Source organism: Monodelphis domestica, chromosome 1 (assembly GCF_027887165.1).
Source record: "Monodelphis domestica isolate mMonDom1 chromosome 1, mMonDom1.pri, whole genome shotgun sequence".
Taxonomy (NCBI): Eukaryota; Metazoa; Chordata; class Mammalia; order Didelphimorphia; family Didelphidae; genus Monodelphis; species Monodelphis domestica.
The window spans coordinates 331,249,167-331,537,524 of record NC_077227.1 but is presented as its reverse complement, the minus strand read 5'-3'; the positions used below and the strand labels follow the sequence as shown (position 1 = coordinate 331,537,524).

General features: G+C 35.8%; 1 protein-coding gene across 10 annotated transcripts; it reads left to right on the top strand.

The window, feature by feature from the left end:
- The first annotated feature begins 56,719 nt into the window (after positions 1–56,719).
- On the top strand, positions 56,720–174,731 carry VRK1 (VRK serine/threonine kinase 1). 10 transcript variants are annotated; one of them, XM_056811301.1, is made up of 15 exons: positions 56,786–56,857; positions 85,081–85,139; positions 112,607–112,771; positions 115,387–115,442; positions 126,646–126,715; positions 127,203–127,290; positions 131,555–131,663; positions 131,760–131,852; positions 139,199–139,331; positions 140,503–140,623; positions 140,892–140,950; positions 146,628–146,794; positions 163,372–163,462; positions 164,136–164,211; positions 164,744–164,951. In XM_056811301.1, exons 3-14 carry the CDS (start codon positions 112,612–112,614, stop codon positions 164,192–164,194), a joined length of 1,206 nt encoding a protein of 401 aa, XP_056667279.1. In that variant the 5' UTR covers positions 56,786–56,857; positions 85,081–85,139; positions 112,607–112,611; the 3' UTR covers positions 164,195–164,211; positions 164,744–164,951. The 10 variants fall into 10 exon arrangements, with proteins under 10 accessions (XP_056667280.1, XP_007473675.1, XP_007473671.1 ...); XM_056811302.1 differs by lacking the exons at positions 85,081–85,139; positions 164,744–164,951 and adding an exon at positions 173,719–174,731 and having other exon boundaries at positions 56,720–56,857; XM_007473613.3 differs by lacking the exon at positions 85,081–85,139 and having other exon boundaries at positions 56,720–56,857; positions 164,749–164,951.
- The last annotated feature ends 113,627 nt before the right edge of the window (positions 174,732–288,358 follow it).

Genomic DNA, 288,358 nt, shown 5'->3' with positions numbered 1-288,358 from the left:
AGCTGGATAAAATTATTGTTAAGGCAGTCCTTCCTGATCCCCCTAGTTGGTAATGATTGAATAAGGAAGCCAGTTTTCCTCCCCACTTCAGATTAATATAATCACAAAGTATAATATAGGTGGTAAGGAAATTTCTTACAATTCTATTAACAATATGTGAATAAGTTCTTTTTTTTCTTTAGAATGTTTTTCCATGGTTATATGATTCATGACTTTTCCTACCACTCTTCCCTCCCCGCTCCAGGAGCTGTGTAAGAATTAAAAATGGGTTTGTCAAATATAAGAGCTAAAAGAGATAAGATAGTTGCCACTGTTTATAAAATTACCTTAAGTCAGAATAGCTGTTAGTAGCTTCTAACAATTTAATATAATGTCAATATAGTAAAAGAAGAAAAAGGTAAGAAAGAAGTAGAAAATACTGCCTAGCTAGATACCCTATGATTACCATCTGAAGAAGTCCAGCTCACCACCTGGCAAGGGATCCCTCAAGTCCCAGTAGTCTCTTCAGCCAGAAGTCCCAATGGTGTCTTTAGCAAGGGTTCCACCAATGTAAGCGTCTTCGTTCAGCTCCAGTCACTCAACCTAGTAAGCCTTTCCAGCCCAGCAATCTCCAATCCAGAATGAATCCAAGAGAAAGGTCTCTCCCAAAAGACCAGGAATCAATCCACAAGAAAGTTCTCTCCCAAAGTTCCAGGAAAGAATGAATCTTCTTTTATCTATCTTTTTATAACCCTTTTTCCATGTCACTTCCCATCTCTCCCCCTCTTCACAGGAACCAATCACAGCCTTTTAATTTGTCTAGCACTGCTCAGGGGGCAGTTCCACTGGGTTATACATGTACCATTGGTCAAAATTCATTTCCATGTTATTCATATTTGCAATAGAGTGATCTTTTAACATCAAAATCCTAATCATATCCCCATCAAATTTTGTGATCATATGTTTTTCTTCTGCGTTTCTGCTCCCACATTTCTTTCTCTTAATGTGGATAGTGTTCTTTCTCATAAGTCCCTCAGAATTGGCCTGGATCACTGCATTGCTGCTAGTAGAGAAGTTTATTATATTCGATTGAGCCACAGTGTATCAGTCTCTATGTACAACATTCTCCTGGTTTGTTCCTTTTGCTCTGCATCAATTCCTGGAGGTCTTTCCAGTTCATCATTCTTTTCAGCACAATAGTATTCCATCACCATCAGATACAACAATTTGTTCAGCCATTCCCCAATCAATGAACACCTCCTCGTTTTCCAATTTTTGGCCACCACAAAGAGCGCAGCTATGAATATTTTTGTACAAGTATGTTTCCTTATTATCTCTTTGGGGTATAAACCCAGCAGTGCTATGGCTGGGTCAAAGGGTGAGGAATCCTTTGTGCATAGTTCCAAATTGCCATCCAGAATTGCTGGATTAATTCACAACTCCACCTGCAGTATATTAGTGTCCTAATTTTGCCACATTCCCAACAACATTTATTACTTTCCTTTGCTGCCATATTGGTGAGTCTGCTAGATGTCAGGTAGTACCTCAGAATTGTTTTTATTTGCATTTCTCTAATCAGGAGGGATTTCAAACACTTTTTCATGTGCTTATTGATAGTTTTGATTTCTTCATGTGAAAACTGCCTATTCATGTCCTTTGACCATTTGTCAATTGGGGAATGGGTGAATAAGCTTGTAAGTTATTTGAGAAGATTGCAGAGTTGTGGATATTGGATAAAAGCAGCGGTTAACACAAAGAAAGCATCTTATAATTAGCTAATGGAATCAATCACTTCCTATGAGCCTATACCAATGGAACCAGGAACTCAAAGTTCATTTGCATAAGACTTCTCATTGGTAGATTGCTCATTCAGCATTCCATATTCCACATAAAGGAGAGCATTTGTATGTTGTTCATGCAGGTTTTGTAGATTCCTATGGGTCTGTCTAGATGTGGCTCACAGGGAGGCATGAATAGTTATCTCTAGAGCCTTCTCTTCTCACTTTCCTCCAAAGAAGACTTTAATTGCAGCCAGGAAGGGAGACAGGAGAATGGCACTAACAGGAGAATGGTACCAGAAAGGGTACCAGGCCAAAATTACAACTATCTGCCCCCTAAATATTGTTCATCTAGAGCAGAGATGTCAAACATGATCCAAGGGCTACAGTATTTCCAGTGTGGCCTGAACAAAACTCAAATGTAATTGGGAAATATCTAACAAAATAAATAAAAAATACAATAGAACATAGCTAATGTTAATATGTGGTTTTCTAAGTCAATATATACTTGACAGAGATACTTATATATGGATAAGTGGCCCTTGTTTCTACTTGACTTTTAATACCACTAGTCTAGAGAAAATTATTTTATGTTTATGTTATATCCCTTGTTGCCTCTCCTTAATGGGGAAGGAAGGGGGTTATTATGAAAAGAAATTATACATACAAATATATAATTATTTACATAAACATAAAAATAGTATTCTAATTATATAGTAGTAGTAGAAGCCAAGAATGACGATTGTCTTTGTGCATTATCATCTATTGATGTACCCTCATGTGGCTTTGAAGTCCAAAGGCTGAGGCGCACAGTTTGTGGCACATGGGGCATGGGACGCCAGTTGTTATGGGAGGTGCAGTTGTGGCCTGGTGTCAGTATTCACACACAGCGGCAAGACGTCAATGTCGCTCATCTTCAAAGGTGGTGGCGGCATGGTGAATGTGGGTTCGCCAGCTGCTTCTGTCAGAGGCAGCGAGTTCTAGTTGCTTTGGTGTGATGCCAGCCCACTTCAAGTTGGACTTTAGCTGATCCTTGAATCTTCTCTTTGGTCGACCTTGTTTCCTGAGTCCAGCTGACAGTTCACCATAGAATACCTGTCTTGGTATTCGCTGTGGGTCCATGTGGATGACGTGTCCAGACCATCGTAGCTGGGTTTGGAGGACCATGACTTCGATGCTGGTGGAGTTGGCTCTGTCGAGGACTTCCTGGTTGGTGATTCTGTCCTGCCATAGGATCCTCATGATTGACCGGAGGGAGCATTGGTGGAATTGCTCCAGCTGTTTCATGTGTTTCCGGTACAGTGTCCATGTCTCACAACCGTACAGGAGCGAGCTGAGGACCACTGCGTTGTACACTTTGAGCTTCATCGCAGTGCTTACACCTCTGTGCTGGAGGACTTTGCAGCGCAGCCGCTCGAGTGCCTGGCTGGCCTTTTGGATCCTGGCATTAATCTCATGGTCTAGGGACCCGTCGTTGGCGATGGTGCTGCCCAGGTACTTGAAAGTGTTGACGTTAGAAAGCTGCATGCCGTCAATATATACTATAATATATTATAACATATATAATTATATGATATTATATTATAATAACATAAATTTATTTTCATATGTATATCATATAATTATATATAGAATATACAAAATTTATTTTGATATACATATATATATATAAATTTTTACATAGTAGCCCCAAATTGTAAATTATGGCGGTAATCTGTTATTGAAATGGTTAAGATAATCATGATATGTAAATATGAAAGAATATAGTTCCATGAGTGATGATGAAATGGTCCATTTCAATACTATGAACTGATGCAAAGCAAAGTGAGAAAAATTAGAAAAAAGAAATAAAGACCAAGAAAGACAAAATGGGAAAGAGAAAAGAGAAAAAGAAAGGAAAGAGAAAAACAAGGAGAAAGAGGGAGGAGGAAGGAAGGAAGGAAGGAAGGAAGGAAGGAAGGAAGGAAGGAAGGAAGGAAGGAAGGAAGGAAGGAAGGAAGGAAGGAAGGGAGGGAAGAAGGAAGGAAGGAAGGAAGGAAGGGAGGGAGGGAGAGAGGGAGGGAGAGAGGGAGGGAGGGAGGGAGGGAGAGAGGGAGGGAGGGAGGGAGGAAGGATGGAAGGAACAAAAGAAGGAAGGAAGGAAGGAAGGAAGGAAGGAAGGAAGGAAGGAAGGAAGGAAGGAAGGGTGAAAGAAGGAATAAAAAGAAAGAAGGGCAAGAAATCTGCCCTACCTGCCCTGTATTGTACTATTTCTAAGGGAGAGAACAAAAGAAGTTTAAAAACCCACTCTGACTCAGGCTGAGCCAAAGTGGGCTTTAAGGCCCTGGATAGCCAAGGCAAGGAAAGGGATCAGTCCTTATCACTCACATGACCAATCTGAAGGAAAGCAGTCCCTGGGGCTCCTCCAACTCCAAGCACCAGCCTCCAACTGACTCTCCCCTCCTCATAGGAAGTCCCGAGAACTCCAGAATCTGTTCTCTACCTCACTTCCTGCATCTCACATGTGCCAATGGTGGCTCTAGCTTGACCTAGGACCGCCCAGAGGTCTGTCCTTTTTTGCACATGTCTGTTGAAGGCCATATTCTCAAATAACTAAATCTTGAGTTTGCTGCACTTGTTACACTGAGTAGGGTGGAGATTGTAGTTTCCAAGACCTGATTCTGTTATTCCAAGTATCTCTATTGTTATTGATCAGGAAATAGCTAAATCCCATCTTCTAAAGAATGGTCTGAATAGGGTGGAGTAGTTTTGAAATTCACAATATGAAGACCCATGAAGAAAGAGAAGACTTTCAGACCCTGAAGTAGCAGGAGCTGTGAGTAATCTTTTGTCAAATGTGTATACTTACATGTGTGGCTCCACTACAAATATAGTTAAAATTTCAGATTTGCCTTGAATGCTATTTGTATCTATGAGAGGATATGCACCATACTTTTGGAAGGAATATTTTATACCAACTGACCTTAATATAACATCATAATAAATGTCTTTATAAAAATTGTCTACTGACTGATTGTGTATGGGAAGCAGAATACTTAATTTGGTCCCTTTTTAATACTTTCTGGATCTTCTCTACCTCCATACCATCGGACTTCTCATCCTGAAGACATTTCTATCCCTGTAACCCCTTGTTTAATCAGTGTGTTCTTGTCCCACACTATTGTTTCAAGCAGATCCTAGGCCATACCCACTACCTTCTCTCTTGGCTCAACTCCTGACTGTTTGACCGTTCTGACTGTGTCCCCCAACAAGTACCCCACCGCTATTTCTTTTTTCCTTCTTCCACTTTTCAGGTCCTGTTTATGTGTTATCTTCCCTTGTTAGAATGTTGCTTGAGGGTAGCTACTATTTTTCTTTGCTTGTATTTGTATCCCATGCAGGACTCTAGTCCTGGGCCCAGAAAGTGCCAAGTTCAAATTCAGCCTCAGACACTTATTAACTGTGTAACCCCAGACAAATCATTTAACCCTATTTGTCTCTGTTTCCTTATCTATAAAATGAGCTGGAGAAGGAAATAACAAACTACTCTAGTATCTTTGCCAAGAAAACCACAAATGGTATCACAAAGAGTCAGACATAACTGAAAACAACTAAATAACATTTGTATCCCTAGCACTTGGCATAATGAGTGCTTAATAAATGCTTTTTCTATCTTTATCCAATTTGTTTATCAAGTTAGGTAGTTTTTACCTTGGGATCCTGAGTTCTGATTGGTAAGCTTTTATGTTATTTTATCTGGTTCCACTACGTTATTCCCTTGTCATCTTTAAGCTATGAGCTACACAAGTATTATTTATGATCACTTGTCCAAACCAGCTACTTCTTCTTTTCCAACTCCTGTCCCCAGTGCTTAGCATAATACCTGATACATAGTTGGCACTTAATAAGTAAATTGAATGATTGGTATGTATGCTGTTTTTCTATATTAGAATATAAGTTCTTTGAGGGCAGATACTGTAAAATTTTAATAAACGCTATTCTCATTGATTCATTTAGCTTATGTATACTATTTATCTTGTTTGTATCATATTCCCTAATGTATATATTTCTATAAAATCCATGATTTAAAATTTGTTCAAGAAAAATTTCAGGGAAAGGAGCTTGCTAACTCCTTGAATCCAGAAAATGAGAAATGTTTGGAGAAAGATGCCTGAAGAAACCTACACTGCATCAGAAGATCCAAAATAAAATTTGGGATACAATTGATCAAACTGAAAGGGATTTGGATACAGTTATTCTGAATGTGAACTCTTATGCCAAAGGGTACTGCCCCCTAATTGGCTTCTTGTCAATAAGCCTAGCAAACATTGGTTTTGCTCTCTTTCTCTTCTATTTCTCTCATCTCTAACTACTGTAGTTTCCTCTTAGAAGGTACAATGTTGTGTGCACCTGTAGTTAGAAGATTTTTTAGGGGTATAAAATGATTATGTCAAATGATCCGTTGGGGAGACTAGTCTCCCAAAGGATCTTAGGGGAGATTGTGAAGATGGGATTAATTTTTAGATTTAATCACCAGAAGTGTGTACACCCTATTTTATCCTTAAGTGGGAGAGGTCTGTGACCCATGTATGCTCAAGTGGGTAATGAATCAGAAACAACTGACTGTCCCTGGGCAGTCCTAAGCAAAGTTAAAGCTTCCACATAAAGTGGAAGGAGTGCACAGTAAGTGACTCAAAGAAGCGCCTTTAAAAGCAGTTACAAATTCCTATGAGGGAGAGTCCTTCAGAGTTTGGAACTCAAGTTCAAGGCTGCTGAAGAATCTGTTTCATGGACCTGAGACTCTGAAATTTGGTGAGACTGTTCTTGAGTCTTTCCCTTTGAATTACTATGTGGGTGAATGAAAAGGCAGACTTATTTCCTAATTTTCTGGAGAGAGAAGCCTCCAGAGAGTCCCCTGTTTTGGAAAAGGCCTTGTGGCTGGAACCCTTGCTTAGTTTACCTCTGAGCTTCTCTTTTCTGGGGCCTCTGAAGCACTGCCTGGTTCAAACCAGGCCAGAGTTATTATCTACTGTACTGTCTCTCATTACCCTTACTTTAACTCTTTCTCCTTTTGTAAATAAACTACCATAAAAAGTCATTCTGACTTGAGTAATATATTTTTGGTGATCACATTTTTATACATTTAGTCCAACCTTTTTCATTTAATCCTTACACTAACTAGACTGTAAAGTATCTTTCAGGTTGGATTTTGCTTTATCTAAACTTTGTATCTCCCTCAGCACCCAGGACAGAGTTATAAACATAATAATAACTTCTGTTTTGTATTTTTATAACTGTTGTACTGTTATTTAAAGAAGTGAACTTGTGTTCTTGCTTTTTAGGGATTATAAAAATTAAAATTAAACCTCAATAATAAAAATTCTGTATTTTAAGGGATTTATTAATGGTCATTAGAAATCAAGGAATCAAGAAGATACAAAATAAAGACCACGTGCCCATGGCTGATCAGCCATTTTAAAATCCCCATGCGTAGCTTACCACCGCCACCAAGCTTGATATCATCATGCCAAAAAGATAGGGGGCAGGACCGCCCACTCAATATTTATCCCCTATCTACAGGAAGTATGTAATGACAGGAAGTCAGTGGGCACCCAGGAAATGAAGTTCTTTTTTAGGGTAACATATTTTCAATTATACAGGATATTGAGGGTTAGAAAGCTCAATTAAAAAATAAAGTTGCCTTCTGCCTTGGAATCAATGCTGAGTACTAGTTCCAAGGCAGAAGAGCAGTAAAAGCTAGGCATTTGGGGTTAAGTCACTTGCCCAGGGTTGTACAGCTAGGAAATGTCTTGGGACATATTTGAACCCAGAACCTCTAGTCTCTAGATCTGACTCTTTATCCACTGAATTACTTACCTGCCCTGAAGGCTCAACTTTGAAACCTTGCCTAAAGTATATCTTAGCAAAGATATTCATTACTGTCATAGAGAAGACAGGAAGAAAGAAAGGAAGAAAGAAAGGAAGGAAGAAAGGAAGGAAGAAAGAAAGAAAGAAAGAAAGAAAGAAAGAAAGAAAGAAAGAAAGAAAGAAAGAAAGAAAGAAAGAAAGAAAGAAAGAAAGAAAGAAAGAAAGAAAGAAAGAAAGAAAGAAAGAAAGAAAGAAAGAAAGAAAGGAAGAAAAAAGAGAGAAAGAAAGGAAGAAAAAAGAGAGAAAGAAAGAAAGAAGGAAAGAAGGAAAGAAAGAAGGAAAGGAAGGAAGGAAGGAAAAAGAAAGAAAGGAAGAAAAAAGAGAGAAAGAAAGAAGAAAGAGAGAAAGGGAAGGAAGGAAGGAAAGAACTATGATTATAAAAGATCAACTGGTCATGTTGCAAGAGCAAAGGATAAATGACATCTAGCCGACATGCTCCAATGTTAAAGGAAAGTCAGGTAGGGCCCTAGTACTTTGGGTGGATGCCCTAGGGCAAACTTGTCAGAGGGTATGTACAGGAGTATCACAAGATGGACCTGCACTGATGAGTTTCAACAAGGGTATGTAGATAAATATTGAATGATCTGCTCTCCAGAAAAAAAAAAGTATCCATCATACACTTTAGAAGTTTAATGTCATTAACATTTTCTTTATTACTTTCTTAAGCCTAGACAATCAAAGAAATAATAAATCAAGACCTGATTAGTAGCATTTGCCAATCTCAAAGGTATAAATGCTTCTGCTAAAAATCTAAAAACCCTTATAAGCTAGTATGAGCTGGCATCAGCATACCCCCTGGTTCAGTCTGTATTTTTTAAAGAATCATCCAGGTAGATGAGATCACAGATGTACTGGAGTCTAGAGCACATAAGAATATCATCTCAGATTTATGAAGAGATAGTAAAGTGTGCATCCATAGGTCTTCCAAAGAAAGTGTAGACATATGTGTAAAATGGGATTAAAGAATATTTCATCCTGATTTTTATTATGGTATTCCATGACAATTCATAATAGTAAAAACATATTTAGAGGAGGCAGCTAAATGGCTCATAAATTGAGAACCAGGACTAGAGATGGTGGTCCTAGGTTCAAATCTGATCTCAGATACTTCCTAGCTGTGTGACCCTGGACAAGTCCTTTAACCCCCATTGCCTAGCTCTTACTGCTCTTCTGCCTAGAACTAATGCACACTTTTGATTCTACGACAGAAGGTAAGGGTTTCACAAAAACAAACAAACAAACATATTTATAGCTCACTTCAATTTAAAGGTTTATAAATTGATGAAGGAAACTTGCTTAACTTTTCTGGGCCTCAGGTTCCTCATCATTTATTAAGGGACCATCTGATTCAGTCTGGCCCCTATTCATTCTAGTTTAATGTTGGGATAAAGTAAAGCAATTATAAGTCATTTATAGCTATAGTAAGTCAATAGTTAACAAAAAGAGGTTTACTAGCCCTAACACAGAAAGGCTACTTAGCAGGGGTGCAGAATTAGCTTGTGGAGATGTGGCTTTCCCTTGCCTCCTTATGGAAACACATCTGGTCAGCAGAATAGGGTGTGGTAATTCATGTGGCCTTAGGACAACTGCCAAGTCTGGAGGGCTCCAAGTCCACATGGGTGGGCTTTTTGTTACAGCCTTAAATGACTAGGAAGCCACTTCAGTTCAGTCAAAGACTACCAGAGAGATATATGAAGGGAAGCGTGGGGCCTCCCAAGCCAATGAAGTCCCTGGGACAGCTTTGCTTGCCTTTTATGGAAAAATTCACCCAACCCATGTTGTGAAAGGAAGGTGAAAACTTGGTTGATATTGGTCCTATCACACCAGTTAAATGAGGCTGGACTAGGTAACTTTTAAGGTTCTTTTCATCTTTCGGTCTAGGAAGCTAAGATTCTCAAACAATTAATCAAAAAAAGCAATCTATTAATTTCACATGAAGAAACTGAAACTCTAGCAGGTTGAATGAATTACCTCTATCCCTAGCTAGTGCATATCAGGGGTTAGAATTTGAACCTAGGTCTTCTGACTCCAAACTCAACCCATTAGGAATTTAACTAGTCTATTCACTCTACCCTAAAGCCCTACTTGTTTGTCTTGACTTATGCCTGAGCTTTCCTTTCCCTCTTCTCATCTTTACCTATCTCAAATCATACCTACCTTTCAAGGAAGGAAGGGAAGAATAAACAAGAATTTATTAAGTACTTACTATATTCCAGGCACAATGGTAAGGACTTCACAACTATCTCATTTGACCCTCACCACAACCCTGAGAAGGGGGTATGGCTATTTTTATCCCCATTTTGCAATTGAGGAAATTGAGGCAGACAAAGATAACTTGTCCAGGGGTAACACAGCTAGTAAGCTGCTGAGCCAAGATTCTTTTTTTTAACTCAACCTTCTGTCTTAGAATCAATAGCAAGTATCAGCAGAAGAGTGGCAAGGCCTGGGCCATTGGGATTCTTATCCAGGTTCACACAGCTGGAAAATATCTGAGGCCACAATTGAACCCAGGGCCTTCTGTTTCTAGTCCTGCTTGAGCCATCTAGCTGCCCTCTGAGGGTAGATTTGTAAGTCTTCCTAGCTCTGGGCCCAGTGCTCTATCAACGGAGCCACCTAGCTTTCTTTAGGCATAGCTCAAGTCCCACTTCTATGAATTATCCAAATATTCTGCTACCTAGTCTACTCTCATTTCTCAAAATTCATTCCACTCATATATCATTTTTTTGGTCCTATTCCTTTTGATTATTCCTCACAAATTTAGTCTGACTAAATAAATTTGGGCTCCTTCAGGGTAGGAAATATTTCTTTGGTAACCTTCCACTGCTTCTACTCTATTGTGCTAGAGTAGAAAGAGCACAAGTTAGGAAATCTGGGAAGAAAGTGCTAAGTATCTTAAGGATTTTCTTATATCTTAAGGATATTCTAAAGGAGTTAAGTGATTTGCCCAGAGTCACATATTTAAGTATCTGAATTGAGATTTGAACTCAGGTCTTCATGACTCTTAAAGTCCAGCACTCTTAGCCAGGGAACTACCTAATCTTGCCCACCTTTCTCCAAGGGAGACTTTGATGACTGCCTAAGGACTCACAATGTTGGCTACTCTGTTTTCCTATGAAAGAGCTTTGCCAGAATAGAATAATGTCCACCTTCCCAAATATTGCTCATTTAGGAAAATCTTTTAGGTACAAGTTGTTAGCTTCCTGATTGCTACCTCTTAAAGAAGAGGTAACCTCCAAGCTTATACTTATCCGCAGGCTTGACTCCTTCCCATCAGATGTTACACAAAAAACCCACAAATGGTGAATATTGAGTGAACCCATTTCTTGAAATATATAACAAATGGAAATTTGGAGTTCAATAGAATCTACCTGAAAATACACAAGTTTGAATGAGTTCTTCCATTTGGATCTATATAGCTCATCTTAATAAAGAGGGAAGCCCCAGTCTCATTCATGGTAAATTTCCTTGAAGTCTCTGGGGAAGCAAGCTAGAAACTTGGGCCATACTGAGGAGTCAACTTTCTCTTATTTGTTTGCCTTCAAGTCAACAAGTCATTAAGCATTTAACTATTATATGCTAGACACTGTGGCACCAGAGTTACAAAGAAAGGAAACCAATATTTCCATTTCCGCAGTCTAGTGGGAAGATAGTATGACAAACAAGACATATGCTGAAAATATTGGAGATAGTCAACAGAAAAAAAGAGCACTTCTATTGAGGGGGATCTTTTATCTCTTCTTTTCTTTCTTTTTTTTATTTTTCAGAATTGAGGCCAAAGAAAATTTGAATCTGCCCATATCCACTCTCAAAGCAAAAATGAAAGATGAAGGATTTAGAGGGAATAAGTACCTTTTCCCTTTTTTCTTTATTTTTGTTAAAAAAAATACATGAAGCAACAAGGCAATTTACTGATGTAGCTGGGATTTGAAAACTTGGATTTTTTCTTAAATTCTCAAGGCAGATCCACCTGTCCATAGGTATATATAAAGTAATTATTCTCCCCACCAATTTGGAATCATGCCTAAGCAACAAGCATATGAGATATCCTTTTTTGGAACCTATGTTACATCTGTAAGGAATTGGGCTAGATGATCTTGAAGGTTCCTTGAAGTTCTAATAATCTATGGTTCTTTAGGGAAGAAGGTAAGCCAATATCTACAAATGCTAGCTAGCTATCTCAGATCAGTGAGAGTCTCAAGCAATAGGAAATTCCTTGATGTCTCTAGGAAAGCAAGCTAGGAATCAAGGACATGTTGAGGAGCCAACTTTTTCATGTCAAAAGAATTCATGTTTCATGTCTTTCAAGTCAAAGAGATGATCTAGTGTTCCTACTAAGTCAGGTATCAATGTGATGAGTCCCTGGAAGCAGGGGCCAACCAGCCTGCCCATGGAGGGGTGAATTGGCCCCAGCAGGAAAATAGGCATAGATTAAAAAGCTCTGCCCCAAGGGGCAGCTAGGTGGGTCTGTGGATAGAGAGCCAGGCCTAAAGATGGGAGGTCCTGGGTTCTAAACCTGGCCTCAGACACTTCCTAGTTATGTGACCCTGGGTAAACCCTCGTTGCTTAGCCATTATTGCTCTTCTGCTTTGGAATCAGTAAGTGTTGATTCTAAAAGTTAAAAAAAAAAAGATATCATTGTTACTCCTGTGGTGATCTGTTCTTATTCACATCTTTATTCTCCATTTATCCTAGACATTTTCTACTGGATACAATCTTTGCAAGGGTTGCTGGGCTATTGTTTCCATTGGTTTTATCTTCTGCCTTTGGTGAAATCTTTCCAAAGGTACTTGTTAGGAACTTTAAAAAAAGACAGAAAAAGGCTAGAATCAGCAAAGAGTCTCTTCCGTATTGCCTGAGAGGTCTCCCCTCTCCCTAGGAAGAAATTTTTCAACTCCAGGTACCAAACTCTTCAGAACAAAGAACAGGATAGTCCCGGATAGCAAGGACTCAATCCTCTTCTTGTACAGTGCTTGGTTACCTCTATCAGAGAGTTCTCCCTAGAAAATGGTGAATATTTATGTACATCAATTTTATCTTTTTGAAGGCTAGATTATATGGTTATTTGCCTAATAATGAATTATCAAACAGTTCTGGGGACTCAGAGCTTTTAAACTGTAAGTTCTTCCCACTGGTTCATGTAAATGTGTGGGCAAAGGCAAGCTTAGGGCCAGGGGCTATTGTTGTCTTTCCCCACAACTCATCCTCTTCCTAGTTCCTTTGTGAACAGATGCCAGACACTCAAGAAGGAGGAGCTTTGCCCCACACCCTTAGCCATCTAACTGTATCTACACTGAGTATAGGTGGGTGGTGTCTGGTCCAAATTCTATGCATGCCCATTATATATAGGTATGTATATGTTGTCTCCACTTTATAAAGTAAAGCATCTCAAAGCTAGAATCTGTTTTACTTTTGTGTCTATATTCCCAACACTTAGCACAAGATTTAGCACATAGTAGGTATTTAATAAGATGCTTATTGATTGATCCTTCAGATCCCTTCAATCAGAGATTCTAGGATTTGATTCAGTCCAATTCAAGAAACATTTATGAAGTGCCTCTTATGTACAAGGTATTGTGCCAGGGTCTCAGTCTATGGTTCTTGGTGCCCCTTGGATTCATTTCCCATATATATATATATATATATATATATATATATATAGAGAGAGAGAGAGAGAGAGAGAGAGAGAGAGAGAGAGAGAGAGAGAGAGAGAGAAAGAGAGAGAGAGAGAGAGAGAGAGAGAGAGAGAGAGAGAGAGAGAGAGAGAGAGAGAGAGAGCTAGTCCTGCACTAGCATGACAGCGCCCAAGATGGTGGGCATGAGCCTGTAACTTTCCTGAAGCTAAATCCATTACTTGCAGTTGGAGCATTATGCATAAAATGATTCAATACTGAACCAGCTCTATTGTTATGCAACAGGGAGTGTTCCCCAGAAGATCTGCCTGGCAGGAAGATTTCATCCTGGGTATTTCCTGAGGTCACACAGAATTGCATATTTAACTTAGATTAGTCAGATCTAAGCAAGCCCTGAAACGCATTTTTCTACTTCAAATAACTGAAAAGTGACTTTCTAAAAGAAAGGAAAAGCAGCCCCAATGGTGGTGATTTGATCTTCCTAGGAATGCAGGGGCTTTCTCCAGAGCCTTCTAAGGTTATCACAAACAGTTCGCAGGAGACAGTAATTTGGGGTTTGAGTGATAAATTATACATTAGAAAGTATTAGCCCTTCACTGGTGATCATTCTCAAAAGGCCTTGAAAGTACCTGAAGAAAAGTAGTTTATACTGGTCAAGGAGACTGGCCACACAGCCACTAGGCAGTGGCAAAAAATAAATTAGACTCAGAGAAGCAGGGGGAAAGAGTACTGGCCTGAGAGCCAGGAGACGTGAGTTTTAAACCTGATTCTGTTTCTACTTTATTGTGTGACCTTAAGCAAATTACTACAACTCTGAACCTCAATTTCTTCTTTCAGATTTCCATTTCATTATTCATCTTTGTTAATCATCAAGTTGCAAATACTCATTTAGGCTATGGACAGCATTCTAGTAGTATTTTTGCTGAACACTTAAGGAATCAGAGAAAAGTCAAAAGAATAACTTGAGTTTTCTAGTGAAAATGAGAAGAATATTCCTTATCATTTCTCTCAAAGACAGATTTCAAGAATTAGAAGAAAAGAGGCAAAAGAGAAATCAGAACCAAGCATTAGGACTGCCAGAGTTGGAAGAAATATTACAACATAGACTCCTTCCAGTTTTCACAGTCTATGTTTGTTCTGTGGTCCTTTCTCCATCTCTGATTAATTCTTGGTCTTCCCCTAAGCAACTTTAAGGTTCCACCTCATAGTCATCAAACTGGTGAAGTTGCCAAAAAAGAAATTTCATGGAGGCCTTAGATCTAGGCATTTAGCACAGTTCCTAAGACATGTTAAGCCCTTAATGAATGCTTATTGCCTGCTTGACGTCATGAATTATTAGAGGGAGTTTCTTATGTATCTGATTTATGAAATCATAGATCCAGTTCTTATCCCTCTGGTATTCTGGTATACTCAAAAGTCCTGTGATATCCTGGATTTAAAAAAGCAATTTTTCTCAGAATGTTAAAATATGGTCAAATCAAAATATTGTAAGATATTTATGATGCAAGTTGTCCCAAAAGTCTTAGTTCACTTTTTAGCTCTGTATTAGAAATGAGAACATTTTAAGTTTGCATTCATTCAAGGAATGGAAAGTTGTTCTAATCATTCTTTTCCCCTTTGAAATAAAATGAAAAATTATTGTCAGTTTGTTTATTAGCAAGCACAATCACTAACATGAGATTGAATTCTGAATCCCTAAAATTTACCCAAACAGAAAAGTCCCAATGGGTATATAAATGAATCCTTTTTTCCCTGTTTTCTTTTGTGTCATAAAAACAAAATCTGGGGGGTGGGGCTTCTCACAGTTTTGTCATGACTCATTTTAATAGTAATTTTGTGCCATGAAGAACACACTGTGATAGAAATGAAAATCTGGGTTCTTGTCCCAACTCTGTGTGTTCTCTGACAAGTTATAACTCTCTGGTCTGTTTCCTTATCTCAAAAATGGAAATAACCATACTTAGTTAGTAAGTTACTAAGTTAGTAAGTTAGTAAGTTAACTTAGTTAGTAACCATACTCAGTTAGTAAGAACTAACTGAGGTAATTTACTGGAAAGTTCTTTATAAGGGGGCAGCTAAGTGAGAGACAGGCCTAGAGATGGGAGGTCCTCTGTTCAAATAGCTATGTGACCCTGGGCAAGTCACTTAGCCCCCATTGCCTAGCCCTTACCATTCTTCCACCTTGGAACCAATACACAGTATTGATTCCAAGACAGAAGGTAAGGGTTTAAGAAAAAAAAGAAAGTTCTTTGTAGATACCAAAATTCCATATGCAAGTAACCATATTCTTAAAAAATGCACTTTATGAAACCGTAAAACACTATAAATTTGAGCTGAATATTAATATCAACAAATTTTACCCATTAGATTTTGTCTTCAGGCCTTGAGAAGGAAAGCCTGGTCTCTTTTGACAGGTTGTAGAATCACATAATGTCCCAAGTGAAAGGGAAAAACAATCATCAAAAATTGTTTCCAAATGTAATCGGAAAAACAGTTGAAAAAGTTAAAAAAAAAATGAAAAGGCTAAAAGGTTACTCCTGTAGTCTAATCTCACCATTTTTCAGATAAGGAACCTGAGATCCAGGTTAGGGAATGACTACCCAAAGTCTCAATTTGGTTGGTGGTAAATGGGGAACTGGAACTTAAGTCTCCAAATTCCCATTCTTTGGGATATACTTGGGGAATACAATAATAAAAATCACTAAGAATGGGATCTAAAAATAAGTGCTCTAAAGTTCAGGGAGGATGAAACAGCTTCTAAACTTAAGGAATGGGCCAGTGTACCAGTTGCCTCAATTCAAGCTTGTACATGGTGGCTCATATGCCTTGTGTGTGAAGCTTTCTCTGATCCTCCCTCAGAACTAAGCTTTTTCTCTTCTGACCTTGTACAGTGTGGAAAGGAAAGTGACAGTTTGTGGGGGAAGGGGCATCTGGGAGTGGCAGTTGGGCAGTTCCAATCCTATTTCCTTTTCCAAATAAATATTACAATAGCAATTGGCTTGCCCATCTTGTCATTTTCTCATATTCTTTTTCATTATAATCATCATATCCCTCTCATAGTGTCTATCACAGGACTCTGCACATAGTAGGCTCCTAATAATTGTCTCCTGACATAAGTTTAATTACAGTCTGATTTTAGCCAAGTAATATAGTTGGCAGGTTAGAATTGAATCTGAGCAGGAGGAGGGGAAAAAATGTCTTTGAAATCTTTGCCTCCAGAAAGCCTTCCCAGATTAGCACAGCCTATTCCCCAAATCAACAACACAATCTCCAGCCCATCCTTTCTCTTTAATGCATTTTTGTAAATTTGTAATTATAAGTTCCTTTTGATTGCATGGTTCAACCCCTGTGAGACTGGATATATTGCTACTTCCTACCTTCGTGACCTTGAGTGAGGTAGTGCCCTTCCCTGGGTCTCAATATTCTTCTTTGTCAAATGAAAGAATTAAACAAGATGATCAGTAAGGTCCCTTCTATATCAGGCAATTTGGCAATCTATGGAGTTGTCAGGGTGGGGTGGTGTAAGGATAATTAATTCAGCTACAGTACATTCTCAGCTCCTTTTGTTGTGATAAATAATGTGGCGATAATTATGGTAGAGCATTTTGCAAATATGAAGTACAGCAGAAACGTCTAACAAGACTGAGTTTGTTCACAGATTGTAATATGACTCCTAATGCATTTGCTTCTTGGAGGCCAAAGACCTGAAGGTATTTCTGCTGGTGGTAATGGCTCTGAAGGGAAACATTTATTTGCTTCTGAAGCTTTAAAAAGAAGATATGGCAGATCACTCAGCTAGGTTGTAAAATGCTTAGAAATCATAGATTGTCAGAGGTGAAGGGGACCCTGGTCTAATCCCCTCATTTGATGGAGGAGAAAATGGAAGCTTTGAGAAGCCACCAGAGAACCCTCAGACTAGGGCACAATGAGAAGTTGAAACCAGCTCTGCTCTGTCCTGTGCTGCCTTACATCAGAATAAGGAAACTAAACTTGTGAGTTTGTTGGTATTGGCAAATCCCAAGTGAGGAACTGACTCTTCTCTGCCTTAGAGAGTTGCCTAAGAGTTCAGTTTGTACAGTCTCAGAGGCAAGTCTTGAAGTCTTCCATCTTCAAGGCCAACTCTATCCACCACACTATCCATGTTTTGTCTCACTGCCTTAGGTAACAGATTTAATTCAGCTTTTTTTTTTTTTGAAGGAGAATGGTCTGGACATGTAATTTTTATCATTGAAGGGAATTACTAGTATGGAAACTCCCTCTCCCAAAGCAGATCAATAGTTAATTTATGGTTTTAGGGAATTGCTTAGTGACTTTAAGAAATTAAGTGACTTGCTCAAGGTCACATAGGCAGAATGTTTCAGAGGTGGGAGTTGAATTCAGGACTTGCTGACTTTTCTAATCTCTATTTATGATGCCTCCTAGAACTCCATACGCTAATTATTTGAAACCTTTTGCATTAAAACACACACACAAAGAGAGTTCTAAAAAATGTCTCTTAAATTATCAATTTCCTACATTTTCAATGACTTGGATTTGTATTGCCCACTTTGAAATCCTTTGTCCACAGAACAAGCCCCAGCACAGTTAGTGAAAATGCATGGAAAAGACATTCCATCCTCAATCTTATCCTCCTTTCTACAAACTTTGGTGATTTGCCAACTGCAAAAAGAGAGTACATTTGAAAAAATTGAGCTCCCAGGGCTAAAAGAGAGATGTGGCTTGACTGAGATTTATAACTGAGCAGAGAGTAAAGACTTTAATCCAAATGAGGGGACAGTGGAACAGGATTGGGGATTCCACAACAATTTTATGTAAAAGTAATGGGAACTGGCTGATGAAACTAATATCTGCCTGGTTTCAATCAAGTATGCAGAACTTTGGGGATCCTTCTCTGGACCATGAGTGATGGAGAAGCTGGAGTTATGTGGTAACAATAAGTTTTCTGGTTGGCTTCAGTGATGAAAGGACTATGGTGATAGATCCAGAGCTGAATCTGTATACAAAAGGATGGAAATGCCCCTTCCTTTGAGCTTCTAGATTGAGGGTTAGGGCTGCTTTATCTCCAAATCCAAGTGTCTCCATCAGGACAAGATGCTCATTTCTCTTGTATTTCTTCTTTCTTGATCTTAGGTGAATGAATATCCAGAGACAGAATGGACCCAAACTTTAAAATGTCAGAAGAACCATCAGAGATCCCTTTAGCAACTGAAGCTGGTGGTAGCAACGGTAGATGATTCCAATGAGAAGTTGGCCCTGAGGAGCCATTTGTTTCATCTAGCTCAGTGGATGAACCCAACAGCTAAGATATTTTGGCCTTGAAGGAACTACTCAACTGCCAGTCATGTTACCTGCAGAAATGAACTTGGTGGGGACTCTCAAGAAAAGAACTCAAAATGCTCATCGGCCACATCTTTCCTACATGGGTGTCTCAGTACCATTGTGCTTCAGGTTTGAGCCCATTTTCCTTAGGAACTGAGTGTGTGCAAAGGGGAGAATATGTCCCAGTTTAGGGACATTTTTTTTAACTTTTGTTCTTTCCTTCTAAGGAAATATCCATTTCTAAAGCTAAATTCATTTCAACTGGTATTGGGGGCTACATATCAGATAGGATCTCATGACCAACCCTTCAGTGTTACCCCTAAAACCCTAAGGAGAGAATTAGCCAGCAACCCTCTGGGGATTGAGCCTACCTGTGAAAATTAAGGTTGGGAGAGTAGGTCAAAAGGGGATGGTGCAAAAGTTAGCCAGGAATACAGATTTAAGATTATTTTATATTTATTTATATTTTATATTTAAGATTATTTTATAAAAAAGCAACTTTATTACTTTTGACTCTAGGATAGCCTTATTATCATTATGTTACATCTATATGACAATGAGGAAAACCCACATATATATGTAAATTAAGTAAAAGTAATGATTAATTCTGAACCAACATTCCAGTAGAAAGATCAGTGAACTTACATTTAAGATATCAGTATGGGGGGCAACTGGGTAGCTCAGTAGATTGAGAGCCAGACCTAGAGATGGGAGGTCCTAGGTTCAAATCTGGCCTCAGACTTCCCAGTTGTGTGACCCTGGATAAGTCACTTAACCCCCAATGCCTAACCTTTACCACTCTTCTGCCTAGGAACCAATACACAGTATTGATTCCAAGAAGGAAGGTAAAGGTTTAAAAAGAAAAAAGATATCTATGTGATAGATCCTTCCACGTATGTGATGCTGTAGAAGTCATTAACTTTTTGGTATAATGGAGATAATCATATTTGTACTACCTACTTTTATTCATTAGTGACATTGATCTCCACTCTCCTGGTCCTATTTAACAAGAAGGATCAGTCAATGGACCATTATCACATTCATCTTGGCAATTATGGTGGAGCAGTGGATAGAACACTTGACCCAGAGTCAGGAAATCCTGAGTTGAAATCTGGATTCTAACACTAACTAACTGTGTGAACCTAGACAAGTCACGTAACCCTGGTTGCCTCAGTTTCACCAACTGTAAAATGAATTGGAGAAAGAAATGGAAAACCACTCCAGTATTTTTGCCAGTCAAATGGGGTCATGAAGAGTCAGAAACAACTGAACACAACATCCTGCTGAACAGAAATGCTAAAGAAGTGCTAAGATCTTTATAACTCTTAGAAAGATCATGACCTTCTATTCCCAAGATTTGTCTTTTTCTTAGGGATCCCCCTGGTCCATTATCAAGAGGTTGTGGATTGTTCTGGATCTACCCAATGAGACTAAGTTCTTGTTTCTGCTTCTAGCAAATTACACCTCCATGCAGAACTGAATCCTGTTCAAGTGATCATGGAATAAAGGGATTGATTCTCCACGGAATGGCCTGGCTACAGTGTCTGACTCTTGGTTTAGAATTGATAAAAGCAATAATAAAACCTCTCTTGCACACTTGTGTGTTCACAGCCTCTCCTAGACCTGGGCAATTTCCACATTGTACCTTGTCCACTTCGAGCCCAAGCATTTTAGGAAATGCACAGTTCACTTTGCTTAGTCCCCATATCTCTTCCACTTGCAAGTAAACAAAGGAGTATTGATAAGATATAATTCACAAGTGATATTTGACTCATGCATATAATAGGGTTGGTTATTAAATAAAGACTCAGGAATACTGGACCCAGGACTTTTCAGAATGGAGCATAAACTCAGAGTACAAAATTAACTTAAACTATTTTCTGTTGACTGTCTTGTTACTGGCAGTAACCTCTAATAAGGGGCAATAAGATATACATGCAAAAATTTATGATACACAGTAGCTCGTGATAAAAGTGGAGAAGTTTAGACAAAGAGCCATAAAAATACAATGAAAAATCATTGCTCTTTCTTGCTAGAGCTAGTTTGTTGCTCATGGAACAGGGTAAGTGGGCCCAATGGTTAACCTCAACAAGGAGAAACCTGCTGCCACCATGCTGCCCTGGCATATCCCTGACATTTATTCTAAGGCACCTCTCTTCTGCTGTTGTCTCTGGTCATTTCCTGATACAATCCTCATTCTTCCCTCCATTAATGAGTCAAAGCCACACTCATAATAGTTCACATTGCTATAGTCTATAAAGCACATTACATGTACAATCTTATTTGAAGGAATCCTTTCTTCCATCTACCCATCCCTTCCTCCCTCCTTCCTTCCTTTCTTTTTCTTCCTTCCTTTCTTCTTTCTAATACCATAGATCATTTTAATGTATCACATTTGGAAAAACAATATCAATCTTGCCAGATCTATATTATAAATGGGCTGTGGGTATTCTACAGTAATTATGTCAAAAAATGAACAATTTAAAAATGTGAGTGACAGGTTCATTACAATAATGCATGTGATTAAACTCTGAGCTTTCTTGTGCAAAGAAAGAGAATATCAATGGTAATTAAATGCATTTTCTTTAAAGTTTGCCAAGATATTCATGTTTTCCTCATGTTTCTCTGTAAAATGACTCATTGAGGCACCTGGCAATAGACACAGTTTCTCCTTACTTCCTTAGAGAAGTGATTTGTGTTGCCTAGTGGCGAAAAGGGGGTGGGGGAATGAAATTAACAAATTCAAGTCAGATTAATCAATCATTCAATAAGCATTTATTAAGTGCCTTCTTTGTGCCAGGTATTGTGTTAGGCAATAAAGATACAAATTTTTTAAAAATGAAAAAATTCCTACTTTGAATGAGCATAAGGACAGAGGAAGGTCAGGTTTGGGCAGGTAGATCAAAGTTATCATATGATAAATTGTCCTATAAGACCAGGATTGTACTTTTCAGGGTTCTGTGGCCCATTGGGGATCAAAGCCATCCTGCTCCACAGAGAAGAAATCCCTCCCTAGCCCTAGGATTTCTCAGCTGCTCTCAGACCTGCTTGATCCTGAAGGAGAAGAGAACTTCAGGCAGAATAGAACTGGGAAAAGGAGATAGAAACACAGTCCAGACTGGAGGACCCATATCTTCCTGGGAATATGTCTTCCCCCATCCTTGAAATTTTTCCTCCCTCCAAGTTTTGCTTTTCCCATCTTTTCATACTTTTCTGCTGCTATGACAAAGAGGTTAGGAGAGTTAGGGCCAAAGTGCAAATGGAAGGATGGAGAAATACTGTCTCCTTTTGGCTCAGGTCATTGTCCTGAGTAGTAGCTGATGGTCTGGAAAGAAGGATGTTGTCCCCAAAGAAGGCCAAATTTCAATAGTCTTATTGAAAGAGCAGTGGACTGGGAGTACATATGACTTGGGTTATAGTCTGTTCTGACTTTCTGGCTTCTTCTACTTCGGTGAGTCTAAGAGATTTGGGTTCCATTTGACTCTACCTTAGGTCAGCCTCAGTTTCTCTAATAATTGAATACCCCTTTCTCTCTGATTTTAAATAATTTACTTCCCTTCTCTGGGGTCTTGGTTTGTTCCTTCGTAAAATGGAATTGGTTTGATGTGATTCCTATATTCTTTTCTCCTTCTAACATTGATACTTTAAAGGCTTGGTGTCAGTGAGTGGGGAGGGAAAGAGAGTTCTTTCACAACACACACACACATCAATCAGGTTTATTTGATGCCAAGTGTGAAGTGACCTTAGCACCTAATGTTCAGGAATAATTATTTAAAATAGGAAGCTACTAAAGTCTGGCTTTCTCTGGGGTGTTGGTTTAGAAAAAGGGAGTGGTAGGCTTTCCAGCTGAGGGAAGGACCCTAAATCCTAGGTTCATGGAAGTTATTGTCCTAAGATCTCCACCCCCAAGGGGTGATATCTGTTCTCACTTCTCCCCTCTCACCACTGAAGGTGCTTTCCTTGCTGCTTGCCCTGGGCACAGCTTGTAGTACATGTGCCAAGTGCAAAAATTCCTAGTCAGAGTTAAATTTCTCTGCAGAAATGCAGCTTCCTGCCAGTATTATCTACTACTATTGCTGCTATAGCAGGAGGTGTACCCATGTCCCAGCTGACAGGCCATCAGTGCCATGTCTCCTACTGGCTTTGCCCATAAAGCTTTAGAAAAAGACAAATGGGGGTGTACCCAGAGAACTTCAACTGCTGTGATGATAAAAAGAGAGCCAAAGAGTAGAAGCCTGATAATGAAAACGACCTGTGATTGAGATGACACACAAATTTTTTTTAGAAAATGCAAGGATAGAGAAAGGGGCACAGGTAATGGTGCTGTGATGCCTGCTTATGTTTTCCCTTGGCCACTGAAGGGGACCGAGAGACCAGGGTTATTCTTGTCCTGGGGAAATTGCCACCACCTATAGTCAGTTGGTATTGAGTAGAACAGAGATGATCTGTACCCCCACTGCACTTGCTAGCATTAGAGTTGTGATCATCAAAGAAGGATGCCTGGGGTAAGATTCAACTGAGAATTCCAAAGCTGAGCTGTTTGTACTCTGCTAATCTCTTCCTCTCCTTGCACCTGGAGGAATTGGAAGGTTTGAATGTAAACAAATGAATTGTGTCTTTTTAAGCCTGAGGTTTTCTCTAGGATTGACTATATTCTAAAATGTCTAGGGCACCTGGGGTCTGGAAAGAGACCTGGGCCTTCTGGCCATGTCCTGGTTATTCCCATTTTTGTTTTTGTTTTTGCTTTTCCTTTCTATGGTTCTGAATAAAAAACAGTATAAAGTTTAGCCAGGCGGTATGATAGAATTCATTAAATTATGCTAGTGTGACTGACTATTAAAATAAAACACAATATCTTTGCCAAGAAAACCTCATGGACAGTATGGACTAGAGGGTCATGAATAGTCTGACACAACTGATTGGATTGAATAACTTTAAATGTGCCTTTTTTCCCCCTGACTCTTCTGTTTCTTACGTGTGCTCTTGCACATAGTAATAAAATCATAGGCTCTCAGTATCTCCGAATTTAGGCAATTAGAGTGTGAATAGAGTGCTGGGACTGGAATTAGAAAGACCTGAGTTCAAAACTAGTCTCAGACATTTCCTAGTTGTGTGAACCTATTAAAATTATCTAACCTCTCTGTTTCTTACAATTTCCTCATCTGCAAAATGAGGATCTTAATAGCACCTAATTCCTAGGGTTCTTGTGAGGGATCAAATAAGATAATTATAAAGTGCTTAACAATGGTACATAGTAGGCTCAATGTAAATATTTGTTGTTATTGTTAGTATTATTTCAAAATATTTTTGCCACATCCTAGGAACCAGGCCTCTATATCAGTTCCTGAAGTCTCCTTTAATTGCAGAAAGTGATTTTCCAATGATTTCTACCCTACCCAAAACTCAGACTCCATTCTTAGATTCCTCTTTTCTCTCCTATACCAATTTCCTTCTTTCTGAGAGGTAAGCTTTTTACCTTACCTTGCCAGGAGATAGGCTTCCAGTTCACTCCTTACAGCCTTTTTGCTGTGCTCTCTCTTAAGTAAATGTATTTTTCCTCATCCTTCTACTCAAGCTCTCCTTTATGTATTTTCTTCCCCTATTAGAATTTAAATTCTTTGAAGGCAAACACAATCAAGTTTGCTTGTTTTTTAATTGGTGCCTGGCCCAAAGTAAGCTTTTAATAAATTAATTATCCAGCTAGATGCTTTATTTATCCTATTTTAAAATTAGAGCATTTTTTTAATGAACAGAAATAATGTTCTTTCCCTCCCGTGCCCCACTTCATTGGGAGAAAAAGAAAAGAAAAACAAATTCCTTGTAAAAAATATGCATATTTAGGCAAACACATTTGTCATGTTAAATATGTATATATTTGCAAATATATTCTATATGTTTATATAAAAGGAAGATATATATATATATCTATAAGTATATCTTAGAGAGTTCCCTGAATCAACCTTTTTTTTTTTTGGTTAGGAGGTGGATAGGACGCTTCATCATTAGTCCTCTCAAAACATAGATAGTCATTATACTGATCATAGTTATGTTAAATTGAGCATATCTTCTCTGAAATTTCCCCTAGTTGCAGAATTCTCCCCTCATTCTGTCAAACAGAGAGGCCAAATCTAATCCTTTGGGAACCAAAGAGAATAAGTCTAACTTCTCACATGGCAGCCCTCCAAATGCTTGAAGACAGCTATGAGGTCAACCCCAGGCCTCCCCTTCTCCAGGTCATAGACCCTTACCTCCTGAACCAAACCTAATGCATACAGTGTGGTTTCCACTCTTCTCAACATCTTAGTGACATTCCTCTGGATACACTCTAGCTTGTCAGAGTCCTTCCCTAAAATGTGGCAACCAGAACAGAACACAATATTTTATTTTTCAAATCACCCTGGGCAACCTGCTCCCCTTTGGTTAAGCCCTAAAGCCTGCCTTGTCTCTCAGTAGCAAACTGTGTGCTGCAAGTCAGGTTTAGAAGGAGCAACTTCAGAAGCTGTCTCCTCACTCTAGCCCCTTCACCTTTCTTTGCCCTTTCTCTGCTTTGGGGTTTCCATTTCCTGAGAAGAGCCTGTACTTTGCCTTTGGCTATTTCGGGTAGACTTTGAACATCTTCTGCAGATGAATGGCTAGTCTGGAACTCCCACTAGACCCTTGAAGTTCCTATAAATACTTCACTTGAAGGGAAGCTTTCCCTGGCTTTGCATTGAGGTCTTGCATCTGACCCAAGGGCATAATATAACACAGTAGAGATGATCTTGCCGTGGGAAATTTATACTAATGTACAGTGTTTCTGTAGCATTCTTGGAATTTCAAGAATTTCTCAGGTTAAACCCATTTATTCTTTGTATTTATCCCATGGACTCTCTCCGATGGGACCCTCTTCCCTTCTCATGCCTTTTTTATTTGTGCCTGTGAAAATATGACTGTAGAATAAAGTGGGCTGTAAAGCTCACAGATTTGATTCTAGTTATTTTATATTTTCTAGGATGTCAGGTATTCATTCAATAGAATCTGTTTGCTCTGGACGGAATCATGAATCTGAACTTCTCCAATGAGTCTGCCGAAGTGTGCAGGGTAAGGAGGTATGGTTCAATGGGGAAAGGGATGAATATAGAATCACAGCACCTAATTTTGCCTCAGTTTGGCCACTTATTATTGTTCAGTAGTTTTAGTCATGTTGGACTCTTCATAACCCCATTTGGGGTTTTCTTGGCAAAGATGCTTGAGTGGTTTGCTATTTCCTTTTTATCTCATTTTATAGATGAGAAAACTGAGAAAAACATAGTTAAGTGACTTGGTCTGGGTCATGTAGTTGTCTGAGGCCAGATTTGAACTCAGGAAAATGAGTCTTCTTGACTTCAGGTTCAGTGTTCTAACTACTTTACTATTTAGCTGCCCTGCTTGGTCACTTACTACCCAACTTTTCTCAGGGATGTGAAACAAGCTTGAACCGACTTGCAAGAGCTGACTTAAATTTTTCAGCTGGATCATTTACACATAGAAAATCAGAAAATGCTTCAAGTCAAAGCTTGATTTATTGTTTTGTCGTTTATTTCGATTGAAGAAAGTGGAAAAAATCCTAATAATTCAGATTCAACTTGCATAGATTTTCCCTGCATAAGGCTGATTGTTAGACATTTATCAGCAAGCCCTAGGACTTTAGGCAAATTACCTCACTTTTTTGGACTTAATTTCCTCTTCTGTAAAATGAGAGAGTTGGGTGACTTTATCTCTAAAGTTCCTTTCAGCTCTAAACCTGAGCTTCTATAAAAACAGTGTACCACTAGTAGACTCAACATATGCTACTTCAACAAAAAAATTAGTTTCATCTGAATGAATGCTCCTACCAATGCTGATCAAGGCTTATCTGTTCCTTAGGAGATGATCTTTATTAGTTGCAGGTCCAAGTTAAATTTCCCTGGTGACCTTCTTCCAGTGAGCTTCTCTGCACTTAGGCTTAGAATAGAGATGAACTATAGAAGTGTTACAAAGGCATCCCATAGGTAGGCTCAGAGTTGCCCTTACTGGTTCTGGTCACGGTCAAACATTAGGAACTTTGGGACTGTCTTCCAACCATGCATGACTCATAACTGAGGGGCCAGCTTTTTGAGATAATGAAGTCTTCTAATTAGCTGCTGATCTGAAGGAGCTTATAACTTTTTGGATGTACAAAAAATGATTGCCCTGCCCCCTCTCCCCCTTCCCCCCATGTTCTTTCCCTCTGTGAAGCAGATAAGGACTGTTTCCATTTGTTTAAGAGCTGAGGGTAGAAGATAGGAAGAAGGAATAATTGCCCCATGGCCTACCTGGCCTGTGAGTATATGTTTTACTTTGGCCACAGTCAATGCAGCCAAGGAGACCCCCAAACTTGTAGCCTAGTGAGATCTGATGACCCCTCAGTTTAGTTAACTCAAAGGTGAAAGACCCAAGTTTCTGGAGTCAGGGAAAGTCCAAATTCACAAATCCCAGACTAACAATAGACCTTAAAGCAGTTTAAGTGGGGATGGCTAATCCCATTAAGCATTAAGTATCTCTTTTTGTCCCAATGGTAAAGACCAAAGTCCTTTACCCAGGTAGCCTAGACCTGGACAGGATCTTTCCCTTTTGTGTCCTTTGTAAAGTATCAGCCTGTTATTTCTGTCTTGGACTCCTCATTTTATTTTGTTACCATTATAAAGCCAATCAACTATCCTTTCCTCATCCTCAGTACCCAGTTCCCCTAAAAGGGTAGTTAAGCTTCCCAATTTTGGTGGCTCTTTGGAATTGTCCAATCTATCTCGGTTGTGTTCCCAGGAATCAGTGGCCAGAGCAACCAGACTCTCCTGCTTTGTGTGGGTTTGTAGAGCCCAGCTCTATGTGGAGGCCTTGAGGCAAGCACTAAACCCCTCTCCTTAATTAAAGTGTGGTTTTTCTGACTATTTAATGGTTCTGTGTTTGTTCCAAGTTAACACCACCTTTTGCTTATGGCCATGGCTGTCATTGCCTCATTTGTATTGGTTCTTTCCTGATCTTTGGTAAATAAGTACTCTGAGATGGACATGTCCATTTTTTAAAAGCAATTTTGTGAGTCTGAAAGGTCCAAAGGTCTTGGGTCCCACAACTTGGTACAACAGTTATAATGACAATGTTGAGTTCAGGTGATAAGGGGGAAGGAGAGAAGAGAACAAGCTTTTATTAGGCACCTACTATATGCAAGGCAATATACTAAGTATTTTATAAATATCTTGAGTTGAAATGAGATAACATTTGTGAAATGCAAAATACCTAATTAGTACCACAAAATGCTTTTGTCACGGACATTCTAAATATCATTAAAATCATAAAATTATTGATATCAAAATAATAATAGTTATAAGTTAAATAACTGAATTCTAATTAACTCATTCTGTTAATACATGCTTGTAAGGATTAGCATTGCTTTTATGTGTAAGAACCAGCTACCATTCTCATAACTGATTCATATCGTATATTAAGTATCTCTTTTATTTCTCTTTTTAGGAAGACCCAAACAGGAGCCACAACCTATACCTTAAGCAATTTTGTCCCTAGCAGTACCAGAATGAAAGTTTAAAGAACCAAGGAGTATGAGAAAAGGAAGACTAATCCCCTCTGATTCAAGATAAACTCTCCCTAGGATTGAAACCAGATCTATGAACCCTATGCCTAAGCATACATTCTAATGTAGAAGCCCAGATCCAGTGGCTTTAGCATCAGTACTTCAGTGCTAGAGAAGCATATAATCTTATAGAATAAAAAATCTTTGAACTGAAATGACCCCCCTCCCAGATATTCTATGGAGTATTCTGGATCATGTGAGTAATAAGACAACAGACTAGACCTCACTCATCCCATACCATCTTCAGAAACATACAAAGGAATTGCCCTTCTGCTACAGAGACTGTGTTGCTCAATCCAGACTCTGCTTGTCCCTTACCCCGGGGCAACAAGCAGCAGATGCTAGTTCTTCTTAGCTATATGAGGGAGGGATAGACAGACACACTCTTTCTAGGGCAACTCCTAGATTAAGGACCCCTAAGGCAGTTAAAGACTCTTTACAGATGCCCTTTGTCTCTTATAACTCTTCAGTAAATGACAGGAGCTGAGGCAATCTGGCCTGAGCAGAAAAGGGGAAGGCCAGGAGAAGAACTAAGGCATGAATGTAGCACAGAGCCTGGAGGAAAGAGGATGGAAACCTAACTGAAGACAATTTTGTACTGTCCCTTTCCCCTTCCCTGGAAACTACTTAGTTAAGGACTGAGAGGGATGAAAAATAAAAACCCCAGTGTGGGAGTGTGAACTTTAAAATTACTCCACCCTACTTAGACAGTACTTTAGGGGAAGATAAAGTTGTAATCTCCTGATTAAACAATGAGGGTACTTAGTTCTCACCTTATAGTGAAGCTAGAATGGTAAGCTAAGTCTATTTTTAGATCTTAATACAAAAAGATGTTAAGTACCTATAAAGGTTAAATTAATCACAAAAAGGTCAAGTAACTAACAAAAGATGAACTTAACAAAGAAGTGTTAAGTAACTCATAAATCTAATCAAAGAAGGTAAGAACTAAAGAATGGGCAGTCCTGGAGAAAAGTGTCTGCTGTGATTGGTAGATGTGAAAATTTAGGGGAGGTGACACAAGAGAAAAGATCTTTAAAAAGAGGTCTATATGAGCAGCCTGGGAGTTCAGTTCGATTGTGGAACTCAGCCTGGAGGAGCTCCCTTAGACAGCTTCTTTGAGACAGTCTCATGGTGACTTGGGTAAGACTAACTTCCTTTCCCTTGGGCTTAGGGAGGTCACTTTGGCCAAGGCCTTTAACTCCTGCCTGGCTCAGCCTGAGCTGGAGCAGTTTAAATTAACTCTTTCTTCTCTCTCTTTCTCCTTAATTCCTTCTCTCTATATTAATTAAAATCACCATAATATCCAGCTAACTTGGGTATTTTATTATTTGGGATTTTCCCTGGTGACCAAATTAAATAGATTTTAAGTCACAATGCTAAAATTGTCCTTACAGGAGGAAGCGTGGCAGTCTGGCTCTAAGAGTGTACCCACTATCAAAGTGGTGTCTACTTGGAATCTAAGAAAACCCCAAGTTTTAGGGTTAGCTTGTAAGCTGGAGACCTCAAATTCTTCTCTGTTTCCATGAGAGTTCCCCCTGTTTCCCCCCCCCACCACCACCCCAGGAAGTTTCAGACTTAGCTAGCAGTTTCAGACTGAATAATAAACCTTAAACTATTTAATGAACCTAGCCTGGTAGAGTTTAATTAACCCTTTTATCCTAGTAGCTTCTCCCATTGTATCAGAGACCCTTTCCTTAGAAGAGCTCCTCTTCCCTCAAGATTCCAAACCTCCTTCACCATCCCCTGCTATGGATGCAAACTTTGGCCTGTCCTCCAGGCTCTGTCTCTCAAAGTCTCTGGATCTTTCCTCTATCACAGGGTGCTGGGACCACCCTTTTAAGAGTCCATTGTAAATAGTCCATTCCCTTACACCCTAGCCTCTGACTATGGTCCCTTTCTCAAGCCTGTCTGTGTAGTTTGAATTCTTCCATTTCCTTGTAACTATGGTAATGTCAATCAGTGGTATTTCCATCCTTCAGTTCCCCTAAAGGGTATATAAATTCCCCAAAGAGCTGTCTGCTAGTATGGAGTCACTCCTAGGGATATTGTCCCCAGAGTCCCAGGATATAGACCCTGTAAAAGTTTGTGGTGGGGGCAGCTGGGTGACTCAGTGGATTGAGAGCCAGACCTAGAGATGGGAGGTCCTGGGTTCAAATCTGGCCTCAGACACTTCCCAGCTGTGTGACCCTGGGCAAGTCACTTAACCCCCATTGCCTAGCCCTTACCACTCTTCTGCCTTGGAGCCAATACACAGTATTGACTCCAAGATGGAAGGTAAGAGTTTAAAAAAAAAAGTTTTTGGCGCTCTCGTCTCTGGACGCTGCCAAACACTGGCCTGATTAAAGACTTGGTTTTTCTGACTACTTTAGTAGTTTAGTGTTATTTCCAAGTTAACAGTAACATAAAGGAAAAAGACAAATACCAAAGAAAATGCAATGAAATACCCAGAGTCCAAGCAGATAAATCGGCATTGGCAACAGATTCATCAGTCAGTTTAAAAGGGTTGTCATCTCCAGTTAGGATATCTGCAGATGCTGTGAACTGGGGAAGGAGACAATCCCTCTAAACTTTTCCAGAAATGGGTTCACCAAGTCAGCAGAGCATATTAACCATGATCTAAGGACTGGGCCCTTATTTGGCTAGTTCCTCCATACATTTGCAATCTCTCTGTGCCCTAACTCCATCATTTTAGCTCCCTGAAGCAGAAGCTGTCAATTCTTCTTGATTACATTTCAACATATTTTCTATCATCTCTTCACTCAGATGGTCACTGCTTATTCAAGCTCTCACCATGCATAGACTATTGCAAAAGTCTCCTAACTTGATTCCTAGTTCCCCAGCTCTCCCTTCTCCAGTCCATACTGTCAGCTGCCAAAATTAACTTCCTAAAGCACAGATTTGATTCACTCCCCTTCCTCAAAGTTTCAATGGCCCCCTGGCGTCTTCAGGAGAAAATACCAATTCCTTTCTTTGTAATCATTTGTTTTCAATTTATCTTTCTAGGCTTATTTTGCTTTACTCTTCTCACATCCCATTGTTTCAGACAAATTGTTGTTCCCTAAACTCACTGTTCCATTCTCTTCCTTTGTGTCTTTGCTTAGAGACTGTCTCTCCTGCCTAGAAAGCATTCTCTGGTCACCTCTTTCTGTTTGAAGCACTAACTCCCTTCAGGTCTCAGTTCATTTCTCACTTCCCATAAGAAATCATTTCTCAGTCAAATGTTAGTGCTCTCTTTCCCACTTCAATAAAGATGTCTACACATATCTGGTTACATGTAGCACCACCCCTACCCCCAGTTAGAATGTAAGTCCTTGAAGGCAAAATCTATTTTTCCTTTTATATTCCCAACACCTAACTAGGGCTCTATAGGTCCTTGTTGAATCAGACTGAATTATTTCACCTCTTTAAGCCTTCCTCCAATTGACTCTTTCTCTTTCTGCTTTGAATTTTTCTTGTCCTGTTCCTCATTATTTTTTCTCCTTATATCTTTCCATTTGATTCCCCTTTCTTCTCAAATCCTTCCTTCAAATGTATCTCCTCCATTTTTCTCAAATTTTTCTCACATTTCTCAAATCCTCGCAAATTGTGACTCAATTCATTCTTTGACTTTCTTCCTAATTCTAAAATTTTTGAAGCTCCTTCACAACTTCGTTTTCCCTACTTCATTAGTTAGCTAATCAGTTAACTAGTATTTATAAAATACTTACTACATGCCAGGCACTCTACTAAGTGCTAACAGTATAAATACAAGTAGAAAGACAATCTCTGCCCTTAAGGACTTTAGTTCAAGGCATTCTCTTATTCTTTTCCCAAGTTCACCCTGACATTCCTTCTACCAGAAACAGACACTATGTTGTCCATGTTTAAAGATTACCTCTTACTTAGAAACTCATAATAGTGCTTAATAATAGTTTATAATATAGACATCATGTGCACACACAAATTAAATTCAACTGCAAACAAGAATGATAATTAGTTTAGTTTGCTAGATATCAGTAATGAAGACTCACAAGGGGAAAGAAATCATATGGCAAGAATAGGTTTTTAATGCTATGTTTTTTGTAATAGAATAGATATTAATTCATTGTATATATGTATGATTTTAATATCTTAAATGGAATAAGGCATAAAACAATGAATAATGAAATTTTTAATTTTCAAAAACATTTCATCTCTTTAAAGATGTTTTCCTGTGGGTAAACTTTATGTATTTACTAAGTTGATGTCAGGGCTCAGCACGGAAGAACAATGAGACAATTCATATATTATCTTTCTCTTTACCCTTTCATTCCCCAAATCAACTGTGAATTTTAGTCATGAATTTTAGTTTGAGTGGCCCTCTTATGGGAAACAGAAAACTTGGGAAATTCAAACATCCTTATGAAACGCAAGCATGCTTTATTATTTCAATAATGTCCAGTCTGTAAAAAGTGTTTAGTCTAACTATGCATGTAAGCTTAGCAAAGCAACAATTCAATTCCAGCAATATTCATTAAATACCTTCTCTGTCAAAGATTCTTGGAGCTATATGTATAATAGCCACACCCCAGGAAATCATCTGGGCAGGCAGGTTAAATTATTTGAGGGTATTCTACAGACCTCAAATCTCTCTGTGAGTTAGGGGAATATCTACCCCAGACATGGGAAGACTTCCCCTAGTGGAAGGGGCAGTTGAGAACAATTTGTTCCAAAGGCCATGAATAAGAAGTGGAAGCAGGCACTGTGGAGTGTTCAGAGCTTAATGAAGACATTGAAGAAATTGAGGTCATACACCATACTCCAAGCTATCACTGGTTGTCTTGACTCTGGTCTTGCCACTTGAAGAGAGAGTAAGGTTCGTGGTATTGTGCAATTCTGCCTCACTTAAATCCAGTAAATGTGGGAATTAAAAGGCATCACCACTGATTCTCATTTTGGTCCTCTTATTGTATGAAAGACAATAGTCAGGCAAGCAAAACAACTACTATATGCAAAGTATTCTAAAGATCCGATAAGAAAAATTGAGTATTGGATTTGGGGAATGACTCTTATACAGTGTAGAGTTCCTGGAGGAAAATGGGAGGAAATGCAACTGGAAGAATAAGCAGAAGGCAGCTAGGTGGGGCAGTGCCTGGAGCATTGGGCCTGGAATCAAGAAGACCCAAGTTTAAATTCCATGTTAGGCATCTCCTTAGTTGTTCGACCCTGGGCAAATCACTTAATCTCTGCTTATCTGAGTTTCCTCATTTATAAATGGGGATGATAATAGAACCTACTTCCCAGAGTTGTTGTGAAATAATATGTAGCACTATATACATGTTAGCAATCATCATCACATCATGGTAATGATAAAGGATCTTAAATGCTAGATTAAGGAGTTTATATGGAGTTTATATTTTATCCTAGAGGCCACAGAAAGCTGCTGAAGGTTTTAAGCAGAAGAGAACTGTGGATTGGGAGGCTTATTTCAGTAGCTGTTGAGGTAGATGGATTCAAGAGAGGAAAGGACTCAAAATAAGGAGACCCATCAAGAGGCTATTACAGTAATCCAGTTGAGAGGTGATGAGGGCCTGCCCTAGGGTGGCAGCTGTGTGAGTAGAGGGAAGAACTGTCAGGGAAGTAGAACCAATAAGATTTGGCAACTGTTTAATTCTAAACATAAGTGGCTGGCTGGATAGTGGTGCCCTACCATAGAAAAAGGATTTTGGAGGAAGGGCATATTTAATAAGGAAAATAATATCTTCTACTTTAGTTTTGTTGACTTTGAAATATGCTGGGATATCCTGGAGGATATAATCAAGAAGCAATTGATAATGAGTTACTGGAAATCTAGAGAGAAACAATGACTTGAATTTGGCAAAAGCTTTGGCAGTTATTTGTGTAGAGATGATACTTGAATCCATAGGAGTGGATGTGAGAAAGTTTAGGTGGAGAAAAGAAGAGAAACCAGAGCTTTGGAGAATGTCCTTGGAGAGGGAGGATGATCAATCAAATGAGACTGAAAAAAGAACAATGAGGTAAGTAGGAGATCAGGAGAGAACAGGGTCCTAGAAACAAAGGGGAAAGGAGGAAAGGGAAATAACCATTTTTTAAGTGCCCACCATGTGCCAGGAACTGAACTAAATGCTTTAGAAGTATTATTTCATTTAATCCTTATAACAACCCTGGGAAATAGGTGCTATTTTTATCTTCATTTTACAGTTAAGAAAAATGAGACAGACAGAGGTTATGTGACTTGCCTAAGGTCAGGCAGCAAATAAGTACTGAGATTGGATTTGAACTCAATCCTTTATGCCTCCAGGCCCTGTGCTCTATTCACTATGCCACCTAACTCCTACCAAGACAGGTGACAGCGGTCAAGAGAAGGAATGATTAACTTTATCAAAGACTTCAGAGAATTCAGAAAGATGAAAACTGAGATAAAGTATTTGGTTATAGCAATTAAGATCACATAGGTAACCTTGGAGAAAACAGGCTCATTAGAGTGATAGGATTAAAAGTCAGATTGTAGGGCTCTGAGAAATAATTTAGTGGTGAGGAAGAGGAGACAAGTATAAATGTTTCTGGGTAGGGAGTTTAGCAAGGAAAGGGAGGAAAGATATAGGATGGTGGATTGATGATATGGCTGAGTTTATTGAAGATTTTTTTAAAAGGAGATGTCAACTTGAACATGTTTGTAGGCAGTGGGAAAGCAGTCAGTAAACAGGAAGAGTTTAAAAGTAAAGAGTTAGGGAATTATTGGTGGAAGCAAATGCTTAAGGGAAATGTGAGGACATAGGGTTGATGGCAGAAGTAGAGGTTGGCCTTGACAGAGGGACAGATTCCTCTTCCTTAAATAGAGGATCCTATAAAGCAGGCAAAGATGGGAGAATATATAAAGGCAGTTTAATGTATAGAGTAGAAGTGACTCCAGAACTTGTGGCAGATGGCTCTTATTTGTTCAGTAACTGGGAGGACAGAAAGGGAATTAGAGAAGGTATTGGGGATTTGAGGAAAGAAAATAAGCATTGAACAGAGTGAGATAAGTCAACTGAGGAAGAATAAACATTTTACCACGCGGCAGTGAGGTCCATTTTGGGATTATGTAATATTAATTTGTAATTGACCCAGTCAACACAATATTGTTACTTTTTCTGGTAGTCTTCTGAAGCTAATGAGCAGAAAAGGCAAATGGCTTTGGGTGACCCAGGATTGAGGAAAGGCATGACACAGACAGTGGTAGGACAAAGGGGATAAAGATTCTGGGAGTGGAGTATAGTTGTAGTGGTCGTCTATTAGCTTGACTGTGAAGTGAAGAAAGTGAATCTAGAGCAGAAATTCTAGGACAAGAGGGGAAAACGGAAGGTTTTGAAAATGAAGAATAGATTTAGGAAGAATGAAGCCAGGGGAGAGATGAAAGGACCAGAAATTTATGAGAGAAGGGAATTTTTTATTTCAGAATCATGGAGTTGGCATAGTTATATGCCATGTGAAATCTGGGTTACAATATACCCTAAAGATGACTGAAGTAGAGTGAAGGTGTAGGTCATAGGTATTGAAGAAGTTGATAAGCTGGGGATTAATAACATTTGGGCATGTATAAATGTGTATATTTATCCCTAAATCTAAGGGAAGGAGTTAGTATGGAGGGAGACTATGAGCTTAAATTTGGGTTCCTTGGGAAAAAAGGAACAGTAGGGTACAACTACAAGACTCTGGAACAGATGATATATGTGGATGCAGTGAACCTAAAGGAGAAATTGCTGAGTAGTGGAGATAGCAGAGAGCCCTGATACAAATTTCTCCTTTGCTAAAAAGTACAAGGGAGAAAAGAGTTCCAAAGCAAAGCATCTAAAAAAGGGATGGAGTCTTTCTACTCACTCTTCTTATAGTCTATTGATGGGAAAGGTTCTTCCTGGCTCAACTCTCAGTAATATATAAAGAAGGAAATGTCTGTATGTGGTAAAAGATAGCCATGGAAAAATACCTAGCTTTGTACAACATAATTTCTTCTCCATGTTTTTAAACTTCAAATATTGCGATTCTATTTTGTGTGTATCTGAGGTTCTATTTGTCCTGGTTGGAAAATCATTTTGCTTAAATCCCTGATTCTTCTTCTTCTTCTTCTTCTTCTTCTTCTTCTTCTTCTTCTTCTTCTTCTTCTTCTTCTTCTTCTTCTTCTTCTTCTTCTTCTTCTTCTTCTTCTTCTTCTTCTTCTTCTTCTTCTTCTTCTTCTTCTTCTTCTTCTTCTTCTTCTTCTTCTTCTTCTTCTTCTTCTTCTTCTTCTTCTTCTTCTTCTTCTTCTTCTTCTTCTTCTTCTTCTTCTTCTTCTTCTTCTTCTTCTTCTTCTTCTTCTTCTTCTTCTTCTTCTTCTTCTTCTTCTTCTTCTTCTTCTTCTTCTTCTTCTTCTTCTTCTTCTTCTTCTTCTTCTTCTTCTTCTTCTTCTTCTTCTCTTCTTCTTCTTCTTCTTCTTCTTCTTCTTCTTCTTCTTCTTCTTCTTCTTCTTCTTCTTCTTCTTCTTCTTCTTCTTCTTCTTCTTCTTTCTTCTTCTTCTTCTTCTTCTTCTTCTTCTTCTTCTTCTTCTTCTTCTTCTTCTTCTTCTTCTTCTTCTTCTTCTTCTTCTTCTTCTTCTTCTTCTTCTTCTTCTTCTTCTTCTTCTTCTTCTTCTTCTTCTTCTTCTTCTTCTTCTTCTTCTTCTTCTTCTTCTTCTTCTTCTTCTTCTTCTTCTTCTTCTTCTTCTTCTTCTTCTTCTTCTTCTTCTTCTTCTTCTTCTTCTTCTTCTCCTTCTCCTTCTTCTTCTTCTCCTCCTCCTCCTCCTCCTCCTCCTCCTCCTCCTCCTCCTCCTCCTCCTCCTCCTCCTCCTCCTCCTCCTCCTCCTCCTCCTCCTCCACCTCCTCCTCCTCCTCCTCCTCCTCTTCCTCCCCCTCCTCTTCCTCCTCCTCCTTCTTTTTCACTAGAGTTGTGCTCTATTACCTTGTTATTTCTGATTATTTCCTTGATTTAAGTATTCTTTTATATTCAATTATGACATCTAACATCTGACATCCTGGATTCCCTCTTCATCTCTGAATTGTATGACGATATAGTATAAGAACAGTCCTCCATTATTCCAAGGAGTAGGATTGTAATATCCTTCTAGAGGAAGGAAAGTACCCTAAAGGGCCCAAGTTCATGTATGCCTAAACATTTACTGCCTACATGACCTCAGGCAAGTTTTAGTTTCTTCAGTCCTCAGTTCCTCAGTTCCCTCATCTGCAAAATGAAGGGTTTGGATTACATGACTTTTAGCTCTAACTCTTTTATCCTGTGATCCCTATGATTATAGATTTAGAGTTAGAAGAGACCTCAGGAGCCATCTAAATCTATGTTCCTCATACAATAAACATGGTATAGGAAGGGTCTTAAAACCATTTAGTGTAACACTCTCACTGGCTAGAGAACCCTTTTCAGTATTCAAGTCCTGGTTTTGCTATTTACTATCTATATGACCTCAGGAAAGTCTCTTAAGTATCCTGAGTCTTAATTTCCATGTCTGAAATGATGAGAGAGGAGTTCAAACCAAGGTTATCTCTGAAGTTGCTTTTAACTCTAAAATTCTATGATCAACTATACTCCTAAAGGACAAATACAACCACGGCTACCCTGATAGCACTTGAGCCTAAACCACAGGCTAGTAATTATTCTAAAACCAGATTCTAAGGTCCTGACCTCTGGTTTTGTTGTTGCTTTTTGTCTTGCAAAGGATGTGGTATGGGGTAGATAAAAATAATCATCTTATAAGGTCCATTTCATTTCATTGGTAGGTTAGTGTCAGTCAGGTAAACTTACAATAGGGACAGAGCAGAGCATGGTATCACCTCACCAAAGCCTCAGTGAAGCAGTATCTGTTTAGATGACTGAACCCCAATCTTAAAAATATCATTGGTCATGCTCCAAATAATAATAATACTTTACATTTGTAAAAGTGACTTATAAATTATAAAATTTTATAATCAATCTCTCTTTCTCCCTCTCTCTTTCCCTCTCTCTCCCTCCCTCTCTCTCTCTCTCTCTCTCTCCCTCCCTCCCTCTCTCTCTCTCTCTCTCTCTCTCTCTCTCTCTCTCTCTCTCTCTCTCTCTCTCTATATATATATATATATATATATATATATATATATATATATGTTCTAATTGGCTACAGAGAACCTAAACTCAGAAGTATAAATAGAGGGTTAACAAAGTCCAGTCTATTACTAAGTGGTAAATTAATAAAAGGTATAATAAGTTAGGTGCAGACAGGGGAAGTATATTGGGATTGGTTGAAGAATCATCAGCCATTTAGCCATATGCAGTGAGCCTAGAGATCTCTTTCCCACTCAAGCACACATACATACACACACACTCTCCACAGCAGCCCTCTCTGAGGTCCTTACCTCCCAGTCCTGGGCCTCAAGATCTCGCTAGGGCCTCCATCTGAAGTGGGGCACTTCATAAAGTGAGTCTGGACAGCCAGAAATTCAATTAATGGAACCAAATATTATTTATTGATAATACATACCTAATTGGCCAGAGCAACCTTCCTAGTGAAAGTTGCACCAGACTGAAGTTACAATGCAGTTTTTACAGGGTGCAAGATACAAAGCAAACAATGTTCATTATGAGACATAACTTTGATGGAGCAAGCAGCCTTATCGTCCTTGTATCTTATCCTAGCTGCCAGCATTAAGAGAGTTATTTTCTCATGGATTCCAACTATTCTGAGCTTATTGACCTTCACAGAAAAGCTCATTTTTGAATTCTACTTTCCCAGGGAAAAACAGACTTTTCTGGTCAATGACTTAGTTTACCTCACTTCAAAGGCTTGGATACAAAAAGCAAGTTCATTCAGAATCTAGAATTTCACTGGTGGGCAAGTAGGAGGAATAACTTCCACTAAGCTCCTGAGAAGGACTCCTCTTGGTAAGAGGGGGAAGGGGAGAGCTTCTGTTTTTGGCCAGAGGATGGCTGTGAACTTTGAAAGATTGGAATACTTGTGATTTCCCATTCTCTAAGGTACAAACATTTTTTAAACAGCAATGGCTAATGGCAGCATCTGCTTTGGGAACGGAGACACACTGAAGACAAATTAGATACCTTGTAGAAGGACAGGTTCAAGGCTCAAAAAGGGGAAGGGCTGCTTTCCAATACTTAATAGCTACTTAATGAAGACCACATGAAGGGGAGAAAAGAACTTTTAGTATCAAGAAACCATGAGCTACCTTTTTGCCACATGTATTCTCCAAGCTGAAATATGCTTTGTCCTGGATTCTGTAATTTTATGTGGGAGAACAGATGCACATTCTAAGGGGAGGTTGCATGATTGCACATCAACTGTGTGAGACAGAACTGAGTGTGCTATTCTCAGAATGAGCATTTAGCTTACAAAGGCTAGTTTGTTACTTTTTGTTGATTGAGGACTCTGGGACAAGTTTAGGAAGGAGACTGATGAAAGGGCAATGAACAACTCAGTTACTCCCCATATCTCACCTAAACTGGGTTAGAAGAACCTACAACGCAGTCACAGGTGTTTTAGATTGTAGGTGGGGGAGGTTACTGACAGAAGAATGGGACGGAGCCTTGTTTGGGAACTTGTATATATTGCCCATTTGCTACCTAGTCTGTTGGCACTTCTTAGACCATCATTGAAGTGATCTTTTTCATGAAGGGGAATAAACTGCCTCTTTTTATTCCTACCTTCTGATTCCAGGTCTTGTTTATTTGAGTGAGTGGGGCATTTGTCATTATTTTTTATCTCACACATAACTAATTACCAAGTACTTTTACTATAGTAGTAGTCTCTCGGTAACTGAGGATGACGATTGTCTTTGTGCGTTTTCATCTATGGTGTATAGATGAATGTGCACAAAGACACTTGTGTGTGAAGGAGATTTAAGTGGAAAAGTCATTGCACAGAGACAGTCCCACTCTCTTGGCGTTGGAAGCCTGGGTCCAATGGCACAAAAAGTTGTTACACCTGGAGACTTCCTCAGCTGCATTGGATGGCCGTGTTGTCCTTTGTGCTCCAACACATCCTAAGCACTCCACAGTGCTTTGCTGCGTTGCCATCTCAGCCGTTGAACCTTCTTATTGGTTTCTTCCGTCTGTTCAGCCGAAGCAGTCTTCACATGCTGAGTGAGCAATTTTTACTTTTACTATACCCTTTAATAAATATTCATTTCTAAAAAGTAATTAATTCTGACTAGCTAATTGATATTGACTGATATCATTCAATAATTTAATTCAAAAGGACTGTATACTGGTGGAAGATTATAAGCAATACAACTAAGGAAAATGGGATTTATATAGGTTAAAGTAGTAATAAGGTTTAGTCATAGATGATGAAGTTTTATAAAAAATAATTTGTATCAATATCTTCTGGTTTTGAATCACCTAAATATCATATGTTATTCCTCCAACCCCTATCGAATTAGTCTTATAAACTATAAAGAAGTTAAAAGGAAGACAAAAAGCCCAACAAAACTAATCAATATGATAAAAAATACCAATGTTACAGTGTCCTATACTCATGATACCCCATTACTTCAGAGAAGTGAGGAGAGGTTTATATCTTCTCATATTTCTTCTCTGGGGTCAAAAGTAGTCATTTTGTAATATTTGATTTTAATTATTTGATTTTTGTTCTTTACATTTATATTGTTTTAGGATAAAATGAAATAATATATATAAAGCATTTTTCAAAACTTGAAGAGTAAGTGCTTTTTATTATTATATATTATTATCTTACTCCATGTAATTTACTTTGCTAAAAGCTAATAGTTAATCATATCCACTGACCAACTGAAATGGGATGCACATAGTGGGACCATACTTCAGTGCCAGAAGTATAGACCCAATGGACACCCCTAGAATCCAAGGTAGCCACCATCCCCTGATAAAGCAGCCCTCAAGTGGGAATAAAAGTTGAGGAAAAACAGAAAGAGATTCTTGGTATATTTTATAATTTTTTCCTCTTGATTCTTAATTCTTATGACATAATGTATCCAAAGAAGGCAGGAGCAATCACTGAAGAGATGCTAAATATCTCAGTTGAATTTATAATATACTAAAGAACTTACTCCATGTGGGGAATCTTTCCATTAACCCAGCTCCAACTTACAGGCTTTGAGAGTTGTTTAATGCTCAGAGAGGTCAGATGGCATTTCCATGAACACATGGTTAATAAATGTCAAAGAGGGAATTGGAACCCAGTTCTTTCTGACTTCAAGTCTAACTCTGATATCATTGTTGCCTTACTAGGTATCATAACTGAATAGTGTTGGGTGGCAGAGTTGAACAGTGTCATATACAGAGATATTGGTCAATAACAAAAAAAAATTAAACATTTGATATCTAGTTATATAAAATAATCATTATGGATTTTATGAGGTTTATAGAAACAAGAAAATACTTCCATTTTGATATCCTGTACCTTCATTGTATTAGCAATTTTAGACCACTAGAAATGGAAGAGATATCTCCATCCATTGAATTTATCCAATACTCTACCTCTAATAGATGGTCAGAGTTGGAAAGAATCTCAGAGTTCAATCCCTTTATTGTAAAGATGAGGAAAATATGATGTAGAGGGAGTGGAGTGACTTGTATGTTATAGAATTAATTTATAGTAGAGTTGAGACTAGAATCCTGCACTATGTTTTGATGCTTTTCCTACCATATCATGTTTCCTTCCATTTACTTATCTAAGTCCCACCCTTCCTTTAAGGCCAAAATAAAGGCCCATCTCCTTCATGAAACCCCAAATCATAGAATGTCAGAGGTAGAAGGAGCCTTAAAATTGCAGAAATATAAAATACCAGAATTATAAGGAACCTTAGAAAAACAAACTCATAGGATATTACATGTAGAAAGGTCTAAAATGTTAAATTGTTAAAGGTAGTCATTTACTGTTATATCTCAAAGGGACTTTGAAGATATCTATTTCAGTGTCCTCATTTTATAGGTAAGAAAACAGTATGTCTTACTTTTATCATGTACCACCTAGCATTGCTAGATAACTCATTTTTGACCATTGAACACATATGTTTTTATGTATATGTACTTGTATAAATCTTGTCTTCCTGACAAGAATATATTATAATCTTTTTTTAAAAAACCTTATTTTTTGCCTTAGAATAGATATTGGATATGAGTTCTAAGGCTGAAGAGAATTAAGGGCTAGGCAATTGGAGTTAAGTGACTTGCCCAGGGTCACACAGCTAGGAAGTGTCTGAGTGGATTTGAACCAAGGACCTCCTATCTATAGGCTTGGATCTATATACACTAAGTCAATTAGCAACCCCTTAATTATAATCAATTCAGAGCAGGAATTCTCTATTTTAATAACTTGCATTTATACAGCATTTTAAGATTTATAAAGAGTTTTATAAATATTATCACATTTCAACCTTATAACAACCCTGGGAGGTAGATGGCATTATTATCTCACTTAACAGATTTGAAGAAACAGGACTAGGTAGAGACAAAGTAACTAGCCCAGGGTCATACAGCTAGCAAGTTTATGAGCCAGGATGTGAACTTAAGTCACCTTGACTTCATGTCCAGTGCTCTAGCTACTAGCTAATATTGCCCTTTGTGTCGAGATTAGCTATGGGCTGTGATATCATCTCAGGTAAGGGATTATGGTACTCCGAAGAAAGGAAACACCTCTTCCCTACCTTGACAATATTCAGCAACTAGTCTCTCAAATTCACTTCTGCAAAAAAAAAAAAAAAACCCTGTTTTCCTCAAAACCCTTTTGATTCTCATAATAATACTTATATATAGTGTCTTTTGTCCCAGCATCTCCAAGCATCAAAACATGACAAGAGTTGTATGGCTGCAAAAATAAAAGCAAAGTCTATCGCCTTTGTCTTTGAAATGGCTTTTCATTCCCAGTTCAAAACTTGACAGCAGAAAATGCACATGTGTGTGAATTTGACCTGAGTCTCTGACTACACAGCTGCAAAGTGGTAACATTTGCTAACATTTTGTTTTTTTTCAGATGACCAGTTCGATATGAGAAATATTTACATTTGACCTAATAAAGTGGATGTTGGGAGAGAATGAGAGAACCAGTCATACTCCTTCAAAGACATTGGTATTCATTTTTTTTTTAAACCCTTACTTTCTGTCTTGGAATTCCAAGGCAGAAGAATGGTAAGGGCTAGGCAATGGGGGTTAAGTGACTTGCCCAGGATCACACAGTTAAGAAGTGTCTGAGGCTAGATTTGAACCTAGGACCCCTTGTCTCTAGATCTGGCTCTCAATCCACTGAGTTACCTAGCTGCTCCTGGTATTTGTTTTTGAGAGGCAAAAGGCAAGGCAGCAAAAAAAAAAAAAGAATTTAATCTGATTCCTCCAATATTCTATTTCCTGGAAGTGTAGGACTGATCTCATGAATATATGACATAGAAGACAACCTATATGATATGAATTTTGGAACTTGGGAAAGTCCTGTGGTCCAAAAACCTGTTCTCCATCAATTATCTGACTAAAGACTGAAATTCTCTTAGAAGAACTTCATTTATTTGTCTTAAGACTTTGCCAGAAAAATCAGAATACCTTTGGGTAAGGTAGGGCAGTATATATATGTTTTACTCATTTTGAAAACTTCCACAGTCATTTATAAACTACCTCTTCCACAGTTTCCCCAAAAGATATTGGAAGACTAAGAATTACTTCTTTCACTCCTTTGGGTCACTCTGTGGCTTTTACTTTTTGGTAATTGTCCCCTCATGAGCACCCAGTTCAACATTCTATTACTGGTACTGAATGAGAAGTATTATATGGGGTCACTTAGTATTAAGAAAAAAATAGTGAAAAAAATAATATATATTAAGACAATACAGAACTTTATAGATTATTTGCTCTAATTCTCTTATTTTACAGTTAGGAAAATGGAGGCATAGAACATTTAAGTGAAGTGAATTATCCAATGTTACAAAAGTAGCAAATGTCAAAGCCAGGATTTGAACCTAAGGCTTTGGGGCAGGTAGGTGTTGTAGTACATAGAATATTGGACTTGGGTTCGGGAAAGTGAATTCAAATCTGGCCTCAGATACTTATTAGCTGGGTGACCCTGGTCACTTTGCCTTAGTTTTCTCATTTGTAAAGTGAGCTGGAGAAGAAAATGGCAAATCACTCTAGTATTTTTACTAAGACTAAGAAAATATCAAAAGGAATCATGAAGATTTGAACATGACTGAAGTGTCTGAACCACAATGACAACAACCTCTGACTCTACATCAGTGTTCTTGCCACAGTGGAATTAAGTGAGGAGAAAGGGGTTCGTTTTGCTGCTCTTAACTCAACTGAAACAATTATCTGTATTTGCCATCTCTGGTGGAGATTGATCTTCTGTTATGGAAAGCACAAAGGAAGAGGTCAAACAATATGCTATGAGAAATTTGAGGAGGTAAAGATCAGTTTGAATTGGAATGAAGGCCTGGCTTTCGAGCTGCCCTAGCCGTCCCTGAGACATATTTTTGGACATGACCAATGCAGGAATTTTTTTTCCTTGACTCTGCATATGTGTTACTAAGGTTTTCTTTCTTTTTCTTTTTCTTTTTTAACTGAGCAGAGTGGTAGGAACTAGAGAAAGCAAATGCTTGTTAATTGAAAAGCATTAGTGAAAACATTTAGGTTCATATATGTATGTTAATATATGTATGTGTGTGCATGTACATGCATGTATGGGTACATCTTCAGAATATACCTCTGAGTAAAATCCTGGGAAGATGGCCAAATCAGAGGTAGACAAGGACACAGATATACCTCTACTACCTCTAAATGGATCAAAACTATCTCTAAAAGGAAAAAAATTGAAATAATTTAACATAAAGTAATTTTAAAAATAATTTGTTGCTGACTTAATTTTTTAAAGTCTTTTGTTTTTCTATCACTTATAGGTGTGTTGGCAAAGGCATGGCACCTGTTCTGGAGGGGGGCTGTTCTGTTTTTCATACAACTTGCCCCTTTGCCCAGCAGCCCAATGAGAACACTTCCTCCCTCTGCTATCTGGGGTAATGCAGGGGGCTCACAGGCAGCTTGAAGGTGCAGTTTGGGCATGCAAGTTCTAGAAAGTTTGCCAAAGCTGATTTATGGTTTATGTTCCTCCCCTTCCTTAAGTAACAGCACCATTCCTTATAACAAAGAATTTTTTAAAAAGAAAAAAAATTCAGCAAAGCTAGCCAATATAGCCAAGTCCAATATTAAACTACAAGATATTTCTTACAAAAAAATAAACCATCATACTAGCACCCTATTCCTTGGGCTTCTATTCCTAGTTACCCATCTTCCATTCCTGTTTGAGAAGTGGCTGCAATTTGAGGCATCTGGTTTTATAGTTCATTCCCTCTCAAGGTTTCCCTGAGAAACCAGCTCATTGGATAGATTGAAGCCCCAGACTGAAGTTTTTAGAACATGGGTTCTTGAAACCTTTGTTTTTTGGTTTGTTTGTTTGTTTGTTTTTGTATTCTGATCCCTTTGATAGTCTAGTGAAGTCTTTGTATTTCTTAGAATAATGTTTTTAAATGCACAAAGTTAAACACAGGATTACAAAGAGAATAAATTATGTAGGAAAAAAGTCATAAATTTTTCCCATTCAAGTTTACAGACTCTAAAATCTATCCTGTAGAGGGGAAGGGATCCCCATGGACTCCCTCTATTTTAGAGGGAAAAAATAGTAGGGATCTGGATAGGAGTAAAGAACCTTGGGCAAGAAGACTATGTATAGAGGAGAGAAACCTAAAAGTATAGAAGCTGGTTACAACTATTTGATATTGTATGAAAGGAAAAGGGCAGCTAGCAGAAAAAGGGCAAAGAGAAACTTAAATTTTAAGGGTATTCAAACTTTCCTCTCAGTAGTGTCCTGGAATATCCTCACACCTTCCACCCTACTGCAGTCAGTGTAGAGACTGAAGAAAGTCAGTTACAGAGATGATGATGGTGCCCAGAAAAGTAGGGTTGGAAAGAATTAAAAATAGGTTTAATTATAGTGACTTCTTGCAGTTTCCCAATGGTTTACCCTGCCTGACCTCATGAAGGCTATAGATCTCATTATATATCTGTATGCTGAAAGAACAGGAAATAGGTCCATATTTAGGCTAGGATTCCAAAAAGCCCCCTTTGAATTTTATAATATTCAACCAACTACTAGACCATGTATACCCAAAGAGATTGATTTTTTTTTAAAAGTGCTAATGTTTGATACAACCATTATGAATTAATGCAGTTTCCCACAGTATTTAAAAGTAAGTAAAAAACATTTCAGAACTTGCACAGAGCAGCATAAACCTGGCCCAAAGCCAGCTTTTACTACCACTGATCACAGGAAAAGAGAGAAAGAGGCAGGGCTACCCAAAATTTATATTCTCTCTACATTAACACATAATGTGAGAAGGAACATGGGGTGCTGGAAAGAGTAGTTCTAGGGTTCAAATTTTAATCACACAGGGACAAATTGTGCTCATCTGTTTCTTCTGCAGAGGGAAGTTTTCACATGCCTGGAGTAGACATCTCCCTAACTTAAGGATGGATTTGAAGGCTGTCATTACCTTCAACATGGTTTAATATGGCTGCCAAGAAAGTTTACTGTGGTATGACCACTGGGTCTGCCAGAGCTTCTTAGAACCACAAGGGAGAAGCGAGTGTCAGGTGGACACCAAAGGAGGAAAGCAGCCCTGAAAAAGGCGTGGCACGCCCTCTCACTAGAGGTACTAGACCTTCTTGACAACCCCATACACTCCAGGATCACACAACTGGAGAATGTTTAAAGTAATATTCAAACTCATATTTTCCTGATTCTAAATCTAGTTACTATATCTCCTAGTTGTCCAATCACAGCTTATATTACAAACACACACACATATACACAGTCAAAAATCTATACTTAACAAGAAAACTATATGTTGACTACAGTGCAAAAAGAATTTGCTAAAAATTCCCAGGAATGTGAAAAGTGATTTAATGCTTATTTTGTAATTATTGAATAAGCTGCCCCAAAATGCCATAACATTTATACTGCTATTTATTGACAATCACAAAGCCTTCAGCTCAGTTTTATTTACTTATGACTCATTCATAAATATAAATATAAAAAGACCCAAATATAGTGAGATCACTGAAGCATTTTATATATGCTGTTATTTATTTGAAATACATCATCAACTAGATATCAAGAACAAGTGATTTAAAATGTGTCATTTTTCAGGAGATAGTTAAGCCCATTATCATTCTGCTTATTCTTAAATCTATTCTCATCTCTCCTAAACAGAATTAAGTATGTCTTTGAAATTAAGGAGGAAGTAGAAACAAAGCACGTTATTATTCCTTTGATGTTTATGGATTATATCAAACTATATGGCTCCACTGAAAAATAGATGTTAAACAGCTCTTCCATCTTTTAGAATCTTTAATGTTATAATGTCATTTGGACATTTTTAACAAGACATCAAGGAAAATTAGAAGTGGAAAGCTTCAAGTCTGAATTTGAATCCAAAGGTCATATTGAATCAATGGACGAAGGCAGCATCAACAAGTATTTTAATCTTTTTTTTTTCGTATATACTTTATTTTTTTAAATATATTTTATTTGATCATTTCCAAGCATTATTCATTAAATTCATAGATCATTTTCTTTTCCTCCCCCCACCCCCCATAGCCAACGCATAAATCCACTGGGTATTACATGTTTTCTTGATTTGAACCCATTGCTATGTTGATAATATTTGCATTAGAGTGTTCATTTAGAGTCTCTCCTCTATCATGTCCCCTCAACCGCTGTATTCAGGCAGTTGCTTTTCCTCGGTGTTTCTACTCCCACAGTTTATCCTCTGCTTATGAATGGCGTTTTTTTCTCCTAGATCCCTGCAAATTGTTCAGGGACATTACACCGCCACTAATGGAGAAGTCCATTACGTTCAATTATGCCACAGTGTATTAGTCTCTGTGTACAATGTTCTCCTGGTTCTGCTCCTCTTGCTCTGCATCACTTCCTGGAGGTTGTTCCAGTCTCCATGGAACTCCTCCACTTTATTATTCCTTTTAGCACAATAGTATTCCATCCCCAACATATACCACAATTTGCTCAGCCATTCCCCAATTGATGGGCATCCCCTCGTTTTCCAGTTTTTGGCCACCACAAAGAGCGCAGCTATGAATATTTTTGTACAAGTCTTTTTGTCCATTATCTCTTTGGGATACAGACCCAGCAGTGCTATGGCTGGATCAAAGGATAGATATTCTTTTGTCGCCCTTTGGGCATAGTTCCAAATTGCCCTCCAGTATGGTTGGATCAGTTCACAACTCCACCAGCAATGAATTAATGTCCCTACTTAGCCACATCCCCTCCAGCATTCATTACTTTCCTTTGCTATCATGTTAACCAATCTGCTTGGTGTGAGGTGATACCTCAGAGTTGTTTTGATTTGCATCTCTCTGATTATAAGAGATTTAGAACACTTCTTCATGTGCTTATTAATAGTTTTGATTTCTTTATCTGAAAACTGCCTATCCATGTCCCTTGTCCATTTATCAATTGGAGAATGGCTTGATTTTTTGTACAATTGATTTAGCTCTTTATAAATTTGAGTAATTAAACCTTTGTCAGAGGTTTCTATGAAGATTTTTTCCCAGTTTGTTGTTTCCCTTCTGATTTTAGTTACGTTGGTTTTGTTTGTGCAAAAGCTTAACTAGACAAGATACAATGAGTATAAAAATAATGAGATTTAATGCAATCATGAAATTACCGATGAATGAAAATAACATATATAAAGCAATGAACATCTTTGCAATAACTGGGTTTTTAAAAAATTATATGTGCATTGGATTAATTGAATGTGGTTTAGATGATTCTAATTTTTTCAATAACATCTAAAACATCATAGTCTGGGGCAAATTAGATGTAAGTCTTCTCTCCACAGGCTGGATTAATGTATTAACCTTGGTCATATTGATATTATTTAGCCTTTTGATAATCTGCTTGATTTTATGTGTGTTGGTTTTGACACCTACAATGAATACCATGGTGTCATCAACTTCAATCTTCATAGAAGACTAATTGGTCAAGAGAAACTTGATGAAGATATTAGTATACTTTTTGGAGGATATTTGGCCTGTCCTTGAAACCCAAGTGTGTTGGATCACTTCAAGGGATGTTTAGATCGTCTCTTTTGTGTGTGTGTCTATGTCTGTAGATGGATATGCCTTTATCCCTTCAAATGATTGATCTTCTTGGCTTTCAAGGTCTTTGACCTGACTTCTGTCTTGAAGGGAACAATTACTTCCTTCTTTGTCTTTGGTGCCATCTTGAGGGATGTTAATATCAGACTTAACATACATTTTAAAACTGTAAATTTATCCATACAAGATTTGAATAGTATTCTGAAAAGAACTCCTAGAATATTAACACAAGATTCATAATCTAAAGGGAACTATAGAATGAATAACATTTTATTGTCAAAAAAGGAGGAAAATAATTACTAAATGTACTTAGACCACATGATAAGTAGGTAAAAATGATAAACTCACAGATATATTTTTGGAACAAGCATATATAACTTCATTGAGTAAAAGATGCTAACATATAGAGATACCCTTGAATTTGCCAAATGTAACCAAAATTGATTTACCTCTAAATGGAACTTGTGAAGTGGTTTAAGATCCTGGAATGGAATCAAAAGTCTCTTTCCAGGAGGTAATCACACAAACCTAGACCATAACATACTGGCAAAGAAGTATCGAACAAATTGCTGAGTCATTCAAATTTGTTTGTAAAACTTGAGGAATTTGTAATGGCAATTCAGAATTTTTTTCATTTTTTTTTTGCAATTTACTATTTTTTTTGCCCTCAGAAATTACAGAAGAGTTATCCTTAGAGAACCCAAACTTGATGATTACAAGAATACCCAATAAAACGGTAGAATATGTGCAGATTTAAAAAATTGAGCACCAAAAGAATACCAAGCAAAATGTGATCTCATGGCTAGAATCTTATGTCCAAAGCTTTCTATCTTTTGTGGATCCCTATGCTACAAATACAGATCTCAACCAAGAATTTGTACTAAAGTCAGACTACCAGTACACACTGAATTATTTCCTACAATTTTTCAGACATAAAACTGATCCATGAAAATTTAAGATGTTCCAATACAAAATACGCATAATCTATAAGCTAAGTAGAACGTAAACAATCATTACTCTGGACTATGAGAGTAATTGCAACTTTTTATTTGGAAGCTGACTTGTTGGACTGAAGCATAATGATGCTAAAAAAGAAAATCACAATTGAACTAGCTTCCTGTCTCTGACAGCTATGTGACTATAGGTGGGTCTTCTATGTTTTTGTACTAGTGGAGGATCAGGAACCAAAGCTTGACAGGTCTAAGAGAGGAAGGGAACAGATAAATAGAAACACCACTTACTCTCCCAGGCAGAGCTGTACAAGGGAAGGTGAGGTTGCATCAATGTCCAGAGCTGAAAGGTAAAGAGGAAATCCCCTTCAAACTCTAGTTTCTGTTCTCTTCCCTGGATGGATATTATCTTGATCCCCTTAGTTCAATTTGAAGAATGAGATGTTCAGTTTTTCTAAATTGGTAAGATCTATTTATTGTTTGGAGATTCAGGATTGGTAGGTTTAGGGAAGAGGGAAAAATAGGAAGTTCCTATTTCTATTTCAACCTAACTCTCTTCAGGGGTTGAGGGCTCAGGTCTAGGGACCTGCGTCCCTGAGGATGTTGTGGAGTCAGGCTGATGTAATTTCTTAATATAGAGATACAGCTATTAAAAAAATATCAACAGAAAATCTTCTGGGTGGATAGTCTTTTGTCTTCCCCAAAAGGAAAAGGTCTCTATCCACCACGATTGAGGAAAGATGGCTCATCTGAGTTCTTAAGATTGATGAGGGATCACAGCAGGATAAATCCAGTGAGATGATCTTCTCCCTTTCAGTTCAAGAGGGAAAAGAACTCCTTTTCATCTGTCCATCTGCTTTTCTTGACTAGAGGTTCTAGTCCCATCCCCCATTGTCAGCCAAAGTTTCATTTCCTTCCTGCATGAGGTTTCCTTGTAAATCAAGTCCTTGCAGTGCAGTCTGTACCTCTCTCATCCACACTTTCTAGCTATCAGTTTCCTTGCCTGCAAAAATAAAGGATTGGAAAAAATGACTTGTAAGGTTTCTTCTCATTCTAGAGCTACAATTCTATGATCCTATGTATTTGTATAAGCATTTTACAAGTTCTGAGCCTATGGAAATATCAGCTGTTATTATTACCATCATCTTGTTCTGATATTTTCCAAAAAGACTCAGATAAAAATAATCCTAAAACAAAGTATGGGAGAAAAATAGTATTTTGTCAGTTTCCAAAGGAAAAGATTGCATTTATTTTTACAGCACAGAGTAATTGCTGTGGGATGGGCCAGCCTCCCACAGGGGATGGGATCTTGGAGGTGGGACAGTGTTGGTGGAATGATGGATGGGACATAGCTTTCACATTCAACCTGCAGCACAGGTTTCATAGGATAAACTGCTCTGCCTTGGCTGAGGCTTTGCTTTATTTTATACCCTCATGATCACACATCTACTTGGCATACAGTTTCATTCTCAACATGCATGTTTCCATAAAACTTAACAGACAGGAAGCCTAGGGAGATAGTAAACAAAACATTGTTGCTAAGTGCAGGGTGTAAAAATGGAGATTTTGAACCCTAGACTTCAATCCCCAGAAGGCCTTGGTATTTCCCAGAATTCCTTATAATCTCTCCTGAGTCTCCACATTGGTGAGATCACAATTGGTATTTAACTGGAAGTAATGCCTCCCATGTTCTCTTCTCTTCTCTTCCTTCCTTTGCAATGATGTAGCAAGTATAGTGATAAGCTAAGCTCGGGGATTTTGAATGGGCTAATCAGTCATGGGCACATGGTTTTTATTTTGTATCTTTATTCCTTGACTTTTAATTATCCTTAATAAACCTCATAAAATATAATTTTATTATTAGAGATATAATTTTAAATTTAACAGTGGTCAGAGGGTAGAATCAAAATGATCCAGATATAGGTTTGGGAATTCAGAGCACAAATTTGCCAGAAGTTTTTATGCCTAGAAAAAGGGTCTTATCTAAGTGGATATATAAGAATCCTTAGGTTTAATTTTGTAAGTGGGATCTCCTGGTAATATCCTGGGGGGACAGAGTGGGACATCTGTATTAACCCTGCAAGCATGTTGCTCTCATCTATTTTTCCTGGGGCTAAGTAAGAATAATAATCATATCAATTCCAATAATAAGGGGTTGTTAGTAAAGAAAGTCAATGGGGGGGGGGGGTTCAGTGGATGTTTCCATCCTTCCTACGGGCTGCTTTACAGTCCCCAGTTTCCATGTGTGACCATGTCAAACAGCATGGCTTTGATGGCTCCCAGCAAGTAATGACATCGTATAGCTCTTAATTCCCAGGAAATCAAAATGCCACATAGTTATTATCTCACTGATCTTCCCAGCATCCTTTATGAGTCACTGAGGTGGGTAGGAAGAGATTATTATTCTCATCTTACAGATCGAAAGACTGAAGTCAGGAGGTAACAGGGAGTCATGGGCAGGACCAGTATTGCTCTTACAAATCTGTGTACTTATTGACTTGATTATGTTGCTCTTCTACTTACTTGTTATGTATAATAATGTATTCCTCCACTACTGTCCTTCACTGATACCATAGGTGGAATCACAAAGGTCATCTTTAGTTTAAGTACACTTTTTGTGGAGTATAAGTTCTTGCCTGTCCTCCCCAGCTAGAAATATTTCATTAGGTGCTACTCAGCCCATCTGTACCAGATAGGTTCATCACCATCAGACAATAAATGTTTTCCACTCAAGAAGACAAACCTATTCTGTCATAAAAGGGTTGCAATGTACACTGTTGGAGGGAGAATACAATGATGATTGCAGCACTGAAATAGTGGTACAATGAAAAGAGTTCTGAATTTCAAGTCAGAAAATCAGAGTTCAGATTTTTCTTGGCCATTTACTATCTGTGTGATCTTGGGCAAGTCCTTGACCTCTCTGTGTCTCAGAGTCCTCATCCATGAACTGGGCAGTTGGATGAGATGACCTCTATGGACTTGTCCTGTTCTAAAGCTATTATCTTGTGAAATGTGACATTCAACTTAAGCTCATTTTTATTCTGACTCTACTCAGTTCTACTGATATACTCAATGCCAACCTGGCTTATGCACCAACAGTCTTTTTTCCTTTTCTTTTCTTTTTTAAATGATATTTTTATTGGTATCTTTTCCCTCCTTACTGTCTTTTCTAAGCATTTGATGTGGAATTTGTGGCAGTATTTTTTAAAAGTCTCTATCTTCCTACTAAGTCACTACTGAAGCCAGAAAACCTATAACCTTTCACTGGGTCTTACCAGTGGCAAATCCATCTTGACCATGCCTTTGCTTGGCCCTGGTAAATTAGGGCCACTCACTGCAGCATCTGGAAAGAAGGTTCCTTCAGTGAGAATAGTTTTAACATAACATGGATACTCAATCAGTTTCTCTTGCTCATTTCAATTCCTTCATTTGGCCCCTCTAATGAGTGTTTATGTAGTTATTCAAGTGTAGCACATGCTCTGTGGAGCTTATCCAAATTTTTATGGTCCCTGGATGAGTCATGTCTCTGGAGCTTAGCTAGTAGGCCACCCCAAGGAACTAGAGGCACTTATGAAGGGTTAGAGGTATCTTATTGGATGTTATATAACTGAAATCCTTACTAGTATGCTTCTTGCCATGATTATCAGTTGGGAATCAGTCAGATAGACTTAAGTATCCTTAGGAAAAGGGTACAATAGAAACATTTGATAAAAAAAATAACATTTCACCCAAAGTTTATAATACTCTATTCAAGCATATGTGCTTTAGCCTAATGGACTCATCTGAGCATAGTCCAGGAGAAAATGGAGTTGAATTTCAAGATTAAATGTGGCAAAGGATGACTCTTTGTTTCTCCTTGTTGCAAGTCCTTTTCTCCCCTTTGTGGGATTCTCAAAATATCCCCTTGACATGGTAAGCTTCTAGTAGAGCTGCGAATTTGTGGCTAGTCTGTTCCTGGCTCTTTATGCAGAAACTATTATTCTAAGGGATGATGCTAGGATGCCCATGAAAAGGCCTAATGGACCCCTGAATTTAGTGGCCAAGACTGGGGTAAGGGCAGTGGGTAGAAGGGGAAAGTTGATGAAGGTCAAAACTAAAGTCCTCTCTTCTCTTAAACAACTTCTCTGAAAGTTTAGCTGGAACACTCCTTTTTCTCCATCAAATGCAAATCCCTTGAATCTATTCAGTTTTTGACTTTATAAACATAAACTTTATAGATTCTACTTTTCCTTATATTACTAAATTGGAGGATTCAATTAAGACATTTTCACACTTGCTTTTGATTGATTTGATCAAATTTAAATAAAGGTATTTGAAAATAGGATTTCATCAGTTACTTTAAGTGGAGATAGTATCAAATGATTGATTAATCAGTCAACACCATCACCCTTACACAAGCACCTACCCTTCCCAGGGAGGGGAAGAACAAATCTAATCATATGTCCAAAGGATCTGTAAAAGTTTATTTTTAATAGTTGATATACTTTGAATATTCTAACCTCCAAATCTACACATGGTTTACGGTAATGATATGGCAGTTGGTTAGATTGTGGTCAGGGTGGCAACTCTAAACTTGTCTTCTCAGTTTTCTCTCTTGGCTTAAGAAAAAGTTCCATCTCTTCTGATTCATGTTAAGATATGACCTCTTTTTGAGAGATTTCTAGGATGATTATTGGTGGGGCAATATCTGTTTTCAAATCTTCCAGTGCAGTAATTGGTTGAGGATGATGGAGTTTGGGGTTTCCCTGATTTATCCAAAGTTAGTTGATGAGAGGCATGTAGAAGGTATCTCTGATTCTGAGTGCTATGGGATCCTGTGGACCCTGATGGACAGTTTGTGAGTTTATTATTGGGTAAATAGGGAGAGATCTTTTCAGCTAACTTAGGATGTGAAAGGCAAAAGCAAGGAGCACTTAATATGTCAACTATCTGGAAAGTACCAGTGCAATGACTCAAAGTTTTCAAAAAGAAGTATATGGATGGCCAGTTAAGTAGCATAGCAGATAGAGTGCTAGGCCTAGAGTCAGGAGGATCTGGGTTCTGGCCTCAAATACTTCCTTTGCCCAGCCCTTATGACTCTTTTGCCTTGGAACCAATACACAGTATTGATTCTAAGATGGAAGGTAAGGGTTGAAAAAAATAGAAGCACATTGCTTTTCTTCTCCCCTTGGGATTTTATATGTGGAATGCCAATTTAGATTCTATAGGTAAGAGGAATAAATTTCAAAGAATAAGACCCTAACAAGAGGAATGAAGTTATTTGTTAATATGATATACAAATGTGCACAAACATACATATATATTTTATAACAAGTAATATTGATTAATTTACATTATTTGTAATGAGGAATATATTATTTAAAAATTCAAGAAACAAACCATAATGAAGAATGAACATTTTAAAAAAATTGGAAGCAAATCATATCTTTTTAGACATAATAAACAAGGGTCAAAGAAACTCTAGAGACCAAATAAAATGAAAACCAATCAATCAATAAACATTTTTAAGCACCTACTAGGTACAAGGCACATTGCTAAACATTGGGAATACAAAGCCAGAAAGGAAAGCTATCCTTCAAAAAAGCTGAAAAGGAGAGTAAGAAAGGTCTTCAATATGTGAAGAAAGTAGGTGGGAGAAAGGGAGCAAGACCTAAGTTATTACAGTAATTGCAAATGCCATAAGCAAAGGCTTCAAGATGGGTAAGACAGGAAGAAAATGGGAAAAAAGTAGTCCAGTTTGGCTGGCACATCGGTGACAGTACGATATAAGTTTCCCATAACATATTTATCTTTAACAGGGCAGCAAAGAAGGCACTTAATATGAATCGAATTGAATATGTTGAACTAAGATCTTCCAGCTCTAAGGAAATCATTTAGAACTTAGAGCCGGAAGGACTTTAGGGACCATTTAGTCCAATCACTTCATTTTACAGGAATTTGAGGAAACTGGGACCCAGAGAAGTTAAACATCACTCAACAAATAAGTAGAGCAGTTGAACTCCAGGACTCCAAATACTGAAATAGCAGAATATCAGATAGACTTCACTGTCTGAACAAAAATTCACGCTCTTTCGTGTTTCTGGACCCAAATTTATTAATTGTTTCATGTATGTTGTCGCTTGAAGACTAAAGAAAAAAATGAACAAAAATTTTTCATTGTATTTTACAGATTTACTATAAACTGTCAAGAACTACTGTTAATAAACCAATCTGGTGCTTTCCAGTCTAGGTTAAACTACATTTCCCAGGAGTCTAAGTCCCAGCATGCATCTGGTGGTGGGACTCGGAAGGGGGTTATGGAAGTTCGAGGACTACAGCTTCCAGAATGCCCCGGGGGAAAGGAAAAGAAAGGGGTGGGGACAGGGCCCATTTCTGTCAAGTCGGCCACCCCATAACCAATGGGAGCCGAGGATACTGCGTAGTAAGGCTGAGGCGGGAGATACCCGGGGAATCCGTAGTCGGAGAAAGCGGCGGGAAGTTCAGTCTGTGAAGGAGCCTCCTGCGTTGCGGTTTCAGGTGGGGAAAGTAGCCGGGCACTGGGGTCGAGGGGAACCAGAGAACTAGGAGGGGGTCGTTTCGGCAGGCTCGGCGACCAAGTCTCTGACGAGCGGGGACCTGGAGAGAGAGTTATACGCTGTTTCCGTCCTAGGCCAGCCCGGAGCCTTCTGTGCCCTGGTTTATTGGCGTCTTTTTCTGGTGCCAGCGGAAGGCCGGACGGTACGCGAAGTCTTCCCTCCTAACTCCCCGAAGCAGCCTAAATGCGAAGGGTGGTGGCCATACCCCCAGCCTTCTGGTCTTATTTGGGTCGCTCGCCCTGGTAGCGTCCTAAGCTTTAGGATTGGATGGCAGAGATTCATATGGTCCCCGGTTGAGTAAAGGTGATCTAGTGCGGACAGAAAGCTGGGCTTGGCATTTGGAACCCGAATTCCCACTCGTCGTGTGACACTGTCTGTACGACCCTGGGCGTGCCACTTAACCTCTCAGAGCTTCTGGCGACTTCCTCGGATTTAGCTACTTAGTCATAGATAGCTTTAGATTTTCGTTGCTGGAGGGAGTTTCCCACACCAGGAGTTCAGAGATGCTTGTTCCACTTAGACAAAATGGGGTCTCAGGTATTTTCAATAGCTACCTCACAAAGGTGGTTGAGTGGAAAGCACTTTGTACAACATAAAGCAGTCTATAAATGTAAGTTATTATTACTATTGTAAGTAGTAATTAGTTAATATTACTAAGTAGTAATTCTACCTGTATTGCTACTTAGTAATCTTATTTAGTAGTAAATACTTTGAGCAATACTATTAGTAAATAGTACTTAGAAATAATAGTAATATGGGTCAAGTTTATAGAGTGGTTATGAAAGGATGATTGGAAAATTCTGTAGATATTAGTCTTTTCCCTCCCCTTTAAAAAAATCCCTACTTTCCATTTAGAGTCAATACTAAATATTAGTTCCGAGGCAGAAGAGCAGTAAGGGGTAGCCAAATGATTTTAAGTGACTTCTCTGGGGTCATAGCCAGGAAGTGTTTGTGATCAGTTTTGAATCCAGGACCTCCTGTCACCAAGCCTGGATGGCTATCCAGAGAGCCAACTAACTTCCTCTTGTCATTTACTTTTAATCAAATCCAACAGACATTTATTAAACATTTACTCTGTGTAAGTTTGCATGCTAGGAGCTGGAGATATAAAGAAAATAAACAACAGTTGTTGCTTTTAAGGATCCTAGATTCAAATGGGAGGGTAGAGCATACATAAGTATATGCATGATGATTTGGGAAGCAATACTAATATTAATATTATCTTTATTGATAATATTGATGAAAATGCTCTTCAAATAGAGAATAATGTCCTCATTTTGCAAAGGAAAATATCAATCCACTAAGGGAAGGTGTTTATAGAGATAGCATAAATTATTTTAAAGTAATTTTCAGATTTATTCGGTTTAATTTTGATTGCTCTCAACCTAGAGCAGGTAGGTAGTGCTACCAACATTAACTTTTTATTCCTACCTTTAGGACCGATAGCATCCATCTGCTCCAGAAGATTTTTCTTTAAAAATTTTTCAGTCAAACTTACTAAAATGATATTTAATAGAGCTACATTTGGGTTAAAAATAAAAAAGAACCTGACTGTTTAATTACAAGGTGTTTGAGGCATGGCAAGATAGCCAATAAAAATATTGTGGGGTTTTAGTATTCTACAAAATAAAAGTCAATAGTATTAAATGGCAGCCAAAATAAATGCCAGCAGCAAAAGCTAAGGTGATTTTCAGCTCTCTTAAAGAGGACAGTTGTTGGGAACAAGGACATGATTGTCCTGTATTCTGTCCTGTTGCATTCCTGTCAAGATGATTTTAAAAAATTTCTTCTTCAGAATGCACAGTATGGCTCCATCCTTATTTTCCTCACTTTTTCATAGAGCTGGTTTGAAGGGTAGCTTTGAAGGAATGAATAGAAAATCCTGAAGATATTAGTCATTCATTTGTAAGCAAATCTAGCAAGCGTTTATGAAGCATCTACTCTAAGTTTATGTGGTAAGAGCTGGAGATATAAAGAAAATGAATAATTGTTCTTACCCTTAAGAAAGAATATAAGATTCAAATTGGAGAATAAAACACAAGCATTTGATAATTTGAGAAGAAAGGAGAGGGCATTACTGACTAAAAGATGAATCTATCTATCAAGCATTTATGGAGTGTCTATTCTCTCTGTTTGGCCCCAGAGATACAGAAAATAACATAAATATGAGAGAAACTTCTTAAAGGAGGTGTCACATAGACTTTGTCCCTGAAAGTAAGTACAAGGTTCCAAGTGGAGATGCATTTTTCAGGCATGAGAGAAATAGCCTGTAAAAAGGCACAGAGGTGGGAGATGGAGAACTAAATTCAAAGAATAGCAAGTAGGCCACAATGACTAGAAAGCAGTTCCTATAAAAAGGGAGTATGTAATGTGAAATAATCTTGGAAACATAGACCAGATTGGGACAGAATTTAAATGATAAATTTAGGATTTGGCATTTAATCCTAGAGGCAATAGGTTTGTGAGCATGAACTAGTCTGGCATAGCTGCAATTGTTTCAGAGTGGAAATATTTAGAATGACCTAGATTTTGGCATTCATTTTCAAGATACAGTATATCACCTTGCATTGTAGTTTTATTACTTTTGAAAGTTTAAGAGGGAAATTAAGTCATTTAGCATTTTTCAAAACATTTTTACGGTTATTGTTCAGTTAGGGTATATGGTACTCATGTTTAGTAAATATGGCAGAGGTTGTTAAATAGCAGTAGTTACCAAATAATGACTTCCTACATATACTTACCTTAGGAAGTGTGTGTTGTCTGTCCTTCAAAGGAAACTTGATTGGACTTGTATAAATTGTTATAGTTTATCAGTATACAGGTTCATAGAATAATGACTTCATGTTATGCTCAAATTTGCAGATGCTAGACAGTAGAGGTTTCTGTTAAATTGTATTCCATTTGTAGGTACGTGTTTTAAAAACAAAAAACTGTCCTACAGTATTTGGGCACTAGGTGGTGGCACAGTGAATAGAACTTTGAGCCAGGAAGACTTGAGTTCAAATGTACCCTCAGACACTATCTGTATAGCCCTGGGCAAGTCATTTAACCCTGTTTGCCTCAGTTTCCTCATTTGTGAAATGAGCTGGAGAAGGAAATGGCAAACCACTGTATTATCTGCCAAGAAAACTCCAAATGGGATCATGAAGAGTTGGACATAATTGGAATAGGATCTGTTTCTTTTCTGATTTTTAAAATGTATGTTCTTTAATTTTAAGGTCATGAATCCGTTTAGAATGTATTGAGGAATATGGTATAAAATGTTGCTCTAAAAATAATGCCAGATTGCTTTCCAGTTTTCCCAGGGGGTTTTCCTTCCTTCCTTCCTTCCTTCCTTCCTTCCTTCCTTCCTTCCTTCCTTCCTTCCTTCCTTCCTTCCTTCCTTCCTTCCTTCCTTCCTTCCTTCCTTCCTTCCTTCCTTCCTTCCTTCCTTCCTTCCTCTTTCTTTCTTTCTTTCTTTCTTTCTTTCTTTCTTTCTTTCTTTCTTTCTTTCTTTCTTTCTTTCTTTCTTTCTTTCTTTCTTTCTTTCTTTCTTTCTTTCTTTCTTTCTTTCTTAATAGAGTGTTCTTTTCTAAGTATTTTATGTGTTCTGGTATATTAGATGTTGGATTATTGATTTCCAATGTCCCATTTACTGTTTACTTTTCTTCTATCAGTCTACCTCTTATTTTTTAACCAATACCAGATGGTTTTGTTGACTACTGATTTATAATATAGTTTGAGGTGTGGAAGTGCTGTTTTTCCCTTTGCTCTTATGTCTTTCCATAATTTCCTTTGATATTCTAAAGCTTGTTTTTCCAAATGAATTTTGTCTAGATCTCTAATTGAATTTTTACAAGTCTTTTGTGTATCTTGGTTGATTGATCCCCACATAATGTATCCATTTTGTAGTTAATTGGAATGGAATTTCACTTTCTAGTGTAGTTTCTTGAATTTTGTTATTTTATAGTAATTCAGATGATTTTTGAGGATATTTTGTAGCCTGCAACTTTGCTGAAGCTATCAATTATCTCAGTAACTTTGCTGATCCATTAGGATTTTCCAAATAAATCATCATATCATCAGCATATAGGGACGAATTTTATTTTCTCTTTTCTTTCCCTTAATTTTTTTTCTCTTTCTCTTCTATTGCCAGCATTTCTAGAACTATATAAAATGATAGTTTGGAGAATGGGCATTTTTATTTTTCTCTCATTTATTTGAAAATGTTCTAATATATTCCTATTGTTTTTGATTTTAGATATTTTTAATGTTAATTGAAAGAAAAGGTTCTGGGGCAGTGGTTCAGTGGATTGAAAGTCAGGCCTAGAGATGAGTGGTCTGAGGTTCAAATCTGGTGCCTCAGACACTTCCTAGCTGTGTGTCCCTGGTCAAGTCACTTCACCTCATGACCTAACCCTTACAGTTCTTCTGCCTTGGAACAAATACATAGTATTGATTCTAAGATGGAAGCTTAGGGTTAAAAAAAAAAGGAAGAAATAAAAGGTTCTTCTATGCCTATACTTTTTTTTAAACCCTTACCCAGCTGCCTCCTATGCCTATACTTTTTAATGTAAATGAATATTGTATTTTGTCAAAGTCTTTGTGTATATATTGAAATGAACATGTAATCTTGGATATTTTTGTTTTTAATATGATAATTTTGTTGATTTTCTTAATATTGAATCAAGTATCAATAATTTCTTGCTCATAATGAATGATTTCTTGAATAAATTGCAGTAGTCTAGTCAATTAGTTAAAAATTATAAATTGATATTCATTAATGATATTGATCTGTGGCTCTTCTCTGCTTTGGCTTATGCATTAGAACTATTCTTGTCACACTTAAGCAATCTGCAATGGTGATTCCTCCCCTCCCCCCATCAATTTTTGAGAATAATTGTGTAGCAATGGTAGTAATTATTTTATAGGGGGCATCTAGGTAACACAGTAGATAGAGTGCCAGGCCTGGAGCTGGGGGGACTTAAGCTCAAATACAGATCAGATATTGCTAAGTTGTGTGACCCTGGGCAAGTCACTTATCTCCAGTTGCTTAGCCCTTCTCTTATGTTTTGGAATTGATATTTAGTATTTTTGTGATTCCATCAGGACCAATACTTTTTTGCTTGCTTATTCTTTTAAAGCTATATTTATTTCCCTTTTCTGATATTGGGTTATTTATGAACTCTATCTGATCTTCACAGTTTGGGTATATTTTTGAAGATATTCCTTTATTTCTTTTGTGATTTCAGTTTTGTTAGCATATAACTGTATATAACAGGTTCTGGTGATTATTTTAATTTCTTCTAATTTTGTTGTGATGTTACCTTGCTCATTAAATAGTTTATTGATTTGATTTTCTGCCTTTTTAATCAGATTGGCTAAGGGTTCATCAATATTATTAGTCTCTTCAGAGAAGCAGCTTTTATTTATTATTTTAGTTATCATTTCAGTAGTTTGTTGCTTTCCAACTTATTTATTTCTCTAGTTTTTAATAGGTTTTTCATGTTGTTTTTTATTTTTAAAATGCATATTCAGTTTATTTCTCTTTTTCTCTATTAATGTATATTGAAAAAGATATGATTATCATACAGATTTGGATACTTTAATTGCATCTCAGAAATTTTGCTCTGTTCTATTTCTTACATTGCTATGTGCCCTTCCCCTTCCTAGAATTATCCTTTATGACAAAATCCTTTTTTTTATAGAGGAACAAATATCAGCCCAACTGATTGATACATTGAAATAATCTGAAAGCATGTGCTACAATGTATAACATTTGTGGATTTTCCACTTTGTGAAGAGATAGGTTAGGGATGACTTTTCATATCTTTTCATGAGTTCTGTGTGAGCTTTATAATTTTGCTACACTTTTGATTCTTTGATTTGTAGTTTTGCTTTCCATTTAAATCGTAGTTACAGTGTATATATTTTTATTTTAGGTCTACTTTAGTCTGTATCATTTTGTATAGATCCATGTTTCTCTTTATCACATATATTTCTCAACAGCCCAGTAATATTCCATTACCATTCATGTACTACAATTTGGCCATTTCCCAATTGATAGGCATCTAAATTGTTTCTCATTCTTACCCATCACAAAAAATTCTGTTATAAATATTTTAGAGTATATGGGGATTTTCTTCTTTTTGATGGCTTTCTTGGGGTTGGGCTCAGTAATAGAGTCTTTGATATGAACATTTTAGTCACTTTATTTGCATAACTTAAAATTGCTTTCCAAAATGGTTGTACCAGTAAATAATGTATGTCTATTCTTTGACAACTCAGTTAACACTGGCTGTTGACTTTATGTTCATTTTTGCCAATTTTTTGTGGTATGAGGTAAAATTTCAAGGTTGTTTTGATGTTCAACATTTCTCTTATTAGAGATTTGCAACATTCTTGGATGGTGGCTATGAATACTTTACAATCCTCCTTTTGAAAATTTCATATCCTTTGATCACTTATCTATTGGGAAATGACTATTGTTTTTTTCCCTACTTGTCCTAGATCCATTAGTTTTGTCTTTGCAGAAACTTTTCAGTTTTAAGTAATTAAAATTATTTTACTTTAGTAATTTCTTTCATCTCTTGCTTTAAGAATACACCTCCCACCCATAACTATGGAGGTATATAATCTGTTTCTCTCTTAATATTTAAGAATGATGTGATTTTTTTTAAACCTTTGCCTTCTTTTTTAGAATCAATAATGTATATTGGTTCTAAGGCAGAAGGGAGGTAAGGGCTATAGAGAAGTAAGGCAATTGAGTTAAGTGCTTTGCCCAGTATCACACAATTAGGAGGTATCTGAAGTCGGATTTGAGTCTAGGGCATCGCATTCCACTGAACCACCTAATAATAGTAATTATCTTAATATTAAGGTATTATATTTCTGTCAGACAGCTTTACGGTTTTCCCAGAAGTTTTTTCCCAGTGAGTTTTTTCCTGGTAATTTTTTTTGTAACTTTATCAAATACTAGGTTATTGAATTCTATTGTTTCTGAATATCCATGTGTAGGCCATTCTTTTGATCTCTGTTCTTTAATCAATACCAGATGGGTTTGATGATTGCTGCTTTATAACACAGTTTGAGTTGTGGAAATGTTTTTTTCCCCTTCATCCTTGCTCCTTTTCATCATTTCCCTTGATATTCCATGTCTTTTGTTTTTTCAAATGGATTTTATTATTTTATCAAGTTCTTTAAAGTATTCTCTTGGTAATTTGATTGGTATAGAATTAAAAGTATAAATTAAAAGGGGCAACTAGGTGGTTCAGTGAATTGAGAACCAGGGCCATAGATGGGAGGTCCTGGGTTCAAATTTGGACTCAGATACTTTCTAGCTGTGTGACCCCAGACAAGTCACTTAATCCCTATTGCCCAGCCCTTACCATCCTTCTTACCTACACAGTATTGATTCCAAGACAGAAGGTTAAAAAAATGTTTAAATTAATTTTGGTAGTATTATTATTATTATGTTGGCCTGGCCAATCCAAAAGTACTAAATATTCCAGCTTTTCAGGTTTCTTTTAAGGAGTATCTTAGAATTGAATCTATACAAGTTTTTTTTGTCTATTTTGGGAGGTTCGTTCCCAGATATTTTATGCAACTTGTTCTTACTTGGAATGAGATTTTTCCTTCTATTATTGCTTCTTGTGTGTTATTATATACAAAGACTTTAGATTTTTTAACATTTATTTTGTAGCCTGCAACTTTGCAGAAACTTAATTATTTCAATTAATATCTTTGTTGAGTCCCTAAGATTTTCCAGTTAAACTATCAGCAAATAGGAATAGTTTTATATCTATTACCTTTCTTTCTCTTATTTCTTTCTCTTGGATGCTAGCATTTATAGAATAACAAATAGTATTGCTTAGAGTAGGCATCCTAGCTTTATTCCTGTAATTAGTGGAAAAGATTTTAATATATTCTCATTGCAAATGATGCTTGCTTTGTTTGTAGAAAGATACTTTTAATAATATTAACTTTCCCCTCTATGTTTATATTTTGTTAGGGCATTTAGTCTAAATGCTTTTCTTTTGTTAGACTTTTCCAGCATATTTTGAGATGATCATATTGTTTCAGCTGTTCTGGTTTTTAGATGATTAATTATGTTCATTGTACTCCTAATATAATATTCCTAATTTCATCCATATGTGTATCTTTGGCTTAAATTCCATTGTCTTAATGAATTATTATAATAAATAACTGAAGTATGTTTGTTAGAATTTTTGTTTAAAATTTTTGAGTCAGTTTTCATTAATGATATTGATTTATAGTTTTCTTACTGGGTATTATCTTTCCCCCATTTAGTTGTTAGTTCATTTGTCTCATAAAAGGAATTTGGAAAGATGATTTTATTTCTCCATTTTTGATAATAATTTGTGTAGTATTAAGAGAAATAAATCTTTTTTTTTAACTCCATTAACTTCTGTTTTAGAATTAATACTAAGTATTGGTTCCAAGGCAGAGAATGGTAAGGACTAGGCAATTGGGGTTAAGTGACTTTGAAAAAAATATTTTAGATTCCCTCCCTCCCCCCGAGATTATATGTTGAAATAATTTTAAAGTTTTTGTTTTCTGACATTTTGCAATCTATATTCTCTCCCATCTTCCAATCCCTCCCTCTCCCCCTCCTTTCTTCTTAGGGCCTAAGAAGGTTCTATTTCTTGACAACATTATATATATAACTTAATAATAATCTAATATATCTTGACAACATTCTCCCCATTCCCTGCCAGTTGGAAGACTGAGATGATTTAATAGAATAGATTATTTTTTCAATTCATGATTTCAGGCCATCCTAACATAACATTCTCCCAGAGTTTGGGAATGACTAAATGAAAAGCCCTAAGGACAGAAACCACAGCTCAGGGATGGACAGAGCCTTCTCCCTAAAAGCCACAAATCAGGGTGTTTGGGGGTTTTCTGGGGGAGGGAGGGTTGTAGGAGAATGTTCTAGTGTCATATTTAGAAGGATTTTGTGTGTATTTGTGTGTGTGTGTGTGTGTGTGTGTGTGTGTGTTATGATTAACATGAGTCTTCCCAGTTCTTGGGTTGGAGGGGGGAAATGAATTAAATTTATTAATTAATTAATAACTGATCAATTATTAATCATTATTTATTACAAATTAATTACTAATTAACCAAATAATTAATTAAAATATTAATATATAATATTAGATATATTAAAATATAGTACATATTTCCATGTTTGTCATGTTGTGAAACACTAGAGAAAAATTCAGGGAGGAAGATAAAGTGAAGAATGGCATGTTTCAATCTGCATTTGGACTCTGTTCTTTCTATGGTGATAGATAATCATTTTGTCATGAGGCCCTTGGAGTTGTCTTGGATCCTTGACTAGTAATTCACAGTTGATCATCATATGTTATTGTTACTGTGTATAATGTTTTCCTGGTTCTAATCATTTTATTATGCATCACTTCATTTAAGTCTTTCCAGGATTATTTTGTGCTCATTGTGTTTGTCATTTCTTATAGCACAATAGTTTTCCATTACAAACACATACCACAACTTGTTCATACCTTCCCCAATTGATAGATATCCCTTCAGTTTACAGTTCTTTGCCACTACAAAAAGAGCTGATATAAATATTTTTGTACAGGAAGATTTTTTTACTCCTCCATCTTTATTCTCTTTGGGATACAAACCTAGTAGTGGAATTGCTGGATCAAACGGTATGGCACAGTTTGATGGCCCTTAGGGTATGGTTCCAGATTACTCCCTAGGATGGTTGCATTAGTTTATAGCTCCACCATATAGTGACCCAATTTTTCTACATCTCCTCCAACATTTATTATTTTCCTTTTTTTGTCATGTTAGCCATTTTGGTGGGTCTGAGGTGGTATTTCAGAGTTTTAGTTTGCATTTCCTTAATTAATAGTGAATTGGAACATTTTTTCATATGACTAAAGATAGTTTTAATTTCTTCATCTGAGAATTACCTGTTCATATCCTTTGATCATTTGTCAATTGGGGAATGCTTTGTATTCATATAAATTTGACTAAGTTCTCCATATATATGAGAAATGAAGCCTTTATCAGAGGCAACCTATAAAAATTTTTTCCCCTTGAGTTTATTTGCCTTCTGATCTTAGTTGCACTGATTTTGTTTGTGTAGAAACCTTTTGATTTAATGCACACATAGTTATCTATTTTACATCTCATAATATTCTTTGTCTTGTTTTGATTTAAATTCTTCCCTTATCCATAGGCTTGACAGATAAACAATTTTGTATTTCTCTAATTTGTTCCTTTTCTTCCTCTCCTCTCCTCCTCCCTCTCTCCCTTCCTCTCTTTCCTTCACTCCTTCTTCTCTCTCCTTTGCAATACTGTATATTGGTTCCAAGGCAGACCAATCTTTCAGACCTGTGTCTCTCTACTCAGCCACCTACCTGCCCCTCACCCTTTATTTCTAAATCATATATCCATTTTGACTTTACTTTGGAATGTGGTATGAGGTGTTGGTCCAGGCCAAATTTCTATCATACTGTTTTCCAGTTTTCCTAGCAGTTTTGGTCAAATAGTCAGTTTTTTTTCCCCAAAGCTTGGATCTTTGGTTTACAAAATGCTAGGTTATTATGGACACTTAACCATTGTGAATTGAATGCCTAATATATTCTGTTGGTCCTCTCCTTTATTTTTTAGCCAATACCAAATTGTTTTGATGTTTGCTCTTTTATAATATAGTTTGATCTAGTACAGCTAAGTCATCTTCAAAATCTTTTTCATTAATTTTTCCTGGATATTCTAGGTCTGATGTTCTTCCAGATGAACTTTGCCATCATTTTTTTCTAGCTCCATTAAATAGATTTTGGGTAGTGCCATTGGTATGGCACTGAATAAATAAATGAATTTAAGAATAATTATAATTTTTGTTATATTGACTTGGCCTACCTATAAGCAATTAAAGTTTTCCAGTTATTTAGATCTAACTTTACTTGTGTGAAAAGTGATTTGTAGTTGTGATTCTGTACTTCCTGGGTCTGTCTTGGCAGGTAGATACCCAGATATTTATATTGTCTACAGTTATTTTAGATGGAATTTCTCTTTCTGTCTCTGGCTGTTGGGCTTTACTGGTAGTACTGAGAAATGCTGGTGATTTATGTGGGTTAATTTTATATACTGCAACTTTGCTAGAGTTGTTAATTATTTTGATTGGTTCTTTAGGTATACCATCATATTGTTTGCAAAGAATGATAGCTTTAGTTCTTCATTGCCTATTTTAATTCCTTCTATTTTTTCTTCTCTTATTGCTAAATCTAGCATTTCTAGTACAACATTGAATGGTAACAGTGATATGGGCACCCTTTTTTTCAATCCTGATTTCATTTGGAAGACTTTTAGCTTATCCTCATTACAAATTTTGTTGGCTGATGGTTTTAGATAGATGCTGTTTATCATTTTGAGCAATGTTCTCTAGTGTCTTTTTTTTTTAAACCCTTACCTTCTGACTTGTAATCAATACTGTGTATTAGTTCCAAGGCAGAAGAGTGGGTAAAGTCTAGGCAATGGGAATTAAGTGACTTGCCCAGGGTCACACAGCTGGAAAGTATCTGAGGTGAGATTTGAACCTAGAACCTTCCATCTCTAGACCTGGCTCTCAAACCACTGAGATACCCAGTTTTGTATTTTGTATTTTGTCAAAAGCTTTTTCTGCATCTGTTGAAATAATCATATGATTTCTATTACTTGGAATTAAGTGACTTTACCCAGCTTCACACGGTTCAGAAAATATCAGAGGCCAGATTTGAACACAGGTTCTCTTATCTCCAGGCCTGGCTCTCTAGTTATTGTACTACTTAAGTGCTCTGATAGTAATTGTTCTTTAAACAATTGACAGAATCTTTTGTTTTGGGGGTTTTGTCTTCAGAAGAATTTGTTATTCTCCTGTTCATCTAGGTAAAACTTTTATTGGAGTTATTGGGGAAAAGTGGCTTGAGCTGATTCATAGTGGAGCCACCTTCCCCACAGTAGTGGGTGATAGGGTTTTTATAAAGAAAAAGTCAAGATCCCTCTGCCCCCTCCCCTAAGCTTGGCTTGTGGAGATGGACAGGCACCCATGGGTAGCTCTACAAAAGTGGGACCTAATGGAATTTCCCCTGATATCAGCTAAGTGCCCTTGGCCTTGGGGTGCCTGGACTGGGGCCTAGTGTGATGTCATTTAGTGTCTCACTCAAGGGTATAGGGTTCCAGCCTTGGCCTTGGATTTATGCAGATTCTTCGGGGGGCAGTCTGATGCCTTTTAGTTCCTGTCTTGGGGGTTCCTTAAGTGACTTTTTAGTGATCAGAACTAGCCTCAGCTGGATGCTGTGACCCTTTTCCTCAAGCTTAGTGGAGTTTTGCATGCCCATTCCACCCCTCACCCTTCACCCCCATTCTGTGCCCTTTGTTCCTTAGTTCTTTGAATTCTTAGTTCTGGAGCTGATGATACAAGATTATTGAGCCTGGCCTACAGATGGTTTTGTTGGTCCAGTTCAAGCTCTGTTGGTGCTCTAGGGTTGTCTTCTTTGATACTAGAACTTTGTAGTGCTGGTGCTATAGGATTATGGTCTCTGGCACACTTTTGCTCTTGAGGGGCTTCAGTCATCTATTTGTTGTGACATCAGGTCAAACTTCCACAGCTTCTAACTAGGGGTCTCCACAATATTGGATAGAGGGAGAGAAGAGAACCAGAGTATGGGAGTAGGTTTTGTTGTTAGCCTTTCATGTCTGTTAGTGCAACCTTGATAGTGTTGATAGTATGGAAGGTGGGAGAGGTATGCTCAGAGAAGTTAGTCAGTGAATATTTAGTTCATGATTTTTTGTTTTTTTAAGCTTTTTAAAAAATTTGTTGTTTTTTGTTTGTTTTCTGGGTGTCCTAAGTCATGGAGACAACTGAATTGCTTTGCCTTTGGTACATAGTTCTTTTTGTGTGTGATCAAAAATGAGATAAAAAATATATCTAGTTATCCATCTTCTTGCTTTTGTGCTCGGTAATTCTTCTGCCTATTTTGAAAATTGATTGGGGGTGAGGTTATTACTGTAACTAGTTCTTTTTTTTTTCTCCTGCATCTCCTTCCCTCTACCCACCAGAAAAAAATAAAACACAGTCCACTACTCTTTTGTAAGAAATAAATGTCAAGAAATATGAGTGTGTACCTTATATGTGTTTCAAAATGTGTTTTATTACATACCTCTTAAATCATCCCCTCTTTGTCCTAATGTGGGGAGAATTTTTCATTATTGATCTTATAGAGCTATCATTGGTCTTGTATACATTAGAATTTTTGAAATCTCTCCCTCCTGTCCCCCTCTCCCATGTTGTTGTCCCAATATAAATTATTTACCTGATTTTGTTTACCTCATCAATAAGTTCATATGTCTTTCTAGGTTTCTTTGAATTTGTTCTATTTGTCACTTCTTATAGCTCAGTAATCCTTTGTATTCAAACCACATTTTGTTCAGCTATTTCCTAATTGCTAGTTTGTCTTTTGGTTTTCAGTTTTTGTTACAAGTAATTGTTGGAAATATTTTTTAATTTTTATGTGTGATTTCCCTCTTTCTTTGGCCTTTCTAGGTTATATGCCTAGTAGTGGTATCATTTAGTGTAGGATCTTCACAGTTGATATTTTGAGTATTTTTCCAAATTGCTTTCCAAAATGGTGGACCCAGTAAGAGTACATTAGTGTACCTAACTTTACATATCCATTCTACTACCAATTGTTGTTTTCCTTTCTTTGTCATCTTTGCCAACCTGATGGGTTTCAATGGATGCAATGGACCCTCAGAAGCTCTTTTGTTTTAAAAAAAAAAAAATATATATATATATATATATACTGTATACAACTTTAGAGCTATGAATAATAAACTATGTTTTTAAAAATAAAAGGTTTAAAAATTTCAGTGGAAATGCATGAATCTTAGAGAGATACTTTAATGTGACCTTGATATATCAAATAAGGAAGAGTGACTGAATTCACATAAATCAGCCCATGTTTGCATCTATACTACGATAAAAAATAATAGTTGGCAACTAAGTAGTGCTTTCTATACATGTTATGCCACTGAATCTTCTTGACAATGCCATGTGTTAAGTACTACACATACTTTTATCTTTTTACAGATATGCAAACTGACTCAGTAAAATGAAGCAACTTGCTCTTTTGTAGATGCTAGGAAAAATTAGAGGCAACATTTGAACTCAAGTCCTTCCTGACTTGCTGTTTCTACTCTGCAAGGGTATTTCTCCAAGTGTAATATCTAAATAGAGTAAAAAACATTCCTACTTTCATTTGAAATGCTGAATGAGCTAACTTTGGAAAATGAGTTGGAATATGTCTCATTCAGTCTAAGACAAGTCTAACAAAAATAAGATATCTAAACTATAAATAAGAAAGGAATTAAGGGACCAAGTACTTCTTGGGGACATACATACATACTACATACATATATCAAATACAACATATATGTATTTCTATATAATACACATTATATGTCTGCATGTGTATGTTGCCTGTTCTTGATGCATGACTGGTTTAACAATGTTATAAAAACAGATTATTCTTGATCCTTTTTCTAGGGAATAATTGATTGGTAGAAATTACTATATGCAAAAATGTTTAGCCACTTTACTGAAGCTTATGAGTTTGTGTTGCATTGTATAATCACTGGCAAGCTGACAAAAGTAATTTGCTCCATTTTGTTTATATGACATATCCTTAGCAGTTTTCTGGAAGAATGTGGTATAGATGACTTTGCCATTGTTTTTAGTGATAGATAGGAATTGAAAAATGTGCTGTACATATTGAACTTACATTGAATGTTTCATTGGTAGGAAGGTTATAGTCAGGGCAGATACTGTTGACTCATTGTGGACCTAAAGGACATTTTGATGAGTGTCTTTAGAAATGGTGCTCAAAAATGGATCAGAGGTGAATGACTATAACATTGAAAATATTGACAAAGAGTTTTTTCTATGAGAAAAATAATGGAATTAATATTATATATCATGGAGAAGAGTTTGAAGAATTATTAAATATGTATGTATATGAAAAACTAGATAGAAAATGATTATTTTTTTTCCATCTCCACTGAAAATTGCACAGAAACAAAAGGCTTACATTTAAGGAGAAGGGATTTTGGGTTAGGGGAAAGTTTCTTTAATATTAGGAAGTGTAATTTACTTGTCCAAGGAGTTTTTTTTTTTTAAAGGAAAACAACATCCAGATGTAGTTTAGGTACTGCTGTGCCTTAGAGGAGAGTGTGTGGTTAGTAGATGAAGAGCTGACTTCAGAGGTAGGAAAACCTTGCTTTAAGTCCTGTCTCTGATGCATATGATCTGTTTCTCTTTGCATTTGGGAACCCACTAAAACTTTTAGGTTGAAAAGAGTTTCCTTAGCTGGGAAACTACAAGTCCAGCACCTGCCTTTAGCTTCCTGGAAAAAGGGACATGTAGATACCAGTCCCATGATTGCTTCTAAGTGATTGTTTCCCTTGGACTCAGGTTATCCTAACTGGTACCAGAATAGTTACCTCTACACTACCCCAAATTTTGATTGGAGGAACTTAAATGCTACTTTATTTTCCCTATATCCATTCTATTTTTAATTTCTCTATTAAGCAAGTTAAAAATAAAATTTCTTTTTACCTGATGAAGTCTTAATTTGGTTTTCATTTTCTTATGTACATAGAAAACAAAGCTTTTCAGTCATATAAAATTAGACTGTTAATTTCAAAATATCTCTCCTGCATCAAGCAAATAGAATTTATTCTCTGTACGAAGAGTTATTAAGGAAAATTCCTTTTGACTTTTTCTTCCAATAGGGAAGAATATGTTATAGGGTTTTGTTTTTATCAAATACAACTCAAGCATAGGATTATCCTGCCCAAGATGTTAGTTTTGATTTATCTAAATTAATGGTATATGGTAATGAGGAAAACATTAGTCTGACAACTTTTATCATTGTTATTAAATTGCCTTTCCTATTTGAGTCAGCTACCTCTGGTCTGAATATCTTCTCTATTATCCACTTACCGTCTTCGTTATCACAGAAATTTTTACAAAATTGATAAAAAATAGTCCATTTATGACTAACCTTTCCATATCCCTCTAGAGAGATTTTTCTGCAGAAGAGCAAGTCCTTATAGTGTTAGCAAGCTGCCCATTCAAAACTATCATTGCTTGGCACCTATGCCCTAGTGACAGTTTGACCAACATGTGAGCAGGCACAATGCCATCCTGACAGATGGGTGTGAGAACAGGAAGCCAAGAAACCATGTATCTGCATCTAGTGTATTTGTTGAGGGCAGGATTCCCAGTCATGTATGTTCAAACGTCTGTCCATCCTGAGCTTTCACGCCTATGGATAAAGGGATGTCATCATTAATCCAGCTTCTGACTGTGATTCCATTGGGTATATAAGAGTTTTTTGGCTCTTATAAAAATGAACAATTGGGGACAATCAAGATAATTGTTCTATTGTATATCATGGGAATACTTCAAATGAGGCTTGCTCTCCTTTGCCAACTTGGTTTGCAGGGGGCATAAACCTGTTGAGGCATAGACCTTTTACTTCTGGAATGTGTACTTCTTTATATGTCCTCTAGAGAGCACAGAAGATTTGTAGACTTTTGTGATGCCTACTTTTTTCCCCCTTTGCACTATATAGTTAATTATTTTAAATTTTTAGTGAAGTTCTAGAGTTAAGAGAAATACCAATACTTGCTTAAAGATACTTACCAGGAGGAATTAACTTATTTTATCCTTTTTTTTTAATTTTAAAAGTTTTCTTTAGTGCCAAAATACTACATTTTGAGGATTCTTTTTTCAGCTTTATCCCCACTCCATAGCAACTTTCTTATAATAAATTATTAAACAAAATTGATCATCACATCAACATCTGACCTCATAATCAAAATTCTATACCTGTAGACCTTCACTTCTACTGAGGAGGGGAGTGTGTTTCCTCTGCTCACTCTACTCCCACTAGTAATTGCATTTAATCTGGGGCTTTGGGGAAATCAGGCATGTTATTGAACTGCTGGTGAAGCTGTGATAACAGCCATTTTGGAAAGCAATTTGGAACTGTACTTTAAAAAGTTACTAAGCCATGTGTACCCTTTTACTCAGCGATACTGCTACTAGGTCTTAACCTCAAAGAGAGAAACGGTCCAAGTATGAAAATATTTATAGGAGCTCTTTTTTTTTTATTGTAGCAAATAGTTGGAAATGCAGGGAGGTACACATCATTTGGGGAATGGCTAAATAAGTTATGACATGAATGTGATAGAATACAACTATTTTCATAAAACACAACAAAAAGGAATTTCTGAGAAACTTGGAATAACTTGTTTGAACTCATACAAACAAAAGTGAATAGAATCAGCAGGATTAATTTATATTATAGCAACATTTAAAAAAGGAACAACTTCAAAAAACTTAATCCAGTGACCAATTATGATTCCATAGGATTGCTGATGGACAGTGCTATTTACTTCCTGACAGGTATTGAACTAAATATGCAGAATCAGACACATTTTTAAAATATAGTGAATAAAGAATTTTCCTTGCCTGTGCATATTTATTATAAGAGTTTTGTTTTTATTCCTTTTTTTTAAACTAGGAATTGGAGAGATTAAAAATGCATGTTAATTGACAAAAATTAACTAAAAGTAAATGAAAGACACTGCAACTAGCAGATCTTTAATATTGTTCTTATTTATGTTTACTGTAATCATTTTATATATTGTTGTTCTGGTTATTCTTTTTTTGGACATAGTGATTGGATCTGTAATTTAATTGTTTTAGGGTATTCCTGGGTGATGAAACTTCCTTTGGCTATACAAATTGTTATCTTTGCAATTTATAGTCTTAGAGAGTTGCCTTTTACTTTATAAGGTCACTCACTCATGTTGCCAAAGCAGGGCTTGAATATCTTCTTGACTTTGATTTTCTGTCTAGTATGCCACATAGCTTCACTCCTTTCTTAACCATATCAATTTACATAAGTATTTTCACGTTTTGAATTGTTCACATCTGTTGTTTTGTATGACACAGTAATAATTTTCCACTAGTTTTATTTTTCATAGTTTATTCCCATCTTTGTGCTGGAACAATGGGCAACAACTTTGTATACCTTTTTTTTTACAGCTTCAAGAAATGTTACTATGTCTATTTGAGTAGATACTAGAGAGACAAAGTGGTACTGCATTTGGGAGTTAGAATTCTTGGGTTTAAGTTCTTCCTCTTGCACTTAATTAACCTGTAACCAAGGTGACTTCGAGTAGTCACTTAATTTCTCTGAGCCTCAGTTTCTTTTTTCTGTAAAATGCTAAGCATCTCCCTTCCCTGGTTGTTTTCAGGTTCGAGTTTTATGTATGTATTTATATGAAATGATTGCTGATCTCAACTCATTCTTTTTCCATGGTCCTTGGGAAGAAACAATCCTAAGACAAGTTGTCTTATTCTTAATGCTCTTTGGGCTTTTGCACAAATGTATAAAATAAGTGTTTTGCAATTATGATGTAAGCTCATTCTGTACAACTGTAGGCTCAGGCAGAACAAGGATTATATGAACCTCATTTTATTTCCACATGATATTGATCTCTGCTATGTCTCTATATTTTGAAAACTTTTTATTTCATTTGACTTGGGAATTAAGATTATTTGGTATGACAGCACCTGTTAAAAACATTGTGCTTTGGTTTTCATGGATCAGTTTTATGTTTGGAGGATTGTGGGCAGTAGTTCATTCTGTGATAAAGATCTGATTCTACTATAGTTTATTGTTTGAGATCTGTATTTGTAGAATGAGCATTTGTCAACTGTCAGTCCATGAAAGATAGCAAGCTTCTGATATGTAATTTTAGCCTCAAGATCATGTCTTGCTAGATATTCATTTGGTGCTCAAATAGGAAAAAAAAATCTACAATGATGTGTTTATATAGTTTTTACTGTTTCCTTGTATAATCTACATTGATCATCAAGCCCAGACACCTTAAATATAATCTATTTAATTTGTAAGCAATGACTATAGTAATAAAACTTTCTGGTTTCCAGAAACAAATCCATATGATTCAGCCATTTGTGCAATGCTTCTTTGTTAACATGTTGTTGGTTGAGTTTGTATAGTTGTCTCCCACTGAAGGCCTTTTGATTCCATTCTTGGACCATAGCTGTTTCATAGGCTCCATTTAGAGATAAGTTACTTTTGATTATGTTTGACAGATCCAGTGGTGTGTATTTGTTAAGGGCTTTTGTGAAATGATGTCGGTTCCAAAAATATTTCTTTTATTGATTTTTATGTGTTCATCATGTGCTCTAAAAATGACTATCAGTGCTCTTTTTTGGGGCAAGGAAGTGCTATTTCTATGTTGTCTTAATGTGATGGACCCTGTTTTTCATTATATGTATTTTTGTTATGATACTTTAAAAATCTTGATTTATTTTAAAAATGATTTATTTTAAATTTTCAAAAGTGTTAAGATTGTTACATAGATCTTAATATTTACATTAAAATGTCCATGATGCCACTATAGAAGCAAACAGAAAAAGGATAATTACTTTTATTTATTTTAAATATATTCTTCCTATTGGACTTTTTCTTTTTTTAAACCCATACCTTCTGTCTTGGAATCAATACTGTGTATTGGCTCCAAGGCAGAAGAGTGGTAAGGGCTAGGCAATGGGGGTTAAGTGACTTGCCCAGGGTCTGAGGCCAGATTTGAACCTAGGACCTCCCATCTCTAGGCCTGGCTCCCAATCCACTGAACTACCCAGTTGCCCCCCATTGGACTTTTCTTAAGATGCCACTTAGTCTCTTAATATATTTTGGCACAATTTTCTCTTTGAAATCTTTTTGCTTAATATGTCTTACTAGGGGGAGACCAAGTTATTTGTAGGTATCTCCTTAATCTATGATTTCAATGTGATCTTTGGATTTGAGCACAAACCTTTCAGTAATTAACTTTCCTTGTCATGTTTTAAGAATTTTGTGCTTTTTCTAGTCCAAATGATATTCTGATAACATGTAGAAAGACTGACATTAAAGAAATATATAATATGCTTTTTGGTAGAACCACATACCTTAATGTGTCTAATAGTGTGTTTTGGTTTGACGCCATCTTTAAATTGGTAGATAGATAAAATAAATGGATTTAGTAAGCACTTATGCTTCAGGCACCGAAGCCATATTTAGTTTTATTTAGGAGAGGTGTTAATGTATTTAAGGATAGGGAGAACCTACACTTGGTTTTATACTCTTTCCTTGACAATTTCATTTTTTTATGAATTGATATTGCCATTATTGTGTAGATGGTTCATTTTAAATAGAGAACTTTTTCCCACTTGAATATTGAATACTGTATTACAACATTCTTTTTTTTTAGATCCTTACCTTCCCAGAATCAATACTGGGTATTGGTTCTAAGGCAGAAGGGTGGTAAGGGCTAGGCAATGGGGGTTAAGGGCTTGCCCAGGGTCACATAGCTAGGAAGTGTCTGAGGTTAGATTTGAACCCAGGACTTCTCATCTCTAGGTCTGACTCTCAATCCACTGTGCTTCCCCCACAATATTCTTAATATACTGAGCTCTGTCATAATTGTAGAACATGACCAAGTTATAAATGTGTGACTGAGGGATAATCAACATAGGAAATTTAAATGTTCTAGTGCATTTGGGTGGTTTGTTCAATAATTACCAAATAGAGAATAGTTAATTGATTTGTACTTCTTAGATTTTTTGGCATACTCTATTTACTCCTCTGACAATATGCTGTTTTCTTGTAAATGTTTACAGATTTTATTTTATTTTTTTTTGTGATTCTAGCTATGAATCCTTTTTACCTTATACTTGGATATAAAGCACCTAAACATGTAATTGGCCTATATTTGGAGAAATTGCTGATGCGTAATCATCTTTTGGTTATGGCTATTTGATACCTTCTATTAAGAAAGGTCATAATAGACAAATCTAAGAGGAAGCTGGCTTTGCTAGTTATTCATGAGTCACTGTGAAGCATTGGAGCCAATAATTATGGATCATATCCAGACCTACCAATTTTCATTTTTACAGAGAACTTAGTTTTTCAACTCCTGTGGTATAACTGTTATGTTATTTACTATACTAATGGTCCACAAGCTTTCTATTTCTATTTAATCCAACTTGCATTTCTTTCTTATTCTGTGTATGACTTCTGTCTGCACCAGATTAACTTCTACTTCTCCCTGCACAACATAACTTGTACATTCTGCTGATCCCACCTATTTTCAATCTGGTGGAAAGAAGAGCTACCTTTCATCTCCTTTCATTTCCTTCTGTATGGTTCCCTTGAGGAAAGAGGAAGAGGAAAGTTGGCAGGATTTTATTTAGCCTTTCCATCTTCTATGTGGTTTCAACTTCCATCTCTTACTTTACTATGTCTTGCCTAATTTCTGTCTTTCAAAAAGAAGGGAAAATGAGAAATGGGAGGGGGTGCTTTTCATCTGATTGTACAGATTCTCTCTTGTGCTGTACTTGTCTCCTGCTTGATCTCCACTCTCTTCTGGGAAGAGTAGACATACCTTCTACTTAATGATTAATATGTTCATACCTGGTAATTTCCTTTATATCCCAGTGATTCTGTACCCTTGTAGGGGTTCATCTCAACATCATTGCCTGCCCCTTCTCATATGCCATTTCCTTCTTCAACTCTTTGGACCACAAAGTCTCAGCCAAATGCTACCAGCTCCTTCTACTGTGTACTCTGAAGTGCCTATTCCATAGGCAAAAAACTTACCTTCATTTTAAATCTTTTTCTTTTCCACTTCTTGTATCTTCTTGTAGCCACTGAGTCCCAGTTTCCCTTGATGACATAGCCTCCTTGGCTACCCTTTCCAATACTGGCTGTTCTTCACTCATTCCTTTCAGCTCACTGGTCAGGGCAGGGGAGTTGGGATACCCTTTGCTACCTAATGCCACTTCCAGGTTCTCTCTGACTGCCATTATTCAGTAGCTTTTCCTCTTTTGAGGTCAGTACAATCTACATGTTCCATTCAATCAAAATGCTGGTAGCTATTGTTTATAGACCTCCATGACACATCCTTTCCTTCTTCAGTGAGTACAGTACATGACTCAAAATTTTCTTCCCTGAACTTCTTCATCATTATTTAGACTAATGTGAATTTCAAGATTTTGTTGAATCAAGTAAGTATATGGGAACTAGGCAGTCTGCTTCCTTTAAGGTAACCTTCTTCTTGGGAATTTCCACTAAATAAATGCCCTTTCAATGTCTCAGATTTTTGCTTTTTTAAAAGATAATCTTCCATCCCATATTCATGTATTTGGGATAGCACATGAAAGCAAACATTTTGTTTTATAGTCTGTTTAAAAATACACATTTATTATTAATTTATTTTTCATATTCATTTCAAATAATTTTGAGTTCAGAATTCTCTTTTGTACCCGTCTCCCACCAATTGAGAAAGCAAGCAATATAACAATTAGACATGTGATCATGAAATATATTTCCATATTAACCATGTTAGAAAAAAGAAAAGCAAATAAAATAAAAAAAGTGAAAATATGCTTTCATCAGTTTCAGTTCTCTCTCTGGAGGGGATAGCATTTTTCATCATGAACTATTTGGAATTAGTCTTGGATCATTGTATTGATCAAAATGGCTAAGTTTTTCATAGTAGATCATTGTTACAATACTGCTGTTACTGTTATACAATGGCTTCCTGGTTGTGCTCCCTTTACTTTCTATCATTTACATGCCACATTTCACATTTGTATCATATAAGTCTTCAAGTTTTTCCTGATATCATTCTTATCATTCCTTATAGCACAATAATATATTCTATCACAATCATATATGTATCACTTAGGGACAGCTAGGTGGCTCTGTGAAATAGAAATCATTCCTGGAGGTGAGAGGTCCTTGGTTCAAATTTAGCTCCAGTCACTTCCTAGCTCTGTGCCTCTGGGCAATTCACTTCACTCCCATTGCCTAGCCCTTAATGTTCTTCTTCCTTGGAATCAATACTTAGTGTTGATTCTAAGTTGGAAGATAAGGATTTAAAAGCAAAACAGACAAACAAAAAACCAATCATCCATATTCATCCAGCTTCTTAAGTGAGTTCCCTAAAGTTGAAGTCTGACCATGACACATTTTCCCTCCCACCTGTCTTTACTCTTATAAAGTTTCACTTCATAATTTGACAGTGATGTGCTTTGGTGTGTTAATTGTGGGTTTCTTTTGGTTGGTGTAGTGTAGATTATTTCTGCTTCAAGGCAATTTTTTCTGTATGATTAAAAAAAGGAATAATTTAATTTACAGGTAAATGAAAATATACAGAAGTCGTCCTATTATAGAGACTTCAGTTTTGTAGATGAGGAATCAGACCCAGAGAGGTGAATTAACTTGCTCATGCTTATACCAACAGTAATTGACAGAGATGAGATTTGATTAGAGGTCCTCTGATTCCAGACCCAGAACTGCCTATATTATATCACATTGTAACTTAAAGGAAATAAAAATGACATATGATCAGCTCTCATCCAGGGAATTATGTAGCATTCTTTATAATTATTACACAGTGTAGGGTTTCTGTACACTCTACCTCTAGTGTGGCTTCTCACTAGATCTTTTAATGAGTCTTTGTATTTGTATTCTTTGTAATTATTATGCTCCAGCATAGAGTAGTAGAAAAAACTATGGCTTTCAGTCATGAGATCATAGGATCATAGAGCCATAGCTAGAAGGGATCACAGAGGCACTTTATAATTTCTTGAAATATAATAATAATAACAATATTAATATTAGCTAACTTTTATATAGTGCTTGAAGAGATATATGTAAAAGATTTATTAGTATGCTAAGGAAGACTACTTGTTGGTAGAAGCTTCAGCTCCTTAGTATACATATTTGGTTTTTATTTAATTTTTTAGTTCTGCTTAGAGGAACCAGCCAATTAAGAGCATTCTGTAGCAATTTAAGGTAGATATACAGTATCTCTCAAAGAAGAAGGATTACAGGGAAGAACCAAATGGGGAGAATGGAGAGGTTTGGGGAGGAAGAATTTGTGATAATTTTGGCAGCATTTGTTATTAGGGCAAGAAAATGTTTTTCAAAGTTCACAAAGTAGAGGTGATCAGTTTTGTTTTGCAATTGATAAAAAAAAATCCATTTTATCTAAGATAGCAGAGTTGAGATAATCTTTTAGAAAGCTACATGAATTTCTTACCAAAAAAGGAGTTCTGTTTTTTTATACATTAAAGATAGTATTTTATTATATTTATTTTTTCCTTTGCTTTTGCTCTTGGAGGAGAGAAGGGTTGGTGAGCTGGTATTGAGTTTTTGTTTGTTTTGACATTTTTTATTTCTTTACTTTGTATTGTTTGGTGTGGTGGTCCCTTTACAGTCTTCTTAATATTTCCAAATTGTATTTATTTTTGTAGGAGTTTGGTCTCTTTTTTCCTCCTGATCTTCATTTGTTAAACCATAATGAATTATATAAACATTTGATAATTATTAATAATAATGACTCATTAATATCCTCAAGAAAGGCAGCCTAGTGTATACAGTGTTGGACCTAGAGTCAGAAAGACTAAAGTTCAAATTCAACCTTAGATATTTGCCAGCTATGCGATTGTAGATGAGTTAACTTCTGTTGGCTTCAGTTTCCTCTTCTATAAAATGTGGCTAAAAATAGGGGGGGGGGGGGAGGAAACTACCTCCCAGGATTGTTATGAGGGTAAAAAGAGGTATTTGTAAAGTTTTTTCCAAATCTTAAATCACTATATAAATGCTAATAAGAAAGAAGGAAAAAAATACAATCAAGCAACTAAAGGTTATAAAAACAACTATAGACACAAGGAAAATAAAAACCATAATACAATCCTTTTTAGACAGAATAAGAGGCTTGCAGGCTATCTAGTCCAACCATCTGATTTTATAGATAAGTAGACTAGGGGCCAAGGAAATTAAGCCAATTGCCCAGTGCCACTTATGTGGTAAGCAGCAGAGCTAGAATTTGAACCCATACTCTTGGACTCCAGAACCAGTTCTGTTTCTACCTTTTCTCACTATTACGTGTTCCCCTCAGTAGAATGTGAGGTACTTGAGAACTTTATTGAACTTTTGTTTTTGCATAACAAGTGTCTAGCACAAATGTCTGGCTTGTAGATACATAGATAATACTTGATTCCCATTATTTCTCTGGTGAGAAAAGCACACTGAAAACTATTCATTGGATCTTGGATATTTCAGAATAGAAAGGGTAAGACTTAGACATTGTGGTGTGGGAAAGGAATGGGAAGAGACCAAAGTGACACAGAAAGTAATATTATTGTATCTCTTCTGCTTTCATTTCCTTGAGGCTTTGTAAAGAAGACAAGGATATAGCTGCTAATCTCTTGTTCAGAAGTCAACAATAGACAGTCCACAAGAAAGAACACAATGAATCCAATCCTTGTAAATGTAGCAGTGCTCCTTGAAAAATGAAGAATATCTTTTCTTTGTCTTTAGGAACTGTTTTGCTTATTCTTTGTGTACAGGAATTAAGTGATTTAATTTTTAAAATAGTTTTACATTAAAATTTTATTGCAAACTTTATAAAATAGTATGATAAATTCTCTTATAGATATTTGTGAAGCTCCTTGATACATATATACTACATGCATGTACCATAATTTGTTCAGGCACTCCTTATTAAATGAATACCCTCTTAGTACCTTGTTCTTCAAAACCACAAAATGAGTTAAAATGTATATGGACTTTTCCCTTCTTTTTTGATCTCTTTGGGGCTCTTTTCATATATTTGTCAGAGGTATTCTTGCTTCAGATGCTAATTATTCCCATAAAGATTTTGTAGAGATAAAAAAATAGACATGTTAGGTAACTATTGATTATTTTCCAAATCCTCATTAAAAATTATTAATAGGATACGTGCTTTTTTTTTCCCTTGAGGAACTGGTATCTTCTATTTTTTAATATTTTGGTAATATATCACTTAATACCTTTAAAGCAGTGTTGCCTCCAGTATGTATCTTTTTATATATTTTGTCTAGTCTTGCTGCTAGACCTTGTGTTTTACTGGCAATTGCTTCCAACAACAGTGAAATCAGATCACATAGCTGGGGATGCAGAGTAAAGGTGATATAGATGATATAGTCACGTATAGTTTACTTGGTTCTGCTTGCTTTAATTAGTTGACATAAATCTTAGCATTTTTTCAGAATTCTTTGTATTTACAGTATACAATATTAATATTCTTGTGTAGCCATATCTCCTAATCAATTGGTATAAATTTTGTTTTTAGTTATTTGCTGCTACAAAAATATCTCCATGAATATTTTGGTATATATGAATCTTTCTGCTTTTGTCCTACCTACTTGGGGTGCATGCCCAGTAATGAGATCATTAAGTTAAAAGATATGGACACGTTAGTCACTTTTTGACCATAACCATTGTTTTTCAGAATAAGAAGACCAATTACAGCCCTACTAAGAATGTATTAGTTTGCTTGTCTTTTTTTTTTAAATCCTTACCTTCTATCTTAGAATGGATAATAAATATCTTTTACAAGGTGAAGGATCAATAAGGGCTAGGTAGTTGGGGTTAAGTGACAGTTAGGAAGTATCTGAGGCAGATTTGAATCCCTTTCCTCCTAACTCCAGGGCTGGTTCTTTATCCACTGAGCCATCTAACTGCCCCAAATGTGTCAGTCTTTCCACAGCTCTACCAACTTTGACTTCCCATCTTTTGTCACCTCTGCCAGTTTGTTGCATAGAGGTAAAAGATATTTTGAATTTTATTTCTTTTGTTATTACTGATTTAGAGTAGTATTTATCCATTGCATAATGGCTTTTGGCCTTATACATTTGCTTTAGTTCTCAATATTGCTGTTTGTCTTTAATTTTGAAGAGTACCAGTGACACTATAGGGTGCTGTCTTGACTTGCTCATGAATTGGATTTAAATGAGGTAGAGTTGTACAAAGTCACTCACTCTTTCTTCTAGAGTCGAGGTTCAGTGACAAGGCTTAAGTTAGGATGACTGGTGATAGGCACAGGATACAGTGAATGACTGGTTTCATTTTGATGTCTGACCAAACTCTTAAGTATTCCACAGACTGCTTCAGCCATTTCTGTGGCTATTGGAACAAATCATTCTCATCTGTTCATTCTGCTGGGGGAAGTCTTTCCATGCTTGGAGGTAGGCATCCTCCCCAACTCATTGACCACTGACCATTTAAGTCCTGTTGCTTACATTCAATATGGGTAAGCCCTTCTGCTGAGATGGTTTTACTGGAATGTGGCTGCTGTGTATGCCTACAGCTTCTTGGAGACACAAGTGAGAATTGGGTGAGTTACACCCAAAAATAGATGAGAGGTACTGAAAAAGGCTTGGCAAGCCCTCACACTAGAGGTACCAGTCCTCTCTGAATACCCCATAAGGACCTATTCTCAATATACTTATGAATATTTAGCCTTATCAGGCACATTTGATGCAAATCCCAGATCAATAGCTTCCTTTTTTAACTTAAGTTATATTGATTTCATTACCTTTTCCATGGATAACTTTGTTCTTATTAAGTAGGGTTCTGACATAGTGGATAGAGCACTGGGCCTGGAATCAGGAAGACCAGAATTCAAATCTGGTCTCAGTCACTTGTTGGACAACCCCGGCAAGTCATTTAATTGCTCTCTGCCTTAGTTTCCTCAACTGTAAAATAAGGATAATAAAAGTACCCACCTTCTGAGTATATTATGAGTATCAAATAATATGTTTTTAAAGGGATTAGTAGAGTGCCTGGATTGTGGTGTGAATTTAATAAATTCTTGTTCCCTTCTCTTACTGGAAAATTACAGGAGCTTTTCAGTGGCAACTGTTTTTTTTTTTTTTTCAGAGATCAGCCTCACCAGAGATTGAAGAAAAACCATGTGGATACAAATTATATTTTATCGAGATTATGATATGCATTTGAATAGATTGACCATTAGTTTGTCAGCATATTTATTTTTTCCAGGCATGACAGGATGACATTTTTCAAGATTAAGTTGAGATAAGGATGTGAAGATTCTTTGAGTTATAAGGAGCAAAAGGGGTTTGAGTTTTAAGATTCTGTATTTTATTATTCAGATTAATGTCCTAATAGTATTTGTAATGACCAAATGTATTATTCCCTGTTGGGTTATTTGCAGGTGAATTGTCTTCAGTAGTATTGCTTTCAAGTTCTTACTGACATAATTAAGGAAAGCAGGTAATAATTTTCTTTCTTAAACTGTGTTTACTTTCTTTTGTTTGATCTTGCTCCCTCTTGGAGCTTAGCAGGAGAAAATTTAAGGGAAAACATTTGATTACTTCTCCTATCCTATGGAATTTGATTTGAGAAGTATTTTTGAACTCTAAATATATCTAGTTTAGAAAGGATGCAATTCATAGTTCTGTGCATTAGGGTACCTGGCTTTCCATAGCTCATCCAACATCATCTGCCTCAGTTGTTTTAATTGACATTGCTCTTATTATTTGTATCTGATAACCTTCTTTATGACTTTATTATTTTTTAAATTTTTATTAAAAAAAATTTTTTTTTTGGTTACAATACTCACTTTATTTCCCTCCCTCCCCTCCACCCAGCCTTCCTGCAGCCGACGCGCAATTTCATTGGGCATTACTTGTGTCCTTTTATGACTTTAAAGCTTACTTTTTTTTAAACATTATTTTATTTGGTCATTTCCAAACATTATTCATTGAAGACAAAGATCATTTTCTTTTCCTCCCCTCCCCCCCACCTATCCCATAGCCGATGCGTGATTCCACTGGGTATCACATGTGTTCTTGATTCGAACCCATTTCCATGTTGTTGGTATTTACATTAGAGTGTTCATTTAGAGTCTCTCCTCAGACATGTCCTCTCAACCCCTGTAGTTAAGCAGTTGCTTTTCCTCGGTGAAAGCTTACTTTATTTTTTTGAGAAATGCCTATTCTTATCCTTTGACCATTTTTTGGGTGATGGCTCTTGCCATATATTTGCCATCACTTACCCACATATCTTGGATTTCTAGAACTATCTCTATTAACAATAGTAACAACAAATCTTTGTTGTTTGTTGATCCTATGGAAAGGGTGCTAGGATTTCTCTTTTAGAAATGTTAGCTCTTAGTTTTTGTAGATCTTATTTATTATATTAAAGGACAATTCATTTTATTCCTATGCTTAATATTTTTTTGTATATTTATATATATATATATACACGTATATATATATATAACCTTTCATGTATTGATCTAATCCTGTGATTTTTTTGGGGGGGTTATTATTAATATAGTCTCTTGTATTCTTAGGTTTCCACATATTGAGTGAATTTTGAGTTTTTGGTATACATTGACTTGCCATAGGATATAATTTTTAAAAATATGTTGTTGTAGCTTCTTTTCTAATATTACTGGGTTTATTGGCATCAATAGAGATGTTGATATTCAATGCTTTATCTATCCCCGATTCAGGAATCAGAATTTTGGCTCATACAAGGAGCTTGATAAGATTCTTCTTTCCCTATTTTTGCAGATAAGTTTTGCATTATTGTTGTTTGAATAAGACTATATAAGAATTTAGTTGTAAATCTGTTTGGCCTTGTTGTTTTCCCCACAATCTTTGGCAGTTCCTTTATGACTTACTTAAATTCTTTATTTCCATATTGAGTTATTTAAATTCTGTATTTCTTGTTCTCATGTGTCATTTATTAGTTATCGGTTTCATTGATATATAAAATGGACAAAATACTTAATCTGTTTGCATTACTTCCTTCCTCTATAAAATAGGGACAGTCATAGCACCTATTTCAATGGTTGTCATGAGGACTAAATGAAATAATTGTAAAGCACTTAGCATAGTGCCTGACACATTATAAACACTATATAAATGGTAGTTAACAAATTAGAAACCCTCTTTTAAAGGGACCTTTTTATTGTATTATGATCTGTATAGGATGTGTTTAGTATTTCTGCTTCTTTGCTTTAATCTATGAAGTTTATGTTCCATAGTACATGACAATTGTTTGTAAATCTTTCATTTATGGCTAAAAGTATGTATAATCTTTTCTGTTTCTATTTTGCCATTGCCAGAGGTTTGTCATAACTTAAGTTTTGTAAGATTTTTTTCAGGTCCTTAACTTCTTTATCTTTTTTGTTTAGATTTATTTGTCCAAGAAGGGCACTTTCAGGTCCCTAGCTGTTAATTTTGCCATTTCTCCCAGTAATTCAAATAACTTTTCCTTTAAGTACTTAGATGCTATGCTCTTTAGGGCCTATTTATGTATATAAAAATATACATATTTTATATTGATACTATATGGTAGCTATAAAAATGTTGTTTCCTTGCCTATGTCTTTTGACCATATCTAAGCATATTTGAATTTGACTGAAAAACATCATAAATTCTGCTCTCATTTTAACTGTGTGAATCTTTATGTTTATTATAAGTAAAATATTGTTGGATTCTTTTTTAAATTCAAAGATATTTTAATTTCCCAACTACATATAATAACAATTTTCAACATACGTTTTCTGAAATTGTGAGATCCAAATCGTATGGCTTCCTCCCTTCATACTTCCCATCTTGGAGATGTTAAGCAATGTCATCTGGATTATACATATATCATCATGTAAAACATACTTCCATGTTGGTCATTGTTGTAAGAGGATACTAACATAAAACCAAAACCCTCAAATAAAACCTTAAATAAAATAATGTGAAAGATAATGTGCTTTGATCTGGACCTGACTCCAACACTTCTTTCTCTGAAGGTGGATAGTATTCTTTGTCATAAGTCCTTTACAATTGTCCCAGATTGTTGTATTGCTAAGAGTAGCCGAGTCTTTCACAGTTGATCATCATACAATATTGCTGTTACTGTCTCTGGTGTTCTTTAGATTCTGCTTATTTCAGTGTGCGTTAATTCATATAAGATCAAATTCTTTTAAATTCTGCTTTTTAATCCATTCTTCTTCTATCCTTTATTTTTTGGATATGCCATTTAGTTTTACTGTTATTACCACTTACCTCTAATAGAACTTTGTACTTTTTTTTTCTTCTATCTTTCATTTGTGAAGAAAAATGGGAAGGAGAAGGAAAAAGAATCTGATTTTCACTAGTTTCACTAAAATTGAAGAGGTCTTCCTCCCTTCCTCCTATATATGTTCATCCAGGACCCCCCCCCCCCATCTCATTCTTATACTTTCTTTTGATCTTTTATAATATCATATTCTCTTTATGATTTAAAGTATAATCTATATTCCAAAGATAAGTGATTTTGCTTGCTGTTTCCACTTAGGCTTTACTTTTTTTCCTCTTCAGTTTTGCTTATTTCCCTATTGAAATCAATGCATGTCTTTTCTTTCTTTCTTTTTTAAACCTTTACTTTCCATCTTAGAATTAATATTATATATTGGTTTCAAGGCAGAAGAGTTGTAAGGGCTAGACAATAGAGGTTAAGTGAATTGTCCAGGACCTCCCATCTCTAGGCCTGGCTTTTAATCCACTGAGCCACTTAGTTGCTTTTGAAATTAATATATTTCTACACTAAGTTTTTTGTGTGTATTTAATCCTAATTTGTTAATGATCATGAGGTGTCTGTTACTTTTGAACCCTTCCTCCATATTTGTTTTTTCTCATATATATTTATTTGAAATATTAGTCTCTATTTCCTATTCATTTCTTCTCTATTGTTTTCCTTTCCCACTCCTTTTTTTCTTTTCTAAGGTCAAAAGGATATTCTTGGCCTTGGTGTTTTCTTTGTCTTATTTAACTTCTCTTTGACTCTTAAAATATGATTCTTAGGAATACTTTTTTTTTATTAGACTCTTGAGTGCTTCATAATCATTTAACTCCTTTCAGTTGCATTAAATATATTTTTTACCTTTCTAGGTTTCTCTTGACCTTCTTTGTTTGCATTTCAGTATATCTCCTAGGCTCCAATTTTTTATTCTATCCTCATACAATATTAGAATATTAAATACATAAATATATTAAATGCTTAGTCCTCTATTATGCTGAATCTTGGTTTTTTCCCCTTCTTATAGAATTATATTTAATTTTGCAGAGTAAGTCTTGTTTTAAAACTATTATGCTTTGTTTTTTTAGAAGTATATATTCCAAGATTTTCTCGCTGTGGTAGTTTCTGCTAGTTCTTATAGGATTCTGACTTTGGTTCTTTGTTACTTGAACTCTTTCATTCTGGCTGCCTCTGGTATTTTTTCTTTGGTGTGGAAACTTTGGATTTTAACTGTAAAAATTCTGTTTTTTATTTTGAGACTTTTAGAGGGGTGATTGGTGAATTATTTCTATTTTTCTTTTACTTTGTTGTTCTAATAGAGATGGGTAGTTTTCAGATTTCCTGAAATAATATGCCCAGGTTTTTTGTTTATTTATGATTTTATGGGAATATGAACTTTAAATTACCTCCTTGACGTGTTTTTCAGGTCAATTATTTTTTACAAGATACCTTTGGTTTTTTTCTTTTTTTAGTTTCATGACTTTTTCTAATTTTTTTGTCTCAGAATTATTGACTACTGTTTATTTTATCCAGATATTTTTCTTCTTTCTAATTCCATTTATAATTTCAGCTTTTATATCCTACTTTAGAATTCCATCCTGTTTTGTCCTTGTAGCCAACAGTTTTTTCTTTGAGGCACTGCTTATAGTTTGTGGGGTTGCACTCTTACTGGGTTATCTTTTGGTTTTCTCTTATTCCATAATATTTGTTATGTTTGGTATTTTCTTTTATTTACTTAGTTCCTGGATTATAATTTTATGCTATTTTCTCAGGCCTTTATAGATGAGTTGGATTGGTCTTATTTACTTTATCTTCTTTGTATTTTGGATGTTACTGCTATAGCCAGTCCAGGGTAAATTGGTAATTGGCTCACCCTCTGCATCATTCTCTTAAGTTTTGTCTCAATCTCCTTCCTGATTGTCCAGTATGGGTTCTGGTGGACAGCAAGTCTTTCTTTTGCTATGATTCCCAATAAGTTGGCTCTACCTCTTGCTGCAGCCCTGACAGACCCCAGTGTAATGTTTGAGATCATAATGGCTTCTTGTGCAGTTCTGGTGCCAGTACCAGTGTGCTGAGTTACTTGTCTTCTATTGTATGGGGCTCCCAGTGCCCTGGGGAGTACACAGATTGGCTTTGTCTCCTGGTGCAGTGAACTATGGGGGCTGATCATATTCCCTGCTTCTCTTCAGGATTTGATTTCAGGTCTGATTATTAGAGCTCAAATTGACTTGTGACTACTACAACATCCACTCCAGAGTTCTGGTTCTTTTGGAGTCCTTTTGTTGGAGCTGGCATTGACCATCCTGCTTTGGTTCTTCTAGTTCCTTTGGCTGATGTTATATTTCTTTAGTGATTGTACTTGCTCTTCCTACTGGCTTCTGACTTTTTTGTTTTTTGTGATGTTTTGTAATAGAAGTGCTTCTGTTTATTGTCTGTTTTCTTTATCTTTAGTTTTTTTCTGAACCCTTTTTCAGCTATTTTCTTAGGTTTTTATAAGAGAGCTAGGCTTCTTTCCAGTTGCTAGAAACCAAGAGTCCCATTTTCTTTTATGATACCTTATTCATTTTTATTTTTTCACAGTAGATATAAGATACATACATATCCTCCACATCCTCAGCATATTTCCTAAAAACATTTGTATTTTCTTGCTACTTTGCTTTTTTTTTGTGGTTTATATATTGTTTACTAAAGGGAAAGATATATGCTTTAACAATCATTTGGTGCCAAATTGCTAGATTCTTTTAGTTGAGTTACATTACTTTTTTAGTATTCTTTATTTACATAATTGTCTTTATTTTGTGTATTTTTGTTTTGGTTCTGCTTTCTTAACTGCATTTTAAAAAATAAAAATCTACATATTTCTCTGAAATAACCATTTTCCTTTTTTTTTAAAATATCTAAATTTGGCTTACTCCAGTAACTGAATTTTGAAGATTCCTTGAATTTGAGGAATGTAAAAGTGAATAGGAAATTTTATCATTTTTTCTTGATTATTTCAATTTCTTCATTTGGTGGCAAATGCCCCTTCAAATGATGTAGTAACCCAGGTTTCCAGTCTAAAGTGGAGAAAAGGAAATCTATGTGTAAGACTTATGTATCTAGTGGAGATTTACTAAATGCTATTTTTCTTTTTACAGCCAATTAGAACATGGACTGGACCTTCAAATCTGCATGCACCTTGATCAGGGAGATAGTAGAGAAGTTTCCTAGATTGCTATTATAAAGATGGGTTACCAACCTTGTTTGTATAGGAAAAGTTCCATGTCTAACATATAATAGAGATATTCCTTCATTTTCCGTAGTTCCAGGATGATGATTGTTGGGGATCAAAGCATCTTCGATCTCTGTTTTATCATCTTTGCTTTGGGATCTTTAAAGACAGTAATTGTTCAAGGGGGTGTGTGAGAATATGGGAGTAGAATGTTTATTGACTTACTCAAAAGTTAGCTAACAGGCAATGGTGGTGGGGAGTGTAGTCTCTTTTTTAATATATGTCTGTTGCTATGGAGCCATCTGTGCCTAGATGGACACTTTATATCTGAAGTTATATTGGGCAAAGAGGAGGAGACCTTATTAGCTTATTTTGCAGGTCAAAGCAAAATGCAGGGGACATATAACACTTACAATATACATGCCAATTATCTGCAGTTGCCTGGAAAATAACCTTAGGTTATTTTCTCAAATAAGGAGTCAGCAGCTTCATATAAGTGCTTATGTTTCCCCTTACCCTTCCCCTCTTACCCTCTCTCCCTGGGATTCTACAAATGAAATTATAACTCAAATTCCATATAAGAAGAAAAAGAAACTTCTCATATATGAAGACTGTGGCATGGGGATAAAAGGTCTTATTAATTTGTAATTAACTTTTTATATGACTGATGCTTGTATATTGTAACCTCCTGTAGTTACATATTAATATTTTTGTGGGTGGACACCTGAGAAGGAGATTGGAAAGTGAGGGAAAATGAATAGAGGAAATTGGAAAAGAGAGATTGAGAGAGACAAAGGAATAAAGACTCAGAGATAAGGAGTTAAAAAATATGGGCTCCATTGTGCTTGCCCCCCTGATAGAATTGAGAGAGGACCCTACACGTGTCCTCAAACTTTTATTGGAGAGTTTAGGAATGTGGAGTGGGAGGTAGCTAATGAACATGTGACATGGTATAGGTCTTAACATTGGCTCAATTGACAATCATGTAGGGTAAGGAATGTGGTCTAAAAAGGTGGGAACTAGTATTCTGTGGCAAATATTGTCCTACTCAGGAATTCTTTTGTCCTTTGGATTGAAGATTTGGAAATAAAATAATCAATAAGTAACATGACCATGAGTCTGGTATATGAACTCATAAGATACAATATCAATAATACCAATAATACTTTCAAAATGCTAATATACCTGGTATGCTACATATATATAGTAAATAGTATATATGTAAATATATGCTAATATAAAAAAGGAGCATAAAATTAGAGTAGATGATATGAAAAGTTGTACCAGTTAAAATTTTGTTGATTTTTCCACAATAACACAATTGTATTCATTTACATGACTATACCACAGTTTGTTCAGGCATTCCTTAATCTTAGACACATTCCCTTATGAATAATAAAGCTATGAATATATATCACATGCATGTGTATGTAATTTTAAATACTGTACTTAAAATAATCTATTGTGACATATATCTATTGAAATAAAGTTTGTGACAAAAATTACAGTGTAGTATAATTTCAGTATTCACAGAAAAATACTTGGAATGGTGTCTAAGATTTAAGTTAATGCCCAACACTCCAAGAATTATATTTTATAAAGTTTATTTTATTTTTATTTTATTTGGTCAATTTCAAACATTATTCCTTGGTTAAAAAAATCATATTCTGTTCCTCTCTCCCCTTCCCCCCACTTCCCATAGCCCACGTGTAATTCCACTGGGTATTACATGTGTCCTTGATCAGAACCTGTTTCCATGCTGTTGATGTTTGCACTAGGATGTTCATTTAGGATTTATATCCTCAATCATATCCCCCTCGACCCATGTAATCAAGCAGTTGTTTTTCTTCAGTGTTTTTACTCCCAGTTTTTCCTCTGAATGTGGATAGTGTATTTTCTCATAGATCCCTCTGTGTTGTTCATGATCACTGTGTTGCTACTAATGGAGGAGTCCATTACATTCGATTGTACCACAGTGTATCAGTCTCTGTATTTTATAAGGTTTATTAATAATCACTTAATTAATAATAAAAAGGAAATAGAAGTAAAAAAAACTAATTATCTAACAAAATTAAGACCCCGTGAGCAAAATTCTCCTGACTCTTAACTCACGCCACCTCTACCAAACCCGATCACACAAAGAGCTTGAGAGGTGGGGTTACACCAAATTTATATCCTCCCTAAGTCAGTACATAACTTGGGAAGGAAAGTGGGATGCTGGGAATAGTAGTTCTAGGTTTACACACTAAAAAGTGGGGACCATTTTACATTCAGATTTCTTAGTTTTGAAGTGTTGTTTTAAAGGTAAAAGTTTTTCTACCACTGAAATTATGTTTGAACATACTCGGTTCCAAGTTTCCTTTGTCTGTCTAGGAATCATATTATATTTTACCTCATTGGGATGCAAAACCAATATTGGGATCCCTGGGTGAAAGGTAACAAATTAGTAACTTCTTGTTTAATTTAAAAAGTTTTCCAATTCATATCTCCCATCAAGGGGTTACTGTATCTGTCTTCCTATAACCCCTCCAGCATTGTATTCATGATCCCTCTATTTAAATATTTTAAGTTTTCTTTTTTGTGGAAGAACGATTGAACTTATTCCTGATCAGTCCCAAAAGACAGATATAGGACCAAGGGATAACAAGGAAGCAGATATCTACTCTACTTGGAAAAGGGTTACTAAGAGCTGAAGAGAAAACAATCACTGAACAAGATAATTATATTATAAAATGAAGCATTATCAGTATTGGATCTGTATGCACCAAGTGTTACAGCATCCAAATTTTTAAAGGAAAAACTAAATGAGATACAGATGGAAAAAGATAACAAAATAATAATATTGGAGAGGGGGCTTTAATTTTCTCCTCTCAGAACTAGATAAATCTAACAAAAAATAAATAAGAAGTTAAGGAAATGAATTGAACCTTAAATAAGTTAAATATGATAGATATTCGGAGAGCCTCCACATATATGCATGAGGTCCAAGCATATATGTAATCCAAACATAGTTTCTGGTGGGACAACAATGGTTTAGAGAGCCTAAATATTTGTAGGAGTCTTCCTTAACACTCATACAATGGAGATAACCTGCATTCCTGAGGGGCTGTGGCATTGGAATTAAAGTCTTGGATATAACCAGTACATATGGAATATGAAAAGACTTGGTTTTGGATAAGAGTATGGTTCTGACAGCAGAGTGTACCTGCTGCCTAAGGACCAATCTAGCAAAATATGACCCTGGTAATGTATGTTAATCAAGAACCAAATGGGTAAAAGTGATCAAATTAAATGCTGATAGGAACATGAAGAAAGAAGTCCAGTATTATATATGAATTTTTTTTTAAACAAGAAGGAAATATATAGTAAGAGCTGTAAAGCTGTTCATATAGCTCATTGACCTAGGGTTCCTATTACTGGGGTTAGACCCTAAAGGCATTATTGAAATGGTAAAAAACTGAAAATACATATGGAGGCTTTGTAATGACAAAATAACTAGCAATAACACATGCAATGAATGGAAGGAGTGACCAAGTAGCTTATGATATCTGAATGAAAAGGATTGTATCATATTATTAAAAATGACAAACATTGGAAATGACAAACATATAAGGAAAATAAGGGAAATAAAGAGATGAAAAGAGAAGAAAAGATAAAAAAATAATATATACTATAATTAAAATTTTAAGAATAACAGCCACAAAATCAAAGGAATATCAAATAAAACAAATCTACAGGGAACTCAAAAGCAGAGGGCATTTATATTAATACACATGTAATTTACATATTTTACAACAAATTTTAAACAGTGGACTTGGCGATTTTGAACATACTTTTTAATGCACTTGTTTAGTTAAATGCTTTTTGTTGGTGGTTATTAAGTATATCATAAAAAATAAAATAAATTAAATTTTTGTTTGGGAGGTAACAGAAAAAAATCATTGGGGGATTGGAATTATAATAGAGAATAGAGAATAACTCTTCTGATGTTTTCCAACTCTTGTAATTCTATGATTCTTAATAAATTATATGATTATCATCTTAAAATTAGGGAAATAAGTTATCTTTCTTTTTATTTATTTATTTAGACCCTTACCTTCTGTCTTAGAATCAATACTGATTCTAAGGCAGAAGGGTGGTAAGGGTTAGGCAATGGGGGTTAAGTGACTTAAGGGTTACACAGCTAGAAAGTGTCTGAGGGCAGATTTGAACCCAGGACCTCCCATCTCTGGGTCTAACTCAATCCACTGAGCCACCTGGCTACCCCCAAGATATCTTTAAATACATTGTAATTTCTCAATTTGAACATCTGATCTCTTGATATCCAGAATATTTGAATGGTCTCGTTTTGATCATTTCAACTTTTAGCAAAGGAAAACGAAAGATGAAAATTATCAAAAAAATTTTTTTTCAGATTTGCATTTAGGACTTCTCAAATGCCATTTATTTAAATACTTACAGTACTGTATTGTGACATGGATCTATTGAAATAAAGTTTTTTTGACAAAAATTATAGTAGAGAACAATTTTAACATTCACAGCAAAATGCTTGGAATAATATCTGAAAAGTAGAGACCATATTATATTAAGAATTGTTAGTTTTAGAGAATTGTATATATAAAAGTTTATATATGGAATTCTGTTTGAACATATTCAGTTCCATGCTTCCTTTTTGTATCTAATGACTTTAAGATCACAATTTCTTTTTTTTTTTACAGTTAAGTTTTGATGAACATACTAATGTATGATATTAGTGAGGAGTTTGCATCAAAAAGCAGGATAGATTGATTTTATGCCTTTGGATTTCATCAATTTTTATTCTCTAAGGAGGAAGAGAAGGGGGTCAGTTTAAATAGTAGAATTAACTTAGTTTTCTTTTGGAAACTGGGAATTACACCAGCTACCGTAATTGGATTTGATTTAAACCAAAACAAATCATTAAGATGCAGTTTAATTACAGTATATTTTAAAACAGTGGATCCTTTAACATTTTATAAATATAAGAATCTTTAATTTTTTCAAGATAGACCTTTTGTACTTTTTAAAATATTGTCTTATTTTGACCTTTTCTAAATGTTGCAAGTCCATATCACTTATGGACCTGTTATCTGGAGACTTGCATTCTAGTGTTAGCTCTTCCATGATGGATTTTTATAACCTTAGGTAAGTTACTTCTTCTCACTAGTCTTCAGTTTCCACAAGAGTAAAATGATGGGTTTGAATTAGATTACTTTCAATAATGGCAAAATCTTTGAGGACCTAGGGCTACCTTTCAACCTTGTGCATCAGTAGGGTAAAACTTTGTGAAGTAAATATAGCTTAGTATCATAAAACTAGAGCTAGAAGCATATTGGAGGTCTTCTAGTTCCAAGTCCTTTATTTTATAGATGAGGAAACTGAGGATCATATCGGTTTAATAACTTTCTTAAAGTCACACAGACAAGTATCACAGGTAGAATTTGAATCTAGGTGCCCTTAACTCCAGGCAGTATTCTTTTTATTATATGATTGGGAATGGTGTTGGGACAGCCTCAAGAGTGAGGATGGAAAGCTTGAGTGTTGAACTTGTAATTGAGGAATAACCAAACATTAAGCATTAGGTATGCTGTAGGCACTGTTCTGAGTGCTTTATAAATATTGTCTTATTTGATCTTCACAACAACCTTGTTCAATATTTTATAGTTGAAAAGATTGAGGCAGGTGGAAGTTAAGTGACTTACCTATGATTCCAGAACTAGTAAGTGATATGAGACTATGTTTCAATTCAGGTCTTACTGACTTGAGTTTTTTATTGACTGTGCCACCCGACTGGCTGGACTATATTGGATAGATTTTTTTAGTACAAATTTGTGGAAGGACATGGATTCATCTAGAATGAGAAAGTATTGATGGATTGTGGTCTTCACCAGTAAAGGGAATGGTTACATCAATAAAGTTATGCAAAGTTTTGAAATATTGTTAAGTAAAAAGAAATGGAAACTATTGACATTCAGTCTTTACTTTCCTATTTATACTTATTCTTTTATGAAAATAAAAATAGAGAGCTTTACATAAGAGAGACCTTGCCATATTAGGTGAGATCCATGGTCGTCTAGCTTGGTATTTGCTTTGACATATATCAAGGGCCATGATGGAGAACCTATGGTATGGGTGCCAAAGGTGGCATGCAGAGACCTCTCTGTAGGCACATATGTGATTGCCTGCTACAGTTAGTTGCTAGAAAGGTGGAGCTGCTCCCTTCCCCCTCTCCACCACTCCTCCCTGCCCCTCTGCCTAGCAGCCCACTGGAAGAGCTTACTCCTTCGCTTGAGTGGAGTGCCTGATCCACTCCTTTCCTTTCTCCCATCCCTGTTTGAGGTGGGGTGGGGCAGTGGGGCACTCAGTTTATGGAGGGGTAGGGCACAGCACCCAATCTGGGGAGGGAGCAGGGCATGGCACGTGGTGTCTAAAAGGTTCTAAAAAGTTCGTTATCATTGACCTATGGTATGTGTTGTGAGGATTTTTCAGTTGTCTTATTTAATATCTTATGTATTTTTATTTTAAAATATTTTTCCATGTTTATATGATTCATTTTCTTTCCCACCCCTCTTTCATCTCTCAGAGCCAACAAGAAATTCCACTGGGTTGTACAAATATTGTCATTTGATAACTATTTCCATAATATCTTCTGTATTATCATGCATGAAGTTATTGAAATGTTTTTTGACAGCTTTTTTGCCCTTCCAGTTTCAAAATGATTTCTCAGTTTAGAATGAATTAGTCCAGTGAAAGGCAAAAATAATTACTTTCACTTCTATAAGAAGCATCTCTTAAAACTAGTACAGTGATCTCACCTATTGAAGGATTTATGTTCCAGAGACTCCTGCGATGGGTGAAAATCCGTCAAGTAGCAGTGTCATATTTATTTATATCATATATAAAGTCTTTGTAAACCCTTCCCCCTCTCCTATAAACCTTTTCCACACTCTTATAAACACTGAGCCAATTAGCACCCAGGATACAGAACTAGCACTGTGTTTGGTTGCCTTTCATTCCAGCAGCCAATGGTGTGCTGTGCTGTGTACAATTTCACATTGGTAAACTTGTGCAAGTGGTAGTGGTGTACTGCATTTCCATTGTGCACAGTATGGTATTCATTAGCAAAATCCCACGATATAGTGAAAAGAGAGAATTAGCTATATTTAAAAAAAAAAACTCATAACAGTGAAGTGTTAAGTGAACACAATATAGGGAGGAACGATTGCATATCATCTTTGATGAATCTTAAATTATTGTGTCTTCTACTTGTATCATGAATGAGGGAGGCTTCAGCACTATCAGAAAATAATGTAATAGTTTACCTTTTCCCTGGATTTAATATAGCATATATGGATAAATGCTAGTTGTCTGTGTCACCGTCAACTCTTCAACATTTAAAGGTTGACCTTAGTATTGAAATATTTGTAGAAAACTAACTTGAAGACTACATGTGTGGGGGGCCACTGGGTGGCTCAGTGGATTGAGAGTCAGGCCTACAGATGGGAGGTGTTGGGTTCAAATATGACCTCAGACAGTTCCTAGTTGGGCAAGTCACTTGACCCCTGTTGCCTAGCCCTTACCACTCTTCTGTCTTGGAACCAATACCCAGTATTGATTCTTTTTTTTTTTTTAAACCCTTACCTTCCGTCTTGGAGTCAATACTGTGTATTGGCTCCAAGGCAGAAGAGTGGTAAGGGCTAGGCAATGGGGGTCAAGTGACTTGCCCAGGGTCACACAGCTAGGAAGTGGCTGAGGCCGGATTTGAACCTAGGACCTCCCGTCTCTAGCCCAGTATTGATTCTAAGACAGAAGGTAAGGGTTTAAAAAAAAGACTATATGTCCAAGTAGTACTTTGGTTTCATCATCATCAAATATATTGAGCATTATACTGGGTTCTGGGGATACAGTGAGGTGGTATGGCATTTTCCTTTTCCCTTGAAGAAATATGTGTAGATGGGAAGACAATACATATCCATAAACATTTTTCATGAGCTGGATAATAAAATAAATGTAAATAAGCTTATCTTTGTATAGCATATATATTTTTTCCCACGTCTTACCAGTTTTACCTTCACAACATCTCTCAAATATATCCCCTTCTCTGACATTGCTACAACTTGGGTGCAGACCTGAGGTAATGAGTTACTCCTTGTCTAAACTGTTGCAGTAGGCTTTTTGTTGGTATCCTTTTTCCCATTCCAGTTCATCCTTTACTCAGCGCTCAGATTTACTTTCTCTAAGCACAAATCAGACCCTTCCTTGTACAATAAACACTAGTGAGTGGCTTTTTAAAAAAGTTTTTAAAGTTTGCAAAGTGCTTTTCATCTACTAACTTTTTTCATCCTTATAACAACTCTGTGAGGTGGGTGCTCTTATTCCTATTTTATAGTTGGGGAAACTGAAGCATAGTGACTTGTCCCAAAGACACACAACTAGCAAGGGCTCTGATACAGATTCCTGTGTCTTTCTTACTCCCAAGTCTTGTGTTCTGTTTACTATGCTGCCTCTACACTGGGGATTTTAAAGCTCTTCATCATCTGATCCTCTCCTACCTTTCCAGTCTTACATTTGACTTCCCACCCCTTATTCTGGTATCCAGTGACTGATTTTTTCTTTTCCTTGTGTAAGATACTTATCTCTTGAATCCATACATTTTAACTGAGTATCCCACTTGCCTGGAATTCTCACCTCTGTTTTCTGGTTTTTCTGAAGTCTCAGCTAAACCATAGTACTATTACTTTGTTTTTGAATGGATATTGCCTGTTCTCTTTTATAGATCATGTCTGAAAATAATTGCTTGTACATTGTCTTTCTTCTTCCCTCCATCCCAACCCCCTATTCTTTTGAATTCAAAGAACTTTTGAATTCTTTGAGAGCTGAAAGTGCTTTTGTCTTTCATTGTTTCCCTAGTATTTAGTATTGTGCCTGACATATAAGTAGGGCTTAATAAACACTTGTTTACTTGACAACAATCCTGTGAGGTAAGTAGTGCAAATAATCTTACCAAAATTTTACAGATAAAGAAACTGAGGCAAAGAGAAGATTAAAAGATCTATCCACAGTCACATAGCTGGTGAGTGGTAGAGCTAGTGTCTTAGCTTCAATACTTATACTGACAATGAAATGAGTCATATGATAAATTTAGGAACTCCAAGGAGGCAGCAAAGACATGAGTTATCTATCTAGTGGGGTTGGGAAAACAGGACTTCATTAAGGAGGAGGGGGGTTTCAGATAAGTCTTGTAAAAATTGTAGGATTTAGTCAACTATAATAGTAGGAAAGGTATTTTAACAGGCTTGAGGTGATGAAGGCTTGAATTAGAATCACAAAATATTACCAGTTTGTAGAGGATCATAAATTTGGACATAGAAGGGACCTCAGAGGCCATATTTTGTAACCCTCTCATTTTATAGGAAACTGAAGCCCAAAGAAGTTATGGCTTGTCCAAGGCCACATAAGGAGGAAGCAGAGTTGGGATTTAACTCCATATTTTTTGACTCTTAAATCCTACATACTCTACCTCATTGCCACCCAAAGTACCCCTGTCACCCAAGACAAGGCTGCTTTTTATTAAGCCTCGCCTTCTTTATGCTAAACATCTGTGATTCTTTAAACTTTTCTTTGTAGCATAATTTTGAAATCCCTTGCCATCTTAGTTTCCTTTTTCTCTCTATACTTGTCTGTCAGTTTCTCATTTAAATTGTGGTACCTGACTGCCTCAGAGTATAATGGAATTATTATTTATTTTTATGTGGACACTACACTTATATTAATGTGCTTTAGAAGATTATTAGCTTTTTAGCAGGTATGCTACAGTTTTTGTTATTGTTGAACTTATTAACAATTCAACTGGAAATGGCAACTGGAAATGGCAATGAGACTAGAAATGTGAGTCAGATTTGAGAAACATTAAGAAGGAAAAATTGGTAGCATGTAAAGATTAGCTTTGGGTTCTTAAAAAGCCTGGGTCCAATTCGCTGGAATTTCTGCATTTTTACTTGGTATTCCTTGATCCTCCTTTGTTCTGTTTGCTCTTTGTTCATTTCCTGGATAGAAGCTGCTGATTGTAATTTCTTTTTCTTTTTTCTGTTGTCTATTCATATTTTTTCCTCCCTTTTCTCAATCTTACTCCTCTGTTTATTTGCTGGATCTGTGGATTTGGACAATTTTGTTCTGAAGGGAGCTTCTTATCTGCTCTGCTGATTGATTATATTAGGCTGATGGAGTATTAATGAGCCCTGAAGTCAGATCTTCCCCAGCTGGCACCAGGAGCTGAAGGTGTGTAGGTGTGAAGGTGTGAAGGTGTGGAGGCTGAAGGCTGAAGGGGGCTGGGCTTCCAGCTTTATTATCAAGGTATTCTGTAGAGGTTGCAGCCTTCATCCTCAGAACTTACGTCAGCAAAGCTCTCAGTGGAGTCAATGGGGGAGAAGTGTTGGAGATTGAGCTTCCCTGCCCTCTGAAGGCTTCTTATCTGCCCTATTGATAAAATTAAGCCAGAGTGGAGCTGATCTGTGGAGCTGGATGTGCTTTGAGGCCAAAACCTTGAGGGGGGGGAGATGGAGTATTTTGGCTGCTCTCTCTGCACTTTTCCTCCAGCTGCCTCCCTGTCAACTGTGGTCAGAGCCCTGAGCCTGGCACAGCTGTGCCAACAAGGCACTCCCTCCAGACTAGAGCCTTTGCCTGCCCAGAAATTCCAGCGACCACTGGAGATTCAGCACAGTAGGTGGGGTGGGGGTGGGGGATCCTTGTATCTTCCTTGTTCCTTGTTCCTTTTCCTTAAAACTGAGGGCTCAACAGTTTAGGCTTTTTTTTTTTTTGGCCTACATTATAAGTAGAATTCAGCAGGAGGGTTCCCTAGCTCTGTCCTGGTGTTAGATTTGGTTTTCTGTCCCCTCAAAGCACTTTGTTTTTGATTGGTATGGAAGGGTTTTTAGAGAGGTCTGTTTTTGCTGCTTCTGAGCCACCATCTTGACTCCGCCCCCTCTAAAGATTATGTTTGGGAAGAGTGAGATGAATCAATTATGACTTCAGGGTTTTAAACCTGGGGAACTGGCAAAATGGTGGTATCATTGTCAGAAATGGCTGAGTTTGTAAGAAAAAGAGATTGGGGTCCAGAGAGAAAAGAAAAGTTTACTTTTAGGCAAGTTAACTTGCTAAGTTAAGTTATAAACATTCATTTGGAGATGCTCCATAAAAGCTTTGTATAGAGGGGGAAGCTGAGTGGCTCAGTGGATTGAGAGTCAGGCCTTGGAGACAGGAGGTTTAGGTTTAAATCTGGCCTCAGAGGCTTCCCAACTGTGTGATCCTGGGCAAGTCACTTAACCCCCATTGCCTAGCCCTTACCACTCTTCTGCCTCCAAGGCAGAAGATAAGGGTTTAGAAAAAAAAAGCTTTGTATAGAGTTAAGAGAAGAAGAAACTCAAGGATGATTTGAATATGTCCTGGCAACAGGCTGAATCTGCTTTCTGAGAACCAGCTTCCCATAATTTCATTGCCAGTAGCCCCAGGCTACTTGGTAACAAATTCTATCTTGTGATAATCTATCAAACAAACAAAAAAATAAAATAGCATGAAGGAAGAGTAATGTGTTACTTATTCAGTTTAGGAAGGACTTTAAATATAAGAGGATTCTGTTTCATTCTAGAGATAATAGGGACTACTGAAGTTTATTGAAGAGGACTGGGATTCTGTGGTCAGAACTATCATTTAGGAAAATTAGTCTAGTAGCTATGTGGAAGAAGAATCTGTGGGGAAAGACTTAAGACAGTCATGCCTTAAGGAGGCTATTACAAGGGGTGATAAGGGCCTGAACTTTGGGGATGACAGTAAGATGGAGGGGAAAATCACATTTGAAAGGAATGAAGAAGTATTAACAAAAAAAAATTGGTAATTGATTAATGTGGAGTAAATGAGAGTTAATAGTCAAGTATCACACAGAGGCTATGAACCTGGGAGACTAAAAATATAGTGATGCCTTCAGTAGAAATAGGGATGATGAAAAAAGTTCTTTTACATATTTTTAATGAGTGTTTTTTTAGTAAAAAACTGAAATAAAAAGTTAATTTTTTTCTGCTTGTAAGTTATAATAATTGCAAAGTGTATTTAAGGAATTATGAACTAAGGATGTTTATCTTGGCAAAGAGTTGTTTCCTCCCTCCATGATTATTGATTTCATATGTCAGTATCGGCTTGAGATGAATCTGTGGTATTATTGATGTTGATGCACTCCTCCCTATAGTAACCTATTTAATCATATTGTGAAGCTCTTGTCCATATTATCCCATAAATCTTCCATGTGGGAAAAAGCGGTTGCCAAACCAAAAAAAAAGGGATGCTGGAAACCTTTCTCTAAATCTCTTGATGAGTACTTATGGAGTATCCATATATTTGTTGTCCCTACTTTATTTGGCCCATTTTCTTTTTTAGCTTTATATTTGCAGTTTTTCTTATGCAGTTTTTTAAAAATTGGATATATGCTGGAATTTAGTTTGTGACCAAAACGTGTCTCCCCATTGCTCTTTAGGTGACCTACAACTTCAATTCCTTGGAAATTGTGGTGTTACATTACTTGCCACCTCTATATAGCAGCATTAGAAGAATAGAGGATTTTTTTTTTTTGGAACAAATCTAACTACAAATCAAATTTACATAGTGTTTCCTGGTGGTTAAAATCATTAACTAAAAGCTTCACAGAGAAAACACCTAATTGTTAGGGAGTTCCTAGGAACCTGTGAGATTCCACATGTTCTAACATAGGTATCTCCCCCCCCCCTCCCCCGGGCAAAGATGTTCAGTTATATTACAGAATGTTAATCACAAGAACATTTATTAAGTTTCTAGTTTGGGCCAGGTACCATTCAAGGCACTGGGGTTACAATGCCTTGATATTTAAATTCTGAATCTTTTGCCTCAGGGAGAAGTTTGGGGTTCATCATGCAATTTTCATAATGTAATTCAGTCTATTCTCTTCCTCTTCTTGTTTCTTTGTTTTTTTGCCTTCTTCCCCCCCCCCTCTCCTTGCGATGATAAGTAATTTGATATAGGGTTATACATGTGCAGTCATGCAAAACATTTCTATATTGGTCACGTTGTGGAAGGAAACATATCAAAAAATAAAAAAAACCCATAAAAATAAAGGGAAAAATTTGAATGTTTGAATCTTCATTCAAACTTCATCATTTCTTTCTTTGGAGAGGCATAGCATTTTTCATTGTGAGTCCTCAAGTCATTCACAATTGATCATCATACAGTATTGCTGTTACTGCATTAGTTTTCTCCTGATCTGCCTACTTCACTCTGCATCACTTCATATAAGTCTTTCCAGGTTTTTCTGAAATCATTGTGCTTGTCATTTCTTATAGCACAATAATATTCCATGATAATTATATACCATCACTTGTTTAGCCATTCCAGGGCTGTTTCTTAGGGGTGTGTGTGTGTGCACTCACGCATGTGTGGTTATATGCCACTTTGGCAGGGTTGAAAATTGATAATCATCCTCAAGTTTTGGGAACTGATTTTAAGAAGCTGAGCACATAACCATGGAATAGGTACAGATGAGTCAGGGTTGGACAACAATTGTTCCTGTGCTTTCTCAAGTATATGTTGAACATGAAGCTGAGAATATTCAGGCATAAAAAAGATAAATGGAACTTATCTACTTTCAGTAATTTTTTTTTAAACCCTTCTGTCTTAGAATCATTACGGTGCATTGGTTCTAAGGTCCAAGAGGTGTAAGGGTTAAGCAATTGGGGTTAAGTGATTTGCCCAAGGTCACACAGCTAGGAAGTGTTAATTCAGATTTTAACCTAGGACCTCCGTCTCTAGGCCTGGCTCTCAATCGACTGAGCCACCCAGCTGCCGCCCATCAGTAATCTTCTAAAAAAACGACAGTAACTTTATTACTGGACATATTTGACAAACACACTGTTTTCTAGTTTTTACATCATGCTGATTATTACTTTAGTACCAGTGATTTAAGTATTCAGCAGAGTGACAGAGACAGCAGTCAGTCTTTGGGACTATTTTAGGAAAGAAATAAGGTTGTTCTAAACCATCATTAATCATAACAATCAATTTCAATTATCTGACTGCATGATGAAAACTGGAAAAAAAAAGACAAACAACTTAATTTAGGGAATAAAAATTTATAGTTAAAAAACATAGAGCTTATATTGTAGACCAGAAAATGAATAGAAGATTAGAATTGTTTCATATAAAACTCAAGTATTCCTGTCATTCCTTTGGCAGGAAATTCCAGAAAAATACAAAAGATATTCTAATTACTTTTGCTGAGTTATATTATAGAGAAGAAAAAAAAACATTTTAAAATAACTTGAAAACACTTTAACTTATGACTTACTAATAGAAGATTAATTCTTGACAATTTGGTGAGGTAGCACAACATAGGACACAAATATATCAACTTTGGTATGTGAAATATACATTTTAGTTATTTTAAGGTAAATTATGTTGTTTTGAGGTATTTGTTTTAAAAATTTGCTTGACATTTTCTGAATGATGAATCTCCCATTCCGGACTCATAGAAATGTAAGATCGGGATAAAGACAGGACCTTTGATTTCACCAGAATAATAGTCAGTGAGGTGAGAGGTGAGAAAACTTTTACCAATGCAGACCAACATCTTTTCTGCCACTAAAAATCTTAAAGAATTGCTTAGATTACTAGATATCCAAGTGTCTATCCCAAAGTCACACCACTAGTATTTATATCAGTATTTATGAGTGGATATGAATATTAAATATTACTGTATTATAATAGAAATGGATTTGATGAATAAAGAGAAGCATGGAAAGACTTACATGAAATGATGCAAAATAAATAAGCAGAACCAAAAAAAACCTTTTTTATGTAATCATGACAACAGTGTAAATGGAAAGAACAAAAACAACTGAAAATTGTTACAAAAGTGATAGTTTGTCTCCCAAAATGAGGCTAAGAGAAGACATCTAACCCCAACTTCTGCAGAGGTGAGGAAGTTCATGACTGTGGAACATTGTAAATAACATCAAAATTTTATATTTAAAAGGTTTTGCTAAACTTTCTCATACTGTTTTTTTTTTTACTTTTAAATTAAAAAAATGAGAGATGGCCTTCTGGGATTAGAAAGTAGGGAGATAGAGGGATTCATAGAGAAGTGTAGGCAATTCAGAAGGAAGTGGAGGCAATGTAAAAAAAGATAAAATTTACAATAATCAGTAAAAGGTATTTTTTAAAAGGAAAGTTAACAAAGTTAACATGGTAGATAGTACTTAAAGTGGCTATTTGATGAAAAAAATTTTCAAGAAATTAAGCAATTTCAAGTTATATCACTAATACCTACTCTTAGTTTCAATTTCTTGAATGTTATTCCAGTAATAGCAAATTATCTTTTTTTGATTTATTTTTTATTTTATTATTTTTTTAACCCATACCTTCCATCTTGGAATCAATACTGTGTTATTGGTTCCAAGGCAGCAGAGTGGTAAGGACTAGGTAATGGGAGTTAAGTGATTTGCCCAGGGTCACATAGTAAGTATCTGAGGTTGAATTTAAATTCATGTTTTCACTCTAAGTTCTTTGCTCTAACCCTTGTAATATCTAATTGAATCTGTTCATATCCTAACAAAGCTGAGATCACAGAAGAAATGAGATTGCTTTCAACAGATGTAGAAGGACCACCTTAACAGGACATTAAGTAGAGCTCTTTCATTCAAATTCAGAAAAGAAAATGGAACCAGTTATAAAGGAACTATTAGAAGTATAGGATTAGGGTGGGTAGATGGAGATTCCTGGTACTTATGAATTTACAGTACAATTCTATCTAACTTTTAAAGAGTAAATTATACCAATAATATACTATTTATTCTAAAAAACTTGAGAAAGAAAACTCAATTTATGAGACAAATGTAATCCTTTAAAAGAGTCTATTAAATTCTGAACACTAAAGAATATTTTCACACATGGGACACAAAAAGAGGATTCTATATGAAGCCATAAATCATAACTTTTTTTTCTTAATGAATTCTTCATGTTGCTTTAAAATTTTTTCTTGCCTATGCTTGCTTCTGAACTTTTCTGTGCATTAAAAAACAAAAATAGTTATAATAGTCCTCTTTTTTGGCATTAGTATTGTTAATTCCTCCTTTCTTTTGACTCTTCTCCCCCATTAGGAGAGAAAGAAAAAAGGAAAATAACCTTGTGTAGCATACAAATATAGTCAAGCAAACAAATCCACATAATCATGATGTCCAGAAATGTTTGTCTCTGTACTTTGTTGCTATCCTTTCTTTGTCAGGAGGTGAGTAAACTACTTCATTTATAGTTTCTTTGGAGACATTCTTTGCCTTTTTTGTAATTAGAATTTATAAATCTTTCAAAATTGATTTTTAAAATAGTATTACTGGCATCATATACATTGTTTTTCTAGTTCTACTAATTTCACTATGAATCAGTCCATGCCATTCAGTATTCTCAGAATTTGTTGCTTTTGTTATTTTGCACAGTGCTATAGTATTATATTTACATATCACAATTTAGCCATTCCTTTATTGTCTACAGGACAATCTACAGCTCTTTACATTTCTAGTTCCTAGCTTGTCTCCCCTTTTTTTAGTCTTTTCTTCAAGACTGTTTTCCTTGTGACTGTTTACTTCCCCAGTATTAATCCCATTAACCTTCCCTTCTTTATCCTCATTTATTTCCTTGTTATGTTTGAAGTATTTCCAGACTAAACTTTCCCTTGACAGTTTCAGATTAAAATGAGATTCATTTTATGCTTATTCCCATCCCCTTTCCTCCATCCTCCATGCTTGTATGTTCTTCTTTTGTTCCTCAGTTATTACATTCCTTTTAGTTTTCCTTCTCTTTCCCCTCTTTAGACCTCTAGAATAGTACTAATCTATACTCGGAACCTCAATTTTTTCTTCTTTAACTCTCCAGTACTCTTTGAAAATATTAAAGTTTTGAAGGGATATTTTTTCTTCCCGTCTTTATGCACCACATCACCATATAGTGATTTCTAATTGCTTTAATACGTTTACTTTCCTAGATTGTTCTGAATTCTTGCATGTTTATCTTAAAATTCATATTCAACTCTCATTTTCATCAGAAATGCTTGGAAAATTCTCTTTTTTCATTAAGAGTCCATTTCTTCCCCATAATCATTAAACTGAGGTTAAGAAGTTATTCTTGGTTGTAAGCCTTTATCTTTTGCACTTTGGATTATTATATTTCAAGATCTCTCATTTATAGTAGAAGCTATCAATGCTTCTCTGATGCTGGTTCATTGATACTTGCATCTTTGGTATCAGAACTTCCTTTTGGAAGTTTATAATCTTTTTTTTCACTGATTAAATAAGAGGTTTTAGATTTTGGTCGTAGTATTCCTAGCACTTTTCCTTTTGGGCTGTCCTTCAGTGAGTGATTGTTAGATTCTTTTTATCTTTACTTTTCCCTTTGGCTCTTTTAGCTCTATGTAGTTTTTATCATTCTTTTGAAATATGGTATCATGGCCTCCCCCCTCTAAATTATGTTTTTTCTGGGAGCCCAATGATTCTTAAATCATCTCACCTGACCTGTTTTCTAGGCCATTTGTTTTTGATACCAGATTTATGTTTTCTTCTGTTTTTTTTTTAAGCTGTTATTTTCTTGCGTTGTTTTCATTTCTTTTTTTCCCATTTTTATTCAATCTATCTTACTTGATTTTTGAGTTCTTCCAGAGCTTGAGACACTAATTCCCCCCCCCCCCCCTTTTTAATGTTTTGCATGCAGTTGCTTGTATCTCACCATCCTCTGTTTGTTCTGTGCTTTGCTCTTTGTCTCCATAGAAATTTTCAAGAGTAAAGTGTTTCTTTAGCTGTTTGGTCATTTCCCCAGCCTTTTCATTTATTTATTTATCTATTTTTGCTTGTGCACTAGAAATTCTGCAAGCTGCTTGTGATTCTATCTCCTCTGCTGCTGTCATTCAGGGCTTTGCACTGTGAGCTATTTTGCCCTGGGACTAGGTCTTCACTGCAGCAGCATAGACTTGAAAGGGCCCAGTGCTATGGACTTCTGGGACTCACTGTGGGCTGGTGCCAGGGTCTGGGACTTCAAGGAGTGGGCCTGAGGTGCACTTTTGTTAGAGTGGTCCCTATCCCATGATCCCGAAATTAACCTATGCCCAGTTACAAAACCTGGTGCAATAGGTGAGGGGGGCGGGGTGTTTGGCCAGCACTTCTCTGTGTGCAGTTTTACTTCCTCTCTGCCTACCTTTCAAGCTGTATTTAGCAGGAGATCCCCTTCACTCCATCTTGCTTCTAGTTTTTGACACCTGTCATTTGGAGGATTGTTTTGAAATGATTGTCTGAGCAATTTCTGTTTTTGCTGCTAAGCCACTGTTTTGGCTCTATCTCTCCCCCCCCCCCCCCACTTTTTTCAAGCTTAATTTTTGTTGTAATATGTCTTGGCATATTTGTATCTTGATATTGTGGTTGATTTGGCCTATTCTAATTTTTAGGGGGTACATTTCCTAAATAAACCTTCTAAATCACTTTAGTCTTCCATTTCTTTTCCTCCAGAGACTTTTTTTCATTAAAAAAAAAAAAAACCTTTTGCGTCATTTATTTAAGTAATCTCTCTGGAAAAATCCCCCGCCCCCTTTTTAATGTCTTCTTGGAATTGTTATTGAGTTAGATTTGCAATGATTTTTATCCAGGATGCTACTTTCTTTGTTTCACTCATGTGTTTGCCTTTAGCTCTGTGATGAATGAACTTCTTGAGGCAGTATTAACTTAATTGACTGTCATACACTTTAGGAGCTCATTATTCAGCTTCTCCCCTTGAACATTGTAAAGAAATAACAATTAGTTATTAGGAGATGGTCAATCAAACTATCCTTTCCTCCTTATCATCATGTGATGGGAGTCACATGGATAGGAAAAGAATCCATGTCTCACTTTTTTATTAACCAAATTTTGTTAAAAAAGACATTAATTGGGATTCCCAAGAACAAAGAAAATATAAAAAGCAGAGTCTCTGACTCAGAACCTAGATATAGGCATACAAAAATTCTCTAACCCCAGATTCTTAATTAGAAATTAATATAGTATATGAAAAATAAATTCTCTTATGTCTTGAATTAAGACTTTGTTCTAGTTTCAACCTTGCTGCACTTTTGGGTGGAATTGATGGCCATTTTTTGGACTCATCCTTGGTCTCTAAAGATAAAGAACCTTCTGTTCTTTACATGTTTTTCTCTGTTCACATTGGTGCAATGTATACTTGCAGGATTCCTTTATATATTGTCTGTGGACTTTGGACTGATTGTAGATTTTTTGGGGTGAAAGATGTCAACTATAGTTCTTCATTGAATTTTGTAATAATTAAAATAGTGGAAGACATAAATTGTGGTAGATACAATCAGTGGTTGTTAAAATTGTGACCGTAGAAAATATGGTTTCAAGACAGTGTCTTGTTTTTAAATCAAATATAAGGTGGTCGCCAGGGAAAAATTCCCAATTATTAAAATATACCCAAGTCAGCTGGGTTTTATAGAGATTTTAATTAATACAGAATTAAGGAATAAATGAAAGAGAGAGAGAGAGAGAGAAAATAATAGGAAAAGGACTAGACCAGCTTAGGCCATCCTTAAGAGAGAGATCAGTCAGTTTTTTATCCACTCACCACAAGATTTTTCCCAAGCAAGATTCTAGTGTTCAGAGAGACACCAGGCCAGCTCCATCTCAGCTGACTCCACCAGCTGAATCTGAGTCCCTCTCTCCTGAGGCCTCCTTTTAAAGGGAATTTTCTCCTATGTCACCTCCCCTAAGTTCTCACAGTAGACGATTTTCAAAGGACAGACCATTCTTAATTCACACCTAAGAAGGCTTAAATTCACACCAGAAAACCTCTGAGTAAGTTCTCACCTCTTTGCTCCTTGTAAATTCATAAGTTGCCTGACCTTTATAGGTACTTAGCACCCTTTTTTATTAGATCTAAAAATAGGCACAGCTTAATAACTTTTGCCTTACTATAAGTATGGGTTTAAGTATTTTTCATTGTTCAGCAAGGAGTTTCTTCCCCTAAAGCAGGCTTAAGTAGGGGTGGAGTAAAGGTCTCACATTCCTGATCTAAGTTCCTTCATGGGAAATGGTCTTAACCAAATCTTATGAAGACCCTAGTCTGAGAATTTTTAAGGTCCACAATTTCTTGATCATTATTCAGTCTTTCATGAATTTCAGGGTTTTTCCTAGGACCTACAATTAATTAGTATAAAGTTAAAACTAGAATTGCAATTTCTCAATTTACTAATCTATTGTATTATTTTTCTACCATACCAGACTAACAGGATTCTGAACTGAACCTTTTATGTTAGAAAAATGAAATAGTCTTGAATATGAAAAATGACAGAAAACATTAAGAAAGTATGGCATAATTTTTTAATCTGTGAAAGCAAATGAATTGCTGTGAATTTTTGTGTGTGCATATTCATTATGATCAGTGTATAGCATAGAATTAAAAATATTTTTAAAAAATTTCAAATTCTCTTTGATGTATATGCATTTGCATATGCCTTTCCTTTATAAAACTTCATTGTGCTGCTAATAGTTTTTAATCTAATTGGGTATAATTAACAATTTTATTTAATAAAAGATGATCATACTATAGGTTTTTATTATTTAGTTTATAAAATATTGAATTAATAGAGATAAACAGGTATGAAATAAAAACATCATAATTGCTTATTGAAAGTAATTGATTGAACAAGACCATTTTCATTGTGTTTTTCTTCCAAGACCTGAATGTGAACTGTCTAGATTCTAAGCCAGTGTTATAATCTAGAACAGTGATGGCAAACCTTTTAGAGACCTTGTGCTGTGTCCTACCTCTAGACACCATGTGCCATGCCCCCACTCATCCTCTGAATGCTGGGCACTTCCTGCCCCTGTTTACCCCTCACAGGGGAGGGAGAAAGTGCACCCATTGGGCTGCTGGGCCGAGGGGTGGGCGAAATGAGGAATGTCCTCAGTGAGTGTAGATAGGGCAGCTCTGCTCCCTTCCAGCTCTGCCACCTGTGAGCTGCCTACCTTACCCCCTGTGCGTTCCCATTGGGCTGCTGGGCAGAGAGTTGGATGATGTGAAAAAATGTCATTGGGGCAGTGGAGAGGGGGAAGGGAGTAGCACCGCCTGAGTCTCTCTGCCTTTCTAGTAATGAACTCAAGGGGGATAAGGGTGGTGCATACGCCCACAGAGAATGTTTCGACATGCCATCTTTGGCATGAGCATCATAAGTTCACCATCACTGACCTAGAATAAACTGACTTCCATTTCAAAATTTCGGGAATAGTAGAAACTAACAACATTTTATTGTGTGGAAACATTTACTAAGAAAAGTAAATAGAGTTTGTTTTAGAGATGTCAGAAGATTGAAACATAATTTAACAGGCTTTGTTTTATTTTATAGGGAAAATGCCTCGTATTAAAACATCACAACCTAGAAGAAGAGGTGCTGTGCAGAGAAAGCTGGCAGAACAGTTTGCAGCTGGGGAAGTTTTAATTGACCTGAGGAAACAAGAATGGAAAGTAGGACAACCCATTGGCCAAGGTGGTTTTGGCTGCCTATATCTTGGTAAGTTTGTGGATTCAGAGAGAGAGAGAAAGAGAGAGAGAGCGTGCGTGCGTGCGTGTGTGTGTGTGTGTGTGTGTGTGTGTGTGTGTGTGTGTGTGTGTGTGTGTGTGTGTTCGTTTTCCATTGGTGGTTCAGAAAATAGAACCATTATAGAATGTGGCTAATAAACATTGTGAGCTTACATTCAATTATTTCTATGGTTGATGTTGATAAAGCCTTCTTCCTATTTGTTTAATTTGTTGAGTTATAAAAGTGGATCTTGAGTATTTTATAATCTATGACATCAATTTCTGTAAACATAATCTTATATTATGTTTGATACTATATAAAGAAAACAAACAACTAGTAAAGTTAAAGGCAAACTGCCTCTCCCTTCACTCCCAGCCATTTTGACTTCACGATTTTTAAACATTGAGAGTATAAAACATTCCTACTTTTTAATGGCTCAGATTCCTAGTATAAGGTAGTGGTAGGAAAATGAAGTGTAGAGATGGTCTAAATTTTTTTTTAAGCCTTTGCCATCTGTCTTAGAACTGACATCAAATTTTGGTTCCAACACAGGAGAGTGGTAAGGACGAGGCATTGGGGTTAAATGACTTGGCTAGAGTCACATAACCAGGAAGTGTCTAAGGTCAAATTTGAACTGACTATCTACTGACCCATCTAGCTGTCCTTATGGTCTGATTTTTTTTAAGGGATCCTGAAGAGAGCCCTCATGGAGTCCTTAGATCCTGCAGATGAAAAACCTTTTAAAAATAGTTCTTAATCTGATTGCTTCAAATATGGCCTGCTTTACCAAGATTATTTGGTAATAATAATAACATTAATAGTTCATTTATGTATCACTTTTAGCACACAAAATGCTTTCCTCACAGATTATTAGATAGGTAGACTTAGTCAATTATCAAGCATTTGTTAAGAGACTATATTTTAGGCACCCTGCTAAACATTAAGGCTATGAAGACAAAATTGAAACAATTCCTCCCCTCAGGAAGTTTCCATTTAATCAGAGGAAAAGTAGAGTAGAAGTAAAGGAGTATAGCTGGTAGTAATAGTAGAATCTAGTAGAGCATTTTTGTTTGATTGATGGATTCAGAAGCTGGATTGCAGAGGGTTAAGGAGAGAAGTGAAGGCAATAGGTGTAGATGACTTTTTCAGGGAGTTTGGCTAAGAAAAGTATATAGGCCCCTATTGCGCATGGTAGGATGTTTCTGTTCCTAATTCTCCTCTTACAATAGTCTACATTTTCTACAGACTTTGAGAAGTTGATTAGTATTCTCTAAGAAAGTTATGATTTTACCCTAATCAACTTAGTAGTTATCAGTTTTATATTTCTTTGATGAGAGCAAAGTATACCCTTAGTGATTTATCTAGATTTTGAAAAATGATGGTAAACATGGTTCAAGAAGAATTATAGAGAACTTTATTCCATCTTAAATCTTGAATGAAGAGGGCAAATTTACATCAGCCAGGTATATTTACTTTGTTTTCACAAGGGTTAAATGATGTCATAAGATGACTCCTGCAAGAGGAGCCATTTGCTCAAAAACAGCAAAAAAAAACATTTTTTGTTTCATAAATCCTGTTATGAGGTTGGTGAAGTCTATGTGGACTCTTCAGAAAATAATGTCTTAAAATGCATAAGTTATATTGGATTACAAAGAAATCAATTATATTGAAATAAAGTTATCAGTATTAAAAAATATCAAAAATTATTCATGAAACCGAGGTAAAAAAGCCCTACTCTAAAGATAAAATTGTCTCCTTCCATTTTACAAAGGTAAAATTGGTCTGCATAGAGTCAAAGCAATGAACTGGATGAATAAAACTGGTGGTTTTATTTATCCTAGTTTATAAACTTTGTCACATCAAGTGACCTCTTTTCATGCTAGATCTTTTGTAATATTTGCCATCAGAAAGTGTCTAAAATACTTTAATATTTATACCTACTATGAAATATTTTAGAAATCTAGAATCAGTTCTAGATAAACATTCCTATTGACCTTAGTTATTCAGCCTGGAGGGGGAGATATGATTCTATAAAATGCAGTCTTTGGTATCTTCTCCTCATGCCTCTCTCCCTGAGCCAAGTTTGTATTACTATTTTGTGCAACTATTTCAACTTCATATTGTTTGTCTTTTATAAACCAAATCTTTTTTTGTTTTTAAATCTGACCATGTTTTTTTCTTCATCACTTAAGCACTATCTAAATGACATGTTTCCTGGGGCTATGCCTTAAGGAGCTCAGACCTCTCCCATCTGTCCATTTCAACCATGTTTGGGACTAAAAAGCTCCCTCTTTGGTGTGAAGAATGAATGCTACAGTCTTCCTTGGGTAATGATGGAAAATGTTTGCTTTTATATGATATGAACAATCTTATTATTATTTTTGCTCTTTCAGAGAGCTGTTTTTATAAGAAATAAAGTGACAGAGACCTTTTCTGAAATTTCTATAGTTGGCAGGAGAATGGAGTTTAAAATCTGGTGTAAGCATTTTGAACTATATATTTAGGCTTTTTCCATTTGGTTTTGTAGGGAAGATAAAGTTGTAAATACCTTAATGTATATATGTTAAATAGTATCTTATATCTTTTATATGAATTTTTTTTAACAGCTGATACTAATTCTTCAAATTCGGTTGGTGTTGATGCCCGTTGTGTTATAAAAGTGGTAAGAAAATATTTTAAATGATTTATTATTATTTTACTGGTCATTTAGTAATGGATGTGTCTTGTGAAATATCTTTAAATAAATTGAAATTAATTTAACCGTAATATTATATATTGAGTAGTATATGTATCATAAATGTCTCCAAAGGCAAAAATAGACTTATATTTAAGTAACAAGTTTCAAAAGGCTATCTTCCCTCTTAAATTATAATACTGGCATTAAAAAGGTCTTAAGCCTGAGTTGGATAGGAATGTAGTCAGGGTACTAGAGATTTAGTTCTTTTTCCTTTAGCTCTTTGCAACAGGAGAGAAACCCTTTAAATTTGGTTCAGTGAAAAGGAAAAAAACAAATTTAGATTAAAATTTTATCCTTTCACATTGCAGCTTTTTTTTTATCTTTCATTTAGTTATTTTCTTTTTTAGTGCCCTTGTCTTTAAAAAATTGGTATATTTAATAATTTCTTTATGATTATGATGTGAGGACAAAAAATAATTTGCTTAAAAAAATCCCTTACTTTTTGTCTTAGCATCAATATACTATATGTTGGTTCTTAGGCAGAAGAGTGATAAGGGTTAGGCAATGGGGAGTAAATGACTTGTCCAGGGTAATAATTTGCTTTTGATAGTTATTAGCATTTTTAGTAAGTTTTGAATGCATTCAGAGAACATTTTCAACCACCAATATGATATATTTTACCCATTGGAATCCAAATTAAATTTTGTTAACTGTTATTTGATACTTACTTGATTTCCAATATTTATAATCCTGAAGTTGTGAAAGTTTTACCTATTTCTTGCCCTTTTGTATATTTGAAGAATAGCCTGATTTATAAGAACACTGACTTGGATTTGTAAAGGAACTTAAATAAAGACTGTCTAATCCATATTGTGCTTAGAAACAATCCTAGTTTATCCTCGACAAATATTTGTTCAGCATTCACTTGAAGACCTTTTGTTAAGGGAAATACCTATACCAACATGGTCTTTTCCACATTTGATAAGAAATTTTTTTCTTAGATCAAATCCAGGATATGTTTCTTGGACCCTTTTTCCCATTGCTTCTAGTTCTACACTCTGGGGACAAGCAAAATATATGTAATCCCTTCCACATGTAGGTTTTTAATCAATTGAAAATGGTTACCATTGTTTTCTTCCTTTAATCTTTAACTTTTTCAGCTGGTTTTCCTGTAGCATGCTCTATAGACTTCCACCCTCCTTTACATATGCTAGTTTGTTTGTGTCCTTAAAATGTGTCAGAATGGGAATGATTTAAGATGAATGTCAATTAAATTGTTTAAAAGAATCCACACAAACTAAACCAAGGATAGTTATTGTAGGAAGCTAACACCTTTTTCATAGTGTATCTATTTAACTTTTCTAAGGAAAAAGATTGGTGTTCCCGAATTTTATTGCTAAGCTCATTTTCAGTGTGATTTAAAAGTTGTCACAAACAAGTTAATCCTTAAGTTTTAAATAGAAAATATTTACTTCACAATATTTCACTGAAAAAACTGACCTTATTCTAAAATAGATTCTGATACCTGCTGTTCATTTAGCTCAGTTCTTCTAAATTCTAACTCTGCTTTCCAGATATAAATTCTTCCAACCTAACCAGCCCCAGAATCTATCTCCTACTATATAAATAGGAGCCAATGAAAACATAGAAATGAAATAATTTTATTTTGCAGCTAACTTTACTGGAATGTAAGTATTCCCTAAGTTGAAAGATATATGTATCACTTATAGATTGGAGTCCTTGAAAGCAGGTACAACTGTTTCTTTTCATTAATTAGTGGAGATCATTATACATAATATTAAGTAAATTTCTTATTTACTATCAGAACATAAAAAGATTATGTAAGTTAGGGAAATGGAACTTATTATTGCACTTTAGACGTATGAAATTAAAGAATCTCTTTTCTAAAGAGAATTCTTTGCTAGTATATGGCTTTGTTTTATGAATGTGCTGAAAAATAGATTGGTAATGATGATTGTGAAAGCTTCTTTCTTTAAAAAACAAAACAAAACAAAACAAAACAAATCTTTACCTTCTCTCTTAGAATTGACACTAAATATCATTTCCAGGGCAGAAGAGTGGTTAGGGCTTGGCCATGAGGGTTGAATGACTTGCTGAGTTTCACACAGCTAGGAAGTGTCTGAGGTCAGATTTGAACCCAGGTTCAACTGATTCCAAGCTTGTCTCTGTCTACTCAGCCACTTAGTGGCTCTGAAAGCTTCTTTTTCAGTAAGTAATCCAAGAACAGAATTTCTTATGACCCTTTACATACAAGTGGTCTTCTTAAATATATGACTTTATAAACAAGTGTCTATTTACAGATAAGCAGATCACTTTTCTGAAACAAGCATAAATAGCTGGAGACATACATGTCTGTTTCTAAATAAATAGGAAGCAATTCTGATGTGTTAGTATGTTTACCTATTATAATTGAGTTGATTCTAAGAAAAATATTTTTGAAAAATTTTCAGATATCAAATAAAAATTGGTGTTGTCACTTGTATGCTACTTGTAGGCTACCTGTATTTGTGTCTTTACAAGGAATTGGTCAATAAATAGTTGTAATCAGTGAGGAATTCAGATGGTTATACTCCTCTAGCTATGAGAAGTTTTCAATCAGAGAATTTATTCTATCAAAAGAGTTTCCTGGGGGGCAGCTGGGTAGCCCAGTGGATTGAGAGTCAGGTTTAGAGACTGGAGATCCTGGGTTCAAATGTGACCTCAGACACTGCCTAGCTGTGTGACCTTGGGCAAGTCACTTAACCCCCTTTTCCTAGCTCTTACCACTTTTCTGCCTTAGAACCAATACCCAGTATTGATTCTAAGATGTAAGGTAAAGGTTTTTTTAAAAAAAAGTTTCCTGCCTTATGTAGAAGATTGAACTAAATGACGAAGGTCCTTGTTAGCCCAAGATTTAATAAAATGCTTTGAAGTTAATTTTATTTTAGCAAAAATAGGTGAGTAGGTGGTAGTTGTATTGGGTAGTCCTAAGTAGTTAGGAGGGTGAGGACTGTGAGGAAAGGTAGCAAGTTTTAATTCTTTTATCCTAATGTTATATTTGTGACCATCAACTTTGTTTATAGGAGAGGGATTTGGATATAAGTTGGAGATGTTTATAAGATATGCAAAACATTTCTTACTGGAATTCTTTTAACAGGTGTATTTCTCATTTTAAATAAGATGAAGGAAGGGTTCATGGAGGAGTCATATATAGACATATCACAACAAATATCTGTCTAGGCAGTGAAATACATAGTTTAGATAACTTTAGATAATAACTAGGATCTTTCTCTTAAGGAACTTGCTTTATCTTGTATAGGGACAAAATACTAAGATAGATATGATGTGTAATGTTAAAATGATAAGTGCTTTGAGTGGTAGTTTATGATGAATCCTTCACTTTATGGGAATATCAAACAGCTCATGTTACTCTTAACAAAATAGGCTGGATCTAGTACAGAAAATTTCTTTGCCAGTTTGCAAGTTGGTATGTTTCTGTTCTTGTCTGCAAGTGGTCTGTGACACATGCAATTTTTGAGTCTTTAAAAAACATTTTCCTAATCACTATCAGTATGATTTTTTTTAGCCCATTCATGAAACATAACCATGCTCTTTCATATATGCTTTGCAAAGTACAATTTCATAAATGGAATTAATTGTCAGATCTAGACTGACCTGAAATCATCTAATCTAGCTCTCTCATTTTATAAATGAAGAAACTGAATACCAAAGAGGGAAACATTTGCTCAGAGTCACATAGATAAGTGGTAGATTTAAGACTTGAACATGGACCTCCTAATTCTAAGCCCAATTTTTTTTCTGCTATACTATGTATCTTCATAAGTATATATGTGCTAACCTCTGATTCATGAAGGTAGCATATGATTCTTTTTAATATCCTGGTGATTCATTCATTCACTAAAAATTTAAGCACTAATGTTCTACTCTGATAATGTGTTTTAGAAATGATAATGGACTCTTAAAAGCCATACCAGTAGAACACAAGCTTTGATGAGTCCTCTAACTTGGAAAATCTTGGTTATGAATCTAGTGAAAGAATGTATGTGTTCTAAGCATCAACCTGGCTATGTTTAGTTATCTGTAGGATGATAACTTTGGAGGGGGCATAATAGCTCTTGAAAACCATCTGCTAAATTAATAGGGGTTTACAGTGGTGGTTAAAGTGCACACTATTTTAAAGTCATAGATTCTTTAAAGAATTGAAATGTTTGTGCTAGGCCATATTATGGAAGATTCTTAGAAAATAAGGAGTAGTTTTTGTATTTTAGGGGGACAGTCTTTTCTCTTATAATTTGACATGTGTTCCCCCAAAGCACCACCTATGCAAAATAACCCAATGAAAACCACAGAACTTATTAGGAAAATAGAGTGAGGGACCCAGCACTCCAAAACTTCATCAGAAATAATATAAAAAAAGATGGGGGGGGGTCATCTGGGTAGCTCAGTGTATTGAGAGCCAAGACCTAGCATCAGGAGGTCCTAGGTTCAAATCTGACTTCAGATACTTCCTAGCTGTGTGACTCTGGGCAAGTCACTTAACCCCCATTACCTAGCCCTTACCACTCTTCTGCCGCTCCAAGACAGAAGTTAAGGGTTTTAATTTAAAAAAAAAAAGATAGGCACCAATTAAAAATGGTAGCACAATTTTATGCATGTAAATGGTTAAGAAATATATAAATATTACAATAAACAGTGGATTACTCTATGGCCTTAGGCTGCTTCTTGGCCTTTCCTAGGAGCTATACAAGTAAATTGAGCAGGCCACAACTCTGGGCCAAGGGCAGAAAACATGGTGGACGTGGTTGGTGAAGACCAAATCTTCTCCATTACAGCTCCTTCTATACCAAAAGATATGTGTCGGATATGGCACTTTACCTTGACAAAGACTTGAAGTTTGCTTGTGGAATAGCGTGTCAGAAGGTGTTACAGGTTATGAGTTATGTTGAAGTGTTATAGTTTTCTATATTTTCTCACTATTTTTCACTGAAGAAATATTCACAAGAAGAGACTTGTTCCACATTATGAATTGGAAAAAATTTGAGTTTTTGAAAAATGCCCATTACAACAGAACTAATTTATATAAATTAGAATTTATGTAAGACAGTTGTAATGTGGGAGATAACTTGTATGTTTTGAGATTATTAGAGAATATTTTATAGAAGAGATAGCATTAAGTTGAGCTTGGAAAAATAGAAGTTTGTCAGTAGTTGTTATTATGCAGTTCAGTAATTTCCTATTCTTTGTATGCTTATTGGAAGTTTTCTTGGCAAAAAATATGGAGTAGTTTGCCACTTCCTTCTACAGCTCATTTTACAGATGAGGAAACCGAGGCAAACAAAGTTAAATGACTTGGCCAAATTTGAATAGCTAGTAAGTGTCTGAGGCTAGATTTGAACTTTGGTTCTTCAGACTCCAGACTTGGCACTCAATCCATTGGACCAACTAGCTGCCCTTTTAAGTAGTTGGAGAAAAGACATTTCAGATCTAGGGAATAGCATAATAAACAAACTTTAAAAAATGATGAAAAAGGGGATATGTTTAGGATGTAAATAATCATTTTTTGACTGGAGCTTAGAATATATAAGGGGAAATGCTATAGGATCTATCCAGAAGGGTAAACTGCAGACAGATTTGAAAGTCCTATATATCAGACTAAGGAGTAGGATTTTAGAGGAAAGGTGGAGCCATTGACAATTCTACTCTTAGAAGTATTGGTATGATGACAAAAGAGTGAGAAAGTTCTTAACTCAAACACTTATGAAACTGAGAATTGACAGTTTTTGACAGAAACATTTGGATAGGACAGTAGGAATATAGAGAAGTAAATAGGAATTTAGGGAGAAAAGATCCTATAACACAGTTAGTTGTTAGGGCCTAACTTTTGGTGCCCCTGATTCAAAATGTAAAACAATATTTCCAAGGGCAGTTATTCTAGAACAGATTCTAGCAAACCACTACTATCAGTATAAAGCTGTGATATATTCAGTTAGAACTTACTGATGTACCAACTTTTAATTTTCAAGTTTTCCTTCAGGCACTAATTTATGAAACTTGGAATAATGAGAATCAACCCGTGTAACTCAAACTATTATAATGAAAATCCCCCATAAGGAAGGATCATGAAGCTCATTTTGTGCTCTCTCCCCCACCCCCACAATGGAGAATTCCATTATAACAAAATAAAGGAGACACTTCCTTGGCATTCATTGTAGGAAAACCTATCTATTTCTGTAGAAGAACAATACTTTAACTGAAGACTATTTTATTAATATATTTCAAATTTGAATTGCTTTGCCCAGTCTACAATATCCAGGGTTTAAAGAAGAAATTAGGACTGACATTTTAACCTGGAATATCACGAAAAGTATATTTAAGAATTCTGGGTGTCAAAATGAAGATGACAACAGGGGGGAAAATCATTAAAATGTGATATATTTCAATGGCACAATCTGAATGCAATTGTCTGCCATTTAGAAATAAAGTTGTATAAAGTGTATCTCCCTTACTAAAAATTATAGAGTATGATTTAGAAATTCATATCACCACTCATGAAGAAAATCAAACATGAGTCTGAAAAGTTTTTTTCCATGCAACCACTAATTAGAGATATATATTAGTTTATACCTGAGGCGAGCCCACCAAGTTCCATCTCTACTTTTGCTGTGAACTTATTGATAATATGACTACTTGGGTCAAGTACATTAGAGTTAAGTCAATTTTCAAAATTTGATTCTGGCCAAAATTTGGGCTATTGACTGGGAAGAACAAAAAGGTGTTGGAATTTTGGGGGTTGATATTATCCAGATTAGGAAGGCAGCATAGTTTGATGAGTAAAGAGCTGGTCTCAGCATCAGAAATGTCTGAGTATAGATCCTACGAGTGTCACTTACTTAATATGTGATTCAGTGACTTGCAAGTCATTTAATCTTTCTGTATTCTAGTCAGCTCTTTTAAACTGTTAATTTACAAAGAAAGGGCCAATTCCAAATGGTGTATCAGTTTCCCCTCTCATGGGGAAGGTTGATTTCTCTCATTCCAGTGAAATCATTGCTCTAGACCCTAGCCCCATCATCCATATTAGCAACACATTTTCATTGAATTAAAACTTTTTTTTTCTATTTACCTCACTTGTTAAGACATATCCCTTGTGCATCCAATCAAGTTACTTATCTCCAGAGGTTGGGTTTCCCCCCTTCATCTATAAGAAGTATAATTATCATGAATCCCAGTTTTTTACTCATAAAGACCACATTTTTTGGTGATCAGTATTTCCACCTCTGCTTAGCTGGGTCAGGCTCACTTAGACAGAAGCAGATCAGAGGCAGGTATAGGTTGGATTGTTTTGGATACATCTTGGTTTCAGGCTCATCCTAAGGTTGTTTTGAATTGCATTCACAGAACAGATAGATTCATTAGCAGTGTTATTTACACATATGAGAGAAGAGCATGTTATAGTAAAGAGAGTACAGATGGAGAGTTATGAGGAAAACTAAGGAGCGATCAAACTGGGGTTTGAACCTTTTGCCTTTTGTTAAGATCTTAAAAAGGATTCTAGCTGTGGTGAACTTTGACCTATTTGAAAAATACTGGCCCAATCTTCCTAGCTGGGACAAAGACTTGTCTCCAGGCATTATTTGGAGGAGAATGTTGGGGAGAGCTGGAGTCAATGCCTTCTTTGCTATATTGATTCCACCCCTAGAAGTCTATCCATAGATCTGAAAGGACATTTCTTCCTTGCCCCTCCAATTTGTTTATGATGGAACCGTTTATATCTAATTCTTGGATCCATTTGGAATTTATTTTGGTATGGGGTAGGATGTATTGGTCTAAATCCATTTTCTGCTAAACTCCTTTCCAATTTTTATGGGAATTTTTGTAGAATATCAAGTCTAACCAAGAACTGAGGTTTTTGAGTTAATTGCATAAGAGTTATAAGTTCATTTGCAGTTTTTTCCTGTTCTTCTGTAAATATATTTATGTTAACTTTTCTTTTGCTATTGGCTATGCTTAATAAGGGATGACTTAACATTTTTTAAAAATGTAGAATATTCCTGAATGGTCAAGTAACAAAGTAAATCAAAAAGCACGGCCCAATTATTTAAAAATTTCAGGTGTGCTAAAATTCTGAGTGAGCTGAAATTACTGAGGAAAGTTAAGGAAAACAGAAAGTATCCTCCTACCCCTTTTGTTTTATTGATAAATAAGAGGAATAAAAGTATTTTAGGGCCTCCATCCAGGTTAGATAGGATAATGAGAAAGGATAAGAAAGAGAAGGTACATTGCTCCTCGGATTTTTGGTATATTTTATTTGTAGATACTTATGAACAAATACTCAAACAAAAAATTACAAAAACACATTTGTTGAAAAAATTTATTAGTTATTAACAGAAACAAAAGATGTATTCTTTAATTTTGATTAATAGACAAATGCCATAGGCTGTTATATTTGACAAAATCAGCTATTATTTTTTGTCTGTTGCTTCTGTTGAGGAAGATCAGTCTTGGACAGGAAGACGGGATAATTGTTGATACCCAAGAAAAGTAAGGAAATAACAAAAGGGCATCTTTTTGTCCTTGATGGTTTCTAGTTACTAGTTCCAAAGTAACTACATTCAAGGGTACTGAGTGAACTGCCAGATGTGATTGCTGAGCCACTGCCAGTGATGCCAGGTAATGGAGAATAGGGAATGGAGGAAGAATAAATGTGTTCTCAGTTTTCAAAAAAGAAAAGATATTGTAATCTGCAAACTATAGGACACTGAACTTAAATTCAGTTCCTGGTAAAATTCTAGAATGTAATTTAAAAAACCCAACAATATACCTTTTGTTTTGACTTGACCTTCACTTACCTCTTTTTCTACTCAGAAAAACCTTTAAAGCACAGAATACAAAAGTAAAAGACTAAAAAGCAGCTCAACAAAACTAATACATCAACAGTGTGTCCTGGGTTATATGCAGTGTTCCACACTCATATTAGTGCATCAGTACTGCAAAGATGTGCTCGTATTCCACCCCCCCCACCCCCCCGCCTTTTTCTAACCTTTACTTACTTAGAATCTTAGAATCGATCCTAAGTGTATCTGTTTTAAGGTAGAAGAGCATTAAGGGCTAGGCAATTGGGGTTATGTGTGTTGTGGTTAAAAGTCTCTGGAGGCTGTGTTTTAATTTGTAATTATTAAACAGTGAAAGCAGGTTGGGGAGAGAAAAGGCACATAATCACATGGCCATCACATGGCAAGTTGTCTAGTTCGCTGCTCCCTGCATGTCCTCCATTCACTAAGAAAAGGACTGCATTGCTTTCTTGCAAAGAGAAGGCAAACTTTCTTGATGCGTATAAGCCCACAACTTTCCAAATAAAGATGTGCTTAGAAAGTACTTTGTCTGAAAGAGACTTAGAAGGGTTTTTTTTTTAATTCTTAATTTTTTATTCTTATTATTTTTTTATTAAAGCCCTTACCTTCCATCTTGGAATCAATACCATGTATTGGTTCCAAGGCAGAAGACGGGTAAGGGCTAGGCAATGGGGGTTAAGTGACTTGCCCAGGGCCACATAGCTGGGAAGTATTGAGACTTAGGAGTTTAAGTGGAATGTAAACCTGAGCAATATTTAGAGTTTATTAAGAGAAAAGCTGAGTCTTCATTTAAAGAAAATCTCATAACTGCTAGAGCTGTGCAGATGAGCAACAGAGAAGTTTTGGAGATTTGGGCTTCATTTTACTTCTTCAGAGAATGGCTAGCTAATCACTTGCCCAGTGTCCAATTTGAGGAGCATTCTTGGTCAGGTAGAGATTTGACTGAACTTCCCTAAGTTCTCATTTCCCTTCGTTTAATTTCCTTCAAATTAAATGAACCCCTAAGTATTGGGGTTCTGGACTACATGATAAAAATGGAAACAGGTAAAGATATAGAGAACTTAGTTCTCAAATTAATTGAATTAAGAATTCAATTCTTAAATTCTGTTATTTTGTGATGAATTATTGAGTGGAATTTTAACTGAAATATTAGACCAACCCCACAGTTGGCATTTTCTACAGCACTTTTTGTTGTAACAAAGAACTGGAAACAGAATAAATGCCCATCAATTGGGGAAAGAATATATATATATATATATACACACACACACATACATATACTTATATATATATATATATATAATACATAAACATAATGGAAATATTACACTGTAAGAAAAATATGAAGAATACTATCCGCCCTTGTATCTCTCCTTTATGGTATCTTGCTGCTTCAGCTGTCTCAGCAAGAGACCCCTTACCTTCTGACTTGGAATCAATACCGTGAATTGGTTCCAAGGCAGAAGAACAGTAAGGGCAATGGGGGTTAAGTGACTTGCCCAGGGTCACACAGCTAGGAAGTGTCTAAGGCCAGATTTGAACCTAGGACCTCCTGTCTAGGCCTGGCTCTCAATCCACTGGGCTACCCAGCTGCCCCCTCATTGACCTATCATAAGAATAAAATTAGTGAGTGTCAAGGTCAGTTTAAAAATATGATACAAAAGCCCATTGATTAGAATACATTTTCTGTTGGAATGTTGCTACATTGTCAAAATTGAGGAATATGAAGACTTTTGAGAAGCACTGGCAAACTTGTATGAACTGATGTAGAATGAAGTAAACAAAGGTAGGAAAACTACATAATGACATCAAAATTTTATTCAGAATGTAATAATCTTGCAAAAGTATTAGTAGATGATATGGAATATTTCATATACTGTCAGCATGGACAATATGATGTGCTAGTTAGTTTTTCTTAACTGTTTTTTATTCTTTTTCTTTATTTCTAGTTAAAAGAATATCTATGGTTGGGTCAGGAGATAAATTTGGAAATAATGGTGATATAAAAAATGAATATTAAAAAAATTTAAAATGCCACAAACTTTTGTTACAAACTTTGAGCCTGCTTACCTGATTTTACCCATCTTATCCCATGTAAAAATAGGCATTAGGGGAAAAAGTAAGACTGAGGATATTCTGAGTATGTTTTAGAATTTATTACATTGGACTTAAACTTGAGCATGGGGATATTTATCAATAAATATTTCATAAATGGAACAATAAATTAAAGTTAGAGTAATTTGCCTGTTATATTTTAATGGAGCAAATCTCATTCTGATATGGTAGAACTAATTTTAAGTAATTTGTATTTTAAGGAACCAAGTGACAATGGACCTCTTTTTACTGAACTAAAGTTCTATCAGAGAGCTGCTAAACCAGAGCAAAGTAAGATATTTATTACATATTTTAATGTGATTTTTCTTTTCATATGCTAGCTCTATTTGTATTACCTGAATCTAGATTATATCTTGTTTTATTATAAAGCTTTCACTTATTTTTACATCTTTAAAATTGTCTTTAGGATCAAATATAAATTCCTCTATTTAGCTCTTAAATTACGCAATATGCCCCAGCCTATTTTTCCCAGTCTCATTTTATCTGCCTCCCTCCAATTCCTCTCCCATCCCCACATTTTTGTAATCCAGCCAAACTTATCTCTTGCTGAGGATATACATACAACATTTCCCAAAACTTCTGCTTCAGGATAGTAAATTAACTCTCAATCTCTGTATTCGTAGTTATTAATTTATTAATAAATAATTTGATGTTTCCTTCTGTGTAAAGCAAATTTGTAAATTTTTTCTACAAAAGGCTTTTATTTACATTTATATATAGTAAACATTAAATCAAACTTTTGTTTTTTAACTTGTAGTTAAAAAATGGATTCATTCCCATAAACTGAAGTACCTGGGTATTCCTAAGTATTGGGGTTCTGGACTACATGATAAAAATGGAAACAGGTAAAGATATAGATTATAGGTTTGGTGTAACTTTTTAATGATTAATTTTTTAAAACAGTAAATCTTTCCTATCACAATAAGCATACTTGATATGATATTCATTAAGCATGTCTGTTTACCTATCTAACTTTACTCAAGTAACATTGTGATGTTTTATTTTGTTGTTCAGTTGTTTCTTTTGTGATCCTTGTAACCCGACTCCATTTGGGTTTTCTTGGCAAAGATACTGGAGTGATTTGCCATTTCCATCTCCAACTTTTTCCAGATGAGGAAACTGAGCGAAACAGGGTTAAGTGACTTTTCAGAGTCATACAACTAGGAAATATCTGTGGCCAGATTTTAAATTCAGGAATTTGTCTTCCTGACCCCAGGCTAGACTTCCTAACTGCCTGGATATTTTGTTAGCATAATAATTATTTGTTTCATGGGTCAGAAATAGATACTTATCTTTTGAATACTAATAACTTATAGGTATATTTTATAGCTGTAAGAGTTAGAACACAACAGTCTCTGAATTTTATACTTTCACCATTATTAGTCTTGATTCTTTACATCTCCTTTTCCTCTATATCTAGTCAGTTGCCAAATCTTACCCTTTCTGTCTCCACAATATTTTTGACATTTGATCACCTCTCAACTAGATCATTAGAAGCTTCTAATTGGTCTTCTTGCCTCTGTTCTTGACAGTCTAGTCTGCCTTCCACACTGATACCATATTAATTTTCCTTAAGTGCAGATCTATGTAATTTCTCTCCTTAGTCAATGCCAGTGGCTTCTTGTTGCCTTTAGAATAACATAATGCTTCTTTATCCTTTAAAGTTCTTTATAATCTTGTCTAACCTATATCTCCAGCATCATTGGACATTTAGTTCCCCCCTCTGACACTCTCTGATCTAGCCTGACTAGCCTTCTTTTTCTTCCTTACACATGACACTTCCATGCCTTATCTCTGTGTCTGTGAACTGACTGTCCCCATGCCTGAAATATGCTCCTTCCTTACCTCAATCTTATAAAGTTCCATGCTTTCTTAAAATAAAAATCAAGTATCAGCCTCTGAATGATAAAGCCTTTTCCTGATCTAAATCCAGTTACTGATGCCTTCTCTATGTTGTATCTTTGTTGCTTATTATGTGTATTAATTTTATATTTATCTTGTATACATTTTTATGTGTATTTGTTGTTAACAATGTTTGAATATAAGTGTTTACAAGTATGGATCATTTTATGCTTTGTACTTGTTTAGCTGTTGTACCTAACACACAGTAAATGCTTAATAAATGCTTGTTGACTAATATTACTAATTGGATGTATGGTACAACACAGAATTTATGACAAGATACATAGAATTTTAGTACTAATGTGTAAGAACAAGAGCCATTCCTTAGTAGATAAATGGTCAAAAGCTATGAATAACCCTTTTTCAAAAGAAGAAATGCACGCTGTTAACAACTTTAGAAAAATGCTATAGAAGCATTAAAAATAAGACCACTACAAATTATAATGGTCCACCTCAAACCTTTCAGACTGGAAAAGGTGACAAAACTGCAATTGCTAGTAGAGTTGTGGGAGAGCTGGCACATTAGACTCAGAATTATTTATCTTTGCAGAATGCAATATAGGACTATACTAACAATAGGCCTATGCATATCATTAGTAGGTGTATACTCTGAAGAGATGACTGTAGAAGAATAGCATCTATGTGTACAAAAAAGTTTTGTAGGAGCAGTTTTTGATATAGCAAAAAAATGTGCTTATCAATTGGATAATGGCAAAGAAATCACTCTTAAGGCTTATGAATGCAATAGAATATTATTGCATTGTAAGAAATGCTGAAACGCACAGATGCAGAACAACTTGGCAAGACTTGTTTGATCTGATACAGAGTGAAATGAACAAGTTCAAGAAAAATATATGACTACAATAATATAAAGAAAAACTACTTTGAAAGACAAGAATTTTCAGTGTCTAATCATTACCCCACAAGTTGTTGATGAAGCAGGCTTTCCTATTCTTAGCAGAGAATTGATGAACTAGAAATGCAGGAGGAGCCATACATTTTTAGAGATAGCCAAGGTGTGATTTTGTTTTGTGTGTCTTTACTTAGTTGTTATAAAGTAGGGACTTTTTATTTTTTGATGACAGAAGTACTGTGGAGAATGGAATGGAAATAGATGGATAAGGATAGTAATGGAGGGAGAAAAAAGAAAAGGATCAGTGAAACATGAAAAATAGAAGAAAGCAGAAGGGTATTCAGAGGGACACACAGAGAAGCCAAGCAGTATTAGTATTACGTTATAGGTACAATATATGTAAAAAAGATAAAGCTTTTTCACAGATTCAGATTCACAGTTTCACATGCAGAGTTCTTTTTCTGTTTTTCATATATTGGAATGACTTGTGTGTGTTTACCTCCCAAGAAAGGAAGGTAGTCAGCAATATCAATCTGCAGAGAAGTCAAGAAGGATGAGTATTGAGAAGAAGGCAGAAATTAATGTAGCCTAAGATTGCATTAGCTTTTGTCAGTCATGTCACACTATTGGCTCATGCTGTTTAGCTAACTCTTTTTCACCTGTTAAGTAAGACTCATTCTTGTGTAGTTGATTTTTTTGACCCTCAGTAAAGGACTTCATATTTATTTCTATTAAATCTTGTTGAATTCAGTTAATTTCCATTTTGAGAATTTTTGAAATCCTTTTTTTGTTATAAGATTGAATATTTCTTTCTCTCATGTCATCTGAAAATGAAATAAGCATGTTGTCAATATAGTAACCAAGTTGTTGTGGAATAAGATTGCGCACTTAAAGAATATCAGTAGATGTTATTCTAGGTTGACTTTATTTAAAATACTCTTCAGGTCTGATCACTTACTCACCTAACCGGTCTATCATTCAGTATTTATCTTTTGCTTTGCCATACTTCTTTTTCCATTTTGCATCACTGCTTGTGATATAGCTTAGTCATTATATCTCATCAGAAGAAAAACTTGAGACGTAGAGAAATATTTTAGATAACACCATAGTGGAAACAGCACTGAAATGAGAGTGAGGAGAACTACATTCCACTTTTAACTATGTGGCCTTGAACATTTATTTCATCTTTCAGTTCTATAAAGTGAAACAAACAAGCTAATATCTAAGGACTTTTCTAGTCCTAGAACTTTCTTATTTTATAAGTATTAGTTGAAAGTATAAATCTTTAAAAAATTTTACGTTGATGTTATTTGCATTTAATTCCCTGTTCTGCAGAGTTAATCAGTATTTAAAAACAATTGTTTTATGCCTTATCTTGGATATTTAAATGATTTTTTTGTGTGTGTATTGTTGAAGAAGTCTGTTATATTCAAATCCTGCCCACTTTGAACATAATGAGTTATGTTTCTTCTTGTTTTGATTCATGAATATACATTTGATTAGTTACACCAGTAAAAGTTAAGGTGTATATGTTTTCTACTCTAAGGATGCCGTAGGTTTTAAGTGTAGGATAAGAAGATTTAGAACTAGAAGGGATCCTTAGACATATCCTGTTATAAATCCTATATTTTACAGATAAAGATACAGAATCCCAGAAAAAAGAAACTACTTGGTTAAGGGCATACACATAATCACTAGCAGAGATAATACTTGAAGCCATGTCTTCTGACTCTGAATCTAGTGGCCTTTCTACTATATTCTACATGTTAAGTATTGAGAAAAATAGAGATGGTGAAAGTGATAGTCAAAGTAAAAATGAAAAAAGTGTGTTTATAACAGATAAATTTGTAGTACATTTGCTGCTTAATATATAGTAAAAACTTGTGTCTAGTTAGTATTCTATATTTTTGATGCAATTTGCTGACACTATCAAGTTGGCTAATTTTATTTGTACAGGGTATGATATTTAGTCTAGATATTAATGATTTGACATCTTTTGACATGTGTTTTAATGAAAAAAATATATTTAGCAACTTTGGAGTAAAAATGTATTTTTCAAAAGAGCCATTACATGAAAGCAATCAATAAGAATGCTAGTGACTCTAAAAATGGAAAAAATATTAGTGAATATTCAAGATTTTGTCAAATGGGCAATATCCTATTAACACTTTGACAGGCCAGTATAAAGCAAAAATCTTAAGTGAAGGTCATCATTAATTTCCAATAGAAAAATTGTTTTTTTATGTATTTGTGTCTTGATAACTTTTTCCCAGGAAGAGGTAAGCCCAATCTTTTATTTGCAAAGTGGGTCACTAAATTGAGTTTCTTGCATTGACTTTATGTTTTGCCTTCAGTTACAGGTTTATGGTAATGGATCGTTTTGGGAGCGATCTCCAAAAGTTGCATGAAGCTAATGCTAAAAAGTTTTCACGAAAAACTGTCTTGCAGCTAAGTTTAAGAATAGTAAGTGTTTGTAATACTGTATAAGCTACTTTAAGTTACATACATGTCCTCTGCTGGTTGGAATTAGTATTACATTAATTTCTGTTGTTTTCTTAGCTGGATATTTTGGAATATATCCATGAGCATGAATATGTACATGGAGATATCAAGGCCTCAAATCTTCTTCTGAGCTATGAGAATCCCGACCAGGTAGTTTTATGATTTTAATTTTTTTTTTCTATTTAAGACCTATTCAGTAAATTGAGTTACTTTGAACTTTTGAACCCCAGGAGAAGTTTAACTTTTTCAAAGTGGATATTGTAATAATAATATTTCTACTTGACACTTTTATCTAGTTAGCATTCTATATTTTTGATGCAATTTGCTGACATTTTTATCAAGTTGGCTATTTTGCCCTAAAGAATGCTCAGGAAGAGTGCTTGCGAATACAAAATGAATTTCAAATAGCTATTTGGGGGTGGAAGCTTAAAATTATATAGTGCACCAATGAATTATGTTTGCCTGTCTGCTTTGTCACTTTTTCATTTCTTTTGTTCAAGAAATCCATCAAATGTAAGTCTTCTCTTACTTAGAAAATTTGGTCTTTAACATGTTGATTATTCAAATCAGTTGTTTTACAGAAATATCTCAGCTGTCTAGTTTTTTATACTCTTTAGTGTCTAGAATTCAAATGTGTATTTCCATGGTCTCTTCCTTTCCCTCCACAAATTTTACTTTATTAGGAAAGAAGAAAGACCAATATTACTGTACTTTTAATATAGTTGACAGAGTTAGTGAGGTGTAGGTAAATTTCTCACCTTCTATATATTTGATAAAGGTAGCATTGGATTGATAGCTATAGAAATGTACCCTAATCTTTAAAAAAAACATAGTTTCTTAGTTAATCTAAGAGGATGGCATGTATATTTTAATTGTCTTTATTATGTTCTTTATTTTATCTCATTATTTGTTAATGAAGTTAATTTTAAGGGTCAGAAAGGCATCTCCTATCCATTCACTGACATTTGATAGCTAATGCTACCTAGATGAATAATTATGGAGTATACCTTACCCTGTACCATTAAAAGCTGCAAACAAAACCCACCCACAATGCAAGAATATTCTGAGGAAATTTAGTAAGATTATTGAAGGATATGAGTTATTGAAGAGGTGAAATATAGCCAGGATTGTGACAAGTTCTGGAGTATGAATGTTGCTTCACACCCCTTCCTGTATTTCCAGATGATGCATGGTCAATCAGAGTCAATTATAGAGCATCTATTATTTATTTATAGACTATCAGTGTGCTTCTCTTCTAAGATCTGGAGAATATCAAGACAAAAGCAAAACAATCCCTCTCCTCATGGACCTTTCATTTTGATGGGGGAGATACATGTATACATATTGGTAAATATAAAATGTGTATAAAATAGGTGCACGTTATGCTTAGATGAGAAGGCACTAGCAGATGGGGGAATCTCAGAAGGTTGCAGAAAGAATGTGGTACTTGAGCTGATTCTTGAAGACAACCAGATATTCCAAGAGGTAGAGTTGTAGAAGAAAGAGCATTCTAGAAGTCAGGTTTATTTTGTGCTAATTGGCCAGAGTTATCGCGCCTAGATAAACTTTCTATGATTATGATTGGCTTTCATGATTGGCTTAATACATACTCAAGACATCCAATGGCCTTAGTCAGCTTTAGCTGTCTTTCTTTTGTCCAGGGGAAAAACTTCTGAACTAAGTTTTTAAAATTAACCTAAAGGTGATACACAGTTTTTGGGAATTGAAGCTTATTTTAGGATGAAAAGACTGTTCAGCCTAGATCCCAATAAATATACTAAGAAAGATTTTGATTGAAGGTACTATTATCTTTGAGTAGGGAGAGGGGCACTTTGAATCAGTTGAATGTTGACTTGGGATGTTGAGGTTTGTTTATAGCTGCCTAAATTAGGCATGGTTGAAGATAAGAAAGAGACCATTATATTACTTCTCACATATTATTCTTGTTGGTAATTTTTATAGTTGTCATAGAATTGGTGGCAGGCTTTTTTTTTTTTAAATCCTTACTTTCTATCTTGGAATCAATACTAAGTATTGGTTCCAAGGCAGAAGAGCAGTAAGAGTGAGGCATTGGAGTTAAGTGACTTGCGCAGGGTCACAGAGCTAGAAAGTATCTGAGGGCAGATTTGAACCCAGGATCTCCTGTCTCTAGGTCCAATTTTATCCACTCAGCCACTTAGTTGTCCTCTTAGATCTTTCAAGCCATTTTGCTTTATATATGAAGTTTCTAGGCCAGAGACAAAAGAACTAAGAATATAGATGATGATGGATTATGTTAATTAAGATAGTATGATGTAATGAACACTGTCATTTTAAATTATAGAAGATATATAATACAGAATGTAATAGGTATCTAGTTTCAATTCATAGTTAAATATAATATAGTATGATTATATGAAAATAATTTCATAAAACTAGTTTGAGGATATCATCTACTTTTTTTTTTTAAGTATTCTTAATAAAGTTGTTCTTTTTTCTATTTTTCACTCTCAGTCAGTTCTCTTCTTTGGTCAGTTGCAGTTCATTTTTTAAATGCCTGGCTGGGTTTAGGGGTGTAATCTGTGGTCTTGGAACAGATCAAAGTTAAATGAGCTCAGAACTTTTTCTCCATCTTCTCTTTCTCCCTTCTCTTCTTTTTACTTAAAAAAAGTAATTTCTTGAAGTATATTTTAGTATTTTTATATTGGGAACATTATCTGTAAACTAGTAAAATTTTGTAATATATGTAATAATCATTTCTAGTACTTACAGCTGAAGAGCCCTTCAAAAATTATCTAGTCTAAGCCTCACATTTTATAGATAAGGAAACTGAGGCACAGAAAGAGATGTAGTTAAAAAGTGACAAAGCTGCCATTCATACTCAGGTTCTGTGCTTCCAAATCTGTTACTCTTTTCAGTTTTCTTCTGTTTATCACTTTATGAAGTGAACAGATTTATCTTATAAATCAGCCTGAGCAACTGGATATTATGCTATAATAATGGTTCATTAGCAGAACTAGAGTTAAAATATTTTTTTTTTGGCCAGAGGTGTGAGGGGGTGGTGGGTGGCAGGGATGGAGGTGATGGAGGGTAGGGCTGGGAGCAGGAAGGAACAAATGATCTCTACCAACTGGTGCTTATTAAGTGACCACTATGCACTAATCAAAACTACATGGTACTAGGTTAAATATAGAAAAATTGATCGATGTAACCATACTTAATATACCAAAATGATCAAAAGTAGTAGCATAGGGTTCTCATGCATAGTAACTATTGATCAAAATATTTTTTTTTGGACATGATTGATCAGGTGAAGAGCATTTGTATGTAATAATTCTGCTACTTGTATTATTGTTTTAATTTAGTTGACTATAGTTGATTCTTTAAATCAACACATAAAATATAAAATGCAATAATTTTGTCTGTGCTTATTCCTTCAATTTTTAGAAAATTGGAAATCATTCTGATTCTCTCCTTTGATATTGCCACCACTCTAGAGTACTTCAATTTGGATTATTACAATAATAGACTTTTGATGGGTCTACCTGCCTATAGTCTCTTCCCACTCCAATCCATTTTCCACTTAGTAATGAAGTAACATTCCTAAAACACAGGTCCAATCATGTTATTCCTTCCTACTCAGTAAACTTTAGTGACTTCCTATTGCCTCTAGGATCAAACAAAATGTTCTTTTTAACTTTCAAAGCCCTTTATATCCTACCTACCTCCTTCCTGTTTTCCTTTCTTACAGTTTATCCCACTTATGCTTATACCTTCCAATGACACTGGTCTCTTGGCTGTTCTATCAACCAAGATACTTCATATCTTGGCTACAGGCATTTTCTCTGACTGTTCTTCATGCCTGGAACACTCTCCCTTCTGTGCTCCAACCACTGGATTCTCTGGCTTCCTTTGAAATCACAACTAAAGATGTCTCCTTCTATATGAAGCCTTCCTTAATCCCTATTAATTCTAGTGCTTTCTCTTCTTTTATTTCCTATTTATCTTGTATATAGCTTACATTTGTATATGTGATCCATGTTGTCTCTCAATATATTTTAGCCCCCTTGAGGGCAAAGACTGTCTTGCCTTGTTTTGTATCCCTAGCATTTAGCATAATTCCTGGTGTATAGTTGGTGCTTAATCACTGTTTATTGACTTGAATTAATAAACACCAATAAGGGGGTTAGAAACCCTAAATGATCACCCTAGTGCAAATATCAATAATATGGAAATAGGTCTTGACCAATGACACATGTAAAACCCAGTGGAATTGTGCATCGACTAAGGGGGGGCTGGGGGAAGGGGAGGAAAAGAACATGATTTTTTAAATTCTGGAAAAATACTCTAAATTAATCAATTAAATAAAATAAAAATTAAGACCAATAAGGCTTTATGACTTAGATGTGAAGAATTGTATTACAAACAAATTAAAGCATGGAAAGAAATACCTTTATTCACTGTAGATAGGACTGGAGTTCTTATTCAACAAAGGATGGAGAGGAACATAAGACATAAAATGGGCCAAATTTAGTTACAAAAAAAATTGAAATGCTTTTGCAGAAATCAGCATTTATCAGCATTTAGAATTAGAAGTGAAAAAATTATCTTGACAAAAAAATTTGCAAAAATTAATATGATAAAGATATGATATCCAAAACACATATAGGAAATTGCTACAAACATAAAAGGACTAGAATTAATCCCCAATAGATAAGTGATTAAAGGATTTAAACAGACATTTCTGAAAAATAAGGAACCACCATTTGAAAAAAATGCTTCAATACTTAAAAGAATGCAAATTAAAACTACTCTGAAATTCCATCTCATATCCATTAGATTGTCACGATGACAAAAAAAAGAAAAGTCATCTTTGGGGGGGGGTGCTTTGGGAAGATAGACGCACAAATGTACTTTTGGTGGAGCTATATAGCTGAATGTTCTGCAAAGCAGCTTGGAACTAAGCCCCATCCCCAACCCACAACTCAGTGAACTCTAGAATATTTTATCTAGTGATAACAGTACTTCTTAGTTTATAGTCCAAAGAATTGAAAGAAAGAAATGACCCTTATACACAAAAATTTTCAACGTATTATGAATATAATGTATATATGAATATTATTGTGCTATAAAATGATATAAGTATAGATTCAGATACATTTGAGTAGTAAATGGGATCTTGTCTAAACTTTATATCTTCCTTAGTCCCTGGCGTATGTTCTTCATGTAGTAATTGTTTAATAAATTACTTTTGAACAAACAAATATTGTTTATGTTTTGGCTTTAGATATCTTTGAGAGGTCTACTTCATTGATATACTATTAGATGATTTCAGCCTCCAGTTATAATGATATTCCATTTAATTTTTAAATGGGTGCTTAGTGAAGTGAGCAGAACCAGAATGATAATTGATACAATGATTACAACATTCTAAGGGAAAACAACTTTGAAAGAATTAGGAACTCTGATTAAACCTGACTGCAGACAACAGATGATAATCATACTTCCTGTCTCAAGCAGGGATGTGAATAACTAGAGGTACAGAGTACATAAGGGCCACTACTTTTTTGAGGGGAGATGGAAGTTAGAGAAAGAGTAAGAAGTAGTGATAGTAATAATAAAAGAAAAGAATATCAGTGAAACATTAAAATAAAAACAAGACCAGGAGGAGGTTCAGAAGACAACAAATTTGAAATATAACAACAATGCCCAGGAAATATGTTTTGGATATTCCTAGTGTCATATGGTAGTCTTCCTCTAGCATTCTTGAAATAAGGAATGCTTATTTTTGCTCTTTGTCAAATTCCTAATAATAAAAAGTAATGTTTTGGAAAAGGAAAATCCAATTCCTCTATTCCTCAGTTTTTTTTCCTATGTTGTCATTCTTGTACTGGCTTTACTTTTCCCTTTCCCATCTGTCTCTTGCTCCGTTTTCCTATCTAAAATCTTTCTCTGCAAAATCTCAACTCTCACTTTTGTATTGCCTTTGTTCATATTCAAAGGCTGCTTAATGAAGTTGTGGGAAAAAACCCAAACCATGATGCCTGAGGACAGTACAATTTTATGTTGTATTATCTCAACTGGGCTCTCCCTGTGGCATGGTAATCTTTTTACCTCTCACCATTTGATTTACTACCTTCTTTACCAGAGCAGATTTTCCAAACCTTTCAGTGTTTCTTACCCTCCCACACTGGTTTTCCTCCTTTCCTCCCACCCCCATCTCCTTGCTTATCAGCAACAATGGATCTAATTTTCATCTGTATGTTTATGATTCTCAAATCTTCTTATCCAGCCCTAGCCTTTCTGCTTTCTCTAGTCTTGCATCTTCTACTGACTGTCGAACATTTCAAACTATGTTGAACATCTCAAACTACTTGTTCCACAGATGCCTTAAACTCAAAGTATCTAAAACTAAACTTGAATATTTTAGTTGCAATCCTCTCCCCTCTTCCTAACTTTCCTATTATTCTGAAATGGACCCTCATCCTTCCAGTCATTTAGGTTTATAACCTAGGCATCATCCTCAACTCTTCCTCATTGTTCCCCCATCTAGTCCTATTTTTATTATTGTCAAATCCTATTTATGTTTTTGTAATTTTCCTTTTCTTCTCTCTTCTGACCTGCCATTACTTTGTTGCAGGTCCTTACCCCCTCATGTCATGTCTTTTGTTGGTTTCTTTGCCTCAGGTCTCTTCCCATTTAAATCCATCTTCCACTCAGCTGTCAAAAAGATCTTCCTAAAGTGTTTTGTCCATGTGAACCCTTCTACTTAGTAAATTCCATTGGCTTCAATTACCTTCTGAATCAAACATCAAATACTTTTGTTTGACTTTGAATACTCTATAATTTGGCTTCTTCCTACCTTTCTAGTCTTCTTGCACCTTAGACCTCTCCCACTCCCATGTACTCTGTGATTTCAGTGACACAGGCTTCCTTAGTATTTCACTCAAATACAGCTTCATCTCCTGACTGAGCATTTTCATTGATGTCTTCTCCACACCTATAGTTCTTTACCTTCTGATCTCTGATTTCACACCTCCCTGACTTTAAGCCTCAGCTAAAGCCCTATAAGAAGCTTTTCCCAGGCCACCTTAATCTTAGTACCATCCATCTGAGACACAGTTTATTCTTTATATTTCTTCTTTGTACATAATTGTGACTCCTTTAGACTATGAATTCTTGAGAACAGGGGCTATTTTTATCCTGTCTTTGTATAGTACTTAGCACTGTGCCTACTGTATAGTAGATGCTAGTAGACAGAATGAGTAGGAAATGGGGTCTTGTCTAAATTTTATATCTTCCTTAGTCCCTTGCAGATGTTCTTCATGTAGTAATTGTTTAATAAATTATTTTTGAACAAGCAAATATTGTTTATGTTTTGGCTTTTTTGAGAGGTCTACTTCATAGATATTCTATTAGATGAATTCACCCTCGGGTTATAATGATATTCTATTTAATTTTGTTTCTGTATATGGCAGATTGGATTTAATCTTAGTGTGATATTTGGAAATTTATAGGTATATTTAGTAGATTATGGCCTTGCTTACCGATATTGTCCAGAAGGAATTCATAAAGAGTACAGAGAAGATCCTAAAAGGTGTCATGATGGAACCATTGAATTTACAAGTATTGATGCACATAAGGGTGTGGGTAAGTAAATAACAATTAAGGTTGGTATTTTTAAAACTGCTAATGTATTTTGAGTCCTAATTCTTTTGTTTAGAATTTATAAAGTTGATTGACTTAAGGTGGCATAAGATCACTTTCATATTTTGAAAAAAGTTCCCCCCTGCCCCTTTAAATAGAGAAGGATTTTATGGCAGCTAGATGGCCCACTGGGTTGGACCAGGAATCAGAAAGACTTGAATTCAAGATTAGCTTCATTCAATTCAAGCTAGACTTATGAGCTTTATGACTGGGCAAATCATTTAGCACCTGCCTCAGTTTCCTTATCTATAAAATGGGGATAATAGTAGTACTATTGGAGTTTTTTTTTTTTTAAGAACCCTTGCCTTCCATCTTAGAATCAATATGAGTGCTAAAGGCTAGGCAATGGGTGTTAAGTGTCTTGTCCAGAGTTCACAGTTAGGAAGTGTCTGAGGTCAAATTTGAAACCAGGACCTCCCATCTCTGGGCCTGGCTCTCAATCTACTGAGCCACCTAGCTGTTCCTTAGGAGAGTTGTTTTAATTATAAAATGAAATGGTGTTTGTTAAGTGCTTTATAAACCTTAAAGCACTATACAAATGCTAGCTTCTATTATTTATTTTTCTTGAAGACAGATTCTTAGCTTCTTGAGTTTTCTTTTAGAATTCATTCAGGTTTAACCAAATGTTCTTATATGTTAAAAAATAATTCTGATTGAAATTTACTTATGCATTTACCAATTAGAAATTGTTTTTAAAAAGTGAAGGTCTTTTAAAATGACATTTCAATTAGTATCATTGGGTAAGCATAAATACCTGCTCTATTCTGAATTCAAAAGAATATAATTTGAAAACTGTACCTCTTTCTTAAAAAGACTAATGACCTTTTTCTGTATTTATGTTTTCTAAGAGTAACATTGAAATTAGGGTATAAGTAAAAATTTTTTCTTTTTATTTCTTTGTGGAGTCTGTATCACTGGGTTTTGAATTATTACAGATTTGTAATGCAGTTCTGTTACTTGAAGAGAAGTCAGCTTTTTTATATTTTATTTTTGCTTTAATAGTTCATGGAATTTTTAGAATAAAAAATACTATATTCTTTTTTCTGATTTGTTTTATGTATATATGAAGTAATTACTTAAAAATACTCAGCATGTCTGATACTCTATATTTCAGCACCATCAAGACGGGGTGATTTGGAAATACTAGGTTACTGCATGATCCATTGGCTCAGTGGCTATCTCCCTTGGGAAGACAATTTGAAGGATCCTAATTACGTCAGAGATTCCAAAATCAGGTGGAGGAGAATGTGATTTTTTTCTCCTAGACTAACAGTAGTATTTAGATTAACTTCTGTTATGAGAGGAAAATTAGTTTTAACTTACAGTAATATAGCCTAAGTATTAGGTAGATGTAGCCCTTACTTATCTTTTTTAAAAATCCATTAGCATATCTAGAATATCACATTAGTCCATTTTAGGGATACCATTTCACCTCCTTTTATTAGTATCAACCCATGCTGGCATGAGACTTTAAATAGTTAATCACTCTCTAATTCTTTTTAGCTACCGAGAAAATATTGCAAGTTTGATGGACAAGTGTTTTCCTGAGAAAAATAAGCCAGGTAGGAAAGTTTTTGTTTTGGGAAGGGAGGAAAATGGTGATAACTATATCATTTTTCTTAATGTAAGAAATTTCAATAAAATATTGTGAGAACACTTTAGAATTATGGAAATCAATCATTTTATTTTAAAAAATTTTTAAATTATAATTTATTTAACAAAATCATACAAAAATATTATACAAAAACTGTATCCTTGATGTTGAAAGATTAAGATTCTTGAGTTCACAGGAAGCTACCTTGTCTCTTCGATTCTCATCTTCAGTCTTGTATTTGTTACATTCTTGGACTTCAATACCTTCTTTGCTCAAATGACCTTTATTGTTGACAGTAGTAATTGTATTCTCCTCGCCTGTGCTTTGATCTATAGTAAATATATTTAGGATACCATTTGCATCAGTGTCAAAGGCCATTTTAATTTGATGAACTCCTCTGGAGATGAGGGAGATTCTTGTGGGCTCCAACTTGTCAAATAGATTGTTACCTTTTGTCACTGCTCCTTTACCTTCACAAATATAAATGAGCACACTAGACTGTCTAAGTAAAGGGTTTTGTTCATTTTGATAGGGAGTGATGGTATTGAATTTGATAATCCAACTCATAACTCCATAAGCAACTTCAATACCAAGGGAAAGATGATAGATACCCAGAAGCAACAAGTTCTATTCATTCTTAGATTTATTCCTAGATAAGATGGCAGTCTGACTAGCTTCAGCATAAGCAAGAACCACATCATATTGATACTCTTGTTTAGCTTTTTGACATTGAATAAATCCTAAAGAAGCCTTCTGGATCTTGAGGATGCAGGTAGAGTCACCCACCAAGTCATGTGAGTTAACTTTGTTCATCATCCCTTGAGCTTTTTCCCATAGTGCCTAGAGGATACTAATGATAATGCCCAAACAGTATTCCCTTTTATTCACATGCATACAGCACATATGTTCATGTCTATATTTTAAAGCACATATATACATATATTTCATATCTATCCATACATATTACCAACAACTGAGTATTCAGAAAGTAATAATTTCCTTTTTATGCAGTCTAGGTTTTCTTTTCTGTAGTTCATTTTGTAAATCTTGATTCCTATGTACCCTTTTAGTAGAAATCACAAATTAAAACTTACTTGCAAATAACCTAAAAGGCTTATTAATTGGGAAATTAGAATAGTAGATGATCATTGATACTGTTGTGAAATGAAGCTTTTGGATTATTTATAGATTTAAAAAAATTTCTTTTTGTTCTATCTCACTCTGCCATCTTGGTTTTACTTGGACCCCTCTCTTTAAAAAAAAAAATGAAGAGGTGGCAGCAGGGTAACTCAATGGATTGAGAACCAGGCCTCGGGACAGGAGGTCCTAGGTTCAAATCTGGTCTCAGAGACACTTCCAAGCTGTGTGACCCTGGGCAAGTCACTTAACCCCATTGCCTAGCCCTTACCACTCTTCTGCCTTAGAACTGATACATAGTATTGATTCTAAGGTGTAGGGTAGAGGTTTTTTAAAAATGAAGACATTGAATCAATAGCAAATGATTTATTTTTGAAGCTATATGCTTCAGATCCACTAATCCACTCATCTAAATCATTGATTTTTTTTTTTAATCCTTACCTTCTGTCTTGGAATCAATAGTAAGCATTGGTTCCAAGGCAGAAGAGTGGTGAGGGCTAGGCAATGGGGGTTAAGTGACTTGTCCAGGGTCACATAGCTGGGAAGTGTCTGAGGCCATATTGATCCTAGAACCTCCTTTCTCTAGACCTGGCTCTCAATCCACTGAGCTACCCAGCTGCCCCCACTGATTCTTACTTTAAAAAAAAAATCCTCCTTTCATATTCTAGTCTCTGAGATTGACATTGTTTTTCTTCTGACTATTCTTTCACTGATATTACACTTAAGATCCGCTCTTTCTGTGTTGGCTTTTTCTCTATTGAATTTAGTATATTTCTAGGCTACCTAGTGAGTGAGTTAGTAAATGAGTGAGTGTGAGTGTGTGTGTGTGTGTGTGTGCGCGTGCGTGCGTGCGCATGTTCACACACGCACTTGTTTTCAACCTCCCTTTGTCTCATTCATATGAAAGTAAGTATTGTATGATTTTAGTTCCACTATCCATTCTTCCATATACCTTATCACACATCTCTGTTATGAGAAATAACCTTTTTCTATCTTTTTTCATTCCTTAGACTGTTTCTTTCCTCATCTTTTTGCTTTCCTCTCTTAAGGTCATTAAAACACTAAAACTATCCTCAGTCCATCTGTTTGTCTTAATAACTTCTTCAATGCCCTTTGAAGACCATATGGTTTTGAAAAGGACATTTGTTTCTTCCTTCCTTAATTAGAACATTAGAATTTTGTCGTTGAGTAGCCTCTTCCAATTGCTCAAATTTAATTATCTAAGTTTCTCTTGTCTTTTTAGTTTGCATCTCAGAGTTTCTACTTACCTCTGGTCTTTTAATCAGGAATGCTTGAAAGTTCTCTGTTTCATTAAACCTCCATTTTTCCCCCCCTTTGGGAAAGTTTTGCAGGTTTTGCAGAATGTTCTTGTTGCTTATATAATTTCATGTTTTGCCTTTTGGAATGTTTTTCCCAAAGCTCTCCTTTTGGGTAGTAGTAGTTGCTTAGTCTTCTGGGACTGTAGCTTTGTTTCCTTGGGATTTTTAGCTCTTGGCTTTTTCTTTTTCTTTTGACTACTTGTAATATTTTTATTTGACGTGGAAACTGGGGAAATTTTATTTAATTAATTAATTAAGAATATTTTCCCATGGTTACAAGATGCATGTTCTTTCCCTCTCCTTCCACAGTCTCCTTCTTGTAGCTGACGTGCAGTTCTACTGGGTTTTACATATGTCATTGATCAAGACCTATTTCCATATTATTAATATTTGCACTAGGGTGATTATTTAGAGTCTATATCCCCAATCATATCCTCATCAACCCATGTGATCAAGCAGTTGTTTTTCTCCTGTGTGAATGTGGATAACGTTTTCTCATAAGTCTCTCAGAATTGTCCTGGATTGTTGCATTACTGCTAGTAGAGAATCCTATTTGATTGTACCATAGTGTATCCGTCTCTGTGTATAATGTTCTCCTGATTCTCCTCCTTTCTTTCTGCATCAATTCCTGGGAGGTCATTCCAGTTCATATGGAAGTCTTTCAGTTTATTATTCCTTTGAGGACAATAGTATGCCATCACCAGCATGTACCACAATTTGTTCAGCCATTCCCCAGTTGGAGGGCATCCCCTCATTTGATATGGAAGCTTTTGATTTTGGTGATGATGTTCATTAGAGTTTTCATTTGGGGATTTCTTTCAGGAGCCAAATGATATTTTCTATTTTTATTTTACCTTCTAATAGATCTGGGCAATTTTCTTTTTAATTTTTTAAAAACCTAACATATGACCTTTTTAAATAATTATTTTCAGCGAGTTCTGAGTCATTTTTTTCCCTTCAACTTATTTTCGGTGTCACTTGCCCTTTTTTTTTTCCAGATCACTTGCTTTTGATTGTACATTTTCTTAGTATTTTTATTTTGTTTTATTATTTATTACTATCTCATGGAATCATTGATTTTTATTTGGCCCCATCTCATATTTAAAGTGTCCTTTGCATGGGTAAAGTTCATCAGGATTTTAATTATAATATTCTCCTATTATTCGTTTCTTTTAGTGCTCTTATTTTATTTCAAGTGTCATTTTAAAAATTTGTTGCTTCATTTTTTCCCAGGTATTCTCTGCTTATAATTTTATAGACTTACTCTTTTTTTCTTTGTTTAGCCTACTGGATATATGTTTCTGGATGTTTATTTCTTTATAGTGATCTTTGCCTTTTAATTCATATCTTCGAATTTAGGTCCTGATTTTGGATTTTGTGCCAGGACCTGTGTTGGCTCTTTTTTTTTTTATCCTTGTATTGTGGTTAGACACCAAATATTTCTGACCTTATTTAATTGAGCTTTCTCCTGTTAACTTCTACTTGCCATGTTGTGTCTTCACTCAGAACATTGATAGGTTTGATGAACCCCACTGGAATTTTCTAGGTTCAGGGCCCTATACTATTTTAGTACATTGTGCTCTGTACTTTTGGAGTCCCTGAAGTATCTAGTTCTGAAGATTGTTGACCTATTCTGGGTGGTATTGACTCTTAGCCCCTTTCCCTATGCTTTTAAAGTACTGTGGATTTCATCCAATCTGGAACTTATTTGTTGATTCCTTTTGGTCTTCCTACTCCGTGGTCCAGATTTTAAAGCTTTAATTGCTTCTAATATATCTCTTGGCTTTCTTTTTGTTTGCTTGTTTTCATATTGGCTTTTTTGGTAGACCTTTTTGACTTTGCCTTTGTCTTCTGAATATCTTTTTATGTAATCATGCTGGATAAAGGCATTTATTGTATTTTTATTTGGATTTTTTAATTCATTGTTCATTTTGTACCTTTATTAAAAAAATTTTTTTTTTAAAAAGCGTTACCTTCTGTCTTTGAGTCAATACTCTGTATTGGCTCCAAGGCAGAAGAGTGGTAAGGGCTAGGCAATGGGGGTCAAGTGACTTGCCAGGATCACACAGCTGGGAAGTATCTGAGGCCAGATTTGAACCTAGAACCTCCTGCCTCTAGGCCTGGCTCTCAATCCACTGAGCCACCCAGCTGCCCCCCTTTATTAATTTTTGCTGGAGTACATGTGCAAGATCTAGCCTTGTGTAAGATGGTTCAGTTAGTCATCACTGGATCCTAAACTTGCCTTTTCAGTATTATTTCAAGTTAGTTGCCTTCATGCACTATAGAGTATCGTTAAAATGGACTTTTTACTATTCCTTATACAAAGCACTCCATTTCTGATATCTGTACCTTTTTGCTGACTGTTCCCGAGTTGTAATGGAAACTAGCTGGCTAGAGACCCAGATTCTATTAAAATTCAGTTCATGGAATATTGTATATGAAGAGGTTGTTTTCCCTGATAGGAAATAAACTATGATGTAACCTCTTTATCACTTATCCATTTTGTATTTATTTATTTATATATGTACATGTTGTTTTCCTGATAGAATATAAGCTCTGTGAAGGCAAGGACTTTTAATGTTAGCTTTTTATCATTGTCACTAGTATTGTGCTTGGAGCAGAGTACATGTTTAATGTGTGCTTTTTGATTTATCTAGACTTAATTTCTGTCAAATTGCTTTCTAATTCTCCAATAAGTTTTTGTTGAATAAGTTGGTGTCCTTGGGTTTTACAAATACTGTTCTACTGTGTTCAGTTGCTTCTACAGCTTGTTTGTTTAATATGTTCCATGTATTAACTTTATTATTTTTGGAATTAGCATTTTTTATACTTTGAAAAAATGTTCTTTAAGCTTTTAGAAGCTTTCAGTTATTTTTTTGAAATTTTTAAAACTTTTTTTGTATTGATGTCACAACTGTAGTGTGAGGTTTTTAAAATATAGAAAAAAATGTATTTCTAAATTAATTTATTGACTCGATAGTTGTTGAATCCAAATTGTACTTTTCACTCAATAAGTAGATTTAAAAACTTCAGAGAATTGCTTTCAAATATTTTAATATTATAAAACTCTAAATGTAATAAATTTAGTCATGGTGGAAAATGTAATAAATTTAATTATATTGACAAATAATCATGTTGATTATACTGACAATAAACTAAAACCCCTCAAATAATTTATTTTTATTTTAGATGAAATTGCTAAATATCTTGAAGAAGTAAAATTACTGGAATATACAGAAAAACCTCATTATCAGCGTTTACGAGAAATTCTTTTGCAAGGTCTAAAGGCTACAGGAAGTAACGACGACGGCAAACTGGACTTACATATCTTGCAAAATGGAGATTTGCCAACAAAAGTAGGAATAAAGATAATTTATCTTATGATATAAATAATTTTTGTGTGTGTTTAAAAATGGTTATTGATTGTTTTGAAATTTGTTCTGTTAATTGCTGAAGCATTGTGGGAGAATGAGAAATTTGATTATTTTTTTTTTAATAAATATATTTTTAGGTAGTTAAATCTTTATTTTTGTCATTTGCAAGAGGAGGCACCTGTTAAATTTTCCTATGTAATTGTCCATAAACATTCATTTAAAAAAGAACTCTGTATATAAAGTTACTAATATCATAGAAATTATTATATTCTTAATTGTCTCTTTACCAAAATTAAAAGTTAAAGTTTTAACATTTTAGATTAAATTCAGTATCCTTGCAAAGATACAGACTTTGACAAGCTTTTTAGGAATTCATTACTGTCTATATATGTGTTCGTTTGGAATGATTCCTTCCACCTTATCTTGCTTCTTGTTTTAACTTCCTCTTGTAGGGATTAAGGAATGTTTATCATTCTCTCTTTAATATCTTTTGTTCCTCAAAGAGAAATCACTCTATAAAGTTTTATACATAGAGGGAATTCTTGAAAGAGACTTATGGAATAAATGGAGATAGCAGTGAGCACTTGAAAACATTTTTATAGAAGGATTGTGGGGAATACAAATATTTCCCTGTATTTGCTGATTATTTTAAATAACAAATCTGTATTGTTTGTATGCATTATTTACTTCAGTATTGGGGGACCAGTGATTTTCGTTAGTGTGGTTCTTCCTTCCATAGAAGGATATTGTCTTCTTCAGTTTCTTTTGCAGTCAGTTACATATTTAACATCTACTGTGTCTTAGGCACTGTGCTAGGGATATATAATCACAACAGAATAAAATAAATCCTATTTGCAAGGAGTCTTCGCTTTAATGTAATTCTAGACAATTTTATCTTTCTATGGCCATCCTGGGGAAGAGCCTTTCTGAACTTAGCTATGCTGTTCCTTAAGCCATGGACATACTTGGCACATTCTTGGTTTTAATAGCTGCCAGTACTTGTGCCCTGCTGTCATAGCATTTGAAAACACAGAATTACCACCGTACAATGATGAGATACTAGAATAGGACTTTAGCAGAGGGAGTGTGCTTATATATGTATTATGTATGTTTGTGTAACATATTATAATGTAGAAATTTGCATTTATCATATACACATAATCTTTTCTTTGAAATAATATTCTGTAATAAAGATATTCAAAATTATACTGAGAGCCAGAAAACGAATACACTAATTTTTGACAGATAATTTAACTAATTAATTACTTTAGCTAAGTAATTAAGATTTCGACTATAGAACTCTAAATTTAGTCACTTAGCTATCAAATTGAGTCTTTCTAAAATGTAGACCTGACCATGTCATGAACCCTATTTTACAAACTCTGGTGATTCCCTGTCCCCCAAGGTCAATGATAAAATTTTTTGTTTGGCATGCAAAACTTTTCATAACTTTCCCCTTCTAATCTCCCTATATGTTTCCAGACTTGGATTTCTCCTCGTACTCTGTGATCCAGTGACACTGGTGTCCTTGCTTGAACAAAAAACTCCTGTGCTCTCAGCATTTTTACTGTTTGTATAACATGCCTGGAATGTTCTTCCTCTTGCCTCCTAACTTCCTTCAAATCCCAGCTAAAATCCCACCTTTTTATAGAAAGTTTTTTCCACCTTCCCTTAATTCTAATGACTTCCCATTGTTGATTATCTCTAGTTTATCCTACATCATAGCTTTTTACATAGTTGTTTGCATATTGTCTTTGTGATTTTACTCTGAGCTCTTTGAGAACAGAGACTGTCTTTTGCCCTTCTTTATATTCTTAATGCTTAGCACAGTGCCTGGCACTGAGCAAGCATTTGATAAATATTTATTGAATAACTCATTTGAACTGTGCATCATTTTTATCACATGATTGGCTCATTTCTTCTACTCCTGGCCTTATACACAGACTTCATCTAATTATACCCACTATCAATTTTGTAAATTATTTTCTTTTTGGACTATATATCTATACATATACATATATATGTATATATATATAATATTAATATATATTAAATAGTAGCTGTAAAGAATATAATAATCCTACTCCATTTGTTACTTGTTGATTTTTTTTTTAAGTATTTGATTGCTAAAACAAATTGAAGACTTCAAGGCTCTTGGCAACCAAAGTGCTAACTCCCACAATTTTATAAGAATAATATTAAAGTCATCTTACTCTACTAATTTTCTCATGCTCCAAATTTGTGTTATTCCGCTTCTACTGGGTCCTTACTATGTATATAGTAAGGGGCAATCTTTTTTATTCCTTTTCAGTTAATTCCCCATCTCACTGCCCATAAAGCTATTCTAAACCCTCTCTCCTCAAGTCTTCTCTGCTTCTCTATTTCCCATCCTGTCAAATGAGAATCTTGCCTTTTTCTATATTAATAAAATAGAGACAACGTATATGAGTTTCCTCTTCTTCCCTTATCTTCTCAAAACCCTGACATTATCTCCCACTTTTCCTTTCCTTCATTCAGTTCTCTATTCAGAGGTCAATCCCACTACATGTGCTCTGGAATCTTATAATTTTTCTCCCTCATTATTGTCTCCCAAACATCTGCATGTCTCCTGGTTCCTTTCTTACCAACTTCCTATCCACCCAAGGCTCCCCCATCCTAAAACAACTGTCTCTAGCTATTTACCTGTATCTTTACTCTTTAGTCAGTGTCCTAGAAAAGGTGATCTATATTTGTTGCTTCTGTTTTCTCTGCCCTTTCTTATTCCTTAGCCCTTTGCAGTCTAATTTAATTCAGCTTCACCTGCTCTCCCACAAAGTTAACAAAACTTCCTTAATTGCCAGATCTTATGGCCTTGTTTCAATTTTCATCCTTCTTGAACTTTTTGCTGCATTTGACAGTGTTAACCATCCTTTCCTCCTAAAAATCCCTTTCTCTTCTCTGGGCTTTTGTGGTATTTGTCTTTGCTTGTTCTATTCCTACCTGTTTGATCTATCCTTCTCTATCTCTTTTGCTGGCTCATCAGTGTCACACTCTTAAGTGTGGGTGTTCCCCATTGGTCTGTTCATATTCACTCTTCAATTCCCATGAGTTTAATTACAATTTCTATGTGTTGACTCAGATCTATATAGTTATCCCTGAGCTTTAGATCTGCATCACCACTGCTTACCAGACATTTCAAACTTGATTAAAAAAAAAACAAAACAAACCTGTCATTGTCTGTTTTAGAATTGATACTACATTTCAGTTCCAAGAGTGTTTAGGTTTAGAGTTAAGCAATTAGGGTTAAGTGACTTGTCCAGGGTAACACAGATTTGAAGTGTCTGAAGTCAAATCTTTCCAACTCAAGGCCTTGTGCTGCATCCATTGTGCTATCTAGTTACCCCTTCAAACTTGATTGTCTGAGACATCTCAAATACAAGATCAGCATCTTTCTGTCATATAGGAACCCCCCATTACTACAGTTGTCCTAGTTTGTAATCTTGGTGTTATCCTTTACTACTCACTTTCAAACTGCATATCTAGTCAGTTAGCAAACATCATTACCATTTTTATCTCTACATCTCTTGTATCCAACCCATTATTTATATTCATACAACCATTGCAATGGTTCAAAGCACCTCTTGCCTGGACTATTGCAATGATTTTCTAATTGAATCTCCTGCCTTAGATCTCTACTCTCTCAAATCTCTCCTCTATATAACTTCCAAAGTAATTTTCTCTAAATATGGATTCATTTCACTCCCTTATTAAATAAATTCCAGGGGCACCCTATGTATTCTTGGATAAAATAAGAACTCTTATTTTTCATTTAAATCTTTTCATAACTTGGTTCCACTCTATCTCTCTGGCCATGTTATAAAATTTTCTTCTTCAAATGCCCTAATGATAAAGTCAAACTGCCTTTTCATTGTCTGCCCTCCATTTCTGAAATGTATTCTCTTTGCCCTTCTCCCTCAGAATTCCTCTCTTTCATTGAGAAGGAACTCCAACCCTTCTTTTTGATATGAAGTTTTTACCTCCAACTTTTAGTGCTTTTCTCTAACATCTTGGCATTTATTTTTATTTGTTCTTTGTAAATGTGTGTGTGTGTGTGTGTGTGTGTGTGTGTGTGTGTGTGTGTTCCTCACCCCCTAATAGAATAAAAGCTCATTGAGAATAAAGTTTATTTAAATCTTTTTATTTGTATTCTTTATTCCCGGTATAATGCTTGGGTACATAGTAAATGTTTAACAAATGTTTATTGATTGATTGTTTGATAAGAGATTTACTTTCAGATGTGACCACATAATATTTTTTAGTGTTCTGTTAGCTATCGGCCTCAGAGAGATATAGAGTGATATGTACACAAATAAGTTTTTTACTAGTCATGTAGGATTTCCTGTGTAGAGCCTAATCAATCATGCTCCCTGCCCCCCTCCCCCCAATAAAATTCTGTCTGTCTGAATGGAAGACATTGCCTTCATTTAAATACACACCCCTCCCCCCTAACTCTGGGATTTTTTTCCTTGAGACCCATGATCATTCAAAAGAGATTATTAGCTTTACCATACAGAATGAAAGAAAGAAAGCGAATGAGGCAGATGAAGAGAGCTAAAGCCTGGAAGTTATGATCAGGGAAGGAATTTCAGGTAAAGACTATGGTGATAAACTCAGGTATGATTGTGAGATATAATTGGTAACCATCTCTGGATGTGACTAAGATGTATATGTTATGAGAGTTCAGAAAGTTAGTTAACTGGTAGGCAAGAAGGTTTGAAAGGACATCATCTAGTACATACATTGAATAAAAGTGCAGAGTTTTAGTTCAAGAAGATGACTTCACTGAGTTGGATTTTCAACTCAAAAAGGAGAGAAAGTAGTCTGAAATCAGCAGATAACTTCAACAAAAATGTAGATATAGTGATACAGATAGTGCACAACTTAAAGAATTGCTGAATGATAGTGGGAAAGGGATGGTCTTAGAAGTAGCTGTGAGCAGCAAAGAATATGCCAACTCTTCCTTTTGCTGCATTTTTTTTCCATTGGCATGAGAGATGAACTGCCTCATAGTAGAGAAAGATGGCTAAGAATGAAGTGTCAAGATTTCATTAGCACAAGAGGATTGAAAGAATGTGAGGTGAAGAGATTTAGAATGAGAGTTTTAAGGCACGAGGAGAGGTTTAAGAGAGCACATTGGAACATGAGATCAGAGAAGGGTAGGGATTATGGAGGACTAGGGCTGAGTATAAGAATAAGAGTTCAGGTAGGGGTGATGGGTTTCTGAGCTTTTATTCTCATTTAATGATAATACTTGAGTCATAGGGACATGTGGATGAGGTATAGACAGAAGTTACTCCATATAAGAAGTACATATTTGATTCCCACTCCAAGTCCATGGAAGCCCAGGCCCTTCTGAAAACAAACAAACCATAAAAACCTTTGATAGCATTCTGGGTTGAGTCTGATTTATGGCATTACTCTGGTATTTTAGGTTTAATATTAGAAAAAAAATGAAACAGGAAAGGAAATTTACTTAGCTGTAGTAGAAGTATCTTCAATAAAGGTCTGTATTTAGGATCCCTTAAATTGATTCAACTGAATGGAATTTCCTTGCCTGAGCTGGTTATTGTGATCCACTATATAAGCACCAGAGTTCCCCTGGAGCTCCTTTCAGCTGCTTTTACAGTCATAAAAAAATAAAAAAAGACCGTACCTTCCATCTTGGAATCAATACTGTGTATTGGTTTCAAGGCAGAAGAGTGGTAAAGGCCAAGCAATTGGAATTAAATGACAGGACCACATAGCTAGGAGGAGTCTTAGGCCAGATTTGAATGCAGAACTACCCATCTATAAGCCTAGCTCTTACTCTACTTTCCACTTAACCCACTATCTAGCAGTTCTCTTTTGTACTCATTTAATGAGGAAGTGATGTCAAGAGTTTGAGCCTTTATTTGGATGAGTTATAAGTCTTGAAGGTCTTGAGTGCTAAGAGCCAGCCTAACTTGCCTAGGAGGAAGCGTTCAGATATATTACTAATATCATTTCCATTAGGCAGCTAGGTGGCATAGTGCCAGACCTCAGGTGGGGAAAACTGAGTTCAGATTTGTTCTCTCTTTGACCTTGGGAAAGTAGCAACTTCTGCTGTTTTCCTCATCTGTAAAATAGAGATGATAAAACCACCTACCTGCCAGGTTTGTTGTGAGGGTCAAATAAAATACTGTTTGTAATGAATGCATGTGGCACATAGTAATCACTATATAAATATTAACTATTATCTTCATTCTCTTTATTATTGTTGTATATAATAATTTAACATTCACATAGCTCTTACCATGCTGTGAGCACTGCTAAAGACACTTTATAATTATTATCTCATTTGATCCTTGCAATAGCCCTGTAAGAAGTTAGGTAGATACTCTGGTGTGCTGGTGTGCGTGTGCGTGTGTGTGTGCACGCGTGCATACACACACACACTTGTACACACGTCTGTGTAGATTTAGACACACCAACTCTTAACCTGGGGATGTATTTTGTAAAAAATGACTTTGAGACAGCTAGATGGCATAATTGATAGGTTGCTTGACTTTTTGTGTCAGAAAGGCTTAAGTTTGGGACATTTAACTAGCTGTATGACCTTGGACAAGTCACTTACCCTTTCTTGGGTTGAGTCCATAATCCCACAGCGTTATTGTTAGAAGCAAACAAAGTACTATACAAACTTTAAAGAGCACATTGATGTTAGCTCTTATTACTTGAAACAAATTAAATGCCAGCTAGTCCATGTAGAAACTTTGGTTTTATATATGTTTATTTTTAGAAATATTAGCTTTCTCAATTTCCATTTTTATAGCTTTCAAAGCTTTGTAGTTTTTTCTTTTTTCCCTTTTAAAATCTGTATAGACTCCCTAAGGAGCTTGATAGTGTAAGGGAGTTGGTAATAGGATGTTGACCCTCTCAACTTTACATTATTGCTGAGCATTTGTGTAATGCTGTATATTTTGTCAAGTACTTTAAGGTTATTTATTCTTTACAGCATCTTTGAGATAAATCATTTCACACATGAGGAAGCTAAAACTCGAGAGGTTAAGTGACTTGCCTAGGGCCACACAGCCAATTAATTATTATTATGCATTTATACAGCATCTTTCCTCTGAGGAGCTCATAGTGTTTCAAATTTCCTAGGAGAGGTAATATAGATTTTTAATGACATTCATAAGCATAATCCAGTCATCCTTTTACCTTACTTTTCAGTATGGTCACTGAAATATCCCAACACTGCTAAAGCTTGAGATTGTATCATTAAAATACAAATATGCAGGGTTTCATGAGGAAAAAAATAGATCGAAGAAATGGTTCCCTGTTAATTCATATAGAAGAGAATACAACCCAAATTAGGAAAATATATTTACTTTTAGTCATAAGCTTGTCCATTGAGAGACCTTTACATTACACAAATGCTGCTGGGGCTGGGAAAGAAGTTAGACTACCTTGACCCTCAAGGAACCTCCTTAGCAACAATCTGTATTCTTCCAATTTGCTAGTGGAATTTTGGTTATTTTGTGACTTTCTTGGTACTTGTAATATCATGTCTCATTAATGAAGAGTTAACAATGTCACAAAAGTATGATCACTTCAGGTACTAATTGATGATGGCTTTTGCTATGTCAGAAAGGAAATTAAGAAATGAAATAATTTCAAATGACCATAGACTATAGAAATGTTAAAACTAAATTTTCTGATGTAAATTTTGATATGACCTATATATGGGTATATAATATCCTCAAAGGTAGGAACTGTTAAGTCTTTATGTTTGTATTCACATATTTTAGCATATGTACTAAGCACTTAAGTGCTTGTTGAATTGAGATATAAATAATTATAGTGGAAATTTTTACTCATAAATTTCATTATTACAAATTACTTTATTCTCATTGTGAGTCCATTAACTCTGGTTGGTTATTTGTAGTGGATGAATATTAGAAAAGATTCTCAAGTAGCTGTTTTATGATATGAATCTTACTTTATCTTTCATCGACAAATACAAGTATTTAAATATATAAACAAGGGCATTAGAAAATAAGTAAAGTTAGCATGCAAATTGAAACAAATCAAGATTTGTTAGTGGCCTTACATGTCTCTAAACTTCAAATATTTTTCAGTTTTTAATTTCACTCTAGATTATGCTCCCATTGGCATTTATTGAGTTGTTTGTTTGATTGATTATTTACTATGAACATTTTATTTTTTTAATCCAGAAAATTTTATTTAATTAATTAATTTAGACTATTTTTCCATGGTTACCAGATTCATTTTCTTTCCCTCCTCTCCCTCCATCCCCCTTCCATAGCTGACACATAGTTCCACTGGGTTTTATATGTGTCCTTGATCAAGACCTATTTCCATATTTGTTGATATTTGTACTAGGGTGATCATTTAGAGTCCATATCCTCAATCATATCCCCATCAACCCATGTGATCAAGCAGGTGTTTTTCTTCTGTGTTTCTATACCCACAGTTCTTTCTCTGGATGTGGATAGCAGTCTTTCTCATTGTCCTGGATCATTGCATTGCTGCTAGTAGAGAAGCCCATTACATTTGATTGTACCCACAAGGGTATCTGTCTCTGTGTACAATGTTCTCCTGGTTCTCCTCCTTTCACACTGCATCAATTCCTGGGAGGTCATTCCAGTTCATATGGAAGTGCTTCAATTTATTATTCCTTTGAGCATAATAGTATTCCATCACCAACATATACCACAATTTGTTCAGCCATTCCCCAATTGAAGGGCATCCCCTCATTTCCAGTTTTTTTTTGCCACCACAAAGAGAGCGGCTATAAATATTTTTGTACTAGTCTTTTTCCTTATTATCTCTTTGGGGTACAAACCCAGCAATGGCATGGCTGGATCAAAGGGCAGACAGTCTTTTAGCGCCCTTTGGACATAGTTCCGAATTGCCCTCCAGAATGGTTGGATCAATTCACAACCCCGCCAGTATCCATTGGCATTTACATAGCTGATCTTATATGACCTTGTTTGCATGATTCTTTTGGACATTTTGGTGTATCTGCATAGATTCATTTTATTTTGTTGTTTATTAATCTGATTCTACTTTCCTTCTTCTGCATTTTTTCAGGTAAAATTCTTCTCATTGTTTTGAATTTTTCACATTTGTTGTTTCTTAAGAAAGGGCCTAGTGATAATCTGTAACATAAATGTACTTGATCTTCTGTTTTTCCTCCTCAATAGGGTAGTTTGATAATGGTCTTAAAAATTCTGATTCATTTTTAAATCATCTATTTCCAATTTTTAAAAAAGTGAATAATTGTTTAGTTATTTTCAGTTTTGTTGGCATGTTATTGAATAATATTTTCTAATACTTTTATTTCTTCACCATTAATTTGATTTTCTTCCTCTTTTTAAAAAAATTCTCTCTCTCTCTCTCTCTCTCTCTCTCTCTCTCTCTCTCTCTCTCTCTCTCTCTCTAATTCTTGCCTTCTGCCTTGGAACCAATTGGTAAGGGCTAGGCAATGGGGGTCAAGTGACTTGCCCAGGGTCACACAGCTGGGAAGTGTCTGAGGCCAGATTTGAACCTAGGACCTCCTGTCTCTAGGCCTGGCTCTCAATCCACTGAGCCACCTCTCCTCTCCCCCTTGCCTTTCCCCCCATCTTTTTAATAGAGGACCTTCCCTCATGTTTTATTGAGAAAATAAAGGCTATTACTCTTGAATACCTTCTTCCTTACTCCACCACCCCGTGTTCTTTAACATCTCCCATTTTCACCTTTACTCTAGTCTCTGAGAAGATGACCCTTTTTCATAAGATCAACCTCTTTATTTATAATCTTGGATCCTTCTTCTTATATCTCCTCTAGCAGATTGCTCACTTAATCATGTCCCCTTTCTCTATAATCATTAAATTCTTCATAATTTAAAATTTCCAAAGTATTTCCTGTTACCCACGAACATATTCAGCTCTTCCCAACCCATATTTGATTTCTTTTCAAAGTCCAACTCCTTGAAAAAAGCTGTTTGCACTCATTGCTTTCACTTCTTTTTCATTCACTGCTCTAGATCTTGCAGTTTGGCTTCTGGCCTCATCACCACTCTCTAAAGTTATATGTTATCTTAATTGCTCCCTCCCCCAATACCTCTTTCTTTTTAGACCTTTCTCTCCTCTTTTTGGAAACTTCTGGGTGTTCTGGGTGTTCATGACACAGCTATTTCCTGATTCCCCTATCTCTATGACCATTACTCTTTATTCTTCTTTCCTGTACAATCAGTCATGTATTAGGCCCAGATTGTGGCCCTCATGCTAAGGCTTTTTTCCTGTGGGTTCAGAGATTTAGAACTAGACAGGACATTAGAGGCCATTGAATCTACCTCTTTCATTTTGGAGATAGAACGGAGACTGAGTGGTTAAATGCTTTGCCCTGGATTATAACAGTATCTAAAGTAGGACTTGAACCCTAGTCTTCCTGACTTGAAATCCATTTCTATGTGTACTACTCAATACTGCCTCTCTTTTCTCTAATTCCATACTCCCATTGATCTTGTTAGCTCCCTGGTGTTCAATGTTGTCTCTATGCACATAGATTCTACATCAATGTCAGCCATAGCCTCTTTCCTAAGATCTGCCCTTTCACCAATTGCCTGTTAAGACACTTCCCACATGTCTCATAATCATCTTAAACTCAACATGTCTAAAACTACTCATTATCCCTGCCACCCCCCCCCCCAAACAAACCACTTCCTTGTTTTCTGTCAGTAGCATCATGTCAGTGGGACACAGAATTAAAGGAAACTTGAAGTAACATAACTGTTTGGTGATAAACCACTTAACGACATCATTAGACAAATTATGCTGTGCTGTGAATTCAGGGTAGCTTACATTTGCCCAAAAGTATTTTCATGCCTATGGAACAACATTACCTGGCTGGCAGCCAGTAGGGAGTTTTCCCATGATAATATTCTGGCAGAGTCTACATGTTATAGGCCTATGTTTTTAATTCACACTTATTTCAATAAAAAATTATTTGATGATGTTTCTAGATAGGGCAATGAAAGGAGCACAAATGATTGAAATTCATATATAGTTCAAAACCTTCAGTTTAAATATTTTCTCTATATTCTACCATCAGGCTTTTGTAAGAATTATTAATAAGAAAGACAGAATAATTTGAATTTTACAACTTCTTTCTCCTAATTTCTTGTTGAGGTAGGAAGCAGTAAAATTGTCTAAAAGACAGAGCAGTAAAGAGAACTTTAAGTGAAAAGCTGACAAAAAAGACTCCTGAAAAATCTAGAATTGACCATTTAATACTATATTAAACAAATTGGATCTTCACTTTAAAGTGCAATTCCATATTGGGTAGATTTACTTGAGTATCATCCAATGGCATAGGAATGGCAGAAAGTTTTGCTTGTCCTGAATAAGCCTTTGTGAAACTTACATTCACTTCTACATATAATAAATGGTGTTCAAATTTTTATTGAATTAATGAATGTAGAACATAAAAAGAAAACTGCATATTGACTTACTGAAATGAAGTTTACGAATGTGCATGATCTAGTGAAAAAGACTCTGGACTTGGATACAGGAGACCTCACAGGGTATCTCCAAAGTATATAGGGCTTAAAATTGCAGTAAAACGTTTGGGACATTTGGTATGAATTCATTCAAGTAACCATCTTTCTCAGGGCCTTAGTTTCCTCATCTCTAAAATAAAGAGATAGGATTAGATGATCCTTAAGATCCATGTTATTTTCTTGAAGAAATATTATCTTATTTCAAAGCTTCCTATGTGGGTTTCCATTTGTGTTTTAATGTCATAGTACAAGATTGCTCTGGAACCAGAACTTGGAAGGGCCTCAGAGGCTGAGTCCAATACTCTCATTTTACAGTTGAGAAAACTAAGGTTGAAGGAACTTAAATGACTTGCCCAAAGCAAACAAATAGTATCAGGCAGGTTTTGGACCAAGTCCTCAGGGCTCATAGCCAGAGCTCTTCATTGAGATAATACTTTTCTATTGATGGATATTATTGATCTAAAAATATTTCTCTGGTATAAGGTGTATGTGTTATTGATGAAAAAAATGTCTCTTTCTTATTTTGGTCCTTTCTAACAAAAATCATTTAAAAGAACAAATCTTTTCAATGAAAATATCTTTAGATTATTCTCTTGCTTCATTTATTCTTTACTTTACATAGTCATCTCCTAGTCCCATTAGCCCCTTTTTCATTTCTTCTCTTAATTATGCCTTTATGACACTTTCTTAAAATATACCTGCAATAACATAATGTCCAATTAAATACTATGTAAGTTTTGAGGGACTAGGCTATATCTTCTGAGTTTATTCTGTTCCTCAAAATAACTATATATATATATATATATATATATATATATATATATATATAGTATAATTCCATAACCAATTGTGCTACCAGCAGTTTGTTAAATAATAAAATTATGAAATGTATTTTTAAAGAAATAGTAAAAATCTACACAGGGAGGCAGCATAGTCTAATAGAAAGAAAACTAAGCTCTGGATTCTAGTTTTTCACTTCTAGTTGTTCCAACAATCAAATTGTTTATTTCCTTGAACTGTAGTTTCCTGGACTCTAAAAATGGGATTCTACTTTTATCTACCGTCTTCTTAATGTTTTTGTAGGAGAAATGGAATAACTCTGTTTTTATCTCCATTATAGATGAGTATGTATGAATTCAGAGTATAAGAATTTTCACTTAATTGCAGAATATCAGTTTGCATTTGTACAGTGAATTTAAAAGGCTCAAACTTACACATACAGATGCAAAAAACCAAAGCTAATTATGCACCTTTTCTTTTTTTGTATTTGGAACTAATAATTAGGTTTAGTACCTGCTGAAATACATCTGAAAATTTGAGGTTAAAAAAAAAAAGAAAATACATAAATCAGTGGTAGGGGGATATTACTCTTGTGTTTGTTTGTTTGTTTGTTTTTATTTGATGTTAAGACTAGTTTCCCCTCAGTTCACAAAATCATTAACAGTCCTAAGCACACGCTCTCAGTTCAAGGACAGGAAGAAAAATTAAGAATTATTCCCTGATGTAGTAGATAATGAAGGAGTGATGTTACTGTGTATTTTGTTAGCAATTATTCTTTGTATTAAGTAACTTTAAGCACTCATTTTTAATCTTCATTTTTGTAAAATTTTAAAAGCTCTTTTCAACTTGATTCTATTATAGATTGTTTTTTTCTCTTTTAAATGCATCTTTTCCTGACTCCCCTCTCCATTTTAAACAATTTTTATATATTTTTCCCCAGTTAAAATATTTTTTCCTCAGATTTTATGAGATATCTTCCCATTTCCTTTCTTATGTCTTATCAGAAGTCCATAAACATTATTGAGACAGCCCAATAATGATCTGTTGCTCTATAATGTAGAATTTTGGAAACAAATAAATGAGTACCCTGCCTATTCTTTTACATATGAGGATCTTTGTTCTTTTTAGTTAAAAGCAACTCTTTCTGTATTTAACTCTTCTTTCAGTCAGTTGTTCACGCTTTTAGTAAGATATACTAATAAATACACCTAATTTGCATTCCTATTTCCACATTAGAAGTGGGCAACTGCAAATTTAACTGGATTTTATAAAGTTCAGCACAATTTGATATTTCACCAGAATGTTGTATGATAGAGGATGTCCAAACAGTTATTCTAAAACTTCTTCATTTGTAATTTCAGGAGTGGTAAAACATTTTTAAAATATGGGTGTTGATATTTTTCATCACTTACATTTAAGATTTTTTTCTTTAGTGTCTGTAATAATATTTTTAACCTTTTTTTTCTAACATAAAAGAGCAAATAAATAGACTGAGTCTGACCTCATCAGACTTTAATCATGTCCTCATAAAAGACATTTAAACCTCCAAATACCTGTTTCTTTTCCTGTTCAAAGAAAAGCACACTACTTACTAGCTGACGACTGATTGAAAAGTAATGGGCCATCAGAAGAAATGATAAATTAAAGAATCCTTATTTGGCATTGTACTCATGTGCATGTTTAGCCAGTATTTGATTCTGTTTGCTGATCATACTACTGGTATTAAATTTGCAAGCATCTTTTTTTAGACTTTGCTCAGAGAAATCAATAGTCCAAACTTCTTGCAATTTTAGAAAAAGTTGGAAATAAATTATGGACCTGAAATGTAAATTAATATAATTCATTGCATTTTACTTAACATATATAGCTCAAAATACATGTATTTCCTTTGTTGGATAAAATATTTCTGATTTCCATTACCATGTTATTCAACTGCATTATGATGAATAAAGCTACATTTTTATTAAATAAACTTGAAACAAGATAGGGGTATTATGCAATTGGGTAGAATTTATTGCATAATGTTTTTTGATGATGAGTATTTAAAATTTTGCCCTGCTACAACCTGGAGAAATGTATTCTGTCTTGTGTGGAAAGCAATACAGTGCTGAAATATTCCTCCTTAATTTTGATCAGAATGAACAAAAGTGTCTGTGTTTATTCCTGCCTAATGCATCACAAATCTGCTGACATGCTAACCTTGGAGTCTTGGCTGGCGTTAATCAGGCCTGTGCACCGGCAGGAAAGATGTACCTAATGCACTCCATCAGTGCAGTTTGCATATGGAAGTTCTCACAGGGGAGCTGCCCTGTGCCAGCTGAGGGTTACCTGCCCACTGCAGTTATTGTATGTAATTATCGAACCAATCTGTTCAGCCCAGCAGGGTTTAGATGGTAATCATGAAGCAACACTTTGGAAAAAGAAAGATGTAAGGCACTCTCCCCTTCTCTCATCAGTTATGTGAAGTTCTAACCACTCTTAAAGCTATTTTAGTAAAGTAATACCTCTGTATACTGAGCTGTTAAGTGAATGCCACTTGAAGTTTCTTAAGGTTTAGTCAAGTTGTTATTTTTGTATTTTGTCATTTATATTCTTTTGGAACATTTGGAACATTACACACACACACACACACACATATACACACATATACACACACACACTTGTATATTTTAATCTTTCTATAGCTACCTTTTGAAACAGTTGGATTAATTATAATACACCAGATAATAACAGTTGTCCTTTTGGAGGTTTTAAGATAATGTGGCTTGAATAGAGTTCAGCTTTCCCATGTAGTTCTCTTTGGAATAGAACCCATGGTTGCCATTAGGAAAAATAACAATGTGCTGTCAGCAGGTGTTAGACTTTTTTTTATCGCTGTACAAAAATGGCCTGAAGCAAAAAAAAAAAAAGATTCAGATAAAGTTTAACTTAATGTTAATTGCTAGAAAATATAAATGAGGACATTTGTTATACTCTAGGATAGTGAGATTTTGTGTGTTTTGAATTATTTACCAAATGATGTAAATGGACAAGATTGCTATGAAAACCAGGGGATGACTTGTGCATAAAATTTGGAATTTCGGACATTTAAATTTTAAAATTCACATTGAGAAATACCAAAACTAAATGGTTTTTGGAACTTCTGGGATTCTCATACTTATAATTCAAAATGAATAAATGTAAGACATTAAATGAACCAAGTGATACAAGTATAGCAGGAATAGGAATAGAAAATAATGAAACAGAATGTCTAAATTAGTTGCTGACTATACAAATCAACTGGAAGAAAAAATAGAAGATAAGAAAAGATTTAAAGTTCAAACCCATTTTGAGAATTTAGGAGCAGGCCTGTACCTCTAAACCTAAATGAACCATTAAATTATTCTGTGAGGAAAATGTTAATAAACCCTGTTATTCCAGCTCTACTGATAGTCCTTTGTAATAAATACATACTAAAAGTTTCCTTTTGGAGGCTTATCTAAGTCCTCTCAAATACAATGCCTTCCCTCAGAGATTGCCTTCCATCTACTCAGTAAAATATCTTGTTTTTTCTTAGTTCTTTGCACACGTCCCTTTTTTTAGAATGTGAACTCCTCGACAGCAAAAATCTAGTTTTTGCCTTTCTTTTTATCTCCAGTACTAGTTCTGATGTCTGATGCACATAGTAGACACTTTACAAATGACTATTACTTGATAAGAATTTTTCCATTAATTCTGTTTGAGAATCATTAATATTTTATTATTGATAGAATGCTAGGGTGTAATATTTTTGTATGAAAAGTAATTTTCTCCTTCAGTTGTGAAGATTAACAAAAAATTAACAGTAAAAATAACGACTTTATAGTTCAGTATTTTAAAAGAGATGTATGTACATAGTCAATTGTGTTATCTAGAGTGTCACATTCCTTTTCTGAACCTCAATTTAAAATATTGATATTTTATATATGTTATAATATATATTTGTATTCTATTGGTTTTGCATGGTAGCACAATCCTTTATCCTTAGTAAGTATTTAAAATAACGAATGAATGGTTCTGATATATAAATGCTGAGTTGACTTTTTTTCTTACACTGAAGAGACGATGGTCTAAGTAGCTAGAGGTGTGATTAATATGATTTCAATAGGCTACATGTACTATTTATATTACTATTATGTGGCAAATTTGTCTATTTGCCTATGTCAAACCAATATGGTTTTTTTTTTTATATTAGAAGCGAAAGAAAGAAGTAGAAGAAAACATAGAATCAGGGGTTGAAGATATGGAAATCTCAACTAGAAGTATATTGGAGGGAGCTCAAACTCGTAAGTTAAAAACAAACTTCCTTTTCTTCCTTATATGCCACTTGGACTTTCTTATCATGGACAATTATTGAAAGCATCTGTTTATGTGAGAATATTAACTTTTTATGCTAAAATTGCTTACCATGAGTTTTCTTAGTGAAAATACTAAATATTTATGGCATTTTGTAATTTTCAAAATGCTTTCCTGTGCAATCTCATCTAATCCTCACAATAGCCATTTGTTTTAGATAGGGTAGATACTTTATTTTATACTTGAGGAAGTTGAATCTTCTTTAACTCTTCTTTACCAGCTTATGTATTCTATCAGCATATTTTTCATTACTTTGAATTATTACTTTAAATAACACCAGCCATTTAAGTTACCTCAAAAAGCATGCCACAGGGCTATGATACAAGCAAAATCTACATAAGACTCCATACATGTTCTTATGGTTAAATAAATGATTTATCCATTCACATGTTTTGTGGGAAGACATGATTGTTACTTTTCCCTTTCATTCATAGTCAATCACTCATTCATTTCTGAATCTTGTTGTACTTTTACATAATACTTATATTTACACTTGCAATGGAGAATAAAGGTAAGGAAGGTAAGCATTCCCACTTTACATCTTGTTGCCATCTTCCTTCTTCCCACTGTTCTTCTCCCTTGTCTTGTTCATTTTGCTGTTAGGAAATGATCATGATGTTCTGAGGATCACTACATCAAAGCATATCTCAAGCACTGATTAACAGCAGCGACTACAACAGTGAGTGGAAAAATTTAGGTGTGGTTATAAAAAGAGAGAAAGGAGGAGTTAGAGGACTATTTCTTTTAAAATATTTTAAATTTTAGTGTGACAGATTTAGTTTAAGATAATCCAAGAATACTATAGTAGAGTAGATATTTAAAGTTTGAAATTAATTCATAACTATACAGGGAATTTACACAGTTGTTCTTAACTGTGCTTATCAATATGCACACAACTATTTTACATACAAAGTAAGTTAAAAACATTTTTATATAATTTAAATTTTAGTATAATAGCTGGATTTTGTGTCTTAACTATAATAAATTAAAGAATTTAAAGCAATAGTAAAGGCATAAGGGACAGAATAGAATTAAATAAATGCTTCTAAAGAGGGAGAGCAATTCAGATATTTGATATTAGAAGCTTGAAATTGGTTTAAATAACTAAGTTGAGAAAGTTTAACCAAATTCTTCTGTATGCAAATCAGTGCTTTGGTTTGTCACATCTAAATATCCATTTTCCTCAGTAGCTTATCTTTTCTCTGAAATAGTGCAGACTATTTAAGATAATCTGATATTCAACTATTCATCACTCAAATAAGTTTCATCTGAGATGGCGCAGTGGCAGCAGCTACTTTAGAGTTCCAAGGAGAGAGATTTAACATCATTCACCAGGTCAAGAAAACTTTAGATTGAAAGAAACCAAACTTCCATTTGTTTTTCTGTATACATAATAAAATTCATAATGTTTATGAATAATGTTTTGAGGCTTTCACATTCAGTGTCACAGAAGTATTTCAAGAGTACAGTTACTTTCATTGTTGGTTTTAGAAATGTCATTTTCTTCATTAACAATTTTATTTTCAATCACAATTTATAGTTTATAATATGGTAAGAGATTTTGCTCACCATGGGATCTTTCAGAAAGCTATACAAGACAAAATGGGAGCAGCTTTCTTTAATATCTATTTAGACCATTTAAAAATATGTATTATTTCCTTGATATACCTAAACTCATTTTGAATAGTTGGTGGTCCATTGTGTAAGAACGTATTCTGAAAGCTTTCAAAAATGTGTATTATGTGGGTTTTCACTAAAAAAAGAGGGGGGTGATAGGGGTTGTTCCCAAGAACAAGGACCTCTAATCCCATTATTTTTATGTGAGACATAATTTTTGCCAATTGAGAATTTTTCTTTTTTGCTAAAAATATCCCCCTCCCCCAACACAAAATAAACTTTAAAAATCATGCATCCTATTCACTATTAGTACTGATTTTTCAAAATCATAGTAAAATTTGGTTAATAACAGTAACATATAAAAATATGTGTATGTGTATATATAGTATATATTCTTAACTCCCTGCTATTATAGTTGTTTTTTAAAAAAATCTTGCACTTTGGCACCAGAACTAAAGGAAGTGTTACATTGTATTTTTGGTGGAATAAAGAAATTTTTGAGAAAAAAGAAGAATTAAAAATAATATTAACATAGAAATTTCAACAGTTGAAAAATATATATTTCATAGTCATATCAAAATGTCTTTTCCTTTTTCAAACACTGAAGTTTATATAGTTTCTTTATATTTGGAATACTTTTGTATATTTTATCAGGTAAAAATGAATCTTACAAATGATTATATTTCATGAGAACAAAAATAAAACCAATTTCTTTAGAGCTTCATAGAATTTTGCTTTCTAGAACATTTTGCTCATATATAACCATTAGAACTGACACTGGGAAAAGTAGACTTTGACATAGGCACAAAAGAAATTCCAGGTTACATAGTATTACTACCCACTACCTAATGTCAATGATAATGAGATTTGACTGATAATAAATTAATAAAGAATGTTATTATAAAAATAAAGTATCAATGATGAAGCAAACTTGAGGCCCACTTTACTCTAGGTTAGGGACATATATTAAGAATAAAATTATACTGAAGACACTTTACATATTAGAAGATTGCCTGAAATAGATGATTTGGAAATAGCTCTAATCAGAATTTTAAAGAGGAAATCAGAAAAACAATCCTAAAAATTTATCAAACTATCACTTTTGTGTTATATGACCAGGCAGATCATGAATGAGTCACCTTCTTGAAACATCAGTGATTTGCTGGTAAATGTTTAACAACAAGCTCTCTGAAAATATAGGATGCAGTTTTATGTTTCATCTATATAATATTTTCTCCAGTATTTACTTATGTGTACACATCCAACAAAACCATAAATTAATCTGATTTGTAGAGTTTCCTAATTTCCAGGGTGTAAATAAATAATCATGCTCTGAAAATTTATCAATTGGTTCTCAGTAGCAAGTACAATCTGGCTCCAGCACAGCTGTGTCAAATATCTTCACACCTCATTCCTCAGTGAGTTTTGTAATAGAAATTATAATTATATATCTGTAGAAGAAAGAATTCCTGATAAAGCAAATCCTTCATGAATTCCTAATTTGGTAGTAGAGTGTTTACTCAATGGTTCTCATTCACAAGCTTCCTTTCTGTGAATCCATAACAGGAACACGAGCAAACTTGTTCAGAGGCCAACTAGAATAGAGATCATTCTTGCCTTTTACCCTTCAAGAAGTGGCAATTCCTGACTTGACTTAATCATATAAAGGTAATGAGAGTGGAGCAAGACAGAGAAAGGGTGCCAACATAAATGATTGGGCCAGGCCTGAAGGGAAAGATCCTAAAATCTACCTGGGCTTGTTCTTGCTCACCCAGAGGTTACTTAGGGAAGGTACTCAGGCCAGCAAATCTTTTATCTCCTCAGATGAGAGGAATCTGAGACATTCCTTTTAATATCCTATAAAGGAAAGTAAACCAATGGGATCTATAGATCCCTAAGAGAACTTGAAACAAGAAACTCCAGAATCATTTTAAAAAGAAGTAAAATCCATAAGAGAAAAAATTAGTAATGAATGTAGCTCAGATAGAACTCTCAGTGAGAATTGTTTTTAATGAATGGATTAGAAACAATTTGAATACATGAAGCATATCTCAAAAGAAGTGAAAGACAAAGGCCTAGATTTGGAACATAAAAACATCAAAGTGGAGGAAATTTTGGCAAAATTATTTTTATAGATTTGTTATGACAGGTTTGAAAGACTGACCTAAGAAATCATAAAAGGATAAAAAAGGGACACGAGGAAAAGACTTACAGGAACATAAAGAATCGGGTAGAAGAGGTCAACTGAAGCACCACGGATTGACCTTCCTACAGGTGAATCTTTATCTTTTGCAGAATACAGTTGTAGAGTGGGAGGTTGCATAAATGGCAAGAGGGGATGTGGGGAACAGAGGGGAACAAGAGATACCAAATTCAAAGAAGAACAGTGAACTTTATAAAGGTAATTCCTATACTCTCCCAGCAAAAGGGATGTAGATAGAATAGGAGGGAATAAGACATGGGTCTAGAAGAGAAGAAGAGTTTTACCCTAATGAGCGAAACAGTGGTGAAAAAGGGCAGAAAAGTTCTCACATTGTAGAGGAACTTTACATTTGAAATAGAAGATGGGAACCTTATTACTATTCTAGTTTGAAGGAATGGCCATCCCTTAGGGGAACAGGTACCCAGTATAGTCAGGGAACATAGAAGTAGGAATAGACAACACTTCCTTTGTAAAGGAGTTTGCTTATAAGTGAGGCTTGGCTGTAGGATTTAGGACACAGCAGTTTTTATTTCATCACTATTATATTGCTACCCTCACACATTGATATTTCTAAGAGTAAGGAGCAGATACAAAGCTGTATGAGGAAAGATCCATACATACATAATAATGGAAATTTATTGGAAGAAAGACTTCAGACCTTCAGAAGCTTTTAACCACATGAGGGACATAGAATAAAGAAGAAAAATAAAAGTATTAATTACATATTAGAAAAAATTCAGAATACACTGGGCAGGTAAAGAAAGAATGAAAAGAATAAAGAAATTCTTAGGAAAATCAAATTAATGAACGTAAAATCAAATTAATGAAAATAAGTGGCAGGAAAATTTTAACTAACCACTTGAAAGAAAAAAAGATCAGATGAGTAGAAAAATCATACATGAGAGAAAAATCAATTATTTAAAATCCACAACTAAGGAAAAGTTAGTCAAAGTAGGAGCAAGTTATTGGGAGAGCAACTGTGGACACAGATTAGCAACAAGTTAGTATTGTTGTAAAGATCAAATAAGAATATTTGTAAGATACTTAGCACAGAATTTGACAGATAATAGGATTATATAAATGCTAACTTTTTCTAAAACTAGTCAAGGGGTTTAAATATTGATTTTAAAAAAAGCAATACTAAAAAAAAGTGGAAAAAAGAAACTTAGAAATCATTACTTTGAATGTGAATAGATTAAGCAACTCAACAACAACACTACAGAGAATAACAGAATTGATTAAAAAAGAAATAAACCAAGACTTATAGTATATATACCAAAAACTTATCTAAAAAATAAAGATATGTAGAATGAAAATAGACTGGACAAGATTTACTTTGTATTAGAATATTCTATTCTATTCTAATATTCTATTGTATGTACTATTCCATGTATATAGAATGTTCTATGTATATAGAAAAGCAAGAGTTTGATCACACTATCATCCAAAGGGAAAAAAAAACAAACAAAAATTAAAACAAAAAAAAATTTTGCTAATAGCTATAAACAAGAAAACTATCTGATGCTTCTAGGAGACATAGATAATAGACTACTATTAATACTAAATTTGTATCAAATGACAAGTTTTAAATTTATAAATTTAAAAATGAACTAAAATAAGAAAAGGTATGGATAAGAGACAATAATAGGAGTCTCTAAAGTACTTCTCCCAGGTCTAAGTGAGTAACAGAGAAGTAAAGGGAAAATATAGATTTGAGTAATAATTTGTCTAAAGAAATTAGAAATAAAAGACATGGTATCTTGAGTGGGAATGGTTGAAGAGTAAACATTTCTCAGGATCACATGAAAACAGAACCTGTAGGACACAGACAAATGATAAATGTTAAAAAAGTAGAAATACCAATTATATCCTCTACATTAAACCTTAATCATACACAATGAGTGAATCAAAGAACAAATGAAACTATGTAAAAAAAGGTAAACAATGAGAATATATTAGCAAATTTAAAAATATATCCATGAATTGGATGTTTAATTAAAAAGCTAGAAAATATATTAAAAAAATAGAAAATTGAACAATTTGAAAATTAGAAGGGAGACTACAGCATCTAGGTGGCTCGATGGACAGAGAGCCAGGCCTGAAGATGGGAGGTCCAGGGTTCAAATTTGCCCTCAGATACTTCTAACTGTGTCAGGTCATTTAACTCAAGTTGCCTAGCCTTACTGCTCTTTTGCCTGGGAACTGATAGTATCAATTCTAAGAAAGAAGTTAAGGGTTTTAAAAAAATGAATGGGGAGATTAATTGGAAACAAAAATATAATAGACCTGATAAAACTAAAAAACTGGTTGTTTGAAAACTAACAAAATCTATATACTCCTGTAATCTGTTTAGAAAAGTGGAATCAAATCAAATTAACAAAAAATAAACAAGGTAAAAACCACAACACAGACATAAAAATCATCAGAACCTACGATAGTTAGATGTCTGCAACACTAAAGATTTAAAATAAATAATAGAATTTTAATCCAGTTTTAAAATAGGAAGTTAAAGTAGTTTTAAATGAACTATTAAATGGGTTGGAGATCCTGGCCTTCCTGGGCTATTTTATATGACAAGAGAATTCTGACAAACTTAAAAAACAATGGGAATCAGGATAATATAAAGTCAGGCAAGGACTATAAATTAACATTTTTAATGAATATTGATTTTAAATTAGTAAACGACTCTGACAATATGTTTATATATGTATATGTTCATTATGATCCAATTGGATTTATAGCAGGAGTTCAAAGATATTTAAAGAAACAGCAATAATATTAAAGACAAAAACATCCCAAACAACAGTTGTAGGAAAAAAGGAAAAAGATGACCCCTGACAAAGTACAACATTGATTTTTTTTTTAACCCATACCTTCTATTCAATACTAAATATTGGTTCCAAGGCAGAATAGCAGTAAGGACATAGCAATGGGGGTTAAATGACTTGCCCGTGTTCACGTAGCTAGGAAGTTTCTGATGTCATATTTGAACCCAGGACCTCCCATCTCTAGGCTTGACTTTGAATCCACTGAGCCACCCAGCTGTCTCTCTAATATTCATTTTTGAAAAAAATAGAAATATGCAGAAGACAACTATAATTACACCCATAGAAAGACTTTAAAAAATATAATTAAAAACCAAAAACTATTATTATGTGCAATGGGAAAACTTAAAAAGCTTTTATATAAGTACAGAAGTAGAGTAAGATTACCCTTTTCCCTCCACTCTCATTTGACAGAACTTTTGAAATATTAACATAAGAAAAAAATATAGGCAAAGGAGAGGCAAAAATATCTTTTCCTAGTAGGTGGTTTACCTAGCAAATCCTAGAGAATCAGAAAGCAAAATAAAATGTAACTCAAAAGAAATTAATAGCATTTTAAATATAACAGTTACAAAATCCAGGAGAAAAATAAAAGAAATGGAAGTTCCATTCAGAATGACTACAAAATGGATAAAAATTCAGATTCAGCCTACCAAGACATTCAGGACCTATAAAGACACAATTACAAAATGCTCCTTAAAGAAATAATGACTTAAATTAGCTAGGATTATTATTCAGTGCCCCTTTGGGGCCATTCCAATATACAAATGATAATACAACCTAAATGAATTTATAGATTTAGTGCTATATCATACTACCAAGTGGTTACTTAAAGAGTTTAACAAAATAATAATTTAGTTAGAGAAAGAAAATAACATCTTAAATATCAAGAGAAACGTGTACGCGTGTGTGTGTGTAAAAGGGAAATAACATTTTCCACATCCCAAATTATACTATAGATCAACAATTATTAAAACTGTTTAGTACTTATTCAAAAAATAAGAGAGGAGATCCATAGAATAAATGTACTAGGTGAGAACAGAAACAATTGAACTCAATTATACAGTTCAATAAACCCAAGAATATAAATTACTCAGGTCAAGAATATTTATTTGAAAAGACTTGGTAGAACATTTGGAAAGCACTTTTGGCAGAAATTAGGTTTATATTAGGACTCCTAACTTTTTTTTTCCGTAGATGCCTTTGGCAGTCTGGTGAAGCCTATGAACACTTTCTTGTGATAATGTCTACATATGTAAAATACTGGGGATTACAATGAAAACCACTCAGTTAAATATATTTATGAAACTTTTGAAGAAAATTTCATAGACTTCAAGTTAAGAAGCTCTAGTTTAGATCAGCATGTTATTTATATTATATAGAAAGGTCAAAATAGATCTTTAAATGGGTTAGAAGTAATCCCCAAAGGTAAAATAGATAATTTAAATTATATGATAATTCCAAAGTGTTTGCATAAATAAAATCTTCATGTTTAAGATAAGAGGGGAAGTAGCTAATTAAAGAAAATACTTTTACATGAAATACTCATTATAGCTAAGATATATAGGGAATTGACACAAACATTTAAGATGGTAAGTCATTCTTCAGTGGAAGAGAGGTTGATGTATATGACAGTAAGTTCCCCAAAAGAGATTTGTAAACTATTAACAACAATATAAAACATTGTTCCAAATACTATTAAGAGAAATGCAAATCAAAAGCAGAGTTTTCATCTCATGCTCAGCATCTTGGCAGAATGACAGAGATTGGAAATAGTATTTGAGAACTTGTAGGAAAAAAAATGCATTTTGTATCCTAAAATAGCATCTTTTTTTAAAAACCTCTACCTTCTGTTTTAGAATCAATACTAAGAATTGGTTTCAGGTTAGAAGAGTGACAAGGGCTCATCAATAGGGGTTAAGTAACTTGCCCAAGGTCACATAGCTAAGAAATGTCTGAGGCCACATTTGAACCCAGGACCACCTATCCCAAAGTCTGGCTCTCAATCCACTGAGCCATCTAGCTGTTCTCTTATTAGTATGTGTAATACCAGCTGTGTGACCCTGGGCAAGTCACTTAAGCCCCATTGCCTAGTCCTTACCAGTTGCATGCCATGGTATCAATACACATAATTGATTCTGAAATGAAAAGTAATGGTTTAAGAAAAAATAGTATAGTAGTATGTTACTACCCTATAAGAAAAAATAAATATAATGGATAATGCAGAGAAGCATTATTAATGAACACTTATTTGAACTCTTAAAAAGTAAAGTTAGCAGAACCAGAAAATATATTCACACAGTGATAACAGTATAAGTGAAGAGAACAAAAAACAGTATGATGAAAAGGTATGGCTCCACTTTATAAGATATGAGAATATACCTCTCTTCTTTTTACGGTGGAGGTGAATATCTTGACTGATTATTGGTTAGTTCTGCCAAACAATTTTTCTTTAAAAAATTTTTTTTATTAGGATGTCTCTGCAGGGTAAAAGAAGGAACAGTATCTTAGGAAATATGGGTAATGTGAAATCCAAGGATAATGACAAAAGTTTAAAATAAAAATATTTTTCCATTAAATTTGCTATATAGAAATCATTTAACATCTGGTTCTTATTAGATGTATGTGAGAGAAGACATTATTTTTACTCTGGACATAAATAATACCATCTATTTTTCACAAAAGAAGAATAACTTTAACACAAGTTTTGATTATGGACTACAACATTGTTTTCCTTCTGATAGTTATAATTTTGTATTAGCATAATGAAATGAAAACTTGTTTTATTAGCCAACATAGTTGGTCTTGATAATGCTGGTGCATACTCACAAATTTACCCTTCTAAATCTTATATGGCAACCTCAGATGAGATGTTCACTTTTATGACATTTTCTATTCAATAACCCTTACAAAAAAAAAATACTCTTAGTATCAAACATGGCTTTCCATTCTAAATGCTCATTCTGATAGAATCAATTAAGTTCCAGTAGCCCCATATTCTGCCAGGAATGTAGAAATGGGGTTTAAGACAATATATATGCATTAAAATTCTTTGCTTTTGCCATAATATCAATAGTAGCCTCATAGCTATATTTTGTAGCATTAGTTTTTAAGTTTTTTAATAAATTTTCATTTAAAATAATTCTTTCACTTTCTGTACCTTGGTAAGCCAAGTATATTCTGTGTAGTTCAAATTCCCAGGGAAACTACAAATAGAAAACTGACTTTCTCTCCTCTGTCTCCTCTCTCTTCCCTACTTGTTCCCCTTTCTCCTTATCTATAAAATGATGGTAATGATTATCTGTTATGTTTGACTGAGAGGGTTGTTGTGAGGATTAAATGAGATAATATATTCTTAGCACTTGGTAAAACTTCAAGTGCTACAGCAGTGTTAGCTATTATAAATATGAAAATACTTTCTACCCTTCCATGCAGTTTGCATTAATGGTGTAAGAATTTTTGTATAAGAATGTAATTTTCTCAAACACAATTGTGGGTTGTATTTTGTTTCCTAATTTGTATCTTTCTCTTATTTTTAAAGGTTCAAGAACCAGAAAGAGAGTTCTGAAGTAAAACAGATACAGTAACTCCATATGCAGAATTTGCTCCATTTCCCCTTTTTCTGTATTACTTCTTTTCTCTTCATGTTGTGTTTATTTTTCATGTAAATCTTGGGAAGAAGGATGGTGGAAATATTTTTAAGTCTTTATGTTTTTGAAGAGTGCTTCAAGATTTTTATTAAAATAAATACTTCATATAATTTGTTACTCATCAAGGTCCAATTTATGAAATGTTCAAATTATATTATCATTATTTAGTGCATTTTGTGACATCCTGAAAAAGTTTAAATTCCTAAAGTGAAATGTTAGCAGGTGTTAACTTAAAAAAATGTATAAACATCTGGATGCTTTGGAGGCTACACTAGGATCTCAATATAGTTATATATACTGGAAAGAAAGTAATGCATTTCTTATTCACTTAACTTTATTTTAATCCAGTATGTTCCCCCCCCACCCCCCCCATGATAGAGATAGGTATCTCTGGAATTTTAAAAGGGAATTTTTCCCCCTTTAATCCAAAGTAAAGAATTTCTGGGCTTTTGAAACATGTATTTTTTTTTTTAATTCTTAAGTTTATTATAAATTTGCACCTTTGAATTTTAGTAGTCAATGAATTGGTATTTTGTTGAGAGCTTATAACTGTTGTTATAATCACTTTTACCTTTAATATTGTCTTATGTAACATACTTAATTTAGTTTATTTATCTTTACAATATCCTTGTAAAGGGATGGTGGAAGCAGATATTTTTCCAGATTCCCTAAAAGAGAAACTGATATATTGTAGTGTTAATTGAGTTGTCTGTAGTCAGTGGCAAAAGGAAACCTGCCTCCAGAACCCTGACATTCTTTTTTGATGTGACAATTGAAAATGCATTTATTTTCTTTCAAGATATACCACCTTGCCTCAAATATAACTGTAGCTTTTCGGTCAACTAAAAAAATGAGACAAATAATTATAATAAAGATTTCCTTCATTTGAGGGGAAAAAAAGCAATTCTAAATGTTACTTGATTCATATATATCAGTTATAATTATATCAATAAATCTTTAGTGTACTTTGATAAAAGTCACTTGTTGAACACCTCATACATGCTCAACACTGGTTGGTACAGGTACTGTGGAAGATAAAAGAAGGCTAAGATGGTAAGTGTTTTTGGCTCTTGAGGAGCACATAGTACTCCTAAGAAAATAAGGTAGGCATCTGGGTGTTGCAATGAATAGAGCTCTGAACCTGGGATCAATTAACTGTATGCCCCTAGATAAATTACTTAATTTCTGTCTGCCTCACTTTCCTTATTGTAAAATGTATTACCCACTTCCCACAGTTGTTGTGAGGATCAAGAAGAATATTTGTCATATGCTATATAAATGCTAGCTATTATTAATATATATAGAAAGTTAAATAACAGTGTAAGAAATGTTACAAAGGATCACATGGTTTATTGTTAAACGAATAGTAGAGGATATAAATTCAGTAGAATTAGTTAAGTAGAGAGAGTCATCTGGTGAAGCTTTTTAAGAAAGACTTTCTTCTTTGATGAGATAGTTTATAAATGGGCATACACTTCTAAGCCATCCACATGAAATTTACCTTTCTTATGTTAGTACCTATACAACTTTATTTTTAATGATTCAAAATTAAGCAGTATTGAATGAATATATATGTTAAATGTGTTTGTGTATACTTAATGAGATTTTTAAAAATGTAGCTGAGACTTAATATATTCAAATAATTTCAACACATAGTCCACAGATCCATTCTAATTCCAAACTTAGAATTAGAACATATGTCATAATTCTCCAATTTTCATATTTGTTCATAAAATTAGTACTACATTTAGTTTTTTGCCTTTATATCAGACTACTATATTAGATGAGACTTTACTATTAGTGTTTTCATCTTTCGAACCTCCTAAAGAGCTAATGTTTTACTAATTTACAAAATTTTTATTGTTGTTTAGTATAAGTTTTTCAATTATGTCTGACTCTTTGTGTTCCCATTTGGCAAAGATACTGAAGTGGTTTACCATTTCTTTCTTCAGTTCAATAACTGACAAGGAAACCGATGCAAACAGGGTGAAATGACTTGAATCAGGGTCACATAGCTAGTAATTATCTGAGGCTGGATTAGAATTCAGGTCTTCCCTACTCCAGGCCCAACACACACTGTGCTACCAAACTGCCCCCATTTACAAAATAAAGATTTCCAGTTTGGGGGAGGATAATATCATTGATTTTTGCAGAATGCTAGATTTTAATCATTGGAAGTATTATGATCCCAAGTTTATTTGTAACACTTAAATCAACTCTCAAATTCTGTTTCAAACACATTGAAGCTTAAAATAGGGGAAAAAAAATGTGTGAGGTGTGTATTTTGTATATTTTCATTACCCTTTCTCTTTTCCAAATTAAATAAACATAGTAAAACCTGTTGGTTAAATATTAAGAAAACAATTTTTCTTTGCATATTGTTTTTTAACAAATGCTGGCACTTTCTCTAGTGTTATTATATTGGCAGGACTGTAGGAGTTAATGAAAAACTAATGGAATTTACTTATTGCAAACCATTGAGCATTTATTAGTTGCCTATGATGTGCAAAACACTGTTAGGTGCTAGATATATATAAAAAAAAGACTCCTAACTTCAAGAAGGTTACATTTTCCTGGAACATACTGTTCATAAATCAGGAAGTACAAGACCATTTGAAGAGGGAGGAATTTTAGCAACTGTGAAGAATCAGAAAAATCTTCACAAGGGAGATGGAACTTAAGCTGAGCCTTGAAGGAAGATAGAGGCAGAAATGGTGGTGTGCATTCTAGGAACAGGGAAAACCTTGAGCTGTTGCAAAGGAAGCAGGATTTAGGAGAATAGTCCAGTTTGGTTAGAACATTGAACATGTAAAGGTGTTACGGAATGCTTGGAAAAGCAGAGTCAAGATTGTGGAAGGCCTTAAATTCCAGGTTTTCACTTCCTTCTCGAGGTAATAAGGAGCCACTAACAGGTTTTGAGCAGAGATTTGACATGTTCAGACAGTCCTTTGGGAGGTTGTTTTGGCATTTGTATAGAGGAACACTTGAAGAGGAGAAACCCATATAGAAGAGTATTATGATAATCCAGGCAATAGAGAATAAGGACCTGAATTAGGGTAATAGACATCTGAATGGAGTGAAGGGAGAAGGTTGAAAAGATAATTTAGAGGTAGAGGTAGCAACTGATTTGGTGGGGATATGGCAAAGGAAAGAGAAGTGAAGAATGATCCCAAGATTTCATATATGCATTCCTATAAATATAGTTGTATTCTTTTAGGGAAGTTTAGAAATTGGGGAGAGTGTTGATCATTTCTGTTTTAGGTATGTTGCATTTGAATTATTTAAAGAGCAACAAGATGAAGATGCCCAGGAATCATTGGTGATTTCTGAAGAAAGATTAGTACAGGTTAGGGGTCATTTAGAGATGTTAATTGAACCCATGGAAGCTAACAGATCCTATTAGAGAAAGGCTAGGGCATAATTTTGGAGGACTCTAAGAATTAAAAAATTACAAATTTTCAGAATTGGAAGAGACATTAGTCACCATTTAATATTTAAGTATTGTCTTAATCATCTCCCTTACATACATATCTCACATGTATGGTCTATACTCATCAACACTCCCCTTCCTCAATGACCTGTATTGACTTCTCAAGACTGTTCTCCAAATAAACCATTTCCCACCTAATCACATTTATTGTTTATTGCCATCTCAACTACATCTTTGTCTTCTTTAGACAAATACTATGAGACACTAATTGAGCCAGTGTTTTTAAGAACATAAGAATCACCATATTGAGTCTTTTTAACTCAATTATATGTCTGGGAGCAGCATAAAGACTCATTATATGAGGACATGGTTCTCCCCCATGCTATTACTCTTAGCTGTTCACATTGTACCACCAATTTTGTCCTACAAGTTTCAGGCTTTATAAAAGCTCAGTACAAGGTAATGTCTTAACCTTTTCCTAGTCTCTTAATGTGGATTCTTATATGAATGAAAACCTAGTTGATCAGCCAAGTATTCTGTCACAATTGGAATTGAAGAATTTTAGGTTTGGGCTATCTTTTATTTTTAACCTCTGTGGCCCTCAGTTGCCTCAAGAAGTTTTTGGTATTTGGACTAGATGTCCACTGAGGTCCATTTCAGCTCTAAATCTGTAACCTTGAAATTTAGGGTTGATTTTCCTTGATTTTCAGGAGGAGAAAGAAAAGTTGGAGTGTGTAGGAGCTAGCAAGGATAGTATTTGACAGGACTGGAAAGATGGGTCATTGTGGGGAGGGCTTTAAATATCAGAGGTATTTGAACATTACTTAGTAAGCAGAAATGAACCAGAGAAGATTTTTGAGTGGAGGAGTGATTTAACCAGATCTAGTTTTAAGAGATCCGTATGTCAGTGAGATGAAGGATGATAAGGAGTCAGGTACCTTTCAAGAGACTAGGTAAGTTATTTAGGTGGATAATAATGAGGGCTTTTACTAGAATGATAAACAGAATCTAGAGGGAATATTTTGTAGAGGTGAAGCTATTGCTTATGAAGGGTGAGGAATTGGGAAGACCCAAAGGTAGCATAAAGGGTCTGAACATAGGTGTATAGTGAGTTAGTGTAATAAAGATTCAAGGATTGATAGGTCTAGTTCTGTTCTGGCCATATTACTTTTTTTTTTAAACCCTTACCTTCTGTCTTGGAGTCAATACTGTGTATTGGCTCCAAGGCAGAAGAGTGGTAAGGGCTAGGCAATGGGGGTCAAGTGACTTGCCCAGGGTCACACAGCTGGGAAGTGTCTGAGGCCAGATTTGAACCTAGGACCTCCCATCTCTAGGGCTGACTCTCAATCCACTGAGCCACCCAGCTGCCCCCTGGCCATATTACTTTTCATGTGACTATGATCATGTTGTGGAAATGACCTGGAAGCAGCTGAAACTCAGATCTGGAACTCAGAAGAGAGGTACAGACCTGGAAATTGATAGATTGTTAAGGGAAAAGGAATAAAGAAAGAAGAAAGCCAAAGACAAATTTGGAGCCCCATTAAGGGGTTGGGAAGAGGTGAGGAAATAGGAATTGTAAAAGAACTAAGGAGAAGGTGGTATATCTAAAAGTAAGGAAGGAGGATGTGATAGTAATGGAGAGTCAGATGATGTACTTTATAAAAAATATCAAGATTGACAAAAGGCCATTAATCAGTAACATTATTGAAAGAAGTTTCAATACAATAATCAGCCATAAGGGGCTGAGAGAGTGAAGAATGGGGAGGGAGAAAGTAGGTGTAGGCAACTTTCTAGGAGCATTTACCTGAAGATGAATGGAGAGAGATGGGTCTGTAGTTAGCTGGCATAAAGAAGTCGAGAGAAGCCTTTTAAAAAATTTAATTTTTTAGCCGTTTTTTTTCAGGGTTGAACATGTTTATAAATAACCAGTGGACAGGAATAGATTGAAAAGCATGAGAGAACAATTCCATTGTTTGCAATACCTGAGAGTTTAAATTACTTGAGGAAAATTCCCTATTTGACAGGAATTTTTGAAAAACTAGAAAAATGTTCAGCAAAAATTTGGTGTTAGCTCAGTCCTTTTTATCAGAGTGTCAAAAACTTAAAAATGGTTATGCAACCTGAAGATGAATCTGTAGAAATAATAGAAAGTAAACAGAATATGGCCATTCCTGGAAAGAGAATCCTTAAACAAAGAATAAGAGTGATCACAAAAGATAAAATAGATAATTTTAATTACATGAAACTTAAAAGCTTTTGTATGATCAAAATCAGTGGTGCAAGGATAAGAAGGTAAGCTGCTGTTTAGAGAAAAGGCCTTCACAATAAAGAATTATGATAATATTTTAGTTTTTTTTTTAGAGAACTAACAGAATCTTTCCTTAATGAATAAGTGGTCATAGGAAATGAACAAAGAATTCTTAAAAGAACAAACAAACCTAAAACAACCATATGAAATATTGTTCTAAATCATTAATAGGAAAAATGCTAATAAAAACCAACCCAGCAAAGTTGTCAGTGATTTATAAGAATAGTTAATGTTAAAAGACTGAAGGCATGCCCCCTAAATTGGTTCAGTTATTCTGGAAAGCAAATTCTAACTGTGCTTAGAAAGTGTAGGATTTAAATTAATGTTCAATATTCCAAGTATTATATTTTGTAGGGTTTATTAATAATCACTTGAAGTAAAGGAATAACAAGCTAATTATCTAACAAAATATAAGGCCACATGAGTAGATTCTCTTCCACTCACCTCATGCCATCTCCGTCAAACCCAGTCACAACAAGAGAGAGTGAGAGGTGGAGCTACACCAAATTTATACCCTTCCTATGTCAGCATGTAATGTGAGAAGGAACATGGGTTGATGGGAAGTGTAGTTCTGGGGGGTTCAGATTCTAATTACACAAAAGACACTGAAATGTTCATACCTTTTGATCCAGGAATCTCCTTGTTAGACCTTTATCCCCAAAGAAGTCAAAGATAGAAAACACCCATTTATGCAATATGTATAGTAACATTGTAGTAGAAGAGAACTAGGAACAAAGCCATCATTTGATGGATAGCTAAATAAATCTTGGTTCATATGTATAATAAATTTTAAAAAGCATGAACATGAATTCTAATTAGCTTGGGGAGACATAAGCTAATGCAAAAAGTAAGCAAAACATGCATGATAACGTAGATGGAAGGAATAACAAAACTGAATGCTGATCAAGTTTGGAACTGGAGAAAAGATGGAAAAAATGTACCTTCTTTGAAGAGTTAAGTGACTGCATAAGAAGCATTATATCTACTGCCAAACAGTTATGTTTTAGTGAGATTTTGTGAATACCTTTTCCCCCCTCTTTCTTCTTTCTTACAAGTGATGAGGCGGAGGTGTGCTGTGGGAAGGCATATATTCAGAAACGAGAGCTATAAACACAAAAAAATGAACATTTTAAAAAAAGAAACATGTATTGTTAAAGGCAAGATCCTGAAGGAGAGAGGGAATGGGATGCACAAATTAGCCTTAGCAGCAAGTAGAGATACTGCAAGTTCCTTTGAAACAGAAAGGAAAGAATAGTTGATGGCAAGAAAGCTGAGGAACCATGCTGAGGGAATTCACATTGGATGGATTCATTCTTCTTAGAAAAGCAAGAGGTGATGCAATTTGCTCCAAGTGAAGGTGTGAGACTATGGTTGAGGGCCAAGAAGGAAAAAAAAATGTTTGGAACAGAGGCTTTGAGGGATGTGGTGAGGGGTCAGTATTGAATAGCAATGAAGACCTAGCTGTAATTATATTCACAGAAGCCTAAGGGGCTTAGCTAATGACCCCCAGGACCCTTGGGACTCCCAAATTCTCATCATTGCCTTTCCCTTTGAGAGTGAAGCAAAATGTCAGAAAACACTAGATCAGAAAAAGGAAATATTCTTCAATAGACCTTATTCCTCTAAGATATACTAGAGGCCAAAAATGCAAATGAGTTTTCAATTTTGGGGAAAATTTAATGGTCACCCTACTGGAAATACCATTAGAATATAAAAAGTTTACATGGGGTAGTTCTGGTTGATCCAAGAATGTTCTATTAATACTGTATGGTGATAAATCTTAGAACATGGCAATCTTCAAAGAACCAAAATTGTGGGTAGCCCAAAGGGCACTGGAGTGAGATACGTTGAATTAAGTATGTTGGTAATATATCAGTCACTGTACTAAGAGCTGAGGCTACAAATAAAAGGCAAAAGATAATCTCTCCTGCTAAGGGCCTCACAGCCTAATGGGAGATGCCATTTGAACCATTATGTACATAGAAAATACGGTCAAGATAAATTGGAAATAATAAAGGGAAATTGCTAGAATTAAGGGGGATTGGGAAAGGCTTCCTGTAGAAGGTGGGATACTTAGACTTGGCATTGGGCAGAGGGGGAAGAAAGAACATTCCAGATGAGACAAGCAGTGAAAATAGCTGGATTCAGGAGATAGAGTATCTTGTTTAGTCAATAGCAGAGATCTGTTTCATTGAATCACAGAGTTAGTGGGGGAGTGGGCTGTGTAAGGGTAAGAAGTCTGCAAAGACAGGAGAGGGAGGTTATGAAGGCTTTCAGAGCCAAATAGGGTTTTGTATCTTTAAAGACAGAAGAACCCTTTGGGTCAGGTCTGGTGATAGCAGGTGTGACCTTGATGGAGGTACAGCAAAGGAGACTGAGAAGTAGTTATGTAGGAGAGCCAGGAGAGAGTAGTGTCATCAAAACCTAGAGAGGAAAGTATCAAGCAGCAGTGAAATCAGTGTCAGAGGCTTCAGACATATCAAGCAGAAGGATTCAAGAAAAGAATTGAGAAAATGTCATTAGATGCCGTAATTAAGAGGTCATTGGCAGCTTTGTTATTAATCTAGTTTTGGAGTTAAGGAGGTGAGGGGTTTTTGAGGATGGAGGGATACATGTAACTGTAGGCAGTAGAGAAGCAAGTAGTAGGGAGTAAGATAAATGAGAAAGTGGAGATAGAGGTGGCAAACTGCTGGGGATAGTGGTATGGAAGGGGATCATGTATACATGAAGAGGGTTTGCTTTGGCAAGATGGGTTACCTAGTTATAGGGGTAAAGGAGGAAATAGTGGAAGAAAGCATCATCTGAGTGATGTGAGATATAGAAGGGAGAAGATTCAGTTCTTGGTGAATGCCTTTTTGGGGGACAAAATATTAGGCAAGATTATCAAATGAAAGGGGGAGGAGGGAGGGAGAGTCATGGGTGTTTTGAGGAGGGATGAAAAGATTCAGAGATGCTGTGGTGAGTAGGGTGTGAGTTAATGAGGGAGGTGTAAAAGACTTGCTGTTAGATTGCTTAGTAAATAGACCACTGGGTCTGGCCTCAGATACTAGCCACAGACCTAAGGCTGGGTGATCTTGGGCTTGCCACTCACTATTGCCTTAATCCACTCAAAAAGGAAATGACAAACTACTCCATAATCTTTGCCAAGAAAACCCCATGGACAGTATGGTCCACAGGGTCACAAAGAGTCTCAAGTAATTGAACAATTAAACAACAAAAAGAATTGCTTTGCAGCATGGACTCGGTTAAGGTTATGTGAAACATTTATAGTGGACCTAGTTTAGGATGTTTTTAAATTTTTTCCCTTCTGTTCAGCACACGTGAAGAGTGAGAGCAATGGATGGTGGGACTGATCCATGCAAGGAACTTGAAAAAATAGTATAGAATTGAACTGGGTCAACAAGGAGATCAAGATAGGAAAGAGACTGGTTAGTGTAGGAGTTATGCCTTGGGAAAGAACTGAGGAGATCAAAGAAGTAGAAGTCATGCTATGGTTAAAGAAGAGAGTTTGGAGTTTCAAAGTCAAGGGAGAGGTGAAAAGCCAACAGACCGTGATCATATAAGAGAAAATTTGAGTTTATGAATATGGAAGTGGTGTATCTGTGGGTAATGGCAAGAACAAGGGCATGACAATTTGTGGCAAGCTGAGGAATAAATCATTTAAAAGCCTAGAAAACTCCTCTAGAATCTTGGGTAGATTTTTTTTGGAGTATCCCTAGCATTCAGCACAGTACCTGGTACATAGCAGTAGTCATTTAACAATAAACAGCATGCTTGTTGCCTTGGACTACCTTGATATCACATATCCACTGAGGTACAAGTATCTGAATAGCTATTTTGGGGAGAAAAAAAGAGGATTAGATTTGCTTTTTGGAGTTCAGTAGAACTAGGAGCAGTGATTTGAATTGCAGAAAGGCAGATTTAGACTTAATGCTAGTAGAAATTTTTTGTAACATTTATCTAGAAAAATGGGCCTAAAAAACTTTAAAAACAAAGAAAAAAAGAAAGAAAAATGGGCCTGCTTTGAGAATGTTTCCTTTCTGTTGAAGCCTTGAAGTTAAAGCTAGATGACCCCTTACTGCAAATGATATAGATGAGCGTCTTAGAGGTTCCAGATGATTTCTAAAATTCCTTTCAGTTCTGAGGGTTCTCAAAAGAGGTTTGAACTTTTCTGTGTCTATTCTGCTATCTTGGTTCTGTCTCCAGATTTTGTGATTCTATAAGAATTTACTTCTCAATCTTTTCTGGCTATCTTTTTTTTTTCTCAGTCAGAAAATAACATTGATAGGTATTTTGTTGTTGGTTATTTTTCCTGATTAATGATTAGGCTTTGTTCCCTGCCTGCCCCAAAACATTTGTTATAGAGCAATCTATTAATACATGGGTTGCTCAATTTGACAAGTATCGAGAAATTAGTAGCGTCTTACTAGATGATGTAGAGGATAAAAAAAAAAGTATATGATGTGGTCTCTGCCCTCTAGGAGTTTATACTCTGCTGAGACAACTCCCCCAGCAGAATTTCAGCAGTTCTACTAAAGCTTAATAAGCTAAGAATTGCATTCCAACTTCATTTGACCCTAAAATCTCAAGTATTTTAAATTATTTAGGAAATTTCTCAAGATCTGAATGGTCGTGTGAGATGTCATATGCCCCCCTGTACTTCTTTAGTTTTCCATCGTGGTCTTAAGAGAGAAGCTGGATTCCATATGTCACAGTTCCAAAATCAGTCTTTGATATTCCAGGCAGACTGTTCTGGAAGCAAAGGTGCCCGAGATTACATCAAAATGGTTTCTAAGGCCCTGTCTACTCTTGTAGAGGTCACTGAAACTGCAGCTGGCAGAAACATAGTTTGAGGTCAGGAATCGAAAAACTCCTGCTGTTCCCAATGAACTGCATGATGCACAAAGAAAATGTTGAGAAGGGGAGGGCTGGGGGCTGGGGTGGGGTGGGGGGGTTGGTGCTCAATCGGGATTGATGGAGGAGGAGAGCTAAGTGAACAGCCATGATGATACAGTGTGTAGTTTTGTCTTTTATTAGCAAAATTGAGGGGAAATAGGAAGCATTTTGGGGAGCTGTTTTTTGTTGTTGATATCCCTATTTGAATGTAGAGTCTCTAACACAAAGGAAGCAAGCTGCCTTTAGACGGCATTTGCTGTTCTTGATGACTCCAGTTGTGTGTAAATATTAGAAAACAGCAGGGTCCTGCATTCCAAGAATCACTTGAGCAGTACTACGAAGACAAGTGTCCTTACTGGTATTGTAGTCCTACTCCTAAGCTCTCCTGCTGTTTCTAATCTGTGCGCACAGCCGTGAAAAAACTGGACTGACATTTACAGGCACAGCAGGGAGACACTTGACTAGGGAATGTTAAAGACTCCACTACCCCCGATTCAAAGTAGCCACCATACATGATAAATCTTCACAGGAGAACCAGTCCGCACTTCAACTGATGGCATAATGAGGATATCTATAATGAAGCAAAGAAGGAGAACATTTTTTTCCCCAAAGCTCAACTGTTTAGCAGTCAGATGTTTATGTTGGTCTTTTTTCTCTTCTTTTCTTTTTAAAGATCTAAAATATCTGAAGGGAGAATCGAATTCGGAGGAGATGAAGGATGCCCCTCCTTCTTTAAAATAATACTTTCGGGGGGAGATCTATTTTTTTCCTTTCTCATGGTTTTATTGGAATCTTTCTCAAGCAAGAAGGGCTTACCCCTAAACTGTGAATTAAAATAAAATTTCCCAGAATCTGCCAAATAACTTACTATACCAGAAACTGGTAGGTAAAAGAGGGTCAGTTGCTTACCGACGAGTTTGACAGACTTTACTCACTGTTTTGTCCCAGTGAGCTGCCAGATTTGGATGCCATAATACCAGTAATGCAATTAGGTTTGCTGCACATTGTCTGGTTGACTTCTCAGTTAAGAGTTTCTTTCCCTATGGGAATAAGACTAGACAGACTGTCATTTGCTATTACTAATTCTGCTCAGCATTATCACTGGAGCTTTTTTTTGTAATTAGCTATCTTAGTTGGCTCTTAAATTTTAATAGCCAATTGAAGCTACGTTTTAGCCAAGTTCCATATCTAAATTGCATTCAGTCCATTAACAAAGTTGGTTAAAAGGCTATTAAAACAAAAGCCAATATATGGTGGTTAGCACTTACATGTTTGTAGCAGTAGCAATGCCAGCCTTCAGTTAGTTTTCCAAAGAAACTCATGTTTTCTTCTATTGAAGTTATATGTAAGATTGACCAGATTTAGTGTGGCAAAAGACTGTAGTAGATTTGAATTCCAAGTATACCAAAATAAGAGTTTCCCACCCACCCCCCTCCACTCTTTAGGCTTCCAAGCACCCCCTCTGCCCCCTATTGGTAGGACACTTTTTTCATCCTGGTTGGCAGTAGAAGGAAGAGGGTGGGAAAGGGACCGTTATTGTTCTAGCTTAAAATGGACAGTTTTCAAAAGGCAAATAAATGAAATTACATTTTTTCCTCTATTTCAGTTGATCAAAATTATTAACCAAACCATCTGAAACACCTTCTGGTAGAATTGTAGTCTTGCTGAATTTAGTTTGTAAAGCATCCTGCCAGTCATTAAAATAAAAAAAAAGACAAAGGCAGTAGGCAAGCCAGCATATAGGCTTAAAGAACTGATTTTCTTATTGATTGTTCTTATTTATTCGATTTTTAAAAATTCAGAAAACCATTTCTGATTATCTTACCACCCTGTGAAAATGCTTATGTATCATGGTCCTTCTCACCCTTCCACTTGGCCCCACCCTGAGGAGCATATAGTTTGGTTTCCCCAAATCTTGAGAGGTATTTAATAATGACAGTTTTACACTTTGTGCTACTAGTTAGTGCAAGAAACTAGGCTGTTGTTGGGCTCAGTTTGTTGATGTTTTTAGCATATGTCTTCTAGTAGAGATGTAGGACTAGGATATTAGAATCTTAGATCTGTCAAGGACCTCAGAAAACATCTAGTCCGGTGATGGCAAACCTATGACATGCATGTCAGCACTGACATGTGTTGCCATTTTCGATGACACGTGACCACATGCGGGCTCAGTGTGCCTTGGTGCCTGGAAGCCATGCCCCAGCTGGTGGGGGAAGGAGTGCTGTGGGGGAAGGGCTGCTTCATGCTCTGGCCATGGGGAAGGTTGGGGGTTTCAGGGGACTAACAGTGGGCAGCATGTGCCAGGTGGCTGGGGCAAGTGGGGCTCCCTAAGGGGCAGGGAGGAGGAGTGCCTGCAGGTAGGCAGGCTGGCTGGTGTCAAACGCTCTCATAGCACCCCCAGGCCAGCTGGCTGGTGTAAAAATGGAGATTTGAGCCCCGGACTTCAATCCCCAAAAGTCATTGCTCTAGTTCCCAGAATGCCCTCTAGTCTCACCTGAGTTCCCACCTGCACAGGATCAAAATTTCTATTTAAACTGGCTGTAAAACCTACTGGCTCTCTTCTTACTTCCGCTTCGAGCAGATGCTCTACCTAGCAGGCAAGATGTGAGTGATTGTGAATGGGCTCTCTGGGCCTAGACATGTGCTTTCTTATTTTGTATTTTTTTATATTTTTAATCTTTAATAAACCTCTACAAATATAATACGTCTAGCATAGAAACTAATTTTAAATGCTACAGTTTTAGCGAGCCAAGTCGGTTGACGAAATACCTTCAATCTTCTGATCTTTTCAGTTCAGCCTTTAATAGATAGTGTCTAGTTTGGTTTTTGTTTTAAAGCCACGTTTCTCCAAGATGCTTTTTAAGAAAACCATCTTGATCAGCTCTGGCCTGCAGCCATCCACTTCAGACTTTCTTGATTCAATATCGCTCACCTGCCCAGCCGGCTCAACTCCTCTTCCCAGCATTCGGACCTGTTTGACCCAGATCTCACTCACCTGGTGACCCACTCCCTGCCCCAGAAAACTCTAGCCTCGGAGCAGACCGCTTCTGCACCCCAGCAATCTCCTAGCCCCAGTCCGCCCACCTGCTGCCTGTAATCCCAACCCAAATGAACCACTGGGCCCAGCAATTTTGACTCATCACCCCAGGCCCAGGACTTATTTCTATCAGCTGGTAAAAAACGGGGGTAATTTTCCTTTAGGCTATGATTAGCATTCATGTGGACTGGGGGCAGGGGATAACAGGTGGGGAGAAAGAAAGGGAAAGAAGGAAGAGACTTTTCCAAACAGTAACTTACAAGCATGGGGTATTTAAAAGGATATCTTTTGACTGTTCTGGTAATTTCATTTATTTCACTTGCATGTCAGGGGAAAAATTCAGCTTCCTGCAACTCTAGCTGACTTTGAAATTCCTAAAATCCATTCTTACTATGGGGAGGAAACTCAGCGGCTCAATGAATTGAGAGCCTGGCCTAGAGACAGGAGGTCCTGGGTTGGAATCTGGCCTCAGACACTTGCTGGCAGTGTGGCCTTGAGTGGGTCGCTTAAACCCCATTGCCTAGCCCATACCAATCTCCTGCCTTCTGATAATAGGAATCTAAATGGATAAAAAAATCAAGGAACTTTAAAGAGACTGGAGGTTATATTTTTAAGGCATTTCAGACTCCAATGTTTTATAAAACTCTCTGTATTGCATTTTTTCTGATTGTTTAAGATTTAATTTTCTTGATTTTAAGTTCATATATTACTGCATTCAATGCTATTCTGTTACACTGAATCATTTTAATGTACTGGGTTTTAACTACTGTTAAATTCTGTTGTGTTTCCCCTATAACCATATTGAACAAATATTGAATAAGCCCATATTTTTTAAAAAAACAGCTTTTCTATTTTTGACTTTGTAAATTGTCACATACAGGATAGTTGGACTCCATCAGAAAATTGCTACAATTGTATAACAACCTTTGGAAAATTTAATGTGCTAAATATCTCAATTGATTTTAAGGGTTTTTTAGACATGATTTTTAGAATTTTTTTTTTAACAATCTGGTCATTTTTGCCTGCCCCTAACATGCAGTAAGGTCCACTCTAAGAGCTGACATGAAATACATTTTAACCCCCAACTCCCACATTATAAAAATGTGAATGGAAGTTGGGCAGTTAATCTCAGGGCATTTGTACCCCTAAAAAGCCTCCAAAAAAGGAGCATCTCTCATTAATAACTCTTCAGCTCACTACTTTACTTCCACCAGAATGATATCTAGATTTCTTGATGATGTTCTAAACCCAAAATGAGTTTTACTTTGTTTAAAAATATGTTTACCAAGGTTGAAAAATTTGCTACATTTGTAAAAATTGTGACAAATATCGGTCAGTTCATAGGCTTTTTAAAATTTCATACAGCAACTTATGTGAAATATGATAGTGTGTTTTGTTTTGTTTTTTGCTATTGTACTTACCTGGGTTATTGAGAATTTTGGGGATATTGATATCTACATATTTGTAATACTGTTCTTTATTAAAAAAAAACTGTTACCTTATAAAATTCACAGTGGATCATGGCCAGATATGAAGAGGAAATGGATCACATTTTTGGTGAGAAAGCCTTGCATTCTATATTTTCTTAGCTGACACAGACTGTCAATGATTATAAGCTATATTTTTGAATTTATAAAACTTTTATTATACTTTTCTTACATGCGCAATATACTATTTCAGTTTTTTTATTTTTTTCTTCCTTTTTATATTTGAAGCACATGCCACCAGTATTAAAATTTTCTTTAATTTTTTGATTTTGCAGTTATATAAGTTTAAAATACATTTGCTATAATGTCAATGCATGCCCCAAAAGCTTGAGACTATAAAAATGCCACTAATTAAAAAAAATTTTATGGGACTTTACTTAATGATTCTGTCTGATTCCAGGACAAGATATACACAAAAGAGCCATTGCATAGGGCCAAAGATAAACCAATCCAGGATGGATTGATGCACTTCCAAGCCAATACAAAGGACTTTAACCTAGTGTGAAGATTCGAGGTTGCTATGTTTAACATTTGTTAAGACATAGGCCTTCCTTGTGTCCACACTCACTCGGAAAATACACAGATGAGTATCCCAAACTTGGCTCCTACCTGGCTCCTTTAATCTGGTCCCTTTTCTGTCTTTCATAGCATGGTAACTTTCTGTAGTCCTGGCTACTGACTGGGTAAATGCATCATTGCTTAGATCATTTTAATTGGGCCCTGATTCAAGGACCTGTTATAGATTTATTTTTCCTTTACTTTTTTTACATTACATAAAAAATTATTTTAATTTTTACACATGAGACTTTGATAGTCTATATTTTCATCCAGTAATTTTTTTATTTGGATTTTTCTTATGCCTTCTTAATTTCTCTTACCAATTGATTCATATACCTCATAACTCAGCCATGCATCCCTAAGTGATCCTGTGTTTTTCAATCACCCTTTTAATGTAAAAATTACATTAAAATGTAATTATTTTAAATTGCAAAGTTTAAATTCCTTTTGAGAAGAATTTTAGGTAAAGAAAGATATTACCTCTATGAATCCAGAAACTGAACTGTTTGGAGAAGATACCATGAAGATGCCTCCAGACCACAAGCTGCACGAGAAGATCAAGAATGAACTTTGGGTGTGGTTGATTGAACATTTATTTGTATCTATACTTTCATGCCAAAGGGTACTACCCCCTAACTGGCTTTTTGTCAATGAGTCCAGCAATTATTGGTTTTGTTCTTTTTTTCCTCTTATCCTCACATTGTCGTAATGTTTAAGTTGATTATGTTTTCATGATCCTTTTTGGGGAAACGTCTTTCCCCAATAATGATCAAATGGAGATGTAAAAATGGGGATTTGAGCCCCGGACTTCAATCCCCAGAAGTTTTTGCTCTAGTTCCCAGGATGCCCTCTAGTCTCACCTGAGTTCCTACCTGCGCGGGATCAAAATTTCTATTTAAACTGGCTGCAAAGCCTACTGGCTCTCTTCCTACTTCTGCTTCCAAGCAGATGTGGCTCTCTACCTAGCAGGCAAGATGTGAATGATTGTGAATGGGCTCTCTAGGCCTAGACATGTGCTTTCTTATTTTGTATTTTCTTTATATTTTTAATCTTTAATAAACCTCTAAAAAATATAATACTTCTAGCAGAGAAACTAATTTTAAATGCTACACTAGGCAGGGGAAGACAGGGCAGGGCTCTGGCCCGCTTGCAACAGCGGAGTGTCTGGAACTGATAACTGAAGCATGCACAGCAGTCCCTCCCAAGTAAATCATCTCAGTAAATGGGCTAAACCAGCTTGAAGATAACCCATTGGTGAGTTAGTGGGATATCTACCCCAAGCCTGAACACTTCCCTTGGTGGAATGGGTGGATGAGAACAATTTGTTCCAACAGCCATGAAGGTGTCTGAAGTGTTTAGAGCTTGGCCAGGCATCAGAGACACCAAGGTCATCCCCTACACCCTGGGCCATCAATTGTCATCCTGACTTTTGTTTTGTCACTGAACTTGGGTGACTCTGGAAGAGAGAGTGAGGCTGACTGACAACTGTGCAAGTCTGCCTCACTGAAATCTTGTTTGTGTACAAGTGAAGGCACCAACCCCTGCTGTTATTATTCTATCTGAAAGTGAAGGACAAACAACCTCTTCATACTAACAATGGTATTTGCCCACACCATAACTGTTTCAGCCTCTTCTCAAATGTCACCAGTTTATCAACCTATGTCTGTAGTGTTGTGTGGCGGAGGAATTTCATATCTAAGATCTGAATCTTTTCCAATGGAACTCCATCAGCAGCGCTGGACCTTATTGACTGAAGCAAGCTGGGTATAGACTGTGTCAGGATATGGGAGTACTGAATAAATCCAATCTATCAAGCCAACTTTCTTTAGAAACTTCACTCCTTTCCCTGCAGATCCCCAGGGGAAGACTGACACAACATGAGGCTAGGTGTAAATAACACTCCACCTCAGACACACACACACACACACACACACACACACATACTCTCAAAAAGGACAAGGAACATTCTCCATTTAGAGTTTATAATAAATTTAGTTGACTGAAAAAGAAGTATGTCCTTAGAGAGCTCATGGAAGTCAGATAGGGAGAGAAAACCTCTCAGCACTGACTCCATTAGACAGACCTTGCCCTTGGGAGCCAGCGTTCTAATAACTCATCTAGTTTTTGTCTGAACATTTCCTGCAACCATCCCTGCTCCTTAGTGGAGAAGGATCTCTCCCTCAGGGCAGGGAACCCCCTCATCCTAGGAGTAGTGCCTTTCTCACTTTTAATCTCATTCTCCTATCTTATTTTCCATAGGGTTGCTGTCAAGATTAAAGAGCTACTATTTTTTTTTATGCTTAGCTCAGTGCCTGGCACATTGTAGATGCTGTGTAAATGTTTATTTACTCCCTTTCCTTCCCTTCCCTTGGTCACTCTTTCCCTCCCATCTGCCTCAAAAGCTCTTCTCTTGTGATCATCCCCTCATTCTCTTTTGGATATCAGTTAAGAGTTCTGGTTCTCCTTTTCCTGAGACATTCATTTACAAGGTACTCATTTCTCTATTTATAATGTCTCTCTTTACCCACAGGAGCATCCATCCCCTCCCACCACTGAAATCAAGGTTTTAAAAAAATTCCTTTAGTAATGCCCCCCTTTGCATCCTTGCCCATTCTATCATTTCTCTTCTTCCTAATTGACTATGAGTTATTTTTCTTTCATTATTATTAGCCTTTGGTTTGTTTAAGGTACATCAGATATTCTCTTATATTCTTCCTCTCCTGAAACTTTATATGTACTCCCCACATTTTGTAATTTAGTCCCACAAAATACAATAATTGATGTGTAGGTAGAGTTTTGTGAGATTGAGTCCATGATATTTAAGGTCTATTTCTCTACCATTACATGTTTTGATATCTACTTTTATCCTCGTCTAGGTCTCTTAGTGGTCTTTCTATTATTATTTTGATGTTATTGTCCTTGATTTCTGTATTTTAAAAAATTCATATTGTGTTTCTGTTGTCTGGGGTGTTTGAGAAGCAAATAATATCTTCAGGTTTGGCTTAATTTTTAAGGATATTTTAATGTCTCTATTAATTTTTTTAACCCCTTACCTTCCATTTTATTTATTTATTTATTTTTTAAATATCATAGTATTGTATTTGATCATTTCTATGCATTATTCATTAAAGACAATGATCGTTTTCTTTTCCTCCCCCTCCTCCCCCCCGTAGCCGACGCGTTATTCCACTGGGTATCACATGTGTTCTTGCTTCGAACCCATTGCCATGTTGTTAATATTTGCATTAGAGTGTTCGTTTAGAGTCTCTCCTCTGTCATGTCCCTTCAGCCACTGTAGTCAGGCAGTTGCTCCTCCTCGGTGTTTCTACTCCCACAGTTTGTCCTCTGCTTATGGATAGTGTTTTACCTTCCATTTTAGAATCAGTACTGTGTATTGGTTCTAAGGCAGAAGAGTGATAAGGACTTGGCAATGGGAGTTAAGTGACTTGTCCAGGGTCACACAGCTAGGAAGTGTCTGAGCCTAATGTCTCTATTATTGAATGTCCATCTTTTTTTCATTTCTGATTAGGTTCACTTTTGCAGGGTAGAGTCACCTAGGTCTCCATCTTGAGTTCCTTTGCTTTTCAGAACACATAACATTCCATACTGCAGAATAGTTTTCTGGTTGCTGAAATTTCATTTATATTTGAAAATATCCTGGTCTCTTCTAGAATTTGTGGTTTGTCAATTTAATTGTTAAATATAATGACTTTGTGTTTTGCCATTTGTAGCCTTAGGTTTTTTTTTTTTCTGGTTGTGATTAGTGGGCACTTTGATTTCTGTGTTCCGAAGTCCTGGACAGCTTTCTTGGATTATTTCTTACATTATGGTGTTCAGGTTTTTTGAATTGTCACATTCTTCTCGATTACCTATAATCCTTCCATTTTCTCTGTTTCCTATCCATGAAATCATTATGTTTTGTTTGTACGGAGAACATGCTTACTTTTATTTTCAATACCTTTTGCTTCTCTTCTTCAAGATTACCTATATTTTCAAATATTTGCATTCCCAATCAATTATTTTTCCTTTGTTTCTTTGTGTAGACTTGTTATTCCAGTTTAAAGATTTTCTATTCTGCCAATTGCTTCTGCTGTGCAGGTTAAAAATTCTGCTCTAACAGTTCTTATTTAAACCAGGGACAGTGTGCCATGGTTTTGTGCCCTCCTTAAAACCAATAGGGGCCTCTGCCTCATCAGGTGTTGAATCATTTTCCTTTGTTTTGCACTATTTATTTGTACTTCCATTCACTTATTAGATAAAGAAACTTTATTTTCTACTTTTATTAATACCTTCCCTGTTGTTTTATCTGCTAATGTTCAAAGTCTTGGGGTTTTCTTCCTTCTGAGATTGCTGACACTTTCAATGTTCCCCTCCTGATTCTCCCCATCTCCCTTTCAGACTCCCCCCCTCCCCCCATGTCAATTTCTACAAGGGCTGGATCTCAAAGCACCTTAACCTTCTCCCATATTGGACAATTTGTAGCTCACCAGTCTAGGTCTTTGTCTTGAATTACTTTAGTGGGGGTAGAGGATGGGGACAGAGGTGGGGGAGACATATCTCAGCCCAGTTGGATTCTAGATCTTTCCCTCAGGCTTAATGGGATGCCACACAGATGATGCGTCCTGCCCTAGTTCTCAACTTTGACCCAGTTCTCTGGATCAATAGTGTAGAGAGCTGTTCTGTTGCAATTGTCACCTGCACAAATTTTAGCTGTTTAAAATTTTGGCTCTCTTCAGCACTGGAAAGGAGGGAGATCAGAGTATATATATATAGAGAGAGATAACTGAGTTCTGTTACAAACTCAAACATTTGTCCTGCCCTGTTTCTTCTGTTTCTTTTCTCAGGTTTAAATCTGTTGCAGCAAAGGATGGTATCACAGAACTATTATGGCAAATTATTTGAGCATATTTATGCTTTTTGGAATTTGGATCTCCACTGGAAGTTCTGGGATGAACTGGGACCTGGATAGAATTAAGCCTTATTATGAGCCCAAACATATATTGTGTCTCATCCCCTTTGTTCTTTTGCTCTCTTACAGAGCTATATTGTAGCACAGAGTGCTACCATTCAATTTTTGTAGCTCTCAAACACATGTTTTCCATTTGGAGTTTGGTTCTCCACAGCTCTGGGAGGAGAGACAGGGACTTTAGGGTGTGGAATAGAAATTTTTTGCACGCCCATGGGTTCAATCAGCTTGTATAGTTCTGATGCTGTGAGCAAAAAGAATTGATGGTTTGATAAATGAAGCACAAAAATACTGGAGAAAATAGTAACTTAAAAAAACAGAATAGGCCAAATGGTAAGAGAGGTGCAAGAAGTAAGTGAAAAGACCTTCTTTAAAAGCAGAATTGGGTACACAGAAAAAGATGTATAAAAACTCACTGAAGAAAATAATTTCTTAAAAAGTAGACTCATGACTATGAGACATCAAGAGAAAAATAAAATAAAATACAAAGAATAAAAAAATGTAAAGTTTTCATTAGAATATGATATTCTGGAGGACAAATGAGGATTGCAACCAAGAATTATGTATCCAACAATAATGAATATAATTCCTAAGGTGAAAAATAGATATTTAAATTAAATTGAGAACTTTCAAATATTTCTAGTGAAAAGACCAGAACTCCATAGAAAATTTGACATTAAAGCAGAAGATTCAAGAGAGGCATAAGAAGGTAAACAGAAAAGAGAAATCATAAAGGAGTTAATAAGGTTGAACTGTTTATACTCTTACCTAGGAAGATTATACTTGTAATTCTTAGGAACATTATCAATATTAGGACAATTAGAAGAAATATACATAGAGAATGTGAGAATGAATTAACTACAATAGGATGTTATAAAAAAACAACAAAACTAAAGTAAGATGAGAAAGAGGACTGCACTGGATGAAGAGAGAAGGAAGACATTAGATGAAGTGAATTACATAAAATAAAAGATTCAAAAGAACTATTGTCATGGAGAGGAAGATAAGAGGAGGTGGTAGCCAAAGCTTAGACCTTACTTTCATCAGATTTGACTCAAAGAGAGAATAACAGACTCAGTTCGATTTAAAAATTTGACTTACCCTATAGAGAAGTAAAATGAAAGAAGATTAAAGAAGGGGAAAGGTAGATAGGTCTGGGGAGTTGGTGCTCAGAAATAAACAACTCATTAGTAGGAACAAAGTGAAAGGAGAGAGAAAAAGAATAAACAGGGTTAATATAAGATGGAAGGAAATACACAGTTAATTATAACAATAAATGCAAATGAGATTAACTCACCCATAAAACAGAAGTAGACAGCAGAATGGATCAAAACCTAGAATCCTACAATATATTGTCTACAAGAAACATATTTGAAGCAAGGAGACACACACATAGTAAAGGTATAGGGCTAGAGCAGACTTGATAATGCTTCAGCTGAAATAAAAACAACCACAACAAGAAAAACAAATAAACCAGGGGGAGCAATCATGATCTCAGACAAAACTAAAGTAAAAGTAGATCTAATTAAAATAAATAAGGAAATTATATCTTAATAAAAGTTATAACATCTCTTTAGATAGATATATGGCATTTGAAAGATAATGAAGTAACATCAGTACCAAACATATATGCACCAAATAGTATAGCATACAGATTTTTAAAGGAGAAGTTGAATGACTTACAGGATGAAATAATAAAATTATACTAGTTGGGGAATCTCAATTTTACCCTCTCGAATTAGATAAATCTAAACAAAAGTAAACAAGAAAGAAATTAAAGAGGTGAATAGAATTTTTAAAAAATTAGATATAATAGAACTCTGGAGAAAATAGAATAAGAATAGAAAAGAATATGCCTTTTTCTCAGTAGTACATGATACCCAAACAAAATATGACCCTCTATTAGGGCATAAAAATTTCACAAATGCATGCAGAAAAATAAAAATATTAAATGCATCTTTTTTGGATCATAATTAAAATTAAATTTAATAAAGGGCCATGAAATACATTAAAAATTAATTGGACACTAATCTAATTCTAAAGGGTAAGTTGGTCAAAGAACAAATAATAGGAACAATCAGTAATTTCATTGAAGATAATGTCAAATGAGATAACTCAGAAATTTATATGATAAAGCTAAAGCAAAATGGGAAAATTTATAACTTTAAACATGTATGCCAATAAATAAGAGAAAAGGCAGATCAATGAACTAGACAGTCAACTAAAAACGCTAGAAAAAGAACAAATTCAAAATCCTGATTTAAATACTAAATTAGAAATCTTGAAAATTCAAAGGCAAGATCAATAAAATTGGAAGTAAGAAAACCCTTGAACTAATAAATAAAGCTAAAAGCTGGCATTGTGAGGGGAAAAACCCCCCACTAATAAATTAAATAAGCCCTTTGCTAAGTTGATTAAAAAAAGAAAAGAACAAAATCAATTGACCAGTATCAAAAATGAAAAGGGTGAATTGACCACCAGTGAAGAGGTTTCTAACTTTTTTAGTTGACTGTCTAGTTCATTGATAACAATTTCACCTAAACTAATCTACTTAGTTCTATATACATACAGCCAGAAAAAAATAATAAAATTCATTTGGAAGACTTAAAGGTCAACAATATCAAAGGAATGGGGGTGGGGGGAAGTGAAGGAATATAGCTTAGGAGTGCCTGATCTCAAAATGTATCACAAAGCCATAATCATTGAACAGTCTGGTACTGGCTAAGAAATAGAATGGTGAATCAGTGAAATAGGTTAGACACACAAAACACAGGAATAAATGACCATAGTGATTTAGTGTTTGATAAATCAAAAGATCCAATCTTTTTGGATGAGAATTCACTGTTTGAAAAAAAAAAACTGTTGGGAAAATTGGAGAATGGTGTGGCAGAGACTGGGAGTAGATCAACATCTCACACCATATACCAAGATAAAGCCAGTGTAGGTATATGTTTTAAACTTAAAGGATGATTTCTGTAAAAAATTTAGAGAAGCGCAGAATTGTCTGTCAGATTTATGTATAAGGGGAGAATTTAGGAGCCAAGAATAGATAGAAAGCAACATAAAAGGTAAAATGGATAATTTTATTATACAAAATTAAAAAGGATTTGTACAAACAAAATGAACACAACCAAGATTAGAAAGAAAGCAGAAGGGGCAGTTAGCTGGCTCAGTGGATCAAGAGCTGGGACCAGAGATGGGAGGTCCTAGGTTCAAATCTAGCCTCAGACACTTTCTATTTTTTTTTAACCCTTAACTTCTGTCTTGGAATCAATATTGTGCATTGGTTCTAAGACAGAAGAGTGGTAAGGGCTAGGCAATGGGGGTTAAGAGATTTGCCCAGGGTTACACAGCTGGGAAGTGTCTGATGCCAGATTTGAACCCAGGACCTTCCATCTCTAAGCCTGGCTCTCAATCCACTGAGCTACCCAGCTGCTTCCTCAGATATTTTCTAGCTGTGTGACCCTGGGCAAGCCACTTGAACCCCATTGCCTAGCCCTTTTTGCTCTTCTGCTTTGGAACCAATACACAGTATTGATTCTCAGATGGAAGGTATTAGTTTAAAAAAATAGAAGGAAAGAAGAAAGCTGGAGAAATTTTTTTTTTGCAGCAAGTATCTCTGATTAGAGAAATGTAAATTAAAACAACTGAGGTGCCACTTCATACCTATAAGAATGACAGAATGACAGAAAAGGAAAATGATAAATGTTGGAGGGCATGTAGGAAAATTGGGATGCTAATACACTTCCCTTGGTGGAATTGAGATCTGATCCAATCATTCTGAAGAGCAGTATGGAACTGTGCTCAAAAGAACTCTAAAACTGTGCTTACCCTCGGATCCATCAATACCATTTTCCTGGTCTGTATCCCAAAAAGTAAAAAAAGGGAGGAGGAAACATTTGTATAAAATATTTATTGCAGCTCTTTTTTGATAGCAAAGAATTAGAATGGAGGGGTTTTCTACCAACTGGGATATGACTGAACAAGCTGTGGTATATGATATTGATGAAATTCTATTGTGCTATAAGAAATGATAAGTAGGAGGATTTCAGAAAAATCTGGAAAGATATGAATTGATGCAAAGTGAAGTGAACAGAACCAGAAGAATATTGTATACAGTGAGAACAGTATTTCTTGATGAACAACTGTGAATAACATAGTTATTCTCAGAAATGCAGTGATCCAAGACAACCCAAGAGACTCATAATGAAAAATACCATTTGCCCTCTGAGAAGGAACCAATGGAGTTTGAATGTAGACTGAAATATCATTTTCCTTTTTTCCATTTGAGATCTCTTCTGCAACATGACTAATATGGGAAAATGCTTGACAGGATTGCACATATAAAATCTATATCAAATTGCTTACTGTGTCAGGAAGAGGGAGAAGAAGAGAGAGAATTTGAACCTCAAAATTAAAAAAAACAAAATTTGTTTTTACATGTAATAGGGGAAAATAAAATATTAAAAATAAAGTTGATAACTGAAATGGATGAACATTTATAAAAGTATAAGACCATGCTAAGAGAACAAGAAACAAACCATAAATGAATTCCCAAAGGGGAAAAAAAATGGTAGCTGGTGAATTCCCAAGTGAATTTTATCAAATATTCAAACAATTCCAATTTTACGTGAACTATTTCCAAAAATAGGAAAAGATCAACAATACAAATATAACTTTGACACCTAAACCTTTAGTCGTATGACTAAAGACAAAAAAACAAAGCAAAACAAAAAACTTCCCTTCTTTCAAGGAGATCACAGTTTAATGCAGGGTTGGAGGGAGTAGGCTCAGAGGGAAGGCACTAAGGCTAAGGAGAACTGGGAAAAGTTTCTTGCAAAGCTCATCTTCCTCATTTTGGCTTCCAAAGTATGCAAATATCCATCCAGGAGCCATTAACCTTTGTGACCAGGATGGTGAGGGGCCTAAAAATCATGCTATACAAAGATCAAATGAAACTATATATGTTTAGCCTGAAGAAGAGAAGACTAGTTGGGAACAGGAATATTATAAGGGTTTTCAAGTATTTAAAGGTTCTCATATAGAAGAGGCTGCCCTTTCTCATCTCACTGCACTTTTTTAGGTCTTCTGTGATTTTCCTGACTTTTCCATCATGCCCCAGGAACCTAGTTACTGGGAAAACCTCCTCATTCTGCAAGATTCCATCATTCTTGTTGCTCTGCCTCATCACTAGCCTATGTTTTTCTGATTTGAAGGTAGAACCATGAACTCTCAATTCACCATTCAAGGAGAGAGCTTAGCTCAGTCATTTCCTCATTTCTCATTTAGCAACATTGATTTGACATTTCGATGAGTTTTCCACCATGTTCCTGTATCTGGTATCTTCTCCTCACTTCATCCTTTAAGATTCTTAAAAGCAAGGACTTCTTTCCTTCCTTCCTCCCTCCCTTCCTCTCTTTCCTTTCCTTTCCTTTCCTTTCCTTTCCTTTCCTTTCCTTTCCTTTCCTTTCCTTTCCTTTCCTTTCCTTTCCTTTCCTTTCCTTTCCTTTCCTTTCCTTTCCTTTCCTTTCCTTTCCTTTCCTTTCCTTTCCTTTCCTTTCCTTTCCTTTCCTTTCCTTTCCTTTCCTTTCCTTTCCTTTCCTCTCCTCTTTCCTTCCTTCCTTCCTTCCTTCCTTCCTTCCTTCCTTCCTTCCTTCCTTCCTTCCTTCCTTCCTTCCTTCCTTCCTTCCTTCCTTCCTTCCTTCCTTCCTTCCTTCCTTCCTTCCTTCCTTCCTTCCTTCCTTCCTTCCTTCCTTCCTTCCTTCCTTCCTTCCTTCCTTCCTTCCTTCTTTCCTTTTTTTTTAGTTTTTAAAACATTATTTTATTTGGTCATTTTTATACATTGTTCATTGGAAACAGATCATTTTCTTCCCCCCTCCCCCCCCACCCCCCCCGCCGCCACCCCTTCCCTAGATTCGTCTGGGTATCACATGTGTCCTTGCTCTGAACTCATTTCCTTGTTGTTGGTATTTGCATTAGAGTGCTCATTTAGCGTCTCTCCTCCATCATGTCCCCTCAACCTCTGTAGTCAAGCAGTTGCTTTTCCTTGGTGTTTTTACTCCCTCAGTTTGTCCTCTGCTTGAGGATAGTTTTTTTTTTTTTCCTAGTAGATCACTGCAGGTTGTTCAGGGATATTGTAAAGCCATTACTGGAGAAGTCCATTATGTTCTCTTGTACCACAATGTGTCAGTTTCTGTGTACAATGTTCTCCTGGCTCTGCTCCTTTCACTCTGCATCACTTCCTGGAGGTTGTTCCAGTCTCCATGGAATTCCCCCACTTTATTATTCCTTTGAGCACAATAGTATTCCATCACCAACATATACCATAATTTGTTCAGCCATTCTCCAATTGAAGGGCATCTCCTCATTTTCCAATTTTTTGCCACCACAAAGAGTGCAGCTATGAATATTCTTGTACAAGTCTTTTTCCTTATTATCTCTTTGGGGTACAAACCCAGCAGTGCTATGGCTGGATCAAAGGACAGACAGTCTTTTATCGCCCTTTGAGCATAGTCCGAATTGCCCTCCAGAATGGTTGGATCAATTCACAACTCCACCAGCAATGCATTAATGTCCCTACTTTGCCATACCCCCTCCAGCATTCATTACTTTCCTTTGCTCTCATGTTGAACAATCTACTAGGTGTGAGGTGATATCTCAGAGTTGTTTTGATTTGCATCTCTCTGATTATAAGAGATTTAGAACACTTTTTCATGTGCTTATTAATAGTCTTGATTTCTTTAACTGAAAATTGCCTATTCATGTCACTTGCCCATTTTTCAATTGGAGAATGGCTTGATTTTTTGTACAACTGGTTTAGCTCTTTATAGATTTGAGTAATTAGACCTTTGTCAGAGGTTTTTGTTATGAAGATTGTTTCCCAATTTGTTGCTTTCCTTCTAATTTTAGTTAAATTGGTTTGTTTGTACAAAAACTTTTTAATTTGATGTAGTCAAAATTATTTATTTTGCATTTTGTGACTCTTTCTAAGTCTTGCTTGGTTTTAAAATCTTTCCCTTCCCAAAGGTCTGACATGTATACTATTCTGTGTTCACCTAATTTATTTATAGTTTCCTTCTTTATATTCAAGTCATTTGCCCATTCTGAGTTTATCTTGGTGTAGGGGGTGAGGTGTTGATCCAAACCTAATCTCTCCCACACTGTCTTCCAATTTTCCCAGCAGTTTTTATCAAATACTGGATTTTTGTCCCAAAAGCTGGGGTCTTTGGGTTTGTCAAAGACTGTCTTACTGAGGTCATTTATCCCAAGTCTATTCCACTGATCCTCCTTTCTGTCTCTTAGGCAGTACCAAATTGTTTTGATGACCACTGCTTTGTAATATAGTTTGAGATCCGGGACTGCAAGGCCACCTTCCTTTGTATTTTTTTTTTCATTATTTCCCTGGATATCCTTGATCCTTTATTCTTCCAAATGAACTTTGTTATGGTTTTCTCTAATTCAGTAAAATAGTTTTTTGGTAGTTCAATGGGTATGGCACTAAATAGATAAATAAGTTTGGGTAGGATGGTCATTTTTATTATGTTAGCTTGTCCCACCCATGAGCAATCAATGTTTTTCCAATTGTTTAGATCTAGTTTTAATTGTGTGGAGAGTGTTTTGTAGTTGTGTTCATATAGTTCCTGTGTTTGTCTCGGTAGATAGATTCCTAAGTATTTTATATTGTCTCGGGTGACTTTAAATGGAATTTCTCTTTCTAATTCTTGCTGCTGAACTGGGTTGGAGATATATAGAAATGCTGATGACTTATGTGGGTTTATTTTGTATCCTGCAACTTTTGCTAAAGTTGTTGATTATTTCGATTAGCTTTTTGGTTGATTCCCTAGGATTCTTTAAGTAAATCATCATATCATCTGCAAAGAGTGACAGCTTGGTCTCCTCATTGCCAACTTTAATACCTTCAATTTCTTTTTCTTCTCTAATTGCTACTGCTAGTGTTTCTAGTACAATATTAAATAATAAAGGAGATAATGGGCATCCTTGTTTGACTCCTGATCTTATTGGGAAGGCTTTGAGTTTTTACCCATTGCAGATGATGTTTGCTGATGGTTTTAGGTATATACTGTTTATTATTTTTAGGAAAGGCCCTTCTATTCCTATACTTTCTAGTGTTTTCAATAGGAATGGGTGTTGTATTTTGTCAAAGGCTTTTTCTGCATCTATTGAGATAATCATGTGATTTTTGTCGGTTTGCTTGTTTATATGGTCAATTATGTGGATGGTTTTCCTAATATTGAACCATCCTTGCATTCTTGGTATGAATCCTACCTGATCATAGTGGATAACCCTTGTGATGACTTGCTGGAGTCGTTTTGCTAGTATCCTATTTAAGATTTTTGCATCTATATTCATTAGAGAGATTGGCCTATAGTTTTCTTTCTCTGTTTTTAACCTGCCTGGCTTTGGGATCAGTACCATGTTTGTGTCGTAAAAAGAATTTGGTAGAACCCCTTCTTGGCTTATTCTGTCAAATAGTTTGTACAGTATTGAGGTTAGCTGTTCTTTGACTGTTTGATAGAATTCATTTGTGAATCCGTCTGGACCTGGGGATTTTTTCTTAGGGAGTTCTTTGATGGCTTGTTCAATTTCTTTTTCTGATATGGGGTTGTTTAGGTAATTTATTTCTTCTTCTTTTAGTCTAGGCAATTGAAATTTTTGTAAGTATTCATCCATATCACTTAGATTGCCATATTTTTTGCCATATAATTGGGCATAGTAGTTTTTAATGATTGCCTTGATTTCCTCTTCATTAGAGGTGAGGTCTCCCTTTTCATCTTGGATACTGTCAATTTGATTTTTTCTTTCCTTTTTTAAATTAGACTGACTAGTACTTTGTCAATTTATTTGTTTTTTCAAAGTACCAGCTTCTAGTCTTATTTATTAAATCAATAGGTCTTTGACTTTCAATTTTATTAATTTCTCCTTTGATTTTTAGGATCTCTAATTTAGTCTTCATCTGAGGGTTTTTAATTTGTTCACTTTCTAGTTTTTTAATTTGCATGCTCAATTCATTGACCTCTGCCCTTCTTAATTTGTTTATATATGAACTCAAGGATATAAATTTCCCCCCGAGTACTGCTTTGGCTGCATCCCATAGGTTTTGAAAGGATGTCTCACCATTGTCATTTTCTTCAATGAAGTTATTAATTGTTTCTACTATTTGTTCTTTAACTAGCTGGTTTTGGAAAATCATATTGTTTAATTTCCAATTAATTTTTGATTTATCTATCCATGTACCCTTACTAATTATTATTTTTATTGCACTGTGGTCTGAGAAGGTTGCATTTATTATTTCTGCCCTTTTGCACTTGTTTGCAATGATTTTGTGCCCTAGTACATGGTCAATTTCTGTGAATGTACCATGTACTGCTGAAAAGAAGGTGTATTCCTTTTTGTCCCTATTTATTTTTCTCCATATGTCTACTAACTCTAATTTTTCTAAGATTTCATTTTCTTCTCTCCCCTCTTTCTTATTTATTTTTTGATTTGATTTATCTAGTTCAGATAGGTGAAGGTTCAGATCTCCCACTAGTATAGTTTTTCTATCTATTTCATCTTTGAGCTCCTCTAATTTCTCCTTTAAAATTTTTGGATGCTCTGCTATTTGGTGCATACATATTGAGTACAGATATTTCCTTTTTGTCTATACTGCCTTTTATCAGGATGTAATCACCTTCCCTATCTCTTTTAACTAGATTTATTTTTACTTTGGCTTTGTCCGATATCATGATTGCTACTCCTGCCTTATTTTTATCATTTTATGCCCCATAGATTTGGCTCCATCCTCTTACTTTCACCCTATGCATATCTACCTTCCTCATGTGTGTTTCTTGCAGACAGCATTTAATAGGTTTTTGGTTTCTAATCCACTCTGCTATTTGCTTGCGTTTTATGGGTGAGTTCATTCCATTCATTTTCAGAGTTATGATTACCAGCTGTGTATTTCCCAGCATTTTGATTTCTACTTCTGGTCCTGCCTTTTCTTCTTTCACTATTTCTTTCTATACCAATATTTGTTTAGAGTCAGTCCCCCTAGTTCCTCCCTTATTTTACTTCCCTTTCTACCCATCTCCCTTCTTATTCCCTCCGTTATTTTCCCCTGTAGTCTTTTTAAGATTTCCCCCCCTCTCCCTCCCTTGTACTGCTTCCCTCCCCACCAGTCCTTTTTTTATCCTTCTACTCCCCTATAGGGCGCAAATCTATTCTCTTCCCCCAATGGATTGGATTTTCTTCCCTCTTTGGGTCAGTTTCAAAGTACTTAAGAGTTGAATATTTCCTATCTCCAACCTCTTTACCCTTCCAGTGTATCGATGTTCTCCCCCCTCCCGCCATGAGCTTCTTTGTGACATATAAATTTACCCCCATTTGTTTCTTTTCCCATTTCTTTTAGTCATAACCTCTTTTTTTTAGCTCTAGTCATGTGTTTATATATATATACACACATGTATATGTATTTATGCATGCGTATATCTATATACCTGTTTATGTCTTGTCCTTTCATCCTATACAGTTTGTCACTGTTCCCTCTGAGTGTAGTTCTTCTAGTTGCTCAGGTGATAGCAACATTTTTTAAGATTTACCAATGACCTCTTTTCTTATAGGGACACATATCATTTTAACTTATTGAGTCTCTTAAAAATTTTTTGTTGTTGTTTTGTTTGTTTTTCCCCCCTCTTTTTTAATTACCTTTTGATGATTCTCTTGAGTTCTGTGGTTGGACATCAAATTTTTTGTTCAGGTCTGGTCTTTTATTCATGAATGCTTGGAACTCTTCTGTTGTGTTGAATGACCATACTTTCCCTTGTAAGAATATAGTCAGTTTTTATGGGTATTTTATTCTTGGTTGTAGACCTAGTTCCCTTGCTTTCAGGAATATCATATTCCATGCCTTTTGGTCTTTCAGTGTGGATGCAGCCAGATCCTGTGTTAACCTCACCGTGTTTCCATGGTATCTGAATGGCTTCTTCTTGGCAGCTTGTAATATCTTTTCTTTCATCTGATTGTTTTTGAATTTGGCTATAACATTCATTGGTGTTGTCAGTTGGGGATTAAATACAGGAGGTGATCTGTGGATTCTTTCAATCTCCAATTTCCCCTCTTGTTCTAGGATCTCGCGACAGTTTTCCTGGATAATTTCCTCTAGTATTATGTCTAGGCTTTTTCTTTTGTTGTGGTCTTCTGGTAGTCCAATTATTCTTAAATTGTCTCTTCTTGAATGATTTTCTAAATCGTCTGTTTTGTGAATGAGATGCTTCACATTTTCCTCAATTTTTTCATTCTTTTTGTTTTGTTTTATAGTGTCCTGCTGCCTTGTGAGGTCACTTGATTCTAGTTGTTTTATTCTGGTTCTTAAAGATTGGATTTCATCTCTGGCTTTTTGGTCATCCTTTTCCTTCTGGTCTGATTTTCTTTGAAGATCATCTTTCATCCTCTTTACTTTGTCTTTCATCTCCATTGCCTCATCTTTCATCTCCTTTGCCTCATTTTCTAGCTGGTTGATTTTGGCTTTCAAGACACTATTTTCTCATTTTCATTCAAGTGCCTCTGTTTCCAGATGACCTATCTTAATTTTTAAGTTCTTTTCCCAATTGTCTTCAGCCTCTCTTAGTTGTGTTTTGAGTTCTTCCACAGCCTATATCCAATTCGCTGGGATTTCTGGTTTATCGTTTGCTGATCTCTCCCCCTCTGTTCCATTTGCTGAGTAGTAGCTGTCTATTGTAGTTTCTTTCTTCTTTTTCTGTTGTTTGCTCAAATTCACCCCTTCTTTACTCCCCATATTTGTCTGTGCTCTTGTTCCTCTCATTTTTTTGTTTTTTGGGGACTTCTATCAGTCTCCCCTCTTAGAGCTTTAACAGAAGATCTCTGGGTGTAGTCTCTGGGGGAGGGTTGTTGGGGGTTTGAGCTTCCCTGTCCTCTGGAGGCTTTTGATTGGCTTAAAGTCCAGCAGTCAATAAGGATGGGTGGGGAGCCTGGGCTTCCCTGTGTTCTGGAGACTTTTGATGGGATTGCGTTCAGCTTGGTTGGGCTGGGTTTACTCTGAGTTTTAAACTTCCTGGACAGCTGGAGCAAATATGGAGGATCTCCAAAGCTCTGGCCAGGCTGCCAGGTCTATGCTCCTTCTAGGTTGCCATCTTGACTCCGCCTCTAGGTTTCTGTTTTTTCAGAAGACCCTGCTTTCTAATGGGGAAGGGGTCATGGCCTCCCTGGGCTCTGAGGGCTTCTGATGGGATTGGGTTCAGCTGGTTTGGACCGAATGAGCCCTGAAGCAAAAAACCTCCTCCTCCACAATCTGTGCTGAATGCCTGGAGACGGGCCCAGGTTGCCTTCAAGGTAAGCTCTTTGGAGTAAGCCCTTCGCCGGCTCTGAGGTTTCTGTTCTTTCAGAAGCTCTGAGGGCTCCTGATGGGATTAAGTTCACCTTGTGTGGGCCGAATGATCCCCGAACCAAAAACAAAAACAAAAAACCTCCTCCTCCACAGTCCGTGCCGAAAGCCCAGAGACTGGCCCAGGTTACTTTCAAGGTAAGGTCTTCAGAGCAACCCCCATGCTGGCCCTGAGGTCTCTGTCCCCTCAGTAGCTCTGAGGGCTCCTGAAGGGATTGGGTTCAGCTGATGCCCTAAAGCTGGAACCTCCCTTGAGACTCAGATGGAAGGACCCAGCCAGGGGGCTACAGGCTTCCCCCTTCTCTCTATGTTTTCCTGCCATCTGTGTTGGGTGCCCTGGAGACTGGCTCAGGTTGCTTTCAAGGTGAGTCCTTCAGAATAGCCAGCCCTGAGGCCCTTTTGCTGGCCCTGAGGTTCTTGCTGCTGCTGTGGGCTCAGCACTCTGGGTTGGGGGGGATGGGTCCTGGGACCTTCCTTCTGTCTACCCCTTAGATCCGAGTGATCTAGGGTTCTGGCTTTTAGAGGGCCGTACCTTTTGATCCAGGTCCAGGAGGAGGGTTCCCTGGGTCTGTCCTGTTGTTCAGCTTGAATTTCGGTGTCCTAGGAGCACTCAGTTTGCGATCGGTAAGGAAGGGTTTCCGAGGTCTAAACTTTCGCTGCTTCCAAGCTGCCATCTTGACTGGAAGTCCCTTCCTTCCTTCCTTCTTTCCTTCCTTCCTTCCTTCCTTTCTTCCCTCCCTCCCTCCCTTCCTGCCTTCCTGCCTTCCTGCCTTCCTTCTGCACTTAGCACAGTGCCTAGCAGATGGTAGGCATTTTATACATGGTTATTGACTATTGAGGGACTAGACTTGGCATTGCTTGATCCTGGAGAAGTAAATTAAGAGCAAAAATTAGGATTTGCAGAATCTCTTTTCCTGGAGGTGTCTAAAAAGAACCAATTCAAGGTATTTGTGGTTGTTGTTCCATACGTTGCTTCAGTCTTATATGATTCTTCATGACCCCTTTTGGGGTTTTCTGGACAAAGATATTCATTTCCTTCTCAACTTATTTTATAGATGAGGAATATGAGGCAAACAGGGTTAAGTGATTTGCCCAGTATCACATAGCAAGTAAATGTCTGAAGCCAAATTGGAACTCAGGTCTTCCTGACTGTAGACTCAGTGCTTAATCCACTGAGCTGCCTTGCTGGCATATTCTAGGTATGTGTTGTCCTAAAAATTGTTTAAAATCTGATTTTTAAAATTCTGATTGGTAATACATCAAATCCCAGAGAATTTCCATACACAGAGCAAAGCTCAAAAAGGAAACTTTATATGAAACTATGAGTTTCTACTTCATAACATTTATTTAATTGTTTTATGCCCTTTTGGTCAGTCTACATTTCTGCAAATTCAGTTCAGCTGAAAGAAATCTGGGATAAAAAAATCTGAATTTTTGTCTTGGTAGTGTCTCTTATATTACCCTGTTAGATAACTATTCTATTTCTGTAAGCCTTAGTTTCCTCATAGGCAAAATGATGATCTCTTCCCCCTTGACAATCCCCACAGATAAGTTTTATGAGAATGAATTATATAATAAGATATTATATCAAACTCCTCTGTTTGTTCTTTAAAGCCCTTCACAATTTGGCTTACACCTATTTTATCAGTCCAATTTCACAGAATGGTGAAATTCTGCTTTTCCTCTAGAACTCCATATTCTGCTCAAATTGACCTATTTACTGTCCCTGATTCATGGCATTTAATTTCCTAACTTTAGGAAGACTTTGCCTCATTCCTTGAATGTTCTTTCTCATTGATTTCCAGCTTTGGGTATCTCTAGCCCCTGTTAAGACTCAGGTTAATCACCACCTCCAATCTGAGACCTTTTCTGATCTCTTGAGCCCTCCCACCCCCACTTTTTAATACTTCCCCTTTCTTCCTATTCATGCATCATCATTGTATATGCTTCCCTCAACAAGTAGAATCTCTCATTTTTGCCTGTGTTGCCCCAATACCTAATAATGCCTTTTCAGAAAGGAGGGATTTATTAAATGCTTTTTAATTGAATTAAATTGGATGTTATCATTGAAGGCTATTTTCAAAGCTGTTAGTAACTTGGATGGGCCTCTTTCCTGTGGGTGTCACTATTAGTATCCAAAATAAGGAAAGATATTTTTAGGTTTTAAAGTTTTCTCTTGATAAAGTGCTTCTTTGTTTTTTTTTACTAAAACCCAACAGATGATGGTGATAATACTGGGAACTGAGATTAACCTCCTAGAACTACTGGGATTTTCTGCTCTAGAGAACTGATGTAAAATTCATTCAGAAATTAAGGAATCAAGTACAGTGTTTGAAAAGGGTAGCATTAGCATAGTTACCATGAAATGTATTCTAACTACTGGAAATGGTTGGAAGAAGAATTAGGTCCTTCAGGGTCTGAGATATCATGAATATATTCTGTAGAGTGATCCCAAGTTAACCTAATAAAAACCTACTCCAAACAGGAGATAAAAGCAGTTTCCAAGGTCAAGATAAATCCTCCTGTTCAGTCTTCTTATAGCCTGCTCTGAGAGTGGGGGCAATTGATTAGTTCCAAGTAGAAATAGGAAGAATTTCCCCTCAGATCTGTCATATAGTGGGTGATGTTGGGGAAAGGGGCATCATACCAGGGATATCGGTGAGCAAGAGTGGCTCATAACACTAGACCAGAGCCCAGACAATGACACCACTGATACAGAAGTAATGGGTCATTATGGGCCAGGACCCTTTGTGGTAAGTGGCTAAGAGTTCATTCTCTGCTGGCAGCTAGAGGATTCCCTTTCTTGCAGGTAAATTATACACATCCACCATAGTTATACCGAAACTATTTCACTTCCCTCATGTCATCAGCAATAATACTACCTTCTTGGTTCTCCAAGCACTTTCATGCCACTTAAGGGGAAACAGCCATTTCCCTGGAGCTTCTGGAACCCTCTGCGGGGTGAGGGACCTTGAGACCCAAGTGCCTAAGCCAGGATGGAGTAAGAAAGGACAGGAGAGAGGTCGACCAGGACGCAGATTGTGATAGCTGACATTCATGAGTTGTGAAACTTTCCCAACTACTCAGTTAGATGACTAAGCAGCTGATGAGGGACAATTGTAGGGCAAAATAGGGGAATGAGAGAGCTGTGTACTGAATGTGTACTGAATGCAAATGAGTGTATGTGCATTCATGCATCTGACCATCTGTTGGGAATTGGTTTGTGCTAGAAAGTCAGACCCTGGTGACAATTTGAAAACAATTTGATGACAGATTGAGAAACTGCAAGGGCACATTGTACTTAGTCAGGAGTGGTCAGAGTTTGATATAATTGCTGTTCTAATACTGAAATTGCTGTGTGCGTGATCATGATGGTTTCAGATCTCTGTAGAAACAAAGCACAGTAGTGCAAACACATGCATGATTGTTGCAACAGAAGAAAATTATTTTTTGTAACACAATTGGGCACCCTAAAGAATTTTTAGTCTAAGCACCTTGGATAATCATTGTCAAGTCCATGGGAACCACAGCTGTGGCAGGCCTCCTGTAAGACCCCAAACTTTTTGCTTTTGAAATGCTGTCTTGGAATATCCTCCTATGGATAGGACATGAGTCGCCAAAGTTGAACACTGCTTTGTCTCTTGTCTCTGCCTGTTCTTTATTGCGGTTTGGACAGCACTGGCTAGATATTGTACTCTGTGGCACTGGTCTGTTGCCACTATCTTTGATTGTTCCTCAAAGTGGCTGTGTGAGTACTATGTAGCTTGGTTGCTGATCTGGCCTTATCTACTCTCACAGCTCAGATATGGGGTGCTTGGATGATGCTATAGTTCTCTCTTTTTTCTGAGTAATTAGTTTCCCCTTAGCCTCTCTTACTGTGTTTCAGGTAGAGCTGCATGATCACTGGGTGGTTTGGTTGGTGGTCTGGCCCTGCCCTTCTACTGTGGTTCAGGAATGGGCTACCTGGAGCTATAATTAGGGCATATTTGGCCTTGTTTCCTCTTCTGGGTCTGGGCTACTTGTTCACTCTAGTGTCTGCCTACTGTGAGATTTAAAATGGTTGAGGTGTTAAACTGTAGTGAGTTAAAATGGTGGAAGATATAAATTGTGATAGATATAAGAGAGGGTGAGTAAATTTGACCGCAGAAATATGTTTCACTACAGTGTCTTGGTTTTTAAATCAAATATAAGGTGGTCGCCAGGGAAATATTCCCAATTATTCAAATACCCAAGTCAATTGGGTTTTATAGAGATTTTAATTAACAATACAATGAGTAATCAAAGAAAGAGAGAGAGAGTAAGAAAGGAATAAGTATGAAGAGCCTCAAACCAATATGGCCTAGACCTGAGTCTTAAGAGAGAAATCAGTCAGTCAGTATTTTAACACTCACCACAAGGTCTGCCTAAACAAGGATTCTAGTGACACCAGGCCAGCTCCATCTCAGCTGACTTACCAGAGAGAGCTCCATCGAGATCTCCTTAGAGATTGTCCTCCAAGAGCTTCCCTTCTCCAGAGCCTCTCTCAAGAGATTCTTCCCAAGCAATCCTCATCAGAGATCCTCCAAAAGGATTTCTCCAAAAGGATATATCCTCAAGAGATTCTACTTTTTCTTATATAGGGGTTTTTCTCTCATGTCACCTCCCCTAAGTCCCTACATCTACCAATCACTGTAGACGCTTTCCAAAGGACTGCCCATCTAAATTCCTGCTAAGTCGACCAATCTCCTCAGTAAGTCTGAATCAGAAAAAATGCTGCTGTGTCGACCAATCTCCTCAGTAAGTCTGAATGAGAGAAAACACAGCTGAGTCAACTAATCTCATCAAGAGAAAACTTGTCCGACCCTTTTAGGTACCTAGCATCCCATTGTATCAATTCTAAAAACAGGCCTGGCTCAAAGAACTCCTTGCCCCACAATAAGCATGGATCCAAGAACTTTCTTTGTTTAGCAAGGAGTTTTCTGCCCTAAAGCTGTCTTAAGTACAGGTGGAATCGAGGTCTTCCCATTTGTGATCCTGGCGAGTTCTCACATCAAAATGGGGAATGTTTCTCAGTAGGGAATTTGAGGATTCCTCAATGTGGAGTAAAATTTTTAACATTCATAAGTCTGTGAAATTTTAAGGTTCACACTACCATGGCTTATCCCTGTTCAGATCCTTCAGAGATTTCTGTAATCTTTTTGTATAACCCTGAACAGGAGGAGGTTAGCATTGTTTCTTCATTTTTCCTTTTAACTAATTCTGAGACATATAAAAATGAATTTAAATTTTATTAGTATTTGGCAATTTTGTGAAGGTTTCAGGCACAGCTGAGAAATATTTGTATTCCTTTTTATTTCAGTTCAGTAATCACCAGAGATTGATCACATCTAACATTTCTAAAATTTTACCCACTCTATCCTTAACTTCTTTCTTATTTACCTTTTTGTTAGATATGTTCAAGGCTAAGAGGGGCACATTAAAGCCCTCAATGATTAGATTTTTGCTAGCCATTTTTTCCTTGTAATTCAATTCAGTTTTCTAAGTACAATTTCATTTGTTGTGTATATATGTATGTATGTATAATTGATATTATTTAGTAATCTCTTACCTTTGAGCATAATATCATTTCTTTGCTTATATCATCTAACTATGGTTATTTTTACTGTTGCCTTTCTGAGATCATGGCATTCTTGTTTTAAAAATTCTCTTAAATCAAAATAAAATCTGTTATAGCCCCCAAATTTAACTATGATTGTTTACATTTTCAAGCTTGTTTGTTGTGAACAACAGATTGGATTCTGCTTTCTAATCCATTTTGCTCTCCCCTTCCATATTTCTGAGTGAGCTCATCCCATTCATATTCATTGTTATGATTGTTAATTTTGTTTTCCCCTCTTATACATGTGCTCCTTTTCCTCCTCTCCCCTTCCTTACAAAGAAAAAGAGAATAGAGAAAGAGAAGGAATCTGATCAATAGTAGTAATGCACATTTCAAGTGATTTGCTCCTTCTCCTTTTCCCCTCCACTCTTTATTAAGTTCAGGTTTCACTTTTTGGTTCTTACATTTTCTTTCCCTCTTTTTAATCCTCATTCCATCATCAACCTCTTCAGGTTGAAGTTGTTTTTTTTTTGTTTCTGTTTTTTTGCTTGTGAATATTCCCTCTTTTAACTCTACTTTTACCCCATACCCCTTTCCTTTATCTCTCTGCCTTATCCTATTGAAATAAAAAACAAAACAAAACACCTTATCTCCTATCTCAGAATACTAAGTGTTGGTTCCAAGGCAGAAGAGAGGTAAAAGTTAGGTAATTGAGGTTAAGTGATTTTCTCAGGGTCACATAGCTAGGACGAGACTGAATTCAAATTTGAATCCAGGACCCCTGTCTTTAGACCTGACTCTCTATCCACTGAACCATTTAGCTGCCCCGCTTGTTGAATTTAATACATATCTAAATTCTGTGTGTGTATGTATGCGTGTGTGTGTGTGTGTGTGTGTGTGTGTGTGTGTGTGTGTGTGTGTGTTCTAAGGGATGTGCTAGAGCTAGCCCATACTAACTCATAAGAGGTAATTATTAAAATTTCAGTCTAAGCACTTACATCTTCAAAATCATCAGATGCTACAGATCAGGGCTTGATTTATTTATTTATTTTTATTGTCTAGATTTGAGAAAGTAACAGAAAAAAGTGTTAATAACAATACAGATTAAATTTAAAAGTATGTCCAGAATTCATTTCTATCCCCATCTCCCCAAGAGCCAGTTGTTAAAAATTTACTAGTATGCCATATGCCAGGCACCACATATGTGTGAGTGTGTGTGTTCAACCATTCTTTATCCAGTCTGGAAAATAATGACATCATTAGAAGCTTGAACTTCAATCCTATTTTATTCATTTTTATGTATTGTTGTTATAGGGCACTTCATTTATATAAAGTAATAAATTCTCACAAACAATATTTATGGAAAAAGTAATTTCTTTCCTATTTTTCCTTATTTCTTTTTTACTATATTCCTTTCATACTCCTTTTCCTTTCCTTTCTTAGAACCAGCAATCTGGAACAAAATCATACCCAAGACCTTGGTTTTTCTAATTTAACTCCCTCTATGACCCTGGAAGACATTTGGATTCTGAAGAGAAATTTGCACCTTCTCCCCTAGTAGACTGCAACTACTCTATCATTGTTTAACCCCTTTTAATTATTCAAATATAGTTATCTTTCTAGTTTTCTCTTGACTCTTGTGCTTACATTTCAAAGAAAACAAGTTTTGGTAAGTCCAAAGGAAAAAGATGTTTGAAAAATCCCCTTTTCTGTTAAACATTTTTTCTACCCTTAAGATTATATTCATTTTTAAAGGGTAAAGTATTCTTGATTAAAGTCTTTTATCTTTTTTCTTTGGACTTTCCAAAACTTGTTTTCTTTTCTAGTAGTTTCTGCTGATTATTATATGATGAAGATTGTTGTTTCTTGGTTCTTGAATTCTTTTCTTCCTGTATGCTTGCAGTATTTGTTCTTTAATCAGGAAGCTCTGTACTTTAGGTATATTTCTGGATGTTTTGAACTTAGAATTTCAGGAAGAGCTCACTGAATTTTGTTTTCACATTTTTTTCTCTAGGTCTAATAGATTGGAATAGTTTTCATTTAGGAATGCCTTAAAACACGGCTAGTGGAGTTGTGAATTAGTCCAATCATTCTGGAGGGCAATTTGGAATTATGCGCAAAGAGTTTTAAAAGAATGTCTAGGAAAAAGCTGGGTAGCTCAGTGGATTGAGAGCCAGACCTAGAGATGGGAGGTCCTAGGTTCAAATCTGGCCTCAGACACTTCCCAGCTGTGTGACCCTGGGCAAGTCACTTGACCCACATTGCCTAGCCCTTACCACTCTTCTGCCTTGGAGCCAATTGGCTCCAAGACAGAAGGTAAGGGTTTAAAAAAAAAAAGAATGTCTACCCTTTGACCCAATCATACCACTGCTGGTCTTGTACCCCAAAGCAATAATAAGGAAAAATACTTGTACAAAAATATTTATAGCCATGCTCTTTGTAGTGGCAAAAAAATTGGAAAATGAGGGAGTGTCCTTCAATTGGAGAATGACTGAACAAATTGTGGTACCTTATGATACTACTTATGGATTATTATTGTGCTGAAAGGAATGATGACCTGAAGGATTTCTATGTAAACTGGAAAGACCTCCAGGAATGGATGCAGAGTGAAAGAAGTAGAACCAGGAGAACCTCATACGCAGAGACTGATACATTATGACACAATTGAATGTAATAGATTTTTCTATTAGCAGCAATGAAATGACCCAGGATAATCCAGAGGAACTTATGAGAAAGAATACTATACACATGCAGAGAAAGAACTGTGGGAGCAGAAATGCAGAAGAAAAACTTGATTGATCACATAGTTCAATAGGGATATGATTAGGGTTTTAATGTTAAAAGATCACTCTACTGCAAAGAAATGGGTTTTGAACAATAATACATGTATAATCCAGTGGAATTGCTTGTCAGCTCCAGGAGTGGGGAGGGAAAGGGGGTGAGGAAAATCACAAAATATTATATATATATATAAACATGATGCCTTTTTTTTGTTTGATTATGGTTTCCAGAGTCTAATTCTAAATTAATTCTCCTATGCCTATTTTCCAGGTCCATTTTTAAAATATAAGATAACTTAAATTTTCTTTAATTTTTTGACTTCTAGTATTTTCTTGTTTTCTCCTAAGTTTTTTGAATTCTGTTTGCTTAAGATGGTTTTTCAGAGAATCTGTTAGTTGGATAAATCACTTTATTTTTTGTCTCTTGCTTACTCCCCTCCCCCCCCATTAAAAAAAAAAAACACCCTTACCTTCTCTTTTAGAATCAATACTTAGTATTGGTTCCAAGGCAGAAAAGGGATAAGGGCTGGACTATTGGGGTTAAGACACTTGCCCAGGGTCACATAGCTAGGAAGTGTCTGAGGTCAATTTACCACCTAGGTGCTCCATTTCCTTCTTTCTAAAGCACCCCATCTGATATGGAGTAGTTTCATCTTTCTTCTTTGCCAATTTCTCAAGAGTGATGTGAAAACTCAGAATTGCTTTTGTAATACCTTTATCCATTTGGGTTAGATGACTCCCTAGTCATAGATAGCCTTATGATACTGTGTAGGTATAAGAATATGTTACTCTTAAGAGATGATATATTGTTGAATCTGTGATGCTTAGGATAGTATAGATGACAGATATGTGACTTCAGATTGTTGGAGGAACTTAGAGTAATCAAGAGTTGTTGTAAAGGAAAGCACATGTAAATTTTGGAAAGTTGGACTGGAGATTTCCCCAGAGCTACAGAGAAGTGGGAAAGTTGGCCTCCAGCATGTCCCTTGATTTCTGGTGTCTGCAACTCTAATAAGAGTTACTGGGGACAGCTAGGTGGCTCAGTAGATTGAGAGCCAGGCCTAGAGATGGGAGGTCCTTAATTCAAATCTGGCCTAGACACTTCCTGGCTGTGTAACTCTGGATAAGTCACCCTTACTGCTCTTTGGCATTGGAATCAATACTTAATATGGATTCTAAGAAGGTAAAGGTTTAAAAAAACACAACAAAACAAAAAAGGCACCTTTCCCAATTCTCTTTTATCTTTATGCCTTCCCTCTGATATCCTACATATATCTTGTTTGTACAGAGTTATTCATAATTGTCATCACTATTAGACCATCAGCTCTTTGAGAGCTCTTTGTTTTTTGCTTTGATTTATATTTCTAGTGTGAAAGAGAATTCTTTACTCAATTGTCTAGCCTGAGTTAACACTAACTTAAGTACCCCTACTTGTACCTCACTAGATTGAAGACAGGATTAACTCCCCCTTGTCTACTTTTGAATTGAATCAAACAAAAGATTAAACACCTTACTTAGTACTAGGTCAGAAGCTAGCAAGGTACTTAGAGAATTCACAGCCTTAGAAATTCAAGCAAATTAGGAATCTGGGAATCTTTTGATGAGAATTTAACCTTCAGAAGGTGAGAAGTAGATCCTTCAGACAGTGCTCCCTGGGCAGTGCTAGACAATTTGGAAATTTTGATTGGCCACTGTGAAGAGGGGAAGGGATAAGAAGTCACCATAAGAAGCAACCCCAAACTCCTTCAGATTGTCTTTGAGAAGATAGTCTGAAGAGATTGTCTTCTGGAGATAGTCTTAGACAGTCTTTGAGGGAACTTCACTTGAGACTACGGCTTGGATCATGGGCTCTGAGCTCAGCTTCTATTTGGACTCTGACTCTTGGATTACTTCATTGGGTGAGTAAAAGGCTGGCCCCTTTCCTAGCTTTTGGAGAGACTAGCTGCCATATTGGAGGAGGCCACATGCTTACTTACTACCAGCCTTCCAAGTTGAGAGCTAATTAATCTCTACCTGGATTAAGCAGACCTGGAGCAAAACATGTAGGCTGATAGGATAGATAACTTCTCTGTCCCTTTCATATTTCTCTTCTTTATATGTTTCCTCTCTATTTGTAAGTATTTGTAAATAAATTTCTGACTCAAGATATAATAAATACTGGTGACCACATAATTTCATATAATCATTGTCCAACCACTAATTTTAACCTTTACACTAGCACATAGCTAGTGGCACATTCTAGTCACATTGAATAAATGCTAGCTGAATATCTGAGGGGATTGTTATTGGTGAGTTAGAGATCTTTCTATCTCTTCCTGAAGAAACTGAAATCTAATCCCACTACTCACTGAAGAGCTCATTTACTCTTGTGCATTCATTCCTTTATTGTATTTATTACATATTCATGATAGTTTGGGAGGTCATGAAGTCTATATCTAGGAGGGACAGTGACATCATGCCTGAATTCACTTGTGGATCCATCTTATCATTTTAGAAGAAAACAATTTCTTTTGCTCTAAGGAAAGAAGAGATTTATCATTAGGTATGATGGCATCCTTAATTGGGCTGTTATAGGATAACTATCTGCTAAGGTTCCTCATCTCATATGAGTTAGGCTTGTGTTTTCACCCTTAATGGTGACAGAACTATCCATAGGTCTTCATTGGCTTCATGACCCAAGCCATACATCCCTTGATACAACTTCCTAATAGCTGCTGGACTGGTTGAAGGGGCTTTCTTGTTACTCAAGGGCATAAAAAGACTTGCCTATGAGGAATCAAGGACCTTTGAGACTTGGTTTCATTCCTGTGAGTCACCATACCCTGCCATGATGAGCAGATAGGTTTCCATAAGGAGGCGAGTAGACTGCATCTACCTGAACTAAGTGCTAATATTTTTGTTGAGTATCCTTTCTATTTTAGGACTAAGTGGGCCTCCTCTTGTTCACTGTTGAAAGATCTACAAGTGTCCCATTTCATCCCAATACCAAACCTGTACTAACAGGTCACTAGACCAAGTTAAACCCATTTTTAGTATAGTCCCAAGAAGAAAAGATTGATTGTAGTATATCATAATGTATTAAGAGAGACTTAGAGCCAAGAACAAGGGAAATGATAGAGCCATGGTACTCTGCCCTGAATAGAGCATATCTTATTATGTTCAATTTAGGTTTCCATATTTTAGGAAGTATGTGAACAAGCGGGAGCATAACCAGAAGATGGCAAGGAGAACTAGTAAAGGACTATGAACAGGATGATTGAAAATCAGTTGACAAAATTCATGATATTTAGTCCATAAAAGAGAAGATTTTGGAGTGAGAGGGGTGGCATCATAGTAGCCTACAATTATTTGCTATATGACTATTCTGTGAATGAGGAATATTATCACCGAAAGGTTCCACAGAGGCCACTAATTCAACTTTTACTTTACAGATGAGGAAGCAAATTTAGGGAGGATAAGTGACTTGCTCTATGTCACCCAGTATATCAGAATTGGGATATGAACCCAGTTACTCTGATTCCAGATTGAGGGTTCTTTCCATGCTATCATACTTGGTCCCAAAGGACAGAAGAAACAAGGGATGGAAATTTCAGAAAGGCAAATTTTGTATTGACATCAAAGAAAAACTTCAGACCAGCCTAAAAGTAGAAAGAGCCATTTCATAAAGTAGTGGACTCCCCTTCACTAGAGGTTTTCAAACAGAAGTTGGTGATATTATAGAGGAGTTTTTTACATTTAAAATGTTCTTTATTTTCCAGATTACACGTGGATACATTTTTAATATTCATTTTCTGACATTTTGCAATCTGTATTCATTCCCTCCCACCCTTTCCTCCTTCCCAAGAAGGCAGGTAATATGAAGCAGGTTTTACATATGTTATTGCATAATACATATTTCCTTGTTTGTCATGTTGAGAAACAAGATGCATATTGCTTACACTGGAGAAAAATTCATGGAGGAAATAAAGTGAAGATGGCTTCAATCTGCATTCAAACACTGTCAGCTCTTTTTATAGCACTTGATAGCCTTTTTTTGGTTATGAGTCCCTTGGAGCTGTCCTGGACCTTATCAAAATAGCTAAGTGATTCACAATCATTCACCATATATTTTTGCTATTACTATGTACAATGTTCTGTTTTTGCTGAATTCACTTTTCATCACTTCATATGTCTTTCCAGGTTTTTTTGTGATCATCTTGTTTGTCATTACTTATGGCACCTTACTATATTCCATTACAATTGTATACCACAACTTATTCAGCTATTCCCCAATTGATGGACATCCCTTCAGTTTCCAGTTCTTTTTAAAATTTAAATTAAATTTAATTTTTTATCTCCACATTATTCATTCTTTTAAGTGAACAATCCTATAAAGTGAAAACCCCAAAACATATACCCAAATAAACAAGTGATAAATCATATACTTTCATCTGCATTTCTACTCTAACAGTTCTTTTTCTGGAAGTGGATAGCATTCTTTTTTCATAAGTCCCTCAGAATTATCCTGGATCATTATATTGTTATTAGTAGCAAAGTCTATTACATTTAATCATTCCACAATATTGTAGTTACTGTGTGTAAGGTTCTCCTGGTTCTACTTATTTTACTTTGCATCAGTTCATGCAGGTCTTTCTGGTTCTTCATGAAATCATTTTGTTCATCATTCTTTATAGCACAATAGTATTCCATCACCATCATATAACACAATTTGTTTAGTCATTCCTAACTAAGGGATATCCTTTTTGTTTCCAATTCTTTGCCAGAGAGTTGGAGTTTTAAAATCAGGTACAATTTCTATTAAGTTGACTCTGGGGTCCCTTCAAAATAATTGTTCCTGTGATTCTCTGAAAGTCTTGTCAAATTAGGTGGAAGTTAATTAAATTTACTCAAATCAATCCTCACAGTACCCAGGGCTTGAAATCTTGTTGTAATCTTTGGTCTTTCCCATTCCATTATCCAATCAATTTCCAAATTTTGTTATTTGTACCTTTACAGTATCTTGGGTATCTTTTCTTCCCTCACACAACCATCACCCTAGTTCAGGTCATTATCACCTCTTGAATAGACTATTACAATAGCCTTTTATTTGCTTTCCTATATACAGTCAATTTCTGAATCTGTTTTTCTAAAGTATAAATCCAACCATGTCCCCTTCCTACTCAAGATAGTCCTCTGGCATCTTGTTATATCCATTATTAGTTATGAAGTCTTTTGTTTGGTATTAAAACTTTTTACATGTTTCCTTTCTAATTTTCTATTCTTCTTAATACTCCACTCCCCTTTTTGCAGTCTACAATCCACCAACACTGATCTCCTTCATATTCTTCACACACAACACTCTAATCCTTATCTATGCCTTTCTTGTTCCTTATGTCTAATGCTCTTCTTCACTTTTGCCTCTTAGCTTACTTGGCTTTCTCTACTCTCAGCTCAAATCATTCCTTTTGCAGGAGAACTTTCCTAATCTCTCTCCCCCAACCATTCCACCTAGCCCAGCTTCTGGCACATGGTAGGTACTTATTTATTTAAATATTTGCTGTTTGATTGATAAAGATCAATATAAAAATTTCAAATTCATTCCTGTTTGAGTTATCCACTGATTTTCTTTTTAGTTCTTGTTCTGTCCTTTTAGCTACTTAGCCTTGGAGGCTCAGAATTTTTTTAAATTAAATTGTTTTAATGCAAATTGTCCCGTTACTCATTTGTTATTACTTTGTATTGTTCTGGTATTGTATTAATGATATTAAATATCTCATTATGGACACTAGATCTTTACTTACATCAGATCTTCATTTTCTTTAGAGACTATTAATCAATAATAGATATTCTGCTAGACCCAGCTTCATGTCTTTGACCATTGTTGACTTTAATTTATTATTTTTTTCTAGTGACTCCTATTTGGGTTTCTTTAACATTAAATTTGTTTGTTATGTTGACTTTTTTTTTTACTACTTATTTCTTTGTCTTTCCCTATTTCTTTTTTATCTTTTAAAAACTCCCCTCTAGTCCCTCCTCTTATTTCTCTCTCCTACAATCCTTGCTAATCTCTCTCTTGTTCTCTCCCTTTTTTTCATGTCATTCCTTTCTTTCTTTAGCACCTCCTCCAACTTCTAATTTGCAGTGGCAGATTGGATCCCCGGAGAATCTCCTCTCAGGGTTCTATCATCAGGTGATTCTGGGGGCGTGGATATTCTGGCACTGTCACTCATAAGCTTCCATCTGATATGTTTCTCAATATCAAGCAACCATTTGAAATCAGTTATCTTTTTACAAGGAGCTATTTCCTGAGAAGGCATAGCAAAGACAGAATTCATAAAAACATACTCCCAAACTGGGGACGCACTCTCCCCCTACCTACAGAAGTCCTTTAGGCAGAGTAGACTCAAGATTAAAGTAGTTAGGTAAATTTGTAGGATCATGTTGGGTGAGGGGTACCTTGCCACTCTTGAGCCTGTGTCCTTTTCTCTTTTCATAGACTCTTACTTTGGGAAATTGTATCACACAATAGAATAGTCTCTCTTGATTAGCTGAGCTAGTTCCTTGTTGAGTCAAGTATCTTGGTTGAGGAATCAAGCTGTGGGAGAAGCTTTCAGTTTTGGGTCAAGGTTGGATTGTATGTTTGTCACCCAAAGACTAATCTATCTGAGTTTGCAGAAGCTCATCACTAGGTTAGTTGCATTGGAATTTTTTTTTTTTTAGTTTTTGGCCAGAGTAACTCTTGAAAACCATCTATTAAGTTGTAGAAGGATTGCAATCTGCATTGGTGGAGAGGAGTACTCACATCAAAGAAATCATAGATCCTTAATAAAATGAGGCATTTATTTGAGGACATTTTTTATCTAGTCACATGGACAGAATTGAGGAGCAAAGCTCTTTCCTGATGACCTTTTTATCTTTTTTGGAATTTTGCCCTAGATTGCTTTATAAGAACTAGTATGGCATGGAATATCTTAAATGTAATGTTTGCAGTACTTCCCTTTCAAGACTGCTATTAGGAAAGCAGTTTGGAACGCTTTAAATATTACAGTAAAGTGGAGATTAGGAGGAACATAGGATAGAGGGCAAAACAGAATTTAGGGTTAGGAGTCTAGGGTTTGAACCTGGTATGTTATTTATTATTTGTGTGAACCTGGGCAAAACTATTTATCTAACCTGCGATTTTCTCATTTATATTATAAAATGAAAGAGTAGATATTCTCCAAAATCCTCTCTAGATATCTATTGTTTTAGGGATTATAAGGCATATTTGAGCATTTTCTTTAGAGACAAAAAGAAGGTTTGGACTGGAGTGGTTTATTGCTTTTCCACAATATATTCTCCAATTCCTAGCATGCCACCTTCTCATCTTTAGCATCCACTGCTAAGGCAGTATCATATCCTCTATCTGATCTTCCTGGTAATTAGGCAGATTTATGTACAAAATGATTTATAACAAGCATACCTATACCATTGTGACCTTTTTTCCATTTACCTGTAGTGTGGTATTTTGGGAAGTGAACTTTTCTGGGCGAGTGACATTGTCACACTCTGAACAGCTTCAAACAAAAAGCAAGCCAGTCACAGTGGTCACCCGTAACAATGAGAAAGGCACCTCAATTTGTAATTTGCAACCCAAAAATGCCAATCCTCTCATTTTTCCGGTAACATCTCAGGACTGTATCTCTAATATTTTACTGAATGCTAGAGGGTTTCCCATTTGATTACTGAGAGCCAAAGCCAGCCATGGAGCACCAGAGTTTCTTCCTGGGAAGATTATTTGAGTTCATTGACAAATAATTCTAGCTTAGAGAATGAACTAACCCCTCCCTCCTCCTTTTCCACCTTACACTTCAGAGAGCTGACAATCCAGTATATGGAGAGAGAATCTTTTGGTAGAGAATATATTAGAAACCAATATTTGACCTAGCAATTGATTGATTAAATTTATTGAGGGGCTACTGAATGCAGAACCCTTTATTACACATGTGATCCTAAGCAAGTCAGATTATCTCTTTGGTTCTTTAATACTTTCATCTGAAATATAAGGTTCAATTAGATGGCTTCTCAGGCACCTTCTAGCTATAATAGTCTATGATCCTATAATCCATGTTTTCTCAACTAAAAAGACATTGTGAGTCATTCAAGCCTTCTGGAAGGTAGTTTGAATTCTGCAGGTAATCATTATATTCAAGATTTTGCTAAAAATTTATGATAATTTCTAACTAGATACCACTCTCTTACTCTTTATGAACTCACGAACATGGTCCTGTTTGAAGTTGTCAAAACATTCTGGGAAACCTTTTTTTTTTTGTCTGTGTGACTTACTTTCTGAGTTTGAAGCACATTTTTTAGATGTTCATTTTCAAATGGAAAACATTTTAATAAGCATTTATTAAACAGGCGTCTAGGTAGCCCAGTGTATGGAAACACCAGGCCTATAGTCAGGAAGATTTGAGTTCAAATGCAACCTCAGAAACTTACTAGCTGTGTGACTCTGGGCAAGTCACTTAACTCTGTTTGCCTCCATTTTCTCATCTGTAAAATGAGCTGGAGAGGAAAATGGCAAACCACTTTAGTATAGTTGCTAAGAAAACCCTAAATAGGGCCACAAAGAGTCAGACACAATGAAAATGACTAAATAGCAATAAAAAATTTTATTAAGAATCTCCTAGGTACAAGGTGCTATGCTAAATGTATTATAAATATTATCTCTTTTTATCCTCACAACAACTGTGCAAGGGAGGTGCTCTTATCATTCCAATTTTATAAATGGAAACCTAGGGAAACAGAGGTTAAGTGACTTGCTCAGGGTGACATAGCTAGTAAGTGTTGAAATCTGGATTTGAACACAGGTCTTCCTGACTCCAAGTGCCCACAGTGCCTATTATATTGTGCTAGATATTAATCAATATTAATGGCACCTGAATCCCCAAACCCCAAGAGAGACTCTATCCTCTTTAGAGGAGATCAGTGCCTTACAACTGCATGAGGGATGGGACAGATTGGAAAGTAACAGAGAAAAGAGAACTCCTGTCTTTTCTGGTCTTTGGACTTGCTTTGATTCTTCTTTTCAGGTCTCTTTAGTCTGGTTTGGCTCTATTGATACTCTTGACCCTTCTAGCTTCCAGCTTCAAAAAAGAAGATGAAAGATGTCTACCTCATTTCAGGATGCTTAGAGAAAAGGCTTTGGGAAGAAGTCAACAAAAGAGAAGCAGATAGTCCCCATCTTGTCCCAATCACTAGCTTGCTACACTAGAGATTTTGGGGAACTTCCCCTTGGGTGAAGATCTGGGACTCTCTTGATTGAGTTGTTATCTCAATCTCAATGGGAGAGTTCTTTCACTCTTTATTGTCTGGTAAATGTGTACCTTCTCTGATTTCTGTTTGTTATGGAATTGGATAAATGTGTTTCTTTGCTTCTTATTATGTATGTTCACTGTGGAATTGGTATTTGGTGGGAAAAATTATGCCATGTAGATAAAGCTTGGGGTCCTCCTCCCCCAGTAATGAAGCAGAAATCAGAAATTAGCTGGGATTTTGAAAACCACATCCCTTAGATTAATACTTTTTTGGGGAAAAATTTATTTAATTAGCCAATTTAGAACATTATTCCTTGGTTACAAGAATCATATTCTTCTCCTCCCCCCCCCTACCCTTCCCATAGCCAACATGCAATTTCACTGGGTATTACATGTGTCCTTGATCAAAATCTATTTCCATATTATTGGTGTTTGCATTAGGATGTTCATTTAGAGTCTACATTCCCAACTGTATCCCCTTGACCTGTAATCAAGCAGTTGTTTTTCTTCTGTGTTTCTACTCCCACAGTTTTTCCTCTGAATGTGGACAGTGCTCTTTCTCATAAATCCCTCTGGGTTGTTCAGGATCATTGTACTGCCACTAATGGAGAAGTCCATTACATTCGGTTGTACCACAGTGTATCAGTCTCTGTGTAGAATGTTCTTCAGGTTCTGCTCCTCTCGCTCTGCATCACTTCCTGGAGGTTGTTCCAGACTCCATGGAATTCCTCCAGTTCATTATTCTTTGAGCACAATAGTATTCCATCACCAACATATACCACAATTTGTTCAGCCATTCCCCAATTGAAGGGCATCCCCTCATTTTCCAATTTTTTGCCACCACAAAGAGCGCAGCTATGAATATTCTTGTACAAGTCTTTTTCCTTATTATTTCTTTGGGGTACAGACCCAGCAGTGCAATGGTGGATCAAAAGACAGACAGTCTTTTAGTGCCCTTTGGGCATAGTTCCAAATTGCCCTCCAGGATGGTTGGATTAATTCACAATTCCACCAGCAATGCATTAATATCCCAACTTTGTCACATCCCCTCCAGCATTCATTACTTTCCTTTGCTGTCATGTTTAGATTAATACCTTTGAAGGTGAGAGAGATAACCTTTTAGTCTAGTACCTCCTCTCTCTGAGGAGAGCAGAGTGGCTAAACTTATGATTTCAATTTTCTATTTCCCTTCCTTATTAGAGTGAAGCCTCCCTTTGAGGAAGGTGAGGGGAGAAGAGGCTGGAAATACCTACTTTGCTTTTCTTTAAGCCACACAATGACACTTCCATGCTACAGGTGATTACCAGCCTAAAACTAAGCAAAAAATTAGGAGAAATGTAGTACCTGGTTTCAAGGAGTTTAGAGTATCATAGGGGAATAAGATAAACACGAAAAACCATAATATCCAACATGACTTCATAAGTAGGTTGGAGAATTGTAAAACTAAGTAATATAAAGGGTTTGAGGGAAAAGATCTTTCATAATACAGCAGCATTAAAGTATTCAAGGAGGAGATGACATTTGAATTGGATTCGTAAGGAGGGTGAAAATTTGAAATCTGAACCAGGTAAAGAAAACATTGTCAGCTTAGGGAACATGGGGAGAGCCACTGGGGCAGAAGGCACATTCCATGGACAGAGTAGTCCAATTTGCCTTGAGTTTCGAATGCCTGGGTGGTAGAAATATGAGATAAGGCTGGAGACTTATAGTAATACAAGATTCATGATTGGATTCTAGATAAGGGAATTTTAGCTTTATTTGGGGCTCAATAGGAAGTCACTGAAGATTTTTGATCTAAGGAATGATATTCCCACAGTTGTGTTAAAAGTTGTCACGGCAGTAGTTTGAAGGATAGATTGTTGTAGGGAAAGAGACAAATAGGCTATTGCACTTTTAAAAGCGAGTACTAAAAAAATGAAGGTTTATATTAGGGCAGTAATAGAGAAAATAGAGAAGAAGGGATCAAAGGGAGAGATATTGTGGAGACAGAAGCAAAAGGACCTCATAACTCATTATTGACCTCAATAATCCCTGCAAAATTTTGTCCTTTGAGAAATTGTATTCTTTGACTTCTGGAAACATTTCACAAACTACTGTAGCAAAGTTATGAGGATGGTTAGATTGAGTTTTTCTGTTTGAGGTCATGGTCAAGATATGACTATTAATAAAGGAATGGAATTGATTTTCTTATATGGTTTCTACAGTAATTATGAAGGTCATTACCCAAGAGGAGAACCATTGTGCTTTGGACAGTGGTGGGCTGTGGATATGCAAAGTTAAAAATGAAATAGTCCCTGTCTTATGGGAACTGACTTTTTATCTAAGGAGATAGCCATTCACATATATAAATATATACAAAATAACTACAAGGGGATGGGATTGGAATCTATCATGGACAGGTTCCAGGATGCTAAAACCTCTGAGTTTGGGGAACCATATATAGGAGGGAAGGGGATGAAAGGAAGCAGAATGTTTTAGCTGGGAATGGTGCTCAAGCCAAGATCAGCAATTGATTAGAAATTTGTGAAATGAATGCACTGGGTCAAAGCAAGAGTTATATTGCAAAATGCTGAGAAGTGAGTATAGGCAAGTTCTGGGTTTGACAATCATAGGGATCCAGACTGGGATGTGCAGGAGGTAGCTCTGATTAGCTTGCAAGAACTGCTTGCTAAATTTTCAGGGATAAATATTCACTTTCAGAAATTGGCAAATGAGAGGGCAGCTGGGTGGCTCAGTGGATTGAGAGTCAGGACCAGAGACTGGAGGTACTGGGTGCAAATCTGGCCTCAGGTACTTCCTAGCTATATGACCCTGGGCATTGCCTAGCCCTTACCACTCTTCTGCCTTAGAACCAATACCCAGAATAGATTCCAAGATGGAAGGCAAGGGCTTAAAAAAAAAGAAATTGGCAAATGCTGTAATAATATAAGATTTAAATTAGTATTTTACTAAATATGAGATTTATAAAAGTGGTTGCCATTTATAAAATATTAATCCTTAAGTCAAAAATGACTGTTAGCAGCTTTTATTTACAACAAGAAAGAGATATCAAAAGTGGGAAATGTAGGAAGGAGACAGAGCCTTGTCTAGCCTACCAGCCTAAGTGCTAATCTGGTGAAGTCTGACTCAGCCCCCAGCAAGGGTTCCCTCAAGTCCTGATCTCCATGTGGAAATCCCAGTAGTCCTCAACCAGAAGTCCCTGTGGTGTCTTCAGCCAGAGTTCCACCAATGCAGAATGACTACAAGGAAAAGCATGTCTCTATAGCTCTACTCACAGACATAGAATCCAAGGGAAGAGTCTCTCCAAAAGCCAAGGAAGGAAAAAGCACCCATATCATGTTGGCCTCTCCTTTTATACCACTTTTTCCTCCATCATTTCCTGCCTCTCCCCCTCTTCACAGGGACCAATTACAGTCTCCCAATTTGCCTAGCACTGCCCAAGGGGTGCAGTGTTTGTGACCGTTGGGGGTGTGAACTAGTAAGTGATTTGTGAGTTCTCTTACCTAATGGTTAGCTAGCTACTAAGTAGGGGTACTTGATTTGATTAACTAAAAACAAAGGCAGAATAAATCTTCACAATACAGAACTTGAATGATTATTTTATTGATGGTCTAGACTGAAAAAAGTGATGAAGAAAAGATCAGTAATGCAGATTGAACTTAAAAAAAATGTATTTAATGAATACTTTTTTTGGATAGTTGGTGGTTAAACATTTGCCAGCACATCACTAAATCCAGGTAAGTCACAAGGTATTAAACTTGACAAAAGAGTTCTTTTAGTTTGCTCTACTTGGTTGTTTTGCAATACATATTTATTAGACATCTATAATAACAATAATAGCTAGCATTTACATAGCACCTAAGCTTTGCAAATCACTTTATAAGCATGATCTCATTTTATATTCATAATAATTGTGTGAAGTAGATGCCATTATTACCCCCACTTTACAAATGAGGAATGTAAGCACCTTGAGGACAAGAGATTATTTCTTTTGAATCACTTCTAAAATCAGCGCTCTCTGCCCAAACCCCCAAGCACCTGGAGCAGTGCTTAGCTGAGTGGGGACTTAATAAATGCTTTTTGAATTAAATTGAATCAATGCTATTTGTTTTTACATTACAACAATTCCCAGAGATTTCCCCCTCCCTAACCCCACCAGGGAGCTTTTCCGTTCAACAAAACAAAACAATTAAGCCACACTAACCCATACTGTGTCTGAGTTCCATAGAGAAAACAATCTTCCTCCCTCTTCAAGGAAATAAAAGAAGCACATTTCCTCATGTTTTCTCTGGTCATTACAACTACAAAAATGATCAGTTATGTTTTTGTGTTCTTTTTGATTCTATTGTGGTGATTGCATATTCTCAATATTGTTTTGCTAGTTCTGTTTATTTCACTCTGTATCAAGCTATACAAATTTTCCTATGGTTTTTTGAACCTCCAGTATTGCTCAAGACAATCTAAACATGCATCTATTCCCACTTATTCAGCTCTCCATCACAGATGGTAGCTAGGTTGCATAGGGCAGTGGGTCTGGAGTCAGGAAGTCATGAGTTCAACTCTGGCCTTGGACACTTACTAATTATGTGACCCTGGGCAAGTCACTTAACCTCTATCTGCTGCAATTTTCTCAACTATAAAATAATAGTGCCTATTTCCTTTGATACTATGAAGATAAAAGGAAATAGTATGTAGAAAGCAATTTGCACATTTTAAAGTGCCATATAAAGGCTAGCTCTTAAATATACACCATAGCATCAAAAAGTACCCATTATGCAACATCTGCAGGGAATATGATTTGCAGGCAATGGATCTAGCACTCAAAGTTCAGGAGACCCAAGTTCAAATCTTGCTTCAGACATCTAGCTAGGTGTGTGACCTTAAGCAAGTCATAATCTCTCTTTGCCTTAGTTTTTTCAACTGTAAAAGGAAGTTAATAATAGCAACTACTCTTGGGTCCTTGTGAGGCTTAAAGCACTATATAAATGGTAGCTATTATGATGATTATTTGAAGTGCTCCACTACATGGAGTTGAATTCCCTAATGAAATGCTGTACCATTCTCATCGTCTACCTCATCCTTGCCAGAAAGATTCCTTTTAAGCAAAATATGTAGCATTTGAAAGTCAATGACTGCAAGGATACCATCACAGAATAAAAAGACACTAACTGCAGAAAATGAGGATGCTACAAGGAAGACTCTTAAGTTGCAATTAGCTGTATTTTCATGTCTTATAGCAGCTGAACTGAGTGTTATGTAAAAAGCAGAAGACTCTTAGCCCGGTGGTGACACTTCAATCTGTTGCTCCTTGTGTCACCAATTATATAATAATAGTAATCACTGGATCGAGTGTTCAATAGAGAAATGCCCACTTTCCCATGTCTTTGACTTGGTAATCAGAAGGAGGGGTGGATTGGAGCTGGATTTGCCAATTTCCATTTGCCACACTCAAGATCCAGCCAGGTTGGAGTCAGGATTTAGAAGACCGAATTTGGCTTGTTTCCAGTGAGACCAGCTGGGTTTGAGAAACACTACCCTCCAATGAATTATATAAGGGGGCAGAGATACCCAAATACCTCTGAGAAAGAAAGCTCTTAAAAGCCCCTAGAAATGAGTCCCCTCCCTCCTCTTCCAAGGTTTAAGGGCCATTTGATGTGAGGCAACAACTGCAAATTCCATCATTAGCTTACTCATCCTCTCAAATGGCTTAGTTCTCAGCATGGAGAGCCAGAGGCACAGGGAGAGGGGGATTGAGACAAGCTGTTTTCCCATTCTTCATGCCAAATGGGAATCTTAATCTCCTGCCAAACTGCACCATTGGAAGGTGGTATGGAGGACTGGGTTACTTCTCTCTTGGCTAGATGAAAAGGAAGGTACCAGAGTCCTACTTCTTTCTTTGCTAAGCACCTCTTGGGCTTTGAAGCTGTGGCCACTGTTGACAAAGTTTCTTGTTCCTCTCAACTTGGGTCTCTTTGCCTCTTAGTCCTTCATTCAGAATGTCATTCCATCTTTCAGTTGCTAGAATCTGTCCATATTCTTCCATTTTTTCTCTTCCATTTCTAATGTTGTTAGATTCTAAAGATTTGAATAGTAAAGTTCCAAGTGCTAGATGTCACATTTTAGGAAAGGTATTGACAAATTGGAGTGCCCCCAGAGAGGGACGACCGAACCTTGTAACCAAGAATATTTGGATTTGGATCCAGCCCCTAACACTTAGCTATGTGACCTGAGACAGGTCACTTAATGTCTCTAAGCTCAGTTCCCTACTATATAATACAGGAATAATCATATCTGTAGTGTTTCAAAGGATTGTTGTGAGGTTCAAATAAGAAGATCAAGTGCTTTGTAAACCTTCAAGTTCTATATTAATACTCTCATTAAAGCTACTATAGTGGTTGAAGGAAATGAGGATGTTTAGCATAGAGAAGGTAAAAATTAGGGGGTGGAGCATGTATCTTCAATATTTAAAGTCATTTATGGAGTTGGGGAATAGAACAAGGTGGGATTAGTTCTGCTTTCTTGTGCCTCAGAGTACAACATTGGAAGAAATAGGCAAAAGTTTCAGAGAGACATTTCATATCAATGTAAGAAAACATCTTAACAATTTAAACTGTCCCAAAGAGGGAACATGGTGCCGCAGGATCTAATGGGTTCCCCTTCATTGACGCTCTCCACTCTCTTTGTTAAAATGTGGTAAGGAGGTGATTTTGTTTAAATTTGTTAAAAAGTAAAACTAATTGATCTCTAAAGTCTTTTTTTTTCCAATTGAGATTTTGTAAGGCACCAGATGGGCTACAAGGATCCAACTTTTGAATTATAGCTTTGTAACATTAGACAGGACAAGACATGCCATCTCCTTGGGTTTCAGTTTTCTCATGTAAAATGAAAGGGTTAGACTAGATGATTTCTGTGGTTCTCTCCATTTCTGACATCTGTTTTATAACTTTCTGTTCCCTTCCAGCTCCATATTCCAAGTTCTTTCATTCTAAAACTCTTTACAACTCAAATGGTATATGATTTAAACTTTGTTTTGATAATAAGAGATGCATCATGGCACAATGGAAAGCTACTTCAATCTGCTTCTCTATTAGTTTTCTTACCCATAAAAGTAAGGGATTGTACTAGATTTCCTGGGAGATTCTTTCCATCTTTAAATCAATAATCTGATGATCCTATGATGTAAATTAGCACACAGACTTGGGTAGTTAAATGGCACAGTGGATAGAAGTATTTATATATTTAAATCACTAAGGGAATCTTTGAGTACAATATGTTAAGTTTGTGCTTGGGTAATATAACAGACAAAAATCTTTATGGATTTTTTAGAGTCACAAAAAGTACTCATTGACATAAAAAATTGTTGGAAATTAAAAGAAAACTAATGAATACTATTTAACTTAATAGTGTATAAAATCCCAACAATCTTAAACTATTTTTACAATTTGGGTTTAAACTAAAGATTCTTTATAAGACTGATAAAAAAGCCATACATTTCTTGGGGGGGGGATGAATATTGTGCTAGTCTTTATTGTATGGCAAGAAAAAATTAAATAGGAAGAAAATAGCCTCAAATGGATGGAGAGACATAGTGAGACAGCTATGATGTAATAGAGTATTGAGAGTTGGGAAATTTGAGTTGGAATCTTCATATGTCAGTATCACCAACTAGATGTGTGACTTTGAGTAAGCATTTCCTTTTTTGGGTCTGTTCCCCATTTGTAAAAGGAGAGGGTTGTATACAGATGATTTTTAAAGTTTCTTTTTAGTTCTGATGTTCTATTCTTCCATTAGAACAAATGTCCATCTTCAATATTTCTGGATCTATAAGCTCTCCAACTAATTCTGGCAGGAACATTCACTGCATATAGTCAAAAAGGGTTTCTTGAGCAATCACATTTACTAATCACCTCGAAGTATTTTATCATTTTTCTTTCTAGAAGAATATAACTATAGGTTGTTGATGTCATGGTTCATTATGCTTAGTCCCCATTTCCTAACCTTCTCATTAATATAGCTTTAAAAATTTCTTCCATTTCCTTATTTCCAATATTCAGTACCTTGGAAGTTGACTTTTCTTTTTAGGATTTTAATTTGTCATTATTCTTAACTTAATAAATAATCACAAATGTAAATACTTTGATATATATAAAAGAAGAGAGAGGATTGAATATGAAATCATATAACTTTATTACATATAGCTTCTTTTTAAGAGTATATGATTAGGGGTCAGCTGGGTAGCTCAGTGGATTGAGAGCCAGGCCTAGAGATGGGAGGTCCTAGGTTCAAATCTGGCCTCAGACACTTTCCAGCTATGTGACCCTGGGCAAGTCACTTGATCCCCATTACATAGCCCTCACCACTCTTCTGCCTTGGAGCCAATACACAGTATTGACTCAAAGATGGAAGGTAAGGTGTTTTTTTTTTTGAAGAGTATATGATTAATTCAGTAGGCTAATTTCAAAGCAGTCTTTTTTGTCTTCTTCTGAACTTTTTTATATTCTCTGCTGTGTTTAAAAATATTTCATGGATACTCCTTTCTCTCTTTTCTCATTTTTGTTTTATTTTAGTTTTTTTCACATCTCTAACTCCACTTTTCTCCTCAATCCTCCTTCACTTAAAAAAAAAGACCACCAACTTCCAGTCAAGATAGCGGCTTAGAGAGAGCTAAAGTTCAGATCTCCGGAAACCCCTTCCTTACCGATCTCAAACTGTATGCTCCTAGGACACCAAAATTCAAAACAAACAACAGGATAGATCCCAGAAACCCCCCTCCTGGACCTGGATCAAAAGGTATGGCCCACCAAAAGCCAGAACCCGAGATCACTCGGATCTAAGGGGTAGGCAGAAGGAAGGTCCCAGGACCCATCCCTCCCCAACCCAGAGCACTGAGTCGAGGCAGCAGCGGGAACCTAAGAGCCAGCAAAAGAACCCCAGGGCTGGCTATTCTGAAGGCTGCACCCTGAAAACAACCTGAGCCAGTTGCAGGGGCAACCCAGACAGCAGGGAAACAGAGAGAGACAGAGGGGAGCCTGTAGCCCCCTGGCTGGATCCTTCCCTCCAAGTCTCAGGGAAGGTCCCTGCTTTAAGACACACTCAATCCAACCCAGCTGAAGTTAATCCTATCAGGAGCCCTCAGAGCTCCTGGAAGCCTCAGCCCCTCCCCCTCAGAGTGCAGGCCTCTCTGGCCCACAAAGGCTCTGAGATACCTTGAGGACAGTGCCAAGCCAGGCTCAGAGCATGGAAGTAAGGCAATGAAGAAGCATTGGGAGGGAACTGAGAGCAGTAACACCAGCGAATGGACAATTTGCCTGGGACTAAAGCCTCTGAACACCCGACAGAGATAAGAAAAGCTAGACCTCCCTACTCATATAGAGATGGCAAATAGCACAGAAAAGCCTCAAAACTCCAAGAAAAACAAGAAGAAGGGAGTGACTTTGGACACATTTTATGGAGCAAAAATACAAAATACAGAGGAGATAGAAGAGGAAACACAAACAAATGCTCTGAAACCTTCCAAAGGAAACGGTAACTCTCCACAAACCCATGAAGAATTTAAATTGGAAATGATCAAAAAGATGGAAGCCTTCTGGGAGGAAAAGTGGGAAATAATGCAAAAGAAATTCACACATCTACAAAACCAGTTTGACCAAAGTGAAAAGGAAAACCAGGCTTTAAAGGTCAGAATAAGTCAAATGGAAGACAATGAGCACATAAAAGAGCAAGAATTAATAAAGCAAAGCCAAAAGACCAAGAAATTAGAAGAGAACATAAAATATCTCACCGACAAGGTCATAGACTTGGAAAATAGAGGGAGAAGAGACAATTTTAGAATAATTGGACTACCAGAAAAATCAGAAATAAACAACAAACTCGACATTGTAATACAAGAGATAATCAAAGAAAATTCCCCAGAGATTCTAGAACAAGGGAGCAATACAGCCACTGAAAGAGCTCACAGAACACCCTCTACACTAAATCCCCAAAAGACAACAACTCCCAGGAATGTAACTGCCAAATTCCAAAGCTTTCAAACAAAAGAAAAAATCCTACAAGAAGCCAGAAAAAAGACAATTTAGATATAAAGAAATGCCAATCAGGGTCACACAAGACCTTGCAAGTTCCACTCTAAATGACCGTAAGGCATGGAACATGATTTTCAGAAAGGCAAGAGAGCTGGGCCTTCAACCAAGAATCAGCTACCCATCAAAACTGACTATATACTTCCAAGGGAAAGTATGGGCATTCAACAAAATAGAAGATTTCCAAGTTTTTGCAAAGAAAAGACCAAGGCTCTGTGGAAAGTTCGACACCGAAAAACAAAGAGCATGGAATACCTGAAAACGTAAATATGAAGGAAAGGGAAAAGGAGAAAAATGTTATCTTTTTCTTTTATTCAAACGCTCTTCTATAAGGACTATATTTATATCAATCTATGTATAGTAATATGTGGGGAAAATGTAATGTGTAAATAGGGGGAAAAGAAAGACCAAATAGAATAATCTTTCTCACACAAAGATTCACATGGGAAGGGGAGGGGAAGAAAACTCCTATAAGAAGGAGAGGAAGAGAGTTTTTACTTAAACCTTACTCTCAGGGAAATCAACCCTGAGAAGGAAGAACATCCAGATCCATTGGGATCTTGAATTCTATCTTACCCAACAAGGGTAGGGAGAAGAGAAAACCAAGGAGGGTAGGGGGGGGAGGGAACATAAAAAAGGGAGTGAAGAAGAGGGGGGAGGGGGAGGGAACAAGAAGGGAGGGGCTAGAAAGGGAAATATATCAAGGGAGAGGACAAGGGGGACTAATTTAAAATAAATCACTGGATTAAAAAGTTAGAGCTGAAGAAGAAAGGTTAGAATTAGGAAAGGATATCAAAATGCCAGGGAGTCCACAAGTGACAATCATAACTTTGAATGTGAATGGGATGAACTCACCCATAAAACATAGACAAATAGCAGAATGGATTAGAATCCAAAACCCTACCATATGTTGTCTTCAAGAAACACACATGAGGCGGGTAGACCCCCCCAGCAGAAAACCAAACTAGAAATCCTAAAAATTAAGGGAGAAATTAATAAAATCGAAAGTGATAGAACTATTGATTTAATAAATAAGACAAGAAGCTGGTACTTTGAAAAAACAAACAAAACAGACAAAGTACTGGTCAATCTAATTAAAAAAAAAAAGGAAAGAAGAAAAGCAAATTAACAGCATCAAAGATGAAAAGGGGGACATTACCTCCAATGAAGAGGAAATTAAGGCAATCATTAAAAATTACTTTGCCCAATTATATGGCAATAAATACACCAATTTAGGTGATATGGATGAATATATACAAAAATACAAACTGCCTAGACTAACAGAAGAAGAAATAGAATTCTTAAATAATCCCATATCAGTATATATCTAAAACCATCAGCTAATATCATCTGCAATGGGGATAAACTAGATGCATTCCCAATAAGATCAGGAGTGAAACAAGGATGCCCACTATCACCTCTACTATTTGACATTGTAATAGAAACACTAGCAGTAGCAATTAGAGAAGAAAAAGAAATTGAAGGCATCAAAATAGGCAAGGAGGAGACCAAGTTATCACTCTTTGCAGATGACATGATGGTCTACTTAAAGAATCCTAGAGATTCAACCAAAAAGCTAATTGAAATAATCAACAACTTTAGCAAAGTTGCAGGATACAAAATAAACCCACATAAGTCATCAGCTTTTCTATGTATCTCCAACACAGCTCAGCAGCAAAAACTAGAAAGAGAAATCCCATTCAAAATCACCTTTGACAAAATAAAATACCTATGAATCTATCTCCTGAGACAAACACAGGAACTATATGAACACAACAACAAAACAGTCTCCACACAACTAAAACTAGACTTGAGCAATTGGAAAAATATTAACTGCTCATGGATAGGACGAGCCAATATAATAAAAATGAACATCCTATCCAAACTTATTTATCTATTTAGTGCCATAACCATTGAACTCCCAAAAAATTTCTTTACTGATTTAGAAAAAACCATAACAAAGTTCATTTGGAATAACAAAGGATCAAGGATATCCAGGGAAATCATGAAAAAAAAAAACCACAAATGATGGGGGCCTTGCAGTCCCAGACCTCAAACTATATTACAAAGCAGCAGTCATCAAAACAATTTGGAACTGGATAAGAGACAGAAAGGAAGATCAGTGGAATAGACCGGGGGCAAGTGACCTCAGCCAGACAGTATAGGATAAACCCAAAGATCTCATCTTTTGGGACAAAAATCCAGTATTTGATAAAAACTGCTGGGAAAATTGGAAGACAGTATGGGAGAGATTAGGAATTGATCAACACCTCACACCCTACACCAAGATAAATTCAAAATGGGTGAATGACTTAAACATAAAGAAGGAAACCATAAGTAAATTGGGTAAACACAGAATAGTATACATGTAAGACCTTTGGGAGGGGAAAGACTTTAAAACCAAGCAAGACATAGAAAGAATCACAAAATGTAAAATAAATAATTTTGACTACATCAAATTAAAAAGCTTTTGTACAAACAAAACCAATGTAACTAAAATCAGAAGGGAAACAACAAATTGGGAAAAAATCTTCATAAAAACCTCTGACAAAGGTTTAATTACTCAAATTTATAAAGAGTAAACCAGTTGTACAAAAAATCAAGCCATTCTCCAATTGATAAGTGGGCAAGGGACATGAATAGGCAGTTTTCAGATAAAGAAATCAAAACTATTAATAAGCACATGAAAAAGTGTTCTAAATCTCTTATAATCAGAGACATGCAAATCAAAACAACTCTGAGGTATCACCTCACACCTAGCAGATTGGCTAACATGACAGCAGAGGAAAGTAATGAATGCTGGAGGGGATGTGGCAAAGTAGGGACATTAATTCATTGCTGGTGGAGTTGTGAACTGATTCAACTATTCTGGAGGGCAATTTGGAACTATGCCCAAAGGGTGATAAAAGAATGTCTACCCTTTGATCCAGCCTTAGCACTGCTGGGTTTGTACCCCAAAGAGATAATGGACAAAAAGACTTGTACAAGAATATTCATAGCTGCACTCTTTGTGGTGGCCAAAAATTGGAAAACAAGGGGATGCCCATCAATTGGGGAATGGCTGAACAAATTGTGGTATATGTTGGTGATGGAATATTATTGTGCAAAAAGGAATAATAAAGTGGAGGAGTTCCATGGAGACTGGAACAACCTCCAGGAAGTGATGCAGAGCGAGAGGAGCAGAACCAGGAGAACATTGTACACAGAGACAAACACACTGTGGTATAATCGAACGTAATGGACTTCTCCATTAGTGGCAGTGTAATGTCCCTGAACAATCTGCAGGGATTTAGGAGAAAAACACTATCCATAAGCAGAGGACAAACTGTGGGAGTAGAAACACCGAGGAAAAGCAGGTGCCTGATTACAGCGGTTGAGGGGACATGACAGAGGATAGACTCTAAACGAACACTCTAATGCAAATACTAACAACGTGGCAATGGATTCGAATCAAGAACACATGTGATACCCAGGGGAATCACATGTCGGCTATGGGGGGGGGAAATAAAATGATCTTTGTCTCTAATGAATAATGCTTGGAAATGATCAAATAAAATATTATTTAAAAAAAAAGACCATGTCTAAAAAGGTATTTCTCGTTCTGCATCTTATATCCTTTTCATCTCTATCAAAAGGTAGGAATCATGCTTTATAATACTTCTTGATTTGTGATTGGTTATTCCATTTTTAATAAGTACTGTTTTCTAAAACATAATGAATTCTGGCTGCTAATTGATAATCATTGAGAAATACATCAGATGAGGACTTGTGAATAATAGTACTAGAAGCCCAGGCCCTCAGATTTAACCTTAGAATCCTGAGGGGAATTGTGATTATCTTTTGGGTACCAAACTTGCTTCTTACGTCCAAGTTCAGAGAGTGAACTCAGAAATGTACATTGATCGTTGTTATTTCTTTTCCAAAGTTGTTTCTGGGATTTCCTTTTATATGCTTATTTCTTGGGTTTTGTTATTGTATAGAAATGTTTTTCGTTTTTGAGAGCTTATTTGTAGCCTACAATGTTGCTGAAGCTATTGACTCAGTATCTTTACTGATATATAATTTTTGTTAAATCAAAGATTTACAAGTTTTTGAGAAAAATTTCAGGAATAGAAGCTCTCTAACTCCTCAAATCAAGAAAGTGGACTATTTGGAGAAAGTGCCATAAAAAACCTACCCTGCATCAGAAGATCCAGAATGAACTTTGGGATATAATTGATTGAACTAAAGGGGGTTGAACATATCATTTATTCTGGTTGTAAACTTATGCCAAAGGGGAATGCCCCCTAATTGACTTTTTGTCAATGTGTCTAGCAAACATTGGTTTTGATCTCTCTCATATTTCCCTCTTATCTCCAACTATTGTAGTTTCCTCTTAGAAAGTGCAATATTGTATGCACCTTTAGCTAGAAGATTTTTAGAGGTATATGCCAGTTATATTAAATGATTTATTGGTAAGAATAGTCTCCCAAATAATAAGGGGGGATTGTAAAGATAGGATTAACTCTCCCTTTGTCTATTTTTAGCTAAATAAATCAAGAATTTAAAATACCCCTACTTGACACTAAGAGAGTTCACAAGTCACTTACTAGAGTAAGCTCACATCTCCAAAGGTCACTTCCCCCTCTCCCCAACTTGGGCAGTGCTAGGCAAATTGAAAGACTGCACTTGGTTCCCATAAAGTGGGGGAGCAATAGGAAGTGACATCAAGAAAACTGCTTTTAAAAAGGCCAGCCTGAGATTCACTCTCTGTATTGGTGAATTGGACTGGAGGAGGAGACTCTTTCCCTGGATTCTGCATGAGCTTGCAATGGTGAGTGGAGTGATTCCTTACTTGGTTCTTTGGTGGATTCTTCAGCTTCTCTTGGCTCTTTGGATTTCAGCTTCCTAATTAGGATTTTGAATTCTGATGAGATTCGCTTTTGGATTCACATTTGTGGTCTGGAGACATTAGGATTAAATTTAGGTTATTTGTAGCTGGGCAGTACTTTCTGTTTCTTTATCTACATTTTTCCACTTTCACTCTTTCCACCTCTTTGTAAATAAAGCTGCAAAAAGTCATTTTGACTTAAGGTGTAATATTTTTAAATAAGTGACCACAATATTACTTTAGAATTCTCATTTTTAGCATAAAATCTAAATTTAAATTCTTACACTGATTACCTAGAATTTTCCAAGTATACCATCACATCAACAGTAAGTTGAGATAGCTTTATCTTTCCTTTATCTGTCTTTATGCATTTAATTTCTTGAGATTGTTAGCATTTCCAGAACTATTTAAAATAATAATGGGGAGAGTGTTCATTCTTGCTTCATTCCCATATTCCTGAAAGAGATTCTAATGTGTCTCCATTACATAAGATATTTGCTTCTGATTTTAGATAGATGTTTTTGTATGATATAAAAGGGTTCTTCTGTGCCTATATTTTATAGGGATTTTAGGAAAAAAGATTGCTCAAAGGCATTTCCCACATCTATTGAGATAATTAAGCAGCTTTGAATGCCTTTGTTTTTAATATGATTAATTATATTATTTGTTTTTCTAATGTTGAACCATTCTTACATCCCTGGCATAAATCCTTCTCAGTTATAATCAATGATTTATTGAATAAATCACTATAGTCTATTTGACAGTATTTTGTTGAAAAAATTTGAGTCAATATTCAATAATAATATTGATCTCTAGTTTTCTTTCTCACTCTTATCTTTCCTTCATTTAGGTCTCAGGACAACATTGGTCCCATCAAAAGGTTTTTGTAGTATGCATTCTCTCTAATTTGGGGGATTAATTTATGAATTATGGGTATTAATTATTCTGTAAAAGTTTGATAGAATTCTCTTGTGATCATCAGGATTAGAAGGTTTTTTTTTTTAATTTAGTAGATCTTTTAGAGTTAGATCTATTTCCTTTTGAGACTGAGTTTATTAAGATTAGTTTATTGGGTTATAATAATTTATTAAGATTTTTGAGACTGAGTTCTCTAAGTTTTCTATTTGATCTTCTGATAGTTTGAATATTTTCTAAGTTTGGAAGTATTCTATTTCTTTTGTAAACAAAGTTTTCTTAGTTGGACATGCTTTGTTCTGTATATTCTTTTTGTTTTCTGGTTTTGTGATTTCACCTTACTCATTTTCTGTTATTGATTTTCTTTTTTGTCCTCTTGTTTTTAAACAGGTTAGTTAAATGTGTATGTTTTATTATTTTTAAAAAGAAGCTTTTAATCTTATTTTTAATTTTATAGGTTTTTGTTTTCAACTTTTGTATTTCTCTTCTAATTTTCTATACCTTCTCTCTTAGGATTATTTTAGGGTTTTTATTATTGGTTTCCTAATTTAAAAAAAATTTAAAAGTTCAGTTCATTAATTTTCTCTTTTTTCTCCTTTATTAGTCTATATTTATAGGTATATGAGTTCCTAAAAGGGCTACTTTATCTTCATTCCAAAAATTTTGGTATGTTGTTTCATTATTTCCATTTTCTTTTATATAATTATTATATGTTTCTCTAGTTCATTCTTTGAGTCACTTATTATTTAGGATCTCATTGTTATTCTTAATTTGTCTTCATTTGAATCTGTGTGTTTTGTCCTTGAACTAATGACAAATTTTATTGTGTTACTGTCTATAAAAGATTTAGTAACCATTTCTGTCTTTTTACAATTGTTTGCAACATTTCTGTGCTCTGTTGGTCACTTTTGTAAAAATTCCATAAAGTGCTGAAAAAATGTATGTTCTTTCATAGAACTTTTAGAGGACACCTTATATCTTTTAGTTTTAATTTCTTCAGCCATTTGTTCAGTTCCAAATTTTCTTTTTTGTTTATCCCTTTAATGGACTTATCCAAAACGAAGAGAGGAATATCAAAGTCTTCTTCTAGTTCTGTTAATAGTTCCTTTAAGAATTATGATGCTGGGGGCAACTGGGTAGCTCAGTGGATTGAGAACCAGGCCTAGAGACGGGAGGTCCTAGATTCAAATCTTGCCTCAGCCACTTCCTAGGTGTGTGACCCTGGGCAAGTCACTAGACCCCCATTGCCTAGCCCTTACCACTCTTCTGCCTTGGAGCCAATACACAGTATTGATTCCAAGACGGAAGGTAAAGGTTTAAAAAAAAAAAGAATTATGATGCTAAGGCATTTGGAGCACACAAGTCTATTACTTATAAACTATAATGTTTTTATGGTTCCTTTTAGCATCAGGTAGTTTCATTGTTTTTCCCTTTTTACTTTTTGAAAGTTTGTTTTTGTTTTGTTAATAAGATTGCCGATTCTTAATTTTTGGACTTACTTGTTCACTCAAGAAACTTACAATTCATGATGAAGGAATAAGACATGTACACCTCTGATGCAAATACTAACAACATGGCAATGGGTTCAAGTCAAGAACACATATGATACCAGTGGAATCACGCGTCGGCCACGGGGGGGTGGGAGGGAGGAAAAGAAAATGATCTTTGTCTTTAATGAAAAATGCATGGAAATGATCAAATAAAATACTATTAAAAAAAAAGACATGTACACAAACTATAATGCATATTAAGCTATGTAGCTCAGTGATTTAAGAACTATGAAAACCTTGCTGTATTTTTGTATATATGTTCATTGCCTTGCATGACAATCTATAGTTTTATAATTGAGTAAGTAGATATCAATGGCATTTCTTTCCCAGAAAATATTCATAGTGGCATCCTGAAAAATTGCCTGGTAATTCCTTTATTGGATTTTCTATGATTGCTGATTGTCCTTAAAACTTTCATTTAGCATTGCAACATATATGTCTTCCTAAAACTTATCTAAATGCTATAGCTAACATTACCTTGAGAGACTGATTTTGGTTAAGAAATATGATCAGTTTATTGATTGTGTCAATTTATTGATTAGTCCAGCATCATAACCAAAAAAGGGATATAGTTCTCTATTGCCCTGTTGAATGACCAGAGAGACCTGTTGAATGATCAGAGAGACCTTGAATCCTGGTAAGGCAGCTTAATAAATAGTTTTAGGAACTCATTATTCAGCCCCTCCCTTGAACATCCCAAGACATCTCTAACTGGTGAATACCTAAATAGGAGGTGGTTCACCAAATCTTTAGCTCTTCCCTACACACATAGTTGGACAGGTGAAGTTTTCATAGGTAGGAGGGGAAAAAATCCTCATCCTATTCATTTATGAACCAAAGTCTGTTAAAAGGGAAGACATTATTTGGAATTTCTATGGACAAAGAAAATACAAAAAGAAGAAGCCTGGATAGACTCTCTGATCCAGATCCCAAACACAGGAATACATATGAATTGTCCCCCATACAGGAATTGGGGTCTTTCTACTCCAGGCCCCTCCCCCAAATTCATACAGCATATGAGAAATAAATTATCACTCCATGAAATGCAGATTTTTTTTCAGTATTTTTATCTCTTCTAAAAAGCTACTAGAAAAAGAACTGCCCTGGCATTAAGGTCATCTATGTTGAAGGTTGGTTCTTCCATTAATTTGTCACATGACATTGAGCAAATCTTAGTTTCTTGTATAAAAAAATGACAGGATCAGACTAAGTGATCTCCAGGGTTCTTTCCTGTTGTGCTACTGTGCTCTATCATTTAATATTCTAAGGCTTCTCTGGTTCTAAGTTTTTATGGTATGATAATTCTAAGGTCCCTTTCAGCTCTTACATTCAATGCTTTATGCTTCTAAGTTAATTTCTGACTCCAATAATCTCTTATTTGTAAGCTCTTGCTAGCTCTAACATTGTATGTTCTATGATTTTAAAGTCTCTTTGAGCTCGGAAAGTTTATGGTTCTATGATTTCTGTGATATTCTCTCAAAAGACTTAAATGTGATGGAGAAAAAAGGTTTATTAGCTGAGTCAAAATTTAAGCTTATTTTTCATCATGATAGTGGGTAAGTTTTCTCTGGAATGACTTAAGATTCTCTGCCCCTAGTTTCTCATTGACTTATCCTCCCTGTAGATTGACTAGTATTGACTACTACTGGCCTCATCTCTCTTTATTTTATACTATTGCTTGGAAAATTTCCAGATGGGATGGTTGACAGAGGAATAAGGCACGATCTCCCCATCTGTTACAGATGGAAATGGAATAAATGCTTTCATTGTTCTTTAAGTAAGAACAGATACAATATTTATGTGTTCAGTGCTATGCATGCTAATCTATCCAAACTAGATACTATTCAGCCATTTCTTTGAAACGTTCCTTGCAACTGACCCAAGGATATATAGTAAACTGTTATTGTTTGCTTGAGTATTAGGTCAAGTCATAGCTTTCAAAAATCTGTTATTTAGTTCCAAAATTAAGGTTTAATTGCATAATGTGAGAAATTTATCATTCTTGCTTTTCATAATTGAAATGAACAAATAAAAGGTATTTAGTAAGCACTGAATATGTACCAGGTACTTTGATAAGTGATGGAGATACAAATGCAAAAGCCAGACTGTCCCAATTCCCCAAAGGCTTACATTCTAATAACGTTGTTCAGTTGTTTCAGTAATTTCTGGCTCTTTGTGACTCCATTTGGGGTTTTCTTGGCAAAGATATTGGCATATTTTGCCATTTCCTTCCCCAGGTCATTATACTGAAAAAGAAACTAAGGCAAGCTGGGTTAAATGACTTGCTCAGGATCACTCAGCTAGTAAACCTAGTAATTCTTTTTTTTTTAAAATATATTTTATTTGATCATTTCCAAGCATTATTCGTTAAAGACATAGATCATTTTCTTTTCCTCCCCCCCCACCCCCCATAGCCGACGTGTAAGTCCACTGGGCATTAGATGTTTTCTTGATTTGAACCCATTGCTTTGTTGATAGTATTTGCATTAGAGTGTTCATTTAGAGTCTATCCTCTGTCATGTCCCCTTAACCTCTGTATTCAGGCAGTTGCTTTTTCTCGGTGTTTCCACTCCCATAGTTTATCCTTTGCTTATGAATGGTGTTTTTTTCTCCTGGATCCCTGCAAGTTGTTCAGGGACATTACACCGCCACTAATGGAGAAGTCCATTACGTTCGATTATACCACAGTGTATTAGTCTCTGTGTACAATGTTCTCCTGGTTCTGCTCCTCTCGCTCTGCATCACTTCCTGGAGGTTGTTCCAGTCTCCATGGAACTTCTCCACTTTATTATTCCTTTTAGCACAATAGTACTCCATCACCAACATATACCACAGTTTGTTCAGCCATTCCCCAATTGATGGGCATCCCCTCATTTTCCAGTTTTGGGCCACCACAAAGAGCGCAGCTATGAATATTTTTGTACAAGTCTTTGTGTCCATTATCTCTTTGGGGTACAGACCCAGCAGTGCTATGGCTGGGTCAAAGGGTAGATATTCTTTTGTCGCCCTTTGGGCATAGTTCCAAATTGCCCTCCAGAATGGTTGGATCAGTTCACAGCTCCACCAGCAATGAATTAATGTCCCTATTTTGCCACATCCCCTCCAGCATTCATTACTTTCCTTTGCTGTTATGTTAGCCAATCTGCTAGGTGTGAGGTGATACCTCAGAGTTGTTTTGATTTGCATCTCTCTGATTATAAGAGATGTAGAACACTTCTTCATGTGCTTGTTAATAGTTTTGTTTTCTTTATCTGAGAACTGCCTATCCATTTCCCTTGCCCATTTATCAATTGGAGAATGGCTTGATTTTTTGTACAATTGATTTAGCTCATTATAAATTTGAGTAATTAAACCTTTGTCAGAGGTTTCTATGAAGATTTTTTCCCAATTTGTTGTTTCCCTTCTGATTTTAGTTATATTGGTTTTGTTTGTACAAAAGCTTTTTAGTTTGATGTAGTCAAAATTATTTATTTTACATTTTGTGATTCTTTCTATATCTTGCTTGGTTTTAAAGCCTTTCCCCTCCCAAAGGTCTGACATGTATACTATTCTGTGTTTACCCAATTTACTTATGGTTTCCTTCCTTATGTTTAAGTCACTCACCTATTTTGAATTTATCTTGGTGTAGGGTGTGAGGTGTTGATCTATTCCTAGTCTCTCCCACACTGTCTTCCAATTTTCCCAGCAGTTTTTATCGAATAGTGGATTTTTGTCCCAAAAGATGGGATCTTTGGGTTTATCGTATACTGTCTTGCTGAGGTCGCTTTCCCCCAGTCTATTCCACTGATCTTCCTTTCTATTTCTTAGCCAGTACCAAATTGTTTTGATGACTGCTGCTTTGTAATATAGTTTTAGGTCAGGGACTGCAAGGCCCCCATCATATGTGTTTTTTTTTCATTATTTCCCTGGATATCCTTGATCTTTTGTTCTTCCAAATGAACTTTGTTATGGTTTTTTCTAAATCAGTGAAGAAGTATTTTGGTAGTTCAATGGGTATGGCACTAAATAGATAAATATGTTTGGGTAGGATGGTCATTTTTATTATATTGGCTCGTCCTATCCATGAGCAGTTAATGTTTTTCCATTTGTTCAAGTCTAGTTTTAGTTGTGTGGAGAGTGTTTTGTAGTTGTGTTCATATAGTTCCTGTGTTTGTCTTGGGAGGTAGATTCCTAGGTATTTTATTTTGTCTAAGGTGATTTTGAATGGGATTTCTCTTTCTAGTTCTTGCTGCTGAGCTGTGTTGGAGATATATAGAAAAGCTGATGATTTATGTGGGTTTATTTTGTATCCTGCAACTTTGCTAAAGTTGTTGATTATTTCAATTAGCTTTTTGGTTGAATCTCTAGGATTCTTTAAGTAGACCATCATGTCATCCGCAAAGAGTGATAACTTGGTCTCCTCCTTGCCTATTTTGATGCCTTCAATTCCTTTATCTTCTCTAATTGCTACTGCTAGTGTTTCTAGTACAATGTCAAATAGTAGAGGTGATAATGGGCATCCTTGTTTCACTCCTGATCTTATTGGGAATGCATCTATAAACCTAGTAATTCTAATGAGGAAACAACAAATATAGAGGAGTGATAGTCAGGGAAGGGAGTTATGATCTAGGAAATCAATAAGATGGTTGGCTAGTAGAAAAATAGGGGACCAAACAGTCATGCTGATAATTATAGTATTGATTTGATTACAGTTTTCAGAGCAAGAAATGGGAAAGAATAAAGGGAGTAGAATACACAAGTGGTGGCATGATTGAGAATTCCCAGGTGAAAGGGAGGATACATGGTACCTGGTTGTGCTAAGATGATTGGCTTAGCTCTTCCCTGGTATACACTCTGGTGGATGTATGGTAGCAGGCATTAAAACAGAGAATTAATTAATTCATCAGAACATAAAGAAGATTGTGGGGCCTCAGAAGGGGCATAGTCATATTTTTAACACATTTGGGACTGTCCAAACAATATCTGGTTATGATTATCCTAGTAGTCATTTTTTTTTAATGAATACATTCCCCTGGATACCAGTTAATTCTATTTGTGGATCTGTTTGACTTACTTCTGAGACTCATAATATCTAATCCTGAACATGTCTATCTTGATACTGATATTTGGAAAAGCAGAGAGTAGCCAAACACCCAGAAACAAGATCATCTATTTGAGTCCCCTGTCCAATGTTATCTATCACTGTACTTCTTTCTTGTCATATTTTTTTCCTACACATTTATTCTAGGAGTTCAGGTTTGAATGCAGCATCTCATTCTGGAGGCCCTCCTGGCATATCTCTTCCAAATTTCAATTCCATTAAATTATTTGATTAAAACTAACCTACTTTTCCCCAATGGAAGTTACACGAAATCTCTAAGATCCACAGTCTCCATCACTTACCAGAAGAAAAAAATTTCAACTTGGGTGTATAAGGTGAATGATTTTTTCCCTAAGGCTGAAAATTGCTAACAAAGGGTCTTAGGTTGGAAGAGACTTTACAGATCATCTTATCCAAATTATACTTCCTATCTAAAATAGCCTCAACAAGTGGTCATCTTTCCTCTTCTTAAAGATGTCTAACATCTTGAAAAGTAGTGACTTCCATTTCTTTGGAAGTCTTCAAATAGAGGCTGAATGAAGACTTATCTGTCATGTTGTAAAGGTTATTCCAATTCAAAGGATTTGGGTTCAAATTGTAGCTCAATTGTAGTTGACCTTGTATGACCTTAGGCAAGCCTCTTAACTTATCTGGACTTCAGTTTCCTCATCTGTAAAATAAGAGAATTTGATTAGATTTTCTTTCAGTTCCTCTTTCAGCTCTAAATTTATGATTCTTCAACTCTATGACTTCTGAGATCACTTTCAGCTCTAAGAGTTCTGTGAAATCTCTTCTCCATGCTGAAAATCCAACTGATTCTAGAAGGGAAGTTCTTTCACTACTCTAAGCACCTTCCTCTGAATGTTCTCCATCTTCCTTCTAAAATGTAGTACCAGAATTTCATATAATATACCAGATTATCTGAGGAGCACTGAACACTATGCTTTTATTGATAAAATCTAGGACTATATTAATTCTTATTTTCCCCCATACATGTTTGAATGAAGGAATAACTAAAGATTTGAGCATAGTAGAGTTTAAAAAATAATGTAATGGAAGATGTGAGCTTTACTTTTGGCTCTTCCAGAAATTGTCTAGCCTCCCTGCTAGCCTATAAGTTTCCTCAATACAAAGGAACATCTTATTTATTTTTTATGTAATAATGATAATAATTCATTTATACATGGCACTTAAAGGCTTTTAAAGCATATCCCTCCAAAAAACTCTGTAAAGTATGTAATACAAGCATTATTATAAGCTTCATTTTACAAATGAGGAAAAAGACTGAGAGGTTGTCACTTATGTAAGATGACATAACTAGTAAATGGCAGAGACAAACCTTGAATCCCCAGTGCAGAACACTCTAGACACTTGATAAATATTTATTGTTGTTATGGACCTTGGACAAAAGTTGCTTTAGCTTTCTGGGCCTCTGTTTTCTTATTTCTGAAATGAGAGAGATTTATCTACATTGAGTTTCTTTAACTGGAGTCTATGAATTTGCCTTAATATTTTTTTAACTACATCTCAATGCAATTGGTTCCCCTTGCAATCCTCTGATTTTATTTTATGGGCTTAAAAACATTATTCCGAGGAGCCCATAGTCTTTGTTAGATTTTCAAGGGGGTTCAGGACACAAAAAGTTCAAGAATCTATGTCTAGATGGTTCATTCTAGTTCTGACACTTTATACAATGTTACCTAAGGTCTTTTCTGGCTTTGGAATTTTATGTTCTTTTCTATGGAATATAGATCTCTATATCCTAAGATCCTTTCCTGTTTTAATATTCTCACATTCTAAACTCTTTCAACTATTATATTAAGTGTTTTGTGATCATAAAATCCATTCTATTCCCCAAATTCCATGACCAGACACTTAAGAATCATCTCATTGAAGTTTGACCATCTTATGAGATAACATGTTGATCACATAATGAAGACAATGTAGACATAAATAATCTGATATGGGATTCATCAAAATGAGAATAGATACTGGGAAAATAGAAATGGGACTCTTCTTTAGGAATCAAATTAATTGCAGTGGTTATGATGGTAAGAGAGAGCTAGGTGGTACAGTGGATAGAATATTGAGTTTGGACTCAGGAAGTCCCAAGTTTAAATCCAGTCTCAGACAATCACTGTGTGACCCTGGACGAGCCACTTAATTCCTATATGACAACTTCTCCATCTTTAAAATAATAGCACACACTTCCCATAGTTGCTGTGAAGATCAAATGGCATATTTATAAAGCACTTAGTTAGATGCCTTATACATCATAGATAGTTAATGAATGCATGTTCCATGTTCCTTTGTTCTTTCCTTCCTTCTTTTTCTTCCTTTCTTTGCACATGTCAAATAAGGCAAATGCTCTTTATTAGAAGAACATTAGAAATCTCTTGTTATAAAAATTCCTGTTCTAATATACACATTAAAGTTCTGGTAACTGACACTTCTAGATATTTCTACTCTTTGTCCCAGCTGAGAAATTTGGGTTCTGGCTTCCTGAGAGATAGCAGTTTAAATTTTGTCTTTTAATAGTGGAGAAATCATGTTACAATGTTGGGATGGGGACAATTCCTCTTGCCAACACTTAGTACCCATTCTTTTGGTTTTATAGCATAATGTAGTGGAAATGTCAGTAGATCTGGACTTAGTGGTCTTAGAATCCCAAATTTGCCACTGCATTTATATTTGGGCGATGTAACATCTTTGAATCTCAATTTTCTAATCTGGAAAAAAGAATTTGGACTAAAAAACCTTTGATATTCCTCCAAGTTTTAAGTCATTTATCCCCAAGACGATTGACTCATCTCCATCGTCATCAGTTCAGTAAGAGAATTTTAGACATGGTAAGGACCTCAGATATAATATTACACCTTCAGAGAATGTAAGTGATATAAATGGACACCATAAATAACAGATTTAGGTCTAAATACCAGATATTCTGACTTATTGTCCATAGCTGTAAAACCACAATCCCTAGATTAGGCTTATCCTGATCCTTTTCATATAATTGTGTTTGCTTGAGATTTTATCTTTATGTGTAGAATGATCGAAGTTGATAAAAAATATTTAATGGCTAGTTTAAAAGTTCTTTGTCAGCATTTAGGCCTTCTTTTCAGGGTTCCTGGGATAGAGAGGCCTTCCAAGTCTTTTTCCCTTCCTAGACTAGAACCATCCAGTTCTCCAAGCAGCAGGCCCCATACAATTGAATAAGAAGGTCTGAAGTTGTCAGGGGACTGAGTCAAAGCCAAAAACTTTCTAGAAGACTAGATTATGTAACCAAACATGACATGCAGAGTAGAGCCTAAGTGAATTGGTGAAATATTCAATGTTTTTGTGATTTCATGAGTTCCCCAACCAGACAAGTTTCTTAAGGAAAAAGTCTATTCCTGGCATGTAGAACATTGGATAAAATTGTATTCCCCCCAAAGTCCCTGAGCGTTTTGATCAAATGCTTTCCCCTCTTTCCATGTATACTCCCTTCCAAACTCCTTATTGCTCTTATGGACAGCTCTACTCTCCCCCAAGCACAAGTTCATGATCTCAGGGTCATTTACAACCTATTTTACTTCCTCTTCCTAGCCAACCAGTTGCCATATCTTGTTTCTGTTTCCACATCTTTCACTTGGGTCCCCCTTGATCCACTTACAGGCCACCAATCTTTTTCAGGCTCTAAACACCTGTCCCCTGGGCTACTGCAATAGTCTACTAATTAGTTTTCCTCTGCTTTCTTGCCTCTATGATCTATCCATTCTCCGCACAAATGACAAAGTGGTTTTTCTACAGCACAGGTCTGATCATGTGGCTCCCCTACCTAATTAGCTCTAATACTTTTCTAAGATCAAATACAATTTTTAAAAGTTGACATTTAAAGCTCTTCACAATCTGACCCTATCCTATGATTCCTTTCCAGTCTTATTTTTTAAAACTCTTCCCTTCCATTTTAGAATAAAAACCAAGTATTATTTCCAAGTAGAAGAGCAGTAAGGACTAGGTAATTGTAGTTAAATGACTTGCCCAGATCACACATCTAGGAAGTGTCTGAGGCCAGATTTGGACCCAGGACTTCTTGTCTCTAGGCCTGACTCTCAATCCACTACCCAGCTGCCCCAAGTACTACCTTTTATATTGTTTTTCCTGATTTCCCTAGCTGCTAGTCTCTTAAAGCACTTTGTATCTGTTTTGTTTGTAATTATATATGTGTTTGTTGTCCCTCCCTTTAGAATTAAACACTTTGAGGGCATAATCCATCTTTGCACACCCAGCACCCCATCTGACAATTGAGTATTCATTAAACACCTATTTTGTGCCACTGTAGAGTTTAGAAATGCTTATTGATTGATACACAATAATTCCACTTTCTTTCTCAATAACTCTAGAAGGCAAATAGTTGAAGTATCATTAGGGGGACTTTGATTCACAGAATTATAGATCTCTGTGATTTCATTGGTATAAGGAACTCCCAGGTAAAGAAAGTCTGTGCTAATACAGTCAGCACCTCTAAAACTTATCTAGTTCCATTAAGAAACTTGCTCAAGGTTAAACAATCACTGTGGGTCAAGAGGCAGGACTGGAATCCAGATCTTCTTGACTTTAAGGCTGACTTTCTATTCCTTACACCATAATGCTTTTGGGGGAATTATTACCCTTATTTAATAGATGAGGAAACTGAGTCACAGAAAGTCTTGCTCAAAAGACAATAAATATTAGACCTTTGAGTTCATCCTAAGTTTTTGGAACCTAAAATTATGTTTCTTCCATTCTACATTTCCACACCAAATATAATACTGAAGACTGTATGAGAGACCTGAGTCAAGGGAAAAAAAAAACAACCCTTACTTGGTGATCATATATTGTACTTCCATTTACTTCAAATCAACAACCATATATTAAAGGGGAAAGGTATTGTTCAGATGAGGAAGCTGAGAACTGGAGTGTTTGTGAATTGCCCCAAATATGCAGAAAGTCAGTATCAGAGCCCAAACTAGAGTGTTGGTGTAAAGATGGCACCAGAACCTAGAGTTTTTTTACTCTTTTTACTTTACCATGTCACCTTTTTGGGAAAACCAAGACCTGGCCATTTGTCATTCCAGGCAAGTGGTTATACTTTTTGCAATAATGATGATTAAATTAAAGAAATTTGGCTCTGGATATCTGATAGCTAAGTGACAGAGTTTAAAAAAAAGATTTAATAAGAAAAAGAACAATAATAAAAAGATAAAAATAGGCCAAGTTATGAAGCTTTAAGAAATTTAACTACATTGTACAGTAAATTTTGGTGGAGTCAAAGCCAATGACATCTCCAGTTGTAAAAATAGGTCTGTCTTCCTCTGATGTGTGTGGTTGACATTGAAGAGTTGTCCCTTTCAGCATGGCCAGTTAGCTTTTCATTCACTAATCTAAGCGACTTGGTGGTTTCCTTTGTTGGTGGAAGCAGTGAAATTAAATGGTGAATGGCTCTGTTTGGTGATTACCTCTTGTTCTGGCAAAGGCCACACTTGATATTTGGATGGGTCTTTCACAGTTCTAATGACAATGGTTCCACAAAATTGCAAAATCAACACAGGATGCAAAAGGCATCAATTCGACCAAGTAATTGAAATTTATGAACTCACAAAACTCATTTGTTATGGAGAGAAGAGAATGAGCCCAATGTTTATCGTTCTAGCCATGGGGGTTGTTTGGAGGCCCAATAGCCATGACTTTTTAGTGCCTGAGTGGGAGATAGGAGGCCCAGGGGTTGGCCCTGGCAGGGAATGGATTCAGTGAGGGATGGGCTGATGGCAAGAAATGGAACCCACACAGCCTGCCCTCCTGGCAAGAGAGGAAACAGTAGGATGGGATTCATGAACATGAAAAGGGGGAATCAGGGAAAAATAATTGAGCTAGAAGGGGATAGGGGGAGTCCATTTAATTAGAGATTTGGGATAAGTCCCCAGAAATTTTCCTCTGATTTCCCAAGGTCCTAGAAATTAATTAGGTGGCCTCCTCAGTTGGAATTTTACCAGCACCAGGGTTTTTTGAAGTTACTCTTATTAAAGAACTTGGGTTTTATTACATGGCTCTAGTGATTCTGTTGGGATCCCAGTTCTCCAATTATCTGCTTATTAGAAAAAAGTGTCATAGGGAGTGCAGTGAAACTTCATAAGTATAATCCTAGTCTTTTCAACTAGAATGTAAACCTTTGGGTAGGGCTTGTATACCTCTTCTCGTGGTTCATTCGTTTCAGTCATGTTCAACACTCTTGATGACTCCATTTGGAGTTTTCTTGGGAAACACAGTTGGACTGGTTTGCTATTTCCTTTTCTAGCTTACTTTACCAATGAAGAAATTGAAGCAGATGGGTTAAGTGACTTGCCCTGGGTCACACAGATGGTAGGTGTTTGAGGCTTTATATGGTCAAGTTTTCCTGACTCCAGGTCTGGCACTTTATCTATGGAGTCATATGGTTGCCCTCCTTAACATCTCTCAGAGAGTCTTCCATAAAATAACTATATAGTAATTAGCTACTAATTGCTTTTTCATGAAAAAAAAGTGAAATCTTGTGGTAGACAACTTACTGGACTTAAAGTCATAGCATCAGAGGAACTGGGGCTACAAATGCTCTTTGGGATGCTTTCATTTAAAGTCTTCACTTATTTATTTATTTTTAAAATTTTATTTAGTCAATTAAGAATATTATTTCTTGGTTATAAGAATCATATTCTTTCCCTCTCTCCCCTCACAGAACCCTTCCCGTAGCTGATGCACAATTCCACTGGGTATTACATGTGTCCTTGATCAGAACCTATTTCCATGTTGTTGATGTTTGCACTAGGATGTTCATTTAGAGTCTACATCCCCAATCATATCCCCTCGACCCATGTAATCAAGCAGTTATTTTCTTCGGTGTTTCTATTCCCACAGTTTTCCCTCTGAATGTGAATAGTGTTCTTTCTCATCAATCCCTCTGGGTTGTTCAGGATCACTGCATTGCCACTAATGGAGAAGTACATTATATTTGATTGTACCACAGTGTATCAGTCTTTGTGTACAATGTTCTCTTGGCTCTGCTCTTTTCACTCTGTATCGATTCCTGGAGGTCATTCCAGTTCACATGGAATTCCTCCAGTTCATTATTCCTTTGAGCACAATAGTATTCCATCACCAACATATAACATAATTTGTTCAGTCATTCCAAGGGCATCTCCTCATTTTACATTTTTTTTGCCACCACAAAAAGCACAACTATGAATATTCTTGTACAAGTCTTTTTCCTTATTATCTCTTTGGGGTACAAACCCAGCAGTATTATGACTGGATCAAAGGGTAGACAGTCTTTTAGCATCCTTTGGGCATAGTTCCAAATTGCCCTCCAGAATGGTTGGATCAATTCATAACTCTACCAGCAATGCATTAATGTCCTGACTTTGCCACATCCCCTCCAGCATTCATTACTTTCCTTTGCTGTCATGTTATCCAATCTGCTAGGTGTGAGGTGATACCTCAGAGTTGTTTTGATTTGCATGTCTCTGATTATAAGAGATTTAGGACACTTTTTCATGTGCTTATTAATAGTTTTGATTTTTTTAGCTGAAAATTACCTATTCATGACCCTTGTCCATTTATCAATTGGAGAATGGATTGATTTTTTTGTACAATTGATTTAGCTCTTTAAATTTTAGTAATTAGACCTTTGTCTGAGGTTTTGTCATGAATATTGTTCCCCAATTTGTTGCTTCCCTTCTAATTTTTGTTGCATTGGTTTTGTTTGTATAAAACCATTTTAATTTGATGTAATCAAAATTATTGATTTTACATTTTGTGATTTTTTTCTAAGTATTTTATATTTTCTAGAGTGATTTTATAAATGGAATTTATATATATACACATGTATATATACATATGTGTATATATATGTTTCTAGTTTATCCCATTGCAAATGAAGTTTGCTGATAGTTTTAGATATATACTGACTTTCAATTTTATTAATTTATTAATTTCTCCTTTGATTTTTAGAATCTCTAATTTAGTCTTCATCTGAGGATTTTCAATTCATTCACTTTCTAGTTTTTTAAATTGCACGCCCAATTCATTGACCTCTGCCCTCCCTAATTTGTTAATATATGTACTCAAGGATATAAATTCCCCCCTGAATACTGCTTTGGCTGCATCCCATAGATTTTGAAAGGATGTCTCATCATTGTCATTTTCTTCAGTGAAATTATTAATTGTTTCTATGATTTGTTCTTTCACTAACTGATTTTAAAAATTGTTTAACTTCCAATTAATTTTTGATTTGCCTCTCCATGTACCCTTATTAATTATTATTTTCATTGCATTGTGGTCTAAAAAGGTTGCATTTATTATTTCTGCTCTTTTGTACTTATTTGCAATGTTTTAATGCCCTAGTACATGGTTAATCTTTGTGAATGTACCATGGGCTACTGAAAAGAAGATGTATTCCTTTTTGTCCCTATTTATTTTTCTCCATATATCTACTAACTATTTTTTCTAAGATTTCATTCACTTCTCTTTCCTCTTTCTTTTTTATTTTTGATTAGATTTATCTAGTTCTGATAGAGGAAGGTTCAGGTCTCTCACTAGTATAGTTTTTCTATCTATTTCATCCTTGAGCTCCTCTAGTTCCTCCTTTAGAAATTTGGATGCTATGTCATTTAGTGCATACATGTTGAATACTGATATTTCCTCATTGGTTATACTGCCTTTTATCAGGATGTAATTACCTTCCCTATCCCTTTTAACTAGATCTATTTTTACTTTGGCTTTGTCAGATATCATGATTGCAACCCCTACCTTCTTTTTATCAGTTGATGCCCAATAGATTTGGCTCCATCCTCTTAGTTTTACCCTATGTGCATCTACCTTCCTCCTGTGTGTTTCTTTTAGACAGCATATGGTAGGATTTTGGTTTCTGATCCATTCTTTTATTTGCTTGCATTTTATGGGTGAGTTCATTCCATTCACATTCAAAGTTATGATTACCAGCTGTGTATTTCCCAGCATTTTGATTTCTACTCCTAGTCCTGAACTTTTTTCTTTCACTATTTCCTTCTATACCAGTTTTTTGTTTTTAATCAGTCCCCCTAATTCCCATCCTTATTTTACTTCATTTTCCACCCCCCTCCCTTCTTATTTCCCTCTTATTTTCTTTACAGTATATTAAACATTTCCTCCACCCTCTCCCTCCCTTGTATTGCTTTCCTCCTCTCCAGTCTGTTTGTTACCTGTCTACTTCCCTATAGGGCACAAATCAATTCTCTGCCCCAGTGTATTTGAATGTTCTTCCCTCTTTGAGTCAATTTCAATGCATGTAAGAATTGAGTATTTCCTATCTCCAACCTCTTTACTCTTCCAGTGTATTGATGTTCTCCCCTGCTCCTGCCATGCACTTCTTTGTGATATATATTTACCCCATTTTGTTTCTTTTCCCATTTCTCTTAGTATTAACCTCTTTTTTAACTCTAGTTGTATATATATATACACACATATATTTATTTATGCATACATATATCTATATACATATTTATGTCTTGGAATTTCATCCTATACAGTTTGTCAGTGTTCCCTCTAAGTATAATTCTTCTAGCTAACCAGGTAATAATAACAATTTTTAAGAGTTACCAATATCCTCTTTTCTTATAGGGATGCATATCATTTTAACTTACTGGATTCATTAAAAAGTATTTTGTTTTGTTTTGTTTTATTTTGTTTTGTTTTGTTTTTCTCTTCCCTCCCCCTTTTCTTAATTGCCTTTTGATGATTCTCTTGGGTTCTGTGTTTGGGCATCAAATTATCTGTTCAGGTCTGGTCTTTTCTTTACAAATTCTGGGAATTCTTCTATTTTGTTGAGTGACCATACTTTCCGCTGTAAGAATATAGTCAGTTTTGCTGGGTAGTTGATTCTTGGGTGTAGACCCAGTTCCCTTGCTTTCTGGAATATCATATAATATAATGCCTTTTGGTCCTTCAGTGTAGATGCAGCCAGATTCTGTGTTATCCTCACTGTGGTTCCATGGTATCTGAATGACTTCTTTGCAGCTTGTAATATTTTTAGCTTGGTCTGATAGTTCTTGAATTTAGCTATAACATTCCTGGGTGTTATCAGTTGGGGATTAAGTACAGGAGTGATCTGTGGATTCTTTCAATCTCTACTTTCCCCTCTTGTTCTAGAACATCCGGGCAGTTTTCTTGGATAATTTCCTGTAGTATGATGTCCAGGCTTTTTCTTTTGTCATGGTCTTCCGGTAGACCAATGATTCTTAAGTTGTCTCTCCTGGAATGATTTTCTAAATATTCTGTTTGTGAATGAGATGTTTCATATTTTCTTCAATTTTTTCATTCTTTTGATTTTGTTTTTATAGTTTCCTGTTGCCTTGTGAAGTTGCTTACTTCTAATTGTTGTATTATGATTTTTAAAGACTGAATTTCATCCCTAGCTTTTTGGTTATCTTTCTCCTTCTGGTCTGATTTTCTCTGGAGGGCATCTTTCTCCTTTGCCTCGTTTTCAAGCTGATTAATTGTGGCTTTCAAGACACTATTTTCTGTTTCCAGATGACTTATCTTGCTTTTTACATTCTTTTCCCAGTTGTCTCCAGCCTCTCTTAATTGTGTTTTGAATTGTATTTTGAGTTCTTCCAAAGCCCGTGTCCAATTCACTGGAGTTTCTGTGTTTTTCTTTGACGTTCCTTCATCCTCCTTTGTTACATTTGCTCTTTGTTCCTTTCCTGGATAGAAGCTGTCAATTTTAATTTCTTTTTTCTTTTTCTGTTGTTTGTTCATATTTGCCCCTTCTTTTCTCTCTGTAGTTACCTGAATTCTTGCTTCTCTCATTATGTGTTGGATCTGTGGGTTTGGGCTTTTCTGTCAGCCTTTGCCCTTGGAGCTTAGCAAGGCACTCAGAGTAGTCTTTAGGGGAGGGTTGTTGGAGATTGAGCTTCCCTGCCCTCTGAAGGCTTGATAAAATTAAGCCCAACAGAGTTGAACTTGAACTGGTTGTGCCCTGAGGCCAAAACCTCGGAAAGGAGGGGCAATTATGGAGTATCTAGGCTGTTACTAGGCTGCCTGCTCTGTCCTTCTTCTCCCGCTTCTTCCCCACCAACTGTGTTCTATGCCCTAAGCCTGGCACATCTTTGCCCACATGGCACTCCCTCCAGATTAGTGCCCTTTCCTGACCAGAGATTCTAGACACTTCTGGAGGCTCAGTACTGTAGGTGGGGGAGGGGTCCTGGGACCTTCCTTTTTCCTTCCCCTTAACCCGGAGTGTTCTCAAATTCAGGTTTTTTTGGGGTATACCTTTTAAGTTGAGTCCAGTATGAGAATTCCTTGGCTCTGTCCTGTTGTTAGGTTTGGTTTTCAGTCCCCTAGGAACATTTGGTTTTTAATCGGTAAGGAAGGGTTTTCAGAAGTATGAACTTTCCCTGCCTCTATGCCACCATCTTCAGTCTTCACTGATTTATTAGAAATCTGAGACTCAGAGAGGAAAAGCCCACCAAAGGTCACATCCTAGAAAGGAGAAGAGATAATATTTGCAGTTAGGTCTACTAGCTACAAATCTAGGATTCTTTCTATTTGACCACATGACCATTTCCTCAACAAAGCTCCTGGCATATAGTAGGTGCTTAATAAATGTCTATTGATTAATAGTCATATAGCTCTGGGAGACTCAATTTTCTTGTTTGAAAATCAGCATAGTAAAGTTTGCACTACCTGTCTCATGATATTGGAATGAAACACTTTATAAGCTTTAAAATATAATATAAATATTAGTTATTATTCACTTAAACACTGAATATATTTCTACAGTACTATGTGCCAGACACTATGTATATAAAAAATGGAACAGTCCAGGCCTTCAAGGAGTTTGCCTCATATCAGGTGGAAAAGAATTAGCAACAAAGGAGGGGGAGAACAAGAGCTAAATAGACATGTTTACCATGTGCCAATCTTCATATTGATCCTCTGACTCAAAATGCCATGTTCTTGTATTGCAAATAATCCCATCCCTATACTTCCATTAAAATACTTCCATCTAAAATATATCATTCCTCTCTATATTGATCTCCCAACTTCCTCCACTTCTTTATCTCAGAAGCTCATTATTGTCCTGAAATTCACCCATTGGATGTTGTACTCTCCATCTCTCTCTCCCTGTAAAGTCTCTCTCTCTGTCTCTGTCTCTCTCTCTGTCTCTGTCTCTCTCTGTCTGCCTGTCTCTCTCTGTCTCTCTGTCTCTGTCTCTGTCTCTGTCTCTCTCTCTGTCTCTTTCTCTTCCCCTTCTCTTCCTCTCTGTCTCTGTCTCTCTCTTTCACTCCCTCTCTGTCTCTCTTTCCCTCTCTTTCTCCCCCCCCCATTGTATATAACACCTTCCAGAATCTCCATTTTAGAAGGGCATTTAAGCCAATTGATGTTTTCATTCCTTTCTAGGCTTCATTTCATTCTGGACTTTTTCTATTATATCCTTTTTATATTCCCCCCCTCATTCCCCATTACTACCCTTTGTGCTTCCTTTTAAATGCTTTTTTCCTCATTGGAATGTAAGCTCCTTTAGGGCAGGGACTGTTGTGTTTATATTCCCAGTGCTTAGTACAGCACCTGGCACATAATAAACAGGTAATAAATGCTTATTGATTAACTGATTGAAGATTCAACACTAACTTTTCCACTCTATCTTTCCACTATCTAAATTGCTACAGAATATATTACTCATTGGTCATTCCTATACACTCATTCATTTTCTAAATATTGATTAAGCATACATTTTTTACAATTTACTATTTCATATGTATATATTTTGCCTTCCCAATTTGATTACAGGCCTCTCAACAACTCAGAATCTGTATTTTCTTCATCATTTGTATCTTCCTCCAGTAGATTATAGGAGGCAGCTAGATAGCTCAGTGGATAGAATGTTGGGGCTGGACTCAGGAAGACAAATACAACCTCAGACATTTACTAGCTGTGTGACCCTGTCTAAGTCACCTGTCTTATCCACAGGAGAAGGAAATGACAAACCAATCCAATAGCTCTGCCAAGAAAACTTTATATGGGGTTACAAAGAGTTGAATGATGAATAGATTATAAATTCTTTGAGGAGAGGAAGTATTTTTTTAATCTTTGTATCTTCATGTCTGATACAGTGCCTTGCCCTTAAAAAATTGTGGAATTGTGTAACATTCTATACAATGTTTAACACAGTACTTAACTCACAATATAGATCTGGCAAATGTTTGTTTAATTCTAATAACATTTAAATTACTGAATGTAGTATATTTTGCTAGTTTCTGAGGGAGAGAGATGAAGTTTAGATAAGATGAGGTGCCTACTTTCATGGATTTTATAGTCTAGGAAGGGGATAAATCACAGACAAGTAATACACAACATTACATGATAAATTTACAAGAGAGGTGCAAAACAAAGTGCTATGTGAGGTCTGACAGGGAGGCTCATTAGTGAGGAGCTCCAGAGTCAAGTAACTGGAGCTTCTACAGTCATTCCCAAAGAGTAACTAGCAAAGCCTAAATCTGTTGTGAAGCTATGACTCTAAAGAACATAATTATGATACAATGTGAGACTGTGTTGATTCTCCTCTTTCTATCCCTACTTTATGCCCCACTATCATCCTGTCAGCTTCCCAAGACAAAAATCTCTCTGATAATATCTTGTTTTATGGGCCTTTGATTCTTTGAAGATAATGGTATCCTATGATTTGAAACCATTAGAACCACATCAGAAGACTATTTGCATTAAATGACAGGTTTTTGTATGAGAGAGCAGCTTGTATTATTAAAAGTGAGTTTCCAATAAGCAAGTCAGACTGCTCTCTTCAGGAACTTGCTTATTGTCTATCAGGAATGTCTGTCCAAGTTTCTCTCTCTGTCTCTCTATCTTTCTCTCTCTGTGCTTCTGTGTCTGCCTGCTTGTCTGTCTGTCTATGCCTCCATCCATCCATCCATCCATCCATCCATCCATCCATCCATCTATCTATCTCTGGGTTTTCTTGGCAAAGATACTGGAGTGATTGGTCATTTCCTTCTCTAGTTGATTAAGGCAAACAGAAATTAAGTGACTCTCCCAAGGTTAGATAACTAGTGAATGTCTAAGGCCATATTTGAACTCAGGTCTTCCTTCTTCAGACCTAAGGCTCTGAACACCAAGCCATCTAGTTGCACACCTGCCACCCCCATCTTCACATATACACATATATGTACATGTGTATCTCTGTATATACCAACTCAGTGGTCTATCTGTCTAATTGCATATCATAATTGGAAGAGTAGATAGTTTTTATCCATTTGGTTTTTCCAGCATGGACTGTTAGACTAAACTCTTTTTGAAGGGTCAATGAAGAAATAAATGGTTGGTATGAGCAGGCTATAACCTGACTTGCATATAAAATGCCATAAAAGATAAAATTCAGCACACACACGATTAGAATATGAAACACTAATCTTTTTCTTATCATGTATTGAGAGTAAAGGAGATAGGTAACCTGAAAAATGCAAGATATTTAGAAAAAAGACTCCAATACATTTGGAGTACACCACATAGAGAATTTAAGGTAGGATGTGGCAAAGAGTAGGCACTTAATAAATGCTTGCTGCTTGACTGATAGGAAGAAAAGGCATTTATGGATTGCAATCTACAGTACTGAAAAAGTATCTACCGCAATGAGATTATGGATCTCCTAGAATGGAATTATTACTAGTATGATTATTATTGTACCTTACATTCTAAGTATTTATAATTATTATTCATAAAATACTATTATCATTTATAACAATAATATTGATGACAGCTCTGTTCTTTCCCATTTTCTGTCTGCTCCCATTTCATTAAATGCTTTCCATTGTGACATTGCCCATCCTGTCAAATGGAAAGTTTTGGGAGACAGAGTTACTTGCATAACATAGAAGGAGCAAAGTAGAGTTGAAAACCAGTAACTCTTGCTTGGGTGCTAGACAGTTCCACAAAGCTTATATGAAGAGGGGAGGGAAGGAATAAGGAAATTGAGGAGAAATTTTATAGTCATCTGTTGACTTTTTTTTTGTAGCTCATTTAATTTCTGAAAATAATATTTCTTTCTTATTCATTTTCATGCCTTTTGTCTCTCTCCCACAGCCCTTAGTATAATGTATTTGACTGGAATGAAAATGCAATTATTTGTTTTTCCCTATTGTTCAATTATGACTGACTCTTTGTGACCCACTTTTGGCATTTTCTTGGCAAAGATAATAGACTGGCATGCCATTTCATTATTTTACAGATGAAGAAATTAAGACAAATAGATTTTAAAAAGTGACTAGTAAGAGTTTAAGTCCAGATTTGAACTCATGTTTTCCTCACTCCAGATCCAGTGCTCTATCCACTGTGCCTCCTAACTACTCCATAATGATTTTGTACCAGAGACCAGTACAGTTTGTGCTTGTTTGTGCTTCCTGAGAATGTTCATACGATTGGGTATTGTTGGCATGTTGGGCAGTATTTAAAGCCATTCTTTTATATAGACATATATATGAAATAGAATGATTATAAAGTGTGATTTTTATCCTCAATACATCAGGATTTCATAATCCCAAATGCCTTGGTCTTTTTTGATTTGGAGATACTGCATCTCAGAACTTCAATAGGTAGCTTTTACTCCCCCCCCCTTTTTTTTTTTTACAAATCACTATTAGTCAGCTGTAAAGGCTTTTCCATTCAAAATGATAACTTCACTAAATTTATTTTCTTGTGTGTAAAAAAAGCTTATTAAAGAACAAAACCCACAAAATACATTATGTATATAATATAACTACATCATCTTGAAAATATTCCTTTTAGTAGTAGTATGGCTAGAATTGGATATTACCTCAACTGCTTAAAATTTCTTTTAATTTCTTGTGTCTAATATGGATTTTTTACAATGAAGTTTATATTATCAAGATATCAGAATAATTTCTAAAAGAAAATTAGAAATTTCTGCAGTATTATCATGTATCCATCCATATATGTTTGTATGTATGTCAGTCATAGAATTTGAGAGTTGGAAGGGACTTTATTAGCTACTTGATCCAATTCATATACAAGAGGAATCTCTATTACAACATAAGTGGTAGTCCAGCATTGACCTGAACATTTCTGAAGGAGAATACCTTTTAAGTCAGCCCCTTCTACTTTTGTACAGCTTTAATAGTTTGAGATTTTTTCCTGATATATAAGCCTAAATCGACTTCTTTGCAATGTCTACTCATTGCTTCTGGTTCTGTGTTTTGAGACCAAAGAGAAAAAATATGATTTTTTTCTTTACCTGGAACTCTTCTAAAACTGGAATCATGCCCTGAGTCTCTTCTTCTCCAAGATGAATATTCCCAGGTCCGACTCTTTGCTATCCTGATTGCCTTTCTCTGGATCTCCTTTAGTTCATCAATGTTCTTCTTAAACCATGATACATGGACCTGAGCCCAAAATTTCAGATAAGGCTTGGGGAGGGCAGTAAGTTTGCTATTCCCTCTGCTCCTCTTAATGTTACCCAAGATCACATTAGCTTTTTCAGCTGTTACTCCACACTATGGATTCATATAAAGTTGGCAGTCCACTAAAACTGTCAAGCTCCTTTTTAGAAAAATTGCTGTCTATCCATGCTTCCCTCATCTTATACTAATGAAATTGGGTTTTTTTGTACTCAAGTAAAACAAGTATACACAAACTCTACTTACTCTCTCTCGCTCTCAATCACTCTCAAGCTCTCTCCTCCTCGTCCTCGTCCTCGTCCTTGTCGTCGTCCTCCTCCTTCTCTCTCTGTCTCTCTGTCTCTGTCTCTCTCTGTCTCTCTGTCTGTCTCTCTCTCTCTGTCTCTCTCTGTCTCTGTCTCTGTCTCTCTCTGTCTCTCTCTGTCTCTCTGTCTGTCTCTCTCTCTCTGTCTCACCCACTCACACATTATATCAACACAAATAATGTGGCTGAGCTGTTACTCTCACCCTTTCCACTAAGGAGTCCTTCTCATCATCTCTGAATTTATACCTACATGGTGGATTGGATTCAGTCCTAAGGAAACTGGAACACTTTAAAGAAGGATCAGGCTCTTTGTTTTACACACACACACACTCACACACACACACACACACACACACACACACACATATATATATATATATGTGTATATATATATATATATACACACACATATATTTTTTACTCTTTATGCCTTTATGCCCCTATCCCAAACCCTTGGGGAACATTACTTAAACCTTAGGTTTGTCCCATATCTAAGCTCTTTGCTGAGATCAGTAGGAAGTTCAGTGGAAACAGTGCTGGGCTTAGAGTCAGAAAGACCTGAGTCCAAATCCAGTCTCAGACAATTAATAGCCTTGTGACCTTGGGCAAGTCACTCAACCTTTTTTGCCTAAGTTTCCTCATCTGTAAATAGGGGGAAATAATAGCATCTACCTCACAGGATTTTTGTGAGAATTAAGTGATTGTAAAGCATTTAGCACAGTGATTGATGCTATATAAATGTTAGCTATTATTATTTTTGTCCCTGATGTAAGGAATAGAAAGGTCTCAATTTGCTAGGTGTCCTCAAAGTCTCAGTGCAGTTTTAAGCTTTAATAAATTTTAATAGTTTAAAGCTGCAGTAAGACTTTTCAGACATCTTTTACAATGTAAATCATGTCAATTATGTATTTCCTTCACACAAAAGAAATTCTTAGCTTACAACATTCAGGAGGGCACATTACCAAAAAACTTAAGTAATCATCAGTAAAATAACTCCATTTATACTTTCCTAGGAGATTGACACTTAAAACATCAAGACATGATAAATTTTGTAGCACTGCTCAATAGATACTTTACATTTTACCTCAGGTCCGCACTGTCTAAACAATTCTGGTAAGTTGAGTGGGGGTATTGTACCCATACTCTTGCTATTGGTAATCTGCTCCAAAGAATATTGTACCAGTTGCAAGGATATTCCTCCCAAAGTTCAGCTGGCATTAACCAAGAATACAGAGACTTCGAACCGATTGAACTGAAAGTATTCTCCAGGACTGAATAGATGTATCTCAAGATTGCTCTTCAGTTACCTATACTCTGAAAAGAAATAAACCAAAGTAGGCAGCAGGGTGCCCAAGATCCAGGATCACACTCACCCAAGCCAACAGCTTTTTCTATTATGTGCAATGAGTTTGACGTTTCTTACAGATATGGGGAGAGACCCCAGTCCTCTACATCCATTTCTCTAGCGATTGGCTCAGATAGCTTTAACTGTTTGCAGATGAGTAGAAAGGCAGAGGTTGGATCACTCACAGGGATATGCTAGCAAATGTTTAACAACCAGTTTCTAATATATATATATATATATATGTATATTTATAAATACATATATACATATACATATGCATGGCACATTTTAAAATCAAATTTACATTTTATTTAATCTGTACATTTTCTTCATAACTTTCTGAAGTCAAGATAAAATAATAATCAAACCCTGATAATAATAAATAATAAGCAAATTTGCTTATTTACAAGGTGTGAATTCTCACACTGAAAAAAATTACCAATTGGCACTACAGAATTTATTAGAAACATATTATGTGCCAGGCACTCTGCTAAACACTTTATAAGTATCTCATTAGATCTTCAGAATATATAAGGTGGGTGCTATCATTTTCTCCATTTTACAGTTGAAGAAATTGAGTCAGCGGTAACTGATTTGCTCCAAGACACCAATGGTCTTTTGAATGCCAAATCTAAACATATTTTCTCAGTCCTCATTCTCTTTGGCCTCTTTGCCACATTTGCTGCTATTGATCGTTCTCTCCTGAATGTTCTGTACTTTATATTTCCATGTTTTCCTCCTCTCCAAACTCTCCTTTTAAATCTCCTTTGCTCAGTCTCAATCAAACACCAGTTCCTCAAGGCATCTTAAACTTATTATGTCCAATATATGAGTCCATTCATCGACTTTTCTTCAAAACACACCCCTATTCCAAATTTACCTAGTTTTGGCAATCAATCTTCCAGCCTCCCAAGTTTGTGATATTTGTATTATCCGTCACTTTTCTTTTTCCATCACACCACAAATTCAGTCAGTTGTCAAAGCTTGCTATTTCTATTTCCACAATATCTCTTGCATCAGATCTCTTCTCACCCCTCATGAAGTTCCCAACTTAGTTCAGGACCTCATCAGCTATCACCTAGATTACTTCTGTGATCTCCTAATTGGTCTCAAGTCTGTCTCAAGTCACCATCTTCAATTTATCCTCTACACAGCTGTCAAAGTGATGTTCTCAAGAGCAGATTTCACTCGGTCATTCTCATATTCATTAAACTCCAGTTGCTAGCATCTAGTTGTTGTTCAGTCATTCAGTTGCTCTCAATTCTTCTCTACTCCATGGAGCAGAGCTACATATGGCATGGGGTTTTCTTTGCAAGGACACAGGAGTGGTTTGCCATTTCCTTCTGCAGTGGATCCAGTGGATCCTTTTGTTAGAAAGGCTAAGTGATTTGCCCAGGGTCACACAGCTAGGAAGTATCTGAGGTTAGATTTGAACTCAGATCTTCCTGATTCCAGACCCAATGCTCTTGGCTACTGATAAAAAAGACAAATAAAATAAAACTCCTTGTTTAGCTTTTTAAAAACCTTTTGCAATCTGGATGCAATTTGTCTTTCTGGTCTCATTGCTAATTAATCCTTCTCCCAGACTGACATCTCTCTTCCTCACACAGGCTACTCCATCTCTTGTCTGTTTAACACTGATTGTTTTTCTTGTTTGGCAAGCATTCTCTACTCACTTCTGCCCTATTGAGGTCAGCTTAAATTTATCAAGATGCAGCTTAAGCATCACATGAAGTATTTTCTTATTTCTTCAAATGCTAGTGTCCTCCTTCCCTAACTACCTTGTATTTATTTTCTTTAGAATCACAGTATTATAAATTTTAAGCCAGAAGAGTAATTAGAACTTCTGGTCCAACATCCCAATTTTGCAGGTAAGGACACTAAGCCTAGAGTAATGAGGTGATTCATCCAAGATGACATAGGCAATAATCATCAAAGTCAGGATTTGAATTCAGCTCCTCTGGCTTTTTCAACTGTACCATTCTGCTTCCCATCAAACAAGATGTCCCTAAAGTCCTAGGAAGTTTTAATTTTTTTTGTTTAAATCCTTGCCTTCCGTTTTAAAATCAATACTATGTATTGGTTCCAAGGCAGAAGAGGGGTAAGGGTTAGGCAATGGGATTTAAGTGACTTGCTCAGGGTCCCACAGCTAGGGAGTCCCTCAGGCCAGGTTTGAACCCAGGACTCCCTGTCTCTAGACCTGGCTCTTAACCCACTGATCCACCTACCTGCCCCCCCCCCAGTTTTAATCTTTAAATAGTTAAAAAACCCTATATTTATTGTAAATATGTTTATACATTTGTTTCCTCCTTGAATAAAGTGTAAGCTCCCTGAGAATAGAAAGTCTTTCATTCTCTATTTGAATCTGTAGCAGCTTAGCTTAGTTTCTGGGACATAGTGAAGGGTTAACAAATGCTTATTGATTGATTAATTAATTATTCTAATCTTAAAGATGTGGAAGCAAAGGTAATGAAATATTGAGTGACTTAGACCCAGGCATATAATCAATAAGCCAACAAAAATCTATTAAGAACCTATTGTGTAGGGGCAGCTAGGTAGCACAGTGGCTAGAATGTCTGCCAGGCCTGGAGCTGGGAGAACCTGAGTTCAGCACTGGTCTCCAACACTTCCTGGCTGTCACCCTGGGCAAGTCACTTAACCCTGATTTCTAGCCCTTGCTGCTCTTTTGTCTTAGAATTATCACTAAGACAGAAGGTAAGAGGGTTTGGATTTTGTTTTTTTAGTTCCAGGATCTTACATTCCAAGAGAGTAAATAACATGTGCACAAATAAGTATAGATACAATATATGCACAATAAAGATTCAAGGTGTTTTTTGAGACAGAAGCATCGGGTGCTAGGGAGATAGAGAATGGCTTCTTATCTAGACAGTTTAACACTAGTAAGACACAAAGCTTGGATATGAATCCAGGTCTTCTGCCTCCAACTTTTGGGCTTTCTGCTATAGCATACATCCTTGCTTATACATGAAGGCATATATGGGTCTAAATGTATACACCCACACCTCTATAAAACTGCTTGGCTTAGGGATTTAAATTTCACTAAAATGATTGTTTTTTTTTTAAATTGGACAAAAAATATGGGACAAAATCAGGTTTGGGTAAAGTTTATGACAAAAAGGTTTCCTGGAATTTTTTATTAAAGCTCACAGAAAACCCGCAATCCTTTGGCTGAAAAAAAAAAATAGCACGCTGCCCCCATGTTGTTCATTTAGATGCTTATTTATTATTTATTTTTTTGACTAAAAACACATTGGAGGAGGTGTGGAGCCTTAATGAGGCCTCCACACATTAAGAGCTTCCAGCATTCTGCCTTTAGCCTCGTGCCTCCCAACGCTCTCTAGGCATGCATATATCTCATTACGACCACATGCCCTGTCATGCGATATTCCTTACTTAGTGACAATTTGTCACTGTCACCCTTGACATGTCACTCTGCAGCAGAAGGAACGGACGTGGGTGCCAAATGTGACACTTAGATGAAAGGGATGGGTAATCAGAATTGAAATAGTGGCCGAGAGTGGCTAATTTCACTCTGACATAATTCTAATATGGCATAAAGAGAGTGAAGTGGTGTATTTAAAGAGGAGGGGATTCTTTTTTTTCTTCCTTTTTGAAAGCTTTTTTTTTTCTCTTCACTCTTGCTCAGAGTCTGAGTATTCAATTATTCTTTAGGATAATGCCCTTATTTTTGAAGGAGTAAGTCTTGCATTTTAATAACATGAATTTTCAATTAAGTACGCTAAGATCCATGGATATAACTATTACTTAAACTCTAAGTAATGGTTACATGTAAAAATTAGGAAACATATTATGCCTTAGATAAATTACATTCAAATTAGTCCTTATTATAAATGGGGTAGAAAATGGATTTTTAGCTCTAGCTGGCCAAAGAGCCAACATTCGTATATTACTTCATTTGTTTAAATATATTTCAAGCCAGATTGAAATCCATATTGCCTGACATTAATTGAGTAGCAGAGCATCCATGTACTCAAGTTTCACAGAGTGCTGATGAGTGAGTTTTTACTAGCTTGAATTATACACCATTCCTCTTACATGAAAATGTTATTGTTTATATAGTGGTTTCTAAACCCATCATTAAATATTATAAATCTTAATAGAGTAAATTTCAATAGACCACATGCACAATACAGTTATCTAAGAAATTATATTTCCCCCCAAATAGATAATTATTTCTCTTTTTGATGAAGAGATTATATTGTACATCATTTTCTGTAAATATTGCTGCTTTTTTCTCTTTATAGTGATGAGAAAGGAGGAGAGGTGAGGGAATTGCAGTTCTGTGTATTTCCTGAATAGAATATTAGAGCTGGAAGATATCTTAGAATCATAGTATGGTATGTCGAGCAGGGACAGGATTTACAGCTCATCTAATCTAGCCTTCTCAATTTCTAGATGAGGAAACTGAGGATAACTAGCTTGCCAAAGTTGAACAAATAAATAGTAGAGGTGAGATTAAATTTAGCTTTTCTAGCTCTAAATTAAGGGCTCTCAAAAGATCAAAAAACCATGGAATCTTAGAATTTTGAACATCCTGGATTGTCAGAACTGGAAAGGACCTGAAAGAGCATCAAGTCCATTAAATTACATTTCATTGTGCATTTTATTAAAACTGTTAAACAATTCCTGACAGACTAAAAAGGGAGAGCTGGCCATCAGTGGAAATTTCACAGTAGAATGCTATTTCCAGTAAAGAGAATATTAAGGACAGTTCTGGCTAAGGAAATTACTTTCTTCTTCACCATGTGGGAAACATCTGACAAGCCTTTAAGTTAAAGGGAAACCGAGTTATGGAGAAGAGAGTAAGAAGGGAATGAATTCATAAAACACTAGTACTCAGTAATTTATCACCTCTTCTTCCTCAAGCCATGTGTGTGTGTGTGTGTGTTTACCTTTGAAATTATATCCATATGTGACAAAGCAGCAGTAGCAGACAGAGAAAGCCACCACACAAACAAACTCTCCTATAACAATGCTGAAAGGGCCAGCAAATGAGTTTCTGGTTGGGAGGTCAAATATCAGTGAATAAACTGGCTAAAGTTGAAAAATTCTGAGTAAATGGATATAGCTTTATTTTTTCTTTTACTGTTTTTTAAAATTTTTAAAGATTTTCCTCCAGATTACATCAGTACAATTTTCATTGATCATTTTCTAATACTTTCCAATCCATGTTCTCTCCCCCTTCCTATTCCTCCCCCTTCCGCAAGAGCGCAGGTAATATGATAGAGGTGGTATATGTGTTATTACACAATACATATTTTCATTTTCATCATGTTATGAATGAAGACATTGCTTATGCTACAGAAAAATTTATGGAGGAAATACAATGAAGAATGGCATGCTTCAATCTGTATTCAGACTTTGTCAGTTCCTTCTAAAGCAGAGGAGAGCCTTTTTTGTCATAGGTCCCTTGGACTTGTCCTGGATCCTTGCATTGCTGATAATAGTAAATCTTCCATAGTTGGTCATCATACTTTATTGTTCTTGCTCTGTACATGTTTTCCTGGTTCTGCTCACTTCACTTTGCAGGGATATAATTTTTGGAAAGAATCCATTTTATTGACATTGAGAAAGCTTGTCAAACAATCTGGAGGCACACTACAGTCTTTATGAGCTATAGAGCAGGAGTTCTTAATCTTTTTTTTGTGTGTGTGTCATGAACCCTATTTGGCAGTGTGGTGAAGCTTATCAACCTTTTCTCAGAATTCTTTTCCTCATAATTTCATAATTAAAGGAAATGTTATATTTTAGTTAACAATTAGTGAAAATAAAGATGTATTTTCTTCCATCCACGTTCTGAAAAAATTTATCCATGGCTAAGAACCCCTCACATAGAGTACTACCCAGGTCAGGAATTTGAGACCATTACAACATGACAACTATCAACAATTCAAGATGGGACAAAATACTCACACTGACTCTTGAGCACTTGGGAACAGGTACAGCAGTTATGAACTCAAACAATGAACAATAAAAACAGACAGAGTGAAAAGAGCTAAATAGGAAAATTATATAAAAGAATAAATAATTGATTGAATGAATTAATTAATTGCATTAATTAAGTTCTTATATTGGACCTAATACTGTGATAAGTGCTAAGAATACAAATACAAGGAAGATAATTCCTGCCCTCATGAAGTTCACATTTTAATGGGCATAAGACAATATATCAATAGAATAAGTTATAGGCACTAGGCAGTGTGACTTAGTATAAGGATAATTTTAGGGTTGTGACCTAATCTAAATTATTTTTGGTCTACAGGGAATATCCCAAATAAAATACACAAGTTGGTTCTTTAAATTTATGGTGGTTTAATTAATATAGAGGGAAGGAATTAATGAGAAGGGAGAGGGAAAAGGTGTAGAATTTCTCCCATCTGGCCTGTGCCAGGGGGAGTTCAAAGTCCTCTGTCATGAGGCCCCTGTAGATTAGTGGCTTTTTAAGAGGATAGTGTTTGGAAGGTAAAGGAGAAAGAATCAGCCTAAACTCCGATAGAGCTCAGTAAAGATGCTTCACCTGAACTAGGCTACTCAGCTTCCTCCAGTATGCTATCAAGGAAAACTCACCACTAAACCTGGACAGTAGCAGCTGCTACCCAAGATTCCAAAATGCTCAGCACACTGACACCAGTCTCCTCTCTGCCGCCAAAGAAGCCAGAGAGAGAGGAAGTGATGTGAAATATATAGATGGTTTTTACATCATTTTCCTGCATTTCACATGTACCAATGGTAGCTTAAGCTTGACTTAGGACAGCCCAGGGGTCTGTCAGTTGTTTCTGATTTGTCATTTTCTAGCACATGTCTGTCATAGGCCATCCTCCTAAATACTTAATCCTTAAGTGTGGGTGTAGTCATTCCTGTTTTTGTTAGACTAAGTAAGGGTGGAGTAATCTAAAGTTCACATTAGAAATTGACAGAAAATGCTTAAAGTTGCCATGCATGATGAAATAATATTAAAATTTAATATGGATCACAGAAGAGCATAACAACTAAGTTTTTAAAGGAAAAGTTCCTAAAGTTGCAGTATAACTTTAATAAAATCAGGGGGCTTCAACATATTCCTTTTAGAGCTAAATTTATTTAATAAAAAGATAAAAATGAAAGAAGTTAAGGATTTTAATACTATCTTAGAAAAAAAGTAAATATAGATTTCTGGTGGTTTCTGCAAGCAATTCATAGCACATTGAGAAAAACTGCCAATGGGGTATATTTATTTCCTGATAAATGCAGGAAAGTTTAGGCATCTTTTACATCCTTTATAATAATATTATATACAATAACATAATAAATAAAGAGCTTTTGAAGAAAAGAATCAAATGGAGAAGAAGTAATTTAATCTAAAAATTGGTGGGTCAAAGAATAAGGCATAAGAAAAATAGATAGTTTCATAGAAGAAAATGACAATGAAACATGTAAAAACTTTTTCTAGCTAGGCTCTACACTAAGACTTGGGAATGCAAAAAGAGGCAAAAGATACTCTCTGCCCTTAAGGAGCTCACAATCTAATAAGGGAGAAACAAGCAAGTAAATATGTATAAACAAGCTATATAACGATAAGTAGGAAATAACTGAGAGAGGAAAGTACTAGAATTGAGAGAGGTTAGGAAAAGCTTCCTGTAGAAGATGAGGTTTTAGTTGGAACTTAAACATAGCCAGGAAAGCCAGAAGACATCAATGAGAAGAGAGAGGATTTCAAATATGGGTAGTGACCAGAGAACAACTTCAGAGCCTAAGAGACAGACTGTATTGTTTGTGGAACATTGAGGAGGCCAGTGTCACTTGATTGAAGAGAACATGCTGGAGAATAAGGAATAAGAAGACTGGACATCTAACTACGATGGTGCTAGGATATTATAACAATGGGCTTTGAATGCCAAACAGGATTTTGTACTTGTTTCTGGAGGCAATAGGAAACCAATAAAGTTTATTGAGCAGGGAAAGTTACATAATTGGATCTGTGCTTTTGGAAAACGACTTTAGTGGTGAATGAAATGGATTGGAGGGGGAAGAGACTCGAGGCAGGTAGACCCACCAGGAAGGTATTGCAATAGTCCAAGTGTGAGGTGTTAAGACGTGTACCAGAGTGGTGGTAGTAGTGTTAGGGAAAAGAAGGGGGCATATTCAAATGATATTGCAAAGGTAAAACTGACAGGCATTGATAATAGATTGGATATTGGGATAAGAGATAGTGAGGAATCCAGGATAACTCCTAGATTCATTGTCTGAGAGACTGAGAGGATGCTGTCTCCCTTTGTAGTACTAGGGAAGGGTTTAGGGAGAAAGATAATGAGTTCTGTTTTGGACATGTTGAGTTATGATATCTAGTGAAAATCAGATTCAAGATATCTGAAAAGCAGTTGGAAATGTAAGATTGGAAGTCAGCAGGGAGAAAGGAACACTGAGTCATACTTCTTCTTGCTCTACAACTAAATAGGGTAGTCTTGGTCATTTCAAAGTGAAAGCCTTTGTTAAGCTAAAAACCAGGAGATGATTTAGATATAATGATGAAGTCATAAGCAAATTAGGGGAGCTTGGAAGAAATTATCTGTCAAATCTTTGGAGGGGAGAAGAATTTATGACCAGACAAGAATTAAAGAGGTTCAAAGGAGGCAAAATGGGTAATTTGCTTACCCATTAAAAAGTTTTGCACAGATAAAACCAAAATAGCTAAAATTATAAAAGAGTAAACTAGGGAGGAAAATCCTTACAATGAGTTTTTGTGATTAAAAAACTCATTTCTAAAGTATATAGGGAACTATGTTAAATTTATAAGAATAAGAGTCTCTATTATTGGTAAATAAATGATCAGAGGATGTAAAAAGTCAATTTTCAGAAAAAAATAAAAGCTATCAATAGTCACATGAAAAATGCTTGAAATCACTAATCCTTAGATTCAAATTAAAATAGCTCTGAGGTACCACCTCACCAGATTGGCTAAGAAGACAAAAAAGGAAAATGACAAATGTTGGAGGAGATGGGGGAAAATTGATTCACCAATGCACTACTGGTAGAGCTCTCAACTAGTTCAATCACTCTGGAAAGCAATTTGGAACTATGCCCAAAAAGCTATTAAACTATGCATGCCCTTTGTCCCAGAAATACTGCTACTAGGGTTATAATCCAAAGAGATCAAAGAGGAAAGGACCTATATATACACAAATATTTATACTATTTATTTTTGAGGTGGCAAAGAATTGGTAGCTGAGGGATGGCCCTCAATTGAGGAATGGTAGAAGTTATGGTATATGGATGCAATGACATACTATTGTGCTTATAGGAAATGATGAAGTGAATGGCTTCAGAAAAATCTGAGAAAACTTATATGAACTGATGTAAAGCAAGCATAACCAAGAGAATAATCTATACAGTAATAGTAACATTGTAAAGATAATTTACTGTCAAAGACTTAGTAACTCTTATTAATACGATGACCCACCACAGTTCCAAAAGCCTCATGATGCAAAATGTTATTCACCTTCAAATAGAGAACGTATGGACTCGGAGTGCAGATTAAAGCATAAATTTGGTAAATGTGGACATTTGTTTTTCATGACTCATATCTGCAATTAATTTTGTACTTCTTACCTTATCAATGGCTGGGAGAGGGAGGGGAGAGTAAGAATTTGAATAGAAAATAAATTTTATACATACATGCATATATGTATACATATGTGTGTGTAACAAAATGCAAGTTTTTTGTTCCGAGTTACTCATGGCCAGAAGCAGGACTCAAAGCTCTCATGTGGTCAACCAGAACCAGGAAAACAACTATGAACTTGTCAATAGGATATAGCCCCTGTTTTGCTCATAAGAAAAATGTGGGAGAAGAAACTTCTTTCCCTAATTAAAATCATCACAAATCTATTTATTTATTTGTCTTTATCCATATGAGTCTTGGTTGATCTAACTATCAATGAAAAGCATGTACTGGTACAGTTCTATTATTAGTAGAGTATAAAGATTCTGAAATGGTGGTAGATTATGTGAAAGATGGCTTTTGAAATTTTATTCCACCAGGTCTATGAGAGAGGGTCATTTCTCATGATTTTAAATGACTCGAAACCAATATTTGTCATTCGAAGAATGGAAATTGATTCAGGCTCCACTGAAGTCTGTTTTTCAGTCACTGCGGTGCCTGGAGTCAACTGCTCATATGGTTGGCAAGCTGGTCTTTGCACAGGGAAATATTTACATCAGGTGGAGGGGTAGTGGAACAATTATATCTTAGCAATTGATTACCAAGATCTTCCTAAGGAGCTAGCCTTTACATCTTTCATGCTGTTTTTTTTTTTTAACACGAGGTTAATTGAGGATTGCTGTATAGATAATAGGGGACCTCTGAGACAAAGCCACAAGGACTCTTTGTTCAGTAGTACATTAGGCAGCAACTGCAGAGCTCAAATGGTCATATGAATCCCTGGAGAGAAAATCATTAGTGGGACACTAAGCTCCAATTAAGGGCAGAGCCCAAAAGACCAAGGTGAAAAAACACTCTCCTTAGTATCACTCCCACAGGGACGCTATTATCCAGCTGCCTAATTTTCAGCTGAAAAAAAAAGCCCATAATAACAAACAAGAAGAATATTTGCTTAGAAAATCCATCTTTGTCCAAATTGTAAATGAGAAGGCAAAAAACCTGTCCAAATTAGAGAAAATAAGAGCATGTGGCAATGTCATTTCAACTGAACTGGGAAGAAAAAGCCATTTAGATATTGCAGAGCTTTATGTGCTTTCATTGAGGTGCTGGGATCATGAGAATATGGTTTCAGAATAATCAAGGTCATTAAAGGTGAGAGACATTGGAAATGCAGCATAGTTAAGATGGACCTGATGTTCAATGCAATGTCTGATTCTTAGGTTTTCCCATGTTGTGCCTGACTATACAAGTCACTTTGGTGCTCAGAACCTTAGTTTCTTCATTTGTAAAGTGTAGATAATAATACTTTTGACCCTAGAGGTTTGTTATAGGGAAATCTCTTCATAAATTTTTTAAGTGTCATTCATGCTGTTCTCTCTTTTCTGTGGCACGATGACTCCTGTTGGTGAGTTAGGGGGATGTCTACTCCAGCCATGTAGACTTCCCTGGCAAAATGGCCAGATGAGAATAATTTGTCCCATTGGCTATGAAAGTGCCTGAAGTAGATACTGTGGAACACTTAGAGCTTGGACAGGCATTGAAGATGCCAAGGTCATTTACCACATCTCTGGACATCATTAGCCATCCTGACTGGACTTTGATGACTCTGGAAGAGAGAGTGAGGCTAATAACTTTGTGTGACTCTGCCTTATTTAAATCAAATTTATGCTCAAGTCAAGACATCACCCCATGATGTCCTCTTTGAAAGTGGATAATCAAAAATTATGGCACTTCTGGAGGTGCCTATGACCACTTCTTGAGGTACTTGCACATTGTGTCTTCTCAGCCCTTGAAAGATTTCAGCTCTCCACCCTCCCACAGGACCTGTAGAGGGTTATTTTATTAGTGATAGTCATATAGTCCCAGGGCCTCAAGTAAAGGAACTCCAGCACTCTCCTTCACCAGTGATCTTCAGTGTCTTGTTGCAAAGGGAGAAATAAATGCATAAATTATCCTCCCTTTCACCATCTTGCCCTTCTTCTCTGTGATGAATAAGAATTATGAGAGAGAGGAGTTTTGGATAAGAAAAATCAATTTCTTGATTAGGCTAGCAATAATAAACTGATGATCCATGATTTCTTTTGGTGATCAGAGACAATTCACCCTGATATGAAATCATTTAAATACAATTTTGAAAGCTTGTTATTATTACTATTATTATTAAGAAGCCTTCTCCTAGACAATCGAAGGCATGTCTAATTGGTGCATATCTCATGAGGAGATGGACTCATAGTTTCCAGGCACTCCCTGATCTCATAATAGTGGAGAAAGTCAAATGCCTATTGACAGGGTTCTTATATCATTAGAGATCTAGATAGAGAAATCAAGTTAGGTCTAGTTAATTTTGACTTCCATAGTTCAGTCTACTGGCAGAAATCAAAGACATGGCAATGGCACTCTGGTCATGCTTGGTCAAATCTAGTTTTGCTTACAAGTTTTAAAAGCTGCATTCATAAGGAATGTGAGAGCATTCCTATGATTATCAGGACAAAGGAATAAGGGAAAGACCTGAATACAAAGCAATACTAGAAATCAAATGATATAATATTAAGAATAAATCTTCTTAGCTGGTAAAGATCATATTAGTCATATTAGGTGCTCACTAGCTTTTTATATTAATAGGAATCAACCTATAAGCAAGGAAATGGCTGAAACCAACTGAAGAATTTGGTTAGAATGATTCTTGTCTAGATTGAGGATTGTAGACTGCTGGTGATTTCTCCCTTTCCTTTATTCCTGCCCCCTCTGAGAGGGAAGGTAAACAGGAAGGGAACAGTGTGTACACTTAATTGATAGTGACCTCCACCTCCTAACCTCACTGTAAACCTCCCTTCCCCCTGATGCCCTCACCAAAAAAAAAAAAAAAAGACCCTTCCTGTATGGGGAGGAGGAGTTTTATGTGGCTTGCTGGTCCAGCATGCCACTCTTGCTTGCACTGGCAACTGGCCTGCCCTCACATCCAACTTCCACTGGTCTCCAGAAGTTCTGATTCTAAGCAAAGAGTCCTAGAGAGTTTATTAACCTGACTCCTATTAACTCTGCTTTTCTTCTATTAATCCATCTACAATGCTTGGATAGGTAAGATGGAGCTCATCACTTCTCTCTCTCAACACCCTCTTTTAGTGTCAATTTTTATATTTGATCATTCCTCTAAATTTCTCTTTCTTCCAGGCTTTTGGTAATGTCTTATTTTCCTTTTTATCTTTCATAATACCTAACATCAGGTCCTGTACAATGTAGATTCTTTTTTTTTCTTCAAAAAACTCTTGCCATCTGTCTTAGAATCTATAAGTATCAATTCCAAGGCAGAAGAATGGTAAGGGGTAGGCAATTGTAAGCAAATGACTTGCCCAAAGCCATACAACTAGAATGTGCTGAGCTCATATTTGAACCTAGGACCTCTTGTCTTCAGCTCTGGCTCTCTATTCACTTAGCCATCTTGCTGTCCCATTATAAGTTCTTTAAAAAGCACTTTAAAAAGCACAATGAAAACTCAGGTGTCACTAATACAGCTAATACATAAAAAAATATCCTTTAAATCTTGTATGGAACCGTTTAGAGGAAATTTCTTGGCCAATAGCTTTAATTAATGCATAATAAACAAAATGAACAAAAAGAATACATAAAATAAATCCCTTTTTGTAGACACCTGGGGCTCAATAGACTAGAAGTCAGTGACTTTCAATGGCAATTGAGGGCTATCAACTTAATTTAAGAATTATTCCATGTTTTTGTTACTCTAGGTGTTTCTGTATAATAGGTTTGTGGTTTGATGGTGCAGATTTAAATGCTTTGAATAATAATTTTGCCTTTATAAGTGTAGTTATGAAACATATGAATTGTTTATGATTATGGCCCCAGTTAGAGAAAAGTCTTTAACAATAGAGGAGAGGGTTGTGATCCCAGTTGCCACCTTTGTAACATCTAGATCTGTCCCATACCCTTTCTCTGGGAACAAAGGGATACAAGAAAATGAAGAGGACAAAGTCATCCATGGGTGTTTATGGGAAATAAGATTAGAAAACCTTAACGATTCAGGTTTTAATAGCTTAAAAAATGCAAGGAAATGGGCCATTTCTAATGGCATAATAGACCAGAGTTGAGGAAGGAAGTAAGAACCATCACTCTAAAAAATTATTTAATTTTCTGACATGCCAATGCAATTTTCAATAGTCATTTTTTGATATTTTGCAATCTATGTGCTTTCTCTCAGACATCAGGGAACATGATATTGATTATACATATGCTATCATGCAATACATATTTCCACGTTTATCATGTGACAGAAGACATCTTTTATACAAGAAAAAAACTCATGAAAGAAATAAAGTGAAAAAAATGGTGTGCTTCAATCTGCATTTGAACTCCACAAGTTCCATTTTGATGGTGGATAGCTTTTTCTTGTCATGAGTCTTGCAGAGTTGTCTTAGATCTTTGTATTGCTGAAAATAGTCAAGACATTTACAGTTGATCATTGAACATTATTGCTGTTACTATGTATTATATTCTCCTGGTTCTGCTCATTTCACTTTGCATCACTTCAAATAAGTCTTTCTGGATTTTAAAAAAAGTTTGTTGTTTGTCATTTCTTCCAGCACAATAGTATTCCATGTCAATAATATACCATAATTTGTTGAGCCATTCTTCAGTTGATGGACATCCTTTCAGTTTCTAATTCTTTCCCACCACAATAAAAAAATTGCTATAAATATATTTATAAAACATATAAAAATCTGTCCCCTATTGTTGATGTCTTTGGGATATAGATTTACTTATACTATTGCTGGATCAAAGGGTTTGCATAGTTTCATAGCCCTTTGGGCATTGTTCCAAATTGCTCTTCAGAATGTTGTATCAGTTTAGAGCCATACTGACAGTGTAATAATAGTGTCCCAATTTTCTCATGTCTCCTCCAGCATTTATCATTTCCCTTTTTGTCCTATTAGCCAACCTGATAGGAGTGAGATGGTACCTGAGAGTTGTTTTAACTTGTATTTCTCTAATTGATAGTGATTTGGGGCATTTTTAAAACATGACTTAAGGTAGTTTTAATTTCTTCATCTGAGAATTGCCTGTTCATATCTTTTGACTATTTATCATATGGGGAATGATACTATAAATTTGACTAAGTTATAGATTTTGGAAATGAGGCCTTTGACATAGACACTTCTCTCTCTCTCTCTCTCTCTCTCTCTCTCTGTCTCTCTCTCTCTCTCTCTCTCTGTCTCTCTCTCTCTCTGTCTCTCTCTCTCTCTCTCTCCCTCTCTCTCTCTCCATATATATATATATATGTGTATATATATATATAATATATATCTCTCCAGTTTGTTGTTTCTCTTCTAATCTTGGTTTTGTTTGTACAAAACCTTTTTAACTTAATTTAGTCAAAGATATCTTTTCTGCATCTTATAATTTCTGTCTTATTTGGTCATAAATTCTTCCCTTATCCATACATCTGACAAGAACACCATTTTGTGCTCTCCTAATTACCCTCACTATTTTCTTTAGGACTATTTTTTTCTTTTCTTTCCAGTCCAACCAAGCCATCTGCTACTTTAGCTTTTGATGCATAGTTTTCCTCAACGGCTTGAATTTGAGGAAGGAAGTTGCCAGTGTTGTCACTACTAATATTGCATATGTAGAACAGCCACCACATATCTGGGGAATGCACACCTACCCTCTATCTCTAGAAACCACCTTTTTCATGTATTCTCTCAACTTCCTTTGTAGTATAAAATGCTGCCTTTTAGTCCAGATCTCTCATTAACTTCTCTTCCTGAGCTGGAAAGAAAGAAAATTTCCAGGGTCTTCAGTGACCTGGACTCCCCCCTGTCAAGGACAGTTAACCCAATTCAGAACTGTTCCACTTTCCTGATCCCTGTTAATTCTAATGCCTTCCCTCTACTGAATATCATCAATTTATCCATATATAGCTTGTTTGTACATAGGTATTTTCATGTTGTCTCCCACATTAAATCATGAACTCCTCTAGAGGAGAGACTCTCTTTCACTTTTCTTTGCATATGCAGCACAATGCCTGGCAAGTAGAAGATCTTTAATGAATGCTTTTTGATTGATTGACACTTCCATTTTTTCTTTTGCCAAAAGAAGAGTATTCTATGAAATTACATGCCTACTGATCATGGGTATTATAGGTCATGACTGCATCAGCTTCATTAAAAGAAAGAGACATATCCTGGATAACCATAAACAGCCACTGGATCGCTTCCCATTTACTGCCCTAATAATTAGCAAATTTGGGCTCTATTCCAGATTCTGCTAAGAATTCATTGGTATGTCCTTGGGCAGGTTCCTCTCAGGGTTAGTATTAGATTTCTTCAAAGATTCCTTACAGTTAAATATATTGTGGTGCTAATGACACTAAAGCACTTACTGGTTCTGACATTTTATGTTTTATGATTCTAAGGCTCCTTCCAGCTCTAATATTCATTCTATGTTCTATATTCTAAGTTTCTTCAAGTGCTACCATTTTCTATAGAGATTGGGTGTTGCACTGCTTCCTGAGCCAGTGACTTATTTTACTACTCAAATTTGGTCTCTGGACCCAAGTAGATATGATCTATTTAGCTCTTTCTAAGCCATAACATTACTATCAACTACAGGTCACACCCCCATGGACATCTAATATGTCCATGACAGTCTGAAAGCATGTTTAATGATGCAGCAGAATAGGAAAATTAATTTCATTCATTGACAAGATTGTCAGTTTACTCATATTGACTTTTTGATGCCTAAGACAGCATATGGCAAAGTTCATATGCTATAAAATACATCATAATTAACATTGTCTCAAGCCCTTGAAAATCTTTAGGATACAAAAGATAGTTGGGAAATATTTTCTTTTAACCACATAAGTATTAAAAGAAACAATGTAATATTTTGGAATGAATAAACACACTCATTATTAATTTCTCTTTAGAGTAGTAGCAGATTATAGTGGAGAGAGCCTTGGACCTGGCTTCAGGAGACCTGGGTTCAAGTTTTGGCTCTACTAATTCTTAACAACTTCCTATTTGGACAAATATTGTGATCTATTTACTGAGGTTTAAATGTGCTTCACAGAAGAATGAAATTAGCTGATTTTAGAGTACTCTGTCCTTTTATTTAGCTTATTTAATTCCCCAAATTATGTGACCTATATGGGAACATCCTAAGGCATGAGGAAGAGAGGACAAAAGAAGGGACTGAAATCCACAGGGTGTTAGGTATATATGGACTAGTCATAGTCACTACCATTTCAAAAGTGTCATTGAATGAGAGCCTTGAAATGCAGAATGGTGTACATTTTCAGACACTGCCAAAGTAGGAATTTGTTTGGTTTGATTGTACATACTAGTTAATTACAAGGATTTTGTTATCCCCTTACCCCCAGTTTTTGGGGAAGGGAAATTAATAGGGAGTGGAGTGGGGACAAAGTGCCAAAAAAAGGGGAAAAAAAAGAGTCATTGAAATTTTTTTTTAAAGATGCACATGTCCACCAATTGGTAAACAGTTAAACAAATTGTGGTGTATGACTGTGATGGAATACTATTGCACCAAAAGATTCAATGAGAAGACTAATTTTAAAAAAAACCTGGAAAGAACTATATGGGATAATGAATAGCAAAATGAGTATAACCAAGAGAACATTATATACAGCTTTAGATTTAATACTTGAAGAATAACTTGTGAATGTCACCTCCAGAGAATGAACTGAAAAATGGAAACGAAAGGCATAATCTATATAGATATATCTGTTTGTAGGATGATGCCTTCTATGATGTGGGCTAAGATAACTGTAAATAAAGTCTTTTAAGAAAAAGAGATGCACAAAAGATGAAAGAAGGAAACCAGTGAATCATAGACAAATAGGACAGCTTTGAAAGTTACATGTTGATTTTGTTATATACTTAAAAAGAAAGCAAGATATGTATGATTGTAGCATTATAAAGTCTTTTAAAGTTTGTAAAGAGCTTTACAACAGTTATTTCATTTAAGCATCACAATACTCCTGGACCATAGATACTATTATAGTCTCAATTCTACATAGATAAGGAAAATGAGGCTGAAAGGTTAAGTGATTTACCAAGAGTCACATAGCTAGTAAGTGCCTGAGGCAGGATTTGAACTCACGTCTTCCTGACTTCAAGACCATCATTTGATATATGTATAATGTATCATGTATAATACTTTTTTTCTGTTCTATAATGTATATAAAAATTTCATTTAATTTGGTGCTTGTTAAGTTCAGAATAAAAACAATTTTGTAAAAGAGAAAGGTTTGGTCTATCAAGGATAGTGGAACTAAAAGGTTCAAATAAATAGTTTCATTAGAATCTGGAAGGGTTAGGGTTTGTAGGATCCTGTCATCACCAACAATAGGAAAAGGATACGGGACAAAAATATCCCCATAATACAGAGGAGGCAAGTACATGGAATCCAATTATAGTTAGTGGTATAGTGAGGATACAACCAAAATTCAAAGGTGGTCTTAGAGTTTATGGCAGGAAGAGACAGTCCACAATAGACTTTTAGGAAGCTTCTCCAGAGGGCTCTTCCAAGACAAGTGGTAGAATAATAGTGGCAAGTTGTCATTCGTGTACGCCAGCAGAGGCTTAAAGATAGCACTAGACAAAACAATGATGAAGTATAGAAACTACAGCGATTGTTTAATGAAACCTAGGACTATAAAAATGAAAGAAAAAAAGCTGGAAAGGAGCACCACCAGAAAAACCAGTGTGAGACCAGGCAATTGGAAACTTGCCATCTGGGATCAAGGACCCTCCAAGGACAACTAGAGCCTATAATACTATGTACTTAGGAGTGGGGAATAGATGGCTTGAGTGAGAAAGTTCTAGGTTTGTCCGTGTTTCCAACATTTTTGGTAAAATCTTTGGACTGATTGAGAGCAAGAAACATCAAGACTGGAGACAAGCTAGGGAATATGGACACTTGTAGTACTTTGACAGCAGACATTTCAAAGGTTTCTGAAGATTTATTGCTCTGAATTGTAATGATCCAGGTGGACCTGAAGCTGACCAGCACTCTGAAAGTAGATCAACTATGAGAAACAGAAGTCAATATTAGGACTAAATATAGCCCCACATTTCCCCCTTCTCACTCCGCCAGCTGTAGAATGGGGCAGAATATGGGCATAAAGTATGAATTAAGGAAATAAGACTGGTTATATGAGTAAATAAAAGAAAATATCACACACTATGAAGAATCAATTAGTAATAAACATACATAAAGTACTTACTATGTGCCAGATAATGTCCTCAGTGTTGGGATACAAAAAGAGGCAAAAGAAAGTTCCCACGCTCAAGGAGCTTACAATCTAATGGAGTTGACAACAAACAAATATGTATATGTGTGTGTGTGTATACATATATATGAGAAAAATAGGAAACAGTTAATGGAGGAAAGTCATTAGAATTAAGACATATTGGGAAAGGTGTCCTCTAAAGGAATTGGATTTTATATGAGACTTAATGGAAGTCGGTTTGCCGTCAGTAAGTAGAGTTGAGGAAAAATGGAATTTCAGTGATGAGGAACAGCCAGAGAAAATGTCTGGGGCTGAGAGACTGATTGAAGAGTATATATCAGGGAATGAGGTATATTATAAAGTTATAAAACTGTATATACATTTTGACCTTGCAATGCCATTATTAGGTGTGTTTCTTAGGATAATCAGCCCAAAAGGAAAAGAATCTACATGCTATAAAATATTTATAGCAGCTCTTTTTGTGGTGGCAAAGAATTGGAAATTGAGGGGATGTCTATAAATTGGGGATGCTTAAACAAGTTGTGGCATATGAGTGTGATGGAAAACTACTGTGCTATAAGAAACAACTTAATTTAAAAAATAGACCTACATGAAATTCTGAAGAATGAAAGAGCAGAACCCAGAAAATATTATATATGGCATCAGAAATATTGTCTGAAGAATAAATTGTTTATGTCCACCTTAAAAGAAAGAAAAAGAAATAGAAATAAGCAAGACAGTTTTATATAGACATATATATTTTTGACAAATGATGCCTTTTTTATGTAGGGAATGGAAGGAAGGAAGTAACTGGGAATTTTTTTTTTAAACCCTTATCTTCCATCTTGGAGTCAATACTGTGTATTGGTTATGAAGGACTTGGAATGCCAAAGAGAAAATTTTGCATTTTGTCCTGCAGGCAATAGGGAGCCCCTGGAATTTGTTGAGTATCTAAAAAGGGGTGGTAGTGTTCATGTAATAGTAATAACATTGTCAGATATATGCTTGAGGTAAATCACTTTAGTAGCTGAATGGAGGATGGATTGTCATGGGGAGATACTCAAGGTAGGCAGATCCACTAGTCGACTATTGCAAAAATTCAGTTGTGAAGGGGGCAGCTGGGTAACTCAGTGGGTTGAAAGCCAAGCTTAGAGACAGGAGGTCCTGGGTTCAAATCTGAATTCAGATGCTTTCCAGCTGTGTGACGTTGGGCAAGTCACTGAACCCCCATTGCCTATACCTTACCACTCTTCTGCCTTGGAACCAATACAGAGTATTGATTCTAAGGTGGAAGGTAAGGGTTTTAAAAATTCAATTGTGAGGTGATGAAGGCCTCAATAAAAGTTGTGTAAGAGTGTAAGAGGAAAGAAGGAGGAGTATTCAAGAGATATAAAAAATAAGGAGAAAATTGGTAGGCCTTGGCAACAGATTGAAGGGAGGAGTGTGGTGTGGTGAGGGAGAGTGAAGTGTCAAGGATGAAATATAGTTCCAGATAAATCTAAGAATCAAACTCAGAAGAAGAGAATAACTCTAGGACAATTACAAACAGAACCAAAGAGAGAAAAAAAACAGAATGACCATAAGGACTACACTGAATACCTAGAAGAAAGGAAACAAAAATACAAAATATAATTATAAATTAAATTGGAGCTATGGAAGAAAGAAATTGGAAGGAGAATAGTTTTGAACACAAAGTAGTAAATGCTATCAAAGAAAAAGATTACTTGAAAATTAGAATGGATTAAAGAGAAATCAATGATTCCATGGCAAATCAAGAAATATAGCAACAGAATGAAAATAAAGGGAAAAGGAATGAAAAATGTGATGTATTTTATATCAAAACCAACTGACCTGAAAAATAGATTATAGAAAGAAAATTATCCTTCCTTTAAATCATGGTTAAAAAATGCCAGTATACCATATTTCAAGGGATCAAAAATAAAAGCTTCTCATACTTATAAGAAGCACAGGGAAAGGGAAAGGCAGAAAGAATATGTCGATCACCTCCTAAAGAAACCTCCCAAAAAAGAGAGTGACATAGCCTAAATCAGGAACCTCCAGGTTTTTTTTTTAAGTACTACTTCAACTAGATAGAAAGAAACAGTTTAGGTACAAAGGAACAAAATCAGTCTCATGTAAGACCCAGAAGCTACCACTTTAAAGGAGAGTAAATCTTGTAATATAACATTTGGAAAGGTAAAAGGTATGGATTACAAATAAGAATAACTTAGCCTACAATGCTGTCTAATCCTATGAAAAAATAAATATACATTTTTATGGAATACAAGGATTTCAAACATCTTTATGGAAAGATTAGAACTTCAAAATGCAAGCAGAGGAATCAAAAGGAACATAAAAAAAGATGAATATACATTTGAAAAACTGAAAGTTGAGATATAAGAATCAAATTTTTATATTGTAATAGTGTACTATTATATTATTATTATTAAAGAAGCCCAGAGGATCAACTACAATGGCATAATTAATTATTACAGCAAAATAGCATATAAATCATTAGCTTTTTCATATATTGCCATCAAATTTAGCTGGAAGAGATAGAAAACCTTATTTTAAAATAAATATAGGCTTTATAAACTATTTTGAAGTCTGTCCATGAAGATACACACAGGAATTATATAAATAGAATTGCAAAATATATTCCTTACAAAAATAAACATCTAAATAATTGGAGAGATTAATATATTAATTATAGAGATATTAATCTGACATGTCATTACAACACTACCTAAATAAATTTAATTAGTCAATATCATGCCAGTCAAGCTAAAAAATTAGTTTGTAAAGGTAGAAAAAATAAAAATTAATCTGGAGGAATAAGAGGTCAAGAATCTCAAATAAAAATGATGAAAAAAAAGTGGAAAGAAAAGGACGCTACTAGTTCAAAACCTGAAACTACACTACAAAGCAATAATTACCAAAAATATTTGAAAAAATTATAAAACTAGATCAGTGGAATAGATGAAGTATTGAAGCTTCAAAAGCAAATAAATTTAGTAGTATAATGTATCATTAAAAAAGCTATAAATGTCTGTTTGAACTAAAGGTTCCTTCATAATAGAAGAGGAAGGAAATAGAAGATGAAGGAAAAGATAAAGAGATAGAAGAGTTCTTGACCAAACAAAGGGTGGAAAGGATAACAGAGGACAAAATGGACAATTTTGATAATGTAAAATTAAAAATATTTTGCATAAATATAATCATGGCAATTAAAGTTAGAAGCTAAACAACTAACCAGGAGGGAGAAAAGAAAAAAAAAACAAACCTTTGTGGCAAGTGTCTCTAATAAAGGTTTCATCCAAGATATATAAGAAACAAATTCAAATATGCAGAGTATCTCAAAATCCTTAGAACAGTTTTAAGTTTTGATAGCTTTGATTGCTTAAAACTACAATTAGACTTTTGGGACACTCTTTATATAAGAACAAGTGCCAATAAATAAACGTTCAAAGGATATGAGCAGGCAATTCTCAAAGAAGATATACAAACTACAAATAGACATGCGGGGAAAAAAATGTTCCAAATCACTAAACTAAAATAACTCAGATTCTTTTTCACACCCATCAGTAAAGAAAGATGACAACAAACGGAGGGTGCAGGAAAACAGGCCCATGAAAGCACTATTCATGAAGCTATAAAATAGTCCAGGAAAGCAATTGGAAACTATAATCTCAGAGTCATTAAATTCTAGGTATCCTTTGGCTCAACAGTACCAACATTAGGCTTATACCACAAAGAGACCAAAGAAAGAAGGAAACAATTTACATGCACAAATTTACTTATAACAAGAATTTCTGTTGTAGCAAACAATTAGTTGGTAGGCAATTCTCCACTGGAGGATGGCTGAACAAATTTTATGAATGCAATGGAATATTATTGAATCTTCAGAAGTGATTCAGAGTAACCTGGAAAGACTTAAATGTACTGATAGAGAGTGAAGAGAGCATAACCAAGAGGACAACTTATGCACTAATGTAAAGAAAAACAGATTTGAGAGACAGTTCAATGAGCAGCCAAGACTTGAGAATAAGCAATGGAGAATGTTGCATGTTGCCTTACAGAGAAGTTTGGGGTTCAAGATGTATTTTCAAATATGACCAATGTGCTGTGCTTATTTGCATCTATCTTGGGAAAGAAGTTTTGGAAGGGAGAAGGAAAGAAGTGATAATATTGGTTCCCCAAAAGAATGGGAGTGTAGCATTTAAATAAAAGAATAGGACCGAAGGAATTTTAGCAGGAGACACAGGCAAGGAG

Excerpts from the sequence above, each read along its gene's own strand:
- VRK1 (XM_056811302.1), top strand. The coding sequence starts at position 112,612 with ATGCCTCGTATTAAAACATCACAACCTAGAAGAAGAGGTGCTGTGCAG. Across the intron at positions 139,332-140,502 it reads TGATGCACATAAGGGTGTGG|CACCATCAAGACGGGGTGAT; the intron begins GTAAGTAAATAA and ends TCTATATTTCAG. Across the intron at positions 146,795-163,371 it reads ATGGAGATTTGCCAACAAAA|AAGCGAAAGAAAGAAGTAGA; the intron begins GTAGGAATAAAG and ends TTTTTATATTAG.